The sequence below is a fragment of the Patagioenas fasciata genome, chromosome 4 (genome assembly GCF_037038585.1).
Source record: "Patagioenas fasciata isolate bPatFas1 chromosome 4, bPatFas1.hap1, whole genome shotgun sequence".
NCBI lineage: Eukaryota > Metazoa > Chordata > Aves > Columbiformes > Columbidae > Patagioenas > Patagioenas fasciata.
This window is the reverse complement of record NC_092523.1, coordinates 34,602,426-34,840,000: the sequence shown is the minus strand read 5'-3', so window position 1 is coordinate 34,840,000 and position 237,575 is coordinate 34,602,426. Positions and strand designations below refer to the sequence as shown.

The 237,575-nt window shown below is 39.5% G+C and overlaps 8 protein-coding genes across 20 annotated transcripts; 4 read left to right on the top strand and 4 right to left on the bottom strand.

The window, feature by feature from the left end:
* Positions 1–30,415: 30,415 nt before the first annotated feature.
* SLC25A4 (solute carrier family 25 member 4) lies at positions 30,416–33,231 on the top strand. Its single transcript, XM_065837615.2, has 4 exons — positions 30,416–30,609; positions 30,913–31,399; positions 31,915–32,055; positions 32,404–33,231. The coding sequence occupies exons 1-4, from the start codon at positions 30,499–30,501 to the stop codon at positions 32,559–32,561; spliced, it is 897 nt and encodes a 298-aa protein (XP_065693687.1). The 5' UTR covers positions 30,416–30,498; the 3' UTR covers positions 32,562–33,231.
* Positions 33,232–38,118: 4,887 nt separating this feature from the next.
* CFAP97 (cilia and flagella associated protein 97) lies at positions 38,119–68,877 on the bottom strand. Its single transcript, XM_071807632.1, has 7 exons — positions 68,749–68,877; positions 59,643–60,515; positions 59,482–59,553; positions 48,761–49,023; positions 40,708–40,858; positions 39,894–40,017; positions 38,119–39,267 (listed from the first exon to the last, which is right to left on the bottom strand). Exons 2-7 carry the CDS (start codon positions 60,493–60,495, stop codon positions 39,192–39,194), a joined length of 1,539 nt encoding a protein of 512 aa, XP_071663733.1. The 5' UTR covers positions 60,496–60,515; positions 68,749–68,877; the 3' UTR covers positions 38,119–39,191.
* A 4,936-nt stretch (positions 68,878–73,813) lies between these two features.
* SNX25 (sorting nexin 25) lies at positions 73,814–161,420 on the top strand. Of its 3 annotated transcripts, none has more exons than XM_065836309.2 (20): positions 73,814–74,528; positions 86,857–86,929; positions 95,916–96,132; positions 112,020–112,192; positions 113,048–113,234; positions 118,530–118,600; positions 123,721–123,792; positions 129,032–129,222; positions 133,295–133,426; positions 135,369–135,644; positions 139,575–139,730; positions 143,318–143,449; positions 149,192–149,332; positions 149,926–150,039; positions 150,487–150,651; positions 155,339–155,456; positions 156,640–156,706; positions 158,191–158,372; positions 159,543–159,643; positions 160,416–161,420. In XM_065836309.2, the coding sequence occupies exons 1-20, from the start codon at positions 74,079–74,081 to the stop codon at positions 160,488–160,490; spliced, it is 3,093 nt and encodes a 1,030-aa protein (XP_065692381.1). In that variant the 5' UTR covers positions 73,814–74,078; the 3' UTR covers positions 160,491–161,420. The 3 variants fall into 3 exon arrangements, with proteins under 3 accessions (XP_065692381.1, XP_065692382.1, XP_071663731.1); XM_071807630.1 differs by lacking the exon at positions 73,814–74,528 and adding an exon at positions 77,861–77,933; XM_065836310.2 differs by lacking the exon at positions 123,721–123,792 and having other exon boundaries at positions 73,817–74,528.
* On the bottom strand, positions 156,308–171,655 carry LRP2BP (LRP2 binding protein). 3 transcript variants are annotated; one of them, XM_065836313.2, is made up of 8 exons: positions 171,328–171,537; positions 170,793–170,905; positions 169,549–169,662; positions 167,998–168,140; positions 167,819–167,924; positions 167,116–167,339; positions 164,433–164,598; positions 162,483–162,612 (listed from the first exon to the last, which is right to left on the bottom strand). In XM_065836313.2, the coding sequence occupies exons 1-8, from the start codon at positions 171,389–171,391 to the stop codon at positions 162,547–162,549; spliced, it is 996 nt and encodes a 331-aa protein (XP_065692385.2). In that variant the 5' UTR covers positions 171,392–171,537; the 3' UTR covers positions 162,483–162,546. The 3 variants fall into 3 exon arrangements, with proteins under 3 accessions (XP_071663732.1, XP_065692385.2, XP_065692386.2); XM_071807631.1 differs by lacking the exons at positions 162,483–162,612; positions 170,793–170,905 and adding an exon at positions 156,308–158,693 and having other exon boundaries at positions 171,328–171,654; XM_065836314.2 differs by lacking the exon at positions 170,793–170,905 and having other exon boundaries at positions 171,328–171,655.
* A 3,699-nt stretch (positions 171,656–175,354) lies between these two features.
* Positions 175,355–178,245, top strand: ANKRD37 (ankyrin repeat domain 37). Its single transcript, XM_065837285.2, has 5 exons — positions 175,355–175,588; positions 175,942–176,094; positions 176,784–176,875; positions 177,414–177,634; positions 178,005–178,245. The coding sequence occupies exons 1-5, from the start codon at positions 175,562–175,564 to the stop codon at positions 178,016–178,018; spliced, it is 507 nt and encodes a 168-aa protein (XP_065693357.2). The 5' UTR covers positions 175,355–175,561; the 3' UTR covers positions 178,019–178,245.
* Positions 178,246–178,645: 400 nt separating this feature from the next.
* On the bottom strand, positions 178,646–192,032 carry UFSP2 (UFM1 specific peptidase 2). Of its 4 annotated transcripts, none has more exons than XM_065837282.2 (12): positions 191,943–192,032; positions 190,565–190,643; positions 188,518–188,698; positions 188,373–188,439; positions 187,889–188,046; positions 186,920–187,112; positions 185,313–185,459; positions 184,700–184,864; positions 183,261–183,385; positions 181,004–181,080; positions 180,319–180,443; positions 178,646–178,862 (listed from the first exon to the last, which is right to left on the bottom strand). In XM_065837282.2, the coding sequence occupies exons 1-12, from the start codon at positions 191,982–191,984 to the stop codon at positions 178,776–178,778; spliced, it is 1,446 nt and encodes a 481-aa protein (XP_065693354.2). In that variant the 5' UTR covers positions 191,985–192,032; the 3' UTR covers positions 178,646–178,775. The 4 variants fall into 4 exon arrangements, with proteins under 4 accessions (XP_065693354.2, XP_071663694.1, XP_065693355.2 ...); XM_071807593.1 differs by having other exon boundaries at positions 187,889–188,043; XM_065837283.2 differs by lacking the exon at positions 191,943–192,032 and adding an exon at positions 191,736–191,869.
* Positions 192,033–192,089: 57 nt separating this feature from the next.
* Positions 192,090–203,344, top strand: CFAP96 (cilia and flagella associated protein 96). 4 transcript variants are annotated; one of them, XM_065837141.2, is made up of 8 exons: positions 192,090–192,370; positions 194,667–194,855; positions 195,900–196,119; positions 198,271–198,408; positions 198,497–198,572; positions 198,990–199,169; positions 201,151–201,323; positions 203,131–203,344. In XM_065837141.2, exons 2-8 carry the CDS (start codon positions 194,759–194,761, stop codon positions 203,177–203,179), a joined length of 933 nt encoding a protein of 310 aa, XP_065693213.1. In that variant the 5' UTR covers positions 192,090–192,370; positions 194,667–194,758; the 3' UTR covers positions 203,180–203,344. The 4 variants fall into 4 exon arrangements, with proteins under 4 accessions (XP_065693213.1, XP_065693216.1, XP_065693217.1 ...); XM_065837144.2 differs by having other exon boundaries at positions 201,661–203,344; XM_065837145.2 differs by lacking the exon at positions 203,131–203,344 and adding an exon at positions 200,580–200,641 and having other exon boundaries at positions 201,151–201,306.
* A 10,889-nt stretch (positions 203,345–214,233) lies between these two features.
* Positions 214,234–236,321, bottom strand: PDLIM3 (PDZ and LIM domain 3). 3 transcript variants are annotated; one of them, XM_065836631.2, is made up of 8 exons: positions 235,948–236,321; positions 231,957–232,108; positions 230,426–230,510; positions 224,096–224,163; positions 220,531–220,794; positions 218,318–218,445; positions 217,051–217,162; positions 214,234–216,221 (listed from the first exon to the last, which is right to left on the bottom strand). In XM_065836631.2, exons 1-8 carry the CDS (start codon positions 236,038–236,040, stop codon positions 216,032–216,034), a joined length of 1,092 nt encoding a protein of 363 aa, XP_065692703.2. In that variant the 5' UTR covers positions 236,041–236,321; the 3' UTR covers positions 214,234–216,031. The 3 variants fall into 3 exon arrangements, with proteins under 3 accessions (XP_065692703.2, XP_065692706.1, XP_065692705.1); XM_065836634.2 differs by lacking the exon at positions 220,531–220,794 and having other exon boundaries at positions 235,948–236,295; XM_065836633.2 differs by lacking the exons at positions 220,531–220,794; positions 224,096–224,163 and adding an exon at positions 224,597–224,784 and having other exon boundaries at positions 235,948–236,229.
* Between the last annotated feature and the right edge of the window lie 1,254 nt (positions 236,322–237,575).

Sequence of the window (237,575 nt, the reverse complement as noted above, 5' to 3'; positions counted from 1 at the left end):
AATGCAGCACTGAAAGCTGACATTCATCCTGCGTCTTAATCACCCCTGCCAGTTGTCAGAGTCTCTGAAATCCAGCACAGGCTGTAACTACCAGTGCAACTCTTCAAATGATCCAGCAAACTACAAGGGCATGGCTAATATGTACACGCTCTGCAGTACAGGCTATTATACCTTTGTAGGTTTGAACCATGCCTAGCTCATTGGGGTCTATAGGTGACACTGTAACTTCTCAATCAGCATCTTCAAAAACATACAACCTTTATAAAGCTCATCTGCAAGGCAAAATAACTGTTCTGAAGAGAAATATATGGCTCTCTGCTTTTCACCCAAGTGACTTGGTGTCAGCATTCCCTAATGAAGCTATGGGCTGGGAGAATAGCTCACACAATATTTTAGCACTCTACTTTCCTCTTCTTATAGAATAGCAATAAATAAACATACAGAGGCAAATTACTTAGCATTTTCAAATGCATTTCCTATGTAGCTGCTCAATCTGAAAAGACAAAGCTTGGGAGGAGGTTTAACCATATTTTTCACTGACATCAGGGTATATGTTGAGCACTTCTGAAACTCTACCCTACGTAGTTGTTGTACGTAATTTATTCCTGCATGTACTGTATAAAGAATGAACACAGCATAACCTTCCTTCAAAAACTGAAGGAGTCAGTTCCATCTGCGTCACTCACAAGGCAACAGTGACAACAAAGCACCACTGTAAGAGGCAAGGAATCTAAAGTACCATTATTAAACATAAATCAAGAAAACTGAAGCAGTTTAAAGCTTTCCTCTATAAATATACTGTGAGGGGAAGGAGGTCAGAGGCAGGCAACCAGTGCCTTGGTTCTACCATTCTGCCTTGTCCGTGCAAACAGCCGCCTGCTGCTTTAGTCAGCGACTTGCAGATTGGGCAGTAGGAGCCAAGTTAGTGATATATTTGCTTTCTGGAGTAGTGTCCTCCTCTTGGAGTATATAAGGAGTAAAGGCCACTTTGAGCACATAAGTCTTTTCTAATGTTTCAAAGGTAATATTCAAAATACTATATTTCCTTAAAAACCTTGTCTCACTTATGTCTCCTATGCCTATAGCAGGTTATTAATAACTTTTGTCTTTATTCATGCACTTGCCATCCTCACTAGTATGAAACTCCATTATAGAAAAAAAAGTTAGATTTTACTGTTCTTGCTACACTAAGCCGCTGTATAGTTTATCTACAATTATGGACAAAAGTTTCCACATTATCCTTAATTATTACATTCCCTCAGGCTCACAAGCTGTCTCCTTCCAGTCAATGCAATTAATTTCTCCTCTTGTCAACACCAATGAGACTGGGAACGAACACACTGTTCAGATGCTGAACAGTGGACTCACCGTGTACCTTTATGGTTTGTCTCAGGCCCACCTGGCTGGATAATGAGCGAGGGATAAGGGAAACAGATGACAGTGTGAAAGGGGAAATCATCACAAGCCAACGCAGAGCTATTTTTTAGTTAGATCTTTCAGACTGCTCCTTTCCAACCAAATTATCACCTTATCTGAAGAAAAACAATGCATTTAATATATAGTAAACCAAATTTCCAATTAAAATGTTATTTCGGTAAATGAAACATCTTCATTGCCATTTTAAGGAGATGTCTTAGATTTTCTTTCCTAAATGCTTCTTTTAACTTCCTATTTCACAGAAGTTAAAGATGAAGAGGTATGAAAAAATCAAGAGGCAAGATCTTTCCTTTCCTAAGAGAAAATGAGCAAGAAAGGTTCATGGGAGCGAGAAAAACTCTGAAACTATGTCTAAACTGAGACACCCAGGAGCCGCTCCAGACTCTGAGCCTGGCTGCGTACTGCGGCAACAACCTATGTCCATTCCAGTGACATCCTTCCCACACGCTGTGCTGTCGGTGGGAAGACCAGAAAGGAACCACAACATATTCCGGATTCATCCTTGATATGGAGAAGCTGGAGCTGTGACTCCAAGGCTTGCTGAAACTCATGCAGCTGTGTGATTTAGACCACCTAATGGTGGTTTCTTAATTTCTCCCCTAGCAAACTACATGCCAAAGGTCCACTGAGAAGGAGCCCATGTCAGGTCCTCTAAGCCCATGAAGCAGCAGCTGCATAAGAGAGAGAGAAGGCATTTGCACCATCTCAGAGCTACAGGAGATAGAAATCAACTCATTGCACCCCTCCAGCCTGGAAGGGAGAGCAGTCCATGGAAGGCCCATGGCAGAGCAGAGAAAAAAGAGCAAAATGGAAGGAAGAACAGAGAGAAGTCATTACATCTGACTATAACTCTCTACCCATCGCATGTCACTCCACTGGCTTCCTTGCTGAAGGAATTGGGTGTGGTGGTGGTAACAAAGAGAAGAGTCTGGAGTCAAGGAGTGAAGACTTGATTTGGGGAAATTAATTTAATTTATTGCCAATTTATATATATATACTTAATTACTAAATTAGGAAGAAAAAAGACAAACATTAAGACACGCAAGGGGAAGACCTTTCTCCCCACCTTTCCCAGGATCAAGTCTTTTTCGCCTGCAGTGGAAACTGGTAAGTGATCTCCCTGTCCTTAGTTCAACCCACGAGCTTTTCCTGTTACTTTCTCCCTGCAACCCACTGAGTGAGTGGCTGGTTGGGGGTTTGGCTGCTGGCTGGGGCCAACCCACCACAGACAGCAGAGAATCTGGAACAATGCCTGCAAGCAACATTTGGTGTTATAGGAGGAAAAACATTTGGAGGCAGGTGATGGAAGTGAAAATTATCTCAGTCCTACACTGTGTTCTGAGTTACACTCCAGTTTTGCACTGGAGTAAATGAATTTACCCCATATTAACACAGATGTAATCTGAGAGATGCTTCTGGCCTCCAGTTCTCACCATAAAGTAAATAAAGAGCTGCTACTTAAACTATGCTATGGTGCCTGTGCACTCTCTCCCACTCAACTTGAGCAACAATAGTCCCAGGGAGCATATATAATTATTTGTTTGTATCACATTCAAATACAGAATTGTGCCATGGCAAGTATAACAATTTCTGTATAAACGCTAATTATTTCTAAAGAACAGGTGTAGGCACAATAATAATCTTTGAAATTGCTAGATTTAGTGAATTCTGTAGGTTGATTTGGAAATGGGACTGAGCAGTAAAAAAAAAAAAGACTGCAGAGAAAGCATTTAATCACTGACTGATAAGGTTCTGTTCGCTCTGCTATGACAAAAGCCATGCTGTAACCTTAGTCCTAAAATCCCCTCCTCCCTTATTCTGAGTTTCTAATCTAATGGCTCTTTCTCCTGCAATTAAGACAAAGCACTTTTCCTTATAATATTCATCCTCTTTTTCATATATGGTCTGCCTGGGTCTGACAATGTTGGTATGCCTGAGGGTTCCCTGGCAAAGAAGCCCAGATGCTGCTAGTGCCCATGTATCTAACTTAAGCCCATTCTTGCATTTGATAGCAAAACACGTACAGGACTCATGCAAGACCTGACCCATGTAAAACTCAACTTGTGTAGTCAACCATTCAGATTCCAGAGGTTCTGAGGGGAATCCTTAGTACCTCACTGGAAAGAGATGTTAGTTTGGCTTCTAGGGTCCCATTATTATTTGTGGGAAGATATGAGGCTGGACATGTCCATAAATCCTGGGCTGACCTGAGGAAAAGAGGCTTCATAACCCCATCAGCTTTTTTTGCACTTCCTGTGGCATTTGTGTGCTATGTATCCGGGCTCCTTTCCCACTGCTCTCCCATTTATAGCAGGCAGCTTTAACTTGCCAATTATTGTAGATTCTTTCCTTTACTGCTTAATGTAACTGGACCAAGTGTTCTAAATGACTTTTGAAATTCAACAGCAGAGTCCTGGATGTTGTCTGTTTCCCTGGTAGACGTCAGCCTTAGAAGCAGGCTTTTATTTCCTAGTGTGTTCTCAGCTCACCTCAGATTGCAAAGGGCCTGAAGCTGGCAGAGCTTGGTTGGTACAAATAAGGCTTTCCACATGTCCCTATGAATCATGGTGTTCAGTTTTGTTTCTGGTCCATAAGAATGTCAGATGCAAGCCTGTCTGTGAACTGCTATCTTGCTGGCATCCTCAAGAACATTACACAGCACAGGTTTTTACTACTGAAAGAAGGGCTTAGTGATAACTTTCCTAAAGGGCTACGAGTAGTTGTGCATACTGTTAGGGACACACCTCAAGAAAAGGTGACTGCCCATGGTACACCCTGGGCTAAATGCAGCTCCTTTGTGGTGAAAATATGTCACCTTAACCATAAGTAAACACAAGAAAATAGTTATTAGAAACAGAAATAAATGCGGTGTCCAGATCCATCTTAATACATGAATTGATACACAAAGACAAAACACTGCTGAGAAGCAGCATCTTGCCTCTTTTAGGGACATCAGCTTCTCTTAATTTCAGAATTTATATGAACATGGCAGCTGAAGCAATGTGTCTGTAAGAAAGGCAGGAAGCACGAAGGAGGGTTACTGCAGCTGAGTGCATAGCAAGAGGAAGGAGGTATGGTCCAGTGTTGTGCAGCTCTGTATATTTTATTTTTTATGTTTCTGGTTTCTCAAAGGTTGGTCAGCTTTGCGAGGTGGCCTTTATCCTCTGTCACCTCTCTACACTCTTACCACAGGACAAGCAGGCAACACTCCTGGAGCTAAGACACTTCACAGAAATTCATGCACAACTGAATCCAGGATAGCTGCAGCCCCATCAGAGGGCTATGAAAGCAAGAACTGGAGAGGAGGCCTTGGCAGTAAAAGTATCTGAGAAACAGGAACCCACACAAATGTATTCAAGGATCATTTGAGACACCCTTGGAGATTGCCTGGGGGATACCATTCCAGAAGGTCATGTGCATCTTACGAATCCTGTGTCATATCTGACAGCCCTGTATGCAAAGGTGCGGACAGCTGAATTTGGCCCCAAAGTTTCACGAAGCAGTAAGACAAGGACTGAGGAAAAGAAAGAGTGGAAGAGCAATTAATGGAATAGAAAGGAAGCGGCAGTCACATCAGGTTTGCAATACTTAGTTGGTTTGTTACCTGCAGTGCAGGAAGGTACCCTATGTAATTTCAGTATAGGGAATTCAGACTTCTACCCACCCTTCATGTGTGCATGCAAACTGGACACACCCTTACCTGCTAAATAACTCATAAACATTTGCATTCCTCTTTGAGCAGACTAACTTTTATATGCACATGCAAGCGTGCATGAAAATACTGGAATTTCCGTCTCCACGTTTCACAGGTGGAATGGTTTTCCTCAGTCCCAGATTCTACAAGAGACTTTCACTCACCTCAGCTATGTCACAGCTTCTGCCCTGCTACTGGCATGACAGTTGTGGGCATGGAGTCCTAATTTTTGCAAAATAATAATATATCTCTATCTACCCCAATGCTTCTTTATTTTAATCAAACTCTAATTCACAGTTAGGCTGAGTAGAGCTTCTATGAAGCAATGAGACCATCTCAGAAGTATTTCAGACTACATTTAGGGCCTGTAAATGCTTCAGGTTCTCTAAGTGATACTAAGTATATTTATTACCATTTTTGGGAAATCATTATCTTTATTTAGAAGTCTGTCATGCTTCCCAGCCTACAGAATGAAGGTATGTTACATGCTTTTGAAGTCTTTCTTCTAAAAAATATCATTGGCATGTAAAGAGCAACTAAATTATAAACAGTATATACCCATAACATCAGCTAATTTTAAATGTAATCAGCATTCTCCATGCAAGAAATACCTCATAAAGGAGCACATTTAAGAAATGAGAATCAGCCTGGAAATGTTATGTGAGCCTTTCAGATTAAAAATAATTCCACTCACAAATGAGAAATAAAATGCATACGCTGCATAGCAGGAATCAAACCTGGCCATGAACTGGGGGTATCTGACATTTCCATCTTCATCAAGGGGGATTCTGTCAAGTGGCAGCTCAAACTCTTCATCAGTAATCTCCGCACCAAACCTGAAACAAACAGCAGTTAGCAGCGCTGGCTCACGGGGTTCACATTTGGGTCACTGGTACCCACAATACCCCCAGCATATGGCTGCCATTAACTCTTTGTTACTGCTTCGGTCCTCAAGATCAAGAGCACCACGTGAATATCAGAGGTTAATCAGGGTTTTGATCGCTTCAGCTTTCTCAAAGAAAGAAATTCTACCCTAGAATCCCTGCATTGGTGGGGCACAGAAATAGAAATACTAGCATATTGAACTGTGTGCAATTGTCCTTGATAAAAAGTTATTCATTACACTAAAACACTGGTATTGCTTAAACTAGTTAACTCTGAAAGGCTTTTCATTTGGACTATTTAGCATGAAAGAAAATGTAGAGAAAAACTGTCTTTTTGGGAAACAGCTTCTTAGTGCTTTTGGAAAGCATTTAATAATGGCTTTAAAGACATTTTGCATACAAATATTTAAAAGTGGCAGTGTTTATTCATCAGCAAGAAAGTGTTTTCACCTCTCCAGAACAATCAAAACATAATCCTTGAAATACTGGCATAAACAGGAATGACTTATGCAATCATAAAGAACAAGGCCTTCATTCATTATTTTGGAAAGCTGATAAAACTCGGCTGACTTTTGGGGGGATATATTCTCTTTTTGGCAAGGCAAAGAAAGGGTATACAAGACATAGTATTTATTTGTTTTTTTGGTTTCATCATCATGTTTTCCCATTTTAAATAACTCAGGAAACCCGTCTGTTGGAATGCCAGTTGTCCTTCACTTATTTGGGGGATTTCTGACTCAGAGGTTGGAGTAAGCGGAATGGTTCATTCTGCAGAATCCTTTCCCCTGCGGTATTTCTGAGACAGTCTGCTGAGGAGGGCACACACAGCTGCTTCTGCATTTGCCCTCAGCTGACAGTACCTTATTTTACTGGCTTTCAACTTCACTTGCTACAGTCACTTTTCATTTAGGCACGTGCGTTTAGGGAAGCTTGTGTTCTGTAAGTACACATAAACCCACACAGAAACAATGTCAACCTGCAGCACTTTTTACCCATAAAAACTAACTTGGCTGTGTGTGCCAGTAGGAACAACTTCTCAGGAATCCATAACTGTTCTGGGGTTAAACACCATTGCACAGGTCACTTGAAGACTTGCTATTTGCATGTATGATCAATGGACAAAATCTATTTGTTTACAGGATGAGTTAAACAAAATCTCCTGTTTGTTGCTGTCTCCTAATCCTTCTCTCCACCACTTGCATCAAGGGGTGCCATCCCAGAAAGGCCTGGAGGCTGTATATATGGCATAAGCAGTTGAAAGTCTATGCTGAGAACCAAAAATTTAAGTAAATTGGCAACTTGTAGCTCTACAACTGAGACAGACAGACTGTTTGGTCATATTACCTCTCTATATGTAACCATAATTACAGAGAAAGCCAGACAGGTTCCATGTAAAGGAATACATGAGATCCAAGGAAGAAAAAGAAGTCCACTTAGTGCAATGCAACATTTATGGTTTGGTATAGCAAGCATATGTATCAGGGTTAAAGTAAATGGCTTTTCATATTTATCATCACTATCTTCAATTAGGCAGGAGAGCAACAAAGCCACAGACTGTTCAAAAAGCAAAATCAAGCCTTTTGTACATTGTTCTGGAGTTAAGACAAAGAATTGCTGTGATCTGAAAAACAGGAATAAGGAGAAGAAAACAGGCTCATGGGATTGGAAGTTATGTCTTAATGGTTATTATGCATTTTGTCCTCTCCTAGAGTACGACTAAATAATCACTGCAGGGAGGCCGTACTTCTCTGGCAACCTTGTTTCTCAGTACAAGAATTTTTGTAAAGCCTAGAAGGAGACAGAGATTCACACACAGATTCACTCCAGCACCTTTAGCTGCAAATAAATAATATTTCAATTATAAATTAGGTAGACTTCTCTGGAGGCTCTGGATTATATTATTTTTCCTTCTCCGTAGCGAAAGATGGGTGCTCTGATTGTGCCAATATAAGTGTTTGTATGGAAAAAAAACACAACCAAAACCAAACCAACCAAACAAAAAAGACAAAACCAAACAACAACAACAAACATAGACTATGGTTTGTTTTTGTTGACAAAAATTTTTTATTTAAAATTAGGGAGAAAAAATCTTCACTTCTTCTGATAACCAACCAAACAAAAAATCCCACCTTGATAGTCAAATGAGTAAGGATTTTCTTAGTACTGAACCAAATCTGCTCATGACTTGTTGCTGAGAGTATTTCTTATTATATAGGATCAGTATAGCCCTGAATAACTGCTCATTTAATTTCACTTACTGAGGCTGATAACTTGTTACTGACTGGTAGCCTGAGCTAGACAGGCAGTTCTCTTAACATGGAGTGAACTGCACCACTGCAGCAATCACAACGAGAGCTGCTGGTCACACTTTCTTCATAAGAAGAAGGTCTCAAACTGCTCTGCATATCATGCTACATGAAGAAACTTCCAAAAAAAAAAAAAAAAAGTCATCTAAGTTTAATGCTCAAGAAAGTTACTGAACTACCAGCTCCAAGAAAAACTTATTTATGCCTACACAGAAGAATTAACTATCTCTTTCCTCTGTATTAGCCTATAACTGTGATCTGTGATACCTGACTTGGGCAGCTGACCTCTGAAACCTAAACATATACTTGACAGTGTACAAATATATTTTTTGAGAAAAATAGCACCGTCATTTTATGAGCTAAATAAATAATGTTATTTCTACAAGGAGGGTAGGTCAAAATCATGCTCTCTTGAACACTTCACTGTTCACCTCTGGTAGTTTAAAACAACCTTCGAACTGTTCTGACTGAAACATCAGCGGTGACGCACAACTCGTCCCTGGACGTGGCCACGAAGAAACAGTGGCCTGGGAAGAACCCTGCCATCTCTGGGTACCACAATCTCTCTTAGGAGATGTCAAAAGTCATTTGTTGAAGGTCCCCAAGCTTCCCAAATGCCTCCAGGGAGATGGGAGCTGATCTAAAGGTCTGGTCTAAGAGTACATGTGTATACATTTACTTTGCAAGGTGCTGAATCCTTTTGGAACAAGAGGGGAATCAATACAAGATTCTGGAGGGTTCCCTATCCCCGCAGTGTGTCATAACTACAAGGTCAGAAAATACATAGACTGGTCTGAAGGAGTAAAACTGGGGGAAGCGAGGAACAAGGCTGCACCAACTTTGCATACTGACATTTTCTCCATTATTAAAATTCCAAAGACCTATTTTACATTACTGATCTCAGGATTTCTGGAAACATGCTGTGACTACATTACATCCATCGTGCTCACTGGTGTGGAAACAGAAAAAGCATTGAATGAAGAGAGTGTACGGCCTATACCATTTGTTATCCCAAGCACTGATATTATACCTTTCATTCTGAACCTCTCCTCAAGCTTTACAAACACTTCCATGATATACAAAAGCAGTAAACAGAAGGATCAAGTGCTCCAGCACACAAATGCTGCCACCTGAAACTAAGCAATGATTTAATCAAACAGCAACAGCACACAACAGATGAATCACTGGGTTCTCCAGGGCACATTTTCAAAGGCAGGTGCAATGGGCAGGGCTTGAGAAAAAGATATGTATTAACTGGAGGGCTAAGCCTATTTAGACAGAAGCTCATGCAAAACGCAAGGGACTGGTTAACAGTGAGGTTGCGAGAAAATGCTTTGGCAAGAAGCCCAGAACCCTGGCAAAGGGAGCACCTGCAAAAAGTCTAATGTGGTTTGTCGTACCAATACCTACATTTGCACATGCAAACTTGAAATTGTGATTTCCATTTTATCATATGTTTAATATCTGCAATATCCCCAAATAAAGGCAGTTCTCACCTCTCGGATCTTAAATCAAAGAGACTGAGAGGAAGATAAGATACATTGGGAAATTCAGCAACTGTTTCAGTCAGTTACCAAAGTGTCTTTTAATCATCTATGAAGACACCACTCCTGGGTACCAAGGGAACAGCGGGTTTTAAAGAGATCATTAGTGGAAGAGAAAAGATGCAAAAAAACACCCTCTGCAAGAAAGCAATTGGTGAGAAGCACAGAAAGCATGGAGGAATAGCTTAATAGGGTGCCCAGACTAGCAGGAGCAGAGACAGCAAGGCAAATCAGAGAGCAGAGCAGGTCAGAGGGATACGTGAGCCTAAAACTCTGGTGAGCATTTGAAGGAAGAATGACGCATTTATAGTGATGTGATTGTAAGGAGAAGAAGGTGGAAGGAATTTTCAAACAGGACATCATATAGCCAGACAGATAAGCTAAGGGGATTATTCCAGCAGTGTGACCTCAGATCTGTCCAAGGGCAAGGCAGAGGTACTTGCAATAGTTGAGAAATAGCAGGCAATTGTGAGATGCACAGACACACAGCTCCCATGAGCAAACACATGTGTGGAAATCATAGTTTCTGCTGGCAGGCAGCAGATGAATTCACTACATGCTGCATTTGCTCAGAAAAACATGGCCCCTCTCAGCATCTCTTGTGTATTTTATAAGAGATCACCAGGTATCTCATCTGTGAAAGCAATATTAATGAATGAGAGTCACAAAGTGATCAGAAGCAATCTCTCTCTTGTATTTTTTAAGGAATCAGCATCAACACGTTGGGCAAGTACTTCAATATTTGTGAAAAGAGAATATAACACTGCACATCGAGGATTCTAAAATTATGGTTTATTGGCATAAATCACAGGTTATAGTTCCATCCAGAAAACCTTTTTTTTTCCACCTCTCATGGTACAAACACTAAAAATACCTGTGTGTCCTCATCTGTGGTGTTGGTGCCTATTTGGCCCTTCGATCCTCTCATCACTCTCGAGGAAGACACCAGATGTGTCTCACCAGACTGTGTCTGGCAGGCAGCTTTCCCAAAGGAGACATCTAACATGCAAAAACTAGGTTTAGAAAGCTGAACCACTGCCATCTCTGCATGAAACACTGCCTGGGAAAACTGACCTGCAAGATTCAGAGGCAGGGAAAGGGGGAAAACAAAACAAACCCAAACAAACAAAAATCACCCCCCCCCCAAAAAAAAAAAAACCCAACCAAACAAAAGAAAACAACCAACCAAACCAACCAGACTGTTTCCTACTTCCCTCATATGCGGTTGTCTCTCTGGTTCGTAATACTTCAAGTAACTCAGGTACTGCAATTCAACTCCAAGTCATCATTAGTTCATGCTATTGCAATATCTTTCTTGCAGAATGTTTCTCCAATTAATCAATTGTTTTACTCTTTCACAGTTACTTCCCAACATGTCACCTTAACCAGGCCCTTCCATTCTTGGCATTTACATCTGTTTCAGAGCAGACACCTACAACAGCTCTGTAAGCTTCTGCTGTTGCAAGCATTCCTCAGCTGCTGGGGTTCTGCCTTGTAGCACTTTCCCCAAGAGGTCCATCAGTTTGCCAAATGACAACAGTTAGACTTATATTGCCAACTGTACATTCATTACGGGAAGTACAAGGCCTTAGTTTCATCTCCTTACTGTTCCTCCAACAGCAGGTAATAAGTCAACAACCATCTCGACAGACCTCATGGGGATTCTGCCAGAATACAGAATTTCCTCAGCCAATTCAGAATTATCAGAGTTATCTTTCTGTGGGTGCTAAGCTCAGATACAGGGACACCATGCAGGACCACTGCTGTGTCCCCCACTTTTGAGTGCTGTATCACACACTGTGCCCAGGTCTAGCTTCCATGCCCCCGGGGCCTGAGAACACCTGTTATCCAGGAGTTGTCCAGCAGCCTCCCATCAGCTATGTGAAGGAAGATGATGTAAACCCCAGCTGTTCATCTGGATTGTCGACATTACATGCAATGGAGGGTGTGAACTGCTCTGGCTGATTTTAGGAGCACTGCCACACCTCTAAACCATGGATGAAAAAGCCAGGGTGGGTAACAGGCTACCAAACAGAATAATAGATTCTTTCTTGCTGAAAACTTCTTTCAGAAGCAGCTTCCTGTTTCAAGAATCGGAGTGTTTGGTACCTGAAGGATACAAGAGGTGCCATTTCCCAACTGCGAAGAACAGCTACAGATGTTACAGAAGATTTCTGAAGTTAGATGCAGACACAGCAAAAAGAAGCCATTCAGAGGGTGCGGGCAGCAAAAGAGAGTCTTTATTACAAAACAAACAAACAAACAAAAGTGATATAAAAAGGAAGAAGAGAAGAAGAGCTTTGTATCCACACAGGATGTTTTATCTGAAAAAGAAATTTAAAAACACCACTACTAACCTGGACATATTTTTGGTAAAGCAAAACAAAAATCTTATATGGACTAAAGCAATTGCTACTCCGTTCCTCTTCACTGAGGCTGTCTGGGCAATTCCACCAAGTGCCTCTCAGCAAGAAGCAGTTGTACCATCTGCAGCTCTGCCAGCACCGCCCAGGGCCGCCTGCCCTCCTCACAGCTGGGACCTGTATGCTGCAGCTGCTCCCGCGTGCCCGAAGGATGCTAAAAATACAGCATCTCCTGGCCAAGCACATGAGATACCAGGCTGATACCCTGGAAAAATACATGTTCAGCTCCAGTCCAGATGTGACTGGAAGTCCACCAGTTGTATCACCCTGCTTTAAAATCTGCCCTTGCACACAGGTGAGTAAGAGAGATAAGAAGGCTAAGTGCAAACAGAGTAGTGTATGAGTAGTGTATGTGCAACACAGGCAGCCTCAAGAGAGCTACATTTTTGTGTAACAAACTAGGAAAGCTAATACCTATTTCCTCTGAAAGCAGATATAGATTCTCCCAAAACTGAGTGTGGGCAAAACTTGGCAAAAAACACTGTATTTCATTAAAGCCTGAGGATCCAAGTCATGATCCAACAGGCTTAAGCGCTGTAATTTGTAACAAAGCTTAGCCAGCGGCAAATACTACAAGCAGCTTCTGAAAATGGGATAAAAAAATGCACAACATGTCACACCATACACCACTTGAAAACATTTTTCACTGAAGTTAACATGTTGAACAATATCCTCTCTGAAATAGTTTTTCACAAGTATTTGTTTCACTGAACTTACACTTTCCATTTTGTCAATTGTTTTTATTAACAAATTTTAAATATTTTAAAGTGAATTTTTAAATTTTTGTAATAAAGTATAAAAAACCTATTCCATAAAAAGGGAAATTAATCAGTTCTAAACACCACAACATATAAACTTGAAAATGTTGACATTTTTGTTCAACAGTTTATTTTGTTTTGAGCAATTGTGTTAAGAGTATCATATGCCTGGATACAGTCAATGCTAACTTGTCATTATACTTAAATAATTCACCTATTTTAAAAATCAGCTATTAACTAAAATAATAAATTCATAATTTTGAGAATTTCCCTACAAGTTTTCTAGATATATTAGTAGAGAAATGTAACGCTACAAACACTGTGACAAAGCACCCGGTTTGGTACATCTTTTACATGTGACTCTCATTAGCTCACAGGCTCAGTGATGTGGACCCAATCTCAGTGTGGTCATTTCCATCTGCCAATGTGTAATGCTCCATGTGAGAATGGAGGGGAGTTACACCCATTTTGCCCAGATGCACCTGTATGTCTGAGATGAGTAAATGTGCACAGCTTCCTCTTCTTAATATTCTGATGACTAGAACAACTCTGGCCTAAACACAAGCATCCTTTTTCTTAGCACCATTAAGCAAGTTTCATGCTGTTGAATTTATTAGGGTTACAGGCAGATGAAATTGGTGTGAAAAAGTGAAAATTACAGCTCTAACTCTTCTAAATGCACCTGCGGGAAACTGCCATTCTACACTATTAAAAGCCAGATTACAAGGTCACAACTTGGGCCAGTCTCCTCTTTGCAATTCACTTCAAGGACTTATTGAGTACTTCAGAACCTGGCACGGCAAACACAGCACATGTACAAGAGGCAGATATTTCTCCAATAATGTCACCAACACTGACTTGTGGTTTAATTGTGGGTAAAAAGACAGCTTTTCTTTATTATCTCCTTATGTCAAGCTCTGTGGAATTCAATTAAGATACCTATTGTATTGGCGAAAATGTAAAGCTGCATGCCAGTGCTGTCAAAAGGTCATAACATAATTACAGTGCTTTCCAGCACTCTACCCGGTCCTCACTCCAGCCGAACTCTCGATAAACTCTATGAGAGACTTGCCAGGATGTGAGCAAATTGGTGCTGAACGCAGCCTATTTTGGGCTTCCTTTACCCAAAGGGCGCCCTGCCATCTAGTGGCAAGGACATTCCAAAAATATCACTTCGGTTTTTCAAAAGTGGAACTTCATAGGGAAACATTCCCCCATTGTTGTACACGTTTCAGATTTAACTAAAAAAAAGTTGCAAAATATTGTACATCCTCCGTCACATGCTAAAGACCCCTGTAGACTGCCACCAAGAAAAAACACAGAAAGTAAAAAAATCTATTCATATTGTGTTGAAATACATAATATATGAGCAACTTTTACATGTAGTTCCGTAGCACACATTAAATATAAAGTTCCTTTTTCTTATTAACTGTTAATGAGAGATTCACACATCATAGCTTTGGAGAACCAAACCATTGGATGCTTTTTTTCCATATACAGTTTTATCTACCTATTTGGTTTAAAGCTGAAACAGGAGTTACAAACCACATGGTAACAGTAGTCATTTAGAAAGAAATAAGTGGAGTTGGGAGCGATTAATTAGGAGCATGTGAGAATGGTGAAGTACAACCACAGTATGACGGACACCCAGCTATGTCACAAACTGACATGTCTACTCCAGAAAAGTCACTTCTGTAATTTCCCCCAGCCCCACATCTATGTAAGTACTAAGGATGTGCTGAAAACTTAGTTTTTTGCAAGGCTGCACGATTGCTAGTGCTGACGTGGGACGAAACGGGGGAACATGTTACTGGAAGGGAGAAGGAGCTGAGAGCTGCCATTGAGTCATCAGGATCCTCACACCAACTATGAAACTGTACCCTCAATTTCTGATCTACTACACATCAGTGTTGCACCAGGTCTGGCAGGGATGGATTTAGCTTCCTCCATAGCAGCCCATGTGCTGCTTTGTTTTGCATTTGTGATTAAAACACTGTTGGTAACACACGAGCCTTTTGGCTATTGCTAGCAGTGCTTGCACAGCATCAAGGCTTTTCCTTTTTCTCACACTGTCTCCTCCAGTGAGCAGGCTGGTGAGGGTGGGCACAAGAAGCTGGGAGGGGACACAGCCAGGACAGCTGACCAAAACTGGCCAAAGGGTTATTCCATGCCATATAATGGTGAGCAATAAAAACTGTCAGTGGGGTCGTCTTCCAAGGTAACCACTGTAGCTGTTGCTCAGAGACCGGCGAGGCAACAGTCTGCTTGTGGGAGGTGGTGAGTGATTGCCTTTGCACCCCTTTGTACTTTTCACTTACTAAACAACTTTATCTGAAACCAAGAGTTTTATCACTTTTGCTCTTCCTATTCTCTTCCCAGTCCAGCCTGGGAGAGAGTGAGCGAGCAGCTGTGATGACTTAGCTGCTCGCCATGGCCAACCTATCACATCCAACCAATTCGCTTTTCATAGCAGATATCACAAAGAGACATTTCAGAGCTGATGGTCCAACTCTAGTCTTTTGCTCTGTTGGCAACACAACAATGTACTGAAATGACACCTCGAAGACAAGGAGGTCTTTAAATACAGCCAAAGGAAAAGCGAGGTAGAAACAAGCAGTGAACAATTACAGTAACTGATGACAATCAAGATGGCAGTTATTTCCCTGCGGAAAGGAGACTGTAGGAGGTGCAGTGGAGCTTGCTGTTCCCAGCCTGGAATAAGCAATGCAAAAAGGAATCTATTTCCAGAGGCAAGCACAGAAGAAACCTCTCTGGGAACCCCAGTCTCTAAGCTGTTTGACAGGACAGCTTCACATCCCCCACAATCTTGGAGAGACTTGGGTTCTATTTGTGGGAGCAGGAAGCAGGATCTCCTCCAACCATCACCTACTATTTTTCAGGACAACACCCAGCAATGCTGACCAGTGGAATGGGGGAAGCGGTTGAAGAATTCTGGAGACTCAATGCAAGCCCTTTGCAGGTATACCATGGCCAGAAAAATCAGAAGCTGGGTGCAGCCAGGCTTCCATCTGAAAGGATTGCGAGGGCCCTTGTGTAAAGGTATCTGCTGCTGTGAAAACACTGACAGCAGTAAAAACTCCATATTGTGGCCTAAGAATTTGAAATAAATCTGGAAAGTGCAGAAGAGGAAGAAAATTTGTGCTGAAGCAATGCAAGTTGGTGACTAATAACCACCATGTTGCTGGTGCCTCAATGCATTCAGACAGACTGCAATCAAAGCATTGTCATACTCATTCCTGAACAGTACTGAAATCTCCCTGTTAGAGATGGATGGCAGGAGATGTGTACCCAGGGAGACAACTCGAAGTTTCAGACATGTCTCTGTCTTACTTCCTTGGTAGCAGGGGTGAACTGCTCTCTGTAACTATTCAGAATGAAGTGGGAATAAAATCAAGCAATCATGCAACATTCCCCTTAAAGACATAGGACATTTAGTGACCCGTACAATGCTTTGACGCTACAGATACTACGCTACTCTGGACAGTGTACAAGAATCTCTAACGTGGCTGATCAGAATACACAAAAATAATCATTCTAAGAATAATGAAAAGCTTGTCATATTTTTAGCTTCAGAACATCAGTGTGTTGGGCACACTGAGGATGGGGAGCTGGCAGAGGATTGTCCAGCTGTGGTTTGAAAATGAAAAATCAGCTAGAAAATCCATTATCTCCCTGCCCCTTAAATAGTCTGGTTACTTCACATAGTTTCCCTTATACAGAAACACAACATTCATGCCTTGAATGCACTTAGCTGCAGGCACGGAGAGACAGGCTGCTTATGGAATGTCCATAGGAAGTTAAAATTCTATCTTCCCTCAGCTAGGTTGTTCTGGATAAAGAAAATAATTCTTAACTGCCCTCAATTGCTGTCTGAAACTTCTGCTAACTCATCACCTTTCTCTTAAATTTGTCAGTTTTTCTGAGAAAAATGTAAAAAAGACAAAACAATACTAAGAAAACACAATTTCATACACATTGAAAACAAATGAGCCCTAGGTTAGAGAAAGGATTAACCTATTTTAACCAGAGATTCCATCACTTGGAGAAAGGGTCCAATTCCATTTCAAATATGCTGCCTACCCTAAATGGTAAGTGGAAAATTGTCTCCCTTCCCCCTCCCAGTATACAGCTCCAGCCCACACTGTACAGGAATGGTGTAAGACTTAATGGGTTTGCAAAAATTCTGCGTTATATAAACAACATATTCGAGACCTCAAACAACCAAGCACAGTAGTGAATCATTTAGAACACTCTGCTGGCATGTTTCAAACTAAGCATTTACTTCTGAACTGGTCCTCTGTGACCTGAACTCCTCCAGAATAAAGGCTACTGCACTGAGAAAGCTCCCCATAAAGAAACATTAGCAATTACATAGCATGAGATCTAAACTCAGTTTTTGGTAACAATGGCAAACTCCAACTGCGGGGCAGATGAAACATTCTGCAAAGAGGAGAGCAGGCATCATCCTGGGGTCCAGCAGCTAGCGTTTCTGGTGACCCAGAGGCAGAGGTAGGCAGTTAATGGAGCATGTGAGACACCCATCAAATGCCAGCCAGATGCCAAGGTTTCTAAGCTACCAGGGATTCTCCTCCACATGGGACATTTCCACCTGACTCCTTAAACTCAGCTTCATATTGCAGAAGTCCAAATGTGACACAGACTGAGAATTTCTCTATCGATCACTGCCTGTGGTTTGTCTGCTGCTGTAAGGCACTGACAGCTCACTGAGGGATCAGGCTCTGCAGAGCAACTCACAGTAACAAAAAAAAACAACAACAAAAAAGAAATCAGGAAGATCCACGCTAGTACTCAAACACCTAGGATTTATAAAATCCACCTAACGAAAGAAGGCTGTGCAAGTGTGTGCAAATGTCCCTTCCTGAAACTAATATGGTGATGCTGCCAGTTTCCATACAACAGAGCCCACAAATTCTCAGCAATTCTCCTTTCCTGCAGGCAGGAAAGTGGTGTGCAATCCACCTGTCCCAATGCAGATATTCACAGTCCTTATCTACATGTGAACCAACTACCTGTGATGGAGAGATACAGACATTTCTAATGCATGATTTTTTTGACACGTCAGAGGATGCCCATGTGGTAGAACCAAATTGTGGCATCCTGTCCAAAAACTATTATCTTTGGAAAAAGATCCCTCCCTTCTATCACAGGTGATTTTTCTGTGTCTCGAATTTCACAGATTTCAGCAGCTCACACTCACAAAATGCTCACAAATTAAACAAAATAAATGTAATTGGACAGATGCTTACTAGAGCTTGGCCAAGAGTGAAATGAAATCAGACAAACAATTTTGCCAACTTGGCCGTAATTGCAGTCACAGCAGATGCTGGACCAATTCTCCCATCTCCCACTTATCTGTGAAATCTATGAAAGAAAAGAAACAGTCAGATTTTACCCATTCCTGATTTTTTCAGCCAATATCTTCAAAGTCTGAGACTACAAGTAAAACTGGACAATTTTTAATCTTCAATTAGAACTGTTTTCTGCTGCAAATGCTAGCCAACCAAAAACCAGTGTAGAGAGCAACATGATCACTGTTCTAGTCAATGAGGTCTTTCTGTCTGTGGTGTGAATATCACTTGAGCAAATCATCATTTCAGCCAGGTAATGGCATAGTAGCTCTCCTCTCTCTTCTGCTTTGGGAGCCTGAGAAATTAAGTCAAATGATTCCAAAACTGAAGAGCAAACCAAGTGGAAGGTTAAACAGGCACTTTTACTGGTTCTCTGTCTTCCCCCAAACAGATGCAGAGTTATGGCTTGATTATTGTTTACAACACAAGCACAAAAGTCCTTCGCTTTAAAGCCCAGCTTGAGGTTGCAGGCCTGAATGTTAGAAAATGGTTTCTCTAAGAGAAATCAAAAAACTCGCTTCTGAAAGCAGAGGGAGCCAAGGAACAGCCTCACAGCTCCACTGCTACAGCCACTTCCCCAAATGAAATCACACTTTCAAAAATCGTTAATTAACTTACATATTTTGATAGAAGGTTTGATTCATTTTATCATTCAGGAATTGCCTACACAAAATGTTGCCACAAACCTCTGCATATCATACAACAATTTGTTGAGTTGCTAACAGGATTAATGACAGCAGTTACTTCCATTAATCACTGTACAACACTAGTTGAACCACAGGGTTATTGATCAGCTCTGCCTTTATTTAGACTCTTTAGATTTTTTTTCCCTAATCAGAAAGTGAGAAGTTGTGTGGTGTTTTTTTTTTCTTTGACAGGGAGCAACCACTGTTGTTCTTTAAGCCATGGTGAGAATCAAGCTTATTTAGCTAAATCAAAATCCCACACAGTAGGGGCAGTATGTCTGAGACAAAAAAATTGAAGGCAAGGATTGTGAAATCAGTATCAAAAAGCAAAACATGAATACAACATTTAAAGGCACAAACATTAAGATGAGAATTAAGGCTTAACATTATAACATGTTTTTGGGAAGCAGCAAAGCAGTGAATTTCCTGAATCATATACCACACTCCCATTTACTTTGGTAGGGCCTTAGAAATAGCCCAGATGAGGCTGTTTTGTTTCAGAACAGAGCCCCAGGCACAGCTGTTAACAGCTACCAAGGATGTCTGCAGATGCGCAAGAGTTCAGGGCTACCCATGCCCCATGTCTAGCAGGAATGTGCTGCACTAAGGCTAGGAAATGCCCCTCAATGGCACTTCCCTCTAGTTCTGATGGAAATATCAGATTACTCCTGGTTTGCTTCCACACTGGCTCACAGGTTAGCTATGGAAAAAAAGTCCCAGACATCTCTATGCATCCTCTACTTAAACAGGAGTTATTTTGGATGGCTGTAGCTTTCTACACAATTTTTTATCAAGTGCTTCTAAGTAAGGAATTAAATAACTCCACGTACTAATAAGAAAAATAAGAAAGTTACAAAAATCTGACTGATAGAAATTCCTTCCTCTGCATCTCCCCTGCACACTGAAGCACACAGAATAATGCCAGAAAGTGTGATTTCTGGGACACAAGATGCTTTGCACAGCTGTGAGGACACTACCAGTGCTAAATACCAGTAAAACCATTAGCCATATTCTGTTGCCACAAATTGAACCGCTAGTGAAGAGATGAGGGCACATTTCAATTAGGTGAAGCCTTGTATGAAATGAGAGAGTGAAAAGATTCACATATCCACATACTGCTGCTCTTCTAGTAATTTTGTTAACATTTTTTCTGGTTTTCACCACTGCCTTTTACGGTTTTCCCGAATCCCACCATCAGAGGGCAGCACTACAGCCTGGTTCAGCCTCACACCAGCCTCTGAAAAAAGACCCCACACGATTGCTTCGCTGTTTGTCAGAAAGGTTATTCCAGGACACTTCTCTGGCACTGGGCACAGGCCCAGCCGTTAGCGGCCGGGCCTCCTTAGTAGGTATCTCCGGCTTCCCGAGTCACCCCAGCTATGGAAGGCCATGAATCCTGGCTCCATCCCAGGCTGACCTATTCAGGGGAAAATTAATCCTACTTCAGAAGGCCAATGCTAAAATAAACCCACGCTTGTCGGATAGCAGAGAGGTGGCTGGGAGAAGGAGCCTATGTAAACGCGTGGTTCTCTTCCCCTGCTGGAACCAGCCTCGTCCCGCTCCCACTACTAGTGCTCAAAGCTGAGCAGTGCCCAGTAGGAGAAAGTGCACAGGTTCAGAGTAGCCTTCCCAAACACCGTGTCAAGGCGATCTCTGCTCTGGAAGTAAGGGTGTTTAACAAGTGAAGGAAAAAGGGGAAGAGAAGAAAAGAAGATTGCTCTGCTTAAGAGTTTTTTTATCTTGTTTTGTAGAGGTGAGAGGTAGAACAGCGACAAAAGCGTGTAATAAGAAGCTGCTGGGTACCAGGGACACTGCTGTCTCACAGCTTTTCATTCTTCTAGCTCCTCCTGCCTGTGGATTATTACCAGTGAACAAGAAAGCCTGCAATATCAAAAATGCCACACAAAAATGAAGCATGACATAGATGGAAATGCATGGAAGCCACAGGAACTATTTTCAATTACATAAAGATCTATCTATTGTATTTGAACTGTTACTTCTGACCTGAGTCACTGGTCTAGTTCTAGGTATAGAAAACAGGTACCAGCCTACAGCCCCATGGCAACCCAAAGGAAGCAAATAATACACAAGCAGCAGATTCATGCAGCTTGTGGGTGAACCATCTGCCACTACGATCCTGGAAGTAACTTAGCTGGTCCAGGTAATTTATCCCAGTCTGGCAATTTCAAGGCTGGGTTATGTCTGGATGATTGTTCCCAATCATGTTCCCAATAGGTGAACATTCCCTCTCTTTGTTTTCCCATTATAGCTGTATGGAAGCTAGAGAACAGCTCTGTTTCTTCCATTACTGCATTCCACTATAAATGCAAAGAAATTAAATGGAGCAAAAGGACAATTCTTTCTATGGTGTTCACCTGTAAGACACTTTTACAGCTTATATTCATTCACACCTACCTATAATACAACTGTACACAGCACACATTAATTTCAAGTAATATAGCAACATTTAAGAACATATTAATATACTAGCTTCCTTTCTTTCTTATGACTTGTAAGGAAGTATTAAAAGGTCTCTTTTCCCATGGAATCAGAAACAGGCAGTCATACCCTAGGAATTATTAAATACAGATTGGGTTTTTCTCAAGCCGAGGTAACATATCACATAATGTCATTATTGTCTGACTTCTGTTTCTATCTCCATAATTTCTTCCCTTTCCTATCCTATACGTCAGCTCAGTTGGGCAAATTCAAATCCAAAAGGAATTTCTGGAACTGGACTCAAACTGCATCTTTTCCAGAGAGAGTTCTGAAGCAGAAAAATATCCCATCAAGGGACATAACAGATTTGACACCACTTGCCATTTTAAATCAGTCCCTGATGTCTTCTTTAAAGATCCCTCTTGCCTAGTTTAAACATGAAGCTTTGAGTTGGACTCACAAGCCTTTGGCAGATGCTACATCATATACTGAACACGTTAGACTACACAGAGCAGCACCTCCTAACTGTCAGACCCAGAGAGAGAAGCAGAAGCTGCTCATACCTTTGCTGTTTCTTTCAGCTGTCCATCAACTGGCCATGCTGTCACCATCACTGTCCACAAGTCTGCAGCTGACCGGATCAGGTCATACAAGAAGTACCAGAGTCACAAACCACTGCATATAATTTTTCAGTTTGATAATGGTTTTGTCTTGTGGTTTCACCCTGTTAATGGTGCAGAAGTTGAGACATCTGTTCTTACCCATATTCTCCTCAGTGATAAGGACACAAAGGGCATGAAAATGACTTACCGACAGTCATCTATACAGGACTAACATTCTATAATAACAGACATTCAAGTTTATTACGCAAAGTTAGCAAAAGTTAGAGAGAAAGACCAGATCACTGCAAACAAAAAGGCTCAGCAATACCACCCACAGACAGAATGAAGACCACACCTGCCAAATATTAGACAAATTAAGCTAAATATGACACTATGAGGCTAAATATCACAGACTAACAAACCAGAATTGATCCATCAGAAGATGTCTAACCAGCAAGTCAAGCGGACAGAGGATGTTCCAGTTATTACATTTTTTTAAGATCCTTAGCCTAAGATAATTTAAGATAGAGGCCAGAATGGAAGCGAACAGATCTGTCACACTGATCTCAAGACAAACTATGCCAAGAATAATCAAAGAAAGGTGCTCATTAGAACATGCATATCCTCACCTTCTTTAGCTCTGTCCTAGACATCCCTGGGTGTTCCTCTGTCATCCTCATCCAAGTACTTTTTTTCCAAGCCTTTAGCCCTCTCTCTGCTTTGTTCAGTTTCTGTTTCTACTGGCTTTTTTCCATTTTTCCCTCTCTGGATCTTGTTCACAAAGGAGAAGGAATTAACTCTGGTATCTAAAGACTGTCTCAACCACTTTACTCTCCCCTCAGTGGTGTGGTAATTGTCTTCACTACTGGCCTCCCAGTTGCTGAGGTTCTGGCTGTTCTGCAGACCTTTCTTTCCTTCATGCATATATGCTGGACTTGAGGATTTTTTTTCTGAAATGAATACATCTCCTTGCTTATGCTTTAATGATATGTATAGCTTCTGATGAAAAAATGGTGTTCTTGGCAAAGTCCTGATTAGCTCTGCTCCAGGTAGTTTTAGAGGAAAACGGTTCATGAGGAAAACTCACTGGCATAACAAAGGGGAAGAAAAAAAAAAAGTTGCTACTAGCGTACTTACAACTTAAAAAGAATCTAGGTCCCTTATTTCACTGTCCCATTTCACAGCCTCAGCTGATCAGTTAAATCAGAATACCATATTTTCTGGAGCAATGGCCCCACTTCTTCATCTCCAACATGACCTGAAAATAGGCTGCAAACATTATACACACCTATTCTTAACAACTACCGATCTATTGCTTCAATGTGCGGGTATCCTGTATCCAGGAATGAGGCAAGTATATGAGCAAATATGGAAAACTGTTACATGCTCAGGCATATCTGATAAGACTAATCTCTCTATTAACAAAGTCTCTTAGCAGAGAGGCAGCTTATCTGGGAAAAAAGTAAGATTTTTTGCTAGCATAATCAAAGCACCTCAAATGAAATTAGCTGTATCATAAAAAAAACCTCCTTTGCCAATACAAATTGCATCTCCATAATGGATGGGAAGGTCTATGTATAGCTCTGTAAGCCAGGGGTATGATTTTCTCCCACAGTCTTAATCAAGACAGCTACACTTTTAATAATGTGTGTTGTAGAGCTGGCCTTAATTTGCCATTTTCTTGCAAAATATAGAAAGAATAACACTTCAATTTATTATAAAAACATGTCTAGCATTATAACCAATGCTATTTGAATTATAATAACAATGTATTTGTGAACTATTTAAGCAGCACATGGGGTGATAAGAAATAGATGATTCAGTCACTGAGCAATATAATTTGTTAACTTCTCACTTACTTGAAAATAAGTGTGAATTTCTATTAAAATTGTTGTGGTAATAGATGTTGCAAGTATGTGTAACAGCAACATCTATGCTTAATGCCTGCAATAGTTTCTGTAATTTAATAAAATTATTACCTTGTTTTGGTTAGCTGATTGAGCACAAAGCTGTAATTTGGTGAAACATATATTGCTGTCAGAAATGGTTTCAGTTTGTCCTATAATACATGAAAAAAAAAATAGCTGTCAGCAAGAAAATTATGAACTATTTCACAGAAGAAAGACTAGTCTAAAGTAAAAGCACAGAATGAGAAACTCTACAAAATACCTGAAGACAGAAAGAGATAATAACTTGAGCAGGAGCTAACAGTGTTGATACTGTTATTAAAATGAAAACTATTATAACTGGATATTTTGTCAGAAATAACAGATGGAAACCAAACAGATCACTTCCATAATTTCATTTAATTAAAATCTGTCAGCCTGAAACAACAGATTTTTAAAAGTGTGAATACCTGAAAGAATAAAATAGCACACAGAAGCAACTTAGCAAATAACACTCAGAAGCAAAGATGACAAACATAAAAAGATTAACTTAAAATACTTTTTTGACACTCCAAAATTACTGCAACCCAAAGGATGGTAAAAAATGAATTGAACAGAGCAAAGATCAAGTATTTTCATTGTCCTGTTAAGACTGATATAAAAAAATGTTTAGAAGAGTAAGCTTGAGCAACACAATAAAACCAACCAAACAACAACAATAACAAAAACCCCAAACACTAAAAAAAGATATGAAATTCCCTCACAGTCACTGATTTGCACCAATGTTGTATCACTGATTCAAAAGGGCAATTGCTGGTTTACACAAACATAAGACAGAACAGATCCCTACAACTCTAAGAAGAGGAAGGCAACTGAACAATACGCAAGAGTCACCAGAGTCACAGAAAGCTGAAGATGAGAGCCATCACTCAGGGTATTGCAGGAATGATGAGAACAACATTGCACTATGCAGAGAAGGCTAGGTGACCTACTAGACATTCTTTCAACCCAAAAGATTTTCTGAAGAAGGTCATGTTGCAAACTTCAAGTCAGAAAAAATCTGGTTTAATACTAGGGTTTTTAATAGCTTCGCTTTACTAAGTTTTGAAAGCAAATCAGACAATTTTCTAGGTCATGAAACTTAAGAAGGCACATCTGAATTCTGCATTCACAGAACCCAATGTTTCTCCAGTCTGGAAACAAACATAAAAAAACACTAGGCAAGCAGAAGAACAGGTGAAGAACTCATTTCCCTGGTCAGGACCTAAACCATAGCTGGAACGCTACTGCTGGGAAGTATTACCCACTAGCGGCAAGAGAAACTTCTATCGCGTATTATGGAAAGTACAGTGGGCTTCAGCCCATAACTTAGCTTTTCTCTGATCACATACCTGCCCAGATGTTGTTGATAATGTTTGCAGCTGTCATTCATTCAAAAAAATCTGGTCAGCATCACAAGAAGCAGATCTCTGGGAATGAACCGGAACATGTAGAAAAGCAAAGAACAAGTTTAATTATCTCCCAACACCTATTTCAAAACCAAAAGCAAACTACTATCTTTAAGAAGAAGGCGACAAAGAATGATAGGAATAGAACATTTCAAGGTAGTAAGTAGGAAAATGAAGTTTTGAGTACCTATCAAACATAAAGATGAGGACCCTGGAAATGTAGACTTCTCTTGAGAAGGAAAGAAAAATAAAAACCTTTATTGACCTTCCCTTTGCCCTGAAGGTCACAGTTTTGGAATAGCTGTTGTAGAGCAAAACAATCTCCAGACCTCATTTCTTCATGCAACATATGTTCCAACTACATTATTTTAAAAATAATTAAATATATAAACGTCAGAGATCCTCTCAGCAAGTATTTTGATCCTGGAAGCACAAAAACTGAAAAACACTGAATCCAAGAACAGATATATGCTCCACGATGTAATGGTGCATGTTTGGCAATGACCAAAGAAATTATTTTCTGCAAAGATCTACATCAAAAGTACAACATTCCTTTCAGTTGCTATGCAGGCTTTCATCTTCTGCTTTATGCTTGTTCTGAGTAAGCTTTACGGGTATTATTGGAATAAATACGACCTTGACTTTTCATATTATTGCAGCAGCTTATGCTGCAAACTTATAGTTTTGAAGAAACCTGTTAGCTATTAGCCCAATCCTGACACCCTTACTTGTTTCCTTTCCAGATTCTCTTCTGTTGTCTTCAGCACATCTTGCCCATGAATAAAGGTTGAGCAAGGGCACTGTTCAGTGTGGATAGATTAATTTTGTAATTACAATGAAGGACCTTGCCCTGGTCCATCCATTTCACCTGCACCCATCACTCAGTATCCTGCTCCCTGGAAGAGCCACTCCTTTGATGTGATCTGTAGTAACCATTACTTTACCCCTGATCTCCACTGCCTGCCATGTCCTTCCTCATGTCCTGTCATTTCCTTTCTCTGTAATTTTAATCTCATCGGTGATAAAATCCCATCTAATCTCAGGCATCTTCCTCTTGCTTTCTCTTTCTTCTCCAGCACAGATTTGATTGTAGATACTGTTTCTTACTCTCTACTCCTATCTCACAAGTTATGAAGTCTGGTTGCCCAACACATCCCTCAGTCTGTCTTCATCTTCAATTTCCTGCTTGGCCTGCAATCAGGTTTACTTCATCCACAACCATTTAATTGCCTCCCCTTCCAGCTGTGCCATCCTCCAAATTTTTCCTCCTACTTTTCCAAGTTAACTGAAGATCTGGATGCCTTTCACTACTTCTTATGCACTTCTCTGATGTTCTCTTCCTGAACATCTTCTGCATGAATCCTCGCCAAAGGAAATATTAATATAGTACTGCCCGCTTCCTGCAAATCCATTCCCTGTGCCACATTTTGGGTATTTTTTCTTTCCTTCTTTTACACTTCATGCTTATCCTGTTACAATGTAACTTCTGATCTGTTTACTATCCATTTTTATCCACTTCCTCAGTTTTCTGCTGAAATTTTGCCCTTCCTCCAACTCCTTGTCCTCCCATTACAGATATACTCTAATAAACAAACACAGCCTGTGTTGGCTCCCACTACAATTTCCAGAACTAACACTTCTCTTCTCAATGCGCTGCTTACACTTACTGTCCAGCTTTCCTCCTCTCCAGCTGTAGGCTCCTAAGACAGAAAACACCAATACCCAGCTAAAATTACCGCCACTAATATCTGCCCAAAATAAAACTCAAACCCCACGCTCCTTGATCATCTTTGCACTACCAACCCTGTTATTCATTTAGCCTCTCTGAGGCTCTCTAGCTCTCCTCCTCCTGACCACAAACAGAAGCCAATCTTACACAAGGAGAATCTACTACAACCCTAAAAATCTTCCCTGAAAAGACCCCACATATTTCTTCTTGGCGTCTTGCCAATACACTGGCCACTCATCGCTGTCTGTGCTGCGGGTCAGGATGGTTTGACCGATTCCTTGTGCTCCCCCTTGTGACTGCTGTCAAACCCAGACTGCTGACTTCTGAGAAAGTTTTATTTTGTGTCTGGCCTAACCTCAACACTAGGTTTCCCAGTGCCTTGGAAATGCAAATAAACAAGGGCACACACTACTTTGTATAAGTTGATGTCCTGTAGTGTTTCAAGCTGGCTATTCACACATCAAAGAACAATGCAGTCAGTCATTAATCTCTTTAGAAATGTAGATCTAGGTTATAATTTTTAGCTCAGAATTTTTAGGAACAAATTCCAGTGTCTCTATGCTGTGTCAGCAGTGGAGAGCATCCACAAACTCAGTCTAGAAAGCCAGCCAATCCTTCTCAAGCTGCAAAGATCTAAGATAAGGCTTAAAAGTTGACTTTCAATAATTCAGAAAGTGTGCATTTTCAGAACTGTTTTAACCATTTGTCTGTATCACTAACTATTCTGAATATAAAACACCAGGTAACCGTATGAAAAGCCAAAGTTCCTTTAACTTTTGTTTAAATGGTATTTCCAGCTAGTTGAAATGCTCATCCTCAAGTTTGGTGGTACTGGTGGAGTCAGCAGTTAAGTTCCTTACAGGATACATTTGAATTCCTACAGTAAGTAGCATTAAAAGCCTCACTGTCATACAAAGGAAAGATGCAAAGCAGGCATTTGGAGTAAAAATTGAGCAAATGAAGAATAACCCTCAGAGTAGCAGATGCATGTTCTGGTCCAGCCCTCGTTTTGTTAAAACTGCTTGGAAGCTGAGCATCTCCCAGAAATAGACATCTGGGCTCAGGAAAGGGAGGGCAGAGGCAGAAAAAATCGCTGTTCACTTTCTAGGTGCTGCTTTCTTTAAATACTGGCAGTCTTGGGTAAACAGTATTACTGCTACAGAAGTACCTATCAATCAAAGAGCCTGTGTGGAGTGGGATGATGATGCACAACAATACCTTCAAAAACTAACCGTAATTCTTATGATAAAGACTTCACTCCCTCCCTGGTAGCATCCCACTGTCACTCTCCTGCCTCTCACTCACCACACACCAGTCAGCAGGGCACCAGGTGACATGTGAGTGCACACACTGACAAGACCCTATCAGTCTGGGCAGTGGGGCAGCAACTGTGAGCACCAGCATCCTGCGGGTCTGTACGCAATCAGTAGTGGAAGCCCTGAGATGTTAAAGGGATATTTTCTTTCCTGTGAAGAGACACCAGACGTAGCGAGTAAAGCATGAGGAAGAAAAAGGAAAGGTCAAGGGTACATATGTTAAACAATACTCCTCTCAACTCACAGCCTAACTCTAGGGATTCCCTATGCTTCCTGCTTGCACCTGCTTTCAGTCCTTGCTGAGGGAAAAGGTCTCTTTCAGAAGGATGCTCTTCCCCTTTCTTGGAAGCTGGGGAAAAGCTTTATCTGTTCAGGATGCTCAAGGTGCAAAGGCTGCTCCTAGAAGTTAAAGTTGTTGTCTGCTTCCCAGAGCTGAGATTAATGAGAGAAGACCTCTACCCCAACAGACATACGTGCAGCAAAGCGCGAGAGAGATGGGGGATCAAATTTACAGTCTCATTGACTTGTGCTAACAAACACGTCAGTGAGATTTGCTGTCCTGAAGAGAATGTCTCTTCATGGAACAGCCAGCCTTTTATCACCTACATTAAGATGAATCCTATTTCCATTATCGATACCTAATTACCAAATCAAAGCAGACCCCACTACCCTGTTCATTCCTCAGTATAACACTGTCCTAGGGGCACATCTTAACACCTTTTTAAAGCAAACTCTTAGTTATGCATCTACAACTTGCTGCATTAGCTTTCACATAACTATTCCACACAACAAAGACACCCAACAGTGAAATCATAAGCTCTTGCCTTCTTATGGAAGTCAGCCAGAAAGAACAGATGAGAAACAGGGAAACTAGTGAGGGAGCCATGTGATCTTCATTTGAGACTCAAACATTTCCCTGAGAACCAGACAGTGAATGAAGGCAAGAGCTTCGCTGCAGCCTTGACTCTTCCTTCACATCTGGTGTGAGTCAAGCAACAAGGCTGCCCTGGCATGTGCTTCCTGGAGTCCCTTCTCCTCCCTCCTCCAGAGGGGACTGACTGCAACCCCTGCAAGGGTCTGACCTTGCAGCGTTGACATGTGGGTACGATGCAGGAAGGCACATTGTTGTCTCCTCTTCAGGAAGCCCAGGCCCTGGAGCTTGCCAGGGTGTTTAAAGAGCTCAACGCCTGCCAGTTCACACAGCGTATCCAACATGAGGCAGCTCTCTTCGTCCTTGACTCAGAGAGGTCTCGCCCATCACTGGTTATCAGTGCTCATGATATCGCCCCACTGGGCCACCTCCCAGGTTGACCATAAACCCCCTGTGACCTTTGCTGGAGGGCACAACATCCACACCAGGGTGCCTGCCCAGGATCTGCATCTCCCTCACCCTTCCTGGTGCCAATCCATGCACACAAAGCCAAGACTTAAAAGTCTTAAAGTCTTGCTTCTTCAGGTTGGCTTCAGTCAACAAGCTGACCGGCTGCTGCATTCCCGTCCCTCAGGGTGAGCTTTCAGTGCCTGGTGCCTGCCTCTGGCCTGCATGAAACAGTTAACGTTGCCTGAGGTACTCCTGCCAGCTTCCTCAGTCCCCTCCTGTGCCTCCCGGGAGCTATTAATACCGCAGGCACATGCTCTGACATAGCGTTCCCCGGCAGCGACCAGATAACTTTAATTTGCCCTTTAAACGTCCCGAGCCCAGTGGCCCTCGCGCTCCCTCCAGGAGAACATGGCGGCGCTGCCCCGCGCCCCCTGGCGGAGGCGGGCTCAGGAGGGTCCCAGCCAATGTCCGTGCTCCGAGGGGACACCTCTGCCTATCGCGAGAGGCCGCGGAATATAAGAGCGGCGGCGGGGGACCGTAGGCCATTTGGCCGGTGGTGCGCGGGGGCGGCCGGGTGGGGTGGTGCGCGGCTCGTTGGCTCTCTCCGGGCAGGGGGTGTCGGACCGGCTCCCAGCATGGGTGACCAAGCGCTCAGCTTCCTCAAGGACTTTTTGGCCGGTGGGGTCGCTGCCGCCATCTCTAAGACGGCTGTCGCCCCCATCGAGAGAGTGAAGTTGCTGCTGCAGGTGAGGAGGCGGAGGGGGCCGGGGGGCGGTGGCGGCCCCGCTGGCGGCGGCGGGAGCCCGGCGGGGCTGCGCCACAGGTGGGTGCGGGCCCTGCGGGCGCCGGCTGGCGTGACTAAATATGGGAAGGAGCTCGGCCGGCTCTGGTTACGCGGGAGCTGCCCGGGTCCCTCGGGGGAGCGGGAGCCGGGCCAGGCGGCGGAGCGGACCCGTCCCGTCCCTGCCCTTCAGCGGGCCGCCGTGCGGGGTCACCCCTGCAGTGTCCTCTCTCTACCCTTCCACCCCTCCTCCTTCTCCCCCCTACAGGTCCAGCATGCCAGCAAACAGATCACGGCCGAGAAGCAGTACAAGGGCATCATCGACTGCATAGTCCGCATCCCCAAGGAGCAAGGCATCATCTCCTTCTGGAGAGGCAACTTGGCCAATGTCATCCGGTACTTCCCCACCCAGGCCCTCAACTTCGCCTTCAAGGACAAGTACAAGCAGATCTTCCTGGGAGGAGTGGACAGGCACAAGCAGTTCTGGCGCTACTTCGCGGGGAACCTGGCGTCCGGGGGTGCTGCGGGAGCCACCTCCCTCTGCTTTGTCTACCCGCTGGATTTTGCCAGGACCCGGCTGGCGGCTGATGTGGGGAAAGGAGCCAGTGAGAGGGAGTTCACTGGGCTGGGCGACTGCATTGTCAAGATCTTCAAGTCTGATGGCCTGAAGGGCCTGTACCAAGGATTCAGTGTGTCTGTCCAGGGCATCATCATCTACAGAGCAGCCTATTTTGGGGTTTATGACACGGCCAAGGGTAAGAAGTGCATGAAGAAATGTCTGCAAGGGAAGATCCATCCAGTAAAGGCACTGCAGGGCACTTAGCAGTACAAGGACAAGCAGGGCTTGGCTTAGCACCAGCTTGGGGTGCTAATGCTAGACTAGAATATGCACAAGTGTTTCTGAAATGCATTCCTGCCTCCCTCTGCTTGCTGCTCTCAGCAGATGCCTTGGGTTTCCAGTGTGTTTTCAGACACTTTCTGAGTTCTTTGTCTTAAAGCTTGCACAAGTGGGCTTGTATGGTAGGTTACTCATTGCAGGTCATGACACAAGCCTGGGAGGGTTCTGCAGGAGGGACCTTTTGGTCAGAGAGCTTGAGGAGGGCTTAGGTCCCAAAATCCAGCAGCCCTGTAAACTTGTTTCATTCATAGTACCTGTTAACAGCCTGACTAGACTGACTCCTGGTGTTGGTGGGTGATTGTTCCTTCCACAGCTGTCTGTCTCACAACCCTTTGCCCTGTACTGACTCTGCTCCTTTGTTCTTGATGGCAGGTATGTTGCCTGATCCAAAGAATGTGCATATCGTAGTGAGCTGGATGATTGCCCAGACTGTCACGGCAGTAGCAGGGCTGGTTTCTTATCCTTTTGATACTGTGCGACGTAGGATGATGATGCAGTCTGGCCGAAAGGGAGGTGAGAATAAGTGCTCCTGTGGTGTTCTGGCAACAGAGCATCTCTTCATTAAGATATGGTGGGAGATGCTGGGTATTTTGTCTTATAAAAACCTAGTGACCTTATTGGAACCCATACAAAAAAACTGGGAAACTCATTGCTGGTTATTTCTGTCATGTTCACTTAAGAGGCTGAGAGTTGATTTGGTTTGATTTCCATATGGAGATTAAAGCTGTTTTTCATTAATTGATTATAGCAAATAATTTTAGGTTAAGTAGTTTGCTTATTCCTTGTTTTAAATATATGAATGTTGAAACAGACTTGCTGTGCAACTTAAGTGTTCTGACTTTTGATGTCTTGTCTCCACAGCTGATATTATGTACAAGGGCACAATTGATTGCTGGAAGAAGATAGCTAAAGATGAAGGATCCAAAGCATTCTTCAAAGGTGCCTGGTCAAATGTGTTGAGAGGCATGGGCGGAGCTTTTGTACTAGTCCTTTATGATGAAATTAAGAAATATGTCTAAAACTTAACATCATAATGTAGTTCAATTGTTCTCCATCAACTTTTTTTAAAAAAATATGCTATTGTGATGTAATGGACAATGAAATATTTCCTAGGGAAACGGAATGAATTGAGTAACATATCTGGTTGAGAGGAGGATGCATTAATTTTAAAATTATCCACTACATCACAGTTTAATTTTGTATGAAAATTCCTCCAACATTTTGTATTGGAACCTGTGTATATATTATACTTCAAATTTCAGGTAATACATTTTGTCTAGAGACAAGACTTGGGTGGTTTATCTCTATCTTAAAATCTAATGTTGTGAACTGACAGAATGAGATCTTCAGAAATGTGTTATACTAATGATGTCTCTAGCTACCCAACAGCACAATGACATTTATAGCATGAATCTAAATCATGTTTTCTTCTAAGGCTGTATTTTTTTAATATATTAAGTTAAAACCATGTCTGGAAATATAAACTATAGTAAAGCACCAGGCTGAGTTCTTAACTGATGAATTATACCATCATATGGTTGAAACCATAATCTGTTTTTTCAAACATACTTTGTAGAAAAATACAGTGTTTCAAAAATGCCCTGTATCTTCAGAACACAAAAAGTTGGCTGCTCTGATGTGCAATTGAACTAAAACTGAAATAATGAAATAAATTAATATATTAATGAACTTTTTTCCTTGTAATGTGTTCAGTGTACTGAAAACAAGTACATGTCCTTTAAGGTGATGTGCTAATCAGCACACTGTTAGTGACTGCTGGTACTGCCTAAGCCTCTTAGAAGTTTTTCAACAGAGCTTTAGGTAGGTGGAATGGTTATTGATAATTCTACAATAGCAAAACCAAGGCTATTCAGCTTGAGGATACTGCAGCCAGTTGTCTTACTGATAAACTACCATATAGTCTTAGCTGCTTTGATAATTCATTTGTATTACATTTTGAAGTTTGTCTTCAGTTGACAGTGAAGTCATTACTGCTTATTTTACTTGAAAAGGTATTCTAGAATGGAATACTTCTGAGTTATGAAAATAACAGTTCAAGTTGTTAATAATGGTGTAGTCTGAAGTATTGTTAATTACTATGGAGATCAGATACTGCATGGTTGTGAACTCAGTGAAGAATAGGCTCTGTAATTAGACAAAGGAGGGAGAGTGAGTTGTATCCATTTCAGTGGTTCCATTAGGCTACATATAAACAGGTGGTTTATGTATCCACCTAGGAAAAGGGATAGGACTAAGCAAGTAATACTCATGTAAGCTTTTATTTCAGCTGCACCTTTTCTATCTTCATAGGTAGAAGTAAGGTGCCTCCATGGATTTTTTGATAAAAACTCTGGACTGCCTGTTATTTCTAGCACCCTAGGGTAGGAAAAAAAAGCCTGTGGAAACAAATGTTAGAATTGCACTAGCTATACTTGAAAGTAAAAGGCAATCTCCACATTGAATATAAACTGCAGCAGAGATGATATCTGGGCTAGTAGAATTTGAGTGAACAGGATTGCTCTGTTGAAGGTGTTATCACTGCCTGAAATGGGACATTCTTGCAGGTACTGTCAGTTGCATTTCCCTGACACCTGGTCTCACAGGGTTGCTTGGTGTGAAAGCTGGAGCAGTTTAATATGCAAAAGCAAGTTCCTGCAAAGAATATCATCCCTTGTTCTCTGAAAACATACTATTCTGGAGTATAAATGGAACAAGTCTCCCAAAAAGAATTTATTTGTAGACACTATCTTGGTTAACATTGCACGTGACTATCACTGAACTATCCAGTTACTCTCATGGACTGGGAGCACACTTATTCTCTGATTTTTATAATTGAGTATGCAGATGAGAACTCTGGATTTACCAGTTTTGTGAGTAGCAGTAGATGGAGAGCTAAGAGATTCACATTTTGATCAGTATGAAGTTCCAGTTTTCCCTTTCCTATAGCTGAGATTAATTTGTCAGATGCAGGTAAGTCCTAGCTCTCTGTCACTTTGTGTGATGGGCTGTGTGCCTCTGCTACAGATTCATATCATCAGCTCCATTCTCCCTGAAGGCAGGTAGGTATAAGCTACTAAACAGTATCTGGAAGCAACAACTATCTACCTGAAGAACTGAAGCATTTGGGAAAAAATGGTCCAAAAATTATCATCTATTTTAAAATTACCTAAATTTAATTATTTTTTCTTATGAAGATATTGTCTGTTTCAACCTGGCCCAATTTAATCTTTCTTTTGTGTTCACTTAAGCACTCTTTTCTAGATACGTGGTCTGTTTTCTTTCGACTAGTAAATAACCAAGGTTGCTGCATATTGAACCATAAGTTTGTACTCTTTTTCAAAGTGCTTATTGCAGTAGTTCTAGTTAAAAGCTTTACTTGCCTGCCTCAGCCATTTCTTTTTTTTCCTTCCTCCACACATGGTTCCTTTTGAGACACCTGCAAACACACTGCAACTATTCATTCCATATTTACCTCACTGACAAGGTTGCATATGGCATTTGGATGTTTTAGAGAAGATCTTAAGATACCAGAGACAACAAAAGATTGTAATACAGCAGTACCAAACCCTGGGGGGAAGTGTATGTGTGAAAGAGCAATACGAGAGGAAGCAAAAGAAACTTCAGATGAGCATAAATGAAAGATGTTACTATATTCCAATAACAAAAAAAGGGCAAAGTCTATTAAAAAGGAGAGTGAGGAGTAGCAATAGAGGAAGATTCCACTGGGGGAAGAGATAATACATGAATAGAGATGGAAAATACTTGCAGGTAACTGCTCATTAATTCTGCTTGAATGTTTATGCACATGCTCACCCTGTGCAGACTTCTGGCAGCATTCTCCATAAAGCAGCTCTGTACTGGGCCCATGGCAATCAGCTTAACACTTCCTGAAAATGTAACCTAAAATCCAGCCAGGAGCTCTGCAAAGCTGGAAGATAGAAGATTCTGCAGATAGTCTCCAACTGGTATCTGAACACCAGTCACATGACCCTCAGTTGTCACAGACAATTAATTCCACTGCCCCAATCTTTTTGCACCCTTGCAATACTAATAGACAAACTATGCAGACAAAAGCCTACATCAAAGTCATTGTTCCCTTATATCTCACACCTGAACACTGGGAAACCCGCCCTGAATAGCTTGGTAATATATCCTATTAACACAGGAAGACAAGCCCTCTACCATGCAGCATGTAGTGTACTGCCCAGCTCTGAACAGATACTACCCAGGGAGGGAACTGAGGTGCACTGATCTTTTCAGTGACATGAAGTCAGGAACTCTGGGTAGGTCTGAAAGAGAAACCTGTCTGTAAAGAGCGTAGCCTACTGCAGAGAGTGGGAGGGGAGAACCTGTGACAGCAGACTGAACCTTCCCTCCCTTTCTGAAGGTGACAACCACTCTGCCCTACACTTGTCATGGAAGAATCAGCCATCAGCTCTTTAAAAGCCATAAGGAAGAGTTTAGGACATGGTGAAAAGCATAGCAGAAGGAAAAAAAAACTTTGCTAAGATATTAAAAAACCAGTACATCTGCAGGAATGCCCCAGTTACAGCTATTAGATAATCTCAGCTGGAGATGGGGAGTCCCACCAGCCAACCAAGGATGTCAGCAAAAGAAGCAGCATGCCCCAAGTGGCAAATCTCAGACACCTGCATTCCCCTTGTGAAGTCCCCCTCACTTCAAACCAGAAAAATATCTCAATAGCATGTTCTAGCTCAAGAGCCACCATGTGCAGAGAGCTGAGACCTGTCAGTTTTTGTTCCAAGCTCAGACCACAGTCAGGAGAACTAAATTTTTTTTTAACAATCAGGGCCCAGAACAAAAATCATGGAGAAGAGCATTTTAGGACTCTGCAGTGAATAACAGGTGGTCCTGGAACCAGAAGTGACAGCTACAAGGATAAATGCTGCCAAATCCTGTGTTGTCTTGGCCAGGAGGAGAGTTACCAGGAGACATATAGCAGCTTTCCTGAGCAAGGTATTAGAACCACACATCCTGAAGACAAAACAGATGAGTGTCACAGGCATTAGCAATCTCTGCCATTATATGAAACAGGATGACCTCACCATAATTTCAGTCCTGGAAGATGGCTCCAGATACAACTCTATATTTCTGTATTTCCTCATTCATCAGGTGACATGTTTCATCCACTACTTTGCTCAAGACTTTGAACAGGTAAACACCACAAAGACATACTCCACGTACTGGGTTCATAAGCTTTACCACTTTGGTACCAAAGGAGCCTTTCTTCTCCCTCACCACTCAGCTTGTTGATACGTCACTGTGTATTCATCACTGCCTACATATGACAATCACAGCTGCATAGCTAGAAGGCTTGATATAAATCACTGTGATCACCTCCATCACACTGATGTGCAGACTGCACTCCAGGGAAAACCACTAGCTTTCATCTGCCAGGTGACGCACTGAGCTGCTCACATTGGGAAGGCACAAGTTATTTTTGTCTATTGACCATGGAGAACAAGGAAGAGCACTGGGATAAAAAAAATGTTATTGATCATCTGCTATAACGAAGTGTCTCAGGCTCTTTACAGGGGTTTATCTTGAAACTCCTTAGACGACAATCAGGAAAATACAGTCCAATGTAAAGTCTACAAGCATCATGGAAGATATACAAATCCAGCTAGCCATTTCATTTATGACAATCAAACCCTCATCTGAGGGGCAGGATGACAGAAGAGATACCTCAGGATCTTCAGTAAAGACTGCAAGCAATCTGATAGAAGACAGGCTCTGGCACAGCAGAGTCTATGCATATCAGATGAGGAATGGCCTTGTGTGATTATTCTAAATTAGCTTGAGTCTCTTTGGTTTGCTGGAGTTAAGACTGAGTTCTAAAGGATTCAGTGGTCTGCTTAGGAAATGCCCTTCACATGTCACCTACCCAGACAGGGGATGGATCATCGCCTCCTGTTCTTCTCAATTATGTGAGGCCTTCTGTAAGACCTTCAGTATTGTAGAAAGACTACACAGCAGGACCCTATCCTGGAAGAAATTGAGACCACAATGAGGCAGGAACACTTACAGAGCAAAAACATGACAGAGGCATCACACTCCATTTCTCATAGTAGTGAGATCAATACATCAGTACTGTCCCACAAACTGGTAATCCTGTCACTTCAGAAGGAAGACTGGCCCCCACCTGAAACTGTGTATCAAACCAGTGTGGCAGGTCAACTTAAGGAGGAAGCAAAGCAGCTTGCACTTTTCTTTCTAAGAAATCTTCTGAAGAAAGTTTGTTTGTTTGTTTGTTTTAAAAAAAGGTAGAAGAGAACAATTAAGTGGCAGCTTACAAAAAAGACAGAAAACAAGTTTATTAGAAACAGGATTTCTTGCTATAAACACCCAGATGAGATTATCTAACTTAATGAAGACCTGTCAATATGGGTTATTTAAAAAAAAAATAGTGTCACTAACAGGTAAAGTGTATTAATGAATAAACTGATTTTTTGCATTGTCCTCCACTACATATAGTGCAAAACACTTCTCCCATGACCTCTCCTTTGCACTTTAACATCAATTATTAAATTCTGAAAGAAGCCGCTGCAATAACAATTAGTGTTAGATATTTTATTTCTTATGATTTACAAAAATGACATACAAAACTGACAGTCTTTCATACCAAAGTTAAATAAGATGAAACAATTAAAAGAAATCCATTTCATTAATCCCTTCACAGAAAAAAATCATATGAACATTCAAAAGTATTTAAACTGTGATCCCGATATTCACATTCAAAGACAAAAATCTTTAAATAGTAAATAACTTCAATTAGCACAATAGTACAAATAAATACAGCAGCACTATGCAAAAAATTCCTTACAGTCCCTATCCATGAATAATAATTGCAACAAAAATCTGTTTGCCACAATGCTGCTTAAAGTTAAAAGTACAAATATCATCAAACAGCTAAATTTGATCTGCAGGTCACCAGGTGCAAAAGCTCTGCCAAACTATCACACAGGACCAAGTAGAAAGTTTGTTACAATGCAGAATACCTGAAAGCCTAAGCCCTCATGCAAGCATGAGCAAAGAATAAACTTCCCTTTTCACAGGGCTAAGACCCAGCATTACTGAATATAACTTTTTTTCTTTATGTATAATACAAAGATTTCCCATATCTCTCCTGAGAAGCAGCTGGGGAAGCAAGCAGGGTTCCTGCAATATCCATGGATATTAGCATCACAATTTATGCTCTTCATAAAGACTACAGTCCTACAAAATAAACTCAAAGTTTGCCTTTATGTACAGAAATAAAACACATTACCTACTATTTGTGATTACCAATTCCATTAAATTTTGTTCCCCTTGCAAATGGATGTTGTTACTGAAGCTTATGTGACACTACAACACATATTTGGTATGAACATGACATAAGGAAACAGGTTAAAAAGCATAACAAGATGTTCTGTTTTCTACTGTCTTTTTTTTTAAATACTGTTTAGTAGTTGCTCTCAAAATCAGATGTTCAGGGCAGCTCAAGCTTCTATCTGCCCACTGAGAAAGGCAAGAATCTACAGAAGCAGGGCCATGAAATATTTCCCTTGCTTAGTATTCTCTAGTCTGAGAAGTAACTAAATCTTACTCTTGTTTAGAGTCAATCTGAAACTGTTGTTCAGTTTCAGTCTTTACTGTTGTTCAAACAGCTTCAGATGCTTTTTTCCTACACAAGGTCCCAATACAACTTCCAAATTTCTTTTAAATCTGGAAGAGACACAGCCTTGAGTACAAACCAAATGTTCAACACCTGGAGTGCAAGAGTGGCAGAACAGCATCTTCTGCAGCTTCAGTATTCAAGCTAACCATGCACAATACACAATCTGCTTTTCACCCCTTCGTGCTGCTGTAAATACAGATTCTTTCAGTCATAACTACATGACCCACAAAGTTCAGAAGGCTCACCTAGAACCAGGATGAAAAGCAAGGACGATCTAGGAATTAACCATATGCTTATGAGTATAATGCAATATTTTAAAATATAAAGGAAATTTTTAAAATAATATCTTGCACTTACAGTCTAGCAATTCTGTCCTTCCATGTTATGGATACAAATTCCAGTTACAATTTGAGAATAAAATAATAATTATCAATTTCTATTTACCTTGTCCATTTAAATACTTCCTTCTCTTTCATAAGTTCTTCCTGTCATGGAATACACTGACAAAAGTGAAAGTGTTCACTTAAAACCATTTTCTAGCCAATTGTATCAACTGCAATGCATTTTAATCACTGAACAATGCAGAAAATATTTTTGCACATAGAATTTACAAATGCACTAAAACCAGAAGTCTGAGGATCATCTCAGAGTGCAGAGCAAAGAACGCACTTACAACCAAGCAGCACGAACATTAGTGGGTTTAGGTCTCTGTAATGCCCCACTGGCTGAATCACACACAGGTTTTTCATTCCTCTGGCTCATTGTACTTGGTACAGCAGATGCTCTTGAAGTGCCTCCTGTTCACACACACACACAAGAAGAGGAATAAGAATGCTTATGCTCAGTACAACAGAAAACTTCATTCTTAGTACTGCAACACTCATTACCATAGTTTACTATAAAAAATAAACCCAACCACAATATGCTGAATACAACACAAAATGTTATGAGTTGTTTGTAAATGATCAGGACAAAGAACTGAAGCCTATGCCATAGTGCTGAGGTTTTGTAACCTGACACATATGGATCTACGGGGACCCGTGACTCGCTTCTGAATGTTTCTCTCAAAAATTGTGTGAGTAATAAGGCTACTATCAGTATATTCACATTTTCTGAATGAGAATTTGAACCTTTTTTTGTGGTTTTGTGTGTTGTTTTTTTTATTTTCCATCTCTTCTCCTTTCAGTAAAGGGTACTCACAAAATTGGAAATATTTCTTTATAACAGTGATTGTCTGACCTTCCTGGGAAACATGATTAACAAGATAATTTATTAGAAATTTAGGATGGTAAATGATTCATATGGTCATCATACTTCTTGTATGATAAGAAAAATCACTTTAATGATTTCTGTGAGATAAATGACCAAAGGAAGACAGAGAAAGGAACTCATTTGCTATTCTTAGCAGTAAGTGCTTTACAATTCTGAATTATAAAACATAAACACATACAAAAAAATGCAAGAATCTACAGCTTCAAAGTTCTTACTCGAAGGACTAAGCTGGCTGAAAGCAGATTTTCCTCTTCTTACAGATGGTGAAGAACTTAGGTAACTCATCTGGCGCTGATAGTCCATCAATTGTTCAGAACGCCTCATACCAGCTGTTGGTTTCACTGCTTCCAGTCTTTTCAGGAAAGCCTTAATATCAAATAAAGATATCATCAAGAAAGAGAAAGAATGAACGAGAAGCTACAAACAAACATTCACAGCTTTTATTTGACCTGCAAGAACCCCCCAAATTTTTAGCATTGTACAACATGAACTGTTCCACTGGTGACCAGCACAGGCTATTCTGCTCACATTCAATTCTTTTCTCAGTGCTATAATACGACACAAACAGTAAGTATCCCTTACCTATCATCAGTTCTATGCTGAGTACAGCCTTAGTACCCCATAGTTCTCTCTACTTTGGCAGCTTGAAACAACACATCTGTTTGGCAATAGTAAAGGTGGTGGGTAGACAGACTGCATTCCCCTAATCCTACCTTTGGTTATTCCTCTCTTCTAAATTTTTGGGAGGGTAAGAAGTTGGTTGTTTGTGTTTGGCGTGGGGTTTTTTTGTTTGGTTGGTTTTTCAGAAATTCTAGTTGAAATTGTTATAGATAGAAAACCTGATGACAGGAAAAATTTCAAAGTACTCAGCTACATACAACTCCCAATTAACAATTTCACATTTTTAATATATCTTGCTCCCAATGCCTGCCTTGCATAGATCTATATGTTCCCTCTCCTAACTAATTTCAATTCATTTGATCATCTACAAACATTTGGCAATGACACAACCATTGCTGGTCAGGGTTATGACATGCATCCTACCAATGAAAGACAATGCAAACTGTGATTACCCAAGTCTCCAAAGTACTAAAAATACCTCTGTTAATAAGAATGTATTGTCTAGATGCATACTTACATGGTAGAAATCAAGAATCTGTTTGTACAGCCATTAAACTGCTCTTTGTATGAAACATTCTTCCTCATTCTCAATTAGGTATTGATTTTTACTTATGTATTTATTTTTAAGAATAAAAAAATGCAGAAAGTGACTTGGGAAATAGTATAGTATTCAGAGGATGTCAGTTGTCATTGTCTAGTTGTAACAGGAATCTACAAACTCCTGGTAGTTTACGCATAGGCACTGGAAACCTGCACAGAGTGCACAAGAGAGAAATGACAAGTGATTTTGGCTCAGACACAATATGTCACAAGCGCTTGCATCAAGTGCCAGTCAGTTCATCGTCAAGTGGAAATACCCAAGCAAGCAAAAGTCAAAGGAAGGACTTCAGCTAGAAATAGCTCTTCGCTAAATCCAGTTGCAGAATGTGAAATGGTAGACTTGTCTCTAAATGTTACATCCAACACTTTACTCACAACTTCATCTGCATCTCTTAACACAACTACATACATTTAGACTTGCAGAGATCACTTTTTTACCTTCAATGTTAAAAATGGAAGCTCTTAATACATTCAGTTCAATCACAAATGGATCGGGTACATTGTAGAAGTGACTTCCCTATGAAAGTTGAGCATGTTTCAAGTTCGCACTCCAACTGTAACAGCTTCATATTATTTTTATACCTTAACAATGCAGTAATGTCAAGCTTGGTTCTGAACGTATAATATTTACATAGGCCCACTTTCTTGCAGCCTAAATACAATTCTGCTTTTGCTTTTATGCCTGTATTTTGACAAGTAACAAGTCCCCATGATTAAAGCAAGAAAAGAGACCTCTCTCAGTACTAGAACATTACATTTTGAATAGGTTAACACTGGTCTTGATACAGCCCCGAGCAAAGCAAAGAGCAGATCCAGATTCTGTGGTGCAGAACCGTTCTAAGAAAAGCTCCTCTAACGAATGAGAGAACAGCTCCTGCAGTTCCCTTGCCCTCTGCTGTACCAAGGGCACACTAACTTGCATGCTATTTGCAGTTGTGAATTTTGCAGTTTGGAGATCAGGCTGCTGCATTACAGAAAGGAACTCAGCAACACATTGAAATGGCAGTCCTGACCGATTACATCTGCAATCCAGAAATAATCCAATTCTTATGCTTTTATTACAAACCCTACAATCTTGAGGTCCTTAACTAACAAACTACCTTGTACAACAGTACGAGTACCTTGAACAAATGTTCTTTTTCAGTTATACATATAAATCTACTAATTCTTTCATTGTGTTCTTCTTTTGAGAGATGAACTGAAGAGCACTGTCACTTTCCTTGTTCTTTTGAAGTGCTAAATCTCTGGATACTTATTCCTGCACCACTAAGGAAGTAGAAATTTTGTCATTGATCATAATGACCAAAGAATCCGACCATAGAACATAATCCAGGTCTTCAGAACCAAATATATATTCTCACTCAGATTAAAGTAATAAAAAAAAAAAGAAAAAAGAAAGTAACAGACATTAATGGCAGGAATGTCAGTTGCTCTAAATTGCATTGTAGGTCGCCAGAGCTCTGTCATATCATTGATGACCTCCCAGCTTGGCAAAAGCCTCCCAAGGCTTCTATTTCCTCCATCATCTTTTACATATTATAACATTGAGTTTACAATAAAATAATAATAATATAAGAAAAGAAAAAAAACAACACAAAGTATTCCTGCATGATTACCTTCTAAGAATAGGATAATCTTCTCTAAATCTAGGCATCTAGATATAGATTAGCATCTATAAAGACACTAAAATACATATTGTCAATGACAGAAGAAAATTTCAGATTGCCAACAACTGGAGAACAAAGGAAGCCAACCTTGTATCAAAAGATTCCTGCTATACAGTGGGCCACGATAAATGCTGCTAATGTACCTTTAGGCATATCAAGACAATACTAAAGCTAATTCTAATGCTGCCAGGAAAAGGAAGGAGAAAAAAGAAGCAGTACACACTTTTCTGCAGTTATGTTGGAAAGGAAAGAAAAAATAACACTGAAAATGCAGTACTCCTAAATTGAGTTCAGAGAGAGGGTAAAACAACATTACTTTTCTTGTTTTACTTTGCTTTTTAAATGCACTAAGGCTTCAGTTTCACCTCCTTTGAATCCTAACCAGCTGACTAGTGTGCCTTGACAGCTGTTCAAATTTATTTATATTATGCCTCCTCTAATGTCACTGATGTTAGCGACCACACTGTCCCTTTGCAGAGTCCAGGTGGGGGAGGGGAAAGAAGATAACAGTGCATTCAAGGACAGCCTTCTCTTCTTAGCAGTACAAGTATTTGTAATTTTCTTGAATTGCTAGTTGCATCAATTAGCTCTAACCTGACAAACTCTAATTTAAGTTCGTGAATCTACAGAAAAGTCTTTTTAACTGAACAGCTACCAAGTTCACATGTGGCTGGCATTATCACAAAGCGCACTAAGATTACAAAAATGAAAACGAAAAAAACGATCCCCCCACACAAAATTGAGCAGTGTGCAAAATAAACATAACTTTCCTTAAACCTGCCAGTTAGTCAATCTTTATTATCATTACCACAGCAGTGTTCAGGAATCTTGAGTCTGAGTCAGGAATCAGCAGACCACAAAAAATCTGACCACAAAGCACCTATATTTCCTACATACTATGATCACAGAATTGCACTATATTTGCACTGTACTGCAGCATATCATATTCTAAGCCAGGCACATCTGTGTGCCAGTCCCACATCCTGACAGCTTCCCCTGATGAAAAGACCATGGAAACATTTATTTTTCGCACAGCACTTTGTAATCTGAGGAACTACCGATACTTTGTCTTTAGCCTTGGTATACAATGACTTTGAACCCAGTAAGTGAAAATATCTTATAAAACTTGTGTGCTTTTGTTTCTAAGGAGCTACCAACACAACATGAACATTCCTGAGCTAAGATGACCCAGAAGATGACTCTTTCACTGCATTCCCTACAGCTTTTTCCTCCAGACTGAGACCAGTAAGGCCACACAACCTTGGCATCCTTTCTACAACCACATTAAGTATGCAGCAGCTGAGGCCTGATGCTTTCAGACCTGGGGGTGGTCCTTGCGGACAGGACAAGGGAAGGCAGAGGAAAAGCAGAGTGCAAGACACTGAGGAAGGAAAGTACCAGGTGCCCAGGCACAGTCCTGATGGACTACTGCCTTCCCCATCCTGTTCCTTTCTGTGCCTAGAAGTTCTCCCCCTGGTTGCAGCACAAAGAGATGGCAGGGCAGGTGCGGTGCAGCTCAGGGCTGAAGGCTGCGGCTCCAGGTAAGGTCAATTCTTTGTATGTGATGGCAGCCCATTAGGGGGATGGCTGCAGGCATTAGCCCTCCCTTGCCCTTTTCTCCCCATCCAATTACCACAGCCCAACAGCACCATTAAATCAAGAGGAGACAAATGAATATACATTAATTTCTAGCAGTACAGTACCCTCATTTCTAAAGGAGGTTCGGGTTTTCCAGCAAGACAAAGGGAGCCCAGACTGCAAGAAAAGGGAACCAGTTTGGCTGAAGGATCTCTGTGCTGGTAGAGGCCACAATGACCAGAGCAAGCAGTGAGAAGAAGCATTAATAACATCTGCAGCACACACATCTATGGGAACCAAGCAGGTGAAAAGAAAAAGACAGCCTTTGCAGAGAAACAAAGTGATTTTAAAAATTTGTGTGGGAAGGTGACTATACTGGAACTGGGACCAGAGTCGGATCAGCTGGGGCTTAGGGTACATCTTGGAGGAGTATGAGGTGGGGGAATGAACCACAACGTGCTCTGAGTCATAAGAGTAAGGGGTAGGAAAAACACACAGGGATGCATAGAAAGACCAAATATCCACAGAAAAGGAGAATACCCTAATCCCCCTCGATCTAAGGTTTGACAGCTGCTCTCCTAGACCTGCTCAGATCTTCCAGTGAACTTCCAGTGTGAACTCAAAAGGCCGCTTGCTCCCTAGGAACTTGGCTGAACACAACAGCTTAGCTCACTAAGGTCATCTAACACCTAAATCCTAGTCAATTAAGAAAAATGACAAGGAAAAAAACAAACAAACAAAAAACAAAAACCAACCAAACAAAAAATAACCAAACAAATCCCTAAAACATACAAACACCCACCCACCCAAATCCCAACAAACAGATACGAACTATTTCTAAGTTTAGAGGAAGTAACTAAAAAATAGTGTACTGGCTGCAAATCTCTATTTCAAGGTCCCCAAATAATTACCTGTATGTACCCATATAGATTTTTGCATCGTACAAAGAAACCATTAGAAGTTTAAATGGTGTATAGTGTCCAGTCTATAAAGTTGGGTACCTTATACTGGTAGAAATAACAATTAATATGTCAACATAGAGACACATACATGCAGACATGGGAAAAAAAGTAACAGATCAGTTGCACTTATGTTCCTTTCCACTGGAGAGGAGATGGGGTTGGAAGTATCTTCAGACACAACGGCAGAATGTTTTCTGAATCAGCAGCATCCTCTATTGGCAAGAGACACACTGTTCTTGCTGGCTCAAATAAGCAATCAAACGTGTTCCACATGTCACGGCCAAAAGCAGCAATTCTTACAGTGGTTTTAATGGCAACACATTTTGCTAATTGTACTTTTTCCACAAATTGCTAATTGCTACTTTATAACTACTGTTCTTTGGAGCAATGCACTATTTTATTCCATCATGGCTCTTTGTAGTCTGTGAGAGAAAGAGATATTCCCTGTACTTCCTTGCACCCTCTCACAAAGCTAGAGAGCACCAAACTGCTTAATTCCTCTTTAGTCTCCTAATATTTTAATTACTTGCCCTGCATCACCTCCAGTGCCACATGACCACACCAGAAATTTAGCTTTCTGATAATTGTAAATATAGACATTACTCCAAGAATGTTCTAGCAGAACAAGTGAAAGTTTTCCCTAGACAAGGTGTGAACTTCAGAACAAGAAATTATACAAGCTGTAATCCAATGGGGAAAAAAATAATATATATATCTCTGCATGAAAACTCTTTGACCTCCTGCACAGGCTACTGTTTCAGATTTCTATTCTTGATTTATTTATAAAACCCTGCATCCTTCTCCAACAAATATTTTGCAAAAGTGTATCATCAAGCAGCATATCCTGCATGCAGTACCTCAGGCCTTACATAAGAAAAAAACTCCTGCCAAGTAACAGAAGAAAGACTGATAAGGAATTTCCATGGAATTCCAGCTCCTCAATCTACAATGGTAAGTAAAGCTGCTGACCAGAAGAAAACAAAGTTCATAAAGCACATACTTTTATCTGTATAAAACAAAAAACTCTCATCAATGGGCAGGACAGGTCAGCTCTTTCATTTACAGTCTCTGAGAAAAGCATGTCATACTCGTAATCCCAAAAGAAAGTGCTAGAAAAATCAATGTTACAATTCTAGGTGCACATACACTTCAAACAGAATAGAAAAGTAAACAGAATTGCTCAAAAATGATAGAAATGTTAAACAAGATGTAAGACCTGTACTGATGAATCACTGTTCTGAAAGAGGAGCAGAATATATCATCCTGAATGTTTTTATAGCCTAAAATAGCATGATGTGCTAACATAAGTGGTAAGAAATGATTCTAATGTCAAACACATCTACTCATGTTGCTGACGACAACAACTAAAGCATAAATTAATAAGGAAATGAAGGATATTATTACTCAGACTGCAAACAACCACCATTTATCTCTAACATGTACTACAACAGCAATGTGTGAAATGACTGTATGTGTTTAGGTTTGCTGAATTTTTGATTCAAAACTTGCAAAGGCAAGGCATTCTTAGACAAAATGTTGCAACATATCAAAAGAGACAAGGTTTGTGGGTTTGAGTAAACAAGTGTATTGTAAAATATCATACACATTACTATTACTGTAATTGTCTATTGTTCTATGTAGAACAGCATATGACTATTAGATTGGATGTGACTGTGACACAGCACTTCTTCCCCATAGCCTAAGAGTACGCTCCTATTATCTATGTTCACATGGAAGTGCAAATCCTGCTTTCAACGTCTTAATAAACAAGAAACAACAACAGAAACCACAACACATGAAGAAAGCCCTGCTACCAACCTAAAAACACCAAAGCCTAAAAACATTTCTTCCCCAAACAATGAGAAGTATCACACAAGTATTGATGCCAAATTCTTTCAGAGTGTGAAGCAGAACATTCTTTTAGTTAACTGCAGTTTAGTGAAGCTGGGGAGAATGTTAACTTTTCTAAGTAGGAACCAATCAGGATGCCTGAAAGCTGGAAGATCTAAAAGCCAACAGATTTTCCTGAATAGGTCCCTTAGACTTTTTACATGTTGAATCTATACCTATCTGTATAAAAGCAAATAGCAACCTACACTTACATAGAAGAAAAAAGTGAATAAATTACTTCCACTATAAATTTTTGAAATATTTCAACTATATTTTCTCATTTTCAAACACACTAATGAACAATTAGAATATATGAAAATGTCATTATATGTATTACAATTCAATCACTAAAAATCTTACTCAAAGCAGCATTATTTTTATTTGACAACTCTACCAATATCATTATGAGTCTGAATTTCTGTTTTCTACTAAAGTTATTGCCATTGCCATTATATTCAAACACTGTGACAAGCAGAGTGCTACAAATATTGAAAGAGATGAATAACTATAAAATGGGTAAAAAACCAAAACTGACATTCACATTGTATCCTCTGTATTTCAAATATAATGGGTTTGATGCTATCATACTGATTGCTGTATTTTTTTGCAAACCTGTTCTTGAGACTAGTATCGTGTGAAGCAGGATGAATAGAGTTAGACTGCTATCCAAAGCTATGAGCATTTTAACAACAATGGCTGTTCCTCTTACACTGAATGATACTAAAGTGAACTCACAGAAAGTAAAACCTATTTTCATCTGAAAAAAAAATTATTCCCCCCCACAACCCACAAACAATTATGCAAGCAGCATAGTAAAGGAAATGCATTGCAGACTTACTGCAGTAAAGCTCCAAGTGCTGCCTTACCAGTTTTGTAAGTTTTTATCAGTACTTCATCTGACAACACAGTCCTTCTCAATTTACTGATCCAAATCAGTTCTCAAAACTTACCAGGTTTTCTCTTTCAATTCTTTGCTGCTCTTTTTGCCTGTTGAGGGCAGTGTGGTACAACTTAGGAGGCGGTACAGCTGACTTCTTCAATGCAGTGGTACTCCTCGGCTTTGCAGACTGTCTGGACAGCTCTTTTAGCAACCTTTGGTTTTCCCGATCAATCTGTCTTACTTCTTCATTAGTGAAAGAATAATTTTTCCTTGTTCCTCTAGATGGCTGATCGATGGTTAGTTTTTTTTCTTTTTTCTCCAACTGTAGGAAAGCTTTACAATGGCAAAAAGTAAAATGCTCAGATTAAAAAAAAAAAAAAAAGACAATTACAAAACCTTGCATTCTGTTATTAGGATTTATTTACAGACCTTCAAAACAAAGGTACATTTCACATCCCCCCATCTGAATTTCGGGTTTATGCATTTCAAAACTTTTCAGGGATACTCAGTTGTCCTCAGTACAGATCTTACACAAGTTTCACAAGCAAAATTAAGTCTAATTTTGGCTTGGTTAAAGCCAATCTGCTTGTTTCTCACTAGGAATCCCTCTCCTCCCATTTATGACCATTAATCCAGAAGAAATTAACAGATGCAGCAAACAACTGAGCAATATAAGACAATCAGCGATATGCACACAGACACTTTGTAAGCATTTGTGTAGAATATATCTGTTATTTAGAAATCAGAACATAAATCACCCTCATGCGCACAGTCATTTCTTCTGCATGGTCAGTATTCCTGATCCTCCCTTGGACTCTGACCACCCTTGATCTCTACCTTTACCAGTATGCTTATCCAGCTTCTACATTGACAAAATATGCTCAGACTCGCATCCTCAAATACTTACACTATAGTTACTATGGCACAAGCAATCAGCATAAGCAATTATATATCTATACATGCTAATGGGGCTACCATTACACAGCATGAAGGCTACATTGAACATAATCATTACCACAGTGGTATAATCTGTAGCACCAATAAAAGCAGAGAAGTTTTCCAAGCAACACAAAACACAGCTTCAGGAAGCCGGGACTAGAAATAACTTAGAGAAGCAAGAATTAAAACAAAAATTAGTATTTAGATGTTTGCATGTGGCAAGAGATTTAAAGTGTGCTCCAAAGATATCTAAAATATCTGCCTCAGCTGAACAGCAGAACAGAAATGCTGTTTCAGATAGAAAACTGACACTGGGGAAGTATGACTCAGAGAAACAAAATGCATTTCCTCAAGTGATTTTGTTGATCTTTTGCTCCTGAAGCAATCCTACATCACATCGGTGCAGGAATTCCAAAGGGAAAGATGAAAATTCAATTTAATGGATGAAGAGAAATGAGTGAGCATATAGAACAGAAGAAAAATCACTGGGGCCTGGCAATCTAGATCAGTGAAAGAAAAACAGCAAATTAAACCTGGATATGAGGTTTCAAGACAAAAGAACAAAGAACACACACTTGAAAATGCACAGCAAGACAGACTCGCACAATTGTAAGATAAAATAACTGAAAAATTTCACTCTTAGCCAGAGCAAGCTATGCTTATTACAGTTCCAGTGGAGCTTTGCTCTTGACCTATTTTCGAGTCTTTGCTTTCTAAAGCTCTGCAGCAGATCTTCTGGCAACTGTTTTAAGAGCTTTGCTGTCATGGTATTACCCCAAACGACTGCATTATCTATGGTACAGGAATGGCAGCACCAGGTTAGATCAAAGATTTTTCGAATTGAGACACAGACCAGGAAGCCCTACTCAAGCCATTCTACACATTCCTCCAATATCACAGTGCCCCCAGAAATCCTCCCCCGCCGCCTCTTTCACCCCTAAAAGTTTCACAAAAGCAAAACAAGCATCCAAAGCAGGAGCTTTGAGAAAAGCAGAAATAAAAAAACCAAGTATGCAGTAATATTTCTGCAGCAAACACTTCCACATCAGCAATTTTTTGGTGAGGTATGTCTGAGGCAACCTTTAATAGCTTAAAAACCTCAAAGAATGACAAGCTTATTCTTACTTCAAAACGAAACAAAAACTTTCTTGCAGCATCTTAACTGTGTTTATTCCAGAATTGATGCAAGCATATGTTGCTACTGTCTTCGAGAAACAGTAGCTAGAAGTGAAAATCCAAACAGCTAATAAATGTCAACATTCCTCTGGAAATTAGTAAGCTTCCACCATCAGAACATTTGTCAATATAAGCAAGAACTGCCCCCGGCAGCTCTGTGAGGTTGTTCACACTAGCAAATACTAGTTTACTTTGTCAAGAAAAGTTGCAAATCACCTCAAAACCAAGACACAATGCAAAATACCACAGAATCAAGTGTGCCAACAGGTTAATGAAGTATAAATGTCTTGAAAAGCATCTTTACAATTTAGTAAGTCACTCTAAGGGGAAAACTAGTACAGCCAGGAACACCATTTGAGGAGACAAACCTGGGATGAGACTCATCTGGATACACCTACAAAGGACAAAAAGAAACACACAGAAAATGACTAGAGTCACACAATTCACATGGTAACATCCAGCTGCAGTGTACTTTCTCAGTAAAAAATAATATGTCCTTATGGGAATATGCAAAACCAGCACTGCAGAACACAGTTAGAAAAAAGTGATTTGAACAACCATCTGAAGAAGATATTTATTATGTATCACTTTACATAATTGATAATCATATTATTATGAAGCTATGAAAGGTATTTTCATCTTTTGCCTTACATCCATAGCTTCACAAAGGTTAAACAAGACTGCATATCATATACAAGAGTGAAAATCAGATTGTGGCAAAGAATAGTTGTTCAACTGAAGTCCTGACCCAGCTTTGTGGCACAAATGCTCTTGGTGATGCAGTCTCTTACAAGAGGCATTTCAGCTTCTGGGTAACTGTCAGTGCAAATTCCAAACCGCTCTTTTTTTTTTTTCTGTGAAATGTGTGAACTAGTAAAATTCCATTTAAAGCAACAACATTCTGAATGAGGACATTTTTAATTAGAAACACAAGTTTCCTGTCTTTGCTGGTACATGATTGTTTTAAAGCTGACTATATACTTTGGTGGAGAGTGGATACTCTTCAGATGCAGCTATGAACTATACACAGTAAACCCCTACCAGCTGTGACTAAAAAAACTCTAAAAACAACCACCACCACCAACCAAACCAAAACCACACACACACAAAACACCACACACAAGACCAGAGCAATGGCACGGAACAAACACCTTTCCCTTTCCTCTCAATGCTGGTCAGGAAGCATTTTAGAAATGCTGCTTCAGGAGCCCTGCAGCAGGGCTCAACAAGCTCTGGGTCACTCCAATCTCTCATGGGCAGCGGTGTGGAACTTCTGCAGCATTAAACATCACTGGTATTTTACCAGAAGCTCTCTGGCAGCCAGTGTAAATATGTATCTATGTACATTTCCATGCATTGCTCTACTGAACACTACTACTTACATATGTGAGTAAATATGACAAAATTTTACTAACTTGACTCTCACCTTCCAGTTTCTTCAATCACAGCCCCCCAACACAGAAAACCTTTTTTTTTCCCATTCATCTCTTCTTTCTTCCTCCCCTCCTTAATCTCTCATAAGTCTTTTTTCCTTTCAATATATTTTCTTTCTACAGTACCTCACCCACACCTTTTATCGCCTCACCACAAAGACAGGTTTTCCCACCTGTGGCATGCAGAGGAGACTCCAGACCACTTTCTTCAGTATGTTGTCCATTCTCAGCCTCATTAGTATTTATTATTTATATTTACTTATTGTAGAAACTGACCTTACTATTGCCAACAGCTTTCTAACGAATTTTGAAGTTAAGGGCTTGCTAGCAGTGATAGTATCAAGTGTATCACAACTCAAAAGAAACATATTGATAAAGCAGAAGCACTAAGCCCATCATGAAGGTTCTGCTGTGAAGTTATTCAGTGAATCCTGAGCAGAAGATTGCCAAACCCCAGTAACAACTCCCTTGATATTTTGTTGAATTACAGAAGATTGATGAATTTTGCAACAAAAGTTCAGACCAACTACAACATGAGCAGCAGCAGGTTTTTAACAAGATGTGGGAAAAAGATCAGTCTAAAACTCTAGTTCCTCACTAGCTTCTTCAGTTCCTCAACTATCTTTTTATAGTTAGCCTTCTGTATGACCTAAGAAAGAACCACACTCGAAATTCCACAACGAGCTCTTCGCAGCAACAATGCTGCAATACCCCAATGCATTGAATCAGATAACACATTAAGAGTAGTTGTTTTACGGTTCTTCAAGCCAATATGTTAATAAATTACAGTTGTGTTTTTTCTAGTTAAGATCTATGTTAAGGAAGAATTTAAGCTGCAAAGACCTCTTCAAAACTAACCATAACTGACTGAAGCATAGCCATAGACAACCTCTTTTAAATCACAGCAAATACAACATGAATCTCCTTAGGAACAGCATAACAGGAGAGTTGAAAACTTTAGTAAAAAAAGCAACAAAACGGATGCTGTGCCACTTATGGAAAGAGAATCACTAATAATAGAGTTCAGTGCTTGTTCCTAACAAAACAAGCAGAAGGTGGGGGGCATCCATGAAATCACTGATCCTTAAATGATGCTCAAATAAACCGCAGTAGCAATCTAACAAAGCAGCAAGCAAAAGGTTCTGTGGGTCTTTCTGAAGCAGGGACGACACTATTTCCACGATCCACAATTAGGCTTCTGACCCTAGACCTTCAAATCAGCAGTAATTGTTTCCACTAGCTCCGGAGTTACCTGGCTGAAAAACTGTCCAAGCTGCACTCTGGAGAACACCACTTAAACAGCAATGCATTCCTATCCTCTGCACACTCACTATGGCAGAAACTCATGTAATTCACAGCAGGCATGTATATCCAACATGCACTGAATGTGCTTCAACATACTGGCAACTGCGTTGCTTTCACGGCAAAGGCAGTAGGTGTCTAACTGAGCTCAGCACAAGCCTACAAAAACAGGGATAATTCACCACCAATACACAAAAAAATATCAATACCCCATTTAAGAGGTAAATGCATTTATTCTAAACACTATTAAACAGTACAGGTAGTGTTATACAACTCAAATATTCAAGTTTCAAAGTCATTTCAATGATTTATTTAACAACGCACTCACACTAATCAAAAAGCAGAAGTGTTTCACTGGTTTATCTGACTGTTTTTGCAGTGGCCAATGACAACATGAGGCAACACTACAGTTTATGGTTACGATTTAAGGTTCTAAAGAGTTACTAAGTCTTGGAACAATTAAATAAGATTTACATGTAGCTTCCTACTCTATCAGTGCGTAATAAGTATTTAAACTAAATCCCTATTTACCACTTAATTGTCAGCCAGACCATAAATCAATAATTTGGGGGAGGGGGATAAACAAGCAGCAGCATTTGCATAAAGACCTGCAGAGTGTGCAGTTCTACTTCTCATTTACTCGTAAGCAGTAAAAGAAAACTCTTCTGGTGTTCACAGGATTTCTATGAAGGCTGGTTTCCATGGAGAGACACCTGACTTTCTTTTAAGCAATAAACAAACTGTTTATTTGCTTTCAATTTGTAAGCATTGAAATGACCTTGCAGAGTGAGAAAGACCAAACCTTCTATAAAACACAAATTATAATTAGCAAGTCAAATGCATTAAGACAGGGTGATCCAGCTGTCCTAATGGTATTAAATCTAAAATTAAAATCATGCACATTTCAGTGTAACTGTTGCAATCCCAGCAGAGGAAGATGCATTACATTAGTGCTTACACTTTTGAGTTTCCCTGCTCCACTACCACTTCTGTAACACAACTGTAAAACACAAAAGGATTAAATCACAATTCTTCATAGATTTCTAATAGTTTCAGTCTAAAATTATTTCCCTGTAGTACCTCCAAAAAAATCTTTCCTAGAATACCCATTATTCCATGTCACAGAACTCTTTAAAGAAGATTTTTGAGAATCTGTGATTTGATGTTATTTGAAGAAAAGGAGATTGTGCTTTTCAAGTGTAAGTTTCCCTCTTGAATAACTTACCCTAAATAGGACTGCTAGTCATTCCTTGATGCCGTGAGAAAGACAACAAATACCTTACAGGTACAGATGTTTTTTCCCAAAATTTACACATTTTCCTATGGATATTGGAAAAGTCCAGATGTCTTCACAATCTTAAAGATTTTCAAAATCTAAGTATCAGAATAAGCTGATAATTGCTCTTCTACCTCAACATGAGTTACTAGACCTGCAAAATCAATGCATATGTATACACATACACAATCAGTTAAAACTGTGAACACACAAACTAAAAAAAAAAAAAACTTAGTGAAAAAGCCACACATATTTAGTCCAGCTGCAGAGTTCTCATGTTTATGTATATATTTAAGAGTCTACTTCTAATGTATATATTGTTGAACAGCTATTCTACAACTACACTAGTTCAGCACGAATGAGCACACAGATAACATATTCCTAAGAAGATAAAATTTCAGTTATAAAAAAACCTTATTTCCAGAGTGACAAATTATGGAAGAAAAAAGTTAAAGCAATTGCTACATGTTCAGTTAAAGCTGCTATTTAGTTTTCTACTTGAATAATAATGATATTTATATCACAGTGCTTTCACCGAGTGAGCTCTGACTATTTTACAACAGAAAATCTAAGGCACAGAAGAGGCAAGAAGATTTATCAGAGAGCATTATAAATGAGCGCGTCAAGGAGCGTCAGGTCTTCAGCCTGTGGCCCATTGTCCTACTTACCCCATCACACCACCTCTTCAAGTTAATTATAGCTAATACCATGGATTTACAGCCTAATTCTCACAGACACTTTTGTAAAACCCCATTTTACAAAGAAGAAAACACAAAGTGCTAAATTCTTCAGCACTCTACATATCGTGTGCAATCCCATCACCACTGCATTGATACCCAACACAAATTTAGATAGAGACAGCAGTTTTAGCATGCCACACTGTTCTAAACTACAGAAATCAAGAGACTTGTCTAAAGACAGAAACTAAGTCTGTAGCATATGTATGCTTAACCCATCCCTTCATGTGTGTAACCTCAGTTCCTTACAATTATATGGGACACTGGATCAATACACAGGACCAAGCAAAACAGCGCCAGAAAGTTTTCCAGGTTTTTTTAATAACTTTCTTACATGAAGTCTTACCAAACTGATTTTTGACAACCTATTTCTTTGCATTGGCATATTTAATTATCTTTTTGTGTTCAGATTACTCAAGAGTACAGCAGAGGAGATAACTCTGACATTTATTATTATGGGTTTTGAATATCGCTCTGAGTTAGTTATTAATTTTCCAGAAGATCTTCAAGGTTGTGGAAGTAGCATTAACTCACAAAAGCATTACATACAGAAATCTATATTACATCATGAAACAACTGAAGAACTGTATTTCCACCTGAAAAATCATAATCACACCTGTATTTTTTCCATGCAGGTGGTGGAAGAAACGAAACAGTGATGAGAGGCCTGTAAAATATAAACCCTACTAACCCTGAGTAACTGAAATTGTGGGTACCTATGTTCTTGGCCACACTGATATTTGAATTCCTAAGCAGCAAGGCTGCCCAACTCCACAGTGCTACAATAGTTCATACAGTCATGCATGGCAATGACAACAGTCAGCTACATGACAGTCTTGGCATTGTTTGGGAGGCTTACATAATTTCATTACATTGACTTCTGTCTGTAAAAATGCATTTATGTTTCTGTAAATTTATATTTATGTAGAAATGCTTCTATGTTCACATGCTGCTCCTCCATCAGCACGAATGCAAAGACACATTGGTACAGCCACACAATCCGCGGGTTCTGGAAACTGCACAGTTTATTGTACGTGCTCCTCCCCTTTGAAGCAGGGCTCGACTCCTGTCTAATCAATGCCAACACAAGGACTACATTCATATGCTTTGTTTTTGGCAACATGTAGAACCTGCTTCTTGCCAGTTTTCAAGCGTAATCTCCACTTTGCCCTCAGCTATTGTTACCAAATAGATTTGCGCCATTTTGACTAAAACTAGTGCAGTTACTTTCCATGGGATGAACAGAGGCTGCATAGCAAGCTGAAGTACCTGGTAATGCTCACTTCAGCGAAAGCACACATAAAACAACAACTTTAAGATTTAGTAACCAAGTGTCATCACATATCTTTATCAATCTCTTGTTCAGAGTTCAAGTCACTAAAGAATATTTCTAAAAACCAGTGGTAACACTGCACAGCAATACTCACCTAAAAATAATTCAAAGTGAAATACAGAGCATTGAAACAATGAGATTTCCAACTAAAATTTTTATTTGTGAGATTTTAAATTATTCAAAATAGCGTAATTTAAAATTTGGCTTTTTAATCAAGAACAAGCATAGCTTTAGGAGATGTAAGGGCATGATAATTATTTTAATCTAAATGTGTTTTTAAAAAATGTTTATAATAATGAATAGTCTGCAATATGAGTACAATATGTATCAATGGCAGATAATACAGAGGAAAACTATTTAAGCTCCTTTTTAATATAATTGCAAGATTTTTCCTAAATGCTTCAAGTTAATGCTATTCTAAGATACAGAAAATACCTTGCTACTTAATAACCAGAGTCTTGCTCTAATCCAAAACTTATTCTTAGAACACCATGCACTTTTAACAGGTTTCTTCCCTTTCTTTGTTCTTCTGATTCATTTTTAATACAAGAGATTCTAGTCTTCCCAAATGTTCACATTACCAATGCATTGAACTGTACAAAATTAATCACTGAAAGCCCCCTAAAACAACACAGTAACAGATCACACTGAAATTTTGCAAGTTTCTGGGGACCTTGGGAAATCAAACTCACATAACTGCTGTAAATGCTTACAAGCATTTACAAATATTACAAGCGTATTTGACAAAAAATTTAAACTAAATTCTTCACCAGTATAGACTACTGGAATATTATACTTTATAACAAAATTGGAGACATCCTGATGATCATGTAAATCCTCTTCCATACACCCAGGTCTGGTCTTATCCTGCTCTCACCTGAAGCAATGTTCAGGCCTGTGCAGTTCTGACCAATTTCATGCAGACTAGGGGAGAATATTTGCCTCTTTTTTTTTTTTTTTTTTTAATGAGTACAGAAAAACCTGAAAGCAATAACTCAGAATAAGATTCGCTCCTATTTTCCCAGACTAGTTACTTTCCGTCATTAATAATCCTGTCCCATTTAAACTTCAAAATACTCAAAGTAATTAAGCTATGTTGTGCTTGCCAATTCAGAGACACACTTGGGAGTAATATGCATGTTAATCAGGAACATTAGCTGCCAGACTATATGAATTCTACTTCTCATTACTCAGTCTTTATTACTGTTATTTAGAACTGTTTTTCAGTTTTGGGAAAAAACTCCCCACACACCTCCAAACAGAGATTCATCTCTGAGAATACTTATCCGGAGCTATAATACCCATTTGTTCTAGGGATGAGATGGATTCTTCCATAATCACCAGTTATTAAATAGCTTCTTGCTATCAGGGAACAAATGAAGATGTAGGACATCATCTTTTAATTGCCTAGCAACAATTCTTCTAACATCACGTTTTGACAAGTGGTTTGAGACTTTTCTAGTACAAAAGAGTTGCTGGAGCACGAGGACTATCAGAGATGAAAATCAGCTCTACCTTTCCTGATGGCTAGTTTTGCTTTTCTATCCATCTGTAGGATTTTACTTTTATGGAAATTCTCATTTCTACTCATAGGAAAGTTAAATGATGCCTACAATGTATTTTGAATCCTTACCCCCCATAGGCTCAGCCTGGCAATATGTGAAGACAGACAAGACATGCAGTTCTAGTCATGCCAAACCTACAGCAATAGGCCAAACTTGGGTTGAAATGCACCAGACGTGAACTAGGAAGCTTTCCTCTCCTGAGATCAGTAGATTTGAGCCAAGCCTCTTTTATTCTATAGAATTTACTATGGAAAACTCTGGTCCATGAAAACAAGCACAAAAGCACTGTGTGGACCTTAAAATAGATACATGAGATCATCCAGTATATTCTCAACCCATACGACAAAGGTTTGCAATGAATGCAGTGAAAGAGATACAAATCTCTCTCTCTCTCTACATTATTAAGACTTATTAAATCTATTGGCAAGAAGCAACTGCTCAAGTTTTCGGAAAGATTACCTGTTATTTTTCTCTTTAAAATACCTTTACTCAACTTTATGATATTCTAGAAGGCAAACACTTAGTTCAGAAAAAGAATTTCAATGATTCTGCTTCATTATCCAAAAAAACCTACCAGAAGTTTAAATATGACATATGCTTGTATTCATATATCATGCAATGTAGTTTTGGACTGCCTTTCTATTTTGAAGGTTGATAACCCACCATTTTATCAGAAAGGTTGGTGGCTTTAGATAGTAAACTGTGGCATAGTCCAGAACACCTTGATTTCTCAAAATGCATGTGCAGTTTTACTATTCAATTTGTATTATATCAAATCTTATTTAGAGATTCACCCCATCTGCATATCTTCCTTCTAGGTATATGCATATCAACACATGCCCATATATATGCTGCTTCTTTCCACTGTAGAATCAGTACTATTTACATACATAAGAATTCAAATAATTAGATCAACAAAGCTTAATCACAAACCAGTCTTAAAAATACATGTGACACATCCCGTTAGAACTCAGTTTTTCTCAACAGTGTACAGATGTCATACTTGGTTAAAAGAAAATTTAAAAGTCACCTTTCAAAAGCTGATTCAGGTCCATGGCATCATGCAAGACTTTTCTACTGTATCTGTGATCAAACTCGGAATCTAATGAAAAGAATACAGACGTAAGATTTGATTTGCCAGCCCCATAAGTTTTACAAATTTTGTGTTGTACTTAAATTCTTCAAAATTACCATATAAGTCTTGGTTCACATGTTCTTGTCTTTTTACTTTTAGTTTCTTATCATTTGATTCTGCAAGTTCAAAAGACTGGATAGGACTGATGTCTGGAGTTGACAGAGGTGTTACATCAGTCACTGTGTCTTCAGACTCCTCCAGGTAATCACCAAACTTTGGTTTTCCTTCTGCTAATTTCACTGCTGACTTAAATTTTTGTTTTGGAGACAAAAGAGCATTCCTACAAGTGTTTGAAGAATGAGATGAATCTGATAAACAGCTATCGGAATCTGTATCAGAGCAATCTGTATCTGAGCTTGAGGATGAGGACGAGGAGGACGAGGATGAGGAAGAAGAGGACGAGGAGCTGAGATTAGTGTATTTTTTGCTAACCTTTTTAATGTTGTTTGACTGCTTAGCTGACTTTGGCCTAACCTTTGTTTTTTTGCCATCGTCACTACTATCTTCTTCATCTGTATAATAATCTTCTTCACCTTCTTTAACTATTTTGGGGATTCCAGCAGGAACATTCTCCTGTGCTTCCCTACTTGCTGCAGATGACATTCCAGATGTACCTGCATTCTCCACAACTGGAGAAAGTGACAAAGACAACACATCTCCAAGATGACCTGTGCTGTTTTTGTGGGACTGATCTTCCTGCAAATCTTGCTGCTTTTCTTCACTTTCCTCCTCACAATATTTTGCTTCCTTTAAATTAGAAACCAAATCAGGGTCTGCAAGAACTTCCTTCGTACTGCCTTTCTCTACACATTCACTATTTTCTTCAGCTTTCTTTTTATCTTCCTCAAAATCACTGTCAAAGAAAGCATGATCCACTTCACCATCTGATACATCTTGAAACTGGTCCATACTGAAATATGAAGTGCCACCTGCAACCATAAGAAAAGGTTTTCAAAGGCTAGCATAAAAATGGATCAAAGTACACTTCAAGTATAATAGTTCTGTTCCTTACTCCTTTCGTTCCAGTAATTTGTAATTCTGCAGTTGATTGTGTTATATTGCCAGGGACACTCTGTAGTGAGTTTTATGAAGAGATTTTGTGCCACCTTATTGTACACAGCTCACACATTAGATCAAAAAGCTTTAGTTTAAGCCAACAAAACCCATCACTTTTTCAAAACTTTCACTGCTAAGGCAATTAGTCCAACACTGTCAGTGGCTAAAGAGTCTTACCTATGACAAGCAATTGAAGTGCCTTATTTTGTTCTTTTAAGCTGGGGTCATTTTAAGATAGAACCACTAATGAGTTACCATCAATTTGGATTTTACATTAAAAACCTTGTTTGTATATGTTGGTCACCATCTTGGCTGCCACAGCCATTGGAACTGCAGACCTACAGCACCTAAAGTAGTAGCAAGTTCAATTTGCATCAGAAGATCCATGGCTCTGTAGGTTACATTGTAACAGATGTATGGCAGGAGAATCAGAATATTTTACAAGATGGATGGTCTCCCTTAAACCACATATAGTTTATTGTCATTGCAAACCAAGGTGAAAAAGGAATTCCTAAGCTTACTTTGAGACTGTAAGACTATTCCCAAGAAAACTTCTAGCTAAAATTACTTCAAAATAAGGAATTTTTAACAGTCTATGTCACTCAGTTGTCTTGCCACTTCTCAAATAATACTCAGCTCTAGGGGAATTTGAAACGTGCTTTTTTGTATTTGGGGTGAATGACAAACCTTACAAGCAAAAGGTGGTTTTAAGGTTCACAAAGCCAAAAAACTGAAAATAGACTTAAGGTTATATGTTGTATAAAACTGAAAATGCTGTTAAACAACAGAAGCAGTGGTGAACTTTGGTGCCATGAAGAGAAACTTATTAAAGCACCTAGCTTCTCCAAAAGCAATAGAAAAAAGGAGTAAAGCACCTGGAAACTCAATTTGAAATGCTACATAGAATTTTTCCATCATCATTTCACGTCTCACGATCCCTGGCTTCAAGCACCTTGCATAGTCTGCAATGCCCAACTGTAATTTGAATTCCTGGAAGTTTTCCTAGAACAGCTTACTAAAAGAATAATGTATCAAAACATGTACAACAAGAGAAAAAAGAAAAAAACAAAAAAACAAAAAAACCCACACACACCAAAACCAACCAAACAAAAAACCCCAAACAAACAAACAAAAACCCCCCACAAACCACAACTCAGAAGAGAGTAACACATTATTTACATTTAATTTTCTACTTCATGTAACCTAAACCAAAATGGAACCAAGTAGAAGTTTGTGCACTACCTGCAGATTACAGATTATTAATTATTTATTTAGCAAGTACAATTTGGGCAAAGCCAATTCTATGACAAAAATGAATACAGGAAGTACAGAGTTAAAATTAAACCAAAACCCTTTCTTCTCCATGATGCAAGGTTTTTATCACTTAAGGCACTAACACATCACCAGTTTGTAGCTTCAGACAGATTATGACTGCTAGGTAAAAGCAGCCATGTGGCATATTTCACTTGTCTCAAACACACACATTTGATATACTGTTAGCACTGCTGTACATAGAGCATAAAATAAGGCAAAAAAAAAGGTTTGCAGGTGGATGCAGACCAACACGTACAACTTGAAATATAAAATTTTCTTGATTGTAATATACAAGCCTACGTATTTTTAGTTTATGTAACACTACGCCTGTAAAGGAGACTAAACTAACAGTATCTCACTGGGTATAATAGGTGGTCATACCATGACTTCTCAGATGTCTCTTTTCTGACCATGATCTTTTAAGTGAGGACAAGGTTTAACTCAGCAGCAAAAAGGCAGAGTAGAGATGGCAAAACGATATAAAAGATAGCAAGGAGCCTATACAGTCCTTTCCATCATTAGCACCAGCCATGGAGCCCACACGTTCCCACCTTGCATGACTTGGGACTAGCTTACCTGCCAGTGGGCTGTTTTCTATGAAAACTAAGCCATAACTGATTCACAGACAGTAACCACTGTTAGCAGGAGAAATGCAGTTTAGCAGCCTGACTACTTAAGCAGCAGCAGTTGTTAACACCAGTCATTTCATTGCCAAATGCTCCTTCCAAATGCTCTGGCACAACCCCCTAATTACTTCATCCTTCATCTTAATGGAAACCAGACATGCTGCGTTGGGCAGTTTCTCTCACTGACACTCTAATCACTCACAAACTAAACATTAATGAATTTCGTAGTTTCCATTAAAAACAAAGAAGAGGATATAAGTGAAGAGATGGTATTTTTGGTTCCTACTGCCCTCATGCATTTAGAATGTCTTTAAGGGAGCTGGAATTTGCCAAGTAGTAATACGAAGTATCAATTTTGCTGATAATGCCAAAATTAATAAAGTGGCTGTGCATGTACACACATACACACACTCACACCACTTCATATACAGGGCATAGTGCATTTTTATTTCTGTGAGAAAGACACAGCTCTCCTATGTTATTAGTTGTTAAAATATAGAATTAACAAGTAATATTCTGAAATCCCAAGAAAGCCGTCATTAGGGTCAAATAGTTATCATTAACTGCTGATTCTAATGACCACCATATTTATTTACAAAGAAGTATATGCTTCCTGTGGCTTTCTGCCATGAAACCCTCTAACACAAATATGATAACTCAAATGAGCGGGTTAGCCTTTATTTGTCAGATCTTTTTTAACTGTAATATTTCCACTCCCTATGTAATTCTCTGTTTCTCCCCCTATTTCTTGTAACTGCAACACCCACCCATTACCGCAGCCAAGAACGTCCATTCCTATTTGGCTCTTCCACACTGCAGTTCCTCCTAGTTTATACCACTTTTTAATCCCTTCACCTGTAAACACCAATCTTCACCCATTTAATATCAGAAAGCAGTGGCCAAGCAGCGAAGGAGAACATGCAGCCTGGCTGTTAGGGCAGTAGGGACTCACACTTTCTCATCATCTGACTACATGCCAAGATCATGTCCATGTTCTCACCAGCCAGCCACCACAAGAGCAAAGACCACTCAGCTCCAGGCCAACCACTGCCTGCTGCTGCGCTGCCCAGAGGACAAGAAGTATTTTGACATCCCCCTCCATGGTAAACAAAGATCAAGATCTTATTAAGGCTAAAAGCATCGAGTGTTTTTCTCCTGTCAACTGCAAACCTGCCAACTACACCACCTGAAGTATTTTTGTAGGTATTGCCTAATAGCAGGCCTTTAGGCATGGCTGCAATATAAAGTATCTTATACAAAGATAAGATAGGATGTAAAAAATGATGTAGTGACCATATGGATTTAGATGCGAGTTTGCATTTGAACATATACCGCCTTTTGATAACATTTTTGAATGTTGGAAACTAACACTTATGAAGTACATTAAGTACCTAGTGAAATATTCAAGGTGTTTTAAACTTGCTTAAACTTTTAAGTTATATAATCATCTTTCACTTTTTTTTAATGCATACCATCTAAAATACATGTATCAGAGACTACTGAAATAAATCACAGAAAAAAAAACACACACAAAACCAACTCAACATTAAAGAACAAGCAGCAATCAACTTTCTTTACTTTTAAACATTCTGCTTTCATATTCAAGTAAGAGAATGGTTCATATAGAAAAAGAACAGCTTTCCTCTATATCTAGTGACATACAAATTCCTAGCATGCAGAACATCACACTCTGAATTTGTACGCCATACATCCTCTAAAGGCCCTAAGTGCTTTCAGGACATCTTAAGATCCTGATATTTAATAAAAGTAGAAAACAAGCTCCTTACGTATGCTGTGGGCTGAATCAGAAATTTCTGACCTTACTGTGTGCATACTGTGCATCACCACAAAAGCCATAATACAGCACAGCTACAGTACACTCAAGATGAGTCAACAACGTTTGCTGCAAGAAAAAGGAACAGACGTAATCTTAGGATATATTAACAACCATAGATGTAAAGTATCAGAAGGAATAATAATCTTGTATTCAGCTCCAACTAGGCACCTTCTGGTTTAGAGTTATTAATTTTGCTTTGTAAGTATAATGGATACAGAAACAAGTAACCAGGCAGGCAACCTTCTCCTAGCCCATACAATTAGTGCTCCCACAGACTGCACCTCTCCTTTCAGCTCCAACTTTCTACCTCCTCAGACCAGGGACCCACTGTCCTGATCTCAGAGAGCAGAAACAAGTGTTTGAGAGCTAACAGGTTGGAAGGTCCAAGTGTTTTAATTAAGGATTTATACTACCAATGGCAGATGTTCCTTAGGACACTTCAAAATCCTCTGACTCTTATTTACTCATTATCGCCCCCCATCAGGGATCCTGCCCCCTTGAACCTGCTGACTACCAAATCACCTCTTTTTATTATGAACTTGGGCAAGGGTAAAAATGCTAAACGTACCATTTGACTAACATTTAAAAAATAACAGTCACTAAACAAGCTACCATGTAAAAACACATCAGTTCAAACAAAAGACAAAGAATCATACATTGTTTGATAGAAGTATCAGAGCTTCTAGAAAGATGTCCTTCATAAGGTACTTCACCTTTACAAGTAGGAGTGATGCCACACATGTCAAAGTCTCCTGGGCCTACTGCCATGCCCTGTTCCCCACTACCTGAAGAGTCCTGCCTCCAGCTCTCACAGGGACCAAACAGCAGGAAGATTCCAGGGGAAAAGCGGGTTCCTGCTTCGTGCATTGCACGCAGCAGAGGTATGGCACAGAAATGCTTAGAACCTGCAGATGCCCATCTGCTCCCGTTGGGAAGCCGGACCTCAAAACTGAAGCCCTAAGAAAGCTTAAGAGCATAGAACCTGTCATGCAAGAGCTCACTATCTATACTGTGCACATGCCACTTACCTTGGCATTTTCTGGATTTACCTCTGAGCCTGTCCCGAAATAGATAGCAGGACCGCAAAGGAAACAACTACACCACTTCACAAACTACTGACAGAGTTTGGCAGCAGACAAATCACAGCATACTACAGAATACCAGGCCATCCCTACCACGTGGCACAACACATGAACTGCCTCCAACAGAAACGTTCGCTGAACCAGAAGTTTGTTCATGCATCTAATGTTATGGATTTAGTCTGCTTAGTGACATGACTACACAAATAGGCAAATCATCAGCATCTCCCTCAACACTGTGCACAGATGTGCTTCCACACAGATCAAACAGATGAGAGTCTTGAGACCACATGATTACACCTATTCTCACATTTCGGAAAATACACATACGGTTCTACAGAGACAGTGATCACATTCTTCACAGCCACTGAAAATAATATGCAACTCCATTAATTTTCAGTAATTACATTTCTATGTAAAAGGAACAAGCACCATCTGGTATAGATGAGCAGGGTAAAGTACAGAAATTCAGTCACTAGATCAGCATGCAAGAAATAGATTAAACAGATACCACTTGGGAATAGTCTGAGTACACTTATGTTTCCTTAGAATGTGTGTAGGGAGCAAATGAAGTAAATGTGTCTTGAGATCCTTGCTCGCTTTATATTTTTGACTTGTTCGTTTCTTCAGATGATAAGTATCAGTACGGAAGAACAGATAAAATGCTGAGAGATAGGGCTCTCTTTTGAACTCAACATAATATGGGTTTCCTGGAGTTCCAGTGTTTATTAATGTTAGTAAAATGAAACACTTCAAGAATGACAAATACACATCACTGAATTGTGACAAACATCAGCTGAGATCGTTGGATGGGAAAACATTAGTCAAAGAACATGGGTCATGTTTTGACCATTACTACCACCAGTTTTGGTGAAGCATAAGGCCAAGAAGCAAAGAATTAAAAAAAAGCTTTATAAAGCAGCTCTGGCAGAAGTACTAAGGTACATCTATCATAATAATGGTCTGCCTATCTCCCATGAATTTAAGGAGATATCACGAGCTGGCTCACTTTCAGACTCTTACCTCTAAGCTCCAGATATATTATTACATCATCCAACTGGGCACACTTTCAAAATCTCCTATCACCTATGCCACTGAAGACCATATCACCTATCCTGCAAATTTTGAAAGACTCCTTAGATAAGCACCTGTATGTGTTGCTGGGTCAATCCTCAAAAGGGACTGGCCAACTACACTTTCAAAGCCTTAACAGGGTCTGCAGTCCTGATGGCCCTCTGAACCTGTGTCAACTCTTACGCAGAAACACTGGACCCTCTGAATGCCCTTTCAAACATGGGAAAGCACAAAAACAACACAAAAACCCCAGTAGCTCATAAAAGCTTTAAGACCCAAGAAAAAGAAGGGAATGTCCCAAAATTACTTGTTCTCTCCTTTTCTCTGGTCTCTATGCTAAACAATTACAAGTATTACCTATGCTGAGAAAATACAAAGGTACAACATATGCACTACAAAACCAACCAACCAACAGAAAAGAAAAACCAAAACACACAGACAGGATAAAGCAGTGGAAGAGCTTGAAGCAGTCCAAAAGCCAAGTCCCGATTTCTGGAAATTACATTTTAAAATTCCAATTATTTTATAAACCTACTCTTCAACTAATGTCTGGTGACCAATTTTCTAGTAATAATGACTTCATTTTAGTCTTTAAATAACTCCTCTGAAGAATTTAACTTTGTGGAACTTTGCCCTCTCTCCATCAACAACTGTGATTGCTTTCTATGCAAGGAAAAGAGATTAACTATTTTTTCACAGAAGCAAAAATGTGCACAATGCACTCTATTGAGCACCTTATAACGGACAAAAGTAGGGATACAAAAGCAATTTAGCACTGCTATTTCTGTCACATTAATTCAATACCACATAATTTTCCTGCTGTTTCTACGAATGTTGTGTAGAAGTTTTAACCACATAATTTTAAAACATATACATGGCCAAAGGCAAACTAGATGCTTTTAATCTATGTTTTATAGTAAGAATGAGCAAGTGTAAATATTGGTATACTGTAATAAAACCAATTTCTGAAAAACTGTGTGTAACAGAACTGTAAGGGAAAAACTTCAGCAAGGTATAAAAGTCACATGACCTTAGATTATGTTATACCATAAGCCATACTGCACTATACTTTAAAATGCCAGTTTCCCTAACACACTGTAAAAACTCCAGAAAACAACACAGCTTCATAAGCACAACGTACATTTCTTTTTATTATACCATCTCACTGACACGCTTTGGAATGAGCTCAGTATTCTGCCCTGCTGCAGGGGCTGCACACACGATAGCCAAGGCAAGGCCCGGGATTTGCAGTTACCTCTTTTCCCATTTCCACACAAATTCAGAGGGGCCAAGAGATTCGGCGGTCAGTTATCTTTCCAAACTGCAGCCGTTGGGAACCGTTAGTGCAGGGCAGGGCGAGTCACAACACCGCCGGCCTGAGGAAGCTGCCGATCATTTACAACAACACATTCCGGTTGACTCAGTTCCCACTAATTACACACCGTCAAAACACTTGACTAAATTCTATTCGAGCACCGCTTCAGCGCGTCCCCCCTCGCCCGATAACTTCAACAGCGGACGCGCAGGACGCGGTTAACTCGCTCCCAAAGCCAGTGACAGGAAGAAGGGCCGCAGCCCCGCGCGGTACCTCGGAGGAAAACCTCCCATTTCTCTTCCAGCCCCCCCAGGGAGCAGACAGAGCAGGCCCGGCACCGAAGCGGGTGTAAAATGTGTCTCACGGCACCGTGACTAAACTCCGGCGGCGCAACGCCAGCCGCATCCCCCAAACACAGTGCGCGCAACGTGCCTGGGAGACACCTACCTACGTGTCGCTCAGGGACGGACTCAAGTAGGAAGACAACAAATTAAAAAATAATAAAAATATAAGTTATGTAATTATTATACATATATATAAATTAAAAAAAAACCCCACACAAACACACACAAAAAAACCCCGCAAAAACAAAAAACACGTCCCCTGCCTTGTTTGATGAGGCAAAAATTACCACAGGTGGGGCAGAAAAATGCCTATCGCCCCCTCCCGGCGCCCCCAACGGCCACACACCCACTCCCCGGGCACCTTCCGTGGGGAGGAGGCAACCAGCGACGCCGAGACGGAGCCCCGGAGGCCCCGCTGCCGCCAGACCGGGCCGGCAGCCCCTGGAAAGCAGCAGCCGCCGTCTCCCCTCACGGTTTTGTTGTGGTAACGGCGCAGGCAGCCGGGACAGATACTCACACGCACGGGAGGAAAGAGAAACACAGCGGAAGGGGAACTCGCGCAGCGCTGCGGCCGCAGACCCGATGCTCCGCTTCTACGCAGCCCGGGCCGGCCCCCTCGCGTCGCCGGGCGGGGAAAGGCGGTGCCTGCGGGGGGCGGGAAGGCAGCCGGGGAAGTCCCGGCCGCCCCGCCTTCCCGCCCCTCTTGGCTCCGCAGGAACGGGGGAGGAGGCTGAGACTGTCCCTCGGGCGATGGCGCCCCAAGTTGAGGTGATAGTCCCCAGGCTGAGGTGATGGGGGTTGCATGCTGAAGTTAATAGTCCCCCAAGTTGAGGTGACTGTCCCCAGATGGAGGTGATAGGGCTCCAGGTTGAGGTGGTGGGGTCATATGCCGAGGTGATGCTGTCTCCAGTTGAGGTGATGGGGCTCCAGGTTGATATGATGATGCTCTGTGTTGAGGCATTTAGGTCCCATGCTGAGGTGATAGTGCCCATAGTTGAGGTGATGGTCCTCAGACTAAGGCAACGAGGCTCCAGATTGAGGTGACAAGGCTCCATGTTGAGGTGCCTGAACCACATGCTGAGGTGATGGTGCCTCATGTTGAGATAGTAGTGCTCCAGGCTGAGGTGCTAGCTTTTCCATTTTGAGGTGATGGCATCCCAGGTTGAGATAATGATGTTCCAGGTTGAGGCCATGAGGCTCCATGCTGAGGTGATGGTTTTCCTTGTCGGGGTAAGAGTCCCTGAAGTTGGGATGATGGCAGTCCTTGTTGAGGTTCTGACAGCCCACATGAAGGGATGGCAACCCACATAGAGGGCATGGTGCCCCAGGCTGAGGTCAAAGTGACCCACTTCGAGGTGGTGGTGTCCTATGTTAAGACAACAGTGCCCCAGGCTGAGGAGATAGGCCCTCATATTATAGTGGCAGGACTGCGGGACCAAGCTACACATCCTGAGAAAATGGAGCGGGACAACTGATTTCGATGGCTTCTTGGGATACCTGACTCAAATCTTTGGGGTCGGATCAGGATATTTCTGTGAGTGAACCTGACTTCAGCATCCTTGAATCTCAGCAGAAGTATTGCAGAAACATGGATGAAGCCTTCAGGGAGAGTTTAATTACTTCCAGCACTCACTAGGTAAGTGGTGACTACCTGCTTGTGATCTGCCACCAGGAAGCAGTAGTGTCCTGTATAAGGGTGGGAAAGTTTTCAGCTCTTTCGAAAGGCTCAGATGTTGGTATTTCTTTAATAATAGTAATGTTACTTTCTAACAAATCAGGAATGAATTGTGTGAAAAGACTTCTAAATTACTGATCCAAGCATTTAACACTAAAAATTCAACTTTACTTCGGCCCCATTGTTCATCATGGAAAGGATGTAATGATATGATCACATGTTTTTTTCTGAGTTGAATAGGGGCTGTGCAGTCAAGACAACTGTTGTGTATAAGTCCATGTTTCACTTGGCACATGAACATGCATACACATAGAGGAACAGATATATGTGTGTGTGTACGTGTATATATATAGACACATTTTTAAATATAAATAGTGAATGTGTCAGAACACTTCAAGAAAATAAAGAAAATATCTTGATTAAGACAGATGAGTGTCTCTACATTAACTAGAGTCTAGTCCTACTTGTGCTACATAGTGTTTAATGGAGGTTCTGCAAATTATGTAGACTAACTTTTCATGCCTGGCCATGTGCTTCATTCTTATTTTTCTGTAACCTTACTTGACTCACTGTTGAAATGCTGAATAATCACAACTGTGGCGAAAATCAGTTGAAAGCTGTACTTGGAAATTATCAAGGGCTATAAAATGCTGAGCACTCAAAAAAAGCACCTCACATTGGGTGCTTTTTGTCTTTTTTATTTTTTTTTTTTCTTTTTTTCCTGTGTGTTGGGTTCCTAACTGCAAATATGCAAAATAAAATGCTGTTGTCTCAAAAAGGCATAGCAAAAAAACTAAATTCAGTTAATATTAGTGTAACTTACATATTTTGTAGAAATATTGGCAACAAAATTAACAGGCCATGTTATAAACAGGTAAATTACACTCCTAGCTCAAAGGAAAAAAGTGAAGATGCTGACTCTTCCCCTAAATCAAACATAATTTCTGTTTTCAGACAAGATTAAAATAGTCTTAGCTTTGTAGGAACGGTATTTGCTGTAATGCTTCATCAAGGTAGAGTTTGAATATCTTATTAACTAGTTTCACGACTGAGTAAATAGTTACCGAAGGAGAATAAAATAACCCCAAGTTCAGAAAATTGACCTCTGAAGTCCTTTTGTCTTGGACAGAAAAGTAATTTTTAAAGTACAAAAGGGGAAGTTCAAATAACACTGAAGTAAACTTGAAAATTGCCATTGACTTCAGTGGAGCTAGAATGTCATCTCAGATATTAAGAATTGTACCTCAGGTTGAAAAGTCATAGAATCTTATTAAAAACTAAAAGAAAAACAACTAAATCTCCCTCTACCTCTGTGGATACACCCTGGAGTTGATTTAGACATATCTAATTCAGGGTATGATGTGCAAATCCTAGCTAAAATTGGTGGGATTACTCATTCAGACAAGAACTGTTTTTGTGCGTAAGCACTGCAGGACTAAACTGTTATTGCAGTTAGGTTTATTTTTTTCTCTTCCTCTCCACTTCTGAGAATTAATACTCTAATAAGAAAATAATCTCTGTTTACACAGGACTAACAGCCTAACATGCTCTGCTTCAGGTTAATTTAAAAATTCAGCTCCCTTAAGTAGTTTTGACAGAGGCCCGGGCAGTTTCCTGAATGCATTTGCACTAGAAGGCCTCCACACACTATGTCTGGTTTCTTGTGTGGATCTTTATTAAGATCCAAGAATAGATCTTGAACTCAGTCCAAAGCCCTGTATTTCCTGAAATCTTTGAGGAATAAAGTGTGCGCTGGGAGATGGATCTCTGCTTTTTGTTTTCTGCTTAACGAGAATAAAATAACTTTATAGGAAACCTTCTGGCATGTTGGGCTTTATCCAAAAGCTTTCAGACTCTGAAAGACCCACTCTCCATTGGTCTTAATGAGCAGGCGTATTGAAAAAATTTTGTTCCCCAGGCCTTTTGGTGAAGCATTAGGATCTTTTGGCACATGATAGTTCGCATGGCAATGGACTGTCATTGCATTAGTATTTTCACTGTTATGGTATGATTTTCACCTTTAGTCACACTACTTAAATAATCAATTTTGGACACTCTGTGAATGGTCTGAGCTAGCATATAAAAGATCTTTGTGCAATTGAATATCCACTAAATAGAATAAACTGTGTAATAAAATAGTATTTAAGTTACTGTAAGGACTTTGGATCAGATTAAGGAGCAGTGTCTCTTTTCATTAGTGACTGAAATGGGAGCTAAAATCACTTCGAAATTACTTTGGGATTCTGAGAAGAAATACATTGCTATGCAGACCCCTAACAGATAATGCCATGTGTATATGGAGACAATTTTGTATACAGATGTTTTACAGAATGTGAATAAATCAATAGGACTTGAACCCCAGCACCAAAAGCCGTTGTTTAAAAGGTAACATTCAGGGCTATTTTGCACAGAGTAGTGGCAGTCTGAAAAGTGTTTCCCACAAGTCTGAATACGTGTAAACACTTCTGCAGTGTTTAACTTTCCTAATGGGTTACTGCTCTTAAAATGAAACCCCTGCTTATAAATCAACTTTTGCACAGTCTGGCTTCCTCAAGGAAAGAACTGTCTCACTCCTACTCTGAAGAGAACAAGGCCTCCCATTCTGGCTGTGGTTGGTAGATGCTGTGAATCTGTCATTGCACCACACCTATGGCACGGTGAACATGGTTCCCAAGTCCGGCTGAAATATGGCAGAGCTTTTGCCATAGGAGGAATTTGTTGTCAGAATCTGCCACAAGCAGTTATAAAACATCAGACCAGAGGAGGTGGGGGTAGTGATGGGAGTGCTTGCAGGCTTTGTCTGGGGTACTGGGGCTGGTTTGGGCAGAATCTCTGTTATATCATTTAAATCGCTGTTCTATCAAGTTTTTATATCTGAAATCACGCAGAATCACAGAATGTTAGGGATTGGAAGGGCCCTTGAAAGATCATCTAGTCCAATCCCCCTTTCAGAGCAGGAACACCTGGATGAGGTTACACAGGAAGGTGTCCAGGTGGGTTTTAAATGTCTCCAGAGAAGGAGACTGCACAACTTCCCTGGGCAGTCTGTTTCAGTGCTCTCTCACCCTCACTGTGAAGAAGTTCCTTCTCAAATTTAAATAGAACCTCCTGTGTTCCAGTTTGTACTCATTGCCTCTTGTCTTATCATTGGTTGTCACATAGAAGAGCTTGGCTCCATCTTTGTGACACTTACCCTTTATATATTTATAAACATTAATGAGGTCGCCCCTCAGTCTTCTCTTCTCCAAGCTAAAGAGACCCATCAGCCTTTCCTCATAAGGGAGATGTTCCACTCCCTTAATCATCTTTGTGGCTCTGCACTGGACTCTCTCCAGCAGTTCCCTGTCCTTGAACTGAGGGGCCCAGAACTGGACACAATATTCCAGATAATATTCCAGATAATAAATACAGTTACTTATCACAGTGCCAAAGTGATTTATCTGGGATTTGAGATCTCCAGAGGACAGTGAGAATCACAGAATGGTTTCCCTTGGCTGATCAAAGGGGTACAGGCAGCGTACAGGTGCGTACAGCGCCTACTCAGGAGGGGCCTAGACCTGAGAGACACTTCAGGGCCTCGGTGCTACAGCCAGACCACCCCGGGCCCCGCTGGGCAGAGCCGCGGCCTATAGTCCCCAGCTTTCCGCGGGTCCCTGCTCCACACCGCAGCGGGCGGGTATCCCGCAGGGCAGGACGTCTCCCTCCTGGTTTCGTCCGAGCGCAGTAGCTGCCCGGCCTGTGCGCCGCGCTACAGCTGAGCACCACGGGTCCCACTCCGACGCAGGACGGTCGGTCCCGACCGCGGGGCGGCGTGGCGGCCGCACATGTCCCCGGCCCGCCCGCCCTCCAGGCACCGCCTCCGCCTCCTCCCCCTCCCGGTTACGGAGCGGCACAGCGGGGCCTCCCCGGCTGCCGCCACGGCGCTCGGCTACCGCCGCCCACCGGCGGGCAGCGCTGCCTTCTCAGGGGCCGCCAGGAAGCGGGCAGGCCGCCGCGCACCCGCCTGCCGCCGGGCATGAGCTCCGGCTCCTCCGGCGGCCGCAGCGGTGCCAGTGGCGGCGGCGGGCGGCGGAGGAGGCGGCGGAGGAGAGAAGGGGGCCCAAGAGCGGCGACCTTCGTAGGGGGCTGCCGCGGCGGGAGATGCTCTTGCTCCCAGCGGCGCCAGGAGCAGCATGTTCCCCGGTGCCGACAGTGCTAGCAGTACGGCCGGGCAGCCCGAGGCGGCGGGGGCTGCTGCCCCCGGCCCGCCGGGTTCGCACGGCCCCAGCGGTGAGGCCGGCCGCCGCAGCGCTCCGGCGGCCGCCGCTGTGGCCGGCGGCGGCGAGGAAGAGACGGCGGAAGATGAGGAGGACGAGGATCCCGGCTCGTCCCGCTTCGTGCTGGCGGCGGGGCTGGGGCTGCTGGCTGTGTCCGTCGTCCACCTGGGGCAGGAACGGGCCGAGGCGGGGGGCGGCGGGCCGCCGTGCTTGGCCCTGCTGCTGCTCCGCCTCACCCTCTACGCGGGCTGCGCCGCTGTCGCTGCCGCGCTGGGCACCCTGATCGCCCTCGTCTGTCGCGGCCGCCGCCGCCTTCCGCCGCCGGAGTTCGCCGCAGCCGCCGCTCCGGTGTTGCGGGTCACGGTGGTAAGTGGTGGTGGGGGAGCGGGGCGGGCGGCGGGGCGGCGCGCCCTCCTCTTCTCGGCGGCGGGAGAGCGGGAAGAGGGGACGGCGTGACGGGGCCCTCGCTCCGGCGCGGAGTGCTGGGCCACCCAAACCCGGTGTCCCGTTGCCCTCCCGCGGCCGCAGCAGCCTGCCCGTTCTCTGCACTCGTCGGGGCTTTACATGAGAAAAGTTGTGCTGGACGGTAGCAGGCTGGCAGGGAAAATCGAGACTTTGTTCTGAGAGAGACCTTCGGATTGCGGGAACGCTTATATAGCAATTTGTTGTTGGCTGTGTCTCAAATAATTTTCTGCTCCTTCAGTTGAAATGTCATTAGTAAAAGAGGGAGACGTGTCCAAAGAGCTAGTGTAGCTTTGCTTAAATGTGTGCTTTAAGGTTGGGCAGCTTTAGATAGTGTTATCATAATGCCTTAAGGAGGTACCAATGTGTTCTCAAACAGATGCAGACCTCTTGTGCAAAAGGTAAACAAATTTATTTTCTGTACATCTAAAACGTATTAACTCATGTTCATGTGCGCTTTGTAGCTCACTGCTTAGGAGTGTTGTTTTGGTTTCTTCTGAATGGGACTGGTACCACAAGGTTTTGGAGACTGACTGTAGGTGCTGGTCAAAATAACTTTCTTCCCATCCATGCCCTTGCTCCCTATCAAGTCATCCGACATTCCAGACCTGATCCTAGACAGGTGCAAAACACTGCTGCTGAAAATGAAGGTCTGCTTTTGTTCTTGCTCTTCCCATGGGTCACAGGGATGTGTGCATGGCCCTTCACCCCTGAGTCACAGACCTTAGCGGGGTGAAGTGCTGCAGCAGCAGACAGTACCATGTAAGTACTGTTTCGCTTTGGTAGTGTCATGGAGGGTACCTGAGAGTGGTTTGCAAAGAAAAAGGAGCATAATTTGTGCCACCTTGGTGTACAGGCTAGCTGTTCTGCTGACCCAGTTCATTGCATTTAGTACAGGCGCTCTTCTTGTTAGTAGCAAGTAAATGACACTATTGCTTCTGTGTTTTTTGGGTTGTGGTTGATGCAGCTGAATTTGCAGAAAGCAGAGGGTGTTGACAGGGCAGAGAACCTGTTAGAAATCACTCACTGAAATGGTTTGCCCTCTTTCCATCTTGCCAATTGAATTGGCTAATGACCTGCAGCAGTGGTTTATTCCTCCGTTCTTTGACCTAGAGAGGGAAAGAACCTGTGTTTGTGAGCAATATTTTTTCTAGGCCTGCGTAATGGAATCTGGCAGAACATTATTGTCAGTCGAAGGGATGGGGGTTGGTGACTTCAGTGAATAATACAACTCTCAAAGGTGTGTTCAGGATCTGTTTGTGGCAGTGTGTATGTGATACTTATTTTGTCTTCTGGGTAGACTGTTTTAAAATCTTCTTTGCTTTGAAGACTCCACATCCTACTCAGCTTTTTGAAGGGAGTAAAGAATAAATAGTGTGTACAAGCATTAGAAGAGGGAACAGGGGAAGCAAGAAGTCAACAAGTGATAAGCAGAAGGTACCTGCCCTGTATGTATTGTGTTAGGTGGGTACAGCTAGGGATTGTTCAGTTGGTTTTTGGTGTAGGAATGCTAGGGAACAAATGTGAATTAAATGCATAAGCATCTGGTTAGTAAAGTACTATATGTTTTTGCATTTCACCATTCAACTGCCTTACACCAAATGGGGGAAAAAAAAAAAAAAAACAAAAAAACCAAAAAACAGAGAAAAGAAAAATGCATCAGTAATTAGTTCCTTTTGCCTTGAGATTTGCAAGATTAAATACTTCACACATAATGCCATAGCTCCAGTGGTGTTTATGTGCTGGTATAGTTATCTGAACATGTGGATGAGCGTTAATTTACTTTCAGGAGAATGTATTGTATACATAGTACAAAAAAAATCTTTATATACGCTTAATAACTGTAATCTCCCTGTTGCCACAATGAGGAGCAACTTCCAGATTTGTGGAAGAGCCAAACAGTGAAAATCCATTTAATTTGGGAAGCCAAGAATTGAAGAAAAAAAAATTGCTCCCTTTCTCTCTCCCTTTGTGAAAAACAACACGTAAGACCACTGAGCAGGAATGAAAGTAGAACTGTCTGGAGACAAAAACTATCACTTCAGTTACTAAACCACATGCACCATCTTTTTGTGGTATGTTACTATCTGTTTCTCTTCAAGGTGTTCTCCTTTTGTGTCCCTTTGTTGGATTTGTTTATGTAAATAGTGCACACCTGCTCTTGCTTTCTGTGGTCTAGTATGTGGTGGTTGGATTTATTGTAGCTCTGTGGTGTGTGTTCGTTGTTTCAGAAGGGAATTGAAATCCGTTATTTAAAAGTCGCTGCTAAAGCAGTAGTACCTGCTTGCAGTCCTTTTCCTGGGATCATTTCTTTACCCTCTCTGTGATCCAGTTAAAATTTCTTTCTTCCCTCTTTGCACTGTTCTCAAAATTTAACCTGGCTGTATGAAAGGGAATGTCAAAAAGGAGCTGTAGTTCCAAGCATCTTATTTGGGTTTCTCATGCCTTCAATTTAGTTTTGTTTTCTTTCTGATACAAAATGGCTTCAGGGCCACAAAGCTCTTTGATGTACTTTTTTGAACACAGTTTTGTATAAGTTTAGCTGATTTCTTAATTAGTGCTTCAGCAACATGTAGGTGAAGAAAATAATAGTGTCTAGACAGACAACATATAGAAATGTAGGCCATTCACTAAAATGTTTATTGCAAAGTTTCCTCCATACATGTATATTTGAAGAATTTATAGCTTAATCTTTTTATTATACATCATCCTTTTGTATTTACATTGCTTTATTATAATTCAGTTGTTACTCTCCTATTTCTTGTAGAGCCTTGTGATCCTGTTGTCTTTTCTTTTCTGGGGGACAGTAGTATGATGACTGTAAAGCTATAATTTCTTCAACCTTGTTGTGTCTCTTCCTCAAGAATAGGGAAGAACCCTCTGTTGGCCTAATAATTTAAAGCTTTTTTTTTTTTTAAAGGAAAGAATTTTATGGCTGGCATCTTGCTCTGCATGTGTTGTATGTACATGAACTTAAGGCAGATCGGTTCATTTTTCGTTCTTTTAGTGATTTTCACGTTGGGGTTAAGAAATGAAGAAACACTAAGTATTTGGTAATAAATATTTACTCTAGTGGGAGTCAAGCTCAGCTCTGGGAAAGTGAGTGGGAGTACTCTTGATCAACTTCAAAGAGACTTGAATAGAGTTCTTTATGCTGTGCTGAAAAAAAAGGAGTTTTTGTAAGTTCTTAATTCTATAAGCACTTACAGTGTGAGTTCCCTGCTGTTGATTTCTGTGGACCTGTTCGTGGAAGTGAATAACTTGGGTGAGGGTGTGCTGTGTGGTGGGTTCAGACTTCAGAATAGCAAGGTATGTACCTTTTCCATTTTGCTTGAACTGGCTACTAGAGAATCCATCTTTCCAAATGTGAAGCTGTGCTTTGTCCTAGATATTGTTTGTGTAACCCTTTTGGGACTTGAAAGGTGAAGACTTTCTGATAAAAGTCAGGTGTCTCAGCAAGAGCATTTGAAATCTGCTGAGAACTGCAAAGCAAGGTGTGCAGTTTACATCCCCTCAGTGAAGTGTGCTTTCAACATAGTCTTCCTGTACACGAGAGCTCTGATTGCAAGGTATATCTGGGCAGTCTTCTGGCTTCCGCATAAAGCTTTGTGTTTCTTCCTGTGTTCTTTTATGTTTTCGTTGGAAAGAGAAGGGAAGAAGGGTGTACAGGCAATTCATAACACTGTTTTACTTAATAATTTAAGTACTTGCAGGCAATAATATTGGGAAGTAGTTTCCATTCATATTGAGATAGTGGGAATCGAATGACACCTTGGAATTGTACATTATGCTATTGTCAGGTATTTTTCAGCACTTCTCAGGAGCTGTTTTAGGATAAGGTTACTTGTGGTGGAGAAGGACAGCAAAATGCAGACAAGAAAAAGGCATGGTGACCCAATTGTAAATCTGTAAAAATGTATGTCTCGAAGGGGATTTTCACATTTCAAGTATCAATGGACTTGCTCATATGGAAGATAGCCCAGGTTGGAACATGTGTCACCTTTTTAAATTCAAGCTCGCTCCCTGTGCGGCTTTTAGCTTGTGTGGTCGTAGGGGAGATGGCTTTGACTCATACAATGAGCCATGTTAACAAGTTAGTGGGAATGGGAAGGAAAACGCATTTTCCCACGTTTCCAGTGTGAGTTGTTTCTCCGCCAAAATAACTGGCAGAAGAGAGTTTTCTTTTCAGCATAGTGTTTTGTCTCTGATTCAAAGCAAAAACTCTGAACGATAGAGAGTTGGGTTATCAACTTCATTTACATAATGCAAAATCTAAGAGTTAGTTTATTAGATATAAGGACTGCATTTTAAATTCAGATCAAATGCGTGGTTCTCTTTATAGTGAATGATCTACCTAGTCTGTCCTGTAGCACTAACAGAAAAGTAATAAATGTGGTTTTTGTCAGCAAAAAAGTTATGCTTATTATAATGTCCTGGCTTTAGTTTTCTATGACTAACAGTAGCCAACAGTTTTGAGTATTTATTTAAAACTCAGCTCCTGACGTATTTGGTGACTCTCATTATCTTCTGTTCAGTAGCTCTCTGTTTTCAGAAATAGTTTACTCTTTCTGGCTCTGAGGGAGACAAATGTGACTGTGTTTTATGTTCCTAAAGGCTTGCTCCGTCCCTGATCATGGACTCTTTTATGAATCTGACATTAATGGGAGGGCATGGGTAAGTCTTTTCTCATTGGATCATGTAATTGTTGAAATCTCTGAGTCCTGGAAGATGGTACTGTTTTTTATTTAAACCATAGGAGGATGAGTAGTGAGATTATTGGAAGTGTTCTGAGTGATTCAGATGAGATGACAATTTAACCTAGGCTGAGAATTTACCATGGTATCCAAGCAGAGTGCTCTGCTCTTTTTGATGAACATAAGGGAAGTGGAGAGAAAGGACACCCAGTTTTATTCTCTTTCATGCTTGGACTTTTCCCACCAATGGAAGCTTGTGAAGGTAAACTGGCAGCAGCCCCAGCAGCTGTAGGAAGTGGAAGATTTGCCAACTGTGGGCAACAATTTCAAGGGTGATGCAAAGCAGTTCTTGAGGTGATGAGCAGTTTGAAGCAGCTGTGAGGGAGACAAGAAACTTCCTAACTTCTTGCAGTCTTGGATCTTTACACCTTAGTAAGCCTTCAAAAGTATTATGGATCTTAATCAACTGAAAGCCAAGCATGCCCTATGGTCTGTCTCATTCTCTGCTCCACTACGGAGTATTTAGAGTTCTGATACTGCAGGATTTTTACTGTTACTGCTGCCAGTCATTACAGTCTCTGCTTGCTGCTCTTCTGTTGTGCTTGTTTTAGATCCTCACAGGCTTGCAACCAAATAGTCTGATCTACTGCCATTCTTTTAATTTATCACTTGTTTCTGGATTAAAAAGGAGAGGATGTGTTTAAGTTTTATTTGTTCTTAACAGAACTGAGAGTCTGATACATAGGCTTCTTCCATAGGCTTGTTAACAGCTTTTGATGATATGGGTGAGTTAACTATTAGGCAGGTCTTGAAATTAAAATAATCAACAGATATTATAACATTGCCTTCAAATTTCAGGAGTATTTAAAATTTTTAAGGTAATGTTGCATGAATCTCAAATGCTCAGTTCAGTGGGGGCCTGTGACACTTTGGGGCCTGTAGTCAGGACATTTCTGCTATAGTTTATCTTTAGAGATCTGTGGAATATCTGTTATCCTTATGGATTTATAACCTTTTTCAGAAATTAAGTTCTGTGAGGACTGTATGTGTTGATTACCTGCGGGTGAAACTTTGAAGTGATAACTTTATTCTCACAGGAGACTGATCTCAGGAAATGAAATGTTTTTTAGACTCAGTGCCTCACTAATTTGTCCCATAACTCCTTAGTGATGAGCAGACTTAGTTTTCCATGCATTTTTTTGTCCATCATGTATATTTAGAATTTTATTGTCTTGTCATGCAACCCTTTCTGTTTCTTTCTATTGTATCATGTGTTGTCTTCAGCTCTGCATTGTATTGTGCTTGACATTTAATTTTCTCAACATTGTGGTAGATTGACATTTTATATTTTGCTGTGGATCAGGGTACTTTTACATTTATAGGGACTGCTCCTCACTTTTCTAAAGTGTTATATGACAGACAATGTATCTAGGGAGCCAGTTTACTTCTGATAAGGGAGCCATGGCCAGTCAGTAAGGAAAACAGGTGGTGGGCTCACGGGGCTCTTGCTGTCCAAGTCTCTGGTAGGGGAGTCCTAAAGGTGGAACCAAAACCTCTGTAGTAAGGTCAAGAGTGAAAGCATCTTACGTTCAAGATATGCTTTGGGATTGAAAGTACTGTACACATGTAGCAGAAACATTTTGAAAATAAAATCTGATCATGTTCTTTCTTACTGCGAGGTCTTGGTTCCTCATGCTCTGCAAAGTAGAGCAGTGAAATTTACCCAAGAAAAAGGCAGTTATGCCTTTATACACTATGTAATTTCCCAAGCTGCCACCTTGTTAAGTGATAAAAAAAATTGTATAGTAGTAAGGGGAACAAGTTTGTGTTGCGTCCATGGGAGATTTATATGACCAGTAATTCTATACGATTTTTCCCCTCCTGAGCACAGTGAAAGAGAACAAGTTTAATTCTGCATGTTTTGTGATGCTCTGTTAAAGACAGAACACCCTATGTTTGTAGGGTGAAAAGTCATGTGGGAGGGGGGTGGATAGCAATAGACAAGGCAGGAGTTCCTCTCTGGTCATCAAGCTTGAGCCTCTGCAGCTGAGAAATGAGCCTGTGCAGATTTTTCTGGCTTGGCAGCAATTCAGTTTTCATAGCATATGGCTGTTTTGGCCTTGAAGTGTAGACCATAGGTTCTTCTCTGTTTCTAACAGAAGAGGAGAGTGTAGAGATGCGCAGTAGGCTGGGGCTGTGCATATACCCTGAGAATTCATGTAGGCCGTTTGATGGTGACATTAAAGATACTGCAGAGAATAATGCTGTATTTCTTGCTGAGCAGAAATTGAAATGCTTAATTTCAAATTATTTCTTAGCTGTACTGATTGGAATGCAAGTATTACCTGAGAAAAATTTCACTTTCGTATTCTTATCTGTCTAGTATTATATGAAATCTCAAGTGAAGGAAGTTCTGCCCTGAATATAAAGTTTTTATACCACCACAGTTTTGTCAGTTTTGACTGTGGTACATTGAAGATAGAAGATTTCCATATAATGAACACAATTTACATCTTCCAGAAGCTACTGTGTTAGTGGAAATAAGATACGCTGATCTTATAAAATTGTTATTGAGATAATGATTCTTAACATAATAGGATTAACATACTTTAAGTATGTTGAGTCTTTTTAAATGGGTAGTTATGGTATCCCTAAATATGTGTACATTAATGCTTAATGTGACAAATACGTACGTGCTTTGTAATCTAAAATAGAACTATAGGTATTAATTAAAAATACTAACTCTTCTGTGAATAGAAGACTTATTTTTGCATCATAATTTGAAGTAATATTTAAGACTATGAGAAAACCTTTATCCAGATCAGTTACAGCTGAATTTATGGAGAGTTCAGTGGGTGACTCCGTCATCCAATTCCAGTCTGAAGTCAATATATGTTTTACGAAGAAAAGAAGAAAGTTAATAGGGCAGCAGCAGGTGGAGTGAGTGGCTGTGAGGAGCTGGATAGTTCTTGTACACTGAATTAGATGTTGTCTTTGCCTTTTAGATCAGTGAATAAATTGAGCATCTCATGCACAATGCCCATTTATATTGTGGGGTCTGTCCTGAGCTCTGTTCTAGTTTTATTGTAATTGAGTTAATGTAATAGAAATAATTACTAATTTTTCTCTGCTTCTGGCTTTAATTGCATAGCAGAGTAAGTCTGTGTGTGGCGTGCCTGTAACATGTGCCTGGCTTTCTACTGTTACGTTTTAAGAATTGCATTTGATGACTGAGTGTTGCAGATGGATTTCTTGATGGTGGAAGGTATTCCCGTGTTCTCCGTGCTTTAATGTCTATTCAGTGTAGTTGCTAAAACACCTTAATTTATCATTTAACATTTATTGTTTTATTCAGAACTAATTTTAAATTACTTAAATTGTTTAAACTAATAAATGACATTAACTTCATTTTTGCTTCTGTTGGAGGTTGAACCTAAGACAAAATTTCAGGCTCAATGCCAGCCTTGCCTTTTTTTTCCTGGGTCTTTCAGACTGTTGTTGTCTGCATCTGAAATAATTCTCAAAAGTATCAAACAATGACTGTTATTTAGAATTCTCCAGGAAATGCACACATCCTCTTTTTTTCAGCCTACAAAGTCAAAACTAGGGAAAACTTCAGCTGTTCCAGGAAACAGGCCTCCCTGTTAGCAACTTCATTCTTTGCATGTGCCTTCCAAATGTGCTCCACCCTGCTCTTTCAAGTCATCTTGTCAAGCTTTATTGAAGTTTCAGCCTGGTTTCTGACATTCTTCAACAATAAACTCTGCAAAGTGAAGCCCATTTTTTGGGAGCTGTGATAGAGCAAGTCAGGACTAGTGGGAACATACTAGGCTTCAATCAGTATGAAAGAACATTTAAGCTAGAGAAGCTGCAGCTTTGACTGTGTTAAATCCATTTATGAACATTTTTGGCTCAGTCAGGGTTATGCCAACTGTTTCATGAAATATAGCACCATTTTCCTTTAGATGAGCAACATGAAGAAAAATGTGAAAATATTCAAATCTAGGCTTTCTAGCTGAACCTGTTCTCTGCATACGCCCTCCATCTGACTTGAGGCAGGGGTGGGAAGAAAATCTTACAGTGAAATCTGTTGGAGTTTTCATTCTGTTGTTAGAGCTGAGTTTGAACTGTGAATTTTCTGAAATCTTTTGGTTGTCACAGGTGCTGGTAAACCCATGTTACCAAGTTGTTACTGTTGGGTTTAAGGTGTTTGTTGCTGTCTGTCATCAAACTCAGTGGTGCCTGCTTATTTAGTTAATTCATCATTATTGTTGTCACAGAAACAGCATGTTTTAAAAGCAGATATAAGCTAACAAGAGTTAAGACTTCCTTCTGCTGAATGCAAGTTTGTAAGGCTGAAAGAGGAGTTCAATAAGCAGGCAATTTAAGATCTGGTCCATTATTAGTCACTAAATTAAGTTCACAGTTCTCTGAGGTATCTTCAAGAATCACAGAATAGTTCAGGTTGGAAGGAATGTCTGGAGGAGATCTAGTCCACCTTCCTGCCCAGAGTGGGTCCAACTAGGTAAGGTGGGTCAGGGCTTTCTCCATTCGAGTTTTTCATATCTCCAAGGACAGAGACTCCACAGCCTCTCAGCCCACCCATTCTGGGATTTGACCAGCTTCATAATTACAGTAGTTTTGCCTCTTGTCCTGTGTATCTGCAAGAACAGCCAGATTTCCTCTTCTCTCTACCCTCTTGTTTGGTAGTAGGAGACATCAATAAGGTCTCTGAATTGTTTTTTCTTATGCCTGAACTAACCCAATCAAGATCACTCCAATGCATTTAAGAATTCCCATTTATTCAAATGTTAGAGTCTCATCTGTTCTTGAAAGTTTGTTTTTAAACAAAGTTGAAATATTGTTTTTAAATGAGGTTTATTTCTTGTTCTGCAATTCTCTCTCAGATTATTCATGGTCTTGTATGCAATATTGGTATGAGTATGGAAAATTTCTCAGAAAATACAGTATACTGTGTATGTTCCTTTGCTCTTCAGTAATTAGATTTGCGCAGCAGCAAAATCATCATTGCCAGTGGTGGTATTCACTTCTTACCTTTTACATTCTTTTTGATCACTTGTGTTACTTGAAGTTTCCCGTGCCAAACATGGATGCTACTCCTTTTCATAAAAAAAAGAAAAAAAAGAAAGAAAAAAAGCCAGTGCTTTTTCAAAGTCAAACATGCCAACTATAAAGGATGCTGTCAGTGAAATATATTCTTGCAAGCTGAAATGTGAGTTTGTATCTTTGTATTTAAGAGGCAACATTTCACTGAGGCAATAGTCTGTCGTGTTCTTAACATGAGTGTTCAAGATTGAAACATAAAATGATTGTTTCTTGCTTTGTGGAAATGTGTAGATTGGATTGTAGTGTGGTGATGTAGAGAGAGCTACTTGCAACCATGGATCCCCTCTGAAGGCATTTGTTTTGTATTCGCTCAGTTGATAAGAAGTCCTGAACTGAGGCAGGTAGTGAGGTGAAGCAGAGTTCAACATTTATAATTTTCTTATGCCAGCTTGTGCTTCAACAAGTTTGGAAAGGACTAATTTGGGTAGGGTTTCGTGAAAGGGCTTACTGATGTTTAGGCTGTACAAAACCAGTCCTGCAAACAAGGTGCAAATGGGAACTGTTGATGCCCAAGTTAGGGGCTTGAGGTTACCGACCTCTCTCCAGGTATGACTGGGTTTAACAGAAAGTTTAGTCTTATAGGATACGCACAGTAGCATGGGGGTTAAGGAAGATGGAGTGTGTTGAGCATAGAGCTTCAGTCAGGATTGTGGCCTTGTGTTCAGGAGCTCTTCCTTCACAGAAAGACCTGAGTGACTTTGCTTAATAGGGCTTTCTGAATCCTTTGCCCCTCCCCAAACGTATTTGGGGTGTTTAATGTCTCTGTGAGTCTGTCTCTTCTCTTTTTAAGTCGGAGTGGTTATGAATCATCCAGTTTCCTGCTGCAAATAAAGCAGAAAAATCCTACAGTAATTGTGTGACTAGCATTAACACATCTTTGTGTGGAGGAAGCATAACAACATTAGCAGTCAGAGGTGATGTATTGGAGCATTGCAAATATTGTTATTAGGTGTTCTTCTAAACAGCAAAAATACTTTCTGCAGCCATTTAGGTGGGTACGGCTTTAGCTTTTACCAGCATCGTGTTCAAGTGAAAGGGACCATGAAAATCTGTAGTGGTTTACTATTCAGATAATGCTCTGTTTTTACTCCTCCTCAACTATCATTCTGGTAGTAAGAGCGGGCTGCAAATGGAGGCAAACGTGCTGAAATCTTGCTACTCTTGCCGTTGATAGTGTTGTCAAGATGGGAAGAAAATGGTTAGAAGACCACAGCCATGCTAGTGACTGGAATAAGTCTAGGAGGTGTTGATGCACTTGCCCCAAAGCTGTAACAAAATAAGTGTGGGTGGAAAGGGGGCACTCAAGGCCCGCAAAGTATCTGTGGCAATGCTGTGTGGTAGGTGCATGTGAGTCCGAACAGCTTTATTTTGCTGTTGGGATAGTCCTTAAACTCCTTCATCTGTGTCCAGTTAGATGTGCTTTACCAGACTCCGTGTGCATGTATCTGAAGTAGAAGGAAAACATGTTACAGAAAAATACACTGAGTATTAGCCTGCAAATTGGCTGACATAATGGCATACTACCTTTAAAAACATTAAAGAGTGTTTTTTTTTTTTCTTAAATCCCCCTTACAGTTTAAACTGTGTTCTTGTTTTCTATTTGGTGAACATTGGATGTTTCTAAACCTTGGTTTCCTTACCAAGGAGGCTCTGAGCTCCCATCAAGGGGAGAAAAGTAAGCAGGGTGGCACTGGGGACAATTTCTGTTTCTGATTGGAGCTACACTCCTTTCTGTATAAGGACAGCATGAATCGCTGATCTTTGTCTACACTCTGAAACATGTTTCTTGGTCTACCCACCTGTTTGAACACTATAAGAGCTAATACTTCAAAACAGACAAATGTTTCTACAGTACAGCAGCATAAAATGCAGTGGCCAGAAATGTCTTTGAAAGGAGAAAACCAGAAAGAATATGAATGAAAATTACTGTAGGAGACTGAAGGGTTTTGCTTTTATTTTAAAAGTGGTTTATGACACTAAATGAGGTTCATCATCTCAGTTGGCTATGAAGTTGTTCTATTTGCTATTGGGCTGTCTATTTGAGATCCTATAAAGCTGTAAAAATACTAAATGGAAGAGTTCCAGTTGTTTTATTAAATGCATGTCCTATTCTCAGTGCATTGAATTGCAAATGAATAACAGCTCACTTCTTCCAAAAAACCCAAACTTGAGATAATTGAGCAAGTTGTACAGTGTACAATATACGACAATGGGTATTAATATGTGCTTAATGAATAATGTATAATAATCTCATAGACAGTTGACACTCATCTGTTTTAATCATACGGGGTGTCGATGTTTGTATGAAATCCAGATGATATAGTACTCTCACCTTGAATTCCAGTTTTCTTTCTTTTGTCATTTTTGGTTTATTCCTTCTTCTTATGATGAATGTCCTCTTTGCATTTCAGAATAATCGGTCTGATTCAGTCCAGTCAAAGAGAGTGATCATTTCTCACAACATGGATAAAGCACTGAAAGAAGGTGAGTCTTAACTTGAACAAAACAGCATTGGATTCTGAATACCTCTTGTCCTCTTAGCAAACTGCACAATATTCCAGGATATTAGAATATGACCATGACTTCTTCCTTGATATAAAATAAAAGTACAAGGTCTTTGTCTTCACAAGAGGTCCACTGTAGTAGGTAATGTGATGTTGATTTTGCAGTGTAACTGGTATCTAGTTATTGTAGTGTCTGTGTTTTACAGAAATACATTACTGTAGAGTCCTTAGTACTTGCGCACGAACCAAAAGGGAAGCTTTTCAAAGATTCTTCTTTGGATTTTCCTCAACCGATCAATCCTGTAGACTCTTTCAAACAGTCTTCCCATTTAGTGTAATTCCTGCCATGAAAACTGAATCTGTAATCAGCGTTTGTATTTCTGGCTGATACAGTCTATGGAATCTGTGGATCACCAGTACAGTCATTGGGATTTAGATAGTAAAATGTGAACTATGATCATATGGATTTAAAATATCCTGTTTACAATTCTTTAAAATAAAGAGTAGCTACTACTACACACATGTCTTTTTACTGACTCCTGATAGTACAGAATGTTGTAGAACTTCGGATAGTGTCAGAATTTGAAGCAAAAAAGTTTTTTGTTTTATTACTTTGAAAGTTATGCTAGATTGGAACTTAAAGATGATTTGGGGGGAAGATCTAGCTTGTATATTAAAAGAAGAAAACACATGAAGAGTTGTGTACTATAGCTTTTAAAATATATTTATAAAATTTGATGCTGTTTCAGTATTTTTGTAAATATTCTATCTAATTTTGAATATTTTTTTCTTTAAGATTCCTTTACAGCGCTATTACAATTTTTTTTTCACATCTGTAAAGTATGTATGAAAATTAATGTTGCTTTAAACAGGTTGGTTGTCTTGTGAAAACTTTGTGGGATGTGTGATGTTTTTAAAGTTACTTTTATCAATAACTGTTAGCAGGATGTGTAGCTAACATATAAAATTAGAACACTTTATATACTACGTCATGTTTCTGTGAAGGTGAACTGTTGTATCATAATTTGTTTTTAGGCAGCATTTTCATCTGGAATCAGTCAGATTATAGGATTCCTGATGATGTGAAAAGGAAAGTAGTATCTAAACATTACACATATGAAATGAGCACGGCCAAGTTATTTGCTGTATTCTCTCGCATGCGTACTTTACATTTCAGATAGCGTGCTTTGGAATTTGAAATGAAGTCTTGACATAGTCGGCACAGAATTCGAGGTAGTGGGTTCTTTGGAGACAGACAACAAGTAGTGTGAAATACTGTGGAAGAAATAGTTGTGTTACGCTTCCCTCCTGTTACGTGCACGTAGGAGTAACTCGTGTCTGTAAAAAATACAGAGCCGTCTTCACCTGAGGTATTTATCCTGCAGATCATTCACTTGGATGCATGAGTCCATCCTTGCTCAGTAATGCTGAAAGTAAGTTACCAATATTTAAGTGATTCATTTTTGAGTTGAGGACCTTCTGTTGTGACAGCTTACTTGCCTTTCTCCTGTTTCTTTTCAGAGTAGCTTTTACTCTCCATTCTCACTCTGAATATTGGAGAGCAAACCTGTCAGATCTGGTTGTATTCCTTCCAGGCTGTAGTGAGTAACAAAGCCAGCTGCTCTTCCATTATGCAGTTTCACGAGGATGAGACTGTACTTCTCATTCTACCAGAAGTAGGCTTGAGTAAACTTTTTGGTTTTGGAAGGTGTCCAAGTCAACTTAAGGTTTAGATACTGAGTAGCAAAAAGAAATGATGTTTTTTGTTGTTGTGTTTTTGTTTTCTTTTTGGTTTTTTTTGTTTTTTTAATTAGAGTGAAATGATTGGTCTGCCTGAAAATAGGTTCCTTGTCCTGTAGCAGTTCAGAAATTTGTAGTTGTCTTCATATTATAAACGATTTTTACAAGTTTTACAAGTTCATGGTTAAATAAAACTTTATTACTAACGATATAAAAAATACTGTCTGCATTTCTGTTTCATTATTGCCGTACTCTAATGCTAATCAATCCTAAACTGATGAGGATTAAAGTATTTGTAGATACAAGAAGTTTTAGCCAGCTTCTTGCTGTCTAGATCTAACAGGCTGTTCAATAAAATGCTTTAAAAAGTCCAGTTTGTTTAGTTAAGAGACTTTCAGTTCTCCTGCGGTTTTAATCTTGGGGACCAGTTCGGACTCCTACCACCACTTGAGGTTTCGAGTAATGTTGTCAGATTATCACAGTTGATGGGGTTTGGCAGTGTTTTTTTTAAATCAGATTTTACATTACCTTAGAGATGAAGGGTAACATTTCAGAGGAGCCAGCATCACCTAATTTCAGAAATGCTATGGCTGGTTATGAAGAGACAGCCCTTTGGTTAGTACTGTTAGTTTGGTTAATGCTGTTGGTTGCTGACTACCGTGCATCCCTCCCAAATTGCCTGCTGGCTGGTCCCCCAGTCATGCCATGCTTTTGCTGGTGTTACAGACAGTCTGTGGGGACTTTTCTCTCTGAGTTTAGAATATCTTTCCTGAGGTTCTGTGGTGTGTCTCGCTTGACAAGCTGTCACGAGTTTTACTGCATTTTTCCTGATGTTCTCATCAGTCTGTTAATGTGCATGGAAGGACAGAGATGAGTGATCATCCTTAGTTTTAATTGAAGGAGTTGAGCTTGTTTCCGTTGCAACTATCAGTCTTGTTTCAATAAATTTAAAAATGTTACGGTGCTTATATAGTTTTCCTGTGATGGTCATTGACTGATAATAGTTGCTTGTATCTTGGACAGCTTGTCATCTTGCCAAAGCCGGTGTGACAGCTGCTGGGAATTTTCTTTCTATTATACAATGTTGGTCACCAGGCACCACCAAGAAGGAAATTGTGTTTATGTCGGTTTACAGCTCAGTTCTCAACTTCTTTCCTGCTTCCCGTTGTCGAGAGAGTAATATAAAAGGACGGTGTTACAGAGTGCTACTTCATTGTTAATTACAGCGTACTTGCATAAGCTGTAGATACAAGGTGAGGGAAAGCTGTGAATTGGCCCTGCTACTGTGTGGTGTGTTTTATTAAATCTAAATACTCAAAACCAGAACAAGTGTAACAGTATAAAGAGGTTTTCCTTGTAGAATATGGCAGAAAGAGCAGGCATTTTAGTTTCAAACCCCAGAATCCCTCTTTCAGTACTTGAGTGACTAACACTGAAATGCTGGGGATTTTTCAGTATTTTTTCATGCTTTTTCTTGATAAATTGATTTGATTCTTGTTTGCCCTTCATTTATCTTATGCAAAAACAAACAAACAAACAAACAAACCCACTTTAACAAATACTCTTAGCCTTTTAACGCTTCCTGTTGCTTATGCAATAACTTCATGTTTTCAGCCCATGTCATATGGTGGTAGGTAGTTTAGGATTGTGTCCCTTCAGAGACCCTGTACTCAGTCAGACCTGTGCCGCTGTTGCTCAGCACACTGTTTGGGCTGAAGGCTGTAGCTGTCAGGGTTACCTGCTGTGTGTGTAGACTGTCTTCCAGGATCTGAATTTCATCCTTAACTTCTATTGTCCCATATTCTGTGGTCTTTTTATTATTATTGACAGTCAGTCTTGGTCTCTACTGCTTTAGTAGAACCAGGAAGACTGGTCTCTGTATTGCTTACCTGCTTTATGGGATGATTTACGAGTCAGTAGAACAGCATGGGCCGTAGCACGGATCCCAGCAGAACTCCAGTGGTGAAATTCTTCTGCTGTGAAAACTGTTTATTCATATCCTGTGTTTCCTAGCTCTTAAAATATTTCATGCCAGAGAGCCACCTCTTCTTTCATAGTGGCTTATCTTACTCCAACCCTGTGTTGAGGTGACCTCGTTGGAAATATTTTGGGAATTTAATTAGATTGTACGTGTGGATCAGATCTTTCCTGTGTTCTAGTTGACCCTTTAGAAGAACTCATTAGGGATTTAAGGCAGGACTTCCCTTTACAGGAGTTTTTTCCCTGTCTCGTTTCCTAACTTAAGATCCACACACTGACATTTAGAAAAAATAATGCAGTGGCTTCAGCCCCTCTCTATTTGAAAATCTGTCTTTTTTTTTTTTTTTACCCACACACAGTTCTCAAAAAATGAGTTGAGTCCAAAATATGAGCAAGACTTAATTTGAATTCATGTTCTCTCTGCTACTGGGTTTCAAACACTTGGAGCTAAGAACTTTTGGCCAAGGGTACATGGGCAAAACTATTTGAACAGAAATCTGCCTGATATTTTTTACGTGTTTCCTAGATCCTTTTAACACATTTTTTCTCTTATTTTATGTGTTTACATGTTTTTCCTGTGCATTCATAATGATTATTAAAGAAGCAAATGTCAAGAAAGTTTTAATTAAAAATAAATGGTGTGGAATGTGAGACTGTCAGGGTCTAATCCCTTTGCACAATGATAACATCTGGTCAGTTTAACGTGTCAGTTTTGTAGAGTTTGAATAATTTTGTAAAATGCAAGTAAAAGAAGTGCTAGTGTTTTTTCAAGCACAAACTTTAACAAGAGAACTGAAATCTATAAATCACTGTTGCTGGTGACTGGGGCAGGTTGCCATTCACTGGAGTACAGGCTTTTGCACAGCATTTGTTCATTCATGGTCTAAATAAAGATTTAGTGAGCATGGGAAACTTCAATAAATAAAGTTAATGTTAAGTATAAAACCTCATCTTGATTTGTGTTGTGTAGCTAAAACATAATAAAATCTAAAATACAATTAAGTGAATAATGGCCTTTATCTCTTCAAATTTAGAAATCGATGTATTGAAAATGACAGAGCTCCATCTTCAGAGTATTTATTAGTAATTTTTAGGGACTCCAACATAGTGGCTTTAATACTTGAGGTAGATCTTCTGAGGATGAAAATAAGGCACTTGTTGGGTTTTTGTTGATGGTGCTTTTTTTTTTTTTTTTAAATTGAATTGGCTTTTGGCAGTGTGGGGCAAGCAGTAGCTGTAACAAATAATGAAGCATTTACCTTCACTTCTGTAGAACTGTTCCTTGTCAGGTACGTAACACTGGTTTAGTCTGTTGTATTTTTCTGTTAAATTTTTCTTGAGAGTATTTTTCTTTGGGTATCGCTTATGATAACCGTATCATGCATGTAAAATCTAGTGCTGTAGTAGCACAGGATTACAATAATACTTCTTGACTGTTTGGTGGTTTCCTGATCCAGTGCTTTACACAATTCATATTGATGTTGCATTTCTATTTTATGGATTGCAATGCTTGCTGTTGTGGATGAACTCAAGCCAGTGTTGTTGCTACACCTTCTCTTCTGTTGTTCTTGTAGTCACAGGAGAGTTTTGGATTTGACTGTAACTTAATGTAATGGTTCTGGTATCTCTGGTGCTTTCAGAAAAAGGTATTTACTTCTTGTTTGAAACTTGGAAGTCTGTGCCTGCATTTGCAGAGGGAGAGTATTTCTGGTCTGTTTTTTTAATGGTGCTTTGTGAAAATGGGTAGGCATTTAGTCCTTGTTGCTCAGATTTCTGTGTTGTTTTTCATAAAGTTGGGTAATGAATCTTAGCATAAAACCTGTCTAAAGCAATGCTCTGTAAATGGCAGGTTTGAAGCCATTCTGACCCACTGGCTCTTGGGGTGCTGCTGAACCTCTGAATGAATGAATGTGGAAGAAGAGGGGGTAGCAGTTGCTGTAGACCTAGTGGGGTTAGGAACGAAGGGAGGGTCTGGAGGGGTGTCCTCACTAACCTCTGTACAAGCATGGCTCTCTACTTCCAACACTCGCTCAGTTTACAATCTTTTAAAAGAGTAATGGAAGAGGTTCAGCTTCATGTTCGTGCAGAAGTGACTTTTAATCAGCTTATAACAACTGGGGACTTGGATCTTCTGAACTAATTTAGAAAACCCAGTAGAAGTTTCTACAGTTCTGCACCGGATGCGTTGCTGTCTGGTTTGATCTGTAGAAATTTGTTTTGTGTTTGTAGCAGCTGAGCTAGTGGTAGTAAGCTATTGTCTTGAAAGTGTGTTCTGCTTTTCTTTTTATTCTTTTTTTTGCCTTCTGAGCAGTTGTTTTCAATGTTTTAGAGAACATACAGTGTAAAAATAATGAGAGTACATTTATGAGCAGATTTCTCCACTGAAGGAAGCAAGCTGTGCTGTATAAAATTCTTACATTTATTTTCTGTATTTCTTTAGAGTGTTGAAAGAGGCACCAGCTGCATCGATAGGCATGAAACCAAAGCAGCAGCAGCGCATCATTGCCAGGATGACACATGTGGCTGAGGCAGTGTTTGATTAGTGCCTGTGGCTTGTGTCCTTTTAAAATTTCATAATTTTTTTTTTTAAAGTCATAAAAGCTGTCTTTTGGGGCATACATTCTGGGCACTAAAGTATGCAATTTTTATAGAGAACTGTTGTGATGCAGGAAGGGCAGCAAGGCTCAGAAGTGACAAGGGAACTGTAGAAAGCATATAAAGGAAGAGAGTTATAAAAGGAAGGTGCAGGAAAATATGGTTTAAAGTGGGATAATCCATTGAAGCTGTTGAAAGTGTGTAAATGGCAAAGAGAAGCACAAATTAAGTCTGTCATAATCGCATGGCTTAATTTTTGGTGATGATAGGTGATCTTTTGTCTCTAGTTTGATACTGCCACTAGATTTCGTGGCTCTTTTATGTTGATGCAGCTAGATGAAGAACTGTACCATCACTTTGCTATGTCTGAGCAGGAGTCTTCCCACCGTAATAGGTCTTGCTCCAGGTATTTCAACTGAGACTATAGTAAAGTTGCAAGAGTTGAACTGTCATAGTATTTTACTAATTAGCATTGTTATATGTTTGAATGTTGTTTTTTACCAGACCACAGAGACTTAACATTGGATGTGATTGTGATTATGGTGTGAATGAGGAGCAGAACTAATTTTAGAGAGGAGTTGCCTAAAAATGCAGTTATAAATTAAGGGTTGGTGGGAATAGATAAGTATTCTGAAAGAGAATGTGGTCTAAGGGGTTGGAGATGGAAGTTTTACTCTTGTACTCTTGTTTTGTAGAGTCTATCCAATTGATATCCGTACGTCTATACCATGACTTGGCTTCTTAGGCAAAAGATGCCATTGAAATATGCTACTTTGCACCGTTGCAAAGGGTAGAGTGTCTGTAAGGAAATCTGAAAAAATCATTGTTTACCAGTGACGATGATAACAAATACCGCAATGCAGTGTGTTGTGAATGTACTTGAGAAATTATGGGTCTCTTACACAGTAGATAAAAGGGAAGAATCTGTGCTGTGATCAGCTTTCCACAGCATTTCAGGTGTTGCAACAAAAGAGAGTAACCAAGCTGTAAGGAAAAGGTGGTTGCAGAAGAACCTGGGGACAGCTGTTGAAAAATAGATAATTAAAATGTGTTTTGTGATAGGAGACTTGAGATAAGTAATAAACTTCAGTTTTAAAAAGCTGTTCCCATTTGCTTTTCAGTGTATCAAGGGATTATTGCTCAGCTCGCTTATCAGAAAACCACTACCTTTGTAACTGTTTTTATCACTTTGTATTATTTGTGCTGAGAGTTTTTTCAATAAAATATGATTTTAGAAAAGTAATGAAATTGGATATGTTTCAACATTGGAAGTTCCCATCCTGCAGTGTGGCTCTGCATATTTTTTTCTCTTCTGGATCAGAAAAAAACTTCTGTTTATTTACTTAATTAATAATTAATTTAAATGCCTTGAAATGGCTTAGCAAAAGGCACTTAACTCTATATTTCAGCATACTCGATGAAGTGACTCAGTTTCTTTCTTTATAAACCCGAGGAAATTCATTTATGAAGCACTTGACTAGAAACTTTTATCAATTTTAGCCTTTTCTTTCAAAATGTTTTATTGGATGACGTCTGCTGGTATTTCAGGCAGGCAGAAGTATTCAGCCTGAGTTGTTCTGCTGTCAATGTGTTATTAGTTCACTGTTGCAGTGCCAGGGAGCTTTTTATGGTTTGCTAAGCTGCCAAACAAACCGCCTCTATCAAAGTAGAAAGTAAGAACTAGTGGGGTCATACAATTACTTTGCACCACAGGCTCACACTGACAAATGAGATGTACTTTTGATACAAAAAGTCTGAAATCAGAATGTCTAGTAAAGAAACTGTTCAGATCATCAGGCACATGCCTTAATTTCCCCTTCCTTGTTCAGTTATCCCTCTGGTAGATGCAAACTGACCCTTCTACCCCAACTTTTTCCCCATCTTGTTGTGACTGCTAAACATGGATCATGCGTGTGCCCTGAGCACCTCCTGTTCCCTCCTAGACCTCCCGGGACATCTGCTATAGTGAAGCATCAATAACACTGGCAGCAGACAAATGTCAAAAATAAAAGTCAGAATGGCAGAAGGTGGTGTTGCCATGGGATTTGTAATTACAGTAATCTTGGTTATTGCTTGTAGATATGGTTTGGAATACCTCATAATTTTTGAAGTTCATGCTGTCTTACTAATCCACTTGTTCTTTCTTATCTCTAGCTCTTCTGATCCTATAATGTACTTTCTGCAGTGTTCATCAGTACTGTATATATCTTTTTTTAAATCCAAAAATTGTACCAGCTCCCCCTTTAACTGTGCATTTGGAGTAGAAACTCTTGAATTCCTATGAAAAAAGGCTGTTATCAGTCTGCAACAGCCTAACCACAGTCAGATTATATGATAGTTTGTATAACCAAATCCACTGTTGAGAGACAGGTGTTAGTTTGAGGTTAGTATATAGCTAGTAACCTGACTGAGCAAATCCACTTACAGGCTTTGCTTTGCAAAGTGACCTACAGTAACCTGTTAGGTGCAAATTTCTGGAACTTTGCTAACCTTACTTTCTTTGGCAAGAACTTAGAACTCAGAGAAGAAGCTGTGAAATCTATTACTCATCTAATTTTTGAGGAGAAGAGTGGAGAGTTACGTTTTTCCTATCTTGATGTGCCACCTTCTTTTGCAGTTTTTGCTATTTATTGTTTTGTTTTTCCTTTCAGTGTTTGACCACAGCTATAGAGATTACATCCTGTCCTGGTATGGGCACCTCAGCAGAGATGAAGGACGGCTGTACCAGCTGCTATCTGAAGACTTCTGGGAGGTTGCCAAGCAGCTGCGACAGAGGCTGAGTCACATTGATGTAGTTAAAGTTGTCTGCAATGATGTAGTGAAAGCTTTACTCTCACACTTCTGTGACCTTAAAGGAGCCAATGCCAGGTAAAACCAAAACTCTGCATTTCATTGGAATTTTCTGCTTCTCTCTTTGCTTTCAGATGTGCTGTATTAAAGCAATGAAAAGTGTAACGCCTTTGTAGGCAACTGATAAAGAAAGAAGTTCAGGCTTATGACCAGTTTTAGAGATCAAGCAGGCTTCAGGGCATCTATAAGACCTGTGGAAGGAAACACTTGTCATCCTTTTTTCAGAGTTCGGATTTGCTGCTGTTCCATTTCGTCCTTGAATCCTTTGCTCACGGTAGGAGGTGTGTGAGTAGTTCCTGCAAGCAGTGTGGACCTGCAAGGGAATGGAGAGGTGCTGTCAGAACTGTCAACAAACAAGAAGATAGTTATTTGCACCTTTCCAAAAATAGCACCAAGGTTAATTCCATTCCGTTTCCCATTTCTTCTACCTCCGGGAGGCAAAGCCTTGTGGTATTTGTAAGTGACCTGTCCTGCAGTAACAAGATTTTTCTACTGGAGAAAAATGCTGGCTAGACTTTTTCTCTGTTTGGGTTATCTTACTAATTCCATGAATTTCCTTTTGGCAGGGCTTTCTTTGTCCACTTAAAAAGGTCAGCCATCCACTAAATGCTAGAGTTGCATACAAATTGTATTAATAATTGCAAATGGGAACTCTTAGCCTATGCATTTCCCACATCTGAATGCACAATTTGTGTAACTGTGCATAGAATTTTGGCTTGTGTCTGCACTTACCTGCGTTTCAGTTATTCTGATTGAAATACACTTGGGTCATTCAGATTTAGACTATACATTTTATGCTTTGAAGTTGTTTTGCCTGCAGTTAGATCCACATATTCTAGCACTCCTTCAGTGAATAAAGATCAGCAGTTTTCTGTCAGTGACCAGTCTGTGTATTGCCATTTACACTTCTTTGCATTTTGGAGCAGAAAATAGAGTTAATGTATTTGAAGTAGATGCCAGCTTTATGTAAACTAATGTGTAGGAAATAAACACAAAAAGTAAACTAAAGGGTATATTAAAGAAAAGAGGAAATTAAAGTATATGCACATTGCAATAGATTTTGCTTTGACTTTCAGATATTACTTTCTTTCAGCCCTGAAATGTGCTAGAAATCTTTTGGTCAGGTAAAGCCCCTAACTGTGCTCCGTGATTTTTAAGCATTTTACTTACACTTTTATGGCAGTAAGGTGTTTGCTTTTGGGAAGAGTTTGATTTCAACAGTTAAAGGATGAGGATGGTATGTTTTGGGGTTTTTTTTAAGTATGTTTTCCTGTTTGAAGCTGGGGCTGTAGAATCTACTATTGTAGAATTATTGATTATTATTAATGCTGATTCTTGATGAGGTTCCTTATCTACTGAGAATTATGACCGCTTCTTCCAGGTCTTTGTTGTATTGTTATGTCTGCTGTATAGAACTAAAATAAATTCTCGTGGGTGTTTCCCAATCAACTTTTTCATTTTGGCATGGTAAATGCACCTTAGTCAATGCTGGATGAGGCAGACTGCATTAACATGGTAATGAAGAATCCTATTAAGAATCGATGTGATAGTAAGTTCAAAAAAAAACCCACAACAAAGCACCACCACCAAAGCAACAAAACAAAACAAACCCAACCAAAAATACCCCCACAAACAAACAAACCCCAACAAACCACAGAGCAGTAATTGCAGATGTTGTATAGGTTGAAACTGGATCTGTTCACTGTTTTTAACAAGCTGCAAGGCTGTGAATTCATAAGGAGACAGGTCTGGTTTTAAGATGCGTAACAGCAGGTGAGCAGCATGATGCTACGTGACGCAAAATGTGATGCTCTAGTATATCCTCATGCTGCTCATCCAGACTTGCTCAAAAAGTCTAGGAAGCTTTATGAAAATTGCACAGGGCTCACCTTTTCGTGGCAGATGGAGAGAGGGCTTAAATGCAATGTGTGTGCTATGGCAAAGTCAGCAGAAACGTGATGTTGTGCTCATATGCTACAGATTGAATTTGTACTGCCAGATGATCTCAGCGTGCATGTAATAAACCTGGAAGTACAGCCAAAGACCGTGATACTGTTTTCTTTTTAAGGGAATTTGTGGTTTTAAGAATAATTTGAGTTTTGTACTAAATTGCTTACTGCCGTGGAGTTTGCTGTGCTAGAACCTGCTGACGTTTTAAGCTATAGACTGAGAACTACAATGTATGTCACCTCTGGTTTGGAAGATAGAGTTTCTTGGAAATCCTTCAATTCATTCCTATATTGCTGCAGTTGAAACACAGAAAATTCTTCTTCCCGAGGTAGGGAACACAGAGATCTTGTTAACAGAAAACAAAGGCAGATTGAAGTTTTAAAGATGGTAGCACATTTAATTTTGCATTAATGTATTTCCCTCTATCTCTAATAATGAATCAAACTAGTTTTGGATAATAAATGTACTGGAAGAGAGACTGTAATCGGAGCACGGTATCTTTCCTGTTGTGTTGCCTGTTGGAGCGCTGCATCTGTTTTCTGCTGCTGAGTTTACACTGCAGTGTGACAGCAAAGGGCATTTTGTCTCTTATCTGGTGGTAAATACTTCTTGTACCACCTCTGGAGGAGGTGCCAATTAAGCCACTTTGTCTCATTTTTCCTATATGACAACAGGTAAATTCACTAAAATAACAGAAAGAAACTGTCTGTGCCCAGGAGGGCAGAGATGTCTCTTTCTTCAGTGTGAAGTTTATGTGTTTTGTTGCTGGGTCCACATCAGCCACAGGAATCACTTTTCTACTTTCACTGACTAACTTTGAGCTGTGATATATGACAGATCGGGATGTCCAAAGGGATGAAAATATGCTGCGACCTTTCAGAATGAGGAAAGATGCTACAGCCCTTCCTTTTGCTCCTCTTTCCCTCTGTCTTATCTTTGTCATCATGAGGCTCCACTTAGTAACAAACAGCTCAAGATAAATGGCCAACAGATGAGGAAAAATGCTTCCCTGAATGAGAGAGAGCATGAAAAGAGGAGAGGCGGCTTCCATGGTGGCCAGTGGGAGGCAGGAGCCTGGTAGAATTAAGTCTGTTTCCCCTTTTATTCTATGCTCTGTCTTTCTTTAATGGCAACTGTCTTTCCTGCACCTGGCAGACACTTCTACAGAGTGAAATAAGGGCAGAGATGCTCCTCTAGCCATGGGCAGAACTGTCTGGGGTGACACAGAGCACAATACAGAGACAACTCCCAACTTTTTCATTTGACATGTGTCACTGGGGTGTACCTTGAGGTCCAGCTGATCCAGGTCCAAATGATCCTGTCACTTTTCAGTTACAAAATTTGTGGTGGTGCAGAATATTTTAGATAGGAAACAGTTTCCTTCCTAATATTAGCTTAGTGTAGAAATGCAATGTGATATTTCCCTGTGTCCAGTGTTAGCTAGTTTATGAGTTTGGGATATGGAAGAAAAATCAGCATTGGATTTATTGGTAGAAGCCACTGCCCTTTCCCCCTATGTTGTACAGAATCAGGAGCGCATTGACAACAAGCTTAGCCAAGTGCATCCTGCAGGGTAGAATGGGTAGTATTTGGCTGTTCTCGTTTTATAGCAGCATTTAGCCCTTCGTTCCTTTGTATCTTGTACAAGTGTCTTTCCCTGGCTACTTTAAGCATAATATAAGCAAACTGAATACTGGCAATGCCATTTTATGTGATCAAGAACAGACCGTGAGCTGAGTAAGGTGGTGTATAATGCTGGAAGCATTCACATTGGTATGTGAGTGCAGCATTGTCTATGGTGGCAGTGTACCTTCCAGGGGCTAGAATTACCTGAGCCCAGGAATGTGGTCTTACTCTGGTAACATGATGTATTTGTTTAAAGCAGGAGGCAGCTATTCCTGCGGATGAAATGCACAGTCAGCATGGGAGGGACTTATGATAAGTGAAAACAAATAGTAAGCATCTTTCTGTGAAGCTGCCTGCGTGAGAGGAAGTTCCCTTACACCTTTTGTGGGCTAAAATCAATCACATCAGATATTACTACGGAACTATTAATATTTGGTAAATAACACCATGTGCTGGTGGTCTCTAAGCTGCAGTGTAGGCAAAGTGAGATTTGCCTGCATAAGTAGGCAAATGGGATTTGAAGATGGTTAATCCTTGGCTCTTCTTGAACTTCCTGACAAGCTGTGCCTTTTGAACAAACCAGTGAGAAGAGGTCACAGTGAAACTGATTTCCACCTCCCTTCCCTGCGCCCCGCATCCCTACATCTTTTGGTTGGACTGTTCTCTTTTTGTCTTTAACCTACAGCTGGGGCACCTTGATCCCAAAGGTAGAGGAAGAATTGGCTTCTGCAGATATGGGTATGTGGTGTGGCAAGCTGCTTTGGCAAGTTGACTGCTACATGACATCTGGTGAGATGCTCAGAAGTGTTTGTGTGCCTGGATTTGCAACTGTCACGGTTTAACCCCACCCTCTAACTAAGCCCCACACAGCCGCTCACTCACGCCCTGCTGGTGGGATGGGCAGAGAATTGGAAGAGTAAAAGTGATAAAACCCATGTTTGAGATAAAGACAGTTTAATAAGTAAAGCAAAAGCTAAAAATGCAAGTAAAGCAAAACAAGGGATTCATTCACTACTTCCCATGGGCAGGCAGGTGTTCAGCCATCTCCAGGACAGCCGAGCTCCATCACGCGTAACAGTAACTTGGGAAGACAAATACCATCATTCGAAACATTGCCCCATCCCTTCTTCCTCAAGCTTTATATACTGAGCATGATGTTGTATGGTATGGAATACCCCTTTGGCCAGTTTGGATTTAGCTCTGTCCCTTCCCACCTTCCTGTGCATGTCCAGCCTCCTCCCTGAGAAGTCCTTGGCTTGATATAAACATTGCTTGGCAACAATCAAAATATCAGTGTATTATCAACATTCTTTTCATACTAAATCCAAAACACAACACTATACCAGCTGCTAGGAAGAAAATTAACTCTATCCCAACTGAAACCGGGACAGCAGTGTAAGTCATGACTTAACAAAATGGATGCTTGGGGGCTGCAGGCTACTCCCAGTCCTGATGCAGAGCCCACATTTAATTAAGGGCTCAGAACACTTGGAAACTTGAAGAGGGATGGAACACTGTAGGGAGATTGCGCTTTGAGCGGTCAGTGTGACAAGCAATACGGGGATTTAAGTTTGTATTGTGCATATTTTTGTTTTCTGTGTGTTACTGATAGGGTTGGGAGAGAAAACTCAGTTCTTAATTTTGTTGGCTCATGTGGATGACTTTGCATGTAGAGAATATATAACTATTGTATTTTTTTGTGATTACAATATGTAGTGTGATAAGATACTTAATAAAAATAAAAGATGCTACCACCACAAACTGATCAACAGCAGATTGATGCAAAGGGAATTTAGGCACTTGAGATTTAACTTGGTTAATAGTATAGATGAATATAAGTTGTCAGGATAGCTACTAACACCTCCCACAGTTCTTGATTTTCTTTTATAATTCTGTTTGCCACCCACAAACCAGGAATACCAAGAACTACTTACCACACTCAGCCTCTGGAAAGGAGTATCAAGAGGATTAGTATGAAATTCTAGAGGTTTGTTGAAATGGGAGCAGCTGCATGAAAGTACTGAGAATAAAATAGTCACAAAAAGCCAAGATCTGAGCACATTGTTAAAGCAAGCTCATGGGTAGCACCAGGTCTAAAGCTCACTGTTGCTTTCAAGCTTCAGTGCAGGGAATTTGGGTTTCCTGTTAATGACTGAGTATCACCCAGACACCGCAATAAGTATTAGGACCTCCTGGTGCTGATGTGATCATACCACAGCTTGTAAGCCTTTCATACATTCTGTGGGTGTTGCGGTTCACTGTGCAACGTAAGTGTCCTGGTTCAGGAACGGCACGGCAACCACTCTCAGGTCGCTCGGTCCATCAACTCGCAGACATCAATGTGGTGGAGAGCAAATGGCATTAATTGGTAGGTAATAAAGCAATATATACCTTGAGTTTTACAACGTCACATCCGTCTGCTTAGATAACACACGAAACACTACACCTATCAGGGGAAGGGCCACCATCTTCCCGTACAGCGTGAGATCTTCCGAACGCAAGACCCTAACTACCGACATGTGGGTCTGTTACCAACGTGACCTATCAAATACTTTTTCCTGAAAGAGCTAACTGTGACATGTATACATGGTATGGTTATCCTCACAGTAATGCTGGGTAAAGTGATTTATTAAACTTGCTGATGTATCTTGATAAAATTGGCAGTTGTGGAAATGGTGGTGTTGGCTTGGTCCTTGTTTTCTGTTGTGCTTTTTGGATTTGGTGTGGTTTGTTTTCAGAGGTTTGGTTGGTTTTTGGTTTTTTTTTGTGTGTGTGTTTTTGTTAGCTTTTTTTTTTTTTAGGTACTTTTTTCAGATGTGTTTATGATGCTGGCTTGTAAGGGTATAAAGTTGTTTCTTTTATTTCTTAGAAAGTTCAAGCAGTTTTCATTGTACTGCATTGTTAAGAAGCCTAGAGATCTGAGGCTGATGCAGGTGAAGAGATGCAGGCTGCATATGGTTCTAGTTGTTCTCAGAATCAGTTTAATGAAAGAGCCTGGTGAGTGTTGAATGTACTGATGAAAGTCATTTAGAGTGAGTTGCGTGTGCACTTCAGCTCACAATTGCACTGATTGAGCCTTAAGTGTAACTCGGCAAGACGCTCTCTTGAAAGAGTAATTAAAGAAATAGCAAGGCCGAAAGGAAGTTTGTGGTTTATTTATTTATTTAAAGAGAAAGGACTCTTACAGTTTCCTGTAGAATTGTTGTTAATGTTTTTACGGACTCCTGGGTTTCTTGGTTGGTTTGTTATTTTTTTCTGGGGTGGGGGGGGATATAATTTATTTGCTTGCTTCCTATTTTCAAAGCAGACAGATTTATTTTGTTCATCATCATTAAGTTCCTGGTCGTGCATGTCTCCTAATCAGGGTACTTATTTTGACGTTTCTTGCCCTTGAACCAGTGGTTCCACCAACCTCAAACCTGCAAAGTCACAAGTTGCATGGGCATTGTAAACGAGAACTTTGGGGTTGGCTTTTAATTTTTTTTTCACCCCTTTAGGATTCATTTTAAAGCTCTTCCATGCTGTCGTGGGGGTTGAGACTATATAAAGACAATACTTCATGTCAGGAGTGTGTACCCAACCACAACTACCAAGAGCTTTTAATACTCCTGACTGTAATGAGTCTGTACAGGGAGTTACCAGATGGTCCTGATTAAAACTTGGGCTTTTTAAAGTAGATCCTAGATAAAAGATATACTTCCATGAGGTCCTTGTGTTGGAAAGCCTGGGAGCCCAGTCATAGATGATTGTCTAGTATTACAGAGCTACAGCGGGTCCTGTATTCCTGAGAAGTGAGGAATTGTTGTTAAAGAGGTCTTGATATTATCTCAGAATTGCTCGGTTTTAGCATGGGAAGGAAATGATTATATTTCTATAATGTTGGTAACGTTTTAACTGCTTGTCTTCAGGGACACCAAAGCAAATCTGCCGCTCTGCCTTGCTTTATGAAGCGTTGGATGAACTCGCAGATTTGCAGCAGTAAGGGGTAGTCTTAGTACTGATGACGTTCAGCAGGATACACGCTCAGTGATTACACGAATCAGTTTTGGAGCGGGTGGTAGTTACAGTAGGTGTCTGTTTGTTCCCAAAGAAAAACACTGCTTGGAGCAGGTGAGGTACAAAGGAACTCGCTTTGGCAGCCCTGCCTATAGGTCTGTATTCACAGGCTGCTGCCTGATCTTCCATTGGTTTGGGAGACAGCTGAAGGAGATCGCTTTGCGTTCTGATGCTGTTAAATAGCATTAGATAGTGCTAAAAATGCAGATCAGGCTTAAAGATTTAATAGAATGAAAGTTACGGAAAAGAAACTTACACAAGGTTAAGGCTGGCTTTGTAGGAGTGAAGAGGGATATATGACCCATAAGTGTGCTGTGTAAAGCATGAGCTCTGTCTGCTGTTTTAAATCACTCGAGTCACCTGCATCTTGATACACCAATATGTGTCACTATTACTTCAGTCTTGATTGTTTAAGAGGACATGAATGAATTAAGTTGTCACTTGCCATTATTTATCTGTTACCTAAAGCCGATAAAATGAGCCTGGTTTGCACAGCTTGGATCGTGCCTGTTTTGGAACTGTTTGCTAGAGTACCACATTTATATTAGTTCACTGCACACAGTTGTACTCAGAATTTATGGATAATTGGCTGGGCTTTCAAAGTTCGCTAAATAAAGATCTGCACACAGCTTTACTTAAGAGTTTTCTGTGATTAGTAAGTACCCTCTTGTTTGGAAAATCCAGCCACACAGTCCTAATAATGTGTTCAAAATTGGATAGGAAGAGAAATAATGCCTGTGTTACTATTTGAGTTATTTAATAGTGCTCATTATCTTTATTGACACTGGACAGATGTTGCAGTACTCTTCTTTGTGTACATACATGTGGATTGCAGTTAAGTTTCTGCTTTTGCTGTTGGTCTCTGCAAAATGAACAGTGCCTTATTCTTCACATTCCCACAGAGTTGAAGATTTAGGTTTTGTATCAAACCTTAAGAATAGGCATGGTTCGATAGCTGGGCAGTGGTGTTAATACTTCTGTGATTGCTCACTGCACCTTTTTTCTAGTGGGTATCAGTGAATGGGAACCCACGATACAAAAGATGCTGTTTTCTGGGCAGAGCTTTAGTTGGCATACAATGTGGTTTCCCTGCAAGCTGATCAATGGTTATATTGAGGCAAATAGAATTGTAATGCTTCATGTGTAAATGTAAAGGAAGGTACAAACCTGGATGTCTTGTCTGTTTTACCACTGGCATATGGATTTATCTTGTAGCTGTTAGGTCTCCCCTCAAGCTTCCTCTCCTGCTTTTAGTGTCCCCTTTATTTCTCTTAGCCAAACAGCAGTGAAAACTGCGGGATTTGTTAACACAACTGTTTGCAATGATATGCAGGGCTTGTTTAGAGTTGAATTTCCTGAAGACTTTGTTTCTCTGTTCTTTTCGTAAAAATCTGGTGAGGTTCTGTGACTTCCCTTTTGCTTTTTTAGATCACATAATAGGTACACTTCAGCTAGGAACACAATTGTAAGAACTGCTCCTCTAGACAATCATGTCTTCATAGGTAATGGAGATAAGTCCAGAGAAAACCAAAACTCTTCTTAAATGGCTAGTCAGCTCCACTCCCCCCTTGCATTCCTGTAGGCAGGAACTTGTTAGACAGATTAGAAGGGTAAGAATCAAATATTTGCCTTCCTACTGGTTTATTTCTGTTCCATTTTCTGTTTGTGTTCTGTTGAGTGTGTATCAGGAAAGTCCTGGCATATGTTCAACTCAGCCAAGCTGTAGGTATTGGCTGTGGACTGAGAATAAATCTGTACAATAAGGAGGCAAAGATTATGAGAAATGACTTCTCCTGCATATATGATAGTATAGGTGCAGTTAATGCTGCAGGGTGTTTGCAGTCCCAAACAGACTGGCATTCTGCAGGAGACTTGTGGAGAGATACAGAAGGCAAGGAAGACTAGTCTCAGTATAGTTAAATTATGTGTGTATTATGGCTCTGCTTTGTGCTTTACACACGTTATAAAAGGATAGCATGATCTAATCATTATGCAGGATGCCCCACAAGTAAGGTAAGAGTGTCCAGAAAGGATGGGAGGGATGTTGTGTGTTCACGGGCAAAAAAGCAGTCACCACTTGCTTTTAGTTCTAACTCCATCTTGTTAATACACAGTAATCGGTCATTGGGAGAGGTTAGTCTGCTGCTGGCCAGCTGATGTTCAGTGTAAGCCATTCTGTTTGCCAGCATCTTGCGTATGCTCCTGGCTGTGTTTCTAAGTGGCTGACTTTGGGTGGACCAACCTGTCCAGAAGAGGAAGACTTTACTTCCCCAGTGAGATGTGAATGTACATGAACAACCCAGACTTTCTGTCGGCCAGTAGTCTGCCTGGGACGTGTCTGGTTTGGGTAAATAATGAATGCCTTTAGGGAGAGCATGTGATGGGGGAGCGTTTGATGCAGTATAGAGAGAAGGCTGTAGGATATGTCTGGACTATGCAAGAGAAATGGAAATGCACTGAGGAGAATAGCCGGGTATTCAGCTACCAGAGAGAAAATATCCTACCAGAACAAGATAAACAGCTTTCTGAGCTCCATCAGCTGTACCACCTGTGCTGGTTGATAATGAAGATTACACATCATCTTCATAAACCACTGCTCCTCAGAAGAACAAAGTGTTTACATCCAAGGGACATGCTTTGAAATTTGTTTGGTTTGTGACAACTTAAACCCTCTCCATGATCCATATTTGAAAACAAAACATTTGATTTGGGATTGAATAAGAGGCTTCAGTCCAATCAGAACCAAATGTCATCTTTACATTCCTGTTGTTCTGAAAATTAATTAAAAATTATTGGCATCACCTTGAGACAAATTACTTGTATTGTTAGAACAGAATTAGAGCTATTAGAGTATTGTTACTATTCCAACATATTTGCTTTCTCCTTGAACTGACTGGCAAAAATCAGTAGTTAGACAATGTTGCCTGTCACTAGCAGCCATATAGTTGTGTGTAACTGAAAACTTTTGGATTTGACTGGGTACAGTCACTTGGTCACTTTTTTCCATGTACAGAGGCAATGAGCTTGGAGCAGCTCTGTGAGTCGGTTGACTAACCAGGATAGCAGCTCTGGAAAGGAAGCAGACGTGACAGATTGCGAGAGGAGGCACTGGTGTGAGATGTGACATCTGAGCCTTTGTAACACCTCAGAACCTCCTGCTGCAGACCACTCCTGGCTGCCTTTGGAGGTTACCGGGGTGCCTCTTGGCTGACTCTGTGTCTGTCTGGCTGTAACCGCTGGCATGGTCACCTTGCCATTAAACTGTACATCTGTGACTGGAGCACATCACAGTATCGCAGTATGTTTGGGATTGGAAGGGACCTTGAGAGATCATCTAGTCCAATCCCCCTGCTGGAGGAGGAACGCCTAGGTGAGGTTGCACAGGAACATGTCCAAGCGGGTTTTGAATGTCTCCAGAGTAGGAGACTCCACAACCTCCCTTGGCAGCCTGTTCCAGTGCTCTGTCACCCTCACTGAGAAGAAGTTTTTTCTCAAATTTAAGTGGAACCTCTTGTGTTCCAGCTGGATCCCATTACCCCTTGTCCTCTCATTGTTTGCCACTGAGAAGAGCCTGGCTCCATCCTCATGGCACTCACCCTTTAGAAATATATAAACATTAATAAGGTCACCCCTCAGTCTCCTCTTCTCCAAACTAAAGAGACCCAGCTCCCTCAGCCTTTCTTCATAAGGGAGGTGCTCCACTCCCTTAATCATCTTTGTTGCCCTACGCTGGACCCTCTCCAGCAGTTCCCTGTCCTTCTTGAACTGAGGGGCCCAGAACTGAACACAATATTCTAGATGGGGTCTCACCAGGGCGGAGTAGAGGGGAAGGAAGACCTCTCTCGATCTACTGACCACCCCCCTTGTAATACACCCCAGGATGCCATTGGCCTTCCTGGCCACAAGGGCACAGTGCTGGCTCATGGTCATCCTGTTGTCCACCAGGACCCCCAGGTCCCTTTCCCCTACGCTGCTCTCTAATATGTAATTTCCCAACCTGTACTGAAACCTGGGGTTGTTCCTGTCCAGATGCAGGACTCTACACTTCCCCTTGTTAAATTTCATCAGGTTATTCCCTACCCAACTCTCCAGCCTGTCCAGGTCCTGCTAGATGGCAGCACAGCCTTCTGGCGTGTCAGCCACTCCTCCCAGCTTAGTGTCGTCAGCAAACTTGCTGGTAGTGCACTCAATTCCCTTGTCCAAATCATTAATGAATATATTGAATAATATTGGTCCCAGTACTGACCCCTGAGGCACTCCACTAGATACTGGCCTCCAACTGGACTCCGCATCATTGACCACCACTCTCTGGCTTCTCTCCTTTAGTCAGTTTGCAACCCACCTCACTACTCTATTGTCTAGACCACACCTCCTCAATTTAGCTGTGAGGATGCTGTGAGAGACTGTGTCAACGGCTTTACTGAAGTCAAGGTAGACCACATCCACTGCCCTGCCATCATCCATCCACCTTGTTACATTCTCATAAAAGGCTATGAGGTTGGTCAAGCATGACTTACCCTTGGTAAAGCCATGCTGACTACCCCTAATAACCCTCTTATCCTTGATATGCCTTGAGATGGCACCAAGGACAAGCCATTCCATTACTTTCCCAGGGACAGAGGTGAGGCTGACCAGTCTATAATTACCCGGGTCCTCCTTCTTGCCCTTTTTGAAGACTGAAGTGACATTTGCTTTCCTCCAATCCTCGAGCACCTCTCCTGTTTCCCAAGACTTGGCAAAAATGATGGAGAGCGGTCCAGCAATGACCTCAGCCAGCTCCCTCAGCACCCGCGGATGCATCCCATCTGGACCCATGGATTTATGGATGCTCCCTAACCCAGTCCTCATCGACTAAAGCAAACTCCTCCATTGACCTGGCTTCATCCGAGGTCTCAGGGGTACAGGGCTCCCCAGGACAGCCTCCAGCAGAGTAGACAAAGAAGGCATTCAGTAATTCTGCCTTCTCTGTATCTTCTGCCACCAGGGCACCCACCCCTTTCATCAGTGGGCCTACATTGCCTCTGGTATTAGTTTTATCTGCTATGTATTTGAAAAAGTTCTTCTTGCTGTCCTTGACCTCTCTCGCCAGCTGTAATTCTAAGGAGGCCTTGGCTACCCTAGCTGCCTTCCTACATCCTCTAACAGCAGCCTTATATTCCTCCGAAGTGGCCAGTCCCTGCTTCCATGACGTGTAAACTCTCCTCTTCTGCTTGAGCATACCCAAGAGATCCCAATTCAACCACGCAGGCCTCCTGTCTCCCTTCCTCAACTTCCAGCATGTGGGGATGCTCTGATCCTGAGCATGGAAGAAGCAATCTCTGAATGCAATCCAGCTCTCTTGGGCCCCTTTTCCTTCAAGCAGTCTTGCCCATGGGATTTCCCCCAGCAATTGCTTGAAAAGGCCTAAGTTGACCCTGCTAAAGTCCAGGGTTGCGATTCTACTTGCTGTTCTGTTCCTGCCACACAAGATGCTGAACTCCACCATCTTGTGGTCACTGCAACCCAGGCAGCCCTCAACCTTTACTGCTTCGACCAGACCCTCTTTGTTAGTGAGGATGAGATCCAGCAGTGCACCTCTCCTGGTCGGCTCCTCCACCATCTGCATGAGGAAGTTATCATCAATGCACTGGAGGAACCTCCTGGACTGTGGCTGGCTGGCTGAATGATCCTTCCAGCAAACATCAGGGAAGTTAAAATCACCCACAACAACCAGGGCCTGTGACTGTGAGGCCACTCTCAGCTGTGCATAGAAGGCCTCATCAACTTCCTCAGCCTGATCTGGTGACCTGTAATAGACACCTACAACAGTATCACCCCTGCCAGCCTGCCCCTTGATCCTGACCCATACACTCTCAACTCATTCCTCATCCGCTCCTGGGCAGAATTTAGTACATTGTAGTTGCTCTCTTGCATAGAGAGCAACTCCGCCACCATGCCTGGCTGGCCTGTCTTTCCTGGAAAGGGCGTAGCCATCCATGACCACATTCCAGTCATGTGAACTGTCCCACCACGTTTCTGTAATTGCCACCAGATCATAATCTCCTGACCGAACATAGGATTCTAACTCCTCCTGCTTATTCCCCATGCTGCGCACATTGGTGTACAGGCATTTCAGGGAGCGAGCAGAGCACACCAATTTCTCCCTAGGGGCACAGGAGCCCACGTGGTCCTCATCAGTTTTAGAATGCTCTGAACAAACTGCTAGAGCACCTTGTCTCTGCTTCTACAGCTGTTTTAATATAAAGAAAAGGTGCTGCTGTGGCCTGTACTAAGGAGTTCCCTTGGCATGTCCAGTCAAACATGCTCTGAGAAGTTCAGAAAACCACTGGCACCTATGAGGAAATGAACTGGTCAGTATTTGGCACAAAATCAAGGCAGGGAAGGTTTGCTGCCTGTTTCTTTCAGAGCTGTGATCAGAAGAGCTGTTTGTGGGGAGTCTGCAACCCCCACAGCTGGTGCTATTGTTGCCCATTCAGCTGCATATTACTGTGCCTGGTCAGTGGTGCTCAGCATCTACCTGCTGCTTCATGCTGCAGCAGAGGCACAACCACCCTATCGCTGTTAGTTCTGAAAGACTCTGTCGTGCCCTTTTCCCAAAATACACCTATCATGAGTGCAAGGAGCAGGGAGGACTTACTTGCCTGTTTGATGACAGGAAAAGGAGTATATTAGTATAATACATTACTATAAAGGAAAGCACAGCACACTATACCTGTGTGAACTTCAGGCATGATGTACTTTCTGTAAGTTAGGATCTTAATTCTTTCACCAAGTCCAGATTGAAACCAGCGAGAAATTTTGAATTTCCTCCATCCATTAGTATCCATCTTGCACAACCCTTACAGTTAGTGAGTGGATGGTAGTGAATGCCTTCCCCAGCAGCCTGAGAGTGATTTCTGGCTGAGAATATTCTCATGCTCCTTCTTGAAGCTGGACCAGAATTAGCCAAAGGAAAGGATCTGACTTCACTGAAGGCAGGCAAGATGAACTCTAAAGCAATTAGGATGATGGAAGAAAACTGTGACTTTGTTCTTTAGTTTTTTTTTATTTTTTAATCTGTGATTTATTAGCATAAAACATGACCATATTCCGGCTTCATCCTGCTGATCAGAGGACTTAGCTTGAGGCGAGTTCTCTTGTCTCTTCTCTGAATGGCTCTGTGATCTCTGCGTGCCTGAGATGCTCAGATCCAAGCAAATGTTGTTACTTGATCTGGCTGAGAGGTGACTCACCAAATGTGTGATTTAGCTGAGAGGTGACTTGGATGGGACTTGGAAGATGCAAGTTCAGACCTAAGAGAGTGAGCGGAGCTTAAAGTCCAGGGCCTCTCATCCCCTCTGGGGTGAGCATGCTGCCCACAGGGGTATTGCCCCAAAGGTGGGGTTGCACACACACACTGAGCCCCTACAGTTTATGCTTTCCAGTTTCATGCTTTATATACCCCACTGGTAACAATATGGTCGGTTCTCACTTGTCAAATTCCTGAGGGTACTTGTCTTGCCAAGTTTCTTTGCCATTTGGGTGTCAATTCACCTTTCTCTGTTTGCTGTCACAATTCCACCCTTTTTCTAAATCTGTGAGTGGTTTTTTTTTAATCTTTTTCTAAATTAATTTTCCACTTACAGCGTATATGGCTGATAATGCCAAGTCTGTTACTATATAGGTATCTTGCACAGACCAATTTGATGCAGCCTGCAGGTGGCAAGTTGAAAACTGCTGTTCTAGGAGAAGTCAAGTCAAACAGGCCAGTTATTTACTGTGAGATTTATTTGCCAGTAGCTAAGGAAAGATGGTAATTTCAGTATCGAACAGGTAGACCAATTTCTCAAACAGGTTATGATAGGTTCAGGTATGTAATTAGTTTGCTCTACGATAATGTATTTGCTGCTAGAGTTTGATTGTTCTGAAAAATTGGACAAGATTTCACTATAAGTTCAGTGATGGAACAACTAGGTTGTTTATTCAGAGAAGCTTTTTTCCTCCCCCTTGCTGGGCTCTCTCTATTTTAAAATACTGTATTTCTATTTTGGCAGGTGAAAGCATTGACAGAACAAAGGAATTTGGAAATGTATCTTAACATCATTATGAAAAATTAGCAGGATTTGAAAAATATACATGGTTTGAAGTGTTTCTTTACTGAAGTTACTTACCTGATAATGGCTTGTGGATATTTTATCAATTAACAACTAATTATGATAGAAGTGGTATGTAAGTTTTCTCTCTTCTTTCCTTCTTTTCTGTCTTACCCAACTCCCCTGCACTCCTCACCTTAGGCAGGAAGATCCTCCAAGACCTTTTTTGCTGCACCCATGCTTGAGGAGCTCTGATGAAGAAGTAAGATTCCTGCAAAAATGTTCCCAAATTCTGGTGTATTGTCTCCTACCCTCAAAGGATGTCCAGTCTGTCAGCTTGCGCATAGTCCTTGCAGAAATACTTGCAACAAAAGGTAGATCAGCGATGATTAACCATTTGCATCTGTACGATATTAGTGATTACAGACTTCATTATATATGTCTTGATGCTCTGTTTTCAAATTCTGAAATTTAATTTCTGTGATAACCAGTAACACACTATATATTCTCAAAATAAAGCGTATACTTACTTGATTTTCCTAACTTGATGCCAGGCTATTGAGCACCTTTCAGGATAAACCATGATTTTTTCATTCAATTCTTCCACTTTTTCATAGAGGAACACTCTTCCAGTCTTCCATGACATTATTCTTAGTGATTATATGAATAATTCTGTCCTTTTATGTTTTATTCAGTTACATGGAATCCATAGACTTAAGGATGTGGTTATAACTGAATCATGATAACAGATTTAGTTCATTTTTTCAGACTTCAGTTTATCTAGTGTGTTTTTTTAATTGAGGGCTTTCTGGTTTGCTTTTTGTATTATTGGCTGCGCTTAAAGCTGATTATAAAACACTAGTTATTTCTTGTGTCACTGAAGTCAAATTCAGAAGTCATGAAGTCTCAAGTATATTATGTGATTCAGTTTACTTTTCATTTATAGTGGCTATAATGTCATAGCCTTCAAGGCACATAATAGAAAGAATAAAAACACTTGGAATTTTCCAAATAGAGGTCAGTTTTGTTGATGTACATGAATTTGTGTGATAGAATAAACAAACAGAAGGTACGTGCAAACTCAAATGTACTGTGTAGTCCAGAAGACTGATTTTGGATTTTTGTCAACTTGCATATTTAGTTTTGCCTTTTATCTGCAATTTTCTTTTGAAGGACAGCAGTTATTCTTCAGCATAAGGATTTTGTTTTAAAATATTTTTCCTCTCCAGTACTGAAACCAGTGGTGGAACTGCTGAGTGATCCAGATTATATTAACCGAATGCTCCTCAGCCAGCTGGAGTACAGAGAACAGATGAATGAGCAACAGAAGAAAGACTACACATATGCTCCATCTTATGAGGACTTCATCAAGCTCATTAACAGCAGCTCCGATGTTGAGTTCCTGAAACAACTGAGGTATTTAATGTCCCTCTGTAGCTCATTCAAAACTAAACATGCTTCTTTTACCAGCCCATTACTGAGATCTGAATGAATTGTGATTTTTTTTTTTTTCTTTTAAAATTCAATTTTACATTTATTTTTCTTTTGGTGAAGCAGAGGCAGTAAGGTTGATAAACCAGAAGATTCATTAAATCTCTAATATAGTCAGCTTTTTAGTACAATGGCAGAAAATGTTAACAAATTCCGCTTAATCGTATGCTGGAGATGACTGTATTGTTGGAAGGCATACTGGGCCTTTCTTTACAGCTTACCTCTGTGGAGTTAGATGAAATAATATGCTGAATTTCCACTAGTGTGTGGTTATGTCCATTATCTTTATGAAGCATGGAGGGCCATGGTGGTGTGGTGACTGTGAACTGCAGTGACCCTATGGACACTGGGTGTTCAGAGCAGCTTGCTGTGATTCTGTGATGCAGAAAGAGGGGGTTGAGTTCCAGCACATTTTACCATTGGATCAGAGGTTTTCCAGGACTGTTGCAGGGATGTGCTTCCCAATTGCATCCTTCTTAAACATGTCAATGAACTCAGAAGAATTCCTTAAAGACCAGAAGAAAACACTGAGCTCCTACATATTTGTTTGATGCTCCTGTTTTCCAATGCAAATAGCACCTGCTCACTTTCATTCTAATTCGCTGCCTCACAAAAATCTGATCTCTTTTTCCTTCTATCTTTCATCATAAACTAAGATGCCGCTTGCATCTCAAGCCTGCTTGCCCAAGTACAAGGTGTTTGTGTTTGACCTCTTTTATAGCTGAGCTGTTTAGCCTCTGATGTCTGATATAAAAGAAAGGATAAGGAACAAGTGACTGGGAAGCAGGGAGCAGAGATACTACTGTTGTAGGCTCTCCATAGGTGTCTGTGAGTTGCTTTTGTTGAGAACACCAAAGCTATTGAAGTAATTTCCAGAGTGTTTGTTCTAACCTGTTTACCACTAAGCAGAACTGGTATTTTTTACTCTTCTCTGACTCCCTTCAAATTGCTGCTGCAGGTCATCTTTCTTTCTTCCTGGGTGACTGCAGCAACGTTTGAAAGACACGGTCATGTTGATCCCATTTGGTGCACTCTGTGTCATCTGTTGTGACCCAGACCTTCTATTAGAGTTGGCTTCATCAGCTCAAGTGATGGTTTACAGAGAGGGAGTATGTGGGTTGCATAAATAACTTCTTTCTTTCTCTTGTTCTTCTCTTTGATTCTGAAACCACTCGCATTTCTGAGATGGGAAAATGCATTCAGGTGATGGTGAAATGATTTTGTTGCTTGGCTACTTATTGTTCATCTGCTGTATAATTTGCTCTTTACTCTGGGCCAGTGTGCCTTTCCTGAGAGCAGAAATTAGTCTCTATTAGACTCCATCTAAAACCTAATTGACATCATATTTATTAGCATAATCACACTAATGGATCTGCTTGTTTCAAAAGAAAGCCCAGTCTTCTTTTGTTGTTGTTCAGGCACATTAGTGCTCAATGTGCTCTCTTTTTAGCTGATAGGTCACTTTAAATTGTGTTCTTTAGCATCTGATAGCAAATTTGCTTTATGAAATATGTGATTTTGGCTGCACTTAGGTTTTTCCTTTCTAGCCTGTGGAGTCCCACTACCATTATCTTGAAATGTGTTCTTCTACACCCTGTGTAACGTTGATCAGTCTGAGCTGATCAGTGTTTGAATGGAAAATGTCTGAGAAAATATATCTTCTTTTCAAAGAGAAATAGTGTTTAGCTCTTTACAAACAGAGGAAGGAAGAACACGGTCTCCAAAGTCAATCTCTGGGAAGATGGAAAGAGCGTTCCTGTGCCGGAGGAGGGTTTCTTGTTCTGCTTGGTCTCCAGCACTACAGGAGCACCTAGAGGGAGATGGGCCAATCTGTGGTCATCTCCACGTTACATACGAGGGAAAGTTTACAGATTTATGTCAAGGAAACCAAACAGTGGTCTCTGTATGGATGGAAAAAATGGGTGATACTTTAGGTGAGCGAAATAAATGAGATTACAGGTTGTAATTCCCAACAGTCAACCACAGGAAAAATCTATAAAGAAGGAGTTAAAGAGGAAGGAAGAAACAAATAAGTCATTGTGCAGTTATCACTGAGAAACACAATTAGAGTCTGTTGGAGTGTTCTCTTCCTGCAAAAAATAAATCACTGGCAACTTGTACTTGAACAGGTTTCCCAGGTAGATGCTGTTCTGGGTAATATTCTATTTGTTGAAAATTCCTGTTCTTGATTTTATGTGGAAATAATTTTTCAGTACTTTTTCTAAGCCAGTGCCAGACATTAATGAACTGTAAGCATCCTCGTATTACTCCTAATGTTGCCATGTAGCATCTTGGTAAAGAGCAGATATAAGTAGTAACAATTTTCTGTGTTGGCTTAGCTTTGAGGGAAATTTATCCCAAGGCACTACAGTTGATGGGAAAATAATTTATTTTGAAACATCCCTGCCATGATTTATCTTTGCAGATTAATTGTTATCTATTATACTCGGACTTTCTAAATCTTATTTCTCTCCTTGCTTAGAAGCATTACCTTAAGAAGAAATATCGTATTGTTTTTCTGCATTGCTTTTATGGATTTTATTTTTAAAACTTATTCAAATGATGCAGGAAGTACTTATTAATTTTGGAGATACTTTTGGGTGTACATTTTGTTAATATAGTGGGCCTCAAACACGTGGTCACTATATCTCTTACAAGAATTTATCTATATTTCTTTGTGGAAACATCCCTTTAATTTTTAAAAGGGACATTTGGGGAGCTGATGTTTCTTTTCATAAAAAGTGATTTGCTGATTTTTTGAGGAGTTATTTTGTCTTTTTTTTTTTTTTTTCCCATAGCTTTGTGTTCTGAAATTTTGGATTTGTTTGGGGGGGGGGGTGAAAAAAAAAAAACAAATCAACAAAGCTTGCAGAGAAGGGACCATTGTATGGCTATCTACAAACATCCTTCAAAGTCACTCTTTATAATATTTATCTTTGTTGTTGCTTGTCATGAAGGGGGAGGCAGAGTTTTGTTCCTGTTTTATCAGGTCTCCACATAATGTGTTGTCCCTATTTCTTTGAAGAAGAAAAAGTTAGGCAGTGAAATTTCACCTTCATTTCCCCTCAGATTTAAGGTAGTGTGAATAAATTGGCAATCTGCTACAAATAAGGAAGAGAAGATGAATTCTTCTACAACGGATGTAAAATAAATTTGCTTGCTCTGTCAGAAGAAGACTAGAGATAAAAGACATGATGAGTTAAAAAACAGTGATAATGAAATACACTGGTGGATACTTTTCATTCTGCTTTCAAGATCACATTATTGTGGTATTTATTAGAATAACAGCAAAGGTCACTACACAATTCATGGTAAGAAGGACCATTATCACTGGCTCTGTGTCATCTTTTGCTTAAGAAATGAGGGAAAGGGATGAATAGGGTAACAGGGAGGAGGTAAGAGCGGGAAGGTAGAAGTAATCTGGATGGGAACCCATGATTGGACCAGTTTATCAAGTACAGTTCACTGCTTGAAAATAAAATTAATACATCACATTTAAAACGTCCTTAAATGTTTACTCACCAGCACCTCAGAATATGTAGCAGCTAGAATATTTGGAGCAGTCTTTCAGGGAGAGGGGATCACGATCTGACAGTGTAGCCAGGGCTGGTGTTCCTGTGGTGCAGTGCTATACGATACCGCACTCTCATTGAGTAGTTACAGCCAGAGCTCCGTGCTTAGGAGGAATAGACTAAATAGCATCTTTGAGAATGTGACTCAGACCATCTCCCTTACTTGAGGTAATGAGGAACAGAAACAAAGAGGTGCTCTGTTACAGTATTGATTGTAAAAGCATGTAAAACCGTGACTGTGAACAAATGGGAGTAAATTTGGAAGGAAAAAAGTTGCAAGGTAAAAGTGGCAACTACCTTCCATGTGCAGTATTTACTTGGTTGTCCATACCTTATTTGATAAATTCATAATGCTCACAGTTACTGTACAATGTCTGAGTGAGGTGAATGAATGCTGTTTATAACGCATTTACAGATGATACAACAATGGCACCAGAAGTCCAAGTGATCTGCCCAGAGTCATTTGAGAAGCCTGTGTCTGAGCAGGGAATTAACTGTGGACTTCTGGTCACCAAAATAACCACCCTCACTTACAGGGCTGTTCTTCTTCTGAAGGAGTGGGCAAGAACTGTGGGGGTGAGTGGAAACCACCAAGATACAGTGATGGCAGAAAGAAGTAGGGTTAGAAAAAATAAAGCTTTGCAAACAGGTTCTCAGGTTTCAACTTGTTAATTGAAGGAGTTGGGTAGAATAAAGATTACAGGAGAATTGCGAGTGTATGCTATGTGTGTAAAACTGTATGTACATACAAGAAGCAGAGACAATCAAAATCCTAAGAGAATTCTAGTAGGCAAGAGGAATGGGGTGAATTGAATAATTCTGGTGAAAGAAGTGTACATGGAAGAAAGAATATATTTTAAAGATCATAGACAGTTGCTTAAACAGAGAATAAGTAGTCATGGAAATAGCAGACTTGCTAGGAGGCTTCAGCCTTCATCTAGGATCAGTAACTGCCAAAGTAAATGCACAGAGAGGGGTTTCAGAGTTTATGACGAGAACTTTGATGTTTATGAAAGATTTGACTAGGAGTAATTTTCTTTGCTCAGTGTGTGGTGTCTGATAGTTACTTAAAGTTCAGGTTACTAACTCCATTAGCTGTCTTCTATTACATGTAGTATAGTTCTGGGTGATAAACAGTTTTCAATTATTTCTGGAATGTTTTAGTTATTTTAGTTTAATACTTTTTTTCTTCTTAAGTTCTGTATGCTCCATATATGTATTGAGGGCATTCGCTTAGAAGAACCTTACAGACAGCTCTTTGCTTTTGAACCGAACTCCTATCATGGTTACCTACAGATAACTTATATTCACTTAAAAGCGTGACTTTACATTGTGTTCACTGAATATTATTAACTGACTATGCAGTGCCAGCAGTTGAGAAAAGGGGTGGTATTATTTTTAGTTGGATATTTTCCTTTTGTTTCAGTGTAAACTTTTTTTTTCCCTACTCCATATGCACACTGCTCCTTAGGTAGCAGATATACTGAGAAGTTATTCTGTTTCCAGGTGATGACAAGGTGGAAGTCTTTTCATTTTTGTTAATTCTTAAGTGTGCTATATGAAGAATGCATTGTAAAAAACTAATACTTTTTTTTTTTTTCTTCTCCCCTCCCTCTCCACCCTTATCCCCTACTGTTTTTAAAACTAGGTATCAGATTGTAGTGGAAATAGTTCAGGCAACCACAATCAGCAATATTCCCCAAGTGAAGAGGCAGAAAGGTAAGATTCCATTTTGTTAAGTCACATCTGTTGTTTCAACTTCAAAAAGCTGTTTGAACTCCTTATATACACATGCAATCAGTGTGTGTGGGATTTTTAGACAGATTTTAGGAATGCTATGTTTTTAGTATTTCAGTTTTGTATCATTTGTCTGATTCTTCCAGAAGCTCCCATGGTGTGATTATCCTCCCACCTCATCTTCATCTAAGCTGATGGATCATGAGAAAGGTCATATCTATGATGCATTCATTTTCAGAGCTTGCAACTAGGATTTTTGGCATTACAAATTCGTATGCTGAGAATCTCACTTCCTCTGTCTTTTTCAGGCAATCTATTCTTTAAAGTCTCAGTCTGTTCTCCTTTCAAAACACAGAAGAAGGAATGATACAGCATAATTGTCAGTCAGACTTTATTTTGACTCTTCATTGTATTATGTTTTTGTGTTGCAATACAGGGTGCTCTTAAATCCTTCTGCAGTGTTTTGCCAGCATCTACCTTTTAAAATGCACATGCATCTCGCATTTGTACTTAAAGTTATTATATATACTGCTTTTTATGGTTCTCATAATGTATCAAAACTGTGGTATATCTTCAGGACATTATATTGATTGCAAAATTATGGACCAAATTTTTGCTTGGACAGGAATACTTAAGGTATACCAAAGCACAATAAAAAGCACTGGACAATATAAATTAAGTTGTTTGTAAACAAACAAATCTAAAAGATCTTGCTCTTAGCTTATAATGTAATCTCTGTCAGGTTAAAAAAAAAATTTTTCTTGCTCCTTGTATCACAAAGGAAAGCTTTTTAAAGTGATTCAAGCGTCATGAATAATCCAGAAACAGAAAATAAACATGGTGTGAGGGTGGTGGGTGGGGGGAAAGCTTTGGTCATTCTAAAGAGTTTGGGCTCCATGCTCAGGTTTCTGAAAATATAAGATTGTCAACACTGATATGCCTGTTATGTTCTAAAATAGAGCGAGATGTGCCTTCCCATAGGATCACTTACTTGTGTCAAACCAAGGCAAAAGGAGAGGAAGGCATTGGTTTTTGCTCGAGTGTACATTACAGAAAGAGATATTAATATTTCTCAGATGAAAGTTAATTTAATGGAAAGTCTGTTTCGTAAAGTAATAAAAAGAGAACAGGGAAGTTAACTCTGAGTACATTACACATTACAAAAAGTCAATCTTCCTAAGCCTGTATTTTTATTTATGTTGCCATTGGTCTTTGTTGTGACAAGAATTGATTTGGGGAATATTTTTGTACAGTTTAGGTTCCTACAACTAATTACTGTCTCAATCTCCTCTCTCTCACTTGAGTTTATCTGATTAACTATCCACTCACTGTTCTAAACCCTGAACACAAGATGTTTTTCTGAAGCTACAAGTACCTGGTACTGCAGAATAGATATAAAAAGATTACTGCTATTTATTCTGCTGAAATATGTATGATTCCCCTTCTTCTGTGGTAAAGTTGGTTCTGCATTTTTATGGGCTCTTGACTTAACCTGTGTTAAAAACCAGAAATTCTACTAGCTGGTGCAATGAGCTTTTGTGTTAAGGTGTTTACTTTTATTATTAGTGTAGTCCTATGGCAAATTTGTATCTCATTTATGAGTTGATTACCACTGCTGGCTATAATAGCCAGTGAGGCTATTTTGGCTAAACCTTTTATTTATTAAATAGCCGTGGTTATTCACACTGTGCCTGGAGAAAAAGGTGATGTTTTTTGCTTGACACATGTATGGAACAGTATATCCAACAGAGGCATGCAATATGATCTTATTCACACAAACGTAAGGCAGATTTGTAATCTGAGTTGTTCTGCTCAGGTTTTTATCTACCAAAATTTCTCAGGCTCAGCCTATTTACAGTAAACTTTAGGAGGGCTATCAAAACTGTAGAGGGTTAAAATCTAATTCTGAAGCCTTTTTTGTGTCTTGTTTTTCCTGAAGTAGGTGGAAACGTTTTTCCAAATGTGGTAATGAATCTAACATGTTCCTGAATTTTAGAAAGAAAAGTTTAAGGAAAATCTATGCTACCTTCCTTAAAACAAAGCCAACAAAACACTCAGCAAAGCTCACTGCTGATACAAAGATTGCTGATCTCTTGTAGAACAGACCACCACATTATTTAAGTCACCTTTTGATGTTTCCCTTTCTGGTTGCCACAGCATACTGCTACCCCTACAACAGTTGGGTTTCATGGTGAATAACTAAATGTAAGCTTTATGTAAAATTGAAGTGTGTCTGCACACTCTCTCATTCTTTCTTTTTTTAATCTCTTCCCCTAATACCTGTTGCATACCTGTAATAATGTGTGTGAGCATGGGTGTTTGGTGTGTAGGACAGTCTCCCCGTCCCTGCTGGTATGTGAGCTCTTGCCTTTTGTCTCATGAGCATCTCTTACCTTCAATTCCAGCCTGGCAAGACATCATCTTACTATTTCCTTTTTCCTATGACAAACTTGCATCCTGAAAATTTAAGTGCTTCCTTAGTGCCTGGGTGTTCAGCTGGAGCTGCTGAACCTTGGCCAGCTAGCAGTCTATTGAGCCTGATATCCACTCTCAGACTATAAGGGTAGAGCAAGCGTAGAATAAAATGTACATTAATATGGTCTCAGCCGTCATCAGTTTGAGGCATGGAAGCTTCCTGAGGCAGCGTTTTCTATAGAAAAAGATACAACAAATGTGAGGAACACTTAGTGCAGCAGGAGTGGCCAATACTCCGCAGCAGTGGGTCCTTAGCTACAGTCTAAGCAAAGTAAGTGTTGTGCAAGTACGTGACTAACCATAATTATGTCTGAGCAGGGTTGTATACCTTTGCTATTGCTTGAGGAGACATAATTAAGTCTGTAAAACTGACCAAAAATATTTAGTTTATAAAAAGATTAGGTGTCTGTTTTTAAAGGATTAATAGCCTGAGGACCAGGTTTTGGCCTGATGACTTGTCATATGAGCTACAGTTGCTTTACTTATTTTACTATTTTATCTGGTGACACCAAAATACACATTTTTAATGTTGGTGCCTAGAGGAGTTGGAGTGGAAGGCTTGGCCCTCAGCAAGGACACTGTTCTTTACACTTGATTTAACTAGTGTTGGTGACACCTGTTGGCAAAATATTTAGCTGTTAAGGCCCTCTAATGAAAGCAAGAAAATACATTAAAGTACTTCTAAACATCATTGTATTAAACCCTCTGTTGTAAAAAATGTCATGCTATAGGGTCTTTTTTCTTCTCAGATTTCTGTCACTTGAATCTTCTGGCATGTGAGCATAGGAGAGCAAACAAAAACATACAAGCATCTGATTCATGTTAAGCAGTAAGTTTTACATTTGACTCCCTGAGAGTCAAATGTCTTAAAAGGTTGAGACACAAAATAATTTGAGACATCTACAGTACGATGCCTGTTGTGGGTAGATAATATAACTTCTGTGGCCAGGAGAATTGCTTTTGGTCATTGCTAAAGCTGAATAAGAAACCTAATGTAGCATGAGTGTTTTCAGAGGTGTTGATGGTTTATTTCAGAGCAGTACAGGCCACTGTAAATAGAAGCTCTGATCTTGCATGCTGACATTACACTGCTTCCCTCATTTGCACAGAGGTGCTGAGTCTGATGTGTACGTCTGTCTGTGTTACTTCAAACCAGGTTCTCCCATGTATTCTCTTCCAAAACAGACTGGCTCGCTCCAGCAGTGACTGTAGGAGGAGGCTTGATTTGGTGGTTTGTGGGGTTTTTGTTTGTTTGGGTTTTTTTTTACTGATATTTGGTTGGAAGAACCACATCTTTCTATATACCTAACTGTAAACCTCTCTCCTCATCTTGTGCTTTGATAAAGATTCCTTGGAAGTACTGAACCAAATTTGAGCTAAATTTTAGGTGGTTTAGGTTATGGTGGTTTTTTTTGTTGTGGGTTGGTTTTGTTTTGTTTTGGGTTTTTTTTTTTGTTGTTTGGTTTTTTTTGTTTTTTTGTTTTTTTGTTTTTTTTTTACAAAAATCTATGTGTTAAGGATTTTGAAGGACTGGAAATGCTTATCTGAAAATGTGTGCTGCATTTTGATCTAGTAAAGCTGTATGTAAGGGGACAAATACGCAGATTGGGCATTGTAGCATGAGAGAGAGAGGACCTGAGTTTCTAGAAGCAAGAGTAGATCTTCATTATTTCTAATGAAAAGGCTTCAAAAAACGATAATGAGATAGAAACGAAAGTAAGTTGCCATGTTGATATTTGCTGTAATATGAATAAAAAACTGTTTAAATACACTAGCTCTAATTTTAACAGAAACATTTTTGTTTCTTGTCTTACTGATGCTATATTACAGGATCCTACAAGAATTTGAGCCAGGATCTATTTTTACTAACTGCTGTTTAAAATAAATACAAAAACTCATGAAGGCATGTGCCTTGTCTTGGGGTAAAACAGGGCAAACCTGTCAACAGATTTTTTTTCTCTTTTCCAACACTCTAAAGGGATTTGTTTGGTTTATTTTCTGATTTTTCTGTGCCTTCTTACCTTATACATGACTTCACAGCGTGACCAGAAACCACCCTCCAATGACAGGATGGGACAGTTTTTCTGATACCACGTTGCAGTCGAGCCCAGGGCATCCCTATTGAGAAAACTGCTGTTTTGCAAGCAGGGATTGCAAGACAGATGGAATAAGCAGCCGTTTCTGTATGAGGAGATCTACTGTGTTGCAGTGGAAGATTTTTCCTGCTGAGCGTTCCCCCCGTGCATCTAGACATTTGCTTTTATAAGTGGAGCTGCTGGGTGGTACAGAAGCAGAAGTGTCTATGGGCAGGCGTTTTAGGTACTGTGGTTCCAAAAGAGGCTTGAGTGTTCTGCTGCAAAAAGGGACTTTTCTTTTAGAAACTGGGACTCCAAACTAACTTAGGTGTGTGGGTTGCGATGTGTGGGTTTTGCCAAGATGGCAATTCAGAGTGAAGTAAAATGGATACTTCTGCGTTCCAGTGCATTACAGGTGCCATCTAATTTAATTTTAACAAACTATCTTATGATTCCTCCCCCTCCATCCTCCACACATGGATAAACACACATACACAATTATTTTTGCATGGCTTTTTGGCCAGGCTTAAAGAGCTACTGTTGCACTTGCAGGTTGTGCTCAGGCAGTACCTGTGGAGGGAATCCTCGTGGATGCAAGTGAAGGTTGCTGTCACCCTGATCGGGGTAGGCTCGTTTGTTTCGATTTGGGATTATTTTTTTTCAAATCGGTTCCATAGAGGAAGGTTGCCTTTCTCCTCCTGAGATCCTTTGTGTGCTGCTGATGATAACGCGTGTTGTCCACAGTTGGTTTGGGGAGATGCCCATCAGTAAAAGGGGAAAGGCAGCAGCTGACCGGTCAGACAGAAGTGATCAAGGGGGACACAGGGACCTACAGACAGAGGCTATATGTGGTGGATGTTATTTTACTATATAGTACATACTTGCTGCCATACTGAAATTTACCGTACTGCCACTTTGTGTTTTGTTTTCTTCAGCTGTGGCTGTGATGTGGGAAGCTATGTTGCACCGTGTGTTGCTAATGATCAGTGCCCAAATTCTTCCATGATCTCCGTTTAAGTCCCTTCCCCCAGATCTGTTACCTGAAGTGTATGGAATTTGGCACTTTTTTTTCACTCGTTCACTTGTCTGACCACAGAGCTGGTTTTCCCTTTGCTTGTACTATGGGCAGTAGAAGAACAGCGTGTACTGTTGTTCTCAAAGTCTAACCTGCTGTTGCAGAATTGAGCAAATACTTTTCCAGGCCTATGTGGCCTTTGTAAATGTGTAATTCAAAATTTCTGAGAGTTCAAAGAGGTCTGTGTTGACTGGTAAATTACATATAGAAGGTGAGGGTTACTGTTTACACGCAAGTGTTAAATCTGTGTTTGCTCCCTAAATACTTGGGCGCAGCATTAAGCGGGCACTGCAGGTGCTTAACTCGGCTCTTGCAAAAAGTCCTGCAGCAACTCAGCTGATGTTGTGTGCGCACACAGCTCCCTCCAAGACACCTCGGATGAGTCAGTGCTGCTGTATGTGCTACCAGGTGTCAGGAATCTGTAGTTCTTGCAGCTGTGAAGAAGTGAGAACTTGTACTTCCAGTTTTAATCAGGTTTTTGCAATATAACTTTGCAGTTAAGAAGTCTTTGTTTTATGCTGCTTCTATTAAGAGAAGGAACAACTTAGGAAGTGCTACAATACAATGTAGTTTGTGCTTTAAGCAGTCTATATGTATTGTATCTGTCTTCATTTACATTATTTTTACATTGTATCATTCGCTGTGGTGTGTGGTAATAAAGTTTGTGTGGGGTTTGTTGGCATAACTATTGTTTGCAAGGCCCAGCATTCTGACTGAGCTGCAGATGGTGTGAATACATGCAGCAGTGCAATGTATTTAGTGACCAAGTAGCAGAACTGCTGAAAAAGACAAGGAAAGAAAATGAGGTCTGAGGAAACGATTCTCAGAAGTGGTTTTTGTGGGTTCTAGGAGCCGCTTCTGGCATAATTCAAATCCAGGTGGTTAGGCGTAATGCAGAGGAGAATGTGGAAGCTTGGTCAGAAATCACTGTAGATATGCAAAAACGGATGGAGTAAAAAAGATTTGCACAGATATCTTTACTTTTACAGTTTGCAAAGTTTGAGCTCATTTGAACCGTTTGTATTTTAATATTGTCCAGTGCGACCTAAATTCTCTGCAGCTGTGGATGGATAAACAGAGTTTGAAATTCTGCTTTTGGTACTAATTGCATTTTGATGCCCTTGGGAAGGGTGCACAGTGCCCCTCTGGGTTTTGAAATTCCTCCCTGGCAGTGCATGTCTTCTCAAAGTTCATGCTGATCAGGAGAACTATTTTGGAAGAAGTTGCTAAAAGCCTCCACCTTTGGAGGTGAAGTCCTTGCTGAGCTGTCCCTGGAAACCGTGCATGCAACTCGCGTGGGGAGGAGGCACCAAAGAAGCATCTCTCTTGTTTGGCTGATGAAGAGTGGTTTTATTGATTTGTTTATAGTAATAATATCATCTACAAACTGTAAAGTTGTTACTAGCAATAAAAAAAAAAAAGTCCAAAGGATGCATTTCCTTTTCTTGCATAGTGATGAAACAATGTCTTACTTAGTAGAATATATTTGTTCCTTTTCCCTTTATTGGAGCTTGCTGAAGGGTATGTGAATAAAGGCAAACTTTTTTTTTGTAACTTTTTGTTTTTATTTAGTTTATGCAACAATATGAATGTAGTGAAAATCTTTGCTGACATGCAGAAATGGCAAAAAAAGGTCTTTATATCTCAGTACTTTAGTGGTGAGGTAATCAGGCAAGAACAGATTAAGAAGATAAGTTCTCTTTATAGCTTAAAATACCTTTTTGATAGGACTTAATATGGGAGAACAACCACCACAGAGCTGTTTAGTTCTGAGAATTCTCAAAAATCTCAGAAGGCAGTTAGAGTTAGGAGGAAACCAGTGATACTCCTGACGTTCCTCAGTTAACATGAAAATGCTCCTCCTGACTTCTGCTGGCCTGTCTTTCATACTTTGGACAGGGGCAGTCGTGTCTGCGTTGACTGTGCTCCCACGCCGTCCCTCGGGCGCTGCAGTGCGTCACCCGCGCTCCGTGCCGGCTGCACTTCATCAGCTGCTGGTTTATTTGTGAAGGCCGTGGCCGCCAGGCTTCCATGGGGACCAGTCCCATTGACCAACAGAGCAGGAACAAGCAGGCAGCGTGATCTTCGTCACTCTGCCCTTCGTGTTTCTTACATGGAGTTGGCTCCTTATGGGTCTGAAGAGCCGAGTGAGGCAGATGTTTTGGAAGGATCTTTGTTAAGAAAGTAATTAATCACTGGAAGCAGGTGGGATAAAGGGCTCATAAGTCTCTCCCGGAGGCCTGCTGCAATCACAGGGTGATAAGACTTCAGGTAAAATAGACATGCTTACTTTGAAAACCCTCCAAGAACGCCTTGTTTTTATGAAGAAGGGTGCTTCTGTTTTAAGAAGGCTGAATGGTCATTGTGTAGCACTGATCGTGGGCTTTCAAAGTGTGGGTTTTCAGGTATGCATTTTGAACCCAAAGTATTTAAACCATTAAGAGGATTGAGAACCTTTAAAAGTCATCTTAGAGTCAAGTGCAGGAGGGGAAATGTTGGGTTTTAATCCTCACTTTAAAATACTCTCTGTGTATTTGTATTAGCTGTAAATGTTTTAAATTGAGGGGAAGAGCTATTTTGTCCTTAAGGTATTTTCCTGCCATTTGTTTTCTCCTTTCTTTTTCTTTCATTAATACTAGTACCTCTGGTCAGGGAACTGAAACACTAAATTAAATGCTCCGTTGACTTCCCTGTGGAGATAACATGCCAGGAAAACAGATGGCTTTTTTTTTTTTTTCCATGCTAAACTCATTTTATCTTTTGCTTCAGCGAGTATCATCTCTGTAGTTCACTGTTATGTGGCAGCTCAGATGCAAATGATATTTATCCATTAAAACACTAACAGTCTTTGAATCAGGAAGGTTCCCTGCCAGCATACATGAATACATGCAGAGAATAAAGTGAAATTAAAAATATGGGAAAAGATATTGGGAGAATATCTGTACTCACATTATGTGTAGAAATTCAGGGAGGTCCAGATACCTTCTATTGTCCTTTAGTATACAAATGACAAAACTTATGGTCATATACAGTAGCTACATGTACCTTTGAGAGAGAAATAAAAGGATGAAACAGTCCTAAAAGGAGAAGGTGCCATAATATTTTAGAAATGCGTTTAAAATGCCTATTTTAAATCATACTTTATTTTTCTGTGTGTGCATTCACAAATGTAGCTGAGTGTTTCTTTCCAGCAACTATTTTGAAAATGGAATGCCATTTTCATCTACATCACTTTACTAGCATTTCATATTTTGAAAACATACTAGAACAGATCTCTATTGTTTATGCCTGAGCAATGAATTAATCCAGAGCTGAGCACAAACCAGGTGCTTTGCTACCGAGCTCTAGCTGCAACCTGCAAAAGCGAGAGTATTATTACTGAACAAAAGGAAAATAAAACTGGTATATAAAGTGAATCACTTGCATCCTGCAGATATAAAACAATAATGATTTCAACACAATAGGGTTTTTTAATCTGTTTTATCTGCTGCTTCTTTTTGTAGGCCCTGGTAATTAGCTGAAGAGGCTGGAATGTAGAAGACACAAACATTACACCTTTTATTACCAAGTCTTATTCAAATGACTATCATTTTCATGTTATTTCACTATTTAGCAGTATTGTGCTATCTTGATGTGACATTATAAGATTTTTTTTTTAATTTATTTTTTTTTTCTTTAAATTTTTCTTAGTCATCTGACCTTTTTGAGTGAGCTTTGGTCTGTGTTGTTGTCTGGAGCAGACACTGTATCATGTGCTGTTCACATCAGGCTCAGGAAATGTGGATTTGCAAATGGGGTGCGTGGGAGCTTGTGATGCTGGGCTTGAGGGATTTTAGTGCAGTCCCTCATGACTCCAGGCAGTCGGTGTTATGTTCAGTAAGGTCCACAAGCCATCAGCTCCATGTGTTATCATATGCCATGGCTGTAGGTAACTTCCTAATGCCCGCTGATGAATGTACACCCTGTAGTACAAGTCTTGGGCCTGCGTCTTGCTGCAAGCTGTGGAAAAAGAGCCAGAGGGGTTAGATTTCACCGGACATTTGAATAAGGATTTTTTTCTGAATCACTGTTGTGGTTTAACCCAGCAGGCAGCTAAACACCACACACAGACGTTCACTCATCCCCCACCCCCCTGCAGTGGGATTGGGTTGAGAATTGGAGAAAAGGTAAACCTCGTGAGTTAAGATAAAGACAGTTTAATAGGACAGAAAGGGAAAATGATAATTGTAGTAACAATGATAATAATAAAAGAATATATAAAACAAGTGATGCACAATGCAATTGCTCACCACCCATCAACCAATAACCAGCCAGTTCCCGAGCAGTGATTCCCGTGTCCAGCTTCCCCAAAACACATACTGGACATGATGTCATAAGGAATTGAATGTCCCTTTGGTCAGCTGGGGTCAGCTGTGTCCCCTCCCAGCTTCTTGTGTGCCTGCCATGGTGTGAGAAGCTGAAGAGTCCTTGACTGCTTAGTAGCAACTAAAACATCAGTCTGTTTTCAACATTATTCTCATACTAAAACCAAAACACAGCTCTATACTGGCTACTAGGAAAAAACTGCCAGCTGACAACAGGGCAACTGTTTTATAGAAACCCTTGAGGTATAATTGGAGAATGTTTCAGAATCGTCATTCTCTTTCAAATACAAACTTTCCAGTATCTTTGCTTATATACATAATTGATTCCCGAATGACTAATGCTTTGATCGGGCAGGTCACACAGGCAATGGTGCGATGATGTTTCATGTTGTAAAAGACTGTCTCTGGTGTGCTTTATTCTTAGATTCAAAAGGAAAAGAAACCGCTGCAATGAAAGCTGACCTACTGAGGGCTCGCAATGTGAAGAGGTACATTAATCAGCTGACGGTGGCAAAGAAGCAATGTGAGAAGAGAATAAGGCTCCTGGGAGGGCCTGCTTATGATCAACAGGAAGATGGCATTTCTGATGAAGGCGATGGTCCTCAGAGTCAGAAGGTATTAATCGAATACCACATACATCCTCTGAAGGTCACTCTAACTGGATCATATTAGCTTCACTGTCATTTATCCCTCCCTTCACCCAGGAGGCAAGTACAAATTAATTGCTGCATAGTTTGTTTATCTTAGGAAAAGATCACTGAAGTACCCAAAAAGACACATTGATCACTCAGCTTGGAATATTGCTAAATGTGAAACTTCATAAGGGACTGAGTGGCTCATGAGCAGGGGTGATTTTTCCGACATACTGCATGTAGGGAGTTAACAAGGACATGGTTGTGGCACTTCTGAAGGCAACAACTTGCTTTCAATTAAAAGATTGCCAAAATATGTGCAATGTTTCTTTGGCCCTTGTTGTATTTACTGTAGGAAATACCTGTGTGGTTTGCACATACTGAGTTATTCAAAAGGCAAACACTTACTTGCAGAAGGCAGTTGACAAAATTAAGGGCAGTTGCTGAAGTAAAGCTGTTGACTAAATGCTGGTTTTCAACATCAGTGTAGTCTGGAATTAAAAAAACTACCATTGTATTAGCCAGCATCTATAAAATTAAACCATGGGTGCTTACCCTTGCTAAACTTTAATAAGTTTACTGATTTCCTTTTGTGATCTACTCTGTCTCCTTTGGGCAAAGCACAGTAATTGATGTATTCAAATTAGAAAGAAGATTTTATCTTTTTCATTAAGGGAATTCTTCATTCTTCATGCAGGAATCTTTAATTTTTCATGATGTCTTTATAATAATAGTAATTTAATGGCACGTGAGAAAAAGTTGTGTGATGGAGAAATCATTCATACTATTTGTGTTTTGTCTTTCTTGAATAAGGTCTGAAAGAGAGCAATTCCCTACCCCTGACTTGTCCTTAAAGCGTGATTTCAGGTGGTGTGCCACAGATCGTGCCAGGGCAGTCCTGCTCTGTTTCCTGGAGTTGGGTGTAGTGAGGGGTGCTGAGGAGAAAAGGGAAGAGGGAAGCGTATGGCAGCACCGCATGAGCCACTGATGCCACTTTCAGTGCCTGCTGAGATGTTACGGGCTTTCCAGGATAGATACATGGCGACATGAGATTGTTTAGAAATGGGATCAAGTAGTGAAGCTGCACTGGAGAGGAGCAGGGGTTGGTCAGAGATATAATAAAATACGATATTATTGTAATTAAAATCAGAGCAATTCCTGATGTTAATGTTGCATGTTTTATGACCTGATGGAAGCTGCTAACCTGAGATTATATCATGCAAATATACCCATGAGCAGCTCCATATTGAGTTAATGGTACTGATGATGGGAATAAAGACTTCTTGCAGAGGCATTTGTTGTAGTGATGGTGGAAACAACAGGACCTCGGGCTGCACTGCTGCTAAGCTTTTGATGTATTTCTATGAGGAAGCCCTAGAACCCATCCACACTCGTGTCACTGTAGAAAATAAGAAAACTGCTTCTCTTTTCCGTTGTCCCCGATTCTGTTCCAGGAAAGAGGTTGAGGAAGGCTGGATGTGGAGATGGTGGATTATTTGGAGCTACCAATGTTCTCCTCTTACAGATTTAAGAAACAAAAATTGTGTGCTTTGGAATATTTTTTTTTTTCCTTTCACAGCAGAAGCTAATTATAAAACAGTGTCAGTTTTCTCTTTGATAAATACATAAAAGTCAGGGGACTCTATAGACTTTGCACGTGTTTCACTCACCTCATTATCCTGAATCTGGGTTCTCTAGGGAAATCCTGAGTATGTGAATTATAATAATTTGTTTATAAACAAACAAACCTCAGCTACTCTCCGAATCTGAATTCTGTCATTAGCTCTGATACTGATTTATACTCTGCCCTGGGTGTTAGATTGGCTTTCAGAGAAAATGCAGTTTGAATTAGTGTAATATATAAAGCGTCTCTTATAATTTTTTTGTGGTCAGTGTAGTTTTAGTCCTTTTTCTTAGGAACTGTACCTGCACCATACTGCAGTAATTAATTGAGTTCTTGTTGTCTGTGTTTATTCAGCAGACCATTTGTTTGATCTGTTAATTAATTACCGTCCTTGCTGGGAGCCTGAATGGGGGGGATTACCTTGGATGGTAGAGCCACAGAGACCAAGGTGACCTCTCCCTCAAGAAGTGACAGCACGTACTCTGCTTTGCAAGTGATTTATTACCTCTGCTATCATTTACAGAGCTGACAGTCCTGGAGATGGTGAAGATCTCTGTTCAAGAGGATGAAAGACCCTCTTCCTCTTGTATTTGAAATAGTTTTTCGTGATAAAAAGATTGAATAAAAAGTATGATGATGCACAACGATGAGGCCAAAACATAGACTGGTCTTTAAATTGTCATCTCTGTTCTTCTCTTTGGCAGTCTGGTCACCTTTGCTGTAATAAGCCTGGCTTCACCAAGCCTCTCTGCTGTTCAATGAGGATTATACAGTGGGCTCTGAAAGGCAGAAGTTTATGTTCATATGCCTGAACAGCTCTTAAGCTAAGAGCAAGCCAAGTCCAGATGATACTGGTATGGGAAAGGATGAAGAGAGGAAGGGCACATGAGTGTCACTGAGGAACTTTAAAGATGAAAATGAATGTTTCAGCTGAGGCAGATGCAATTTACACTGTCCAAAATTTGGGAGAGCTGGTTCAGATAGAACATACATGGCTACAGTTTTTAAAGAACCTTCTTTGGCTTGGTTCATTAAAGAAGTGACTCATGCCAGTGGTTGTGTATGTACACACGTATGTGGTTTCCTCTTGTACAGCTTCAGTCCAGCAAACTGTTTTTCCTAAATGTAACCTGGTAGTAGAGTCTCACAGGTAGTTTGAACCTTCCCAGAAAGAGAGATGCTAATACATGACCTGAATTGTGTTATTATTGAGTATTGGAAAATCCGTATTAGAGAAATCATTAATGCCTCACTCTCAGTTGGAATACACGTCTTGCTCCATACCAAACTATTTTTGCTGTAAAATGCAAAGTCATAGGAAGTTGAGATTCATTAGCCCTGGCACTTAAGTACCTGCTTTTTTTCTCAAAGAAGTCAGCATGGGTTGGTTGGTGTCTGTGAGGTACAAAGCAAGAGACCAAGACCACTCAAATGTACTTAGATTCCTGGTGATATAAGTAATGGCATTAAATGAGCTACATGAAAACTGGTTTAGCTGCGAGACTGAAAAGTTGGAGAGGACAGGGTGTTTAGTTTTGATAGGGTGTTTTGAAAATTGGTCCTATTTTTCAAAAAAAAAGACAAAGTAATTCATTTTGTTCAACGTGGGAAGGTCTGTTCATTTTGTCAGAGACATGTTTTGTTTCGAGGTGTTTGTCTCAAAGAAAACGCCTAGATCCACAACAATGGTAGAGGATGAGGAAGCAATAATGTTTTTTTAATCCATCGGCTTAATGGCTACAGCATCTGCTTGAGTGTGGGAAGTCTGTGTTCCATTTCCTTTTCTGCTTGACATACACCCTCCTCTCTCACCTCAGGATGGGTCCTGAGCGTTATATCACAGCCCATACTCCTCTCTGGCTGCATTTCTGATAGATGCTTTTCAATAACGCTCACATAATGGGAACTAGCCACTAAAGACCCAGCTGCCAGGGTAAAGTACTACAGTCCATCTTTTCTGTGTTCCTGGGAGTAACAGAGATACGTATTAAAGCTCTGTGGCATGGAAACTACCCTGGCATTACTCTTTGTTTGAATCAAGCAGAGAATAGATCAGTTAGCTTTCAGCTTGGCTCCTCTGCCTTTCAGAAACACTGCAAGTTACATTTTTGGCAATGGCATTTCATGAATGACTTGAAATGCCATCTTAGTCCTTTGAAAGGTAGTCCTACCTCTTGGACAGAAAACATGTGGAAACATTTTCTGTCTGGTAGGAGCATAGATGCATTTATCTTCTTTTTTTTCTTTTTTTTTTTAAATGAAAAAATCTCTTACTGTAGAAGGTCTGTGCAATTTAATGCAGTTGACATATCTGTGGGATGCACGGTGCACTGGGGGCACATCAAGCGAAAAGATTTTTCTCTATAAGGAATGGAGAGAAGCTGTAATTAGGTGTTTTCCCAGATTTTACTCTTAGTTTTCCTTTCTTCAGATTCTCCAGTTCGAAGAAATTTTGGCCAACCCTTCATACCGAATGCACTTCCGAATCTACATGGAAAGGATGGACAAGATGGCCCTCATCTGTTTTTGGGAGTCTGTGGAGCATCTGAAGAATGCTAACAAGGTTTGCAAGTCCATGTGGCTTGTGCATTAACTGAAATCTCTGCATGTTATGATCCCGCTGCTAGGAAATGTCTTTGTATTGATGTTTTAAATATAGCCATAACATGGAATGGGTATTAAGCAGTTTAGGGTTTTTTTTAACTCCTTCTGTCAAAGTCTGGGGATAATGTGGCAACTAAAAATTGTGGACTGTTGTGGTGATGGTTTACTGTTGTTTTGTGTAGCAGCGTGACCTGTAGGAAGGATACTTGATGTGCAAAAGTAGTAGAATTATTTCCCTCTCCACCAGAGAAAAAACTTGCAGTAATGTGTTGGCTTTAGTTGTATGAGCTCATGTGAAACTTAAAAGTACATTGCTGTTTGATAGTCTGTACATAAACTTCTCATCTTGCCAATTACAGGTAGCCTATTCAATCCAAAACCGTGAGAAAATGTGTATATATGTTTTAAAATCCTTTAGAAAAAGAAATTTTACTTTAAAAGACCAATTCTTCTCCCTGTTCTGTTGCTGTATAAGCAGCTACATTTCTCCGGGAATGCTGCCCTACTGCTAGAGGGAAGGAACGATGCTATACTGTAATTTGTGCTAAAATAAAGTAGGAATGAGAACCCTGAAACAAGGATAGGAAATATCGCTTAAAGTTTCAAGAAGTACCCTGGAGCAATAGTGCAGAGCAAGAATGTAGAGGACAAACTTGCTGCTTGTGAGCAACGGGGTGGATTTTGGGCAGAAACTTTTAAATTTCGAGGGTTCACACTAGCATGAAATACAAATTTAATCATTAAGTATCTCTTAACTTTTGTTCACTGTAATTTTCTTCTATGTAGAAAGATTCTAGTCCATTGGAAAACAGAAATAGTATCCTGTAACCAAAGTGGCCAATCGTGGAGCATGAGCAGTGAGCCATTTGCATGATCTGAAGAAATGGCGAATAACCAGCTCAGGCTAGAAGGCGTTCACAAAAAGGGTTTGTCAGGCACTGTGAGGAGAGTTGTATGAATTAGTTTTGATTTGCAAACTGCTCATGATTAAAGAAGGTGCTATAAATAATTCTCTGAGCTTTCAGCTGTGATTTCTCTCCTTGCTTTCAAAACAGTACGTAGAGTGCCTTTATTCAAGACTTCCCATTTTTTTAAAGAGGTTCTACTATTCTGTGCTCCTGTTGCTCCACGAACGTGAGGGTTCTCTACCACTACAGGGGCAGTTTTGATTACAAAAAAGTGGCGTCATACAGCCATGTGGCTGTGGTATTGTCACATAAGGCAGGCAACCACATTGTGCCATACTTAGGGAGTGGGTAAAACCTTTTTAATTTGGCTCGGTTTAGAGAGATAATAATTCAGAGGGATGATGATCGCGAACCGTGCTGCATTGGATCTTTCCTGTTCTATTACTGCAAAGTTCAATCCTGCGCACTGTTCTGCGCTCACTGGGAATACCTGGCCTCATGTACTGGTAAATGTCTTCAAGTGTGCTTTTTCTATTTTCTTTTTTTTTCTTTTTCTTTTCCCCTCAAAAATCATAGTCACACATAAGGTGAGTTGATCCTATCCAGCAGAAGACAGGAGAGCTGATACAGCTCAACGCCGCAATCTGAACTTAAAATGGTGACCGCAATGTTGCTCTAGCACTTTATTTTTATTTTAATATCAGCTTTTGGAGCATACTTTTAAAAGCGGTGCATGTGGGAGCTGTGGTGATTTTAGAGCACAGCTGTTTCTTCACCTGACAAATATCGATATTTATCTTGTGAAACTGACTGCTTAGCATTGGTGCGCAGCCGAGTGTTTGATCTCAGTAAGACATTCACAGATGTGTTCTCGTACATCTGGGCGTGAAATTAGCTTTATCATTCTTCAAATTATGCACCTGGATTCTGAGTCATCCTGATATTTTTAACATGTTTTTATTATTCTTTTCTCTCTCCCTCCTTACTTCCTAGGCTGAAATACCTCAATTAGTGAGTGAAATTTATCAGAATTTTTTTGTGGAAAGCAGAGAAATACCTGTGGAAAAATCCCTTTATAAAGAAATACAGCAAAGTCTCGTGGGAAATAAAGGCATTGAAGTATTCTACAGAATTCAGGCGGATGTTTATGAAACTCTAAAGGACAGATACTACCCCTCGTTCATTGTCAGCGATTTGTACGAAAGATCAGTCAGGAAGGAAGAAGAAAGAAGTTCTGCTCAGCTAACTCTTGAGGACAAAGATGAAGTGGTGAGTCACCTGAACAGTTTCTTTCACTGTTATTTAAGGTGATCTGAAGACAATCCCAAGTAAAGCGTAGTAGCATCTTCTCTCCTTGAGCTTTGCACTACTTTTCTTTTTTTTCTGATGAAACTACAGGAGTAATGGTATTTACAAATAAATCAGGTAAACCTTGTATGTTTACAAGCTCTTTGAAACAGTGGTACAAAATGACTGACTGCTTAAGCTTTAAATTAGTTCAAGTAGATATTTCAGATTTCCAAGCCTTTTGTATTCTGTGTCTTTTTTTATGCTCCTTAGTATCAAGAGAATGCAAAACACACCTCATATGAGCTCAGCTGCTCTGCTTTTCAATGAAGGAAATCTCACAGAAACATCAGTAGGTTTCTATCTAGACATTGTGCATTAACTAGGTACTAAATAGGTATTAAAAGTTGCAAAAAATAGAAGAAAAAGTAATGCTTTTTTATTAATTTATTAAATAAATTAATAGACTATGTTGGAAGATAAAACGGACTGAAATAATACTAGAACTGGAAATACTAAACCAGAGCATTCCAAATGTCATAAGCAATAACTCAATGGCAGCTCTCTTGGGGCAGGGTTTTTCAGTGGGTTCTCTAAATCAGTCATGTCAGGGGAACTTATGTTATGTTTATCCAAGAACATTTTGACAAGAGCATCTCTCAGACTAGTGAGCATCTTTCTGTCAGGCTGCCGCTTCATATCAGCATGAATATCTTCATTTTACATGTGAACTTGCTCAGAACACAATGTGTGATAATTTGTCTAAAACTGGATCTAAACGGCTAAATAAGAAGCAGAATCCAGAGGTGCTAATCTACATTCTGCCATTTAGAAACAATTTTTCCAGAACCTAAGGCTTTTGTATTTACTGCTAAAATATGACTTTCATTTCTGTAGGTGAGCTATTATAGTCTCTGCAGTCTGCGTATCAGCAAGACTGCAGAGATGAGCTGTTATAGGTAAATCACTTCCAGGGCAAACTTTTAGAACTTTTTGAATTTGTCTTTGTTTGTTTCTCCCTGTATTATTTTCCTTCATAAAAGGTTCAAGACACGTTTTCTACTTTTCGCACTGCTAACTCAGCTGCGTGTTGAGGGTGGTAGGTACTTCGAAGACTTTCTGTCCTTGTGTTTGCAGTCCTTGGGACTTTGAGAGAAGACTGTTACTGGTTTTGTCTACAACGTTGTGCTTTTTAATCTCTTTATGTATTTTATTTGGAGTCTAACAGAGAACCATTTCTCTAAGAAAACTGACACAACACTTGAGGACGAGCTGTCCTCTGTCAGATAACATTTACTATAGCTGCTGAAAAATTAGGTTTTTGACATCAGCATCATCTGTCCTTCCTCTGAGTCCTTGGATATATACGTGCCAGACTTGAAGGCTGCATCTGCTGTGGAACCTTCAAGGCTAACACATTGCCAAATTTGCTTGTATGGTTAAAGTGGTTTTGCATTTTTAACAACAAACCAGGTCTGAAGTTGCGTATACTGTTAGAGTGTCTCTCAAACAGAGCAATCGTAATGGCTCTGCGCCATGCTTCAGGGTCTTTGTGGTGAAAATAAATTACAAGGAATTTTTCTTCCTGGAGCTTCCAGTGGGCTTTCAAAGTGTTGGCAAAAATGCACTACTGGCTAATATCAGTGTTGTATTTTTTCCCCTCCCTGTTTGTAGGAAATCACAGCTGAGAAATCTGGTGTTTCTGAAGGGATTCATATTGTTAGCAAATACTACTTGTTTTCGCTTTAGTTTGTGTTTTGGAGGTCTGTGTCCTCACTTCCTGGGACACTGCAGGAGATACCTATGTTAATTTTCTATAAATTTCACTGTTACAGCTGGATAGGTAAAAAGCCATCTGGTGTCCTCATGAACTGGAGGACAAAAGGATGAGCCCTGATTAAACGTGAAAAAATCAAATCAGAAGATAGGAATCAGGGCAAGGCCGAACTCTGCTGGTTCTGCTGCGCGTGGAACAAGCTCTTTGTTCTTCCTTCTTCCTTCCAATCTGTCATCACTTTTTGCTTCTTGGACAAACCTCCTCTGAAAGGTCATGAGTAGACATAAAAATACTGAAGCGAGCAGTGCCTGCATTCAGTATTTTGAAGAAAAGAGGGTCAAATAAGCCCCGAGTGTGCATTCTGCAGCGCTCGTAGAAATGGAATTCAGGTTCAGTTCAGCAAGCAGGGGAAAAAATAACACAATCCTTTATGAACTCAGCTTTGAGTGTGTTTGTTGGTTGTTTGATAATTTGAATACAGGTAACTTGTTATCTTGTAATTGTAGCACCTTTGTGGTAAACCTAGTGATTCAGCAGTGTTTTTTGCCCTGTCTGAAATGTTAATGACAAAGAAATCATGTGGCCTGCCTCTGGGAGCAGAGCCTTACTGACTGGTAATTAATTGCAGTCCTTTGATTACTAGAACAAGACTTCATATGAAAAGTCTTTTAATTCTTCAGTGTTGAAGATAGCATTTTTTATTATTTTTGACCTTTGTTTTATTTTTTATTATTTTTTATGGTTGTGTTTGATAGCATTTTCAATAACACCCGGTGTTGCTAATTATTCTTTGTATTATTGTAGTGCCAGGAGACAGCAGCAAGCTTCCATGAGCTGAGCTTGGAGGCAGCCTCTGACCTGAGGAGTTCAGTGTCCATGCAGAACAGGCAGAAGAAAGGATGAGGTGTAGGGTTAATGTTATTTACTCAGCCACAGAGCAGGCAAATGCAGAGCTGGAAAAGGGCATGGATTTCTTAGCCTAGAACTCCTGACTTCTGCATTACGTTACTGTCCCTTACGAGGATCAAACTAAGGAGATTAATTATTGTTGCTGCTGTATCTCAGACTTTTTAAACTAATATGTAAAATACTGCAGAATTTACAGTAGCTTTGTCTCTAAAACTCACAGAATTAATAGACTGTGAGGCTTCCTTCTGTTACCTTTTTGTTAATTATATAAAGATACAGCTTACTTAGTGGGAATGTCATTAACTAACACAGAACTTCAGTTCATGAGATTAGATTCGTAGCCTCCCACAGAAAAATTAAGATTTATTCAATCACAAGCAGACCTCAAAGATCTTTGAACATGGCAACAGTAACATCACAGGGCTGCGTTTGCTGGATCACAAGGTCTTCATGCTGATTTGGGCAAGTACAGTAGGAAAGAGCGGGCTGAGGCAAATGCCAAAATATGTTAAAGAGAATGTCACTGAAAGGTGTGAAGTTTTCTGGTTTTTTTTGCATGCCTGTAGTACACAAGATGGAAGAAGCTATTGGTTAGTCTGAATGAATATAAGAAAATTATTTAGGGTAATGCATATGTGCTTTTAACACATTTTTATTAACACTTCTAAAAACAGCAGTATAATCTGTTTATGAAGAGAAAGGACTTGGTTTAGATTGTTCTGCAGGCTGATAAATCTGTTTTGTGAAGGTTTGTGGGAGGCAGGACTGTTTCTTAGAACTGTGGGTTGGTGGCTTGGTTGTTTTTTTGGTTTTGTCCCCCCCGGCCCAGTCTCAATATCTTTCAGCTCAGAGTTAACTATTTGCTTTTCTACCTGGCTCCAAAGATTAACCGTGACAACTAAGCTGTTGTTGCTTTTGAAATAAACTTTGATTCTTCCTCTCACTCATACTAAAGCCTTGGCTTAGAGGTCATTTTACATAGTTGGCAAGAGTTGCCAAGGAGCTGTAGTATAAATGGTAATGAGGCTTTGTCTGTTGGTTTGTTTGTTTTTAACAGACTTTGTTTTATGTTGGATCTCATGATTGAAATACCTGTTAGAATCTGTTATATCTATATTTTTGTCTATATCAAGAATAAGTGTTCTTATACATAAAATGCTTATGGAGCAAATAACAGTCTCCTTTTTTACATTAATGATGCATTCGCTCCCCTCCTCTATTCTTAGAGCCAAGGTTGTCAAGAAACTACTGAAGAATGCAGCACAAGAATCAATGAACAGGCCAGTTATGCTGTAAATAAACTTCGCCAGCTAAATGACAAACTTGAGTATAAGAAACAGGCTCTAAATTCCATATGTAATTCACCAAAACCCGACAAAAAGGTAAGTACCTTTAGTGTCTTCAATCATTTTTTTTTTAGACAGGACAGATTGCTATTTCAATCAGCCTGCTATAGAAAATGAAATCAGAGCTTAGTTTTAGTTGTTGTTGTGGTTTGGTTTTGTTTTTTGTTTGTTTGTTTTAAAGCTATTATAACTGAAATTGCAAATAATATTTATGTTGCTTTGTTTGTCATAGAATAATGACATCTCTCCCAGTGGTCTTGCTCCTTGGTTGGTGGCAAATAGCATTTCTTCCTTCCATCCCTACCCACCTGTGTCTGGATAATTTTTTAAGGCAGATGGTTTCGTGCCCCTGTTCATCTGCAGCACTGCAGCACAGGGCTGTGCTGCTCAACTGCTGCTCCCTCTGCTGGCTTTGAAACACCACAGCACAATTTCACAATCTCTACAGTTGTGATGGGCTTTCTCAAATGCAGGGAGGGGGGAAAAACCCCATACCTATAGAAGTGGCTGATTTCCTTTGTAAGGAGCTAGGAGAAATCTGCAGGGCACACTTTCATCAGACTGAAAATTCTAAGGGGTGTGAGTCTTCAGCTCTCTGAACTTGGATTAAAAAAACCAAAACCATATATTTTTGCAAATTCCAACCGTTAAGCAATATAAGAACATATTCAGATAGAAGCGAGTGATTTGCATTTGGCTTAGGCCAACTGGTTTGCATTGCTAACAAGGATATTACATGACTGTTGTTCAGATGTAGTTGGGCCAAGCTTTTTGGTTGTAATAAGACTGGTTGCAAATGGAGATGGTGGGTGAGATGATCAAGTAGTCAAGGTGTCTCCCTAAAAACGGCCTCCTGGTAGAGACAGCAAAAATGTACCTGGGCATTAGTCATTGCTCAGCACCCAGATTCTTTGTACATTTGTTCCTTTGCTCACGGTGAGTGCCAGGGTGCTGGTCTGGATGGAAGTGGCCACCCTGCTTGTTCTCTGCTGCCTCAGCTCTGGAGGTAGCTACGTCCAAGAGAAAGATGTGGATGGTGGTGTTGGAGGCCACCCTGGCTGGCTGTGTTGCCTCTGTCCCTTCCACATCCCCCTGCTGCCAGAGGTTACTGGACAACTGGAAATGTGTCCACAGCTGTTCTGGGGTGTCCCTCTCACAGCTGCTTTGCTGTGTGTGGCCTCAGCTGGCAGAAAATAACTTTACCACACTCCTGTTCAGTGTGGTAAAAGCACAGATGTATCCTTTGCATGTATTACTGCAGTAGCATTTACCTGTGGAACTTTTAAATGGACACTTAGGGTTGACAGTGTGATACCACCTTGTGTCAAGGACTTCATTTTTTTCTCCTGTGGATGTGGCAGGTAAACATTTTTGGTTCTTGGTCATATGAAGTAAAAAATGTTTCTAAAAATTCTAGTTTTGTGCCATATGAAGATGAATGCAATGCACATTTTTGTATTAGAATTTTTAACCTCAAGCTTTTCCTGGGTTGTTTTTTCCTCTTTTTTAAATCCCTTTTCCATGACACTCATACAAAACATGTATGTACATCTGAAGTGACTTTAGGACTCTGTGACTCAGATGCCAGATAGTCAACTGCTCATTCAAGTTGCCTGTGGAATGATGCTAGTTTTAAAAGGAAATGCTCTGTAGGGAGAAGTCTTATTTCAGTTCTTTTTGTGGAATATAAAGAGTAGCAAACATGATGCGAAAAGATTACAAGCAGTCTCAGGCAGCATCTCTGGAGTCCAAGGCCCACTGCCATAGAAGGTGGCTTCACCTTTGGAGGTCTGTCACTGTGGTGCCACCTTTGGTGCCTGTCTCCTGCCCGAAGCTCAGTGTCTGTCTCCCTGGAGTCTGTGACATCTCCTGCCATCCTGTGCAGCCACAGTACTTGTGCAGGGACCACATTTCTTCTAGAGTCCAATCTTGTCATCCTCAGCGGCAAGGTGAAACCTTGATGTTCCCCACCCAGAGCACTTTCTTTAGCTTTCTAAGCCGTACTTTCAAACAAAACTGTGTGGCACGATTATTGAAATTAAATGGGACTTTACTGAATAGAAAAACGCCTCTGTCTGTATCAGGAATTATGTGGAAGCTTGAGGGGTTTGTGTTAATTGTTGAGATCTTTTGCATTTCCAGAGGAGCTGTACCAGGAGTGAACATAAAACTCGCTGTGAAAAATTGTAAGAGGTGCTCTTATAACCAGTTGGGTTTTCAGTTAAAATACGCACCATGGGCAAAAACAGAAGTACAAAACAAGTACTAAACAAAAATGGGTGTGCATTTGTTTCTGTAGCATTATAGCTTTGATTTCTCTTCTTTGATATGAAAAGTACTATACTATATAACTAAACATTTATATATTGTTGCATTTACATGGATGTAACACTTGAATGTTCCCTTTGCATTCTTGAGAAATAATAGTTATATTCTTTCTGTACCTTAAGCTATTGGGGAGAGGGGGATTGTACCTCTTCTAAAGTAGTGACTTTTTTCCCTGTATTTTTTTTCTCCTAAAATATTCTTTGTCTTTGAAAATGTATACTTACTTAAAACAGAATAATAAAATGGATCCAGTATCCTTATTAAGTATCAATATTTGTTTTATAAGCATAGCAGCTATTAACTTACAATGAAATGTTACCAGTTCTTCTGTATTTATTGATTGTTCCTGGATGCCACTTACAGAAGTCCACAGAAGGTGACTGCAGAGAAAACAGTATGTCAACAGTAAATAAAATTAAAGACAAAATTATTCTGAAGGTTAGATATATGCTAGAAGGTTGTTATATAGCTGTCATATAGATAATATTTCACATCTTACAAAAATTCTGAAAAAGATTTTCTTTAGCTTTGTCAGACATACCACTTGTGGTTCAAGTTGTACAACTAAGTCTCAAATCTTATCATAATTTAAAAAAAAAGTAGTGTCAGCTGCTTTTGCTGTGTTTCTAATGTTACATCTTATGTGTACTTCCACCTTTTCTTGTCATACTGTCTGCTGGTAGTATTTATGTTTACTTATTTTTTGCTGATGTGATGAGGTTCACTGTTTCTCCTTTATGAAATGATGACTGTGAGCTATGTCTTGATGAGAACATCTTTTTAAATGTGTGCTTTCCACAATAATAAATTGTTCCCTTTCCAAAAGTAAAATGAATTAAGTGGTAACTTCCTGAGTGATTGTTATCGTAGCTAAGTCACAGAAATGAAATCTATTCCTAGATTCTTTGGTTGTGTCATGTACATCTGAAAATGGTAAGGCCTTCAGTAGTCCATATTTCAGTTATTGCAATTACAAGTTTGTATAAAACATATAATGTATAATATATAATCCTGTCTAAAGTGCCTTTTATGCTGATAGTGTGGTAGTAGCATATCCTTCTAACTTGTTTTTTATTTCAGTGTCAGGGTCGACCTTTAGGATTACTGTGTGTCCTACAAGTTCATAAGGGGCATCACAGATTCTCTGACTTGGATTTTTTTTTTCATGTGAATTATTCTTTCTCCCCCTGCTTTTGTGCTTTTTCTCCTTTCTGAATAGTGTCCCTAAAGACACAATTAGGTGTGTTACACAAGCTTTTTCTTACGAGCTGTAATCGATACATTTTCCTCTGCAGATTGTTTCTAAGCTGAAGGATGAAATTACTCTGATGGAGAGAGAGCACAGTGACCTTCAGCTGCACATTGCAAGAACAGACTGGTGGTGTGAGAATCTTGGCATGTGGAAAGCCTTCATTGTCTCAGGCGAGGTATGAGGTTTTGTGGCTTTTTATCTTCTGGGTCAGTTCAAACTTGCAAGAATAGAAGGATAAAAACCTGTATATACTTTCCTTATACCTTCGTGTACACTGTGTATATTTCATATTTGCTTGAGGGAGGAAGGAATCCCCAACCTCTTCTGAACTTCTCTGTTTCTCCAGTGACTACTATGAGACATAAGAAACATTTCTAGTCCTCAGACACTGTTGTAGTGGAGTTACAAAAATACCTACGTGTATGTGAACTGGCATTGGCATTGAGTAATTTGCTATCTTAGGGTCATTGTTTTTAATAAGAATTGTCTCTTTTTATATTACCGTATTATCACACTTGGGTGCAGTTGTCTCTGCTGTGTCTCCAAGATGCACTACTTAAACTTTTTATGTTTTGTATTGCTATACTTAACGGCAGTACAGTTTCAAGGGACTAGAATACCCAGAGAGAAAGTGCTTTAAATCTGTAAGTTGAGAGACAAGTTAAATTCAAGTTAAATTTTTCTTTTTTTTCTTTTTTTTTTTTTTTTATGTCTTGTTCTGCTCTTCTGTTTGGGCATAAACAGACAATTGTAGAATGAATGTAAAAAAAGTTGTAATGGAAACAAAGTGTTACCATCCCATGGCTTTCTGTTATCATTTGCCATGAAAGGAATCCAACAAATGCTTGTTACGTAGTAACTGTGGGCTCACACCTTCCATAAACAATCTTCCTGACAGTATCACTTCAGAGAATTAAAGATTGAATTGATTGCTACTGGCTTGCATTCTTGTGCTGTTAAGAAAATGTTACTTAAATAAGCAGTTTCCTTGTGGTAATTTTTCTTGGGAGAAAAACATTACATCCTATTGAATTTATTTACTTGTGTCTTGAGCTCTTGTGAACTCTTGGCAGGTCTGTCAACAGTTAAACTCATTGTCTGTAAAAGAAGAAATAAATCCAACAGGTTAAAACCTTAAGGTGCCATTTTTAAAACCAGATTCCCCATGTGTAAACATCTGGGTTTGGTTTAGGTTTAATGCTGTTTGCGGGTGACACAGCTGAGAGCAGTGAGGCTCTTGGTAAGACTTTCTTGTAGCTTTGGGAGCCTGGTTTTGAAACCCGGCAATGCTGTGGGTGTGCGGCAGGACTGTGGAACAGCAGCTGCCCAGCGCCTCCCTGCTCACCAGACCCCAGGTGTGGGCTCAGCAAGAGGGAGGTTGGGAGAGGCTTCTAATTACTTGCTGCCTTAACTATAGCTTGTAAACAGCACTGGATTAGATAATTAAATGTAGGCTTGCATTAGTTGTGCTGTTTGCAGCTCTGTGCTTCAAAGGGTAGGCTGGAGAAAACGTCAGTGCTGTAGTTATCCATGTTAGTTAATTGCTCGGGAATGTTCTGGCTGCCGTTGTTGATTTGGGGAGGCATGAGGAGGTGACATTGTCTTCCTAGCTGCAAAAGATGCTGTTGCTAATCCTGGCTTGTAGCTCTGTGATTTCAGAGAGAGAAAAACCTAGTGGGCCTATGTTTTTCACAGAAAAGCTTAGTAAAAGTAAATTTTGCCATAGGATTTGAGCTGAAAGTGTAATAGCATGTCTTCAAGCTTTTAAACTGATTTACTAAACCAGTTAATAGATAATGCATAAAAACCTAGAATTACTTTAAACTTGGGGAAAAAGCTGTGTGTCCAAACTGTTGTTTGTACTCTCTTAGCTTGAATCTCTCAGTCTCTACAGTTTTGAATCATGTAAGTGCACTAGCTGTGTGTGGGTGTGGAATATATATATATATATATATAAAACCCACAAAAAACAACAGTGTAAATGGAATAACCTACAGGTATCTTTCTGTAACTGATATTTCTGATAAAACATCTTTGGAGACTCAGTGTTTTGGCTGAGTGGAAGAAGGTGGAAAAAGACAGTAGGAACATGCAGGGTTAGGGGACCCATGATAACAAATCTATTTCTGTGAGTCGTTTGCCCATGACAGGCATATTCCCCCCATGCCAGGAGATGTAAAAATTACAGCTACATAACCTAACCTGTTCTACTTGCTTTAGTGGTTTTGGACTTGTATCTTTTCATATTGTAGCAGCTGTTCTACCTCCTCTGTTTCAGAGCAGAATGTCTTTTTAAAAATCTATTACTTTCATAAGGAATGGAGGTTGTAGATTTGAATAAGGTGAAAAAATAGTTTGTCCTACTCATTTAAATATGCTGGAATTCAGGATGTTTGTGGTCAGTGGAAGTTAATAAAATTAGCTTCCTGTGAATTGCAGAAAAGGGTGTGCCCGATACACCTTCTGCATGGCCCTTCTGTTTAAAAGAGACTTCTGTGGGACCTTTTTTTTTAAGAGCAGTCTGGTTAGCCCCAGTTTCACTGCTGCACAGCTTGGTTGGGCTCTTTTAGAGAGCTGCTTCGGCTGGAAGAAGTTTCTGGTGAATCATGCAGGTCTTCACTGGCTTAATGGCTGGCCTAATTTTTATTAATGTTTAATAGTTCCTGATGGATGTCTGGGCCAGCCTTTAGTGCTTCTAACAGGTGATTCAAGGGCTTTCTGTGGCAGCTTGTTACTTTATTGAACTATAGTTACAGTTCTGGCAAATGTTAAGTTTACATTTTACTTGCTGTAGCTAATAGCTTTAGCTTCTCCTGGAAAGTATTTAATAATATTTGTTCCTCGTTTGTTTTTGCAATATTTCATTGAATGTTTCTTACTGTTAGCACAGCACACACCCAGGTAAGAGGTGCTCATGTTTGGCATATGCCTTACAGTTTTTATTAATGGATGTAGGTGTGTCAGCATTCTTCTTTATATCACTATCTGCTTCGGAGCTTTGTGCCTCATATAAAGAAGGTAGAAATCTTTACCCTTTGTGGACTAGGTGTCTGTGGCATACTGGTAGACATCAAATTCTGAAATAATTCATCTTTAGGTTGTCTTGAGGCCATGGAGTTGCTGCCAGTGCAAAAAGCCCCAATAGCCTTAAGCCCCTTTGAGTACTTGAGGGCTGATTCTGTCCTTGCCAGGTAATTAGCAGCAAATAACCTGAAAGGCTCCTGTGTAAGCTGAGGAAAGGGGCTTAGAAAAGGGCTGAGGAGAAGCCTTGTGGAAATGACATCCTAGGGGCTAATTCTGAGAGCCCATGCCAGCGCTGTGAGACAGGGCTGAGATGGTCACAGGACATTTGGACTGGGAAAACCAAACCAGAGTGCAAACACTAAGTTTATGCTCATGAAGAAGCAGAGCTGGAAGAGGGTTAGGATGGTTCTCAAAGCACTGGATAATTTTTAGGATGGGATTCTTAGAAGTACGATGAAATTTCACAGCATGGTGTGTGAGGTTCGGCCTTCTGCAGGAGCTTTGCTGTGACCCACTGGAGCAGCTTCTGAGAAGCCACCAGCGTTCCTGCTGCTTCCAGCCAGATATGCGGTTCCTCTCCAGTGGGCTGCAGGTGTGGAAAAGGCAAATACGGCCCTGGAATACATCAGGAAGGAGTTCCTATTTGAGATGGGGAAGTGTTACAGTTGCTCTGCAGGTGCTGGGCCAATGTGTTTGAGAAGGGTGGACTTAAATGGGTTGAATGAGGAACTTCTCCCATGAGAAGTGATTGTGAAAGCACTTTCGTTTGCTTAGCTTAGCAAAAGGGAGAAACAGAGGAATAAGACTGTTTATAGAAACACATTGATAAGGGTAAACAAAAGGGAGGGGTGAAGAGTTGCTGGAACAAATGGGGAAATGAGTTTAGAAATTGAAAGGAAGCTTCCAGGGACCAGGGTGAGGGTCTAGACCTGACATTTAGTGTAACAAGGATGGAATAAAAATTGTTTGACAAGTTTGAATTAAGTCAGGATAGCAGTTGCGTGAGATGGTGCCTGTTACAGCAAAGGATGAGATCTCCTGGTTTAGAAAACCTCCCAACATCCCATTTTTCTGTGTTTTCCGGTTGACTCATGAATTTTGAAAAATACTTAAGTTGGTGAAAACTTTTGCATTCTTTAGGAGATCCTGAAGACTTTCAGATATTTATATGAGGTTATTTGAAGGAATTTGTAATGTGTTTCCACCTAGTAATTAGAATTTAAATTATTTTGCACATGGATGCTAACTTGGAAGCAGCAGGAGTACTACGTCCTCCCATTTTGAGATTGTGCTCCCAGGGGGATGACTTTCTCCTGACAGTTCCAGTTCAGGTGATCCTACACACATGCAAATCCCTGCCCTGGGGACAAATGTGTAATGTAGGTGATTCAAATCAGCATTTTCAGCTCTGATCTCCCAGTGTTCAGAAGCAGCTGCCAGGAGATGTTTGTGTCACCTACAAACACAAATCCAATCTAGCGTGGGGCAGACAGGGCCTGTCCCAGGAGATCCCAGTTGCTCTGTGCCAGGTCCCTCTAACCTACGTTTTTGAGGCTATTCAGGCATCTCTTTTTGCAGCAGGAGAAAGGCAGTTCCCCAAACAGCTGAGCTGGGGACCAGGCACGTTTTCAGCTGTTCAAACTGGTGCTTTATATTCTGTCCAGATGCTGCTGCAGCTTTCTTTTGAGAGAGAGATGTGAAACCCAGGCCTCAGATTGGGTTTCCCTGTGGTCCATGTGGAGCTTCAGGAGGAGTGCAGTGCAGGGAATATTATCCATGTACATACAGACCTGAACAGCCATAAAATATGAAAATACATTTAGCTGTGTCTCTTTTACGGTGGTGATGCAGCTGCTTGTCAAATTATCTGTCACTAGCATTAAGTGTTGTCAGACCCTTACAGGCTTCTCAGAAAATGTGTCATAATTATATGAATTTTAAAGTTTATTTTTCCTGTAATTTGATTACTTAAATATTCTTTAAAAAAAAAGTCCCAAAAACTTACAAATTATTACTTTCCTCAAAAAGATTGTGCGAGAGCGGTATTTTATAATTACCTTTGTGTTATTTGCATATATATTAAACCATGTATTTGAGAGTTTGACTTAGCCAAAAAAAGCTGTGTATTTTATGCATGTCCCTTATTTGCCTTTCATAATCTATTTAGCTGTCTCATTAAAATAAATAAAAATCTGTTATCATTAGGGCATAAGGGTGAAATTCTGGGTGGCTAATCAAATTAAGAAAGAATATGGTCACACTGCTGGTGTTGTCTCGAGAAAAATCACTTCTTTGCTGTACCTTTCCCATCCCACTTGCACGATGTGGTTAGTCGCTCGCCCTTCGTCTGGCTGGTGTTGATTTATTAGTATTTTTGTAAAGTTGCGAGCCCCTCAGAAATAAATGCCACGTGGGTAGCGCATGTTCTGTGCATGCAGAGCAGCTCAAGTGAGCAGAGAAGTCGCTCTGAAACTGGAGCTGCTGTGCCCAGCTTGTAGGTGAGCCCGAGTACCAGCACTGGGGAAGAAGGATGGGAACAGTGGGAGAACAGTCAGGAAAACACAGGTGAGAGAGATGCAGTACTGGTAAGCAAGCAGGAAGCTGTGCCGTAGGTGCCTTAAAACCTGAAAGATATGTCAGAGAGATTTGATTGCTGGTGGACAGCATTGTGAAGTGTAATAGTGGCTGGGGCACTGATTCGGGACTGACAGAGCATTTGGGGTAAAATTTAGTCCATTAAGAGTGTTGCTCCATCCGTAGCCTTCAAACTGCAGGAGAAGCATGGGACAGTGATGACAACTGAATTTGCAAGCCAGTCACCTGTCAGCCCAAATGCTCCACTGTTTGCTTCCAAAGTAGGTAATACCTTGTCTGTTGGTTTCTTCCCCACAAGGTTTTAGAAGAGAATGGAGAACAAGTGCCCTGCTACTCTGTCATGGTGAGTTTACAAGAAGTTGGTGGAGCTGAAACTAAGAACTGGACCGTTCCCAGGAAGCTCAGTGAGTTTCAAAACCTGCACCGGAAACTCAGTGAGGTACGAGTCTCAGTTAGGGGAGGGAGTAGATGCAAATTGCTAATATTTGTCAGAATGATGCTTGGAGAGGGGAAAACCAGATAAAAACATTAATATTGCCAGTTTGTGTGCCAGCCTTTTGATTATAACCTTTTAGAGCTAGTTTTCTATATTTGTCTTTCTGTCCTCTTACCAGATGCTTATAGAACTTGTTACTTTTTTTTTTTTCCTTAATAATTACTGTTTTAATGGACTGACCCAATGTCAAAATGGTATGTGCTCTGCACTGTCATGCAACAGCCTGCTTTAAAAACTAGATTTTGTCTCTGGCTTCCAGGGAGGTATTAGAAAAGACAGCTTTTGGGGACAGGGAAGGTTTCCTTTTACAGTGCTTTAACCTCTCGGATAAGGGATAGATAATGATGGTGGTGTGAAGGGAAGGGATTTAGATGTGTCAGCCCATACTGGGTAAGCAAAGGTTTGTTTTTTTTCGAGGTGCTGAGAGGGGTGTGGAAGGGAGGTGGGCTTACAAAGGAGCATTTTCATTTCCATTCTGAAGCACCTGTGTTTTTCTGCACATGTATGTTAAGTGAGCTCTCCTTTCTCCTACACAGTGTTTTCCATCATTAAAGAAAGTTCAGTTGCCTTCCCTCAGCAAGCTGCCCTTCAAATCTGTAGACCAGAAATTCATGGAGAAATCCAAGAACCAGCTTAATAACTTCCTGCAGGTAAGAAAACCAAGACAAAAGCAACACGTCTAAACAAGAGAATTGAATTGTTCATCTGGAGTGGATGTTTTCCCTCTATTGACTAAAGAGAGAGCCTAGAATAAATAGGTCAGATATAAAGTTTGACGCTATAAATGTCAAAGTTGTCTAAGAGGCCTGGAGTTAAGTTTGGCTGATAGTAACCATTGCTCTAGTGGTAAGTAAATTTAAGCCTCTGCTACTTTTAACTATAACACTTCACAACAAATTTATTACAAATTAAAACTTTTAAATTTAGAAAGAACGAACTAGCTTCTTAAAGTATCTTTGTGAGACACGAGGGGTTTTTTCTCGCTCTACCTCTGAGCCAAGTCTTAATCAGTTTTATTGGATGGCATGACACATCTTGTTCCTTAACAAGAAATACTTAATTGATGTGTTGTTTGTGTTATTATTTTTCTTTCACAGAAACTGCTCTCTGATGAAAGACTCTGCCAGAGTGAAGCACTTTACGCCTTCCTGAGCCCTTCCCCAGAGCACCTCAAAGTTATTGATGTGCAAGGAAAGAAGTCATCTTTTTCACTCTCCTCATTTCTAGAACGACTTCCTGGTGATTTGTTTTCTCATCAGGAGGTAAGTGGTAGAAAATCAATCATCTCAAATTCAATTACTTATCCAAACTAAGCAGGGAGAGCCATTAATATATTGCATTTGAATGGCAGGTAATATTGGAAGGCATTTCCGAAGGTCATTTTTAATTTACTGTAAGTGAACAAAGAGTCAGAAGTAAAAACTGTCTACAAATTTAAAAGGTGTTTATTAATAAAAAAAGTTTCCTGCTCTTTTCTCAATATATATAGGCAAATGTGTAACATATCATAACTAAAAAAATTGCAGTCCATGTGGGATTGCTTATTTTTTATAGCAGAATTTCCTACTTTTTGCGCTCTTGACATGCATATTTCTGAGGGTTTTTAACAGATAAAAATAATGATTTCTTAGGAAGCTTCTCTTGGCAGGCAACAGCTGTGTGTCCTTAATAATTTCTGGACAACTTCTGAAGCAAAGCCAGTTTTGACAAAGAATGTCAGAAAATGATACAGGCTCACTAAGGGAATTTGCAGATACAGGTGGGAGCCCATGTGGGCAAACCAGTTGGAAAATTTGATACTAAGCCATAAAAAGCCGTTGTCTTTCACAATGCAGTGAAGAATAGATTAATGACTAAAATAGCTCATTGGCTAAATGTGACCACAATTCCATGGCTCCCTGTTCTGTGTCATTCATGCTGCAGATATGCAGCCTCCAAGGAGCTGTGACTATTCCCCTTTTTAATTATACATTATATGAAATAATTCTTTTCTTACATGCTGTAGTTGTCTGCAGCGAATGGGTCTTCTGTGGGATAAATGGGGTTTGGAGAACTTGTGCAGTTCTAGCTGATTAATGGGCAAAAAGGCGGTCTTGCGTCTCATGGAATTAAGAAAATCCCGTGTATTTTCATTTTTGAAAGTGCACTGTATTTGGACCTAGATGCTGAATGCATGTGTCTCTTTTCAGGCTAATAAATTCACAGAAAGTTTGAGAAACTGATTTTACACTGTGATAGAAGTACTGCAGTTCTAAAAATAGTGTGTTCACGAAAGTGACTCTTAGGTAGAAGTAGCATAAAAGCATAAACCATTGAAGCTATTCGTATTTTGCTATTTAATTGAAAAACATACTTGAGAAAAAAGCCAGGCTGCACATATATGTATTGTATTATGTGAGTGCGTAGGAGAAGATAGTTAGGAAATATGGGAGAAGGAAAGGGAGTTTGTAATAAGTGTAAGAAAGGAGAGAGAACAAAGAAATTAAGCAGAAATGAATGAACTGGTACTGAAAAACTGAAGGAAGCACAGCAAAATTGCCCAGAGAATGTGGCAGCAGAGGGGTTGGAACATAGCTTCTTAGTTTAAATTTAGTACTATTTCTTACTTGTTACTTGTGGGACCAGGAGCTTCATTTTGGCTGGACTGTATTATGCCAGGCACTGTGCAAATGCAAAGACCGTCCTGGTTCACATTTGCCTTCCCACTCCTCTCCCTTTCTTTCCTAAGCTTAAACATAAGGTGAGACAACAGAATACAGATGGAAGGAGAAGAGGAAACTGTTAGACTCTGAATCAGTATGGCAAATGTTTGTCCTAGTTTAAAAATAATTATAAAATTAAATGGAAGGAGCGGAATTGTGAGGTGGTCTGGGATCAGCTCTAATTTTTGTCGTTTACCCTTGTCTTTCAGTGTGAGCTTTAGATCAGTTTGATCTTGCCCAGTGACAGCATTTTGGATAATTTACTAAAGCAGTTAAACTAGGGTTAAATCATTTGGTACAAGGTCATTAATGGAGTTAGTTCTGTTAAACCAGGCATTACAAAGCTGTTACAATTGTGTCCTCTTTGTAACTAAGAATTCCTGGTTTAGTTCGTATTTTGGACTTTGTGGAGGGGAATCCTCTCATACAGCTCTCTCTTCACCTTTTACCTCTCATCTCACGTTTTTCAAATATGCATTAGAGCAACAACATTAACTCTTGAGAGCTATTTTCAGGATTTGATACTGCAGTGATTTCAGATCTCTTCTATACAGCTGCTTAGACGGGGCTAGCTTCAGAACATACTTATTAGCTCTCAAGACCAAAACCAAATCAGAGGAAAAAATGTAGCTGATATCGTCTAGAGGAAGGGCTTTTAGGTTTATGAAGTGTTAATGAAAATGTACTGAGGTGTAATAATTTACACTTCTGATTGCATTTTCTAAACGACGGGGGATTCACTGAACAGCAGAAAAATAGAGCAGAGACCTCAGAGAGTTTGTTGGGTTTACTCTCCTGCTCCACGTAGACTCAACTGTACTGGCAAAATTCTTGGCACGCATTTGTCTAATGTGTTTTTAAGTCTCTGGTATCCCATGTGCTCCAGCTGAGCAAGGCAGCATATCCCACTTCTCAGCTATCTTTGTGGTTAGAAACCTTTCCTTACTGTCTAACCTGAATCTTCCTCCTTTAGCCAGCAAGCTCTTGCCCTGTCTGCAGCAAACGCAGAACAGTTCGGGTTAGGATCATCTCAGTTATCAGGAGTCACTACTTTCCTTTTGTCTTTTATTCTTTTATTTCTTAAACTGAGCAGTCCCAATGTCTCCTAATTTTTGTTAGGTTGTGTTTTATTTAGTTCTTATGGTTTTCTCTGGGCTTATCTGATGATCCGTGTTTTTCTCAGAAATGTGGTGACTAAAATTTGAAACAAGAGACTCCCACTAGGTTTTCCTATTCCCATGGATGAAAATAACTTTTATATCTATATATGTATGTCATAGAAATTATGTTAATGCTTAAACATCATGGTATGACACTTGCCTTTTCCACAGCAGTATGGCCCTGTGATATTTTTCTGTAGCATTATCAATATCAATTGTTCCATTTCCTGCATTCGCACGGTGAGTTATTGCTGCTTTGCATTCGACTTTATCAAACTGCACCTTGTGGGCTCAACTACACATTCAGGAAGCTCACCTGCAAATTCAGTTTTCTGTTCTGTTGCTGAAGTGCTTAATGAAAATATGGAATGATATCTACTGTGAATAATTAAATAAAACCTTATTTCTTGAATAATTACAATGATGAAGGGCCAAGAAGCCTGTTGACCAGAGGAAGTTTGCTCTAGACTCTGTCCCTGGAGAAAACTGTGTTCATCATCAGTGAATTTGTGTGCCTGTGTGGTAAGATGGGTCATGATTTGTGGTTTCCTTGTGTGGCATTTCTTGTCAGTATAGCGTGGCTTTTTGTTCCCTGCCCTTGGTCACAGCTTTAGCCTAGCATTAGGAGAAGCTTTTAAAAGCTGGGGACTCATCAAGCTGTGGAAGTCAGTAAACAGCAATCTGCATGAACGTCTAACAGTGCACTTCAGTGCAGCAAGGTTTTTTCTTTTGTTTTTCTGGTTATGAGGAGAGAAGCAACATCTCGAGCAGTGCTGGAGAAAATGCCAAATGTGACACAGGGAGTGAGGGCTACAGGATCTGTAAGTGTTGGAATATGCAACGCTGTGGCGTTATTTATTTATAGACTACTCTGCAGTGCCATGCCTAGAGAAGATTCAGGGGCTGAAAATGTACCCAAAGTCAATGATGTGCTTTAGATGGGATTTGGAGGCTGTGAGGAAGGAGTAGGGCAAACTGATGTAGAGCTGAGATACTGTAGGGTACTCTCTGTATAGCAGGGATCAAGTGATGGGCAAGGGATGACTTTAAAGATTGTGACCATAAGAATAAGGCCAAGAAAGACACCAAAATAATGCAAGAGAAGTAGAGCCATGGTTTTCCAGTCCAGCTGGTGAGATGGGGAGAAAACAACATTAGATTATGGAATGATAACGAAGAGATGACTGATTTATTTGAAAGCCAGGGCTGAACAAAGAAAATTTGTCCGCTTGCCATTGTGACCATCCATGAAGCAGACTGGGACATTGCACCGGCCTCAGTGAGGGTTGAGTCTCCCTCACTGTGGCTTTGCTCTAAGCACTGGTGGGCGGGGGAAGGTCCAGGAAAGCAAAGGGATGTGCTGGCTGCCACGAGTAATGCTCAGTGGTGTAGTCCTGATGCTGAAGCAGTTCTTGACAATACTGAGAAACAACCTGTTGTCTGCGCTTCATTCTTGAATAAATGGTACCACCAGAACTGAGGTGGTTCAACCCATTCTTCTCCTGTGGGTCTGTTCTGAGTAACTCCCTTCAGTGTCCCAAGCCTGGGTATCCTCAGGTCACTAAGTACCACCACGTGATGTTTCTGCCTGTGACTGGTACTCATTAATGGTGCTTGTCTTTGCAGTGGCCAGTTCCTCTTCTGCTGCCAGGCTGGGTTCCTGGCTTTACTGCAAGGACAGCTGGCTGGTGCCTGATCCTGCTGAGCACAGTCTGCTCTCCAGGGGAGACACCTACTTGCTGCTCCCTGTGCCATAACCAGATTCTCCCCCTTTCTTCCTCACTGCTCGCATTGAAAACAGCTCCAGCTGGCTCACTCCCCATCCCGCATGTCCTTCCTGGGTGTTGTGTCAGAGGAAGCTTTGCAATCACAAACGCTTCTGAGTGCCACCTCCTCCTTCCAGCTCTTGTCTGGTGGGAGGTGCAGTCCCTTTGCAAACTGCCTGGTGATGTTCCCATTTGCCAGATCCTGCCAGCAGCAGAGTTTTTGGCTCCAGTGCCCTTTCCTGAGAGTGTGGCAATACCTAAGTCCATTCTGGAATCAGGATGGGGAACTGCAGCGCATATCCATATTGTGTCTCTTCCCAGGAAGAAACAGAAGAGGATAGTGACCTGTCGGACTATGGAGAGGAGATGGATGGGAAAAGGGACTCTCTTGCTGAACCGTGTTTCATGCTGATTGGAGAGATTTTTGAGCTGCGAGGAAGTAAGCTGCAAACCTGCTTATTTGCTAGTGGAATCCATTGGCCAAGAAATCTGGGGCACTTTGTAATTTGGATTTTTCTGCTATTTCAATAAGTGGAAATGTTCTTGCAATTTATTATAGCGAGTTTGTTTGGAACAGAGTTGTTCTTCAGTAGCTCATAACTTTAGAGCTTTTATTCAAAAGTTCAAGTCCAGTAGAACATGGCAATAAAAATGTAACTGTTAGTAGAGAGCATTTACATGCAGTATTCGTAAGTTTTTCATTTAAAAAAATCTGGAAAAAACAGAAGTACAAAAGCATGTTTTCTGTAAATAGGCTGCGTGTTAGAATGTATGAATTATGAGGAAGGAAAGACGATGTTATCATAGAACATATCATTGACAAAGCAACATAATTTTAATGTCCATTTTAAGCGTAATATATATGCATTTTAGTTCTAAAATTTGTATAATGGGGAAGATGCTAGAATTCTGGTGTCTCTCAGTACCAGATTTTTCTTTTCCTCCTTTACGTAACTGAATGATGGTAATAAAGAAAACAATTTTTGTTTCTATTTGAATGTGCAGGCACACTTGATGCCCTATAAAATTATTTACAGGGTAACTATTACAAAATGCAGCACCTTCCAAAAATGGCAGATGTATCTCCCAAATATAGACTTTCTTGTGCTGATGGTGAACAGCATGAAAGAACCAGTAATTGCTAGGAGGCACACTTGTTTCCTTTATTTGTATTGAAAAGCTAACTGCTTGGTTTATTTGAGTGAACGTGTTTTCAGAATCTTAATGCTGCTGCTGTGTGCACAACAATGTACCAGTAGGTATGGAAAGGATGTGAATTTTGGGGGCTTGGGTAGTTGTAAGGTTCAATAAACTTGAAATAGTGCTAAACATAGAAGTTTACAGTATAAACTACAAATGCATATTACAGATATGTTTATGTAATCCGCAAGATTTAAAAACCATATAGCAAACAGTACAGGGAAAGCAGTGAAGAAAAATGAGACTCAGGTACAATTAGTGAAATCTTAGAAAGGATTATAACAGATATGTTTACTGTAGGGGTGGGTTGTGTTTTGGGGGGGTGAGGGGGGACAGGTTGGCAAGGTTTTGTACATGGTCATGAGTTCCCTAATGTTATTAACCTCTCAGTCTTTATTTTCTGTCGTTTTTCATTATTCTAGTGTTCAAGTGGGTCAGAAAGACATTAATTGCACTAGTACAAGTCACTTTTGGAAGAACTATCAACAAGTAAGTAGCTGTTACTTTAACTGAATGTGCATTGTTGTTCTATGAAAAAAGGGCTGAGAGCAGAATGGTTAAAACCATTATCTGGGCATTTTGTTGTATATCATAATCTGCTCAATTTGCAAATATATTATGTTGATTAGACAATACGCAGATGTGTGAATTATCTTTTTCCTTATCTTTTCCCCTACACAGGGCTTTGCTTTTGGAAGAACACAGTATTTTATGGGAGGCAGAATTACAAAAAGAGACTTCTTTCTTTTTAGTGAAGCAGCTTTGCATATATGTATATACACACACACATATATATGTGAAAATGTTAACTGCTATCCTATTTTTCTGAATGGCCTGGCTCTGAATGGCTTTTATTAGTTTGTGCTTTATCTTACAGTCCCATGAAGATTTTTTGCCAGATCTGAACCTAGGTTTCCGTTTTAAGTAATTTCTTTCACGTCAAATACTGTTTTAGTCACTTTAGAGAAATATGTGTTTTTACATTATGAGAACTATTAATTTATAGCATGAAACCTGTACAGGTGTAACAGTGATGTGTTTTCATAAAGGTATTTTTCTGTATAATTTGAAGACGTCTGCCAAGTGAGGCCTGGCCGAGGCTGTGGAGAAAGTGTGCGTGGCTGTACGCACCTTTCACACGTGGAAAGCTGTGTCACTGGTCAGAAAAATTTTGGAAGAGTATTCTACCAATTGGCCAGTCAATGACTAAATTTGCCCAGGCCAGCATGGCTTTCAAAACAGTTCAGTTTGCTGAGTTTTAAATTCATCAGTTCATTTGTTCGCACACTCCTGATAACCAGCACGAGAAACACCTGAGAGAGGACAGAGTGTGTGTGTGAGCACAGCACGCATGCCAAGCGGCTATCTAGATTTTCCTGAACTGGTTGAATTTCTACGTTTATTTGATTTTAAGAGTTTTGGCTGTACCGCAGCACAGTTGGGCAGCGCTGCCCAGAGCCTCCTGTCTGCCTGGGGCTCTGTGCTGGAGGCTCTGGCGTGGAGGCTGCTGCCTTCGTTTGTAATCCCTTCCCTAGTGACCCCTTGGTATATATAAGGGAACTTACAGTGCTTTGTTATACAAAACTTCATCTGTTTTTATCCCACCAGGCACATCTGTTTGGAGTTCTCTACAATTAGTTAGCTGATTTTTATATCTTTACCCAGTGGAGCCTTTGTACTGTCCATCCTTGAAATATATACAGATTTCAGTCTAGTATTTGTAATTTGTAGTATACGTTTGTAGATTACATTGAAATGTAGCCTTTTCCACGTCTCAGTCAGGTGTCTGGAGTGATCCAGATCCTAGAGCACACTGTGCTGAATAAGAGTTGCTGTGATGCTGGTGAAATCAGCTTAGACGAATTGGGATGAAAATGAGCATCACTTCTTATTCTTTCAGGAGTAAAAATAATAAATCTGCATAAAATGGGAAAGACCAGCTCTCATGTGCTCCCTTCTATGCTTCTTTACAGGCAAATCCGTGACACTGTACACTGGATGTTCAGTGAACCAATGCTTGTTTACTACATTGGGGTGTTTAGAGATGCTTTTTGGCCAAATGGAAAGCTAGCGCCACCACCGAGAGCCAAGAGCGACGAACAAAAGCAAGAGACGAAACAGAGAGCACAGCAAAAACTACTTGAAAACATTCCAGGTGAGATCACTTTCATTCTGCTTAATCACAGATTTAATAATTAGTAAGGAAGCTGGTTAATCAAATACTGTTCTGCTGCATCTTAGATTTTCCCTGTAGAGTTGTAAATTACAGTTATTTGCATAAATAAGGATAATTTGGGCCTTACTCAGCATCCTGGACTGAGCGGGGTTTCCAGCACTTCCCTTTGCCTGTTCTCATCTCCCAAGCCGCAGCAGTGTCATCTTCAGCATGTGCCTTTTTGGCGGCACCATCCTGAGGTGCTTCATCCTCTTCACAGGACAGGGAGGCCAGTTAGGCAATTCTGACTCTTCAGAGAACCTGTAAATCCAAAGGCATCCAACTTGGAAGAAGCACAGTCCATTCCCTTTAGCCCTTGGAAATGCACTTAAGCATAGGTTGAATGCTTTTTATTTCCCTATCTGTATAGAATGTACTTTAATGAGCTATTCTATGGCTTCACTGAGATATCTTGTATACCCCTTGCATTAGGTTGTTTAATCAGCCTTTACTGCAAAAAAAGCAGAAGGCATGTGGGCAAAATATTTGTCATTTGATGTGTAAACAACCCTCCGTTTACTCTCCCTGTTACATACTCACCTATTTACCCAGAATAGCTTTCCATAGTTCATTTGTGGTTTTGCTGAATGCACTTTAATCATGAAGCATTGGATCACTATTTATTCTCTAATCCAAAATCTAAATAATTGACTTAGAATTCTCTTATCTGCTTTACTTGTGGGAAGTATTTTCTTTAAAGACTGAGAGACAATTGGCTTAAATCTGTTCTAAGTGTTGTAGGAATTCTGTCTTTGTGGCTGAAGGTATATTTAGGCGAATGGTTTAATAACGTATGAGGTTAGACTTCACTCTGTGATATGAACATAGTATGTATCATGTTAGAACACTTAAAATGTTGTCACAGAGATGCATACTCTATTATTGAACTGGGGTTACTTGAGAAAAAGAGTATCTTTTCAACCTGTGGCCTGAGTTACCCATGTGTTTTTGAAAGGTTGGTGATGGGGACAATGGATCTCGTAACCAAGGGCCACAGAGCGGGTGGTTCTGTTTCCCTGCTCCGTGGGCAGCGCTCTTGGTAGCAGTGTTAGCTCTGGGCTCTGCCCAGCTTGAGCGAAACAAGATAAGCTGAAGTAACGTTTGTTGCAGATACTCTGCAGAGTCTTGTTGGACAACAAAATGCCCGTCACGGTGTAGTGAAAGTGTTCAATGCGTTGCAAGAGAGAAAAGCTAACAAGCATCTACTCTATGTGAGTAACCACAAAAGTAGCCTTTTAACTTTATAATCCTATTAATTGCTGAGTTCTGCTCACTCAGTATTAAAACTTGGGGGGTGTGGTTTTGCAGAGATTTATTTTGTACTGTTGTTCTGTGTGCAAGTAACTTTTTTTGGTATTAAAATAAGTCAGACAAAATATATTGGGTTCCATCATTTAACTAATTTTGAATAACAAAAAGCTGCTTAAGTTTAAAAACAGTATTGCATTTGTCCAAGAGACATCCTCTACCACATCCAACTTGCCTGACTTCGTAAATTGCAAACTAATTCCTTCATCCAGCTGAGGGTAACAAACATACCTTGGGGAGCCCTAGGGACGGAGAGCATCAGGACTTCCTCACAGTTTGGACATGCCCGCTCTCCAGAAGTCCCGCTCCCCTCCTGTTGCTTGGGATTGGATCCACGTGCAGTCCCGCAGCAGCCAGTGACTGTCACAGCCCACGCATGCCTGGTGCTGGTGTGGCCGCTGCGGCTGCTGCAGAACAGCACCAGTTTATAGCGGGTGGCAAATACCCATCTGAAAGCAGCTGCCCATGGCACTTGCCTTCCTCTGGCCTGAAGACACTCCCTGTGTCATCTGTAGGGCACGTGCTTACTTTGGGGTGAAAGAAAAGTAGTTGTGTGAATGCTGCATAGAATGGCCCCGCGTGCTCTCTGATGTGTGATGGTCTGAACGCGTCAGAAGGGAAAAACAAATTCTCGTTTGGCACCCACGCTGATCTTACCTCTTTTCTGTTTTTCAGGTTTTGCTGGAACTGCTGCTAACTGAACTGTGTCCTGAGCTAAGAGCTCACGTAGAGCAGCTTAATGCCACTTAGGTTTGAATCTGCACAATTGGACCACTAGAGAAATGTCTATGTCCAATAATAGACATGAAACTTATTTTCCTCTTTTCCATAGAGGGCTGAGAACTATGATTATTTTTAGCATTTTTCTTTCCTCTTGAGTTTTTGGTGAAGTAAACAGACTTGAAAAGATCTGATGCTGTAGTAGGGTAGACAAGATAATGCTGTATAGTTGCCAATTTTTATTTAAATTGTTCTATTTGACTACTCTTCTGTTTCAAATATAGATTGAAAAATAAATGTTCATATAATCTGAAAGAAACCAGAAAATATTTTAAACATTTATGAAAAGAAATTTTGCTTATAGTGGTAAACTAATGAATGTTGTACAGTTCTAATCTCCTCACTGAGGATTTGAGCATTCCTTTTTTCTTGTGTATTGAAAAAGCTTGTCGTGCAATACTACATGTAAAGCTATCGTGAAAATTTTATCAATTTTGTTTTTACCAAAGATTTCCTGTAGTTTGAAGCATTTGTAAGCAATAAATAACACGACTGGATTGCAGTACTTGATAATGAAGCTGTACTGACAACTAGTGAATGAATTTGACAGCACTAGGTTTGTAAGGAATATTTACGTTACTTTGAAGTCTGTGTCAAAAATATGTATTGTAAACTGGTATGTCCTAACAGAATGCCTGTGTTAAATGTTAGTTCAGAGATTAGTGCTTATGAATTGCTTCTATGAATGATTAAGTAGACATTTAATTAAACCATTCTAATAACTTCCCTGATATTACTCAGGGCTGTTTTATTCAAATACCCCAATTTCAAACAACCTTCAAATCTTTCCCTTATTTTATACAAGGAAAGAAAACTGTCTTTGGTGGTTTTTTAATTTATGTAAAAATATGTAAATATGGTCTTAATGCACATCTAAATAATTAAACATCATCAAAAATCCCTAGATGACACTCATTATTTTAAATTCAGTACAGCTGTGCTCTTAGAAAAACTGCTTGCAGTAAGGACTGGCTGTAGGTTAAGGTACATAAAATCCATTATGATGTCTTTAAATCAGTGTTTTTAGTAACATCTAGCCTTCTGTTCCAACAGTTTCAAAAAAGTTTAAGTCACGACAGAGTCCTAGGAAACAGGCTGATTTTTGCACATACAAAGTTTTACAAGTAAACAGATGTTTAAAACTGTGCAAACTTGTCATAGCAATCAGCAAAATTTACTAGTGGTTAACCAAAGTATCTTTGGATAATAGATTCAGCGTAGCATTGCTCAGGGACACACACTCATAGCCAAAAGTTTTTCAACTATTTGTAGTACAAGCAGAGGCAGTATGAATGCAATATGAAGAAGGACTGAGGAGCACAGGCTTTGTGCAGAGGACATGTATGTAGGATGTTTCCATACTAATGTTTTTTTCCATAGTTCTGTAAGTAGTTATCTTCTAGTTTTAGAAGTTGACATGGTTTGAAGCTTAGTGTCATACAGGCCAATTTCTAACTTTGAATCTCTGCAGTGCAAGAGTAAAATATGTTAAGACACGTAAGTAGATCAAGATGTGTTAGAAAAGCATGTAAAGGGAAGTATACACACCGCTAACAAAGGGAAGATTTAAGAGTGGCTGTAACCTGTGAGTGGGTTGTATGTGAAGACTAGAAAAGTTTGGGTTCAGGCTTTTCAGCTTACAATTTAATGTTTAAATACTAAAAATTCAAAAAAGGAACCAGCCATTTTTATTTGGTCTTGGTTTGATTCATGTGCTATATAGCAGTATGACATGAAGGCAACATAGGACATCTGCCCAAGTAAAATGTCCTTAATAAACCTGAAGTCTTCAATAGCCTTTTTAAAAGTCTGCCTTCGCCTCTACTCAGTTAAAGGATGAGTGTGAGCTTTTTGCTTTCTCTCTTTTTTTTTTTTTTTTGATAAAAAAGAATCAGTAAATTGCTTTAAGTAATAATTTATAGAAAGTTGAAAAGCAAACAGTAAGTGATGAGCAGTCTATAATTGCTGGAGATTAGAGATGGTTTATTGTTGGAAATGCATTTATATACTGCAGTTCAAGGAAACACTAAATTCTTCCAAGATTAGCTGCCAGTTGAAGGTCAGAAGCAACACCAGGATCCAGAAGGCATGCCTTTGAAAACAAAGAACAGGGAGTTCTACTCATATTAATAGTTTACAGCTAAAATAAAATTGTATGTTGTCAATATAACATTAATAAGCTCTTTAAGTTTTGTTGGCAGTATCTCAGATAATTGACTTGTTAAAATATTAAAGACTTAATATATTCAGCTTTAAATCTGTTTCTGATGCCATGTAAGAAAAACACAGTATTTAAAATGAGCGTACTTGACTGTAGTGTTAGGCTTGGTTTTATTTTTTTATTCTGTTTGTGGGTATGGCATGTGCTGGTACCACAGTCAGACACATGAATTTGTGTACAGATTGGATGGTTTTCATTCACTTCCATCATCTACCTCAGTACGCTCTGGGACACCCATCTTCTCTTTCTCGCCTCTTTCAAAACTGACTGGGTCTAAGAACGGTAGGCCAACCATGCAGCTGAGCAGTTCATTAAAAAAAGCAAACATGATTTGCATTTAAGTGTACATTTAAGTTAACATGAGAGTTCTTTTCCAGATACAAAAGAAACCTAACACACGCACAGCTTTTGTCTTTTACTTGTTTTACAGTTACTGTGTCAGATAGCTTAATGTATTTTTCTGTCCCTTCGCTTTTGTTGTTGATGGAGAGGTGCGTGGCTCCAGTCAACAGAAATCATCTCTCTTTGTATTAAGAAGCTCGTGACATTCCTAGACCGGTCTCAGATGTACCACTAGTGAATGATGAGTGAAAGCTGCAATTTTCTTTCAGCTGTAGTGTTTACACTAGACTTGATGGGAAGGGCTGTACTCCCGCAAAGCCATGCAGCAGCACAACCCTGGTGGGCCCTTCCATTCCCGAAGACTTATCTTGGACTGCTGGCTACAGTGTTTGGAACACCCCAGCCTGTGTTCCTCCTGTGGTCTCTTCCTCATCCTGTCCTCTAGAACACTTGTCACAGCAGGAGAACAAAATGTTTGCAGGGTTCGCATTCAGAGGATCACCTGCTCTGCCAGGCCTCTTGTATCAGCAGCTTAACTGAGTAAGGAGCCACGAAAACTGTTATTTGATAACTTATCATTTACATAACTCTCCATTTATTTGGGTTGCACCAAGCTGGACATCAAAGTATTCTACTTGCAGAAACAAATGGTGTCTACATGCACAGAAATCATAGAATCTCACTGAAGCACAATCTTGCTACCGTCCTTTTAGTTAGCATAATCATCTTGCCTTGACTGTACCTTTAGGCATCGCTGATACTATTTACCAGATTCATCTTCTAGAAGCCATTATTGATCTTTTTCCTCAAGCAATAAATCTTAATTCAACTTCAGAACTTTCAAAAAATGTGACCTGTTTTTTCCCCTGTGTATCAAGTAACACTAGATCCTCAGCTATTGCTAAAAATGTAAACATAGAAAAGACAAGTAGTTATGACTGATTTAAGTATTGTTAATGAAGCCTGTAATTGTTAAAGAATCTATAGAGGAAGATAAGTTATGATATTTCAGCTTGAGAGAATGACAGATGGCAAATCAATTGGGGAAAAAAATTATTAAAATAGTTCAGCTAATTTATCTTGCAAGTTACCAAGCTGTGCTGTCATGATTATCACAGATTTTTTTGTTTGTTTCGCAGAATGCATTGTTTGGTTAAGCAAGTGGGCAGATGGTATCCTTTCAAGGCTATTTTTAGATGCTTTCAATATAATTTTATCACTCTTCACTTTCTTGCACAGATATTTTTTTTAACATAAATAATGTTGGAGTCTTTAACCAGACAGTAAATTTAAATATTCAAATCTGAGGTGTCACTCAATTTCATGAGATACAGACTTCCCCAGCTTACCTTAGAATAGTATTTTTCAGCAGCAGCTTGATCTTGCTGTGTACCATGGCCAAGCTGGAGGCACCTGGCCAGGTAGAAAGCAGCCATAGCAGCCCCCTTGGCTACGTATGTCGGAAGACAATCAGTGATCTTCGCCAGCATAGCGATGTCGTCGTTTTCTGTAGCCCTGTTGTGGAATTTGCAGCATTAGGTCAGATAATGTTATTTCAACCAATCATCCAAGTTGGCCGCATATGACGTGACAATGCCTGCTTTCTGTTTCCATCATTATCCAAAATAAGCTGAAATTTATGTGTATTCAGCAGCCTGATGAGGACTCTTCTATTCAGTATTTTAGTCTTATTTGAATCTTGTGATATTAAATAGCAAACAAACACGTTACTTTTGCAGTCACTTTTGATATAGTTATGCTAGTTATAAAAGCCAGTATATTTTATGCCAATTGTTTATATTAAAATATTTCATGGAAACTAATATTTATGTGGAAGAAAGGCAAAGCTCTTAATATAATAGAGCAACCTCATCTAGTGGAAGATGTCCCTGCCCACAGCGGGGGGGTTGGAACTAGATGATCTTTCGAGGACCAATCCAAACCATTCCATGATTTTGTGATTCTAAAATTTCAGGTTCTTACTAGGATATTGGCAAGTCATAGTAGTCTGAAGATCTTGAACATACTTCAGAGCCTCAGGTTATAAGACCCACTTATGACGACCACTTACATCTAGTTCAGCTCAATTATTTTCTTCCTTCTGCATGCATCTGCTTGCTGTCACCTTATTTTTAGCATGTTGTTTTTACTGAGAACCATATTAAGAATCAGAGGGACACAGTGAACATTGTTTTAACTACCAGGCTATAATAACCTAATATAAGGTACAACATTTTTAAGTGCGAATGGATTTTTTTTTCTGTTGTCTTAAAACAGATATCCGCAAGCCCCGTGTCCTTTTGAGATGCCAAACAGTAATGATATGCTTCTTCACACATCATTCTAGTTAGCTGTTGTGTGCAGAAAAAAAAGGAAAGTGCAAGTCATTTCAGTTTATAGCTACTCCCTATAAATCGGTGTTTATGAAAGATTATTCTGAAGTAACCTTCTGCAAGTCAGTGCCTGCTAAATCACTTGAATGTATTGACAGCAATATTCTCCCACCTAATTTGGTCCTATTAACAAATACATTAACACAACAGAAAAAAAAAAAAAAAAAACCAAAACAAAACAAAAACAATAAAACAAGCTACCAACCCCCCCCAACTTATTAGCAGGAACATTCAAATATAATAACAGTAACCTGTTACCTCTTTTATCTTCCCTGACAATACAGCATTTTTGCCTGCCTTTCCAAAAGGTGCACAATGGGATGCTGATGCAAATAACAATACTCAGTCAATTCTAGTTCAACACAGCTGACTTGAAGAACATAACATAGCAATGGGTAAGTAGAACTGTATGGGATAAAATAATTGTAATCCACACTCTAAATATTAGGCAAGGTTGTACTGTACATAATCACGTAATGATTGTATGTTTGTACATAATGTAACAACCTGCATAGTTGGTATGAACGTAGGAGGCCAAACAAATTCTAGCAGGAAAGGTGCTTGATACAACTGGCTGAACTGCTGTGAGATTTTTGCCTCAAGGCCAACTGCAATCCCAGTTTGGTGGAACTGTTTGAAGTCTGGTGGCAGCATCATTTGGTTGAGAAATTGTCACTTCTGGCTGCAGTGTGGGAATTCCATTGCTGTTTTCTGCAATCACAATTGCAGCTGATGAAGTGTACTGTTCACTTGTCTGAATAATCTACCGTGCAGCATTGACTGGAGGGGATGCATTCCAAGCGAGACAAGCTGGACTAGACTGAATAGCCATCAGTCTTCTTACAGTGCAAGAGAAAGAAAAGCGGCAGTTCAGAGAGAAAACAATCCTTTTCAGCAATGAGTGTAACAAACAGCATTCATAGCCCAGCTCCTGAATTACTAGAGCTGCTGCTATGCAGTGGAATATACAGGTTGTATGTATTAAGAAACACCCAGTATATATGCCTGGTATCAAAGCTTGCATTTCCTGTAAAGGACATGGGAACGGGACCAAAGCACGTTGAGCCACAGAGCAAGGAAGTGATGGAGTAGAAAACAGAGGGTAGAAATGATACTAAGATGGGGGAGGTGGAGAGCAGAAGAATACTTGTAGGGGTTTAAAAGGGAACGGTGGAGGCAGGAGCCTGGAGGAGTTCGTGGACTGAGGAGACGGGAAGGTAGGGTTGCGTGTGGCTGCCTACTGGGCATTCTGGTTAAAGGCTGTTGTGCTCCACGGGATCAGAAAGAAAGGTCCAACTATACTGAGTAATTAAAAACTTTTTAGTATTAATTTTGTCTGTGATATGCTATTCCTTCTTTAAAGATGAGCATTTGCAATTCTTTGTCTCAAATATCTCTTGAGTTTGAGAGATAAGAGCATGAACTTCCCTGGAGACATTCAAAGCCCGCCTGGACACATTCCTGTGCAACCTCACCTAGGCGTTCCTGCTCCAGCAGGGGGATTGGACTAGATGATCTTTCAAGGTCCCTTCCAATCCCAAACATACTGTGATACTGTGAACTTCTTAATCATTTTAATCCAAGTTACATGATCTTACATGAAGAACCATAATAAAAAATAAAGCAGAATTAACTTTACCTTTTGGCTAATGCAACAGCTGTTGAGTAAAATTTTCTATTGTAATAATATTCCACAAGATGGCCTTGAGCATAGGTGTTTCCACGTTCTGCTGCTTCTTTCAAACACTCCACAGCAGCTTTGGTGTTTTGACTTACACCTTGTCCATGGAGATACATAACACCAAGTGCTCCCTGTGATTCCAGATTTCCATTGCCACATGCTTCTGAATGCCAGAAAAAGGCCTAAAGAAGAGGCACGAAGTTGGAGGATATATTTACTTCAGATGTCTTTCTTGCATACTTTTTCCATCAAAGTTTTTATGTCACCCATCCTGCAAGAAGTGTGCTTATACATAAAAGAAAGTGGAATCCTTGTAAGACTTTTGAACCTGCTTCATTTACTGTCAGAGCTGTCAATCAGTGACACCTGCTTGATTTCTGAAGGTTACCAAAGCTGACAAAACTTCAACCTATTCCATCATTCTTCTTGATACACCCACAAAAAACAAACAAACAAAAAACCCCAAACCAAACCTTCCCGAGCAGTGTCAAGTGAGTCAAAATGAGGGAGTCTGGCCATCTGTTTGTACAGGCTTAAATGGATGATAATGCCTAGCAGTACTTAAAATACAGCTTTCAGAGTCAAATCCATCACCGTAATCTTTCTGTGAAATTCAGAATTAATTTGGACTCGAAACTCAAGAGCTACGAGTGGGCTTTACCTTCTTCAGATCTTTTTGAACTGACACACAATAAAACAGTCCTAAAGTGCTTTGGGCCTTTACGCTTGCTTTTGGATTCCCATGGTCTGCAGCAATAAGCCACAACCTAAGGAAAAGGAGAGAAAGTTCAAGTAACACAGCATCTCACATTTGTCAGGAGAATTACTGACTGCTGTTACCTCTCAGCTTCATCAGTTGACCGCCTAACACCGCATCCTTCATAATACGCTCTGCCAAGATTGTATGCAGCTGCAAACTTCAAGTGTCTTGCTTTTGGAGAATCAGAGGAGAGTATTTTCTTCATGTATTCCACTCCCCTTTCCTAAAATTGAGACATTTTAGTTATTCAGATTGCAAAGAGGATGTAATTAAAGAACCTGAGAATCCACTAACTTCTGCAAGACATGTAGTTTTTCCACTTTGAAGAAAGGCTGAGGCATACTGGTAGGACAGTCTGGAGAAAGCATCAAAGCAGAACTCATCTTGGGTTACCAGACAGCCCCTGGATCTTTGACTCCAATATATTTTTAATGTGAAACATTTCCTTATAAAGGGTCATCTGATATTATATTACTCTTCATTGATGAATATTTTGTCAAAAATATTCTTTCGCTTACATAAATGAATGTGGCATCCTAAGCTTGCTACATTTTCGATTTTAGACTTCTGTAACTTTTTCATATTGCACAATGTATCTGAAATTATACGAGCGGCTGTATGGTGTATCATCCAAGGACCTCATAAGTATTTTGGAAGCAAAATTTACACTGTTAGGATTTAGTATGGACACCCTGTTAAAATACACTAGAGATAGTCCTTCATGAAAGGTTCTTCTTGTATTCACATCCCACATTGCAATACATGAAAAACAAAAAAAAACAAAACAACCAAACAAACAAAAAAAAAAAGTTTACTAAAATGTTTACTTGCAAGTAAACCAGTGTGGTAATTATACATGCACACAGAACAATTGAACCACTTCTAAAAAGCACCAGAACATTTTCTGCTCTGCTGACAACACTCTAAGCCCCAGACAAGTCCCATCTGCTTATACACTGTTTACACTGTCTGGTTCACTTTTTTTGTCCTCCCATCTTTTTATCTACCCTGTCTTTCACCCTATTTGTATTCTTTCCTCATACCACTCTTTAAGGTCATGCTCTCCAATAAATTAACTGTTTTTCTTCTTATTGTAGCAATTATTTGCTTTGTCGTCCTTTTTTTTTTTTTGTAATGTAATTTTAAAAATTTAATTCTTCAAATTCTTGCAAATGTAATTCTTCATTTGTCTAATTTAAAAATATTACTGCCAACCACTGGCAGAAGCACAATCTGCTTTAGCATCCATATTAAGAGAATAGAAAGTGCAACAGATGTTTTACACTTTGAAATATAGTTGTTTCCGTTTTTACATTTTCATTTCTATACACTGCTTATTAGAAAGTAACTAATAGCAATTTTTAAACGTAGCTTCCACAAACCCTTATAAGTTATATTTTAAAATACAAATGATCATATTTTTCAGATAAACCTGTTTTATTATAGCTATTTTTTGAGAAATTCTTCAGCTCGGAACTGTCTTTAATGACACTTAATAAACGTCTGTACTTAATGAAACCAAAGCAAAGACCTGTTTATTTTAAACTAAATATTTAATCAAGTTTACAAAGAAGCTCTTAGTAATTATCAGCTAATATGAAAAGTAAAAAGTGTACAGCTAGATTACTCACAGGGTTTTCTCTAGTGCCCAGTCCATCATAGTGCATTACACCGAGCTGATACATTGCTTGAAAGTCTGTATCCTTGATTTTTTCAAATTGTATTAATGCTTCTTCATAGAGCCCCTAGGAAAGAAACAATAAACAATGAAGTACACAGAACAAAGAGTATATATGGCAGTTTAACTCTCCGGTATGTACTCTTACAGTTTTTCAACCTGGAGCATTTTCCTCATGAACAAAGAACAGAAATCGAGTAAGTCAACAACCCCAAGAAAGTTGGATAGGGTGAATGCACTAGCTTTCATTGTTTTTACATATATTTTAAAACCCCTACATATAAGTAGTGGTATACAGACATCATCTCTGAAACAAAAAGACATTCCAATAACCTTTCTTCCCCTCCCTCAAAATGCCATCTTTTAAATGTATTGTCATTTTTTATGTATGGGCAGCAATATATAACACAGACATCCAAGCCAGCTCATCAAGAAACAGGCAGGTCTTCCGCTCCATGGGGTCAGTATTGATCATGCCAAAATCAGGCAATTCATTGATGAGAACATTACGAAGAACAGGGCCCAGGAAGCAGAAACCCTGAGTGAGTTAATTCTGCTCCTGCTGCAAACCCTGAAAGTGATTTACACTGTGCCACCTCTGCACTATTAACAGTACTGAATCCATGCACGTCACATTTGAAAGGACGTGTACTACATTTATTGCATCTTCTTGAACTGAGTTATTCTAATTTTCACAGTAAACTAATGTTCGAGTAACCTGCCAGACAGACTTGCACTGTTTCCTGAGCATTTACTTTCAAATACAGGGGCAACCAATTTTAGCTAAGTAGGCAGGGACAGAAATCTCCAAGATAACATTTTTCAATGAGTTTCATCAAAACCAGTAGTTAGCTAGGGAACAAAGACTGAAAGCTGTGTCTTTGGTCAGGGACCAAGTACCACATAACTGAAAACACTCGGTGTTGTGTTTGGCCAGTCAGCTGGCCAAAAACCAGCTCAGCTTGGAAGTTAGCTGTAGGGACAGGGTGCTGCTTATGAGACCTGGGAGGGAACTGGAAGACACCACTAGATACTCGGAGAAAGTGCAGGAAAAATGCATTTAGAGGCAACACCTGATGATTTTCATGGTGAAAAAACCCCAGTCATTGCATTTTTTTAAGGTGTCTCTTCTTCCACTGAAATGGTATTAAATATTGCCAGCTTTATAGTATTTACTTAAAAGAAGGAAACAACCACCTCTTCGTAGTACAGTTGTCCTTTCAGAAAACGTGCCAGAGTATCTCCACGTGCTAGTCTCTTCTCCAACAGCTCTTCTGCTTTTGCAAATAAAGCAGCATGGCTGCAATTCTCTGCTTAAAAACAGACATATGGTTGGGGTTTGTGGTTTGTTTGTGTTTTTATTTTTTTTTCTTTTTCCTTGCCCCCCCCCCCAAAAAAAAAAAAAAACAAAAAACCACAAACCAACAAAAAACCAAAAACAGGTGGAACAGCATCAATAAGCACACTAAAGGTCTGAAGCTGGTGGTGTCCCCTTTTTATTATTTTTTTAAAGACTAAGTTGAAAGAGAGGGCTATTTGATAAAAAGCTGACCCTTGTGAACGTTAAGTTCTCCATGGAAGAGCTTAAAAGGCAACCCAAACAAAAGAGGGAGGCTTCACACCACAAAACGCCTTTCCATGTCAGCTGGGAAGCAACGAGGCTGCGGGACTCTCAGCACCCGGCCCGCGGGACGGCTGAGGGGCGGGGTGGGCCCCGCTGCCGGCTCCGTACCTGGCGGCCCGCGGGCGGGCCCGGCGTTGCAGGCCCGGGGCAGCGGCTCGCTCCGCAGCTCCATCCCGCCCCGGCGGTGAGCGGGCTCCTTCCCCCGAGGCTACCGGCCGGCGGGAATCCGGGTCCGCCCCGCCGCCTCCGCCGGGCACCGGCGCCTCGGGCCTGCTGGTGTCGGGCTCCCCGAGTCCCGGCCGTGGCGGTGGCCGCCCCGCCGAGTGAAGCGGAGGCCGCCTCCAGGCGGCGGGTGGCGGCGGTTGTCCCAGTTGTCCCCGTGTTGCTGTCCCGGAGCTCCGGGTTGCGGCGGCAACAAGCACTGCTCCACAGCCGGGCCTTGGTGTCCCACAGCCTTCGACAGGGAGGGAAAAGCACCGTCCGTATTTTTCCTTTAGGTTTTGGTCCATTTTCCGACGGACGGGAAAGTGACAGTGTCATGTAGGCCAGGAGTCTGTGGAAATAAAAATTCTAGTGTTGGCCAGTGCCAAAAAATGTGAAAATACGTGACGGGACAGGACAGGCTGCAGCTTGGGCATCCATAGGGGCTTTCCTATTACCTGCCGGTCCTGTTGCACATTAAATCACAGAATCACAGAATGTTAGGGATTGGAAGGGACCTCAAAAGATCATATAGTTCAACACCCCCACTGGAGCAGGACACCTAGGTGAGGTTACACAGGAAGGCGTTCAGGCGGGTTTTTAACGTCTCCAGAGAAGAAGGTCACCCCTCAGTCTTCTCCAAGCTAAAGAGACCCAGCTCCCTCAGCCTTTCTGCTGTGCAGAAAGCAAATATAGGGGAAAATGACAGAAACTCTTGAGTGCCATTCCATTAAGAAGGCACCAGGCCATGAAAGTTCAGTCTGGCAGACGGGACTTCCTTGCTGCCTGTGATCACAAACTGTTTGTTGTGATGTAGTTTGTTTTCCCCATATAGATACTACAAAAGTTAGAAGCATAATTGAGAGAAAATGCTGTTTGAAGCTGATTTATCCTGAAATATAAGGCATTGTTTCTACTTCTGTTGACAGCTTCGGGCTGTCTCTCTTATAGAAAGGGAGATTATACCAAAATGCTGTGAGAGTGCTGTAAATAATAATCTTTAGCTGCATTCCCAGGTTTCCCCCCCCCCCCCATTTATGGCTATGCAATCTGTTTCTCTAGCAACAGGGACAGAGGCAACAGTCAAAACAGCAGAGGAATGCTTGCACATTGGTGTGGTTAAACCTGCGGGCTCTGCGTGATGTTTTCCAACAGTCCCAATTTACTTTAAGTGCCAAAAAACTCCTAAAACTCACCCTGATTCATTTTGTGGGGGTCACACAGCCTAAGAAGCCTACAGGAAAATGAACTTTTTTTAAAACATCAATGAATTATTCAATTTAACAGGCAGAGTGAAGAGCAATACCCTTCAGCAAAGGCCATTAACACCGGGCTGGGTTGCTGCTTTTGATTCTGAAAGGTGTGAGATTCAACAGCACACCTGGGCTTGTCCAATTGCTTACATGTATTTATTAGGGCCAGTTTTCCACTTTCTGGGTACCTGTGCAAGATGAGTGGTCTGAGATATGAAGTGCAGAGGAATTTTTAGCCAGTTTTGTAGCAGAACAGCTGCAGCCTGGAAGCCTCGACCTTAAGTGGCACTTGGGCTGGGCCACACAATATCAGAACTGTTGCAGCTGTATTTATAACCAATACAAGTATCGGTTCTTCAGAGGCAGAAGAGTTTTGCAGGTGCTAATGAGCTGGGCAAAATCTGACATGAAGCTCAAGAACTAATTAATAACAAGAATTTGAAGAGAGTTGTGCCTAGCAGGATGTGAGAGTTTGCATATGTGGTTAGGCTGGAAACACGGGATTCCTGGGGTGCAGCTTGAAACCTCCAAATTGTTGAGGTAATGTAGGGGAGGAGGGTTTTTTTTAAAAAAAAAAAAAAACCTCTGGGGCCATCCAAGACTTTTTACTCTTAAGCTACTTCTGGATATGTGTGTTTTCAGAAGAGTCTTTATAGCTGCATAAACAATGACTGTGGACTTCTGGCATCTGTGCAGAGTTATTTCATCCCTAACAATGCACAGGTAGAAGAGTTGGGGTTTTATTTGTTTATTTGCTTGGCTAGCTGTTCAGAAAAAAAGAAACATTTAGTAATTACTTAGGTGTATTTCCTTCTGTATGAAAGGTGAAAACTGTCACTTACTGAAATAATTCTGCTGAATTTATACATTGCTTATTTACCTGGACTTTTGCACCTTTAAAAATTATATAATGTATGTTCATATTCCACTACCTAAATAATTTATATTTGCTTTCCCAAAGGTGAAGCAGGAGGTAATTTTCATAACGTGTGTGTGTTTATTTCAGAACTATATATACCCTAAAGGAACACTGTGAAGCTTCTTTTCCCTTAACTCTGTTTATCAAAACCATGATTTTTTTTAACATGACTTTGATTCCTTTTTTCAAAATGATAGTAGCAATTATGAGTAACTTCCATATGAAACATTTAGGCATCTGACACACTACAGTGCTAAGGAAACACCCTTGTATGCCTTGGACACTAGGTTAAGATGCTCTTCACATGAGGCTTTTAATGGCGAGGCGTGATAACTGATAATTGAATCCTCTGTCAAATTGGATTTTATAGCATGGAAAGGACAGGCGATTGCTTTTAAAAATAATCTGGGCAAAGGCTGTGTCCATGCAAAATGGAGTTCTGCAGTTGTTTTTGAAAACTGAAAGCAGTCCATGACGGGGAGTGTGGTTTATCTGCGCATGGACATTCAGCTCCCCCACCCCTGTCTTCCCCAGCCAGCACAGGCACCAGTACTGGAGCTCTGTGGGGGAAAAGCTGGTTTTGCCATGAAACGTCACTGTCACCACATTCAAGAGATTTCAAGCACTTATTTTTGGTGGTAACTGTCTTCGAGTGTGGCTGGTTCTTGTCTCCAGCGCAGACTGGTCTATAGGTGGAAAGCTTGTCTATGTTCTTAGGCCATACAGTACGTCTGACTGTATCTCTGATACTCAGTGTTCAAGGAACTGAAAATGAAAATTCAATTTTTGCAAAACTGTTTTGAACAGAGGTGTAATAGGTGGCTCTCTTCACCTTTGCCATCACCAGCCCCCCTCAGACAGGTGAGGAACTTGCTGTAACCTGCACCCAACAGGAGCCCAGCGGGTCACAGGCGGCCGCGCTTGTCTCGCCTGCTCCGTCTCCTTCGCCTCCTGGCTGCGCTCGGGAGGAAGATAGCAGGGATTTCTTCACGCTGACTTTGGCTTTTTTGGGGGGGAAAAACTCAAAGTTAATCCTCTATATTTTGCTTTCCCAGACCCAAGTCTGCCTCGATGTGTACTTTCCAAACCAGCGTTAACATAGATTGGCAGAACCACTGTGGAAGTTGCCCTTCACAGAATCACAGAATGTTAGGGATTGGAAGGGACCTCAAAAGATCATCTAGTCCAATCCCCCCACCAGAGCAGGAACACCTAGATGAGGTTGCACAGGAATGTGTCCAGGTGGGTTTTGAATGTCTCCAGAGTAGGAGATTCCACATCCTCCCTGGGCAGCCTGTTCCAGTGCTCTGTCACCCTCACTGAGAAGAAGCTCCTTCTCAAATTTAAGTAAGTGGAACCTTTTGTGTTCCAGTTTGAATCCATTGCCCCTTATCACTGTCACCAAGAAGAGCCTGGCTCCATCCCTGTGACACTCACCCTTTCACATATTTATAAACATTAATGAGGTCACCCCTCAGTGTCCTCCAAGCTGAAAAGACCCAGCTCCCTCAAACGAACAAACTAAATGATGAACATATGGCCCAGGGCTTGGGTTTCGACTGAAACCGTGTGCCGCTTGATGACGACGGCGTGAGAAGTTTTCCACAGGCGCCTCCCCAGGGCCCGGCCGCTCTGTTCGGGGCCGCCGTTCCTGCCCTGCCCTGCCCGCCTGTGAGGGACGTGCCGGGCCCCCCGCGCGCCATGGCCGCCCCGCCCGCCGCCAGCCCTGTTCCGCTTCCCGGCACCGCGCCGCCGGGCACAGGCGGGGCTGGGCGGGCCGGCGGCCTCGCAGCGACCCCGGGGAGGCCACTCAGGGCCGGCCGGGCAGCTTTCCGCCCATGTGCTGCTGTTTGTGTACGTGCCGCTGCCGGCAGCGGGCGGGGGCTCCCGCTCTGTGGCAGCTGCTCGCCGGGCCCCGCAGCGCGGCCGCCCCGCAGCCGTGAGAGGAGCGCGCAGCAGCACGGCGGCGATGCTGGCGCTGGGTTGCAGCGCTGAGGTGAGTGAGCTCTGGGCACGGTCGGGCTGTTTCTGTCTCAGGAGCCCAGCTACGGAACTCCATGAACTGCAGCTTGCCTGGGCTGCTGCGAGATATGATGGGGCACTGCCCGGGGCGATCAGTATTTCTGGTTAAGAGATGAAAAGTCATGCTTGGATTCCTTTTTTTTTTTTTTTAAAAAATATATATATATATATTTTTTAGAAGGGCATTCTCAAGGAATATAAAGTTCCAATGATTTCCGAGGGTGATGTTTTCTGCTATGGTGCAGTGTCCTTTAACTAGCCCTGGCTTAGACTGGCAATAACATAGTGCCTTAGTGCCTTTTTATTGTAATATCTTGTGTATTCTAGTCTGGCAGTGTCAGCGATCTGTTCGAGGCAGGAACCGGTGTGAACGCACCTGCAGATGCCTCTGGTCAGTCTCCAGCTCACTTGGCTGCTTGCGGTGGTGAAGCTTTTTTCCTGCTTTGGCAACTGCAGACAGGGGCGAATTTGAACCAACAGGTAAAAATACAGAAGTTTTGTTTCTTCCACTTCTCATCTGGCACGTTTGTAAATCCAATTAATATTATATGCAAAATTTATCTAAGAGAAGCTTTAGATACACAGTTGTAGTGCATAAGGTATCAGGGGTTGCTTCTTTTAGAGTAACTTTATTACAGAGTGAAGCAGAAATCCTATCCATATTGTGTTAGTGATTTCATTTGATATGTATAATACAATTTCCACACTCACAGTGCTGCATGCAGATGTCAAAAGAACTTAATTCTTTTACACAAATGAATATTTCTTTTTCCTCTGAAATTTTGCCTCTACTTCCAGTAAACATAAGGATTCTTCCTCTAGCTGCAAAGTTTAATTTGCTTATACTTCTGAGCTGGTAGCAGCAAGCTGTTGGTCACAGCCTGCCCTGAACAGTACTGAAAGATGCTGTTCATCAGTGTACAGAGCATATTCTGTGTAAATAATCTTTTAGGAAGTAAAGGTTAAACAGTGTGTAGTGCATGGGACAGTATTTCTCCTTTGCAGTGATGAATATGCTAAACATTTAATGGCAGTTACTGAGTACACTTCACTAGCTATATTCCTTTAATTTCGCTCTCCAACTCACAACAAACTAATGGCAGAGAACAAGATAGCTACATCCTATTACCCTTTTTTCAAATGACTGCTACATATAAATTGCATTTTAGGATTGCCTCGGAGAAGCCCCGATTCATAAAGCAGCAAAAGTTGGGAGTTTGGAATGTCTTGCTCTTCTTGTTGCTGGTGATGCCAAAATTGAGTAAGTTGAACAACATTTAGTCACTTCAGTAACAGTGTCAAAGGATGTATGTATTTTACACAGCATGCACACTGAACAAATTCTAAGACTGTAAGTATACCATGTCTATAAGTAATACCAGCAGTATTAAAAATTGCCATAAAGACCAAAGTAGCACAGATCATACACTGTTGTTTAGTTCCATGTTGAAGACCTTAATAGTAACTGCTGAGAGAATATTCCTGAGCATTAATTCTCCTTGCTACTTTTCCATTCTGACTAATGCTGTGCTCACCTTCCTCTTGCCTGTCTGATATGCTAAGCCAGTCATAGTCCAATGACAAATTTATTTTAAAGTAATTATTCCTTCTTACTTTTAATAGCAGCCCTCTGTATGAGGAAAGCCCCATGCTATCCTTGACAAGCCACCTTGGTATTGAATGCCTGTACTAATTTTAAACTTCAGTCTAAAGTTACCACTTAATTAATCTTGATTAATGCTTGCTCATCATATATATTCTACTTTAATTGAATGGTTATTGTTAATTCTGTGTTTCAGCTTGTGCAACAACAGTGGGCAAACAGCAGCAGACATTGCACTGGCTTATGGTTTTCTGGAATGTGCCAAGTTCCTCACAACAATTGAGCACACTCAGACAATGAAACTGAGAGGACAGTCTGGCTACTCACTAAGTGACAAACGTGGCTTGCTGAGAGCGGAGCCAGCTGCACAAGAACAAAGTGGCAGATGCATAAGCAGGAAGAGGAGAAGATCAGATGGTGTGTAATTCCACTTGCTTACTGCAGTTCAGAATATATATATTTTTTAATGCTTTTGGCATTTAAGTAAATTTGGTGTTAGAGAGAAGTTGGATTTAGAAGCCTCCCAGTAAAGATCAACTTGCACTAGTATTTAAGGTTATGGTCTTCTCAAAAAAGGATTGTACATGGGGACAGCCACTGAAAAGGTGACTTTAAAATGGGGGGTGAGAGGGGTGGAGACCAAAAAAACCCCAGTGCATCATAGGTACTTTTACTGGTGTACTAATGGTGTAGTTCACAAAGACAGCATCTTTACCAACACCACAGGTTTAGCTTCATGTTTTGATGGCATAGATACAGACTTATTCTTGGTTTTTTCATATGACAGATCTTGTCTCCTAGCTGACAAAAGAAACGGCTTGTAATCCCAAAATGAAATTGAGGGGAATCTGAAGTCTGAAGAAATATGACTGGACTGTGCACTGAGAAGACAGGTGGATGCTGGTACATTGTCTCCTTCTGAGAAGGAGGAAAGCTTGTTTATTTTTACTTCTTACAGAAGACTGTTGTGGGGTTTTTCCTAGCATAGTTGTATTCATACAGCTATAAATAAATAAGCATGTAACAATTCTCTCACATTTTTTTCTGTGTAAATATAAGAACAAAGTTCATAAAATTTAGTGTATCTAGCCATTTTTCTCTGACTCCTCTTCTAAAATGCTGTTATCAACAGCACCTGCAGCAACAGATTCATAGTGCACAAGACAACTGGCTGTATGGAACCTGAAAGGTAGAGGACAGTTATATTTTTGGCAAGAAATAATTATATAAAATAAAAGGATTGGACATTTAATCTGTAAAGATTTTAGCATAACAAAAATTGCTATATAAAGTTGTCCTAGCCAAAAGAAGAGTATTAGTTACCTAATAAATGTATTTGTAAGAAATATAATTCACATCAGATAACTCTTATTTTTAGAGGTTTCATTTAAAACCAACCAAACAAAAAACCCCACACAACAAAACAAATTATTCAAGCAACATTTATATTTCAACTGGGTTTTGATTGACTTAAAGCATTATTTTGATAAATAACAAGACAGTTATATCTAGATCAGCTAGTATTCTGGCTTAGCATGTTCCAGCGTAAGAGTGGAATTTAAATAGTTTTTGGTCGCTGAGGTAGGCAGAGATTATAATAGGCATCCTTGTTCCAAAACTCCAGGCCCTTCCATCCACACCAGCCCTGTCCAAGAAAAAGCAGGAGAGCGTTTAAATCCACTACAAATTCCAACTTTCCTATCTACTACTATTGGATATATTTATTTCACTGATTTTAATCTAAGCTGTATGAATTCTTTTAAAATGTGTATAGAATGCAGCGACACAATTTTCAGAAACTTCTCTACATGTCTGGAAATACATACATGGGAAACACTTTGCAGAGTCTCTCTCTCCCTTCCCCTCCCCCCTGCCCCAGTTTCTAAAAAGTAGCATCTATTTGTTTATTTTTCTCCCTCTTTCTTTTTCCCCACTTCCCACTACCTTCTGCTGCTATAGAGAAACTAATATTCTGTATCTACCATTCTCCATTTCCATTTCTCTTGTCTTGAAGAATCCTTGCAGCCTTTGGTAACTGTTGATATTTCAGAGCCAAACAGAGCTCTTAGTATCAGAAGGTGGGTTGTTGATCATGATTTAGCAGAAAAACAGTCTAGCAAAGCTCTGAAGTTTGCATAATGCCACATAATTGTATCATGTGTTTTTGAAGAAGAAAAGCTAAACTTAACAGTCCACCTCAGTCCTTCCCCTCACCTCCCACTTTTGATGAAGAAAGGGAGTTCAGCATCTATTTTATCCTCCTGGACGACTCCTGAACAACCTGTACCTGTAAAAGCTTTTGGTTCTACATGTCCACTGTAAATTGTTTCTTCCTGTATTTATTTAAAGCCTTGATCCTTCTGGGACTAGCAAAATGTTTCCTTAACAGCTTTTCTGGTTGGGCCCAACCCAAGGGTATCCAAGATACAAAATAAAAGTTGATATTTGCAACTTAGTATGAAGAACAGAGAAGAAATGGATTGCTTAACACCTACAGGATGATTTAGCCACCTTCAGAGTTCAAGTTTCTGACACTACTGTTTTCTCATGTGCTGTCATCCCTTTCAGTAGCTTTAAATAGGGAAATAACATTACATATCCTTTAGTTCTTCAGAGTTTTCCCAGGTTTTCCAAATAGTTCAGTACCCAATACCTGCCCTTTAAACTTAGTTTAATGCCTGATGTGAGAATGTCTATGTTTTGTATTTGAAAATAAATAAATAGTTATCTTCCCTGCTTCAGTTAACAGCATTTTAGAGGCTGAACACATTTTTCTGTTCCATCCAAAATACTAAACACATTTGTTGTATATATTACTGGGTAAAAGGCGAGATGGTTTAATTCAGAGGAACTAAAGAACGTTTCTTTGTACTACAATAACTTTATGTAGTTGCTGACTCAGTGTATATTCTCCAAATACACCAAGTTTGAGTAACTAACAATAAGCAGCATATATGCAGGTTAACTGGGATCAGAACTGAAGAGCCATAGAATGACCAATTCATACTTGGCTATATTTTATTTAATGCCAAAATATATGTGTACACATGCATATGTGTCTGTGTGTGTGTGTGTGTGTGTGTAAGTGCATCGAGTCTCACCTTCTCCAAAACAACATGCAGGTCTTCTCCTCCAGTGTAATGTGGGTCTAGAATCAAATATTTTATGTGCCCTGTCATCTCATTCCAAGCCACTCCTAGTATTGTGTGAGCCAAAACACCTCCACCTAAAATAGGAGGAACACAAATTGCTAAAAAATTTTCACTGAGATTGACTAAATATGCAAGTCTAAAATAAAAGTACATCAACACTTTCTATTATCAGATTAGCTTGGTTATCAAAATGATTCTGAACCTGTCCTATGTAAGATTCTTCACATTCTTAAACAACATGTCTTTACTACAGTTGAGAAGATTACTTATTTTAATTACTACAACTGAAGAATTTTCTTTCCAAATTTCTTCCATGTCAGCAAGGAGGGTTAAATCCTCAGCACTTCCACCAGGTGAAGTCACGAATATTTTAAACAGCTGGTTTGCTCACAGCAGCTTTAAGAACACCATTGAGATGGACTTATTTTTAGCAGCTCTAATACTGAATGAAAAGATACCAGCCAGACTAAATTGTATCATTTTCCTGGCTCCCTTGGGAAAAGCATAATTTTTAATTCATCTAGAGTTTTGATTAACTCTTGTACAGTAAATTGAATGAGTTCTAATTAAAATTAAGTTCAGCACAGAGAGACCACACACTTTCCTTGGTGTTCTTCGACACTTGAGCACTTACCAATCATAACTGGAGTTCCTTCAGTCTTGAAATGATTAGCAAGCTCTCTTCCCTGCAATGCTAGTTCAGAACCCTGGCTAGGAAAGAAAAACAATAATAGGTTGGTCATCCTCACTAGGCTTAATTCTCTAATTATCCATTATAGTTATTAAGTGCAGAGGTAACTGATTAGAAAGTTGCTCAGAGTTTTCTTGTGTGAACATCCTGGGAAAATCTGAAGTAGTGTTGTTTTGTTTTGTTTTGTTTGTTTGTTTGTTTTTGTGGGTTTTTTTTGTTGTTGTTTTTGTTTTGTTTTTTGTTTTGTTTTTTTCCTTAAAAAAACCACCTTTTTTTAATGCAACTTACAGATTCTGGTCAGACCAATGAGTCTGCTGTAAGCCTAGTTGCCACTGGAGCACCTGGAGTCAGCAGCTTCTGTATGTGTCTGCTGCTTGTCTCCACAGCTGGGACAGCTGGTAACCCCAGTGGCTCCCTTAAAGTGGCTGAAAAACAGACAGGCTATATCTGTCAGCAAGGGGGAGCCTGCAGTGACAGAACTTTATCAGAAACATAACAAAAATAAGGTCTTGATGAAGTTGTTTATAATTACATCTCTTAAGATAGGTTTCCATTGTAATTACACAAGTAATTGCAATACTCAGTCCCAAGCTGGCTTTAAAAATCAAATCTCAAATAACAGTAGTAATCTGTTCAAAGCAACACTGAACTGAGCTTTGCTATCATCTCCCTGCTTTCAGCCATGGAGACCAGCCACAGACAAAAGTCTACAAGGAAGAGAAAGGCACACACATAATACATGCACACACTCCAGGATTCAAAGCTGGAGACAATATGTGTGATGGAGACTCATATGCCCCTTAGAAGACTGACAGTACTCCCCAAAGTAGTGACAGAAGCTAGGCAGAAAATTAATACAAATATATTTAATATCTTGTCTTTGTATTTCTCTTGAAAACCCAAAGAAAGCATGTATGCCTGCTTCTCAAGTTTCTGGAGAGATGGATTAAATGCAGACAGAACACAAAACTGCAACTCTGAGAACTGGTGCATTTACAATAATGGATTCAGTACTCGTGTTGCTGGTACAGCTGTGAAGTCTTATTTCCATGCAGAGTTAGAAGTGCTAGCTGGAAATAAGCCCAAGACAGAAATGCTGTCCACCACCAGGGACCAGCTGAAAAAGATGCATGACACTTCTTAGCCTGTTAGTGATGTTGGCTTTTCAGAACCCTGAAAAACATTGGTGCTTTCTTGTAGCAGCACTATGAGCAACTTTACTCAGTCCACAAAGGAATCTACTCTATAGTCTTATGTGCAGGAACAAAAACCTTCATATTGGCAGAGCCTGTCACAGCTGCTATAAACAATAGGTGGATCATCTGCAAATATAAGCTCTGGAACAAAAAAAGATTTAAATTTGCTATGTAAATCCTGACAGAATATTGAAGAACTGAACTGTTTTCCTACCATTTAGAATCACCATCACCATGGTCATATGCTCTTTTAGAATATCTACAGTAGAATTTATTCTAAATAAATACAACTCAAAAGTAGTATTTTGTTAGACCAGAATTTTCATATCTGCTACATTAGCATATATTCTTTATTTCATGACTGTATTTATTACAAAATGTTCAGGGATTTGTTAGCCTGCTTAGTGTTGCCCAAAATGTTAAAAGTCCAGTAATTTTACTTCTGATAGATGCTGAACTTTATTCTTTTTCTCCCAAATACATTTGTCAGGTTCTTTATTGTGTATGAGACCGTCACATTGTCAGAACTGAAATATATCCCTTGTTTTATCTGTCATACAAATCCACAAAAGAGAAAAATATTTCCAGGGTGCTCAGCAATTTTCTTCAATCCTGAGCTGACAGGTTAGCTCTGCAGATGAAGTAATAATTTACGGTCAGTGTGCATTCTGTTCATTATGACTGCCAGACTGTGTGCCTGCTTCAAAAATTATGTTTGTGGTGCGAAGGAACAGGCTGAATTCCACATCAGTTTGCATATCGTTAAGCAATTTACAGCAATTGCAAACTGGAACCCCAAGCCCACAAGAAACTTAGCAACATCTTCATTTGTAAGCACTTAACACAATCAAAGGCAGGAACAAAGGGTTTATGAACAAGGAATCCTTAAAAGATTTATTATCTCTTTTATTATCCTATTTTTTCCACATATTATGATGGTAATTTGCATTTTAAGGCAGTCTTTTTAATAATTACTGAGCTATTAAACAGATACTGATTCTTACCTGACAAATAGTATTTTTGACGTTATTCCAAAAAGCTGATTTAAAACAAGCTGTACCTCAATTGAACCAATCCATTGCCGTGACCCAACAAATGCTGCAGGTTTGTCTCCAGCATCAACCAGCGCCTTCACAATATCATGATGGACAAGAAAAACAAACATCAACAACATAGTTGGCAATTCTACCACTTTTTGTGAATGAAATTGGTTTATATACATGGGAACATGTTTTGAAGCTAGCCAGTCAAAAGCAGTTGATGGATGTTGAATTTATTCATTGCAGTTCCACTTCAGAAACGTCACTTGAACACTACCCCAGAACAGTGCCTGGAAACACAGAGTGTTAACCCCAGCTCCATGGGCAGAGCTCAGGCTGGGCTGCATCACCTGTGCTGCAGGGGCCACTCCACAGACAGAGGTACCTGGAGTCGCATTCAACACATCTCTGAAGAGGATCCATAAAATACTGCACTGAGGAAGAGGCCACTGAAATACACTGAGGGTTGTAGTTTACTTTAAACTCTTCTCCATTTTGAGGCTTGTATGCTATATGCAGCACTTGAGAGGGGCCTTTTCCACTCAGGATACAAAGCCCACAAAGTCTCCTGAAGGTCACCACGCTCTTCTAGATGTCTAAAAATACTATAGGAGCATATGGACTTCAGTTGCTTTTAAGTGTGGGACTCAAATGTTCAGGAAATGCAGTTTTCAACTTTAGCGCTCACATCCCTGTTAGGTATGATCAAAGTTGTTTTATGGACTAAATCAAACTTTGCTTAAAATGTTCACTGAATAAATATAACTTTTTAGAAGACTGAAGATGAATTGCAGTATTTCTTGCTAGGCGTACAAAATTAGCTACCCAAGCCTACAGTTTTTCTACAGTGCTATGAACAGAAATGAACATATTCAGGTATGCATTTGAATTCACAATAGAAAAAGAAGTGAAGAAGAATTTAAAAAAAAAAAAAAAAGGAAGAGCCCACTACTCTCAAAGGCAACTTTGCAAAAGCAAGCAGTGAATCAATGCATAGCATCTGGGGACCAACCCAGCTGTCACTGAATACAAAAGTCAGTATTAAAACTGATTTTAATATGACCCATTGGGTTCGTTTTCTTTCATTTGGTAAAAACAGTGAAAATATCATAATCTGAGCTTCTAATAGAACATTAATCAAGAAAGATATTTAGAAGACTATTTTAATGAGTCTTATTTGTACAGATAATGTTACCCAACACTAATAAACATTCGGAGACAGACCTCCTATAATAAAACTTGTTAAAAATAGTAATTCAGAGCTACTGTAGTTCAACTTAGGATATAAATTAAAAATAGCACACAAATCCGAAGACTATGAATTTGGTATTTTAAAAGTAATCTATACAAACTTTTCTGGACACACATGCATAACATTATTAATCTGCTTAAATGTTCTGTACCTGTTGGATTTCCTTGTGCGTTGGTATAGGGGCATCAATGTAACCTTGGTGCTTGAACCAAGAACAGATTGTCTGCAAAGACCGATAGGCACAGCCCCAACCACTGTCATCAATCCGATCCTGCATATAGTGGTGATAACTATATACACCATGCACTAAATAAACCTGCACATAAAGACATAATACGAATGCACCTGATCACACTCGCATCAATTTTCAGAGAAGTCACGTAACTTATCAGTTGCACTGTAAGCGCTTTTAGGTGAGAATTGCAAATCTTTGGAAGAAATGAAGAGTTGTTATTCACATGTGATTACTCCTCCTGTTTTTGTCTCCTACATGTCTCAGTTCATAGTTTTCAGTTCTCTCTTGGTTCTGAGAAACTCTTAAAACACATGCTGAAAATGTATACACTGTTTTCCAGGAAAACACAATTTCTTTGAGACAAATATAGCTAAAGTAATGCTGTTTTGGGCAAAGAAGCCCTTTTGCTCGAAAGGCCAAGTCAGTTACTTCACTTTCTCATCTATACAATACTCTCAAAATTACTTCTTTTAATAAATCTCAAGTAAAGTAAAAGTACTTCCTCACAAATGTTTCAATTTACACATACCATACCAGACTCCATACCAGGCGAATTAAGATGTAAATGTGGATTTCTAAGATATCCGTCTTTATATGGTTCATCTGGAAAATGATAAGCATTTGCTCTCTTGAAATATGGCCTGTCGCAAGGCAGATTGAATAACCCATGCAACTCCTACATGTAAGTTAGAATAAAAATAAAGAGCACGATTCATATTTTGGATTAAAAGAAAAATCACATTGTAAGTAAAAAACAATTTTAAGAGCTTAGTTTAGCAAATCAATATATTAAAATTTGCTTAATTAAACATTCAGCACGTACTTTTACTATGGCACCTCCCCCCTCGTGCAGGCTTAGCTCTCAGCTAACGGGCCCACTATTTTATGCAGTTCTTTTAAATAACACGTGCCACTGGAACCCCACTGAAGAGATCGCAAGCAACAAGTGTCTTATGGAAGTATGATGAAATACACCATAATAGAAACGGATTACTGTTTTATCTATGCACTAGTATAGACAGACACACTCTGAATTATGATCTTAAATGCTACTGAAGACATACAAATACCATGTACTGAGACAAATACACTAAACTTACGGTGTAAGCAGACTGTGTATTTTTAAATCTCTGAAGCACTGTTTACAACACAGCAGCCACATTGAAAAGATCTATTGTCTTACTTCACAGAGCTTAAGAGTGAAAGTAATGATGAGATCACCTAGGATGATGTGTGTAGCACAGGTAATATATTTTATGTAGATGATGCAACACTGAACCTAGAGTAACACTGAGCAATCAGTGGAGAGCACTGAACGGGAGAGAGCAGGAAAGACATAATGTGCCACCGCCTGAGGCTTCTGCAAGTGCAAGGAATAGATTAGGTTTTATATACCCAGTAATGCTTTAAACAGAAGATGAAAAATCCCTGTGGCTTCTACACCTCTAAGGCAGCAGAAGATGCACTCCTGACACTCAGCATGTGTAACTGTGTGACCTCAGGTGCCATCTGCCAGGTACACATCTCCATCTGAAAGGACTGCCACATCTGAACACTAATTCACCTCACCCATACTCCTTTCTCTAGCTGTGCCAGCCCAGAAGGCAAAAAACAACCGAACAAAAGCTAGTTCAGGCTGGTCAGCTGTAAGCCACAAAAAGCAGCCATCGGAAAACAAAACCAAAACCTCAGCAACACACAACCCCAAGGAAGAAACCAAAACAAACAAAAGAAACCCCAAGCCTAATCCTTTCAGGACACATATTAAAACTTGATAGTACTAACACGCCACAAATAATCTGTTATTCTACCACGGAAGAGGAGAAATTCAAAGAATCCAGCACCAGAAGTATAATTTAGATAAAACCTATCTAAAACAAATCCTATGTAGTTTTAAAGCTTCTATTGTTCCCTTACAAAATTTAGATCTTGCACATTTTATAAAATAACTTCTAATAAATCAAGCTCCTCATTCAGTGTACTGCATAGTTATAATAAAAATAGATTCTAAAAGTAGCAGTATCTGTTAGTATTTATTCTACGTTGGCTATGTGAAAAGCTTTACTACAGCTTCAGTTACAATACAAGTAATTATAAAAAATCCCATAAGGTTCTGTTACTATTTGTTGGCTTTACCTTTCTGTAACTTTCCAGTTGATCATCTGAAATACCCATAGGATACGAGATTGTTACAAGCTGATTTTTTCCTGGTAACATGAAATGAAATTGTTCTGGCACGACAATTGATGTTCCCTTCATGTATTTCATGATACATCTTTCCATGTCAGTTAACTGCCTGTGAATTGCTTTCACCAGGAGATTTTGTACCCTGCAATATATAAGGGAGAATATTTAAAGAGCAGAACAGTGATGGTGGATCACTTTCTCTCATAGGCCCAATAGTTATACAATACTTATATGCATATTTGCACCTGGTCTGATGAAATTATTTCCATGCTTCCACTCTCACAAAGAAAGACAGAAGAACCTCACTGTGCTTTACTCAAACCATGTCCATACACAGAAACTACTCTCTAGTGATTCAACCCTCCAAAGCGCAGGTACCCTGGTCAGAAACACAACCATTATTAGAGTTTGTTGGAATAAAAGTTACATATATGACTATACGGGGGTTTGTTGCATTTTATTCACCTCATTAAGCATCCTTCAGAGTCAAATCCTATGGAAAAAATGCAGAGGAAAACAAATGTTTTCCATCTTCACGTACCCAGCTTCAGCCCCTAATGTAGTACTGAGAGAATCATCAAATACTTTCCAACTCTCACTTTTACACATACTCATGTACTTAAAAGAATTTTTAGAACAAAACTTTCTCAATCCCTTGCTAAGCAACGGTTACAAGTTATCAAATCTATCAGTCATTGATAGACAGATTTTTTTTGTAGACAGCAAAAGGACTGTGCCTCAAGATTATTAAAGCTAATAGCTATCTACAGGAGCTTTTATTATTTACGCAGTTAAATTCCATTACAGAAATACTATGTGCCACTTCATTACACTGATTAATGATACAGCTTTACTTCATTATTTCAAAAAAAAGGCAGAAATGAAGCTGAAAAATTACAAGTTCAGGATAACACTTACCTTCCCCATGTTTCTTCTGGAGAAACAGATAGAACAACATCAACTGGTAATGTCATATTAATGTAGTGGTGTTCCTTATTTTCCCTTTCAATGACTGGAGCCAAAGCAGCTAAGGAAGACGTCATTTCCAGCATGAGGTCTATATTGAATATCTGCTGCTGCAGAGAATAAAGACACCAATAGTACATCTCCAACAACACATTCACCAGGAAGGCAAGATTGTTGGTATTGGTATCAAACCCAGTGATGAAATATTTGGGTTAAAAAAACCCACAACACCTCATAATGTTAAAGACAAACTTCTATGTGCTGATCTACTGTAAATGGAACTTTGCATTCATGCTGAGCCTCAACGACTTTAAAAGGATTATTTTAAGTCATGTCAATGTCCATTTGTGTACAGACAAGCCTAGGGTAGAGAGATCTACAAATGTTTAAATGATAGATTGTCTGATATCATTTATTAGTGTGGTGAGACACATACCGTATCTTGTAACTTTTTATCCTTTTTTTTGCCAAGCTTTCGTTTTGTCTCATCATCTTGATCAAATCTGAAGTATCAACAGAAAGAGAAGTTTATATAATATGAAATTGATCTATTTAAAAAAAAATGTTTTAAATATACTCACTGTATAAATCGTCTTATCTCCTTACAAGCAGAATCATCAGTCAGCTCTGGAACAGTGCTCATACCATTGTTAGGCCAGACATAGACTGAACTGTGGCAAATTCTTAATACAAGAACATCAGAGGACAGTTTGTTTGCAAGATCACTGAAAACATATCCTAATGCCTTTTTTGTTGATGCCTCTGAAATACAATAAAGATACAATTAGCATAGAAAATTCCCTCACTTTTGTTATAGCTGTTGGGCATACTTTTTTTAAAAAAGAGATATATTTTCACTTGCAAGAAAAAACATCAGTGCTGTTACGATCATAAAAATGGCTACCTAAACAAAAAGTGAGATAAGATTTCACTTAGTAGGTTTGTTTCAAACATTCACACTCATATCTGACTGAACAAAAGCGTACCGTTTCTCTCAGATGTTGTCAAATACAAAGAGCTGAATGGATTACAGAATAATAGCCTACACCACAGTCAGTTCTCACACCAATAACTCTTAACCAAGCCGACACATGCAAACAAACTTCTATGTACAAACTTCTACATATGGTTATATTCAGTCTTTTGTGTAAATACTGGAAAAATTCAATCTGAGTCACATGCTTCTGACTTCATATCCTTATACAGAAATACAAACCAAAACCATACTAAATGTTTGGAAAAGCAGGGCCTACAATCCAGCTGCAGACCAAATTTTGGCTGATGTACACTTAGAACTGCAAGCCACACCCTGATCAGCCTGAATCCTTATTACTGGTACAGATATTAGTCTTGCAGAGCTTGACTTGACTTTTTAAGTTTCACCCACTCCTTGCAACCTGAGCCAATACTGGAGATGACAGAGCAACTTTTGCATATTACCAGTGTTGTTTTACTCACTGAGGAGATTAACAATCATTACTTATGATGCAACAAGCTACACAAACTCTAATAAGCTATCAAAGACTATGCTGAATGTATTTCTTTAACACATTAGTTTAGATTTGGCCACTATTAGTTGACTGTTGCACCAGAAGTCTATAAAAGCTACAGTATTAGGAAAAATCAAACCAACCCCAAGATATTTAGCTAAATCTCCAAAAGAAAAACCTCATTGCCTTCAAAGAATTGGTCTGCCATATTCACACACTATTTCTCTGCAGAATATTACCCTGCACTTGGACAGTCTCAGTATCACTCTGCTTGACTGTGGTTAAAATTCACTACACTGTAAACAAAGTCAAAGAGCCTTTCTGTGAAGATGCAATTCACAAAAAGTTGCTATCTATTAGGTCAACCTATTCAACCCTTCTGTTCCACATTATGAACTGAAAGGAGCCAAAATTCCTTTTTGAGGTTCACTAGCACTGAATTCAGAGTTTCTAGTAAAGACATGTCCTTTTAAAATGCAGAATGAACTACAGCTAAGCTAAAGACACCCTCCTTCCACACTCCGCCCTGGAATAGCTCAATGGTCACTGACAGCCTTGAGCAGACTTTCGGAAGTGAATTTCACATTACTATAAGAACACGAGACTAGAGGAGGCTCTTAGCATCATATGGTCTAGTCCCTTGTTATCATGTGGAAGTGAAGTAGCCAAGCCTACCCAAATTCAGTAGAGCAACTAGTTAGCTTGTTCTTCTCTATTACTCCAGAAAGACTAGACCACAATCACAGAACTGTATTATTAATATAATCCTGTTATAACCAAATTAATTGTCATTAAGTTACTCTCTGTTTGCTTACAAATTCAGTGGCAACTTTAGGATCAAACTGAAAAGTGATCTCAATACCATAAGCAGGAAAAAAACGTAAATAAAATGACTTAAAAATGGCAACTAAAACTTCAGATTAAAATAAAAAACATACAGTGGAAAAAGCCTCAGAAAATTAATGGAGATAAAGAATAACATCTTTTGGACATAATCTTTAGGAGCTTGGGAAGAAGCAGTTAACATCTAGTCAAACACCATGAAAATAAACATCATAGTTCGTTAATTAATATTTAAATGAATAACCTTTTATTAAGAAATTTTATTAAGAAATCTATTATTGTCTTACAGACACACCATCAGTAGTTGCTAGCTGAAATGCAAGATCCAGGCCTCCTCTTATTCTAAAGAGTATGTCCATAGCTTCTAGAATTACCTAAGGAGAAAAAAGAAGCCATGAAAATAAGCAGTTATTTTAACATGCTTTCTCTGAAGTTACAATTGGCTGTTACGTCACAGTGTAGGAGCACACCAGTAATTACTGCAGCTGCTCAGGGTGAATAAACAGGGAACCAAGCGGCGCAGCAGCACATATTTGCAGAGCCTGTCCCTCAGTTACAGAAGTGCTGCTACAAACGGTCCTTAAAACACATTTCCTACCCAAACAAGGCAGTCTTAATTCTATACTTCCATAATTTAGAAATATTTTGGTTAAAACATCGTTTCCATCCAAATGTCGCGTTTTTCCATCTTATGAGTCGTCTTCTCCTTCAAGTAAACCAAGGACTGCTCTGAGCATTAGAGCAGAAACCAAATTAAGCACATCCGTAAGTGTGCATTCAGCTTGATTAGTAAATCACAGCTTCAGGGAAACGAAAAAAAGGGGGGGGGGGGCAGGGAAGGGACAACCTCTAGAGCCCAGACTGAGTTTCACATTTGACAGAAGAGCTGCTTATGCCAGCTGTATCCTTCACCTTCTGAAGTCCCCACCTTGTGTCCCCACTGCTGCTCATTTCAGACATTTTGACATGAACTTTATCAGAGAACTCATGCAGATGGAAAACCACCCTTTTACTGAGAGAAGACTTTTTCAGCTAGATGAATCCCCAGTCAAGTTCAACATACCACTCCAAAAAAGTTTGGGCAGTACAGGGAGGAACAAGAAGTGCCAGCCCAGAAGAAGGTGGGTATTGCTTAATCGACTAGTATGCAAAAGAAATCATTCACAGACTTAAATAAAAACCCCACCAAACGCCTGCAAAAGGAGTAAGCAGGATTTGGCCTTTTGATAGCGGCTCAGCATGGATGATGAGGTCATCTGATAAATCCCTGTCAAGCGCCACGCAGCCCTGTCTGAGACTCCCTAGGTGGACAAGAGAGGGGGGCGTGGACCGGGCAGCACGGGAGGTGTCACAGCCCCGCCTGACACCCCCCGGGCCTCGCACCCTGAGCTGCCCAAGGGGGCCCGACACCTTCCCGCAGGTGTTTCTGGGGGCTGAAAGCCCGAACGCCGCTGCGGAGGACTCACTTGGAGCGGGCAGGTGGGCCCAGCCCCCCCCACTCGCCACAGCGGCGGCCGCTGCCACAAGCCGCTCCCCGCGGCCGCTTCGGGTGTTGGGGGGAACGGCCTGGGAAACCTCTAAGTCAAGCACCTGCACCGCTGCTAGCCCAGCCCGAGCTGGTACCCCAACTCCCCGCGGCGCCCCGCCCGAGGCCCCGGGAGGGGCGGACTCACCACGTCCGTCAGCGCCGCCGCGGGGGTCGGGCCCGCCCGCATCCTCCCCGCACATGCGCGCTCCCGCCCGGGGAAGAGCTTGCCCGCTCCCCCGCCCTCCGAGGTGGCCGCGGGAATCACGTGACAACTGGAACCGCTGCGCCCCCCCCGCCCCCGGTACAGTAGCCATCGCCTTGGCCTGTACCAAAGCAGGGAGCCGGGGAGGGAACAATCGGAGACTTGCCCCCCCTCCGCCGGTTGGACTTTCCCACCTCCTGAGCAACCGGCACCAACGGAGGGCAGGCAGCAGCTCCGCACGGTTGTGCGCGGGAGGTACCGGCTCCGGGAAGTACGGGCCGCTCGGTGCCCTCTTGGTTCAATTTTGTGCCTCTCACTACAAGAAAGACATTGAGGTGCTGGAGAGAGCGCAGTGAAGGGCGACGAGGCTGGTGAGGGATCTGGAGCACAAGTCTGATGAGGAGCGGCTGAGGGAACTGGGGCTGTTTAGCCTGCAGAAAAGGAGGCTAAGGGGAGACCTTATCGCTGTCTACAACTACGTGAAAGGAGGTTGTAGCATGGAGGGGGTTGGTCTCCTGAGTAACAAATGAGAGGAAATGGCCTCAAGTTGTGCTAGGGGTGGTTTAGATTCGATGTGAGGAAAAATTCCTTCACAGAAAGGATTGTCTGACATTGGAACAGGCTGCCCAGGGAAGTGGTGGAGTCACCATCCCTGGAGTCGGTTAAAAGACACGTAGATGAAGTTCTTAGGGACATGGTTTAGTGGTGGACTTGGCAGTGTCAGGTTAACGGTTGGACTCTCTGATCATGAACGCCTTTTCCAACCAAAACAATTCCATCATTCTGTGATTCACTGGCCTTCCGCACCCTGTGGTGCAGCTGCACTCACTGCTGGGCTGTGGGGCAGTGTGGGGCAGTGTGGGGCAGTGTGGGGCAGTGTGCAGAGTTGAGATTTCTTTAGCTTGGGCAACCACAGCTGTACTTAATCCAGTTTATTTGGCATCAGTGCTTGGTGGCGAAGTGCTGGTATTTCCTCACTTTTCGTACAGATTCCTTGGGAGACACTCCAGCTTCGTGCCAGCCTGCCCTGCTGCCCCACCATACTGCTGCTTCAGGGCCAGGCTCGTCCACCTTGTTAACATTTCAGTTGCATCGAACTGCTGAGGTCCAAAAATCCCTCCCATTAATCCCTTGATCAACAATCTTTTTATTACACTGTGGAATTTATTGCTAGGTCTATTTTTTTTTTAATAGATTTGATAAATTTTAATAAATTATTCCTAGCTTCCTCATCATTAATGCCAACTAGCTTCATAACAGTGAACCCTTAAGTTTGTGTCCAAGGGTCAGGTTTCTGTGGTCTCAGTGCTATTTGTTATTACCTGCCCTTTGGGTCCTTACTCAACGTGTAGATTTGCCAATAATCAAAGAACAGTACTGACTTTACCTAATGAAGGTATGCTGCATCTTATGCTGCGTGAACCTCTGCATGTTGCAAAAAAGTTGCTCTGAATTTTTTAAAACTTCTGTATGCTGTTCATCCTGCGTGCTGAGCATAAGCAAAATGTGGCTAGCCTTTCCGTATAATAAAAGACATAAAATCTATATTATTATGTATATTTCAACTGCTATGCTGCTGCTTTTCTACTCTGTGCTCCTGTGCCAGGTACAGCTAATGTGTAATATTAATCTCTCAGAGTTCTCTGCTGCCCAAGTTATTTTCATTCTTCCATCTTGCCTTTGCCCCCATAGTTAACACCAACATGGGGCTCAATCTATATTGTCTTTAATCTGTATTCCACCCTAATGTCTTAGCTTCTCTGCTCTCTTTTGTGCTGTATGGACACAGATACTCCAGCTCTTTGTTCACATAACCTTGAATTTTTGGATAATTCTTATATTTAATGACTTTCCAAAAATAGCTTTCCTAGTATATTAACCAATTTATTTGAACTTAATTTCCATTCCTGGTGAACTTAACCATACATCATTGTTCTCCTCCTCAAGGCAGTTCATCCTCTAGCTGATTCTGATTCCCATCTCTGCTCCTGGGAATCAGATCCCTGGTAATCCTTGTACTAAGCCTGCTCTCTATTCAAGCCCTTGAGCTCCTTACGCTTGTTGACCAGGCATTTTCCTCAGTTCTGTCAGGCTTCAATGACAGCAATGATGAGGAAAACCTTATATTTACTGTAAATCATTTGCATTAAAAACAAGAAGAAATTGGAGATATTTACCATGACCAGGTCTTGGAGTAGTTAGAGAGCTTCCAAAATTGCACTTTTATGTTTTACCCCAGGTTTGTACGTACACTGACCTTCTGTACCATTATTAGAAAGTGACTGAAAACTATTGCTAGAGGCGACGCACAAGATGAAGAAGGAGGCTGCTCAGCATGTTTTATCACTAGCTGTTAATGCCATGAAAACCTGTCATCTTAGTAATCTTCATGAAGATACCCATTATAAAATTTTGACCCGAACTATATGAATTAAATAAGTTGTTCCAGTTCTATTGCAAATGTGTTTGATTTTCTCTCTCTGCTCATGTTTTGAATTTGTTTAGTAGAGGAGATACAGCGGTGTCTAAAAGCCAAATAGTCCATTTGTCTTATGAGCACCAAAGCTGTCAATCATATTGTAGATTACTTTCTTCAAATTATATTTATTGCTAACACTGTTAACCAAAATTTCTTGCATTTTACTTAAATAAACTTCTTGTTTACAGGTGTGGACTGCTTATAGACTTTTGCAGCAGAACAAATAAACAAAGATACTTCAACCCTTTCTAGTGCAGTGCACTGTCACATAGATCCAGCCATGCCCGTGGAAGGGAAAAGTGATATGGAGAGGATTGGCCTCTTCAGTGAAATGAGTTATGTCACCATCGGAGATAAATATGTTTCATGTTATATGCGTAAGTACATTTAATCACTATGATAGAGACCAGCCCTAGTATCCATTTACTTTCAGAATCACTATTTTCTAATTTTATTTTTTATTTGCTAAAGGAAAGTGTTTTTTCATGCATATTTTTTGTTCAGGTCTGTACTATTAAGAGAAAGGCTTGATATGTTGGAATGAATATGTTGAAGAAAGAAAAAATCCAGTAAAACTGAAAAATACATATGCATAATAGGCTGATAAAATATTTTAGTGTATACATTTATTTTTCATATTAATTATCTGCAAGTAGCCAGTATTTTCCTTCTTTTGTGAAAAACAATAGTGGTTTTTGTGTGCTCTTTCAGCAGGTTTTATTTTATTTTATTGGCAATTACATTGTCAGTATTTTAAAATCAGTGTTGCAATTTTTTTTCTGTTCTGAGCTGACTTGTGTGAGATTCCCCATCTTGTCTTTTTAAAGAATGTCCTCCTTTTCTTGTTTAGCTGGAATACCCATGGAGAAAGGTATTTTTTGCAATTAGTAAGGTTACGGAGTTTAACCCTCAGTAGCTGCTTTGAAGTGATAAAGCAAAATAATCCTGGCTTCTCAATACAGACATTTCTTCTGTGGTGTTGTGTCAGTGATGAACATGTCCACCAGAACCCTGGCTGATATGCTTCTGCCACACTGAGCTGCTGGGCTTTCAAAACCCAACCAAAGGCACTTCATCTATTCTGCTGGGCTATGCTCAGTGGGAAGGAGAGATGCTCCTCTGAAGTGTTACTCGTAGTATGTAAATAGGCATCAGCTCTAGCTGTGGGTTGTAGTCTGGAGTAACCAGTCTCTCTCCATTGCCTTAAAGCAAGTGCATGGGGTAGAAAACTGAAATTAAGTGCTACAAATACCTTCTCAAAGCATTGTCTTCCAGACACAACCATTTACAAGCACGATTTACAAGTAAAATGCTCTGTAGCATATTCTTTGAGCTGCCCAGATGCAGACCTTAGTTTTTTAATGCAGGCTAAGAGAAGCACTTAACACTGAACAGTTATTTACAGTGCTTATTTTTTAAAGGCCCTTTTAATGAAGCTGCGACCAAGAACAGACAGATGCTACCTGGGGGGACAAAAACAATGTCAGCTCTGCAGGCAGGTTATTTTGATCCTGAGTTTGTGAGGATTTTCGAAGGTGAAGCCTACTCAGACCCTGTTCAGCTAAGGAGACGCTATAGATTGGCAGAAGCAAAGAAGAATTTGGGCAAAGCTTTCATTCCCAGTAACGGAGACAAATGGCCGTAAGTGTTGTGAAAATGTTTTAAATTGCCCTTTTTTATTTTCTGTATGCTAAAGCTGATTTTCACAGATTGTTTCTTATAAAGCTTGTAATGAGACTACGGTATTGTTTTATACAATGTAGCATTAGTGCTGAGCAAAGAATTGTGAGCAGCAACACAGGTAAGGCTGAATGCAGGTAGAAATCAGGTCCTGATGCTTGCTTGTAATTACTGGGTTGTGTTTTTTTTGTATTTGTTTGTGTGTTTTTTATGTTTTGGTTTTGTTTGGGTTTTTTGGTTGTTCAGTTTTTTGTTTTTGTTTTTGTTTTTTTCCTCCAAGCAGTTTTCTTACCCTTTAGCGTTTTGTTTTCAATGAAAATGAAGATGGCTATGGGGAAAGTGTGTGGATAATTAACAAATGAATATTTCATTTTGATTTAGGAGGAAATCTGTTGGAGCTTGTCAGATACAATATCTCTCCCTCCCATTTCTGAGCCTTCAAAAATAGAGATGGCATATATATTGCACAGACAGTAGGAAAAGGGGCCATTATCCATGTGCAATGTTTTCCACTCAGCAAATCCATATCCATTATCTTTTTGCTAGAAAAAATACCAGTTATCCTATCAGATGATCAGAAGATGTTACAGAGCTGAGGAATATGTGGAAAATATTAAAATGAATGCATCTTTGCTATTTGCACAACATTAATTGCATGACAAAATGACACTAGTGCAATTGAGGTCATATAACTATTATCATTCACATGTGAAACCAGACAGAGCCTGGTTAGGCATTTATAACTGTACAATCTTGTTTTGTTCTTGTTGCAATATGAGACAAGAAGATTCAGTCTGTGTACAGGGCCTCGTTCTTGCAGTCTCATGGTGATATTTAGTCGTATCTTTCTGCAGCTTTGCTTTTGAAAAGTTTGGAGAGTAACCTCTTGTTTATTTTTTATCCATATGTTAGGATGCAAGGATTAGCTATGTTCTGGGGTGTGTTACAGAAACATCTTAGCTTTTAATAGGAATGTAAGACATAGTGTGTAAGCTTTCTGTTGGATATTCATGTGCTATAAAGGTTGTCTGTGCATTGTCAGTTTGCTTGTTTTTTTCTATATATGGATATATGAAGTCCCTAAATAAAGAGAGGGTAATGAACAGGCAGGTTAGTGTTCTGTGCAAAGATGACAATGTTATCTTGGCATCCTAGTCATGTCAGTATTCGTTAATTGCCCTTTTAAGTAGGAACTCATTGAGACACTTTACTCTCTCCCCACAATAACTGGAGACAGTACAGGCAAAGGAGATTACCTTGATTATCTGGAGTAGTTGCCAGATCTCAGACAGTAGCCCCTGTTACTTTGTTGTTGTTGTTTTGGGTTTTTGGGACATGGGGACAGAGAGTTGGCTGGTTGGAGTTTTTTTTGACCACTGTAGCTGCAGCTTAGTGGACCAAATTGCCATTCAGCTATTTCATTAGTTTGTCTTGGTGCTTTTCTCCTTTAGCAGCTGTATGATCATGTACTTTGAGAGCATGTCATATGCTTGTCAGCAAATACTGATTTCCAACGTGGTCTTTGAAAAACAGCCTTTACAAATTCCTGCAGCTTTGTAGGCAGAGGTGTTTCTTCTATGTGAGCTGTGCCTCCTTTTACTTTCCTTCTGTGACAAGACAGAAAGTTAACTAGTCCTAACATCTCTCAGAAAAATACCCTTTCAGACAGGTACCCAACGTTGCTTGCCACTCCATTATCACAGTAACTTACTGTTCTCTGTAAACTTGCAGGAAAGACTGTCCTCTTGTCATCAAGCATCAAGCCTGTTTAACCTGTCCTCTGGGTCTCTGCTTGTGAATATGTCTCTACCACTGTTACTTCACCTTGTTGGTGTGAAATTAAAACAACCTTTATTAAGCATATTTATATTATTATGATTCCTTAAAACTCCATCTCTGCTGTCATCTTGTTTCTTTTTTGCCCATAATACTGCACACGGAATTGCTGTAGTAGTAGAGCCATGGACAGTGGACCCTATCTGGTTTTAAGTTTAACTCTTGAGATGTATTTTTTGCTTGGGTTTTCTGCTTACTTGGGTTTAGCATTCCTAGATATGGAAAGCCTGAAATATTTGCAAAACATTAATTAATGTGTTCATTTGCTATTTTTAGATGTGGACTTGGCACCTATTATGGAACCATAGGAGGTCCGGTTCCGTACTTCACTCCACAACTGAGGGGCAGAGAAAAATACGTTCCTCCTGGGAAGAATTTTTATACTAATCCAGGAAAGAAAGGAACTGGATATGGGTAACTTCACAATATTTCTTCTTGCAGAGTATTTTATTAAATGTTTCTTGAGTTTTGAATATCTAAGTAATTCATTTTGTTTTCACAGTTATCCAAACCTTACCATAGGTGAACAATATCCTCATGCAGCTGATGGGTATGAAGTAGAAAGAATAAATGCAAAGGTAAAAATATTTGTCTTTATTATATATTAGTGTAATTGGCTGTTAACCTAAAAGTTAGTGGTTTGTGCCCACCCAAGTGTGAACAGCTGGGATGCAGGCAGGCAGAAGTTTCAAGCGTGTATGTGTATATGCCCAAGATACAGGTATACAATACTGTTAGACACATCTTTAATGCACAGCGCTTTTCCTGACATTTTCCTACCATACCTTCATAGTGATTGTTGTGCTTCCTGGTCAGTGAAGCTATGTTCAGTTATACATGGTGGGTATATAAAATACCCCCATCATCAAACAAGAGCAAAGAAAGTTAGAGTGAACATTCTCCAAGACTAAATTCCAATGCTTTCCTTTTTTCCCTTAGAATAACCTACAGTAAAAATCCTCAAGATTGTTTCTTTCAAAGTTTTTGTTTTACAGAAAGCGCGAGAGGAACATATACGGTTGCTTAAAGGAGGGCCTTTCAAGTTAAATCTATATCCCCAGGCGTATTTTGATGAGAATCCCTATTTTAGTGACAAACCTTTGCCACCTTTGAAGAAACCACTTACAGAGAAGCTAATTGCAGCACCTTTCATACCACCTTCTCCTGCTAAAAAGGTTAGTTTGTCTTTTAGCTACTGGAGGCAAAAGATAAGTGTTCAGATATTTCCTGTTAAAAGCTTTGCTTACAGTACATAGGATAGAAATAAATGCTTGGGTTTGCTAATAATGTCTTGTTTTTATTAGAAAAGATATTATTCCATTTACTTTGTTTTCAATTTACAAAGCAATGGAATCATTTTAGACTGAACAACAATTACTAACCAGTTTCATGTACCCTAAAAAAGTGTTTCTCTTAAAAATCTGTGTAGTGCAGTTAACATACAGTTAGTTGATTGCATAGACCATAAAAAGATACAAAGCAGAAGGTTATGCAATAAATGACAGTAAGACTAGATTACTGTAGCAAAATTAAATACTGTCCTATTTTGGAATCTTGTCAGTCACTCATTATTTTTGAACCTGCTAATTGCTCTCAGCCTATATAGACAAACATTTAAAAGAGAATTCCCAGAAGTGTCATGGGAATGGATGGCTGGAAGGAGCAGAAAAGCTCAGGTTAGTCCCTCTGCTCAGGGAAAGGCTGCACAATAAACTCAGGAGTTACCTGTTGCTTGTTCATCAGCAGACACAAATTTGGAATCCACTTTAGAATTTGCCAACTCCTCAGTAGTTAGGAGAAAAGGAGGAAAAGGGTAGGAATAAATATACGTGGAAGGGCTTAGAGGGCATAAAAAATAAAGCCTGGCGTTACTATGAAGGTTATATAGGAATATAGTTCATTAGTTCCAGTTGTTTAGTGTCATTATTTCGTAAAAGCTAAATGGATATTTTCCCATTCCATCAAACATTCCATCTTGATATATTTTTTTGAGATGAGATACTCAATTTATGCCATTCTCCTTAGGCGAAAACTTAATTTCACTTTGAAATGGGATTAAGCTGCATAAATATCTCTCTCTTCAGTGACTCCAGATACTCAATACAGTAACACCCCTTAATCTGTCACTTTTCAGCTCTTCATTTTGGAGTTCCATTGTCAATCATTTAATACTGTGCTAACCACTCTTTTCCTATCGTGATGTCCTTCACCCTTGACTTGACTGACATCGATTCATCTGAGGAAGATGATGAAAGCAAGAAAAATATAACTGTTCAGAAAGAGACAGCAAAAATGCTTACACATGAATAAGTGTGTTGGGTGTTCGGACTCATAGATGAGGCAGCTGAGATCTTTGAGAATGGAAATCTGTTCAGAAATGTTAGCTGGTAACAACTCAGCACCTCGTTTGGCCGCCAGTGCTGGTGATCCTGCTCCATGCACCGCATCCTTCACACCATATATGCTTTTCCCATATATTTAAATTAGCTGTACTACCCAAGCTGCTGCATACTTTATGCTGTATAAATTCTTACAGGAAAAGTTGCTTTATTGTTGGTTGAATCACTTACTGCTGCACTTTTCAGGAATGCAGCTTCAGCAGACTGTGGGGTTTAGCTGTACTAGGGGATTGCAAAGAATTAATCAGGTATCTGCATGTTTTTTAATTAAAATTTGCCCCTCTTGTAGTACTAGTGGATGTAACATTACGGGAAAAGCCAATATTGTATTCAATCCTGTATGTCAGAAAGCATGTTGATAATAATGCCTGAGCCCTGCTGTACATTAAAATCCCTGCACCAGTACTGAACATGGAGGTGTACTAGTAAACTAATAGTGACACTGGAATTCCCTTCTTTTGCCACAACATAGCTCATTTCAGTTAGTTATGTTTTTACTTTTTCTGTCACATTTTCAAGGTCCTATCCTCAAAATGTAGACTTACAAAAGAACATTTTAAACTAAGAATTAATCAAAATAATAACTAAAATTTTCCTTAAAGTTTCCATTGTGATTTAAAGAATTTTTAAAATATATAATATGATGTAGTCTGTTCTTCAGTATTCTTACTTGCTTTTGCATGAAAAATATTTAATCATCTCAATTATGTTGTAGATTGGCACTTTGAAAAGTTGTTTGTTTGTTTGTTTTTTTCAGCCGGGAGGCATGAAAGGAGGCACATTTGATCCTTACCCAAGTCATTCCACTGAACCTTATATAACTAAAAAAACTCAGCCTTTCAGAAGTAGTACAGAACGAAAGATTTTTCATCCTTCTCCTGGCCCAAAAAGCAGACCCGTTACAAGCGTAATAGCTTTGAATGTCACAAGGTAAGCTCCTTTGAGTTCATGTTTCATGTATGCTGTCTACCACAAGTCTGTAGCACAGCTGTTTATTAGTCTCTAAAATAATTGAGTAAATGAAGGAATGAATTATTAACAAAAAGGTAAGAAATGTATAAGGTACTTGGCTTTCAAAATTTATTCGTGCTCTCTTCTGCAAATTCAGCTTACGTTATAAGGCTATACATATCATAGAGACCTTCAAGGTCATGCTATACAGATGTCACTGAAAAATTGTTTTTTATTCTTTTCTGACTTGATAAATATAAAAAGACCAGGAAAGTTCCTGTTAAAAACAAAACTCTGTTTTTTGTCTTCTGTTAAGTTTCTAGAATAAAATTGGCTCCCTCTGCTGGCAAACGTGTTATTAGGTACCCTAAGCCTGGGAAGCTTTTGAAACAATGGCACTCAGATTGGATTTCTAACTACAAACATCTCACTGTACAATGTTAGACAAGATCTATAGTACACAGTGTATGTATCTAGATAGATAAGCACATCATTCTTTACTTTTTTATCTTACTAAGCTATAACCTTTGTACTTAAATTTATTTTCTGGTTTTGGCTCTGTTATAATTCAAGCAGAAAATCAAGACTGTTCTTTAGTTATTTAGAGAAATCACTTTCAAATGCAGACTTCTAAGATTGCATGTAGATCAGTTAAGCATATTATTTTGCATACTCCATGAGTAGCATGAAATATTTTAGAAATACTTGATTAAAGATTGAAAAACTCTCTTAGGGGAATCTGCTTCACATTTGTGATTTACCTTTTACATATCATATGTGAAGTCCAAGATATGCACCTCCCTTATTCATCCATTGTTGTTCTATTTCCTTTATTTCACCATGTATCGGCATTTGCATAATCACTTTTTAAGTTGCAGGTGTGAAGTTTTTATTTACAATGACAAGGCAGAACCAGAAGCTACATATTACTCCACTTTGTTTTTCATTACTAATGGAAAGTAAGAAAGAATTGAAAGTAACTTCTTAGTACACCAAAAAGCATGGTAACTACCAACACTGATGTAAGAAAGCACAACCTGCCATGAGTTGTGCACAGATGTTATTAAACTAGTAAAAGGAAAAAAGAGTGGTAGCTTGGCCTGAGTAGCCTTCTTATCAGTATAATTGTTTGTATTATTGTTTTATCAACAGAATAAAAACTCATGTTCCCAAATGAAATGTTTTTGTTGGGAAAAAACCCTAACTGTATATGAAATAGGCTTCAAAATTGAAAGGTGGGGACTGATTGTGAAGTATCAGTACATTTATGATGGACACATTAAAAATGTTTTTAAAGAGAAAAGTCTCACATATCCAACAGAAATTCCACAGAGAGAAATTAAAACTGGTGTTTCATATTCTGCACTACTATTTCCTTCCTAAGAATTGCGAGGAATGTATTTATCTTTGGTTGGTTATTACTAGGTTTAATAGAATGAGAACTGTGAGCTGAATTTACTCTAAGTATGAGGCTCACAGATTTTAAGAAACATGGTAAAACATTTTTCACATCATCTGCTTCCCCACTGAATTACAGTTCTTTATGTACTTTCCAATGGAAATCTTCTGATATTTGGACTGTAATCCTATAATTGGATTTTGCTAGTGTAGATTCTTGTTCTCACACAGAGCTGTCTTGAAATAAATTTAACTTCCTGAGGATCCAAGTAATTAAATCTAATTGCAGGAGTGGGTGTACCACAGTTTTTCATTTTTACAAAAACTCTTGTAACTTACAGTGATATTCTACAAAAATCTAATACGTTTCTCTTCATTTACATTTCAGATCATTAAATTCAAACAACTACAAGAATCCACAGCTGACATTTTATTAAATACAAAAGGTGAAGGGTACATTTTTTAGACTGTGAGCTGTCAACAAAGGAAATAAAAACATGCAAAGTGGCATTCAAGTATATATGGCAATCCAGTCTGATGATTCTGAGTGCGATCTTTTGTTTCTAAATATAAAGCTATAATAAATAATTTAAGATAATTTATTTATTAAGTCCAAATTTTCATCTCTGTTGCTTGACCGTACTTTGGAAATGTGAACGATGAACACCGAGAATTAACGTTTCCCACACGCAGTGTCGCTCTCAGAGGCAGCCCCGGCCACCCCCTCCCAGCCCCCGCAGAGCCCGCGGGGCGGTGGAGGGGCGGGAAGGGGCTGTCCCGGCAGGAACTCCTGCCCCACCGCCCGTTGTGCTGCCACAGCCCCGGCGGGGACCCGCTCGGCCTCTCGCTCATCGCTCAGGGGCCGGCGCCAGCTGCCTGCTCGGAATCAGCGTTGACAGCCGGGAGGGGAGTGCGCCTGCGTGCCAGGTGCCTCCTTCTTACATTTTATTTTATTTTATTTTATTTTATTTTATTTTATTTTATTTTATTTTATTTTATTTTATCTTAACTTTTTGTTGCACGCATCTCCATGCATTGTGACTGTGGGCAGTCTTGCTCTACAGTGCAGTTGTATCTGTGGTACGTTTTTTATCATTTACATACATTGTTTAAAAAGAGATCACAATGAATGTAGTTTCATCCTGCTGGGGGAAAAAAGAAAGGTTTCCCTACCAAAATATTTGGAGCTCCTAAAATATATATGAACATTATACATTGTGTTGTCTGTGCTTGAAATACAAAAGCAGATGCTCGCTATGAATAACTTCTATTTGTGTGAGAAGACTCACTGAAAGACTCCTAACCTAATTAGGGGGCTCAGGTGAATAAAGTCTGTAAATTAGACACAGGTTGTTAAGCCCCGTTGCTTCTCCTAAAGCACCTGTAAGGCTGACATACATGGGAAGCCTTTGGTTGCAAAAGCAACTGCTAACATTCATCATTGACTTTATTTTGGAAAGCAGTGCTACCAAAGTCAAAGTGTTTTAATTTTATTTTAAATGTGACTTGTGTCAGGTTTTTAAATTAAAGCTTGTATGACAGTGTATCGGTAGAAGTTATATATTTTTTAAACCAAATATTGCATAAGAGGTAAGGGTCTGGTGGGATTTGTTGATGAAAGAGCAAAGTAAGCCTCAGCCTTTTTATTTCACATTCGAATTGTTTGTAGTTATTTTAATTTTTTTTTTTGGGGGGGTGTGAGCAGAGAGAAAGTGGGTGAAATCTATAATAGAGTTGGTTAAGTAGTTTAGTTGTGGGTGATGTTGAAGACGTTTTTTTTTAATTTTCAGTCATGGGACTTGCCATTCAACACTTATGCTGAAAGTTTACATGCGTGCTTATGGCATCGGAAGACTGTAGTTCCACTGGCTGAGACAGATATTGGTAGTGGTACATTTGAACATCATTTTGCAAGGTTAGTTTGCAATTGTGTACATGAAAGAGCTAAGTTGGGATCATGACTCTCAGTCCTTAAGAATGGCATAGCTGTAATATTCAAGGTTTTCAGGCTCTCCAAATAGTTCTAACATGTTTTTGCAGAAGTACAAAGTTAGTGAAACCACTTGACACCTGTCAAGGGACAGCTGAAGAGTTTCATGTCTGGAATTAGTCCAGCAGTATTACGCAACACCAACAAAAATAAATCTCTTTAGCTAGTTACCTTCCAACCCAGATTTTTTTTCTTTTTCATTTTTTGTGGCATCATAAGGGGAAAAAGAAGTTTGGGCTTATGTTCACAATTTGTAATTAACAGAACATGAAATCTGTCACTGTAATATGTTCCCTGTTTACAATTTTTGAGGTCTTTATGGGTCCTTTTTAACATTACTGACGATGTTGTCTCCAGAGGGGTTTCTTCAGTACTCTTGTGTGAACTAGAATTAGAACCTTTTAGTGGGAGTCACTGATGCAGAAATTTGCCCTTAAGATTTTGAGAATGGCTTTTTAATAGTTAATATTTTTTATTTTTGAACAGGCATTTCAGCTTGCCCTTAAGCTGTGCTAGCAAATCAAGTATGGCTTTTTTAACATCGGGCTGTTTTATCAAAGATAACTTACAAATTGTGTGTAAGTTGTGGAAGACTTTATTACACTATGAAAGATCTGTAAGACAGCAGAAGGCTTTGCTGGCAAGCAGTGCAAGAAGAATAAGAATGAACTAGTGATGCAAGAAAAATTAACTGAGTAAATGTAAAAATAATTTTCAGGCTCAGCCCCTTAATGATTCTGGTATAAGCCATCCAAATTGTGGAAATTTCTCAGAATATTACATCATCTTTCTCAGAACCATTAAGACCAGTGAGTTCTCCCTCTGATACGTGTAGGAATTGACATACAAAACACGTCAAGTTAGTATTACCAGCAGTCTATGTGTGAATCTCAGTCAGTGGAGAGTAAATCATGTGGTATACTACCAGTTTAAAGACCGAAGAAAGGTTCTCAATAATGAAACTATGAATCTACTCTGAAAAATAACAATGAGTTGGAAGGTTTTTTTTGGTATTCTGCTGCCTGTTTGCACCATCAGAGGGTGTGTCTGCTATAGAGACTGTTCTTGGTATGATCTTGTGAGCTTCCCGGATTCCTGAAGAGCCAGTAAGGACAACAAAAGCCTTCTGGAATTGTCAGCTATTGTTTGCAGTTAAATAAAAAGATCAGCTATTTGAAAACTGAAAATAAACCAGCTTCCTAAATAGAAGCATCTAGTGACAAATTGGGACAAATGGAGAATGAAGTATGGAAGCCTTGGCCTGAAAACAGTATGATAATTGTTAAATTCTGTTGTACATATTTATTTGAAACACGACCAGTGCCTTGTTTTGTTTAGAAATAAACTATATTGTGCACTTCATTTTATATAAACACATCTGGAAATTGACCCATAAGAGGTTGTCTCTATTTCCCCAGCAAGAAACCCAGTGAAAAATAACAGAATGTTCTTTTTGGATTTCTTATGCAATGTACAGGAAGATTTTCCAGTGCAGAAAGAAGTGCCAGGAAGTTGAACACTGCACAAAATCACAGAAAACAACAGTGTGCCGTGGAGTGATTGGCTACAAATGAAGAATTGGTTCAGTCAGTTTGTGCTAGTTCTGTGTTAGCAGCCAGTGGAGATATGTGTAGCTGTCCTTCTCTCATGAACTCTTTTCCATAATATTTTATTTACCTCTTTTTAAGATAAAATCTCATCTAAATTGCAACTGCAATGCAAAAGGCTTCTTGTTAAAAAACACCAAAAATCTTCACAAGAGATGGGGCAGGAAAAGAAACTGAAAACTAAGGACAGGAGTAGATGTAATAGAGCAGCAGCTAAAAATTCAGTGCATCTGAACATTGCCAGAAGCATAGCAATGAGTAGAGGAAATTCAGGAAGCACTGACAAGTGAAATGAGGAAAGTAGTACTCAGAATTCTGAGATACAGGATTTGTTCAGCAGCATGCCATTTCCTGAGTAAGGACAAGGCAATTAGTTGTGAGACTCTATTACTAAGCTTGGGGAATAATGTAATGTTTGAGGAAAAACGCCAACAACTTCCAAAAGGTATCAATTTTATATGACAGATTTAAAATATGAAGACATTTATGAAGCATTCTTAAGAATTTTGAGGCAGTTGAGCTAACTTGGAAGAGCTGATAGAATCCTTAATTCAGCCTCAAATTTCAATGGTGAACAGAGAGTAAAAAATGAGGAAAAAGTCTGGTAGAAGAAGCCTCATGTTCACTTTAAAGATGATATTTTGGAATTTATCAGACTTCATAAATTGTGTTTATCAAATTGCAATTTTGGAAAAGAAAACAAGAAAATCTGCAAAGCAAAAATTACAAAGAGGAGGCGATATGATGCAGCAGTTACGCTGTAGGGATGAGCTTGGCATGCACTTAACGGAAGTCTTATAAATAAAAAACCACAGTGAGCAGTTGGTATGTATAAGCGCAAAAACCATCTTAACAAAGCCCACAAACAAGGACAGCACAAACCTATAAAGAAACAATGTACAGCACCTTGTGTGATGGAGAGTACGTATTTCAAGGGTAATTTTCAAGCTGCCTGTGTTCTCCCATGACTCAGGACATGGAGGCTCCTCAGAGAGCTTGCCAGACCAGGACTTCTGTGGCCACCAAGGCAGGATCAGGGGAGAAATCTCTCAACTGAACCCTTGTTGCACAGTCCCAGTCTCCAGGTACAGGTAGTGGAGATCCCCTTTGTGCCCCAGAAGATGGTTTTGGCATTGGTTTCTGAATGGGACCATGTGGATGCCATTATACTTGTGTGGTACCTAGGGTGGCCCACTCATCTCAGTCACCATTGTTTGCCTAATGAGCTGAGGGCTGCCAACTGGATCCCTTTTGAGATGGGAGTGCTACAATGGGTGAGTGTGATACCTGATCTCACGTTAAAGGTTTTGGTGAAAAAAAGAACAAAAGTCATGGCATGGAAGTATGTAATTGCTTGGTCACATCACAGGAAAATAATTTCTGCATTGTGAATAAGTGAATTGGGTATGGAAATAAAACCTGACTTTGAAAAGAGAAAGTAAATATTTTTTTTGACAAAAGAGTACCTATTCCAGGCCTCAAGAAGAGTGTATAAACTGTAGAACAAGTTCCAATAAGTGAGGAAGATCAATTTGAAAATGTATTTTTTCACTAAATATATGTACAAAGTAGTCAGTCGTTTGTCATGAAGTTACTCCCTTGGTGGGTTTACTGTGCAAAACCAGAGAAAACTTCAGGTCTCACCTCAGCGGAGCAGAAAGCAAGCATCCTTTATGTAAGAACTTTTTGCCTCTTCCAACTAGAGTCATTTAGCTGTGAACATCTAAACATTTTTAATATTCAGAAAAAGGTGTATTGGATAAAAACACTCATCTTTGGGGGAAGGGCAAGTGATATATTTTGAGCGAATGTTTTGCCTGGGAAAAACCCTGTGCTTGCTCAGCCCTTGTCTTGAGTTGCTGAGCTAAACAGAAAAAAGAAAACTTTGGAAGAGTTTGCTAACAGCCAGGGATGTGAAACTGTGTTTCGTCTTATGGTTTCAGTTAAGTCTCTTGTCTCTTACAGATAGTCATTTTAAGATGGAAGAGACATTCACTGAAGGGGAAGGTAAATTGTTTCTTCTTGAAGACATAAGGAGAATTCTGCTTTTCCTTTTTTTTTTTTTTTTCTTTTTTAATGATTGCAATAAGCAGGTATGGTTAGAGGCTAATAATTTGAATAAAAGCAGAATGAGTATATTTTTAAAAACTGGTGGTGAACACATTCCCCTTTCTTGAAAAGATCACAAAAATATGGATTTATTTCACAAAACACTTCAACATCATCTAATGTAAAATGTCAGGTGAATGGTAGGCATTACTATTCTAATATGAGGGTACAAGAATTGCTGAGGATTACTAGGATTTTCCATAAGTGATACTTGACATTGATTGTCTTTTTCTTAAAGACAGCTTTCACAGAAAGAGTGAGCAACAGCATTCACTGTTTGTATTTAAAAATAAAAAAGGAGAGAGACATATCTGGAAACAGTCCATTGTTCTCATAACTTGCAGTAACAGATGCCAACCTGTCTTGAGACTGCATGGCTCAGGTCTTTATAGCCCCATGGGTCTTCTTGGGGAAATGTGGGCTAAACATGAACAGCTGATTGAATTTGTCTGTGTCCCTAACTATGACAGAAATGTTAGAATCAGCTACAGGGACAGCTGTCACCTCTTGATTATTGTGAGATGATGAGTGGACATGTTCTACAGACCTTTGAACAGGTGCAACCTAGACAGGTTTATTAAAACATGATAGCAGTAAGTACTCAAGTATGTGAGGCATTGGGATCTGACAGGCTGATCATAGGGACAGAATACATTAAATATTTGGAGATGTCAGTTTGCTTCTCTAACTTGAGAGGCAATGTGTAAGTCAGAGCTACTGTCAATTTACGTGAATTGACATCTTTCAGAGACACCTGAAGTATCAAGGGCAGAGTCATTTAAGATATAAGATTGAAAGAGAATTATTTTGTCACCATTGCGGCAAACTTGCCCAATTTTATGTGTAGGAATCTATATGAGTGTAACTACTATATTGTTCTAGTCTACTAATTCATTTTTACCATGTATCCAGTATCCTCTGTTATTGGTACTTAAGATCTAAGGTTAGACCCTTAAAATTTTTGTCTGACCTTGGAATTTGGGGAAAAAAAGAGATTGTCCTTTTTTCAAAAGCTTGTATTATTTTTTGTTTCGTGATGAGAACATGAGTGTGAGCCCTTTCAGTGTTCAGGAGGAAGGGTTGTTTTTAGGAAATTTAATTGCCATGAAATGGCCTTTAGGAAATAGCAATGAGATCCAGTACAGCACTGCAGTCTGAATGCCTCAAAGGTTTTGCTTTTTTCCCTTACATGCCACAGTAGAACCATGATTGATTTGACAGCTTATTTACCCAGAAGCTACCACTGTGAAGCATATTTTACTCAATCCTTACTTCTACCTAGAGCAGGGCAATAGCTGGTACATTTTTTGCTAACAAACATAAGAAGTTACATCTGTGTTTAGGTGTGACATTCAAAGAACAGCCTTTATGTCACAGCGTCATTAGAACTCCACTCTTAATAAAGGGGCTTACCTCGTTAGCATTTTCGTGGACCTGTAAGGAGAGACAGCACTGTATCTCAGTGCATCATTTCTAAAATGATACTCTTTCATACTCTGTCAATAGTGAGAGTAGCTCTTAGTTCAGGAAGGCTGGTTGTTAATAAGGAGTGAATAGGATGTAGGTAGGAAAGGCAATTAACAGAGCTGTGTGGTGTATGTGTTCATGGAGAAGTATCTCATAAGAAGTCATAGTGAGAATGGAAAAGGATGGATGAATTATGAGTTAGAAAATAAATAAGTGAACATTTTTAGAATTATAATCCTGTATTAGGATCAAGGTATCTCCTGAAATCCCTGAAGTTGTGTAGTCATTAATTTGTATTTGGACAGAGGGGTAAAGAAGTAATCCTGTTAACACCATGTAGGATCCTTACCTGGTCAGTTTTCCAATTCATTGGAGTTTAGGGAAGAGAGGAATTGTTACGAGCCAGCCAGCAACTACATCAGCTGATAACAGATCTTGCTGCTGTCTTGGTGTGTGATTAGTTTTTACACATCTTACACTGCATGTTCTTTCTTTGTGCTGAATGGTTATTTGTGCCTTTTTCTCTCACTTTGTTACCCTAACAGCTTCATTTCAACCTCAGTCCACCAACCTTACATTAAAAAAAAGCAAAAGAACAAAATGTTTATCAATTATCATGTCATTTACCCTTTATATTGTATCTTTTCCCTTCCATACTGTAATTGCCTTGTCTGCTTAGTCTGAATTTTAAACTGTGGGCTACAGTTTAAGAGTATTTCTTATTCCTTATACAGTGGCTAATACAGTAGGGCCATTTCTGAGTGCTCTTGTAATACATGCTTTTCTTATAAATAATAAGGTAGACAGTGGAAGAATCTCATTTTGAAACAATTGTATGCTTTACCTCATCCTACTTGCATACAGTTTCGAATTGCTTTGCTTAAAGAGGTCAAGAGATCTAGAGCAGTGAACAGAAGCTGTCTGTATAAGTGACTGTGGTTTGGAAGGAGGGGGTATTCTTGCAGTGAAAGTGAAATTGAGGGAATTTGCAAGAGTAAAACAGAAGAAAGGGATGGAATTCCTGGAAAATATTAAAAAGCCAAAATAAAAGTGTCTTAGTTAACTGTCTCATATTTGACAGTTTTAACCCACTCCAAACTTTCTTAAATGTGCAAGCTGTAGAAGTAAAATTTTTACAAGCCCAGTCTCTGCAAAGTATAGCAGTGGTGAGAGTTAATTGTGTCACTGCCAATTAGAGAAATTTCAGTTCAGAAATATGATTACTAAATAGATGTCATTAATTTAATAGATTGAATGAGTTCTATACACAAACTGAATAGTCAATATGTGAAAAGATTATGTGAGCTGTAAGTAGAATGAAAGACTGATTGTAATTTGTGCAGTCAGATTCTCTCTGGGATTTACTCTTGCTTGAAGGAAACGACCCATGCCTGTGCTTTGGGTGTCTGCACAACCTACAGGCGCCTTGTAATTACACTACCTGCAAAGCCGGTGCTGGGAAACTGAGATTCTTTTCTATTTGCAAATGGATTGAATATTTCTGTACCTTGTGGTGGAAGTGTAAAGTCTTACTGACACCTTACAGGTTTTGTATGAAATCATAAACAACACTGCTCTTTGTGGTAATATGGAACCTGTTGTTTTGTTTTGTTTTGTTTTGTTTTCCATTGAACATATTGTTCCAGTCATATCTCTTTAGTGTATCTGGTCTAATTAATATTTAGATTTTATAGGCTGCTGAAAGAGCCAAGACTGTGAAAAACTTGCAAGAGATTTTTCCTCTTGCTCACAGCCCTCTGGGTGTTTACTGAATGATTGGTTTTCTGAGTAATAAATAATAATTTTTAATGACTCCACAGTTTCTGTTCTGTGTTTCTGGCTTTGTCACTCCAGAACAGCTGTACTTTTGTCAGCACATGAACTGTATGAAACAGTGTTTCTTTAAAGGTTTATTTTGGACAACTGTCCTAGCCTGTGCCAGTGAGCATTTTTTTTTCAGAGTAATATAATATACAATCTTGCAAGACTTTCCTAAAATCTTTACTGGATCATGCCCTAGTCTGAGGAGGGGAAGGATTAGGTAGACCAAATGTAACTAAAAACATTCAGTTAGTGTGCTAAAACAAATGTGAGCTTACCATATTTAGAAAGCAAATGCTTTGTGAACTTGGACAGTGTGTGGGTAATATTACTTATCAAGCATATGCTGTGGAGACAAAGATTTTAGCTGGTGGTACTGAGGATAGGCTGAAGGCTTTTATGCATTTTATTTTAAAACTTCATGTATTGAGAAAAAAGGAATAATTGGCTTGTGGAAGTTTCTTGTTAACAGTTTCAAAAGAAGTTATCTGAATAGCTTGCTTGGATGAGAGGATAAAAAAAAAGAAACACAAAAGGGCAAATCTGCAGACTGTGATTGCCTTTGGAGATAACGTTTGCTGGATTGATGTCAACAAATGTGTTTTATTTCCACCATTTTATTATAAATATTTGAACCCAGTAGGTAAATAATAATCTTGTCCTTGTGAAAAAGTCCCCCCAAAATAGAGTTCTTAATCAAGTGCATGTATTTTAAATGCAAGTCAGAACTATACCCAACTTCCCAGTTGTTTCCTTTTATATGGTTTATAGAAATTAGAACCAAAATTCTTGATCAAACACTTCTGAGCTTTGGAACATCTGAAGCCAGGTACAAATACTGGGTGTATCTCTGCGTTTAAACAGTCAGTAATTTAATTTCTGTTAAGAAACTTTTTCACTATGAAAGTTGAAATAAATGCTTCAAGCTATGTCTGCATTAGCAGGCAGTGCGGTGCAGTAGAAGCAGATCAGTTGGCACGGAGGACCTGGCATCTACCTAGCACGTGTTTCAAGGAGGGGCTATTTAGCTGTAGTATGATTCTATGGACTGAATTCCCATCCATGGTTAGTGTGCATTAGTAGTCCTCCCAAAGATCATCTTCCAGCTGAATTTCATTGTAAGGGAAACCACTTTGTGTACTCCGAAGCTGTTGTGTGGTGTGAACCAAAATGCAGGAACTGGGAGTGATGGGGGCTTTTCTTTCAATAGCATACTTCTGATCTGAACAAAAGTGCTAGTCTGATTTTTTTTAAGTGATGAAATGTGCTTGGAAAAACTGAAGTTTTTGAGTTGGTGGAAACAACATAATGTCTTTTAAATACTTCAGAGAACTTTTTAGGTTTCAAATTTTTGGCAGCACTTCAGCATTACTTAAAAGACCAAAAGCATTGGTCTTGGAACAATTGATACAAAAGTACCATGTAAATTAACCTGTGCATTTTCAGATGTAATTCTTGGCTTGCTCATTTGGACAATTACAGTTTCATATAAGTTTTTAACATCTCGCAGAAGAGCCTCTCTGTTTATGCAGCAGTAGCATAGCTGAGGAAAGCTTTTCACACCTGTTGATCAACATCTGAAGAGTTGAGATAACGAGCATGTGAAGTCACACTTACTATCTTTCTCTCCATCTAAAAATAAATGCCATGGCTCTCTTCAGCTTGTAATAAATATTAAAAAGTCCAGACACAGCTGAGAGGCATAGCAGCATTAAGCTATAATGATTTACTGGCTGTGCCATTCTTAAGCCAGAAGATAAAGCAGATAGTCCTTTAGCTGGACACTGATTTGTGCCAGGAACCACTGACACTCTGCTGAGATAAAGAACTGGGCTGTGAGCATGGGATAGAGAGAATCGCTCTATCTTTCTCTTGCATTTTAATTCAAGTCCCCCAGACTGAAAAGACTGTAGGATGAGATTTCCTACTTTTCTCCTCTATCAGGATCAAGTATTTTAGAATCTGCATTAAATAAAAATCTTCATTTCCTTTATGTTATATTGCTGTAAAGGTTTTCACGTAGGTTGGTACTTGCAGTTAGATAGGTTTACTTACTCATTCTATCAAAGTCATGTCCAACCTCAGACCTCTCAAAATAGCACCATGTGATGATGCAATACCACTGCACTGTCCCCAGAGTTTGGCAACAGGTCATGTTCTGTTACTTTATTTTAACCTTATGGTTCACTGTCTCTACATTATGGAGAGTTTACCCACAGTTACCACTGGTATGTTTGGCCTGTTAAAGAGAGAACCGTTTTGGGTCTTCAGTTTTGAAAGCACATGATCTCATTCAGTTTTAGAAAAGAATGCTAATTTTGCCCAGATTATATACTCAAATGCCTCATACAAAAATTGAATTTCATTCTTGCCAGGGATTTGGTGAATCTGAAGCATACTGCTCTGTCAGGCTGAAAATGCCAAACTTCTATTATTATCAAGTCACTTGACACTCACACTTTCTCATTTTTCATACCAGTTGAAAAGAAATACAGAATCTTTGTCATATGTAGATTTATTTTTATCTTTAGTTACTCCACAAATAAATGAACATTAAGCAAATATTTTAAAACACAAATGACATTTTAGGTTTGTAAAAATAGGCATTATATGCACTCTCAGTTTCAAAAGAATTTTCAGATTATGGGCTTTATCAGTGGAAAAAATATAAATGCTATAAATGCTACACATATCCTCAATGATACATGGGGAGCAGAATTGTGTTTTGTGTCCAAAAATGATTTGGGAAATAACCTTTAAAGGGGTGCAACACTTTCTTTATGTGTGCTTTTGATATGCAGACATAAATTGTAAATGCAGTGACACACATTTTAAAAACATTTAAATTCTGAAATAATACTTTAAAGACATTTTTAAAAGTCTTTGAATACGTGGCATTGTATTTCAAGCTTTGGGACTCATCTGAATTTAAAAAATAGATTTAAAGTATGTACAGCGTCTTGTTTTGATTCAATTTTCTTACATTTTAAGCTTCTTTCGTTGTGGAATGAGAAAAGTATGTAAAATTGGTTTTGCCACCAAGCTGTTAATTTCTGCTAGTCTTGTAGACTTGATATAAAATTTTGTGGATTTTTCTATTTAAAGTGGGTTCAGAATACCCCAATAAATCATTTATGAATTGCATTGATATTTTTTGAAAATGCTGTGGTTCAGTTTGTAATTCAGGTGTGTAGCCGCCACCTACCTGAAAGCAATGTAGCCCTTAAAAAGTTTCAGAAATGCATTTAAAAAAATGTGTTCATCCAGCCTTTTTTTCTTAGGACTTCACCAGGCTTTTTAAAAAGATCTTTCCTTTTCATATTTTGACATTTGTTTTTAAAGTTGTCCAAGTTTTAATTTACCAGCAATAAAGATATTATGAAGATATTTCTCCATTGTTTCTATTATGGAAATTGAAAGATGAAGATGCAGAAAGATGATTTTCTGCAGAAAAGTTTTTAAATTTGCTTTCATTCTCAATTTGCAGTGAGTTCCTATTAGAACATGGGTTGGTGTGTTTGTTTGTTTGTTTTTTCCTCCAAAACCCAATATATGTGTGTGCACGCCTCAGAACAATTTCCTGCTAAGTGATGTGAAAGCTGATTTCACTGCAAATCATTAAAACAATGTAGAACTTCTATTTTGCCTTTTACTAAACAGTCTTTATTATGCAAGCCATTTTATTGCATGAATTGATACTTATTCCTTGTCACAGTTACTGCATCAGAAAATTAAGTCAATATAATCCCAAATTCAAAGCAGAGTAAGCAAAATCTGTTTTTGACGTACGTTAATGGTAGTTGGATAATGGATGGTGGAAGCAGACAGGAACAACTGCTTGTTTTGTACTATCCATGTGAAATATCTGCTTTTCTAATCATGTGGAAGAGTTCTACGTTTGTTAGGGCTCAGCCTGTAACACTTGGATGGCTTTGGTGTTTGCACAGATACTTAATTTCTGTTAAAAATAATGTCTTGATTAGAGCACTTATGTATATGCTGTAGTAATCATGTATTACCTCAGCTGTTTCACTTTCTTTAGTCCAGTACAGCTGTTTTAGCTTATACTTCATTGAGTTATTTTGGCAACTTCAAAGATAATATTTTAGCAGAATTTTACTGGTATAATATGTTACTGCTGCCTAACAGGGACTTCCACCTCCCTCAGAATCCCAGAAGAAAAGGTTTAAAAGCTGCTACTTTGGAATCAGGCAGAAGTCCTGACTCTTGTACTGCAGTTCTAAGCTGTTAGTGGCTTTTTGTGTGCATGCATAGATTTGTGTGTTAACATAAGACTAGCATTTCGGGTAAACGGTAACTGTTTCATATCCCTCTGGTGGCCTCATGCGAGCCCGTGCATGAGCTTCACAGTATAGTTGGCCCTCCACAAAGAAATAGCCTTTTTGTTTCAGGTTGAGGCCGCAGTCAGAGCAAACAAAACATTCCGGGTGCCGGTATTTATCACGTGCCTTCACCACTGTTCCTCTGTATGGAAACAATGAAAAGAAAAAACCAATTAATTCATATAAATTCAAAGTGAGAAGAAGCTACAGTATGACACAAAGTAAGTAAGTTCCTCTGTATTTATCTTAAGGCTTTTAGGTTGTTCATCTCAGGGTTTTGCCAACTACTATATAATTTAAGGTTGGAAGCTGAGTTTGAGTAAGTGACATAAAATGCTGTAGAGTTGATCACATAGTTCATCAGAAAACTAGAGTTTGAAGAAACATGTTCATTTTGTCACAACACAAAAAGTACAGTCTAACCGATCAAAATGGTGACAAACTGAGTTTTAAAACCACATTTATTTTCCTCAGTAACTGTTCGCTGATCTCACCATTATCTATCTTCTTTGCTGAAGTTAGTGATGTCATTCAAATAGAAATCTGGTAGCTTTAAAACAGGCCCACAGAGCTTTCTGGATACTCCTGCTGGGTTGAGGGAAGGATGCTTTACACTACCAAGAAACTTTTGAGAATTCACAGCCTGCGACAATGCAGCACGGGTAACTGCTGGTTTCGTTATGTATGTGTTAAAGATTGACATGCAAAAGGTCCTGAGAAATCTTAATTAAAGCATTGATGATACACTGTCGAAACTGAAATAATCTGTATCTAAAGTGTCTTAGGTGCAAGTTAATAATTTGGGATTTAGAACAATATTTTTTTATATCTCTGTTCTCTAGAAGCTTTTTTCTACTAGTGCAAATGGAGACTGAGACCACCACTGAGAAAACACGCCTGTAGTCTGCAGTGGTGTCTCAGGACATGTGCTTGAACTAAAGATTTCTAAAACTGAAAAAGAAACAACTTACAGAATCCCATTCCCACACTTGTCACACAGTGGCACTTTCTGGGCACCAGGCATGGCAGAAGGTATCTTTGTTACAGGAGCTTTCACACTTCTTGTACCCATGGGGCGTCCTTCTGAGAATCAAAACAATCCTGTTATGTGCAGGCTGATACAAAAGCATCTGGTCCAGTTAAATACTTTTCCTGTAAATACATTCCTGGATGTATTTACAGGCTTACACTTGTATCAACAAACAACAGAGTTTCTCTCTACAGGTTTACTGGGCCAGTTTGCACCTCTTTGGAACTGGGAAAAATATTGTGTAGCTGTAGCCAAAAAAGCAAGAATATATACATATATACATATGTATACATATACATATGTACATATAATACATACATATACATAGTGCTCTCTGTCTCATTGACATCATCTAATTCTCTGATCTTGCATATAGCAGGAGAGGGAGGAGGATTTAGCTTTAATACAGCAACATAACATAGTCAAGACCTATCATTAGATTCTCATTCATATAACTAACCATACAACAAATTCAGAAAGATTAGTAACATGATATGAATACAAAATTATTAGCAAAACACAAGAAAATGCCAAGCAAAATACCACAGTTACATATATATATATATATATATATATATGCACTATTAGATGTATTTATCACCTCTTTGGTAAATATTGAGGTGTCAAAATTAAAATATTAAATATTTACCTTTTAGATTAATTTTGGTTGTATTTTATTATGTGCACTTACTGTAAACATAACAGATTTGCAGCCTTTACTAATGCTATTTTCAAAATGTCTTCGTTTGAAGGAAATATGACTGTAAATTATATTGTCCTCTTCAATTTTTATTTAGAATGAAGAGGGGATAAGTGAAACCTGTTTTAGGAGTTTCTCTTTTCCTGGATGTGGAAGAGAGTGCTTGTTTTCTTGGTGTCATGAGTGTAGGCAGCTCGTCCTGAAAGTTCTCTCACATAAAAATTATCATTCCGTTTAAATCAACTTTTACATTAACAACCTTAAAATCTGAGAAGAAATTCTGAAAAATGTGATTAACACTACCATTTTGTTCACACAGGAGATTGCTAACTATAAAAGCAAGGGTGAAAAATGTTAGGAGGCTGATGTGCTATCTAGAAGATTCAGAATTACTTGAGCTTTCAGAAATTCTTAAAGCTCTCATCTCTCATATTTTCTTCTCAAATCCCCCCTTCCCACAAACATTTAGAAATACTTTGAACAGGTAGGATATGTCATTATTAACCACCTTCCTCGGAGACTAAATTCTGGAGCACCTTAAAGGAGCCAGACTGGCGAGGTTGACTGGGCTCCTCCTGGTTGGCGTGCAGCATCCTGTACACGTCAGACTGAGGCACTGCGTTCGGAGATGGGTCACTGTATCACAGGGACAAAGAGCAGATAAAGCAGTTTAACAAACATAACTTCGGAGCAATAGCTCTACCAGGCACAAAATGTGGTTCAGGAAACAAACATTAAGCCAATGTGTTTTGACAGCTACTGAAAGGCTCTTCCAGGTAGCATTGCTTTATATAGCCTTCTCTAGATCTAAAAAGTGCTGGAAAAAATATCTGTGCAATTGTTACAAAAATAAATCTACAAACTACTGTTCTGGCTCTTATAGCATTTGGAAATAGGCTGGTACCTCTTTAACCTCAAAGCAGTTGCATTTCTGCAATCAGCTGCTGTATTACCAGGTGCTCTTTGCTCCAGAAGTTCCATTCTCACGGCAGCTGGTCTCAAGAATGTTGTTAAAATCACAGCTCATATCTTTATGTAAGGTAAGGGGTTAATTAGAAAGGTCCAAATTTACTCTGATGAAGTCTGTTATCTCACTAATATATACATAAATGTCCAGTTAAAATTTCCTGTTACAACTGGCCTCCTACTGTCTGTTGAACCCTAGGTAAATTTCCACTGGAAATAAGCAACTAGTTCCACAAGGAATTAGACTGGGTTTTGCTTTATATGGTTTGGTTTGTTTCCCAGGGTAACATCTAAGCTGTCAAATGGCACAGTAAGAGCAGCCACAGTTGGGCAGTGGCCCCTGTTGCTGATGTTAATTGTTCACATCTTCATCAGACAACAGATTTCTCTGAGCCATCTTTAAGCTAGTGAAGAAATTACCACTTTCTTCTCTAGTCACAAGCTTTTATATTGAAGGAGCTTGGTTTTTATAGTTCTCACCAAAGGCTAATAAAACCCTAAAATTCTAAGATTTCTAAACATCAAACAAGTGATGATACAATTACATATGGAAGGCAAAACCAACCTCTACATAAATGTGTGAGATAACATTTCTGAGTGCATACAGAGTGAAAAACCAATCCCACAACCAAAGAGAGATTTCACACTGGGAGTGCCACAGGAGTTTGTGAAATCTCACTACTCTGGGCTTAATCCATTATTTCAGAAAAAAGAAAAAGCAAATTTTTCTTGTGTTGTTCTTGAATTGTTGTGACTGAGGGAAAATATTCATGCAGTAGAGTAACATCACTTTGCAAAGACTTTATGAACTACACTTTTCATCAGATAAGTAGAACTCAAAAACTTATATATAAATGTGATTTTTGTGGTTAGTAACAGCCCAATTCTGCAAGATGCTGAAAAAGGCTCATTGGTGATTACTACTTATTCAAAATATTAGTAATTAGCTTTAGTTTACATCATACATATTATTAATTATTAAGTACTGTTGTAAACCAGAAAACTAAGCTACTATTGTGCAAAAGTAAAGATAAAGAAATGTAAATGATGAACTGTCTCTTGAAAAAAAATGGATACTGCTTTAAAACTTTGTATTGTTTAATCATTGTTGTTGTCCAGATACATAATGTTCATACCTTACTCTTAGTTATTGCCATGGATAAAATTCACAAGTCAGAGGTGGATCAGTAGGCCTATAAAGTAAATGCTGTCTCTTCTTGGATAAGAGCTATTCGTACTGAACAAGTCCTGAATGGGAGTTAGATACCTAGAACACTATAAGCATCTACAAGATTTACTAATCTTCATAACTTGAATTTCAACAGTTGAAAGAAATGTGAGTTAATAATAGTATTTTATTAATTCTTAATAAATTATTAGATGTTATTAAATACATAATTATGATACCAATAATAAATAGTTTTGAATTTTGGAGGGAATCAGAATCTTGACTTGGAATGTTCAGTCAGCTAATAGTCCAGGTAGTATCATCAGTTTCTATTTATTAGCTACAAATAGAGTATTATTTCCTATGAAGTATTTATTTGTAAATTCTGAAAGACTCCTATAATACTTTGGGTTAAAAGTAATAAATTACTAATATTTTAATGAAAATACAGAATGGCTTTAAATGACTCAAGTTCTTTCTAACGCTCTTACCCATTATCATAGAAACAATGTGATATTAAAGCTAATGATTTTTGCTGTATTCTAAATTTGGATATTCATAAACATTAAAGATGCTCCTCTAATTACCTTATTACGGGTGTTTCCCCCAGAGCTGTAGACACTTGACCTTGCAGTGTTTCCATGATATTGTCATCTGAGTACAACTGCAAAGGTGTGTTAAACTGAGCGTGTACGATCTTGACACCGGGAAGCTCCATTTCCAGGGGAATGTTTGGGGCCATCTTGGAGACGGCCTTCAGCTCGGTGGGGCAGATGGAGCTGACCGTGCTAATGGAGGAGGGGGTGCTGCGTCCACTGCCACAGTCAATCCCCGAGGGAGTGCTGCATCCACTGGGTTAATAGCCAGATTACAGGAGAGTGTGCAATGCATGTCGCATTATAGAGAATAAAGACAAAAGTACAGGAATACGGTGATGTTAACAGGGCTGAAAAGTGTAGATAGAACAGATGCAGAAAAGTGAAAGCAGAGAAAAGCAAAAGTATGGGTATTCATTTAAAAGTATCTTCCTGTAAAAAGTATCAATGCCAGTTATAAAGCAGTCCTTAAAATTCTGGCATGTGTTTAAGGTAGCAAAAATTATTTGATTGATTGTATCATTCAGAGCATAATAATTTATTTACATTTTTGATGCTGGATTTTATTGATTAATTAAGCCTCCCTGAAATTCTTTGTTCTGGATGAGAAATTCTGAATATCTACAAAAGGGTAGCATACAAAGGTTATGCGAGTTGTCTGTCAGTGACAGAATAGACACCTGCAGGACTGGAATTCTAGACACATCATCCCAGTCCTGTACCTCACAACCATCTCAGTCCACAGTTGAAGCAACTACTATAAAGTAGTGTAAAATAATGAATGTGACAGTTCCTAGACTTTCTTAAATTCTACAATAAGTTATTTATTAATACTTTTAAATTAGTTTAACTATATATAATTTTTGATAGTTGTTGAATATTTCAAAGAAGAGATACTAAAGCAGCCAGACATACTTTTGCATTTCTAAATTACAGTGTTTCCAGTAGAATGTAAAGTGGTCCTTCACAAGAACAGTGGGTTATTCAGATAATTAATTTTACTGCTTTCAAAGTAGATTTTACATATAATTTATATATAATGAAAAATATGTACAGTTTTCTAGAAATATTAATGTTGCTTGACATTACTGAAGTAAAGTTACTGAACATCAATTTGACATCTCTGGAACAGGGTTAGTAAATAATGTGAACATTAAGCCCAAAGTCGTCTTCAGTGTCACTGTGTGAACATTTCAGTCCTTCCTTCATAGCACTTCAGAGACTTTCTTTGTTACAGGATATTTCTTTGCTTTCGCTCTGCAACAGCACATAACCCAGGCTTTCCACAGTCTTGGTTACCATTTATGTGGCATTCAGAGCTATGAGAGGATAAATGCTTAATCTCTTTTCTCCAACCTGTAGACCAGGTTTGTGGTTAGTTCTTTCCGAGCTGAATGATTCTGTGTAAACCTGGGAGAATCCTCTATTTCACAGTTTGATAGTACAGTACCTGCCAAGTAGCTAGTCTTGGGTGGAGAAGACGACCCAAAATCCTCCCTTTTGATTCAGAGGGGAATTTGTGTAGGACCACTTTCTCAAAAATTTAAAGGGAAATATATGCTCTACCATCAAAGACACATGAAAAGAAGGCTAATTCCAGAAATGATAGCCAGACCTTACAGCAAAAGTACAATTCTGCATCATCGCCTAGCATGAGCCAGCCAAAAAATTCACACAGACGCAACTTAGAAATTTACAGTCTTTTCTTTTAGAATAATCAAGATCATGTTTAATCCTGCAGTAGAATAAGTTTTGTCAGTGCTGATAGTGTTAGTAAATGGAAAGTAGCAGGAAAAGGCTAGAAAAAGCACAACTCTTGCTATGAGCAGCCAAAGTAATGTTAAAACAGAATAAATTATAAGCATAAATACAATATAATTATATATTACACGTAATTTCCAGTTAGTTTTGCCAGGGTAAAGTCCAGAATTGTGGCTAGTGTCCAACCTGTCAGCTCAAACCCACACTCCAGAATCAGCACTTCTTTGAGTCAAAGTCCTATTTAGCCTCAGCTCCCTGTCCTAAAGGGATGTTTACAGTCAAGGTGACTCTTTGTTTGTTGCTGTGTTTAGCAGAGGATATATATCAAGCCAGATTGATGAAAAAATAGCAGACAAAGACTGTGACAACAAAGGTTTTGTAGATGTAGCATCCCACGTCAGAGATTCTGCAGTTTGTAGACACAGACTTCTCTGATGCTAGAACACCTGGCAGACCTTGCCCAGCTGAAGTCCTGACGCTTATTTCATCGCTATCAGGTTAATTTTTGCAGTTTTTTACCACATCTGACATGCTGGAAAATGGCTATTTAATTCAATATTTTAATGGAAAATATTGTGTAATTGAGGTTTCCAAATTAGGCTGTTGATACAGTCATTTGATTCTCTGTAACTCTGATTAGGTACCTGTAAATGGTACCCCGTGGTCCTAAAGTCAGTTTAGGTAAGTGCTGCCTATGGCTAGAGGCCAGGCATGTTGGCTAATGACTGCTTTGTCATTTATCCTGTATCAGCATCAGACTGCAAGGAGAGATGCGCACCTTTTCTCCACTGCAGTGTTTTCTGCATTGATAGTTCTTGTTCACAGAAGGATGGACTCTACCGACCTTCTACAGTCTTCTCTTTATCACGCAGGTGGTTGAAAAATTTGACACATCTCACAAAACTGATCATCCACAAAAGGTTGTCCTTTGTACACAGGAATCAATTACCATCCTGTTTTTCTGGTCTAGTTTGTCAGACTTAAATTAGTGTAATTGAAATGCAGGCATATCAGACTTTCAGAATGAAATGCAGAACACTAAATCTGCTGGTAAAAACTGCTACTGCAAGAAAGTATAAAGGGTGGCATCACAATAAATGGCATCACCCAGGTGCTTTTGAGTTTCCTTCTGTTTTAAGCCATAGAGTACGTTGTTTATTCCCCCTCTGTATTCAATAATGTAAATAATAGTGAGGCATTTCATTCTCAGTTGTGATAGAGGGATATTACACTAATTTGCTGGATGTATATATATAAGCTTTTCTGTATTTTAGAGCTTTACATGTCTCCTAAAGTTCTCCTAAAGATAGTTCTTCTATTTTAGCTATGAGTTAGGTTGCCTTCTGAATAGAGGTCTGCTGAAAAGCAAACTTAAACTCTCTGAATAGCCTGGATAATAACTTATATAACTAGCTGTCTTGTATTTAGCAGGTTAACAGATTACATGTATTTGCATTTGGACAGAAGAATTTCAGAGTGCCATAGATTTATAACTATACAATATCTGGTGCTACACTGTAAGCTGAATAAGGTTGCTTCAGACACTTGTCAGTATAACTGAGATGGAGCATGGATCTGCTTTCTTTTGCAAATAGAAATTTGAATTTCAAGCCTGATCTCTGCAAGTCAGCCATTTCTGTTTTTGTTTGTTTGTTTCTCAATTTCAGTGTTAGCCTATAAACTACTGTAAGTGAATTTCAAATGCATCAGTATGTTTTATTAACATGAATGGTGAGTATCCATTAAAAAATAACACCATGCATCCAAATCCAGCACACCACTCAAAGTTTATAACCTGCTTCGGCCTGAGACTATGAAGGGTTTGGGCCGAATATTATGTCTGTGTTCAAAGTAGTTGATATCCTGTAAAGAAAAGAGGGTTAGCATAACTTTCTTTGGCCTACAAATGCTTATTTCTAGTTAAAAAGTAATTAACAAAGTTTTAAAATTGTAACCATGAAGTAAATGTGTTTATTTTGTACATTCCTGGTACTCAAAATATGTCCACCATGTTGCTGAGAAACATTCAAAGTGCAGTTCTAAGAGAGGATGATAGGTAGTGGTGCAGCCTAGCACAGAGGGCGAATTTTAGCTACCTGCAGCATTGCTACTACAGAGCTGAATGGATCGTGTTTGTGTTGGAAAAAATTTCTTCGTTTATCACTGTGTTTTTGGATAATCAATAAACGCTTGATTATCAGAGAAAACAGCAAGAGCTGGACTTGTCAATTGAAAACAGAACAGATAGTGATCTACCACAAATGACTGTGTATTATAAGTAAATACCAGTACTCACTTTTGCGATGAGTTAGGAATGAGACTCCTCAGTTGTCCATGGAGTGCATCTTGAATATTGCCAGATGAATAAAGCCCAATTGGAGAATTATAGGCGGAACTCACTACCTGTCTTTTGTCATCAATATTTGCTGCTGCAACAAAAGGCTGGGCCCTTCTGTTGTGAGCTGAACCAATAGGCTTGAATTCCTGTACATGATAGGCAGACAAAATACACATAGCTACAATGCACACCAAAGCTACTCATGAGTAAAACTGATAACATCAGTATTGTTAATCTCTGCATTTTTTACTTTTGCGACTGTTATTTTGTATCTGGTGCAAGCATACTATATTTTCCCATGAATTTTCTATATACTACTAAAGCCATACACATTCAGAAACTATTATTTTTCTGCCTCAGGGCAAACAGAAGGCATTCCACATTTGTAAATGGTGTGCAATTTTAAGAAGAAATGGGAAAGATGAATATTATAGTAACCTGTTGTATTGCTCTCTAGATTTTGCACTGTTTACATTCATGTGTAGTTAGCTTAATTGCTTTGCCTTAGTGCTAATTTCCAGCTTCTGCATTTTTGTCACGTACTGATGGAGGGACTTGCAAAAGTATGAAGACTTTATTGTAAGTGTCTTACCTAGAAAACACAAATTTTTTAACATTTCTTTTAACTGAAGTAGTCTTGAATGTACATCAGATTGTGGACATTCTTCTGAACTTATGCCATACTTTGAAGCATAGCTGTGCATCAAAAATTTGATGCTGTATAATTTAAAGATAATGTGAAATCATCATAAATAAGTAAAAGCCAGAAATGGGTAAACTGGAAAACATTCTGCCTATGTTTGTTTATTTCTGGAATATGATTTTGTTTAATATTGGCCCAGATAATTTCCTCCAGTTGTGGAAATCATAGGAATAAGATCTGGAAACAAAATATCTGATGACCTTTCAGATAATTTACAACGTTCTCCTGTAGTGATAGGCCAGGAATGATAAAGACCGTTGCCTGTGTGCAAATTCACTTACTTGCATTGTGCAGATTTGGTATGGTCTCTTTTGAGTCCCTGTCACCTCAGATCCATCACTAATCCACAGAAATACAGACTTTGGAAAAAATGGTGGTGTCATATGCGGAGGGTTTGGGTTTTTTTACCTGCTGTGCTAGTGAGAGAAGAGCGTTTACTGCTGTAGTTCATCACCTCGTCCTGATGTCCTGCAGCGCTCTTTGGAGATGGTGCTGCAAGAGCACTTGAACTTTTATCCATATGGAATAGCAAGCTCTTGTTCCTAACAAATAAGTTTTTACAATCTGAATTGCTCTCTTCTTTAGAGACTGGAACTTCTAATGTTTGGACAGCATCAATCATTTATACTTCAATTTTTACAGAAATCATTGCCAATTCTGTATTTTGGCTTTGGTTTTGAGTGTGACTGGTGTACTAGGAATCCATCTACAATGCTGTAGACCATCTCTGGATTCATGCTGCTATACAACTTTGTCATATGACCTATGGACAGTCCAAGTTCCAATACTGCTGAATGAGCTTTATTTCACATTGTTGAAGCTTGTATCTTAGGTACTGGAGCTTTTGGCTTAATCACTGTGTACAGTTTCTGCTGTCTGGTATTTGCTATCACAGATTTGTAATGGTGACACACCCAACATCTTCACCTTTAAAATTATTCAGGTCCAATTGTGGTCTTTCACTTATGCTTTGCAAGCTGTACAAACTAGTCTCCTTGTTCTGCCAAATAAAACTCTAAACAAAGGTTTTTTGACGCAGAAATGCCTTTTGAAATTACCTTAGCCTTTGGGAATGGTTAGAACAAATACAACCAAAACCCAAAACAGATATTTGAATAGTCAAATCCTCAGAATAAATCAAGATAATAAGAGCAGATTGGATAAACATGGACACAATTTTGACATCTCTAGGTTTCTCAGACAGTATCAAGTCTCTGTTTGAAGTTTTGGTGAGTAGCTTATAAAAATTACGCAAACGTAAGTGTGAGTTGGCTCTTTTGTTTTAATTTAAAACAACAGTTTCAGAAATATGTTTAGGAACAGACCTAAAGAAAAGTCATGGTTATATAGAATGTGCAACCAGAAAATGCAAACAGTAAAAAGCAGTTTTATTAAATGAAAATGTTTAGCAGCATTGCACTGTGAGAGGCTACTGAAAGCAGCGATCGGATGAATGAGCACAAAGATTTTACTTGCAATTCCTTGTTTCTGCCTAATAGAACTGGGTTGCGATTAACAACATGTATTAGTAATTGGAAATAATCCACTAGTGTTTAGGTTCATGTCTACTTCATGAAAGATATTAATGTAAAAGTATTTAAAATGGATTTAAATCCACGTATGATATAAAATGAACAAACTCAATAATGAACATTGTAATTTCATCCCCTTTTTTGTTTCTTGTTGACGAACAGCACAGAAGACACGGCACCATAATAGCACATTTACTATATAACAATTTTGAAACAAGTATTTGCAGTTAGTTAGACCTAAAATCTGTTTTCTTTTAACTCATCTATGCATATAAAATGTCAGTGACAGAATATACAGCAGCAAAAATAGTCCAGCTCTTGTGTTTATTGGATCTCATTGAATCTGTGAAAAGTCCTTCTGTAGTTCAAAAGCTAAATGAGAACTGGAGGTTATTGAAACACCTAATCAGGAATATTCAAGAATTACAGTGTTTCATTTCTTTTTTTTTTTTCTACCTGACTGATGTCCTTTTTGCAGGGCTAACTACATTTTGCATTGGTACAGGTATCAGGAATAGAATGAATGTAGCCCCCAAAGCCTGTAGAAATGCATCCAACACAGACCATATGATGGCATTCTTTGGCAATAATTGCTCTGAGTACACTGATGTTTTCTGTTTCGAGATATCATGTTTCAAAACTTGATTGTAAGTGGTAATAGACTGTGAACTTACGTTTTAGAATAGTGGTGTCATGTGGTTTTTTTTTTTTTTTTTTTTTTATACTTATATATGGAATAGCATATTTATATCTCCCAGGAATGTATAACGTATTTCATGGCTGGAAGGCTGGTCACACTGAACAAAATCTTCAAAGGCAAAGTTAGAAATAAAAAAGGAAAGCCCAAATAAAATCAATTCAAATTGTGGTAATGGAAACAAATTCATTTAAGATGAGTTTAAAGGGATTGTGACAGAAAAAATTTACAGGTCATAGTATTGCTTTACATTGACAATACAGTAGAAAGGATTTTAAAAATACTTTTATAAGATAGTTTGCCATTTAGATTGTTATATTTTCTCTTCTCTTCCTAATTATATTCTTCGTGAATCTTATGTTCTAAATTGCTTTTATACAGAATACCATATGATTGTACTAGTAATACTTTCTTATTATTTATCCATCACACTATAGGTTGCTCCAGACAGACAAAACTGGGTGGTGGGTTTTTATGTGGCAATGTGTAGATTTCAAGAGTGGATCTCAGTCAGCTGCTTGTAGCTGCAAATTATTTACTAGAATTGTTACCTCAGTTTCCTCTACTCAGAAGAAAAACAGTGAGAGATTTCATTGTGCTATGACAATTGCCTCTGTTAATCTCCACATGACTCTTTGGGGATGCTCAGCCTGGTGCAAAAGTTTATTGTGGTGTGAAGTTTCTTTGTCCCATAGCTGCAGGTAGGCAGAGAATTTAGTTCATCAGTTTTCACGTAGCTATGTCCAAGCACCCATAGAATAATTTTTATTCATTGATGCTAAAGTAAGCATTCTTTGGCCAAATATTGGACCAAACTGCTGAGCAATTTAAAATGTTTTACTTTCATTTATAATTATTATCTTGCAAATACAAATTCAATACTTACTAAGAAGATTGTATATGTCTTTGTCTATTATTGTTATTCAGTTGGCTTATAATGTGCATTAAATCATTACTTCCCTTTGTGAAACTTTCTTAGTGAACTTTAAAACATCTACCTGGCTAGAGTGAAAAAAATCTGATCCTGTTTATAACATCTATGATATTTTGAGTATTTTAAATTACTACGTATGTAGAGGAAATACTTTTTATAGAACTCAATGTTTTTCTGTTTCTGCACATGAGTCTATATGTACAATACTTTCTGGATAAAAAGATTTTACATTTGAAGTAACTCTGTCATGCTTTTGGATTCATCTGGGCTTCACTGCCTATATTCAGTGTTGGACTGCAGCATACTCTAATATGACCTAAACAGCACAGGTTGTAGTTATGCAGTAATTTGTCATCTGAGGTTAAGGAAAATTTGGTGTTGTACTGTCCATTACTGCTATACATGCTGCTGTGTCTCATGTGTTGTGGCTAAACAGGCAGTAAAATTTAATTTAAAAATTCAGCAATTGTAGAAAAAAATAATGTATTTTTTTTCTACAGGGAGGTCAGAGTGATGGATGTTCTTAGGTGAAGGTACTTGATCTGAAAATGTAAACCATCCCTAGAATGGTTTAGCATATTTATTTACTACCTTTGCTACTTTTCTGGGGCCTACTATTCATTAAATATACTCAATACCCCTGATTTTCCTAGGAAGAAAAGAGAGAGAGAGATTCACTAAAATGAAGAGGTGAGCTATTTAATCTAGGGGAAACAGCTTTTCTGTTTGCCCAGTGGAGACTGCTTTTCAGTAGTCTGCCAAATAGCTCTTAGTGAAATCTTGTGATTTATTTTTAAGTAACTATCCTTTTTAGGAATGCAGCTTTCCTGCAAAGGGATTACTCTCCTGTCATACACGCCTGCATGTTTTTCTTTGTAGCTCTTTTAGTGAATTTGTTCCACTGCTATGTATTTTATGTATATCCTAGCTATTCCACAAAAATATGCCACTAGAATAGTTTTGTTTCTTCACTGTAATGTCTCCTGCTGCTGAAGAGGCTATGATATTTCTGATTAAGTTTGCTGTATTACTTAATGCAGGTTTTTAGATTGGAAAGAAGAGAGAACTAGAACACTGAAATGCCATATTCATGCTTGGGAGTGTCTCCATGAAAACAGAATTGCTGGAAGTATTTATTGCATAGCATTTATTGAAATGGAATCTGCACTTACATTTTTTCTAGGATAGCACAGAATAAATACTTTGACATACTTGCTTTGATCCTGGCTTTCCAGGATCAGCAGAATGCTCTTCTTTCCCCCCCTCTTGAGAAGAGCAAATGTTCATGTAGGTTAAAGAGGAATGACAAAGGAAGAAAGCACTAGTTGTAGACAAGGATCAAGACTTTGCTGGTCAGAAGAGGTGAAAGATTTGCTGCTGCTTGATCAGTACAGAGGTTTTGTACAAACTTGTAACTTTCATTTTCATGGTGTAGTATGAAAATGTATGGAAGTAAAGAGACCCAGTGTTAATGGATCTCTCTGTTTAACTGATTGTTACATCAAAATTACTTTTGTGATGTAATGAGTGCACTGCTTTAGTGCTTGACATTTATTCCTGATAAAAGAGCTTCCTCACATGATGAAGAATCTCTAAAAGAGTTAAAGCAACTTAAACCATATCAGAATAAAAGGAAATATTTTCTTTCCATAATAAATCTATGTCATATATACAGTTTTAAAGAAAAATTAGAATGTATGTAACTTGTTAATGTTTTGTTTCAGTTATACCTGAAAACTCAAAAACATCCAGTCAGATAAAATGACTTTCATACATATCATAATCGTGATGGTTCCTATTAGCTTAAACTGGCAGATAATCGATGAAGTGCTCTTTAAAGAATTTTAACGACCTCAAGGGAGCTCATTTAGAGTGTAAAAAGGCAAATGGAAATGGTCAGGTAATTTTTAACAATTCATACCTGTGGTTCAGCTTCCAAATTTATCTTGAAGCGATGTGCTTTGCCATCTTCTGAAACTTGTGGGGACCATAATTTAGTTCCTGCCCTAGAAAGAAAGAAAGGCAGAATTTAAATAATTTGGATTCCTGTAGAGTTGTGTATGCCCCTGTAAAATATAATGCAGCTTGAAAATTTGCAGTTTGTTCTATGCTTTTTTAATGTTTTGACATAAAAACACTTCAACAATATATAATGTGTACTATATGTAAACAATATATAAAAAGTCTATTTACTTTTAAAAAAAATTATGTATATTAAGAACCATGGGAAATAATGTTAGTAGTTACCAATTGCGAATGAAAGGTCAATGTGGAGGAGTCCAAACTAGGTATGCAAAGTTTATGTGCAATTGTAAATAGAGGTTGCACAGATTATTCTTTCAGTCACTTAAGCAGAGATAACAAATATATTTAACAAATATCAGTTACAATTCGCTTTTCGTTGGCAAAGTGAAATTTGGCAGCTAATTTTCAAGTAGTGTAATATTAATGTTAAATATTAATCTAGCACTGTTTATTATATAAACACAAATGTTTAGCATTTTAAAATATGCACATATTTATAGGCACAATTACATTTATCATATTTTGAAAATTGCTAAATGGCATATATCAACCTGTAGCAGAACCTAGAATTAACTGTAGGATTTTTAAACCATGATGTATGCTCTAATAATCAGACAACACCTTGTGTATTTGGAAAGAAATGCTGTGATCAGTTGCAATAAAGTCCTGTACCTCCTGGAGGGCCTCAGGTCAATTAAAGCTGTCTGATTCTTGGAGACAACTGATAGGTGATTCTCATTAAAGGCTGAGCAAACTCAGGAGCTGTAAAAATGCAGGTTCTTTCTCTGCCTGGCTTTAGTTGAGAGAAATGAACACAAAAAGTTTGTGAACCCCTGCAGCTTAGGTCAGAGACAGTTTTTTAGTTTTGTTTTGGTATTAATATTGCTTTGAGAATCCTGTATGTGGTTTAATACATTGTGACCAAAGCAGTTGTCTTTAAACTGCCTCCTTTGTCACCCCTTATGAAAGTCTGATGTGATGTTGCTTTCCTTAACTGGGAGGATATACTATCAGCTCTGTCTGTGACTGGGAGGACGTGGCAATGATTAGCACCTGTTGCTCAGGGCACATGAGAGCAGAGAGGTAACTGAACTAGTGACACCTAGCTGAGGATTTTATTATTTCCCCAAAATATGAAGAACTCTTTGATTACTGACAGCAAATACAGGACTTGTGGAGTCAGCAGGGGCAGTCAGAGGTATGGTTCGCAGCTCGGTAAATGTGGTGAGTAGCCCGAGGAAGCTAGTCTTCTTGTGCCCATGACATGTCTTGCCTGTTGGTTGGGTAGGTCTGGGTGCTTGTAATTTTAAAAGTTTTGTGAAAATCTTAAAACTATAGAAAATAGTTATGCTATATAATAGTTGTACTCTATAATGAGTTGGTTGGGTAGTATCTTCTTTCAGAAGTAAGCAGGCATGTACACATACCTCTCTATTCTCAAACAAAGCTGATGTACAGCTGCTTTAATTCTCTCCTGGGCATCATTATGTGTCATGTTCTCTGTGCCTAGGCCATCAATAGCTACAATAACATCACCAGGGCACAGGTTGGCAGCTGAAGCCTTGCTTCCAGGTGTAATCTGAAAAAAACAAACAAACAAAATTTAACTGCTTAAGCACCATGAAAATTGATAGAGAAAATAAACTTCACTGTGCTTTCTTATTTCCTGTTGGGCTGGCAAGAGAGGGAGGGAGTGGGCCTGTAAACAACTATATGGTTAATTACAAAAAATGAGAGTTTTTAATTCTGACAGACCCTCTGTAGTTCAATTGTCAGATCACCATGAATGCTTTATTCACCATAACTTCAAATTAGATGGAAACTATCTTCACACTTCTGCATTAAAGAGCTTCCACTTTGTAGTTATTGCAACTTGTTTTTGTGTCTTCTGTCTCAAATGCCATTGTGTAATTTACTTGAAAAAAAGTTAAGTTTTTCCCTTACAACTCCAGGCAACAGCAGAATAGAACTGTTAAGAAATTGTGCTACTTCATGTTCATGACATGCCATTGACTGGATAATACAGAAAGGCACTTGTCTTATCACATTTGAGGACAAATACAGCAGTTAGTCTATTTTCTGCTACCCTGGCCTCTCAAGTTGTGTTGCTAATTAATCAGAACTAGTTAATTAATCAGAATCAGCTCATAATGCCAAAATGACATTTTTCTCTTTATTCATGTCTAAGCCAGATGCTGAACTCCTTGAAGTGCTTAGCTTTAAGTTCCATCACACTTGAATAACAGTGACCCTGATCCTTCAAGCTGATCTGTGTGGTGCAATTCATGCCTCATGGAAATGTACCAGCATCAGTGACATTCACAGAAAGAGCCCTAAGCTCAACTTTTTATGCTTGCCTCTTTTTGGGCTCGTTGATAATCTGCATCATGGTTAAAATAACTGAAATGCAACATAATTCTGTTTTAAAATAACTATTGTAGAGAGGCCATGACCTTAGATGTTACTAAAGCTTGTTCTACAATTGCAGACCTTTATTTGCAAACAGGTAACTTCTCATAACACCACACCATGTAAACAGGTCTTTGGTCACTGAGTAGTATTTAGGTCCCTTAGGTATGTATTGCCATTTTAGGTCACCTTTGATAAGCAAAACAGCAACGTGAAATTGGTGAATGTAGCACATAAGCTGCTGGAATTTAGCTTTTCTGGAACAGCAGAACAAAGGGGACAGGCTGATTCATCCAATATAACACTAGCTGCTTATTTTGAAGTAAACAAATACCAGCACGAAGGACAGAAAAGTCCATATAGTCTCACTTATAAGAGCAGTTCTCTAATTTGTGCCATGTATGAAGTAAAAAAAAGCTAGTTGAGAGAATTTTTCTTATCATGGGTTCTGTTACAGCCAAAGTAAGTGCTATGTTATTTATTAAAAGTAATTTAGTGTTTGCATGTGATCTGTAAAGGTTTGTATTAAAATAGAATTTCAATCTGGAGTTGAAAATATTTCCCCATTCCCTCTACAAGTTTTAATTGTTTCTGTAGTGCTTTATTCAATGTGACCTAAATTCTAGATTGCAAAAAGTTATCTTCTGGTCAGAATAAACTGAAATTATTCAGTTTCATTAAGACTAGGGTTTTGATCAGTTTCACTGATGTAATTTCTTTGCATCTGTGTGAAGTTCCAAGAATTTCAGGAAGTGTTTTCATTATTTCCAGTTAATTCATTGTTTCTTACCCTAACGGAATCAGAATATGTCTATTTTTAGTCCCCTCTGTTCTTCATACTCTCCCAGTGATCATGGTCTGTGGTTTTTGCATTTGCTTGAAACAGTCAAGAGAATTGCCTTGCTTGGGAAACCACAGATGGGTTTTAGAGGTGACATCTGTTCTTTAGACAGGTGGATGATGATCTCTTATATTGTGTGTCGTGTGTCTCTTGACAAGTCCCAGTAAAAGCTTTCAGCCATTGAACAAGGACTATAGCCAACCAAACAACACCTGTCCAGTTATTTTATTAGAAATGTATTTTAAAATAATTTCTATTTATTGTTTTAATGGCTTTTTTTTTAATTGTCTGGACAGTTAAGCCAAATGTCAGCAGGCTGCTGGTGATACCTTTTATGAAAGGAACACCTGGGCTCCATAAACATGGCATGTGGAACTTGCAAAATATTCACTACTTCTTAAGGGCTACTGCATGAATACTTATTTAGGGACTTTTCTAAATGTACGCTGCAACAACAGAAATATTAATTTTAAACAAATCTACAAATAATATTATTGAACTTAAGCTAACCACACTTAAACATGTCATTTTTCCCAATATGTATTTTGTTTCATAGTTCTACTTGAAATGTGATTTTGAGAATTTCTGTGTTGCTAGAAACTGATCACTTATGTCTTGTGAGGCATTTAGTAGGTATGAGTCAATTGCAGAATCATTTATTCTTTAGAAAATTTACATTTATAGTAACATCCTTTGTTATTGCAGTTTTAAACTTCATTGCACTTAATCTAAACACAAAGAAAATACAAACCAGACACCGCTAAGATATTTTTCATTGGAGATAATGGAAACTATTTTTCTTTTGGAGGCCCATAAAAGGCAATGAACTCCCCAAAACGTCCAGAGGTGTTTCTCTTTTTTTTCCTTTTGTTATTGAGTGTTTTTTGTCTCCTGTTTCTCCAAAGGCTTTCTTATGTCCTGGCTATTTGTTAGAAAGCTACATACAGTCAAATAATCCCATTCTGTCTTCTGTTTAAGTAAAATCTTTTATACTTATGTAAAAATGGGATATGTGATTAAATGAACTAATTTTTACTAGTATAATATTTGAAAGGTTGATCCTTAAACTTTCTACAGTCTCTTGTTTAGAACCATATTTACTGCAAGACATCACCACTGGTATCCATCCTTCAAAGCTCTTGACATTTATTTAATACCAGGCATAGTGTATATATTGAGTCATAGTGCGGGGCTTTTTAAAAGGAAAAATAAAGCATTGGTGATTTTGAGGCTCATGGAACACGTGCTTGGTGTGTCTGAGGTTCTGAAAAGCAGCAAAAATATAAGAAGAACTAATTCTAGTCTGATGTGCATTGAACACAATTTCCAAAATATACAAATTATCAAAATACATATCCTGTCTTTTGAATAGTTCTGTCTGTAGATGCAGGGCAGCTGACAGTGTTTTATACACTCCATTCATCGAGTAGCTATTTCTTAAATAAATTGCAATTAATAGCTCAAAATGGATGAAAAAATGAAGGCTTGGAATGTTGCCCTTTAATAGGGGGTAAAGTAAATTGTCTGTTTCCAAATATGGCAGAAAACACCAAAGAACTATCTCTTTCCTATTCAGAACTGGATAACTTTCTAATAATTCACTGATGTATCATTCATGAAAGTGAAAACCTTTGCATGTGTAAAAACAAATGTTGTTGCCTTTCCTGGCAATAATCAGAACTTGATTTAATTAAATGAGAGTCAGATTAATCTTGTAAACTTGGCAGGGAGTTTGCAAAGCACAAACTTCCAGACGTGAGGAGCTGCTGCCAAGCAGTCTTCTCCCCCAGTGATCACAGAGGTTAGTCATGAAAATGATAAAAGCGGGGTCTGGCTTTTAGTAGGCTCAAAACTAATTTTCTCATCTGAATGCCTGGGGAAGTCATGCCAGAGTTTTTCTGCCTCCAAGGCACTTAAATTCAGTTTTTGAAGCGTAAGTAGAAATGCAGCTAACGTCTCTTACACCAATAAAGCAATCCCAGAAATATGTCACAGCACAAAACTTGTAAAAACTGTTAGCATTCAGCTGGCTCTCCTCAGAACTAGCAGCTACTTGCTAATCTACTCACAGTTTCGTCTGCATCTCTGAACTCCAGAGAAGTAAAAGGCAAAAATCTGCAATAACTAATATACATAATAAATAGAAAGGAAATTGAAAGAGTACATACCCTGGTTATGATTAAGGGTTGGTTAAAATCTATTCCTCCTGAGAGCCGGAATCCCCAGGGTGCTGGTCCTTGGAGAATGACGTTTTGTGGCATTGTGGACAGTTTTTCTTGGTTCCTGTTCTTTTTCCCTGAGGTCTGTGTAAGGAGCCGAGCTGCAGGAGGAAGGGTGCTGTCAGTGGAGCACCTGCTGGACAGGGCAGCCCACCTCGGACACCTCTTGGGAAGTTTTACTCACCCCAGAGCTGTGGGCACTGCACTTTATCCCTGCGCTTTGGGTGACGTCAGCCAGTCCCTCGGCTTCTCCACCCACAGAGGGGAGTATCAACCTCAGACAAATAAAGTCTGAATGCTGGAAAGTTTACAACAAATACATGGGCTTTATCTGCTGCTTCAGCGTCCCCCTCAGCCTGACAGTCAGCTTCAGGGTGCAGTGTCCTGGGTTCTTAAAGCAACCCCGTTGCTCATTTGATATCAGACTGATTACATTGCTGGTGCTTGTTCCAGCTATGCAATGCACTCCTCTGGCTTTGTACACGATCCTGTTTCATATAAACAGAAATATTGATAAGGAGATTTCCCTTTCAAACTCTTGCTTTACATCTTGTCTTATTTGTAATGTAGTAGTTAATTGCACTTTTTAGTCCTTCCAGCCCTTCAGCTGAGTTTTTTGGCTACAGTCACTTGAGACCATGGCATGCACCAACTCTAATGGCTTGAAAAATCTGGACTGATGTCATGCATATTTCCCGTACTGAGGAAGAGAAGTGCAGTATTAGCTGATGATACCTGTCCTATTCGTAGAAATCTGGCTTTTTTTTAAGTTGCAGATACCTTCTGTTGCTTGTTGGTGTTACTAAATAAATACTTTGCATTCCTTTTGTTTTTCTTGCATCGGCTTGATCAGCTTTATTTTGACATTTGAATCCCTTACATTAAAAAAGAACTGGAGAATTTTGTAGTGGTCCTGTACATGTTGACTCATTTTCATATCATGGTGTTACAGATTTGTCTTTATATATGATATTAGCAAAGCTAATATGTGCATGGGTAATGTTCTTTAAGCATCTCTTTGCCCTATATTTGAGTTGCTCTAGGACAGTATCTACAGCTCTTATCAGGCACTCTGGTGGGTCTTTTTGTTAGTGTTTTGGTTTTATCCCCTAAATGAGTCAACAATAAGTCAGTGAGAGCTTGGAAAGTGTGGTTAGTGTGTTTGTTTCATGGTTTTACTGGTGGTGTTTTGTGTGTGCTTTTTTTTTTCTGTTGTTTCGGATGTGTTGTGTGATTGGTGTTTTTTTTTGTTGTTCCTTATGACAGAGGATTTACCCATTTTGTTCACTCTTTGTGTTTTCCTTTCTTACTAGCTAGAGCCTGCTTAGAAGAATTTCTGATGGACAAGAAAGCGCAGTAAGTGAGATGGAAGAATAAAATGCAGGTTCATAACATTCATATAATTTGTGGTATGTGTAATTTGTTTATCTGTAGATTTCAATTTAAAATTGGCTTCCACCTCTTACTCTCACTTATTAAATGTCCTTATCTGTGCCTGCTGCTAATGCCTATGTACATAAAGTCCTTTTCAGTGAGATATTCTGAGTTTTGGTGGTATTTAGCTGGGGATATTTGGT

What these genes read in the sequence shown, in the direction of transcription:
- SLC25A4 (XM_065837615.2), top strand. Translation starts at nt 30,499, where the DNA reads ATGGGTGACCAAGCGCTCAGCTTCCTCAAGGACTTTTTGGCCGGTGGG. An exon ending in GAGTGAAGTTGCTGCTGCAG is followed by an intron (nt 30,610 to 30,912) that starts GTGAGGAGGCGG and finishes TCCCCCCTACAG; the next exon opens with GTCCAGCATGCCAGCAAACA. An exon ending in GCAGTCTGGCCGAAAGGGAG is followed by an intron (nt 32,056 to 32,403) that starts GTGAGAATAAGT and finishes TTGTCTCCACAG; the next exon opens with CTGATATTATGTACAAGGGC.
- CFAP97 (XM_071807632.1), bottom strand. Translation starts at nt 60,495, where the DNA reads ATGGACCAGTTTCAAGATGTATCAGATGGTGAAGTGGATCATGCTTTC. An exon ending in TGTGAACCAAGACTTATATG is followed by an intron (nt 59,554 to 59,642) that starts GTAATTTTGAAG and finishes TCTTTTCATTAG; the next exon opens with ATTCCGAGTTTGATCACAGA. An exon ending in CAGCCAGCTTAGTCCTTCGA is followed by an intron (nt 40,018 to 40,707) that starts GTAAGAACTTTG and finishes GTGTGTGAACAG; the next exon opens with GAGGCACTTCAAGAGCATCT.
- SNX25 (XM_065836309.2), top strand. Translation starts at nt 74,079, where the DNA reads ATGTTCCCCGGTGCCGACAGTGCTAGCAGTACGGCCGGGCAGCCCGAG. An exon ending in TTGCTGTCACCCTGATCGGG is followed by an intron (nt 123,793 to 129,031) that starts GTAGGCTCGTTT and finishes CTTTATTCTTAG; the next exon opens with ATTCAAAAGGAAAAGAAACC. An exon ending in ATTTGTTTTCTCATCAGGAG is followed by an intron (nt 150,652 to 155,338) that starts GTAAGTGGTAGA and finishes GTCTCTTCCCAG; the next exon opens with GAAGAAACAGAAGAGGATAG.
- LRP2BP (XM_065836313.2), bottom strand. Translation starts at nt 171,391, where the DNA reads ATGGAGCTGCGGAGCGAGCCGCTGCCCCGGGCCTGCAACGCCGGGCCC. An exon ending in GCCCGCCCGCGGGCCGCCAG is followed by an intron (nt 170,906 to 171,327) that starts GTACGGAGCCGG and finishes GTTTTTAAGCAG; the next exon opens with AGAATTGCAGCCATGCTGCT. An exon ending in TTCAAAAAGATCTGAAGAAG is followed by an intron (nt 167,340 to 167,818) that starts GTAAAGCCCACT and finishes CCTCTTCTTTAG; the next exon opens with GCCTTTTTCTGGCATTCAGA.
- ANKRD37 (XM_065837285.2), top strand. Translation starts at nt 175,562, where the DNA reads ATGCTGGCGCTGGGTTGCAGCGCTGAG. An exon ending in GGGCGAATTTGAACCAACAG is followed by an intron (nt 176,095 to 176,783) that starts GTAAAAATACAG and finishes ATTGCATTTTAG; the next exon opens with GATTGCCTCGGAGAAGCCCC. An exon ending in GCTGGTGATGCCAAAATTGA is followed by an intron (nt 176,876 to 177,413) that starts GTAAGTTGAACA and finishes TCTGTGTTTCAG; the next exon opens with CTTGTGCAACAACAGTGGGC.
- UFSP2 (XM_065837282.2), bottom strand. Translation starts at nt 191,984, where the DNA reads ATGCGGGCGGGCCCGACCCCCGCGGCGGCGCTGACGGACGTG. An exon ending in GAGATAAGACGATTTATACA is followed by an intron (nt 188,440 to 188,517) that starts GTGAGTATATTT and finishes TTGATACTTCAG; the next exon opens with ATTTGATCAAGATGATGAGA. An exon ending in TCAAAAATACTATTTGTCAG is followed by an intron (nt 181,081 to 183,260) that starts GTAAGAATCAGT and finishes TTTCTTTCCTAG; the next exon opens with CCAGGGTTCTGAACTAGCAT.
- CFAP96 (XM_065837141.2), top strand. Translation starts at nt 194,759, where the DNA reads ATGCCCGTGGAAGGGAAAAGTGATATGGAGAGGATTGGCCTCTTCAGT. An exon ending in ATATGTTTCATGTTATATGC is followed by an intron (nt 194,856 to 195,899) that starts GTAAGTACATTT and finishes TATTTTTTAAAG; the next exon opens with GCCCTTTTAATGAAGCTGCG. An exon ending in CACCTTCTCCTGCTAAAAAG is followed by an intron (nt 199,170 to 201,150) that starts GTTAGTTTGTCT and finishes TGTTTTTTTCAG; the next exon opens with CCGGGAGGCATGAAAGGAGG.
- PDLIM3 (XM_065836631.2), bottom strand. Translation starts at nt 236,040, where the DNA reads ATGCCACAAAACGTCATTCTCCAAGGACCAGCACCCTGGGGATTCCGG. An exon ending in AACCCTTAATCATAACCAGG is followed by an intron (nt 232,109 to 235,947) that starts GTATGTACTCTT and finishes TGTTTTTTTCAG; the next exon opens with ATTACACCTGGAAGCAAGGC. An exon ending in CTTTGTTTGAGAATAGAGAG is followed by an intron (nt 230,511 to 231,956) that starts GTATGTGTACAT and finishes CTTTCTTTCTAG; the next exon opens with GGCAGGAACTAAATTATGGT.